The sequence below is a fragment of the Mercenaria mercenaria genome, chromosome 7, assembly GCF_021730395.1.
Source record: "Mercenaria mercenaria strain notata chromosome 7, MADL_Memer_1, whole genome shotgun sequence".
Classification (NCBI taxonomy): domain Eukaryota; kingdom Metazoa; phylum Mollusca; class Bivalvia; order Venerida; family Veneridae; genus Mercenaria; species Mercenaria mercenaria.
Genome location: NC_069367.1, coordinates 71,666,470 through 71,954,827, shown reverse-complemented (window position 1 = coordinate 71,954,827; position 288,358 = coordinate 71,666,470). Strand labels below are relative to the sequence as shown.

General features: G+C 34.4%; 12 protein-coding genes and 1 long non-coding RNA gene across 21 annotated transcripts in view; 4 read left to right on the top strand and 9 right to left on the bottom strand.

Annotated features, from left to right (window-relative positions):
* Window positions 1–25,364: 25,364 nt before the first annotated feature.
* On the bottom strand, window positions 25,365–27,755 carry LOC123555318 (uncharacterized). The gene is made up of 2 exons (XM_045345974.2): window positions 26,979–27,755; window positions 25,365–26,277 (listed from the first exon to the last, which is right to left on the bottom strand). The coding sequence occupies exons 1-2, from the start codon at window positions 27,624–27,626 to the stop codon at window positions 25,441–25,443; spliced, it is 1,485 nt and encodes a 494-aa protein (XP_045201909.2). The 5' UTR covers window positions 27,627–27,755; the 3' UTR covers window positions 25,365–25,440.
* A 62,457-nt stretch (window positions 27,756–90,212) lies between these two features.
* Window positions 90,213–93,914, bottom strand: LOC128558340 (golgin subfamily A member 6-like protein 22). Its single transcript, XM_053547268.1, has 3 exons — window positions 93,546–93,914; window positions 92,723–92,792; window positions 90,213–90,436 (listed from the first exon to the last, which is right to left on the bottom strand). The coding sequence occupies exons 1-3, from the start codon at window positions 93,912–93,914 to the stop codon at window positions 90,213–90,215; spliced, it is 663 nt and encodes a 220-aa protein (XP_053403243.1).
* A 278-nt stretch (window positions 93,915–94,192) lies between these two features.
* LOC123553936 (uncharacterized) lies at window positions 94,193–125,894 on the bottom strand. 4 transcript variants are annotated; one of them, XM_045343684.2, is made up of 16 exons: window positions 125,562–125,894; window positions 123,316–123,363; window positions 119,662–119,793; window positions 118,649–118,684; window positions 116,800–116,886; window positions 114,875–114,955; window positions 114,033–114,122; window positions 113,653–113,700; window positions 109,882–109,984; window positions 107,061–107,096; window positions 106,760–106,783; window positions 105,305–105,459; window positions 104,338–104,497; window positions 102,257–102,406; window positions 100,593–100,796; window positions 94,193–100,384 (listed from the first exon to the last, which is right to left on the bottom strand). In XM_045343684.2, exons 1-16 carry the CDS (start codon window positions 125,574–125,576, stop codon window positions 100,143–100,145), a joined length of 1,611 nt encoding a protein of 536 aa, XP_045199619.2. In that variant the 5' UTR covers window positions 125,577–125,894; the 3' UTR covers window positions 94,193–100,142. The 4 variants fall into 4 exon arrangements, with proteins under 4 accessions (XP_045199619.2, XP_045199620.2, XP_045199621.2 ...); XM_045343685.2 differs by having other exon boundaries at window positions 119,671–119,793; window positions 125,562–125,889; XM_045343686.2 differs by lacking the exon at window positions 114,875–114,955.
* Window positions 125,895–127,971: 2,077 nt separating this feature from the next.
* On the bottom strand, window positions 127,972–149,699 carry LOC123553937 (calcium-activated chloride channel regulator 4A-like). Its single transcript, XM_045343688.2, has 11 exons — window positions 149,592–149,699; window positions 149,117–149,267; window positions 144,415–144,553; window positions 142,072–142,178; window positions 141,490–141,717; window positions 139,876–140,169; window positions 139,409–139,618; window positions 134,656–134,923; window positions 133,924–134,079; window positions 132,873–133,097; window positions 127,972–132,196 (listed from the first exon to the last, which is right to left on the bottom strand). Exons 1-11 carry the CDS (start codon window positions 149,642–149,644, stop codon window positions 131,784–131,786), a joined length of 2,244 nt encoding a protein of 747 aa, XP_045199623.2. The 5' UTR covers window positions 149,645–149,699; the 3' UTR covers window positions 127,972–131,783.
* Window positions 149,700–151,093: 1,394 nt separating this feature from the next.
* Window positions 151,094–158,203, bottom strand: LOC128558833 (calcium-activated chloride channel regulator 2-like). Its single transcript, XM_053549044.1, has 2 exons — window positions 157,830–158,203; window positions 151,094–151,468 (listed from the first exon to the last, which is right to left on the bottom strand). Exons 1-2 carry the CDS (start codon window positions 158,031–158,033, stop codon window positions 151,166–151,168), a joined length of 507 nt encoding a protein of 168 aa, XP_053405019.1. The 5' UTR covers window positions 158,034–158,203; the 3' UTR covers window positions 151,094–151,165.
* Window positions 158,204–160,237: 2,034 nt separating this feature from the next.
* Window positions 160,238–163,564, top strand: LOC123553939 (BTB/POZ domain-containing protein KCTD6-like). Its single transcript, XM_045343692.2, has 3 exons — window positions 160,238–160,476; window positions 161,145–161,245; window positions 161,514–163,564. The coding sequence occupies exons 1-3, from the start codon at window positions 160,387–160,389 to the stop codon at window positions 161,776–161,778; spliced, it is 456 nt and encodes a 151-aa protein (XP_045199627.2). The 5' UTR covers window positions 160,238–160,386; the 3' UTR covers window positions 161,779–163,564.
* A 2,315-nt stretch (window positions 163,565–165,879) lies between these two features.
* Window positions 165,880–173,288, bottom strand: LOC123553938 (lysosome-associated membrane glycoprotein 1-like). 2 transcript variants are annotated; one of them, XM_045343691.2, is made up of 6 exons: window positions 173,183–173,288; window positions 171,257–171,385; window positions 170,706–170,842; window positions 168,186–168,396; window positions 167,651–167,833; window positions 165,880–166,597 (listed from the first exon to the last, which is right to left on the bottom strand). In XM_045343691.2, exons 2-6 carry the CDS (start codon window positions 171,288–171,290, stop codon window positions 166,443–166,445), a joined length of 720 nt encoding a protein of 239 aa, XP_045199626.2. In that variant the 5' UTR covers window positions 171,291–171,385; window positions 173,183–173,288; the 3' UTR covers window positions 165,880–166,442. The 2 variants fall into 2 exon arrangements, with proteins under 2 accessions (XP_045199626.2, XP_045199625.2); XM_045343690.2 differs by lacking the exon at window positions 173,183–173,288 and having other exon boundaries at window positions 171,257–171,560.
* LOC123555733 (trehalase-like) lies at window positions 173,233–184,793 on the top strand. 2 transcript variants are annotated; one of them, XM_053548651.1, is made up of 13 exons: window positions 173,233–173,254; window positions 174,685–174,785; window positions 175,213–175,351; window positions 176,708–176,795; window positions 177,578–177,678; window positions 178,136–178,228; window positions 180,130–180,372; window positions 181,477–181,526; window positions 181,891–182,103; window positions 182,444–182,667; window positions 183,362–183,586; window positions 184,068–184,121; window positions 184,575–184,793. In XM_053548651.1, exons 2-13 carry the CDS (start codon window positions 174,764–174,766, stop codon window positions 184,764–184,766), a joined length of 1,644 nt encoding a protein of 547 aa, XP_053404626.1. In that variant the 5' UTR covers window positions 173,233–173,254; window positions 174,685–174,763; the 3' UTR covers window positions 184,767–184,793. The 2 variants fall into 2 exon arrangements, with proteins under 2 accessions (XP_053404626.1, XP_045202260.2); XM_045346325.2 differs by lacking the exon at window positions 173,233–173,254 and adding an exon at window positions 173,734–173,867.
* A 15,136-nt stretch (window positions 184,794–199,929) lies between these two features.
* Window positions 199,930–221,179, bottom strand: LOC123553940 (2-acylglycerol O-acyltransferase 2-like). 3 transcript variants are annotated; one of them, XM_045343694.2, is made up of 5 exons: window positions 221,043–221,179; window positions 216,709–217,239; window positions 213,007–213,175; window positions 210,833–211,035; window positions 199,930–201,027 (listed from the first exon to the last, which is right to left on the bottom strand). In XM_045343694.2, exons 2-5 carry the CDS (start codon window positions 217,196–217,198, stop codon window positions 200,870–200,872), a joined length of 1,020 nt encoding a protein of 339 aa, XP_045199629.2. In that variant the 5' UTR covers window positions 217,199–217,239; window positions 221,043–221,179; the 3' UTR covers window positions 199,930–200,869. The 3 variants fall into 3 exon arrangements, with proteins under 3 accessions (XP_045199629.2, XP_045199628.2, XP_045199630.2); XM_045343693.2 differs by having other exon boundaries at window positions 221,107–221,175; XM_045343695.2 differs by lacking the exon at window positions 221,043–221,179 and adding an exon at window positions 220,844–220,982.
* A 4,412-nt stretch (window positions 221,180–225,591) lies between these two features.
* On the bottom strand, window positions 225,592–274,231 carry LOC123553941 (F-box only protein 36-like). Of its 2 annotated transcripts, XM_045343696.2 has the most exons (6): window positions 274,085–274,231; window positions 249,453–249,564; window positions 244,248–244,420; window positions 243,317–243,451; window positions 234,838–234,870; window positions 225,592–229,850 (listed from the first exon to the last, which is right to left on the bottom strand). In XM_045343696.2, exons 1-6 carry the CDS (start codon window positions 274,196–274,198, stop codon window positions 229,770–229,772), a joined length of 648 nt encoding a protein of 215 aa, XP_045199631.2. In that variant the 5' UTR covers window positions 274,199–274,231; the 3' UTR covers window positions 225,592–229,769. The 2 variants fall into 2 exon arrangements, with proteins under 2 accessions (XP_045199631.2, XP_045199632.2); XM_045343697.2 differs by lacking the exon at window positions 234,838–234,870.
* On the top strand, window positions 259,542–270,616 carry LOC128558657 (uncharacterized). Its single transcript, XR_008371784.1, has 3 exons — window positions 259,542–261,563; window positions 261,844–261,962; window positions 270,421–270,616. It is a non-coding gene; the product is annotated as an uncharacterized LOC128558657 (long non-coding RNA).
* On the bottom strand, window positions 264,803–269,999 carry LOC128545955 (uncharacterized). Its single transcript, XM_053548650.1, has 2 exons — window positions 269,451–269,999; window positions 264,803–265,668 (listed from the first exon to the last, which is right to left on the bottom strand). The coding sequence occupies exons 1-2, from the start codon at window positions 269,713–269,715 to the stop codon at window positions 265,118–265,120; spliced, it is 816 nt and encodes a 271-aa protein (XP_053404625.1). The 5' UTR covers window positions 269,716–269,999; the 3' UTR covers window positions 264,803–265,117.
* Window positions 274,232–284,716: 10,485 nt separating the features above from the next.
* LOC123553942 (RING-box protein 2-like) overlaps window positions 284,717–288,358 on the top strand; it is a 7,429-nt gene continuing 3,787 nt past the window's right edge. Inside the window, exon 1 of the mRNA XM_045343698.2 lies at window positions 284,717–284,880. Coding sequence (XP_045199633.1) covers window positions 284,727–284,880 — 154 coding nt within the window. The 5' untranslated portion in view covers window positions 284,717–284,726. The remainder of the gene's footprint in view (window positions 284,881–288,358) is intronic.

Here is a 288,358-nt window from a genome sequence, read left to right as displayed (position 1 = left end):
ATATAAGTAGTTATTTTTTTTAATTAATACAACAGAAAAGAAAAAATGGGGTTAATGATTCGGATAGTCATATAACTGTTATTTGAAAAGAAACACATTCCCAGCGTTATAACAAGCTTTTGTCATGCAATATACTTATCATGGATGATATTTTTTTCCAATTTTTCAAGGTATTTGAGAGGGGTGATTTGTTTGTTTTGGGTTTAACGCCGCTTTTCAACAGTCTTTCAGTTATGTAACAGCGGACAGTTAACCTAACCACTGTTTCTGGATTCTGTGTCAGTACAAACCTGTTCTCCGCAAGTAACTGCCTACTCCCCCACATGAATCAGAAGTGGAGGACAAATGATTTCATACACAATGCCTGTTATCAAATCGTCACTGAGAACATACGCTCCATCTGCGAATCAAACTCACGACCCCGTGATCCGTAGATCTGCGCTCTACCTGTTGAGCCAAGTGGGCGGATTTGAGAGGGATGAGTTCACATTTCAAGTGCAAATTTGAACTCCTGCCTGTAACCCTGCCTACCGAAAAGGTGCCATGTTTAATTATTTGTACTGTTGTTGTCTCCTAATTTTTATTCAATGTCATTTTTCAAAACATATTCAGCAAAATAATTACATGAAAGTGTTAGTCAAAAGTGAAGAACGATGAATTCCGTTACCTACATAACACAAGGCCGGGCATGTTCGTAGGCCCAGGAGAAGTGGATCGGGGGGAGGCAGCAACCCGACCCAATTTTGAGGGTGGTTAACCTGTATCTGGTTTGAGCTATTGGACTCACCCATGTGTCGGCGTCGGCGCTGGTGTCCAGATTTGGATTAGGTTTTCTGTATGTATATTTCAGTAACAATTAGTGGGAATTAATTAGAACTTCACAAACTTATTCCTTGTGAAAAACTGACTAACATTGCACAGCTTTCAAAACTCTATTTAGCTTCTTTTACAAAATTATGTCCCTTTAAGACTTAGCAATTTTGGGTTAAATTATTGTATGCAAGCTAGTATCTCAGTATACACTAATGGTGATGCATTGAAACTTCACACACTTGTTTACTGTGATGATCTTACTTACACTGCATAGGTTTTATAACTCTATTTTGCTTTTTTACCATATATTCCCATTTTTCGACTTAGCAGTTTTCGGTTATTTTTTTAAATGTAAGCTGGTATATGACACCCACGTAAGACACCCCCTACGGAGATAATATACCCTGATTTGAAGACGCGCCCAACCTGTTAACTGCATTTGTAATATTGAAGACCAAATGTTTTAATATTTTGTTTTAAGAAAGGCTTTTTCAACCTTTGCCGACTTGCATGTACTAACGATGTCATAAGCTGCTTGGCATCAAGCTTTTATACGTCGCTTCCAATTACACAAAATAGTTTTAAGATACATTAGTCTGCGTCAAGTTGTAAAGAATCGTTTCATTTTACAATGCACGTATTCATATTTCGTTAAACGGCTTCACTTTGGGCTGCATGGCATCAAAGTTCTGTATGCCGCTAAATTACACAAAGCATTTTAATGTGCACTAGACGGCGTCAAGTTGGGATAAATAGTTTCATATAACACTTTACGTTCTCATGTCCCAATTGGGCTGTATAGTATCCTGCTTTGTCGGATGATTTTATATTTCGATGCGTCGCAACAAGTTTTTTCAGTGCATCGTTTCAATGGGCGGCATGAAGTTTTGTATTAAACGGTTTCAAAATACAATGCGTTGAATGTAAAATTGGACGGGATGGAGTTTTAGATTAGGCAGTATTGAAATGCAATGCACTGACTGACGTGTTAATGGATGGATTTTATATGGATTGCAGTAACAGCCGCCCATACTTGATTTGTATTTATTTTACGTCATTGCTAACGAATAGGTACAAACACATTTTCAAAAAAATAAAATAAAAAATAATTACTGAAAACCTGAAACGGAAATAACTGCTTAATTAGAAGTGAAATTTTAATGCAGGGCCCTCCGTGCAAGTAAATCCTGCAAGTTTTGGACATAATTTCTTTTTATTTTCCATGTCTGTTATTCTGTTATTCACTAATAAGTAGACCAGACGACGCTAACTGTGAGCAAATCTTGAGTGTTTCTTTCCTTGTACATTTTTAAAATATAAAGTAATGAAAAGGTGCCAAAAATATCAACCTTCTGGTATTAACAAAGCAAATTTTGACAATTTTACATCAGTATAAATAAATCGTCCAAAATAAGGTGCGACAGACCTTAATACAACAACACAAGTTAAAATTGTCCTTCATTTCCTGAAGTTATGTCTCTTGCATTAGTAGAAATCAAGTAATGAAAGTATTTTGAAAGCAAATGACGGGCGTAAATTGTGACAGTTTGGCACTCTTGTTATAGTTGTATTACTTTCACTCTCTGAAACATTACCCTCGACGTACCATTAAAATCAAGTGAATACACTGATGAAACCAATTACACAGATCAAACGTTAATGATGCCAGTATTATTCCGATACGGGTTCAGCCATATGCCATGCCTTGATTAGTAGCCAGAAATCTGTGTGGGCTTTTGACACTAATGGCCACATTTATACAGCTTTCAAAGGTTCAAAGCTTATTACTCGGACGGTGTTTCAATAATACAAGATGATGGACATAATTACCAAGTATTCTAGCATAATTCTGGGTAATATATTACCTATTTTACCCTCAAAGGAAACTTTAATTAAGTATGATTAAGTGAAGTCTACGTACACCGACAGCGAATTCATCCCATTTTACCTGTACTGATTAACGAACTTGGATATTTGTTTTTACGCCAATCCTTATTTCGAGAGAAAGAAATATACAGGGGTGTAATAACTACTACACGCCTACAGTATTGGTGATTTTTTTTCAAACAAGTTTGATAGAGAATGTATTTCTATGCCCCTGCAAAATGATTTTAGTGGATAAAAATAAAGTTCGATTTTGGTTCAAATGCAAGAAAATGTAATTTTCTGCATTATTTGAAAAGCGTTGCAACGGTTTACAACCTTCTGCGCAATATTTTGGTTATTGATATGAATTTTGAGAGAAATTAATTTTCGCCTAAAGATGTGGCAAACGATTCAAAAATTTAAACACATTGCATATGTTCTTCGCACAAGCCTTAATTCCTGCATTTCTTCTTTCAAAGAGGACAAAATAAAATGCAAGGTAAGACAAATAATTTTTATTATTTTGCAAAAAAAAACATGTTTATGACTTTAACCACTAAATAAAATAGGAACGTCCTCTATTGAGTGGCAAATGCCACTGACTTCTGAATCAATAAACTTTCCACTTATCGATTTGGGCTGACTGATGTAAAGAAGATTGCATATGTTCTTCGCACAAGCCTTACTTCCTGCACTTCTTCTTTCAAAGAAGAAAAGATAAAATGCAAGGTTAGACAAATAATGTTTACTATTTTGCAAAAAGAAAAAAGAAACATGTTTATAATTTTAACCACTAAATACGGACTTCCTCCATTGAGTGGCAAATGTCACTGACTTCAGTAAGCTTGCCCCTAATCGATGTGGGCTCGACTGGTGTAAAATATTCAATCTTATGGGTTATTATTCCACTAAAATTGACAAAAAACTTAAATTTGAAACCATGTCAAATACACCTTTCACAAATATGTGGTTTTTTTCAGATATTTTCAAATAAATATTGAAGAAACTGTACCACAATTATAGGAATGAGCTTGATAATTGTCAAGTGAACATATATTCAAATATTGATAGTATTCCGAAGAAAATAAGTGGAAGTTTGTTTAAACATTTATCAACGAGAGAAAAAATGAAATACGAACTTTTAGCCCCAAATACTTAGAAACCACTGAAAAGGTATTTATTCATTATAATTATTGCTTGATCAAACATAATGCGAAAGTCTCTGACCGATTAAAAACATATAGTAATAACAAATTCAGGACTAATCAAGAAACACTAAATAATCATATTTTTGTTACACTCCTAATGATTTATACAAAATAACACTGTTGTCTTTTAAGTAATTTTAAATATACTTTATTTGATACGAATGGCATTTGTTTCCACAGTGCCAAACACCATAACAATACAAAAACCATAACAAAACACAAAGACATTTCAAAATTATTAACAGATTTTGACAAAATGAGTTAAAACATAAAGCTAGGAATCCAATAAAAAAAGATGAAAAATCTTTCCTGACAAGACATGAGAGAAGTTACAAAAATACTGAAGAAAACAATCTAAACTATAAGTACTGTACTTATTTAAAGAAATAACTTGTTTCCTTTTTTGTATAAAGAGGTGAGAATATAATGAATTTTAAAATGGTCACTTTTAAAGGATCTGTTGAAATTCTTATGTTGTATGCAATATCAAATCGATGCATTATTTTGTTGAAACGTACCCAAGAACAATCGTTTTATCCTCTTAACTGAACCTTCATGAATATTTCATGTTAATATTCCTTTTATGTTTATACGTAATTAATCCACTGGGGTACACATTTCAACTTACATGTACTTGATGATACTGACAGAATATTGTCAACTTAGTTGAAAATATTTGCTCCCTGGCATTTCAAGACAACTTCATTATATAAAAGACTATATAGCTGCCCATTCGGCATGGGTGTGAAATTGAGAGGTGAGGTTGTGAGTTTGATTTCTGTATAAAGCGAATGCTCTACATGCCATTTTTGTCAAATACCATTACCAAATTGTCCTACACCTCTGATTGAGAGACGTGGAGAGTTCGTCAGGGAATGAGGAAAACCAAGTTAGAGCTGATACCAAAACAGAAATACAGTTTAGGTCAACGGTCGGTCATGTACAAAAACTCATATATTGAGACAATTACTGAAGCCATAATAGATAAAAAAATAAATACAATTTACTTTTACTAGTTTTGATATACAGCCATTAAGGTCATGTAGAAAATATTAAACAAGTTGACAGACATACTTTATCTTTATCAGAATCGTTTGTTTTGTCTTGGGAAATAAAGACAATCTTTTCTGAAATATTTTTATTATGTTCGATAAATTGCATTTAATCAATAAAGTTCTGCCATATTGTAGAAATACAGACTTCTTTATTATCATGTTTTATGTAAACTTAGGATATCAATAATTTAATATGCTGTAGTAGGTAAACTCTATGTAGCTTTAATATACAATGTCTTTGTTGTTACCTAGTATGCTAAAATGTTTAAAAGAGCAAATAAATGAGTGTTTGAAGATCAAACTGTATCTTTCCTGTTTATCCAGAAGGTGCTTAAAAGTGTGTATGTATACAAATGACATTTGACTAAAACAGTTAAGATGGTTCTAGTTTAAAGTCTTGCCAATGTGCATGAAAACTGACTTAGAAAAGAAAAACAACAGATGAATAAAATATAACTTTACAAATTAAATTACGTCAGCTTGCATTAGATAACAGGATGCAAGGTGGACTTCACTAAGCTTACAGGACGGATCAAAATAAAAGTACATGAAGCTAAAATGACGGATACAATAAGAAGATACAGCCCTAAAAAAGAGCTGTTAATATAAAAGTATACAAATCAAATTTCCTAAAGCTAACACGACGGATACAATGATGGTATGGAACGTAATTCATTCCACTAAGCTAGTAGGGCGGATTCAATGAAACTATATCATATAAATATTTCATTTATTGATAAATAAAAACACCAGGCTACATTCCTAAACATAATGTAATTGTCCTGTCTTTCTTTTTATAAAAATATTTTGTTAATCTGCATTACATACGATATCATAAGTTTTCTGTTAAACTGTTAAACTTAAAACATTTATTGTGTTATTCGAATATCAAAATAACTGAGTAAAATGCTTAATTTATTGTATCACATACGTGTTTGAATTATACCCAGACTTATTAAGATAACCCAAGTAGCAAATTCTTTCTTTTAGAGTAAATGAAAATGTGCAGAAAAGTTCGAGACCAAAATAAAGATAAAACTAGTAATTTAAAAACATCTGACCTTAAAATATGCTCTTGCTATTTTGATGTAATTTCACTCTTTAACCAGACTGTTACAACATCAAAGCTTAGAGACAATGTGTTGAAAAAAATGTATTGTCTACATAAGTTTCAGGAACTACTTAACATATTGTCAAGCATGCGCACAAAGTTACCAGTAAAATCTTACTTTTCGTTTCTTTTTCGAGATGAAAATGATGAGTGTATTTGATAATTGTAAGTTCAGTGAACAGACAACGTGGAGCACCTGATTGTAATTTTTTTCAAAACACATGATTATTGTCTGACGCCTAGTAGTAATTACAAGACATACAAGAGCAGAAGACACTTAATACCACAATACAACATTTTTTAAGTGAATAACGCCAATTTTCTATTTTGATATCTGCTTTACAATTTAGTTTATACCTTTATATGTGACTTGACTGGGGACGTGTTGCATTTACATATATTAAATGGTTATTACAATTGACAAATGTTTTGTTGTAAAAGATCTCCTCGAAATGTACACTAGGATATTGATACCTAAATAGCATAATGTCTGGTTGAAATGTTGCTTGTTGACATACCACCTCAATAACTAAAACATTTCAGGCATTTTAGCCACTTACAAAGTTCCATACACGTCAAATGTAAACCACCGAAAAGATCTGACATGACATTTAGTGTGACCTTGGTCTTTGAGATAGGGACTTGCTCCCTGTGGCATTACTGTATTCCATTGCTGACGAATAAGATAGATGAATGCACAATGCATTTAAAATTGATGACATAGAAATACCATATATGACATTTGCCAACATTTGAACTACAGGACCCAGAAGTAATCTTACAATGAATAAAAAAAACAACCTTGATTCTAGATTTTTTAAGCCGATCCTTCTTTCGATACAATGGAAGTTAGAAGAATGCAAGTAAAGCTACTCGCAAACAGTTTGTGTGAAATATTTTAATATGTTCATTTCAACCAAAGTTGATATTGGTAAAAATGCAAGAAGAATAAAAAATTTCTGCAGCGTACACACATTTTTAAAGATTTTTAAGAGAAACTATTTTTCGCCTAAAATATGTGTTTTGGTCCCTTTAATGGCAAACTATTTCAAAAGTTAAACAGCTTGCATATGTTCTCCCGACATGACTTTCGTTATGCACTTCTTATTTCAAAGAGGACAAAATAAATTTCAAGGTTAGACAACTAATTTTTACTATTTTGCGAAAACATGTTTACAGTTATAACCAGTGAATAGGAACCTTCTCGACCGAGGGGTAAAAGTCACTGACTTTGAATAACTTGCCTCTAATCGATGAGGGTTCGAAACATCAATTGATCACTTAGAGAATTCTGTCATATGGGTTATTGAAAAGTGGAACAAAAGTTGACAAAACACTAAATTTGAAAAGTGCGTCACTCCTTATTCTTGCTTTACCATCTCATACAAGTTATAAAAAGTATCGTTAAAAGTTTTTACAAACTGTTTTGAAGGTGAGGGTAAACTTGTGAATAAATGAGTATAGGCAATAGTAAAGCCTTAATAACTGCTATTCTTCCTAAAGGTGTTAGTTTTCTTCTCTTCCAATATGAAATGCTGTTCTCTATACTTTTTATCGTTTTCTGAAAATTCAGTTCAACCATTGTATTTAAATCAACATCAAATTCGATACCCAGTAGTTTAATTTGTGTATCTCCCCAATAAATTTTCCATTTCGTTTTGATCGACCGCTGACTAAACCTAGTGAATCTATCAGAAACGTTTGTTCTGTAAAAATTATTTTCTATGCCAAATATTAAAGCAAAATAATATAACAGATCCAAGAAGGTTTCAAAGGATTTTTCTGATTCATCTAAAAGTAGGGAAGTGTCGTCAGCAAATTGTGAAATGATGTTTTCCTCTTCGTTAATTTTTATACCTGAGTTATCTTTTCATTGTTTTATTTCAATACTTAAAATTTCAGCACAAAGAATGAAAATATATGGCGATATTGGGTTTCCCAGTCTACAACCTCGTTTAGCGAAAAAGCTTGACCAATCAAGTAATATAAAAAAAAACCATTATTATATAAAAGCAGCTTGATCTACCTTAATAAGAAAGGAATAGTTCAATGCTCTCAAAGCTTCCAATTTTGTTCTAAACAATTTTTAAAATGTTAACAGAAAAACCATCTCAACCAGGGCTTTGTTTAGTTTTGCTCATTGTTTTCCCGTTTAGGGCAAAGCCATTATTATAGTATCTGGGGACCATACACCACTTTTCATGGAATTACGCTCTGTGCATCATTGAAGGTTCTTTGTGCACCGCCATATGAATACATCTGCGAATGTCCCTAAATTATATTCCGGTACATATAACATGAGTAAACGTTGAGTTCTGTTCAACCCAGGGCTAGAGTGCGTGACTGGTAGCTTGCATCTCCATTATCGTCTATGAACAGGCTCAATCAAACCGAGCCTGCAATATTTTCATTTAGGTCGTTTTGGGCGACCTACTGTTTTTTACTTTCTTATTTTATCTTTCTTCATATATCTTAAAGTATTAGTTACCTCTGTATAAGTTATAGGCTCCTTTAAGTATTACTCTATTCTGTATTTAATTTATTACCATTATGGTTGTGCACATCCGTTTCAATATCAAAATGATTGATAACATTTTTTTCACTATAAAATAATTGATAGAACTTTTGAGTTTCTTGAAGTATATTTCCTTCTGACTGTATATTTAAGATTCATACTCGTTGCAAATTAAAGGAATATTTTTACTAGAAATGTTCTGTTCTTCAAATTATAAAACTATTTTGTTAGTTTTTCTACATTTTCTATACTGACGAGATAAAGAAACGCCTCATTGAAATTTGGCGTTATTTTTTTCCTAACGCTTTTAATTGTTGTGAAATGTAGTAAATCTACATGTACTCTGACCGACAAACACAGTGAACAAAAACTCGCGCGCGATTTCAATCAGCCATTTGTTCACTTCATGTACCTGGTCATGATTTCCTCGTGCAGTCCGTGCATGTAAACCATGTGGTTTGATTGAACGATTTTTGCACATGTACATGTGTAATACGACACACAACCATATTTTCAGCTATTCTCTGAAAAAAACATTAGTTTTCGTAATGCCGAGGCTGAATTCTGAAGAGAGGGCTCAGGTTTTGGCTATGCTTGAATGTGGGCGAACGCAGGAACAAGTTGCTAGACGTTTTAACGTCTCTCGTTCGACAATTGTGCGTCTTATTCGACGTGTTAGAGACACGGGAACGTCTATCGATAGACCACGTTCAGGTAGACCGCGTGTAACGTCAATACGACAGGATAATTATATACGTCAACGTCATTTACGTGACAGATTTGTGACGGCGCAATCTACGTCACGTATAGTTGTAGGTAACCGTGGACGTCCAATTAGTCGACATACAGCGAGAAATCGACTCAGAGAACGCGGAATTACCTGTCGTAGGCCCTACCGCGGTCTAATTCTAACGTTACGCCACCGTCACCAACGTCTTATTTGGGCCCGCAACCATCGCGGCCAGCCTTGGCAGAACGTAGTGTTCAGTGACGAGTCGCGTTTCAACTTGTGGAACGCCGACGGACGTATCCGTGTCTATAGACGACGCCATGAACGCTACGCAATTGCGTTTTGGAGCACAATCGTTACGGTGGAGGTGGAGTAATGGTGTGGGCAGCAATCAACCATAGGTTTAAGTCCCAACTCGTCGTTTGCCAAGGTAATCTCACAGCCAGGCGTTACATCGACCAGATATTACGTCATGTAGTTGTCCCTTTATTCCGTCAACGTCAAGGATTAGTCTATCAGCACGACAACGCGCGACCTCACGTTGCACGCGTCACCAGGGACTTTCTACAGGCTAGAAACATTAATGTTTTACCTTTACCGGCGTGTTCACCGGACTGCAATCCGATTGAACACGCGTGGGATTATCTCGGACGGCGGTTACGCCAACGTCAACCCCAGCCAGCAAACGTCCGGGAACTGGTAGCAGCGCTGCACCAGGAGTGGGCCAGAATCCCATGGTATCTGTTACGCAACTGGTGCGGCTCTATGAGGCGTCGCCTTGCTGCTGTGGTTGCTAGCAGAGGTGGCCACACGCGCTACTGATTTTTCTAATGCAATTTCTCCGACCGGGCTATTAAAATTCAAGATTTAAGCTTAATGCGACAATGAAATGATTTCTTATTGACCATAAATTCTTGTAAAGCACCTAATTTGCGAATGGAATTGTTCTTTTCTAATTTTGAATCACGGTTAACGAAAAATTGTATACCGAGTTTGAATGAGGCGTTTCTTTATCTCGTCAGTGTATTTAATTTGCCCTTGACCTGATAAAAGACCCCTTGAGCTTTATATTTCTTAATTCTTAACTAAAACTGCATGGATATTTCTTGTCAAATAATTCAATTTATTTCATTTTATGTCTAGTTTGCAATGAATATACTGCGGTACACCCTTGGACATTTATTTACGCGGTTATGTCAACTTAGTTAATATTTTATACTTCTTGGACTTCATGACAAAGTTTTCAATTTGTATTCTAAAACTCATTATATAAATGACTATATACCGTGTCATACTGATTGGCATACTGGCACAGATAACTGTTTTCAATAAAATTTGATATCTTCATAAGTTTGCCTTTGTTCGTTAGAGTCATTCAGCATGAGTTTAAATTTGAGATGTTTCGAGTTTGTTTTCAGCAAACAGCAAACAGTAGATGCTGTACTTGCTATTTTTATCAAATACCAATAACAAATTCATACTGAAGAATTGGGCAAAAATCGATTCTTTTATCTTTCCTTGTTTATTGAGATCAACGCTATACCTTGTTGTCTCCTTTCGACCGTCTAGCTAACTATCGATCACTATCGCATATTTTTTAGCGAGTGTTGCAGATCGTTATGGTTCGGCTATCTCCGCTTATCGTATCACGGGAGGTGCCGATCATAAAAAACAAGGACTATAGATTAGAGATCTACTGTAAAAACGTAGTGGGAAAATGATTTATTTTACACCAATTTTAAGTACCGGTAAAACAACAACAGCAATTATAGTCATCAACTTGGGTTAATTCTATTTTTCAATAATGTAAAGTACGGAACGGAAAAAAAGAAGACACTACGTTATTTATTCTTTTATTTTGCATAGTATACACACTTGACAATTTCATTTTCACTTATTATAAATAGATGTGAAATGCGTTATTATTATTATTATTATTACATTCAGTGGAGTGAAAAGTTAAGTAATTAACCAATTTATTGCGGAGTGAAAATTTAAGTAATAAATCAATTGATTGCATTTAATCATATTTAACTTGTCAAATTAATTTGCTATGTTACAGTAATGAACATTTGAAAAACATATTGTCACACACTAATGAAAAATGAACAGAAAAACAAACTAACAAACATACTTGACAATGTAAAAGGTATCTTTTTATGACACCAGAGCCTGTTAATTGGAAGTGTGACCTATTTGCTCACGAGTCAGTCATTTTGTAATAAAGTATGTGCGAATTATGACTTCTCAAGGTTTCTCAAATTAAGGGACTGACTGACTGATTTAATAAATGTCAGATTTTTAAAATAAAAAGTGGAAAACCTAAGAACAAAACAAGCTCATCATAGCAAAAAGTATTTTAGGAAAGATTTAGGATAATGTGACACTAAAGTAGTGTAATGGTTATTCATAATAATTATCACGAATATTTTTACTAAATGAACAAGGGCTTACAGATTTTTCATATCTTTTAGGGCGTGCTATACTTTCTTGCATACATTAAGTTCAATTCAATATCGATTTATTGCATAAATATAATGCCTACAGCAATTGAAAGCATTATATGATAATACGGAGCAGAGAGAGTACATAATAATTTTCAGGAAAGACAATAAACCAAAGAGCTATAAAAATGTATTTTATACTTCTTTGACTAACCTAATAAATCAATAAACGACAATTTTTTATGATGTTGTCCCAAAACTTTTATAGTATGATATTTTCACACTAAGGCGAACCTTCGAACCTTTCACACGTGTTTTTAATATCGAACAATTAACCTGTATTCAGGAAAAAATACTGTTAATCAAATACAAGTAAAAACTCAATCACTGTCACATTATCTTATGTATCTAACAATTTGTACTTGAAAATATATTTAATTGTGTATTTAAGTCTCGTTCATTAAACATGCTCCTACGCAGTCACCGAGAAGATTATTATCTGTGTAATAAAAAGACCTGATCGTCCCTAATCCCCTAATAAAAAGGTGTTGATAAGCGATAAACTTGCAAAAAGCTGTTAATTGGTTTGGTAAAAAGCAACTATTTTATATGGCTGTTTCAGAGGCTCCGAAAACAATTTATTCAAAATGTTGCGTCATATAAATTCTTTATAACATATTTATGGTTAAAACTTAAACTAAGGGGTATAAGTATAATTAAACGAATCTTTAAAATACTAGACTGTGGCTATATCTTTTTTAAAAGAAATATATATATAGTTGCAACGTGCATCATGTCTTATGATTTCTTTATTTATTAACATGATACGTCAGCATCTTTCCCTGTAACATTTATTTTGCGGAAAGCTAGTAATTCCAAAAAACTATTGTTCGCCTTAATATAACTGAAATTATTCCCGCACTGTTATATCACTTCTATTATTATCTGCAATAATAAAACGTATTTTACAAGTTGCACAACTGGTTAATTGATCACATACCGCTCCATTTGCACAATATCTTTGTCGTTAAACCAGATTAAAGAAATAATCATTTGAAATTATAGATAATTTACATACTCAAGCTTCTTCTCTAAATGTGTATAGCAAACAGTAAAATATAGACCATTTATATACTTTAGCTAAAATCTCTCTCTCTCTCTCTCCCTTTCTTTTATAATGATGCATGCAAGAATTACCAATTGAAAATAATACACTGTTGTAACAATCAGCTCTTTCTGTATCATCGGCAGATAAACTTCGGGCGAGTTCGTGCATTTCCGCACGCGTTCGGAAATACCATGGACACGTGCAAATAAAGAAATAATACAAAAATCACCAACATTTAAACGTCTAGGGAAGCAAGAAGACATTAAAATAATTTCAAGATAAAAACATATATAATAAATTTATTGTCTATAGAATACTTCAATAGGATAAAATTATTCTCAAATTATGAATAAAGTGGCTACAGGGGAAAGAATAAGATACGTATCACAGGTTTTTGCTTATTTATTCAGTAAGCTATATGCCGTAAACAGAGACTGATAGTGATGTTCCTTAATCGCCAAGGGAAGCATTAATTCTTCGTTTTAGATAGATATTTTTTATATCTTTGTAAAGAGAAAAGAATGGCGAACACTTCAATAGGATAATATAATAAATATTGTGTGTTCATTCTAATTAAAACAATATTTGTTCAAACTTTTTTCCTTCTTTATTTCTATTGAAAAATATCAACCAGATAAAAATCGATATCGTACAGCCAGGTGATTTCAAGGGGGATAACTTTACCGATAAGAGTTTTACTAATTGTTACCGATAAGAAGTTTACTAATTGTTGATCATGCTAGTCGTAGGGAAAAATCGAGACCATTTTTCTGTAGTACAACATGCATGTTACATCCAGTTTTGAGGTGTATTTTGACCAATCTCTACCTGGTAAGGATTTTTGTGTGGACTTACAATTCTTTTTTCTGGATTTCTTTTTTTAAATATTAACTTCCTTTAGTTGTTACTATAAATAACTTATATTGTAACTTTTTTTATTATTGACCGTAGGGAAAAACCAAGACCACTTTTCTGTGGTAGAACATAGATGTTACTTTCAAATTTTAGGTATATTTTAAGATATCTCTACCTGGTAAAGAGTTTTTTGTGGACGTAGAAAAACAAAACAAGTTAAAATGATTACTAAACAACCACAAAATTAAAATTCCATCTGCCAATACAGGAGCTAGAGTAAAGAAATTTGCTGTGACGGGCGTATATTGTGACATTCTGCCACTCTTGTTGAATGTTCCAAATTTCAAGACTAGTTCAAGGTCAAAATCAAGGTCAAAGTTATTTCGGTACACAAAACTGTGCATGTGGTCCAAATTTGAAAGCTGTAGCTTGAGAAATGTGAAAGTAGGTCACTAGATCAATTTCAATGTCAAAGTTCATTTCAGTACACAAGACTATGCATGTGCTTCAAATCTGAAGCCTGCAGCTTGAGAAATGTGAAAGTAAGTCACTAGATCAATCTCAAGGTCAAAATTCATTTCAGTACACAAAACTATACATGTGATCCAAATTTGAAGGCTGTAGTTTGAGAAATGTGAAAGTAGGTCACTAGGTCAAAATCAAGGTCAAACTTCATTTCGTAACAAAAAACTATGCATGTGGTCCAAATTTGAAGCCTGTACATTTCAAAAAGTGATAGTAGGTCACTAGGTCAATGTCAATGTCAAAGTTTATTGAGGTACACAAACCTATGCATGTGGTCCAAATTTGAAGGCTGTAGCTAGAGAAATGTGAAAGTAGGTTACTAGGTCACGATCAAGGTCAACTCATGTCAAAATTGTCGAGCCACTCAAAACTAATGTGGTCCAAATATGAATGCTGTAGGTTATGCACAAGAAGTTTTTCCCAATATAAGTCTATGTAAACAATGTGATCACCGGGGTAGGCCATATTTGACCCACAACATGGTAAAGAACTACTAGATGATGCTACATTACAAATATCAAAGCCGTAGGCCCTGTGATTTTTGACAAGAAGATTTTCAAAGTTTTTCCCTATACAAGTCTATGTAAACCATGTGACCTCCTGGGCGGAAGCATGTTTGATCCTAAGGAAATAATTGAACAATCTTAGTAGAGGACCACTAGATGATGTCACATACAAAATATCAAAGCCCTAGGCCCTGTCGTTTTGCGCAAGAAAATTTTGAAAGGTTTACCCTATACAGTCTATATAAACCATGTGACCCCTGGGGCGGGGTCATATTTGACCCCAGGGAAATAATTTGAACGATTCTGGTAGAGGACTACTAGATGATGCTACATACTGAATATCAAAACCCGAGGCCCTTTGGTTTTGGACAAGAAGACTTTCAAAGTCTACATATAAGTCTACACAAACCATGTGACCCCCTGGGTGGGGCCATATTTGAGATATTTTGAAAAATAAAATCTTGGTTGATGACTACTAGATGAGCCTACACACCAAAATATCAAAGCCCAAGGCCCTGTAGTTTTGGACAAGTAGATTTTCAAAGTTTTTCCCTATATAAATCTATGTATATTATAACAATCAACAAAGGGCCACACCTCACTCAAAATTTTTTTAACCAGTCTGGTTTTAAAGAGGACACAACTAGGGTATCAATACATCATTCTGATAAAGTTTGGTCAAAATTCCCCAGCTGTTTCTGAGGAGATGCGATAACGAGAAATTGTTAACGGTCGGAAGAATGGACGGATGAACGGACGGACGGAAGGACGACGGACCACGAACAGAGTGATTTGAACAGCTCATTATCTAAATGATGGTTGGCTAGAATATTATAAAAGTGAACTAACCGAGGCTCGAACCTCAAAAAAGCAAGTTTGTTAAGCCAACGCCATACCGTTTTGGGCCATGCATTCGCTAACATTCATCAAAGCTTATACTGCTTTACTATGTGTAACATATATGTTGCTACCCCTTTTTTGGCAAATCAACTGTCCTGCATAAATTAGTCACGGCAAAAAAACATGGTCGACCTAAACAAACCTAAAAAACTTGAACGCGAAAGCAAAAAGAAAGAACCAGAAGATAACAACTTTACCGTATAAAATATTCTAATACGTGTTAGCCCTTTCCCTAAAAACGAATTTTTGTGCATCTGTTCACAACGAAGCACTGACCCTGAGGATTCTGTATGGGAAAATATAAGAGTGAACTAAGTGTTGACTGAAAAGGGGCAATATTTATTTTGCCAAACAATACCTTAACAAATATATATTTTCACATATCTGGGCGACTCCAGGATAACAAGAATATTTGACCAATGACGACGACGATAGTTTCAAATGGAAATGTCACAAAAGAATGACCCAAAATCTGGATGTAAACCGCCATTCTGAATTATTTAACGAAGTTTACAGTCCAACGCCGTGTACAGGAAAACATCGAAATTTACAAGTATATTCAATCCGTACTGCAGTAAACCAGAGTGTAACTGTTAACAAATATGTTGTGTATTAGATTACCATAAATATTCAACCAAACAACATAAGATAAAACCAGAAATAAGCCAAAATAAAATTAAAGAAAGAAGCGTGCTATTCACTCTTGAATTCTGACGAAGAAAGAAGATGCCGTTTCCCGACTGATTCAACGGTATCACGTGATAAAAGAAATCCCCTGATTGGCTTTTACCGTAGTACATAAATTAACATAATTCAGAATGGGACCGATTAGCCCAAAATGTACAACAATGACATAAATAATTTTATCTACCTATAAAATTCATAAAGGTTAACATTTTGGAAATGTTATATTAATTGAACATTGACATTTTCAAAATTTGTTTACATTTTATTCTTACTCAGTTAGTTACATTTAATATATTGTTAACTACCTTCATTTGTGAGAAAATAAAACTATGTAATGATGAAAGTTAATGATGATTTTCAGTATCTTGAATTCTTTTTTAAACCAATATTCGTTTCATTTTGCAAACAAATTGTGTATAAAAGATCCTAAATTTCGTATGACCGATTTAATTTTGATTTAATAAACTTTTATCATATTCGGTCATTTCCTTAAATCAACATAAAATGGACATTCAATTATAAAGTGACACAGAAACTATATTTTCTTTCATTAATGGTACACAAAACATCAGATTCAATATTCTATATGACGTTACCCTTAATCTAGCTAATTACTGACAGAATTTAAAGCCTAAAGCTCTACTCGAGTCAGAAATTCTCTTGTGCTAGTTTGAACAATCTTATCTGTCACGCTTTGTCTCACTACATGTAAGACCAGATCGACATCATCAACATTTTGTGACAGCAAAACATAATGTGCACAACAAATATCTTACCGAAGAACACTAATTTACCCGATTCGTGTTATCTTCATAATCATTTTGTAACAAATTATAAACTGCATATACATATTTATTTTCTTTTGCATGTGGATATTTTATCAAGTACTTAATAACACTATAATAATGAATACATTTAAAATTTGATCTACCAAGTTCACCATATATAAATCGTTTTGTGTCGTTTTCTTGACGCCTAACAATTTCTTACAAAACTAAAGATGTACTCGTTCAATGGACATAATATAATTTGCAAAACCACATACTTCACTACAATAATTTAAAATAGATGTTACCAGTTATAAAATAAATGTAATTTTTTCTTAGGAGAAATATGTGTAAACCTGTATAAATATTTATTTACACTAATAATTGCATTTTGAGCTTGGCCTGACAATGCAATGTATTCTGAGCTGTGTTAAGTAATCCACTACAAGTAAAAACGGTTCCTAAATATAAAACAAGATATTTAAATTGACTCAACATCGTAATAACATTCTATATTTCTTGGTAAGGTACCACTTATTTCTAAAAATCATAACTTTTGTCACGGAAATGTTAACTTTCATTTTCAAGATTTCGATACATTTAATTGCTGCAGTTCTTCAGCTGAATAAGCAAATACAACAATTGCATCTACATATAACAGCAAGAAAACCATAAACATTTTAACATCAATCCCTTTAGTTCCACTATGTATTAAAACGTCTTCTATATCATTTACGAATAGTGGAAAGAGGAAGGGAGATAAACACTCCCCTTGCCTTACCCCGAGCATACATGTATATTCTTCGCTAACTTGATGCAAGTACTTTAATAATGCATAGACGAAATTTTACCACGTATACCTAATTTTATCATTTTTTTAAATAAGATTATCATTAACAACATAATCAAAAGCCTTGAAAAAAAATCTGAAAATAAGGTAAAAGGTTGCTTCCCATGATATAAAACAAGACCTTTTAAATAATTTAATACAAAGAAATTGTCAGTAGTGCTCATATTTGACCTAAAACCGGTTTGGGCTTCCACATACACATCACAGTTTTCCGACCAGCCCTTAAGCCTGTTATTCAATATCCTTGTAAACAATTTTCGTAAACAACCAAAGGGGGATCTGCAACCGAGTAGTTAAGGTCGCTGACTTCCAATTACTTGCCCTCACCGATGTGGGTTAGAGCCTCATTCAGGGCATTGAATCCTTCATGTTAGGAAGCCATCCAGCTGGCTTGCGGTAGGTCCATTTTTCTACCCAGGCGCCCGCTCATGATGAAATGATGCAAGGAGGGGCACCTGGATCAAAGCTTGAAAGCCACCATGGGACCTGTAATTGTGTCGGTCCGACGTTAAACACAACAAAACACAAGAAACAATAAACAACTAAGCAAAGTAACACCTCGATACTCTATATCAACATTATTTATAATTGCCTTTCTTATGTAAAGGTATAACATATCTTTCAGTTCATTTTTCTGGAAAATATTTCAGTTCAAAAATCTTATTGAACAATACAAATTAAAGTGGTACAAGTATATCTTTACCAAGCACGAAAACCTCATTCAACACTAAATCAGGACCTCCAGATCTATTATTTTAAGCTGCTTTATTGCTAAGTGTACATTGTTTTTGTAATCATTTCATTAAACTCTTCAAACATGATTTTAAACTAATCATTCTGATATATATGATTAAAATAAAATATCTTCGTTAGGATGTTAAAAGCTATTGTTTGGATTGTTTACTGCACAAAAGTTGAATTTTGTATATTCGACTGCGATGTGCAAAACGTCTTTCCGTCAACGCATTTAAAAAAGATACAAACATATAGGTGAATGTTTTGTTTTATTCGACTAGCAAACGTCATTCAAAATGATACTGAGGTATAAAGATATTAAATTTGTCCCAGTACGTGGAAAAACATATCAAATCTTTAGGAAGATCCTTTGGAAGAATAGAATGCAACCAATTAAGAAACAGCAGATTAATTTTAACTGAGTCTGTTCATGAGAGGTAATGAAATGTGCAACACCACTAACACACCCTAGCACACACTGGAAAAAGAATTTATTTAAATAGGTTTTGAATGGAATTCATCGAACCAAAATTTTATTATTTCAAGGGTATAGAATTTATGTTGTTTTGTTAACTAGGCTTCCCTGCCTTCTATAAGTTTTTATTTTTGTAGACCTTTTTACAATTGGGTTAAAATAGTATGGGAATAAGGTGAGGACTTCGGTCGAAAATATGCTTCCATAAGTCCAAAGTAAAAAGATCTTAATTTTCCCTTTATATGCATGTAGATCAAATGCTTTAATCATACTCTTTCACTGCTAGAATACACTCAGCATTAAGCGTGACGTATTTCATGTTTATACCCGTCTTTATCTGAAAAGTTCTCTCTGTCTGTTCTGGGGGCTTTATCTCACTCTGTCCCTCTTGTCAGATCGCTCCATGTTTGTACTAGATGATTTCACGCCCTGTGTGACTACAGTTGCTGTAAAGCGCCTTTGAACGTGTTTATCATGAAAAGGGCGCTATATAAATCTGGTATAATAATACTATAATAATAATATACAGCTCATATGGTAAGTTTTGTGTATTGAAACCTAAAGCAAGGGTTTATTGTGCTGACAAGAGCAAATATGCGTTATTTTAGGATAGCAGACAACAAACGACTGGCATTTCACTGGGAACTATTCAACTCCCTATTTTCTTTTCACTTTTTTTATATGGTAGAACTTTCATGAGAAATAGATGTAGGAAAAAATATGTTCTATACAGATACGTAAATACCTAAAGTTGTCATTTTATATGAAACAAAGAAGGATTTGAATTACTGGCCATCGACCTACAATACACAGAGCGAGATAACAAATATAATGAACTTGTTATGAATTATTTATGACAGGTCAGGTCTTTGTTTTCTACATACATGTATATGAGAAATGTCATAAATTTTCTATGAAAGTTATGAAGATGTTGTCAAATATATTGCAGGAGTGTTAGCATCCATGGTAAATAAAATTACAATACGCTGAGGTCGATGCTTACAAGTTTGTAAGGCTTTCATCATAGGATACTACTATTATACACGTATTTCTCACACAAATTAAAACCTACGGATCACGATTGTACGTCAGAAAACTTCTTTGCAAAATCAATGTTTTGTAAAACGCAATGTATACATTTTGTTTTCTTGTAGGCAAAATATAAGGCAATTCCACCACTTCCAATCGCACAACATAACCACTGCTGGGTTACTTCAAATAACAGACGTTTCTGGATTTGCCGACAGTTCGAACGCTTGGAATATTAAACATGATCAGAGTGGGAAAAGTAGCGTTCATTCCTTACCTTACGATCACGAGACGTTGGTGGACAACAGGCAAATCGTAAACAGAAGTCCAGACTAATGTCTGGACTAGTCGCTGGGATAGTATGTGCTGTCGTTATCGGATTGGCTTATTTTCTGAATAAATAATCATATTACATGTGCGCTGATTCATGCATTGAAACTTTTGTTAGAGGTTATGCATTCAAAACTTGCGTTCAAAATTAGGAGACTTTAACTACTGGTATATGATCTAAGAAAGGTATAAAACATAACAACTCGGATAAATTGTATGGACGCATCATCGATTTGTTAAGAAACTGTACTTATCAAAGAGTATAAACTAATTAATTGGTGTAAATCTTAATATTTCATAACATGTAAGTCGTGCTTTTAGTATTATTCAGCCGTAGAAGAAACTGTTGATTAATTATATGTACCGTATTTACAGTCAAGTTCTTCTTAATAGACATTTGCAAATTAAGTCTACGTGGACCTAAGACGATCGATTTTTCAAGGGGACCGTCTCAGCATGATAATTTTAATTTATGTTTGGCAGGAAAACATTCCTATAATTATGGCAAGGTCTGGTTTATTATGTCACCGAACAGGATAAGATTTGGATTTGTCTTTCCGTCCGTCTGTTCACCAGAGAAATGTTTTGTTATACATACCGCAAAAAGTATTTGATCTAGCATTATAACACTTTCCTGAAATGTTCTTTAATATTATAAGTTGCGCATCTACGTCAGATTAGAAAAGATAAGCTAGTATGATCGCAGTGTATCCGTATTCCATCGTCGTCGTCGTCCGACATGAAAAAATCTAAACTGGGACAGCTGGGATCAAAATATAGGTCATTAGGTAAGTCATTGTTAAAACTGTAGAAAACGTAATAGCTTGCGCCTCTATTCCTTTGTTGTTATTATACGCCAGAGGGGACGTATTTTGGGATACAACAGGTATTCATCTGGCCGTCTGTCTGTCTGTCTGTGTGTCCATCTGTTCGTTAGCAATTTCGTGTCGACTGCGCTATGTAAGTCGTGAACCCCTTAAAAGATTTTAAACAAACTTGACCAATGTTCTCCACATCAAGACGACGCGAAGGGTGCCTGTATCAGGTGGCTCGCTTTAAGGTCAAGGTCAGACTTAGTTGTCAAGGTCATATGAATTCGTTTCGTGTCCACACTGCAACTCTTGATCTGTTTGAGGGATTTTAAAGAAACATAGCGCAATGTCCACCACATCGAGACGACGGGCAGAGCGCATGTTTTGGATGGCTAGCTACAAGGTCAATGTCACACTTAAGGGTCAAGGGTCATATAACTTTGTTTCGAGTGCGATGTGTAACTCTTGAACTGCTTGAAGGATTTTAAAGAAACTTGGCACAAATGTTCACCACATTATAACGACGTGTAGAGCGCATGGCTGGCTTCAATTCGTTTGGCGGTATGTGTAGCATAACTTCTCTCTGATGGACAGAAACACCGAACAGGAGCTGTCCGTAAGACAGTGCTCTCGACTTTTCTCAATGCTTGACTCTGAATAAGAGCTTTGTCAGTAAAAGGAAATCCAAGTTAAAATGGAACATAACTCTGTCAAAATTCAAAACAGAGTAATGTGGGTTGTTTCTCCGCGTGTAGACTTAATTCTGTCAAAATTCAAATCAGAGTAATGGGGATTGTTTCTCCCGGTGTAGACTTAGATAGTAAATAACTTTTTTAAGTTGTCAATAGCTTTGATAGTAACAGAGATATTTGATTTTATCAAAATCTTTAACTAAAAATTTTGAGTTAAAAAGGGGCATAATTCTTTCAAAATTCAAATCAGAGTAATGAAGATGCTTTTTCCTTGTGTAGACTTCAACAGTAAATAATAATTTAAGTTTCAAGTCAATAGCTTTGATAGTAACGGAGGTATTTGACTTTATCCAAATTTTGAACCAGACATTTTAAGTTAAAAAGGGGCATAATTCTATCAAAATTCAAATCAGAGTTATGGCGATTATTTCTCCTGGTGTAAACTTTGATAGTAAAGAACTATGAAAGAAGATGGTTTTTCCTGGTGTAGACTTCAACAGTAAATAATTATTATAAGTTTCAAGTCAATAGCTTTGACAGTAACAGAGATATTTAACTTCATCAAAAACTTGAAACTTGAGTGCAACAGCTCGATCTACCTTTTCTTCGAAAAGTCGAGCTAAAAACAGATGCTTTTTCCTTGTGTAGACTTCAACAGTAAATAATAATTTAAGTTTCAAGTCAATAGCTTTGATAGTAACGGAGGTATTTGACTTTATCCAAATTTTGAACCAGACATTTTAAGTACAAAAAGGGGCATAATTCTATCAAAATTCAAATCAGAGTTATGGCGATTATTTCTCCTGGTGTAAACTTTGATAGTAAAGAACTATGAAAGAAGATGGTTTTTCCTGGTGTAGACTTCAACAGTAAATAATTATTATAAGTTTCAAGTCAATAGCTTTGACAGTAACAGAGATATTTAACTTCATCAAAAACTTGAAACTTGAGTGCAACAGCTCGATCTACTTTTTCTTCGAAAAGTCGAGCTAAAAACAGGCACATCCGAATTTATATCACCTACCGCACAGTGATGACATAATAATCCGAACCTTATTGCCGTTATAAACTCTTTTTCCTACCGTGCATAATATAATTATGTTGAGACGGTCCCTGTGAAAAATCTATCGTCTTAGAGGTCCACAGCCGACATAGACTTAATTCGCAAATGTCTAATACCTTTGTGTTAGATATTTTTTACATCTACCACATAATTTAGTTTTCCTAAAATGCTTATAAAGAGGCCTAGAACTGGCTTGATTTTGTTGATGGTTAGCATAATGTTCAATGTAAACTTCATGAAAATTGGTAAAAATTCATAAGTAAGGAGCTATTGCTTTTTACAGGTCATAGTAAGGTCGTAGCAGAAAGTGCACAGAACCCGTACTTGTCACGTCTTACAAATATGAACCTTATTTCGGTTATACAATTGAGCAGTCATTAAAATCTCTGACTGTTCTGTTTAAAGCAAAACTATTTAGAATACACAAAACAACATTTTCATTATAATACCTTCTTCATTTAGATACCGATCTTGCATGATTACATGGTTAAGCCAAACAAGTTGCATAATGTTGTTTTCGAGGACAAATTATTTTGCACATATAAATATCGTAATGGCGAATATCAATGTCATCAGTCGGCCGTAAAAGATAAATAATCCGTTCTATGCTTCGGACACATAAAACCGTAAATAGTTAAAAATTACAATACCATATAAACAATTTTCGACATTGTGATAGAGGTGATAGAGTTTGAAAGAAGTAAAGTAACGTCAGAAAATCAAGAAGACAATAAATAACATCTAGTAGAGTATTAAGTCAGTAGTGATAACAATGTTTTCAATTTCAGTTGATGTTATCATTTAATAGAATCTATTATATACCAAAAAATGATAAGTACAAATCATTAAAGGAACTAATTTCAAAACAGTAAATAGAAAAAGATTTTTTTTTCAATTATGGATGTTGAGTATATCCCGTTGTTACCTTTTGCACTACAAAGCAAATGAAGACCGATGGATAGACTAACACTCGTCACGATTAATGAGAGAACGCAGCAATCACTTGCTACGGTCAGCTTTAGCTGCGCTCACTCATCAACCGGCACAAGACCCTGCTCAAACCAAGAAGTACTCATCCCTGAGGTATAGCTCAACAAACTGCAGTAATCATAGTAGAAGGTTATGTCCATCTAGGATCTATACAGATTAAAACTTGTGATTTTAAAAGTTTAACTATGATACGGGTATGTTTTACGTTTATCCAGAATTAAGTAGCAGGATTTTGCAGCTTCTTTAACAGTACTATCATTGGAGAGTATAAAATGGAGCTTGTTACAATCACTGAACCTTAGAAACCCGTTATATCAATTTCACTGGCTTTGCTGAACAAATATTTTCTTATGTTATTATAATATGGACATTTCAGTATAACATGAAGTTCATTTTCTACCCCAGAGTTACACACCAGGCATATTCTATCATTTTCTCTAAGTCTTTCATAACGCCCTGTTTCAAGTCTAATTGGTGCGGCTCCACAACGGGACTTAGCCAGAGCGAATCTATTTCTATTAGTAACATTACTGTAAGGTAGTCCTCTCTTTCAAAACTAAATTTAAAATTTCTGTAAGTTCTCAACTTACTATTACCATGATTACTGACACTATACAGACAATGTAATGGCTTAATCTAATTATCTAAATGCTTATTAAGGAAATTTGTGAACCCAGTGCTAAATTCCTCATACCAATTAGTTTATGTATCTATTAGCATAATTTTGCAATAATGCAGTTCCGAAAGTATAACTTATTGTCAGTCAACATTGCAAAGACTCTATATAATTCTGATCGAAATTTTCAGTTTATAGATTTTCGAACATTCAGCACAGCTAACCTGTTCGTACATTCATAGATTTTTAAATACTTGTTAAGCCTTTGGTTATGCATCTAAATGTTTATATCATTTATTTTCGGATCCTCTTTCTAATAATTCTGCTCATTTTTTTCTCGCTAAGGGTAAGCCTATTATTTTAACTTGGAACCATTCGCCGCTTTTCATCGAGTAGCACACTAGGGTATCATTAAAGGTACTATGTGCATCGCCGTATGAACTCATCAGCTAAAGTCTCTACTTTGCTTTTTAGTACTTGCAACATGTGTGAATTTTATTTCAGCTCGACGAGGGGCTATAGGCTATAGCTTGCATTTCCACTACCGTTCATAAACAGGTTCAATCAAACCAAGCCTGCAACATTATTATTTTTGTCGTGTTGAGCGATCTGTGGATTTTTCACGTTTTATTGAATTACCAGTAAAAATAAAACAAAATAAATATATATTGTCAATGCGCATTTTATTAACAACACTAGTTCATGTTATATTTCAAAACGACAATAAAAGTTCAACAAAAAAGTTAGAAAGAGATTACTTATAAAAAGCTCAGAAGCCATGCAATAACAAGAAATGCATGAGCAGTGACGTGGGAAAATGAGGCTGTATTTTGCCTAAGATCTTTGCCTATTATGTACATTCCGGAGTCTTCGACACAAATCCTAGCTCGGTCTCCGTCATCAGTACTGCTTCCTAGCAGGACAAACTCATTGGTAAACATGACACGTTGCGTTACATTATTGAAAAGTAGCTTTTTGTCAGTGCTTAGAATAAATTCAGACTGAGTTAGTTCTACTTGATAGCATAAGTAAAGTTTTGTGATCATATGATTTCTTTTTGGAATATCCCAGCTGCTTTTGTAAACAATGCAGTATCTGGGATATGTGACATTTTGTGAAATACTGCCGAAGGCAATGCCAGTTTCATGACCTGAACCTTGACCTCTATTAATGTTGGTATATGCCAGAATGCTTGCTTTAAACGAAATGGTGACATTATGTTTTAAAAACCACTTTCCCTTCAATATTCTCTTCAAGTTCTGTATTAAATCCTGCGGTCGGACCTTAGATTGTTTTCTTGCTAACCCAACTATTAGATTTGTTTTATTGCTGCTAGTACGGTCAGTTATTTTATTCAATATGGTAACAATTACCCAGTGACCTAGCAATGGTGATTTTAGAACATGTATTATGTTCGTTTGACCACAAGAATTGACATGATGAAATACTTCTGTAAAGTTGACGGCCTCCTCCGATGTTAGACTGATTAATACGGTGTATACTTGATCGTACCAAAGTATGTTTGGATATGTGCATCTATCAGTTCCGTCTCGTAATTGTCCAGACGGACAAAGTACTGGTCGACATCTGCTGAACTAAACGAAAAGAGCAAAAAAAAGAGAAATAAATTGATCGATCATATCAGATAGGTTTAAATAGTAAATAGACAAGTATTTAGACTTAAAGAAATAAATATTAATAAAAGCTAAATTTTGATAAGAATTCAACAATAGGAGTCAAAATAAAGTTTGAAGAAGGGCTGTATGTATGTTTTGAGGAAGAGCTTGTATAGTGATATTGAACCTAATATCAATACTGACTCCATTTGAAATATAAAAACATATATAAAATAATTATAGCCTGAGACTAACTATAACAATACGGAATTCATTTGTGTATGACTATATTGTAATCGGTGAATCTGTTTAAGGTACTAATTTTACCAATAATAAGCTGTTCCCAATTAATTTAATAAAGGGTTAGAATTAAGAGGCTTCTTCTACTACTTATGCGTACAGTAATTATCTGAGATACAGGTTTCTATTAAAAACAAGAAACAAAATCCACCAAATACCTGCACAAACTTTGAAACAATTTTACGAAATCTTAATTCTAAATAACAGAGAAGCTATAAATTTAGCATGTTGAAAGCGAAGGTTAGGTCTACGTGCCTGCCCGTACCTGCAATAACCAATCAGAGACTTTCTCCGGCGTTTAAGTTAGATATTTTTACATGACAGTATGACTAAAAACCAAACAAGAATCAGGAATCAAAGTTTTAAACCAATATACTTACATCCTTAAGATCACACGCCATGTGTATTGAAGGTACATTTTCAAACGTTTCCTTCTGGTATGAACTTACAAAGGCTTCATCAATGAGCGCGATGAATCCGTTGTCGTGTCCACCTCTACTGAAACTCTCAGAGCAATCTTGATCATATCTAAAGTTTTCACCATTGCATATGGCGCAGAAAACATTAGCATACATGTAATTCTTTCTGTATGGGGACACAAATCCGCTTGTGCACCACTCAGTTATCTCTTTCTTGGAAACGCTAGTTTGATAAGGCATTTCAAATTCTGTATCGGAACATGTATCTATGAGAGATACATAGCATTTAAAAGATTGTATAAGTTCCATATCACCAGGATAGATAAATGTCACTGCGCAGTCCTTGGAAGTTGAATTTGAATCCAGCCCAAAAACAAAATTGCTTGCGTCTGAGAACTTATCTGTAGCGCAGTTAAGAACAGCACTCCAAACAATCCCGTCAGTGACACCATGAGCAGCTGCACACGCCATATTCTTATATATTTGTTTGTTTTTAGCAGAGTAAACTGGATACAAAGTCCCCCATGGAGCTACGTTTTCATCGCCACAAGATCTATAGGATTTCAGCTTTTTACCGTTGATATAATTTTCAGGAACAGACGTAACCATGTAGTATGCCTGGTGGAATATTTGATTCTCTTCTACTGGCTGAACTGCAATCGGGAAAAGACAGTCGCGCCGAGTTTGTAAAATATCGAATCGATCTTGGGCGTCATTTTGATTTTGTTTTTTGTTTGGGAAACAACGTTACCTTTCCATACAATCCGTCCACGGAAAATTTCCAATTAAAAAAAATGTAAGCAATTTTTTTAAAACGGGTTAATGTAGGGAAGCCAACCGCAATCAATTTTGAAAGGGATACATCCCCTGGGGTTTTCAAAAAGCCGATATCACACAGATGACCAAAAAAAAACTGCCAACACTTTTGTTTTGAGTCTGATGTCACTGTTTTTAAGCAAAACTTTCACTTTTTAAAACGCGTGTTTAGTTTTTTCCCCCCCCATCCCCCCTGAAAATCGGGTATTTGGTTCGCTTGGTCGGTCTATCGTTAGAGTGAAGGGTTTCCCCCCGTTACTCAAAAATTAAAAAAAGTTGCCCCCAGAACCTTAAAAACTTAAAAGGGGATTAGATTTTACAGTAAATACTTTTTCGTATTTTTTTAACCGGGATAAGGTTTTAAGGACCAGGGGCCTAACTTTGTAAACTTTTTCTGCTCAAAAACTTAAAAAACACTTTTTTTAAAGCCCTTAAACCTTTTTAAAGCTGATTGGGCTTATAAAGTGATGACCTTTTTAACTCAAAACCACTTAAATTTGAACCTTTAAATTTGATGCAGGGTCTTAGTCAAATGAACGCCCACGGGGGCCTTACTAGGGGAAATGTCCCGTTCAATAACTTAAGAACCATTTGACCAGTCTCTTAAAAACTTTCATTTTTGGGCTTTGAAGTTGAACCCCTAATTTTTTGGGTTTTGTTGTAAACGCGGATTTAAAAAATTGCCCCCCTTACGGAAGGAAATATGGTGTTTCCAAAACAACTTTGTTAAAATAATTACAATTTTTAAATGAAAAAAATTTTGATATTTGGACTGCTTGTTTAGAAAAGGGGTTAAAAAGTTGGTCCCCCAATTTGAAAAAAAGAAACAAAAAAAATGTTCGTTTTTTGTATAAAAAGTCAAAAAGCACCGAAACTTTAGTCTTATATTCTACCGTTTTTTCAGCTTGTGACGACAGGGGAATCTTACTCGATGCAATAAACTTTTTTGAACTTTTTTTGTGCGAAAAAGAAAGCACTTGACTTTTCTTTTTAAATAGTAGGCCTATTTTCCTGAGTGTTTTAAAAATTCAACGTGGACTTAATGTGTCCTCGAAAAAGGCAACAGCCAAAGTTAAGCTAACATAAAATCTGTAGTTAGGGGCAATGTTTGAGTTTTTTTTTTAAAACCCCCAAGATCCCTAAAGGCAGTATTACTTAGGGGATCTTGAATAAGTTCAAAAGAAAAGATTCTTTTTAAACAAATTTGTCCGTTTAAAAAAATTATCTAGGTTTCGCACTTTTCTGAAAAATAAGGTTTTGAAAACTGAAAAAATCGCAGTGTGTTTTTTTAAAAAGAGTCGGCTAGCGAATGCACGATAAACAGCTATTTATTTTAAATGTATTATTCATTTTCAGGGCAAACAAATTTTGGGGGAGTGCTGATTCACTGTTTATTCGCTATTTTATGAGGGTCTTTACTTTTTTTTATGGTTTTTTTAATTCTTTTTTAGATTCAAAATTAAATTGTAAACGTTAATTCTTTTTATGATTTAAAATTTTATTTCTTTCTTTTGAAAAATATTTATAAAACATAACCAAAATTTGATTCTTTTATCCTTTGATTTTAAAATCGCGTTATTTTATTTATTCTTTCACCAGATACATTAATTTCTATTTTATGAAAATTTTTAATGTCGCATAATGAACAAAATATCATTAAAATAGAATAAAGGGTATCATAAAATAATGGGTTTTTTGTGACTCAAAAAACCCAGTTTTAGTTACATTTCAAGGGGTTATTGCATCTTCAATTCGATTTGAGGGTATCATTAAATTAATATAGATATCCAAAACTTCAAGGCTATTGGTATCTCAAAATCGATTTTATAATTTCGTCAAACACCCTAAATTGTGTACACAAAAAGGGTCTCGTTTTTGAGATATTTGTATGTTTATTTTTTTTGGATTTCAAAAATGTATTTTGTGATTCCTGTAATGACTTTTTAATTTTTAAATAGAATTTTTTTTATACCCAAAATTCGATTTTTTTTAATAATTAAAAATATTATTTACATGTTTTTGCATTCTAAATGTTTTTAAATTTGGGCCCAAAAAATTTTTTTATTTTATGCTAACTAAAAAAATTTCTTTTTTCTATCATTTAAATATTTTTTACTTCACCACAGGGAAAAAAATTAAATTTTTTTTTACACTGTGAGAAATTGCCCCATCCCTCATACCCGTGATGAATTTTTAAATTTATTTCTTAAATCGGTGAAAATTATACTCGACTTTGTTTTTTAAGTATTTTCTCGATTCAAATTATTTTTCTTAAAGGGAAAATTTTCATAACTTATGCAAAAAAAAAAAGAATAAACTTTATATTGTGTTGTTTTTCTATGTCACAATAGTGGGGACGCATGTCTGTTTACGGCGCGTTTCCCGCCTGAGATTAAAACATTGTTTAAAAATGTCTCTAAAATGAATTGAGCAAAAATAAAAAAAAAATATGTTTGTGTTTCGAAAATAGGGAAATATTCCACCTCGAATGAGAAAATGTTTACGTTTCCACTCGCCTACGCGCTCGTAAAAATATTGAAATTTTCTCACTTTCAGTGAGATATTTCAATTTTTCACTCAAAACAAACAAATATCCTCTATGATTCGAGTGAATTTAAATTTCGGCAATTTTGATATTTTTGACAAAAGAAAATTAATTTCCCCCTACAAATTTAAACCCCAGTCCAAAATTTTAAGAGTCAGTGTGCAAACCTTATCTTAAACCCAAAATTTGGGAAAAAATGATAAAAAATTAACCAAATCTGTCGTCTAGTCTGTTTGTGAAATACATGCTTTTTTTTATTATTTCCGGTTAAGCCTTGCCCCCCCATTCCGCTGCCCTGTTGTTTACCCCTGTTTTTAGACAAAGTTTTGTTTTTTTGGGAATTTATATTGCTTCTACCATCTAAGTAAAATAAACAAGAAGGGGTTTTGCACAGGGAAATAAATTAGGGCAAAAGAACTAGAGACTTAAACAAACTTCTAATCCAAAAAAAACTGTAAAAAAGACAAACATTTTTTTTTAAAGTAGGTTGGAAACAGGAAAAATGTTATGTTTTAGACTGATCATTTATAGATTTTTGATTTATTTTACTTTCCTTGCTTTTAAAACGACATAGTTTTAAAAGGTCGTCTCCCAAACATTTATTCAAATTTTTATGTATCGAATTTTTAAAAGAGGGTTTTTGGGGCGATCCCCTTTTCTGACTTTTTAAATAAAGAACGGGGAGTTCCACAAGTTTCATTTTATCTGCCCACTTTTTTAGCTTAAAAAATATATTGTGAAAATTTTGTTCCCGGGGGCACACTGTTCATTATAGTGACGATTTTTTGATATGTTATCGTTCAAAAAATATGCGTACGATTGAACCCAAATTACAACATGTTTGAAAAAAAGTTCAAATTTGGGGCTAGGGAAAAAGGGTTTAATTTTAAAATCGAAAACTCAATGGTCCACTTTTGCCAATTAGGGAAACATCTGTGACACTGGCTTTTTCAAAAGGGTCAAAAATCCCGTTGTTGTGAAGAAAATTTTTTTGGGGTGTTATTTGATTAAAGCTTTCCTTTTTTTGCCGCATAAAAAATTGAAACCAAAATTCTGAAGAAATTTAATCTTTTAAGGAAATTTCTACGTTTGGGAAACATCGAAAGGTTTTTTTAAGTCTTTTGGGGTTTTAATTGACTACTAATTCGGTTGTATTGTTTATGGTTCGCAAAAAATCTTTTTTACAAATGGTTAGTACCACCATAATAAAGGGTTTCGTATTGCTCTTGGTGCATTCCAAACATCACCGTTGAATACAAGCTAAAGCAAAAACCTTTCACACGCCCAAAAAACTTTATTGCAATATCTTTTGGTTGTGCCCAAAAAATTCAACCCGCTCATGAAAAAAAAATTTCTAACCCCAAAGTTTCTATTCTAAGGGAAAAAAAAAAACAAACCAAAACCGTTTTTTATTTGGCATAAAAAACTTCTATGAATGAAATGTTTGATTCGAATTTATTAAAGAAAATTTCCTTTTCCCCAAAATGGACCCTTATACCCTCTTTTCGATTTGAAAAAGCCCTTTAAAAAGTCAAAAAAAACCTGAAAATTCAAGCTAAACAAATTTCAAAGGGGGGGTTGGCGGGGTTTAAACAAACCGATTGGTCGAAATACTCTTTAGTGTTTGAGCGAATGGGTCTTGATATATCAAATTTTTCAAAAGGCAATTTTTTTAAAAAGCGGATTTTTAAGGTGTTTTTTTAAACTTTTGATGTCTGAACGGTGAAAATTCCCCCCCTTTTTCCAAACAAAACCTTAGTTTCGAAAACGGGGTGACGGGAAGGTACGGTACGGGTTTAAAAAAAAAAACTTTTTCTCAATGCGAGTTGGGCGCAAATAAAACAATAGGTTCTTTTAAAAAAGCACCTAGGGGGGGTCCCCGTGTTTTTCCTTTTAAAGTTATATCGAACATAGAAAACAAATTTTTACCCAATTTTTTTCGGTTATATGATGGCTGTGCATAGGAAAAAATTTTCCGTAATAAGTCACTGCGACCCTTTTGGGTCCATCCTGTGACCTGGGCCCTTTGACATCAAATACATAAATCTTTTGGTTATTAAATCTCAACCAAACCAGGGCGAAACCCAAGCTTTCCAAATTACGAATTTCATTTTAAGGGAGTTCTGCACTTTTTGATCGAATTTTTTTTTACAATTAAAATTTGTTTTAAATCCGACTTTTTAAAAAATTTAAAATTTACCCAGAAAAAAGCGCAAAAAAAAAAAGGTCGTCCTTTATATTTTTGCTGGACTGATTTGAAAAAGTTTGGACCTCGGCAATTGTCATAAAGGGAGTCTATGGGAAATCAAACTTTCATAAATTTTCGCAATAGATTTTTTCTACAATGTAGATTCGGTTAAACTTCTCAAGTTGTAAAAAAAATCATATGGCCTATAATTTGTAAAATAAAAGTATAGGTCCCTGTGCTTTTTTTTGGATTTTTGACTATGAAAAAGTGCACCAATTTTCAACGCCAATTGAGATATATTTAAAATATTTAAAAAGTCATTTTTTAAATATCATTTTTTGACTTTTTTAAATATATCTGTCATTTTAATTTTTAAGGTGTCTTAAAAAACATAAAATGTTTTCATTCCCTACCCAAATCCAGGCTTTTCTACGTTTTCCCGGTAAAGACGTTTCGCAATCACTTCCGGGTTTTCAAACGTGCGAAATACCTTAAAAAGGTTCAAAATTCCCCCAATAATTGTACACTGAAATTGACCTGGGAAAATTCCCAAAAAAGCATTTTACCATTTTTTTCTAAAACCTCATGACGGGGGGAAACGGGCCCAAAAAATGCTTCCCGGGAACTTTGAAAAAACTTAGAAGAAAATCCCAAACGAACGGGAAATCTACCGGGGAAGTGAAAAGAATTCTTCTTTTTAAAATCTTTTTTTTTGATTTTTTATTGTTAATGTGCTTTTGAAAATTTTAAAAAATTTTTTTTGTTTAGTTTATTTCGAGTTTTTCGAATTTCCGCCTTGTTTTTGATCAGTAATTAATATCTCCAACTATAGAAGCTCGGGAAAAACTTTCCCATTCCCGGGAGATCTACCGAAAGGGGGCAAACGAACCCGCAAGTTTAAAATATAAAATTTATTTTAATTGAACGGAATACATTTTAACGTTTTTAAATTTATATGCATATCTTGAATCACGAACAAAGAATAGTAATATATATCTATATTTTTTGTTAATAACTGAACCGTTTTCAACATTTTTAACTGTTCAACGTATTACACTATTTGCTTTTTTTTCAACAACAATTATTTCGTTTAAGGGATTTCAAAAATTTCTTGGCGAAGCCATGGGGCCTTTAGACTGGCTTTCGTATTTGCGCTAGAAAGTGAAACTAACGCCGTAAAATTTTGAAGTAATTTTAATTCTCCTTCTTTAAAACCAACACTTGAAGTCTTGATCCACTCTAATCAGAATCGATTTTTGGGTTGAGCAATTTGAACTAAAAATACTTTATTGTAAATTTTTTGTAACCATGGGATACTAACTGAGTCAATATTTATAAATATATACAAATGCTGGAACTACATTTAATTTTGGAAAATTTTTTTTTCCCTCGGACTAGAAATCACTTCGGAATGCGCAGAAGCGCTCAAATCGAATGACTACCTCGATTTCAAACAAACCAAATTGGCACGGTTGGGGGAAATATGATCCCCGGAAAACTGTAGCGAGCGCCAAATCATTTTTAGTTAAACTTTCCCCGGGCCCTCAAGATTGCAAAAATCAGTCCCTCAGGGACAGTTTTTAAAATACCTTTTTCCTTTACTTGTATGTTTTAAAATAAAGAGTACTGTCTTCGGGGGAGCTCCAATATTTATTACCGGTTTTCTCCTAAAAACAAACTTAATTGAAAAAAATGTATCCCTTTTTTTGCTTATTTAAGATTTTAATATAATATATAAAAACGATTACTATAATATTAAATACCAACCAAAAAAATTTTCTTGTACTTAAGCGGACATACTTTCTGCACACTGCAAGTAAATGCCACAAGATACGTAGTGGGTATGCTCCTTGTTATTTTCATAAATTTAATTTCATTTCTTATCCTTTATAATAAAATTTTTTGCTCGAACCCCCTTGTACAAAAATCACAAAATTAAGGGCTTTGTATTCCCAAAAAAAGATACTGGCGTCAGAAAATACAGTCTTTTAAATCATACCTGGAGTAAAATAAAAAATGTGGAAAATTTCTTTCCCCCTGGAATTTTGGGTATATTTTTGCTCATTTGCATAAAAATTTTTAACGTTTTTTAATATTGCCCTTTAAAGGTATTTTAACGTTTCCCTTTAAAAAAAAATTTTTCTGACCTAAAAATTTTTGTTTTTTTTCATTTTTTAAAATATTAACTATATCGTTTTACTCCTTGAATGTAGATTCTCTGGGGTGGATGTTCAAAAATTAAACGGGTTTGAATTTTTTTTCGGAATTTATACTGTAAAAATTTTGAGGCAAAATTTTAGGGAAAATTAAAAACTAAGGTTTTCATAATCATTCGTAGCTCGAAAACAAATATCTTTAAAATACCCGTGCAGCAAACCATTCCATCTTTAAACATCTTTTTGGGGTTTTAATGACTGCTTTTTTACGACAAAAAGTGTCACCGGGACAAAAGCCCCATGTATCCGACATGCGTGCCAAACGGACGACTCATTCGCAGAGCTACAATTCCCAAACGAATACAGGTGGGAATGATTAAAAGGCGGAGATCATACCTGCAAAAGCAAAAAACAGCGTTTTTAAAATGACTATTTACCATATAAATATTAAAAAATTTTTTATACTGTATTTCTGACTCGTATAAAAATTTAATTTATAAAAAGAAAAATTTATTTTTTCCACGCTTAGTAACAAGGGAATGAAACCCATAGCAAAACCGGGTTTTTTATCTCCATCAAATGACATAATACTGCGTTGGTATAAATTAGCAGCGCATTAGTGGTTATTGTCCCAAACTAAAAAAAATAATAGGTAAGGGTAGTTTCTCAGCCACAGACACCTAAAACAAGCCCAAGAGCCATGCATTCAAAGTAGACCCAACAAAAAGGTCAATGTAAACATATTACAAGGGTTGCTTCAAACTCTAACAGTACAATACCTATGGGGAAATTTGTAGAGGTTGAAAATGGTAAAATGGTGGGTTGGCTTGGGGTGGGGGGGGGGAAATTTTAACAGGGAAAAAGAACAATGATGAAAATATGTAAATCATTTAATTTGGTGGGCATTTCGTGGTTTTGGTCAAAATGGGAATTTCGTGGGGATATGAATTCGTGGATTACAACTTTTGAATATAAAGTGAATAGGAATTTTACTTGTCCGTTGGGATTAAATTTCGTGGATTGACTCAACCGCGAAATCCACGAAAATTAGTCCCCCACGAAAATTAATGATTTCACAGGACAAAGGAATGCTACATTCCTTAATAACAGTCACACTACAACGTAAGTGCAGACACTCGTGTACCACAATCAAACGCACAATCATACCTAACTAAATAACATAGAAATGTGTAGGGCACCGTCTTAGACTCACGAACACACAAACGCACCCATATAAGATGGAAAGACCAATTGAGTACTTCCTTAGGATTCCGTCAGCCTGAATAAAGGAGAGACACGAAAACTAACTCAAATTAAAGGCCGGAGGGATGCAAAAAGTAGTGTAAATGCAAGGGGAAAGGAGGGGGCAATAGGGGGAGTAAGGAGGAGAGGAGGAGGGAAAAAACGCATATAACAAACAAGAAAACATACGCAACACACAATACAAGACAGACAGAAAACCAATTGAAAATATAGGCACCGCCTTGGAACGGTCAGTAACCTATATAAAGGAAACTGACTTGAAACTAAACCATACTTAAGCTTGATACTTGACTCTCGTGTAGTACAAAAGTCTGGCACGTCATTTTATTACTTATGATCCGGCATGTGTGATAATAACGTAGTATAGTATCAAGCAGTGAAGATAACTCAGTTGATGACTGATGTATAATGTAATAAATCGCTTCTTTATTAAAAAAATATTTTATAGCAAAAGAGTGTTTTAACACTATTTATGCACGATGGGCGGTTATACGTCGGGCGTAATGTTTTCACGGAGCCCTCGTGAAATTATTTGTGCGACGTATTACCGCCCGAGTGATATGAGAGCTTAAAAGTGACACCGCCCGAGTGATATGAGAGCTTAAAAGCACATGTTAGTTTTTATATCTTACCACATATCTATTTTTCATGACAGTGAAATGTTTTCATTCTGTAAAAAGATTTTTAAAATAATCATTCATGAACAAAACCATGACGTCATGCTGGATATAAATCTAGATTTTGTTTTATGAAATAGTTCTCTGGTGTAGATAATGATTTTGTTATCTAGTATCGCCGTCTCTTCTGGAACTTTTTGCAGGTCACGCAACTAAAGTGTGTCTCATCTCTTACTGGACCTGAACTTTGGGCTTATATGAAGAAATGGAACGAGATCAAAGAACATAACATTTGTTTTTGAATTCTAAAAGTCACCCTCGGTATTTTTAAGAATATTTTTGCAGCAATCGTCCCGTTTTCCCGCGTGACTGAATTTCATTTATTTTCTATGGAAATTTGCTGTTGTTTATCTGTGGTCACCATTGCCAAGTCTTTCTTGGTGATTTACGGGACATTTCACGTGTTATGTTTGGAAAACATGTTATACAGCCCACGAGGACGTTTCACACTTTTGTTTTGCACTTAACAGAACTAAAGCTATTTTTCCTTCCGTGATAACAGATTGTGATTGTGTCTGAAATAGAATCAGCTACAAACGAAGTTTTAAAAAAAATCCAAAAATTGAAATCAGAAAAGTAATCATAATTCGTTTCATACTCATATCCTTCCAATCGATGTCTATTTCAGTGCACAACTTTTAAAGTCTGACGTTTCACAAAGAAAATCCATCATCCAAAAATTTATCCAGACAGTCATTATCAGCGGCAGTGTTTCGAAGAATATCACGTAGATAACTGAACTATGCTTATCCAAGAAGAATCTGTATGATACAAAATCGTCAACTGCTTCAGCTTTCTTAGAATAAAGCCTACTTTACATATTTAACAGGCTCGCAATGACATGATAACAACTTTTGTAACTCTAAATTTCAATGATGTCATACACTACATAATATCACTAAATATCTCGATTGATCAAGTGCATAGCTACACGATATGTAAGCTCTTACGCATAGCTACCCCAATGACAATTAATTTAGTAATTATATCAATGAAGCTAACTGAGTCCCAAATTTAAAGTGGGTAAAGTAAATTATCTGTAAACTGACTAGTCTACGTGGATAGAATTTAAGTCAAAAGCAGGAATGGATCGGGTTGCTTTAAGTTTACACCTAAATCTGAGACAAAAAAGAGTTAGATCTAAATTCAAATTGCTTTTGTTTCTTTATTACATGTTTATCGATATCAAGTTAAAGGAAATTGTGTAAAAAGGGACTTTTATCTGTCACCGACACAAACAACATTGATGCGAAAGGTAAGTTTAATGTGTCAATTCGAAATTTTGAATTCTTACCTGTAAAGTGTAGATGAATGTTGGTTAAAATAGATCTACGCGGAATTATTGAGGACTGTCAAATATTATCAGAAGATATAGTTGGTTCACATTTAATTCATGTGTACGATATCAATCCAGTTCGATACACATAATGCAACTGGAAAAATAAATATTACAAGTTGCTTATTATAGGGGGAAACTGAAACAACCCAAACCGCAAGCCTGCCCCCAAATTGCGTGTACCTCTGCTGTCCCCACCTATATTATCTCTGGCTGAAACGATGATACACACTTGACTTAACTCATGATTAACGAGCCAGTCAGTGCAGTAGACTTTAATACCTTCTAGTCTAAAATTTCACCCACTGGATCACGATGGTTATATAAGAACAAAGGTTTGGATAACTTTTTCGCTGACTTTCACAACTTTGTAAACTATTGAATAAAATCTGAAAAATAAATCCCTCGGAAGCACTGAGAACAAGGCAAACAGTGAAAATTGCAGACTCGGTTTGATTGAGTCTGTTCATGAGCAGTTTGAAAATGCAACACTGCCCACGCCCCACAGTACCGGCTTAAGCAGTATTTAATCTTCAAATCTAAATGAGTTGAAATCAATGATCCCGATGCCGCCACACAGCACTGTTGTGAAGTAAATAAATCTGGAAAACAGCAGGGTAAACCTCGAATTTTGGTCCCCGTTAATATTTGTAATAATTAGAACTTTTTTTTAGATGTCTTTAAATTACAATGAGAGACAATGATTGTTAATTCTTTAGAAAATTTAAACAGCTGATACAAGTAACATTTTGATGTCAGCTGCTAGCTTTGTATGAATCAATTAGTCGTCTTCGGCGCAGGAAATTCAAATCATTGATGAGTTCCATGTTTGTTGATTGACATTCGTGTACATTTTTGCTATTTTTTGAAAAAAAAACGAGATAACTAAGCCGACATTCTATTAATATCCCGTTGTTTAGTAGGGCCTAATAAATTGAAAAGTGCAAAAAAAATCGGACATTGTTCCTACAACGGGATCATTGCAGGATGTGCAAAATTGATGATTTCGGCGTGTTATTTTAAATGGATGGGGTACAACTTCCTTTTTGATAGCTTTCTGTATTCTTGTATGAGATTCCGCATTTTGTGATTAATTAAAAGCACAAAACATGCACACAAATAATAAAGTGGTCATTCTGATTCTGCACAATAGGGAAGTGCAATATTACGACTGGTTACATGTAAAACTGATCATGTCCAAAGTTGGTTGTTAAAATTCAGATTTTTTTTAAAAAAGCAAAACAGATAAAATTGTTCACGAGTGATAAATAAATATATCTTAAAATATAGATATTGGCACTTTTCTAGAGATACTGAAAATTTTGAAAACTACCCTGCTATCTTTGCGTAGTCGGATTTTGAAAGAACATGACACAAATAATTGCAATAATAACAGGTCAAGTCACAAGCAAAACCCAGACCACTAGGTTGGAGATAAAGGTCACACTTGGAAGTCATTAGATGTCTCTGTGTGCGCACAGAATCTTTTCTGGCGGACAGCGTTTTGCACCTTGTGAAATCTTGAAATTGTATGACATAAGTAACCACCATTGTAAGAGGAAAAACAACTAAATACCATATTCCATATACTACTTTCCAGTCCATTACCCACAGGACTCACACTTCTGTGTCCAGACATCACATAACAGGGACAATACTAGTTCAGTAACTATTCAACGACCGCCGTAGGCACGTTAGAAAGATAATTATACATCCTATTTTGTCGGGGGTTTTCTGCATTATGTATAGTGCATATTTCCTGACCTGGCAGAGATATTTTTAATACAGGTTGTACCATTAAAATCAATAGGTAACTTTGTGCATGTCGGATTTATTCGTACGGAATGAAATCAAATCTAATAATGTAACCGATTACCCTAAACTAAATGATAGAATGGCCCATTGATGACCTTTCTAGAAATATCTCCGCCAGGTTTAAAAATATGCACTATACAACTTGATAAAGAAATTATGTGTACGAATTTAATAGTTAAATATATATTTAACATGCTATGCAAGTAATTATATTTACATGAGTCTCCATATCAATTTGTTTGTTTGTTTTTTTGGGTTTAACGCCGTTTTTCAACAGTATTTCAGTCATGTAACGGCGGGCAGTTAACCTAACCAGTGTTCCTGGGTTCTGTACCAGTACAAACCTGTTCTCCGCAAGTAACTGCCAACTTCCCCACATGAATTATCAGAGGTGGAGGCCTAATGATTTCAGACACAATGTCGTTTATCAAATAGTCACGGAGAACATACGCCCCGCCCGAGGATCGAACTCGTGACCCCACGATCCGTAGACCAACGCTCTTACCTACTGAGCTAAGCGGGCGGGCTAGTCTCCATATCAAATATATATTTTTACACAAAGCTATATTCATAGTTTTATATAAGTAATTATTTATTCAATAAATACAACAGAAGAGAAAATATGAGCCGCGCCATGAGAAAACCAACATAGTGGGTTTGCGACCAGCATGGATCCAGACCAGCCTGCGCATCCGCGCAGTCTGGTCAGGATCCATGCTGTTCGCTTACAGTTTCTCTAATCGCAACAGGCTTTGAAAGTGAACAGCATGGATCTGGATCCTTGCTGGTCGCAAACCCACTATGTTGGTTTTCTCATGGCACAGCTCATATTAGGTTTAATAATTCGGATAGTGCCATCTAACTTGGACATAATACTGTTATTTGAAAAGGACAGCGATCCCAGCGTTTTAACAAGCTTTTGTTACAATTGTTCACGGTATTTGAGAGGGATATTTTTTTGTTCGGGGTTAACGCCGCTTCTTAAGTTTTTCATTTTATGTAGGGGCGATAGTTACCTAAAATAGAGAAAAGTGGAAACTTCCAAACGCCCAACACAAAAAAAACAAAATGTTGCAGCTCGGTTTGATTGAGCCTTTTTCAAGGACGGAGGGAAATGCATTCTATCGTCACCCCCTAGCCCGGGGTTGACAGAACCAAACATTTACACATGCTAAAAGTACAAAAGCAATTTGGGAACATCCACAGATGTATTTAACGGGGGTGAACGGGAACCTTCAATGAACGTTGTTGAGGCGAGAATTCCAGAAAGCGGTTTTGGGGTCCCCAGATAAAGAAAAGGGGTTTTTTCCCCCCCAAACGAGAAAACAATGGGCGAACAAAAACAAAGGGGAATTTAAAAAGGGGACTAAAGTTATGGAACCTGCGTATCAAAAAACCCCAACCTTTCCTGGTTTCTCTTTCAGTACAACATGTTCCCTTTAAGTAACTGTTTACCCCCCCACATAATCAGAAGTGGAGGACAAATGATTCCAGACAAAATGTCTGTAAATCGTCACTGAGAACATACGCCCCATCAGGATCGAACTCCGAGATCCTTAGCTAAGGAAGGGATTTTAGAGGGACAAAAAATTTAAAAAAATTTTTTATTTGTAATTTCACATTTCGGGTCAAATTTGAACTCTTTCTGTAATAAAGGGAAAAACCCTGCCTCCGAAAAGGTGCCATTTTTAATGATTTTACTGTTGTTGTCTCCAAATTTTTTTTTTTTATTCAGGGTCATTTTTCAAAACATATTCAGCAAATAATCCCACTGATGTTAATGAAAGTGTTACTAAAAGTAAAGAAAAAATAAATTTCCTTTACCACAGACACAAGTTGGGGGCATGTTCAGGGACCCGGTGATGATACGTGTTTGTGGGGGAGGGTGTGCGGAAAGGCCTCCCGGGCACGTAACCATAAAAACAAATCAACACCCTTTACAATATTTAAAAATTTATTTACATAAAGATTAAAAACAATGAAAGTTTTAAAAAAAAAAAAAAAAACTGTTTTAAAAAAAAAAAAAAAGAAATTCAGTACTCTAGAAAAAAAAGTTTTTAAAAGTCCATTCTAACTGACGTGACACGGGTCTTTAATTAATTGTGAACTTAAGTAGACAAACAAAACACTTCTAAATTCAAAATACAGTCCCTTTAAAACCGTAAATACTTGATTTCCTATTGGCTCCCTATGGTGGTAGGTGTTTTGCATCCCTGAGCACTCAGGTAACAAAAATCATCGTCTTTGGGGTTTTACGGCAAAAACCATGGGACGAAAGTCGCGCGGGGAATATCACATCCAGGCAGTGAAGACAAGTGAACCTCGGCTTTGTACTTCCGGTTATACATCACCAGAAAAATCGTCTGGGGGAAGAAGCTAAAATATATAACATAGGTAACACCAAGAAAAACAAATAAGTCGGGGCAAAAAACGCCCCTTTGGTACACCATACCTCCGTAGGCTCCCATAAATAATACTGCTACTTATACAAAAATATGTCTACTAAGTTCAGACGTCACATGATTAAATACGTCCTTATTATTCCATTATACAAAGATTACTTACTTAAAAGACTAAGTAAAGAAAGAAAAAGATATGAAAAGTATAATGTGAAACATTATAGAAACGGACATGTAAACTGCACCCATTATTTACAACTAAAAATTTAACAAAATTCAATGTAAACAAACTTATATGAAGTTGGCACCATAAAAATCAATGCCATACACAACAACGGATTTTAATTTAGATGTGCAAGACTGGCACAAAATTTACAAATTCCCAATAAAAAATTTAAAACATGGACAGATTTGCCAATAAATTTTATACAAAACAAACAATGCGAAAGGCTTCCATAATAACGAAATGTTTACAAATTTTTTTAAACAAAGTACTTATAAATATCATTTTACAAATTTCACCCAAAATTTTTAATTTTAATTAAATGAAACATTTTAGATTCCTTTTTCCCAAAAAATTTTTACAAAAGCAAAAAAATTTAATAAATCCCCCTGACTCCCGAAACTAGCAAAAATCATGTCCAAAAATAAATGTTACAGAATTCGTAGAATGAACAAAATTTTCCCAAAAAAACGTAATGCAAAAATCAAAAAAAATCTAACTAAAAAATTTTTCTTACCTCGATCAGCAAAAATTTCACAAAAAAAAATTTCAGACAAGATCGCTAAAAAGTCGAAAGGGTGGGGGCGCAAGGCAACAAGTCCATTTTTAAAAGGATAATGTCCCCAAATACTAAATTTCATGGGTTTCCGCAAGCCGTGGACTTTTTACTATTTCATTTTCACGGATTCACGATATAGCCGGGAAATCCAATTTTGGGCGCGAATTAATTTGAAAATTTTGGGGCCCATTTATAGTGGTTTTGGGGATAAAAACAAAATTTAAACGAATTTTATAAAATATCAACTTTCTTTTTACTGAACAGAATTTAAAGGAATTTACAGGGAAATTTAATTTATGAAATACAGAAAAACATAAGGTTTTTAAAACTGAAATCTGACATTACCTCAAAACTCAAAAATTTACAAAAAGGATGCAATCCTGCATTTACAATACAAAAAAATAAGGCCCGAAAGAAATTTGTGACACACGCCCCCCTAAAAAGAAAATTTATAATTTTTTAATTGAAAGCAAAATGACATACTGAAAATAAAAACCAAAAAAAAGAAAAACACCGTCACATCTGAACACCATATAATATACCCACCTGTCACACCTACCAAATAATCTGCCCTACTTTTTCTCTCCCAAAGAATTGCTCTGATACTATCCAAAAAGGCCAATGCCAAGCCCACTCATTACCTGGAATTGCAAATTTTTCGCTTATTCAAAAAAGTGAGGGGCTGATGACTGTCTCAAAATAAAAATCTTTACCAACAAATACCGGTGAAACTACACTGCCCATACACGCTAAACCTCCTTCTCATACTGAGTACTTTTTGCCCCCTAGGACAATTTTCTACTACATACCTACAGGTAATTTCTCTCCACACTTTCTTAAAGGGGAAACTGAGCCAAACCACATCTGAAGCATCTACTCTCAAAAAAAGTCTGATCTAAATCTGGAAAATTCAAAATGGGCGGACCCATTAACCTAGCCTTCAAAGTCTGGAAAAGCCTTTTTTTTGATTTTCCCCCCACTCTACAAAATTTGGGCTCCCTTTTTCGTCAAATCTTGAGGGGAACTGCAATGGCGCCGCATTTTGAGATAAACTTAAAAATACAGTAGAATATCAAAAAAAAATAAAAAATCTGCAATACCTTTGAAAATTGTCTAACAAATCTACTTCCTGTTTACATGCACTGGTAACTCGGTTTACCTCACAGTTTTGTACGTTTCGCCCCTGTTTTATAGGACACAAAACTATATCCTTTCTACTCTACTCAAAAAACTCTCACATTTCATTCGATCTATCTGTCATAATCTCTTGACCCCTCTAAAAATAGCTGCTCCAACCTTACTTAAAATCCTTATGGGGTATAGACTTACTTCGTCAAACTAAACTGCGATCCAAATGGGTTTTAACTTTCCCGGCACCCAATCACGTACATATCTACAAATCCTCTCACTCCCTCAAAAACTGGGTAGTGCTAAGTTTTCTGGATATCAGTAGCAAATCAAACCAAGCAAAATGACCTGTTTTTTCCACATCAAAGGTTCGATGGGACCAACGATATGACGAAACCTCTTAAACGGAGAAACAATCAAAGGCATTTTTCCTAACGGAACTTTACTTACTCTACCCTTAGCTAAGTACTTGACAAATACTACATGACGACAGTACCTCCAACCCTCCCATTACCCTGGCCAGTAAATTCCCCAAACCCTATCACTTTTTCCTTATCCCTAAAGGGCCCTACGTAAGAATCAGTGAAACTTTCATCACAGTTTCTCTAAGACATTAGGTACAATCAGCTGTCTACTTTTGTCTAAATTCGGGCGGTATACTCTCTAAAATAACAATCTATTCCTTATCTCAAACCTAACTAAACCCTTTACCTCTACACTGCTTAATCGTACCTTCCTCACCCTTTCTTCTACACAAAAAAAAGTGCATTTTTTCTGTTGTTTTTTCAAAATTCCTCTCTAGAACACTAAAATCTGAGACGAACTTTAACTTTTTTTTCTTCTTAACTTTGGTGCGCCCAGTTTCTGCTGCTGACGCTAAGCTACAAACGAGGTTCACAGCTCCCTCTACATTTCCCAAAATAACACATTGTAGGGTTTTCTACAACCCAACGCCTCTACTGTACCCTTGAAATACGACAATCAAAACTATTCTAGCTACACACCTATTCACTCCCCCCTAGTCTTACTCACGGGTTTTTTTCTAAAAAACTGACTTTCCTACTAAGTCCCCCTTTCACATCACACGTACAACCTGTATCCCCCAAAAGCGAGACACCCACCATTCAAGTACCGGTTTTGTAGGACATGACTTTCACTAACATACCAAAAATCCCTACTCACTTAGTTCTATAATACTATTTCCCCTCCTACCACTTTGACTTTCTCCACTCTATCTCATTTCTTCCTCTACCTCTACTCCCAATCGGTCACGGCCTCTACCTCTATTTTTACTTTCCTTTCATTTCTATTCCCCCTTTATATTTTGTTTTTGCTTAAATTTTAACTCGCTGCTGCTTAGCACATTACCCCCCGTCTTTCCAATCCTACAGTAAAAGAACTATGCCCTATTCGACCACACTTTTCAACACTTCAGTACACCAAAGGGGTTTATAACCCTACCTCTATTACAACATTGCTACTACCTCATTAAGGCCCCCCATTACGACTAAAGGGAAAGTCCTGAGGTTTTTCATATGGGTTTTTAGCTCCGGGCCTTATTGGGCGATTTACGACATACTTGGGACCTCCACGATCTTTGAAACAAAACTGCATCTTCTGCTACAAACCTAGCTTTAAAATAACCTCTTTCTACTCAAATTCTGGTATAAGTTCCTATACATACATCTAAAAATTTGGGCCTAAAAATAAAAACAACAATCCTTCGTACTTTTTTCCCACCTTTCTCAATCTAACCCCCACTAAATACTACTTATTCTGGCTAAAAATCACAAAGCTCATTAAACCCGAGGGCCCTCAGTTCTAAACTTTTTCTTTTAACCCCGCAGTGAGTTTGAACTGACGTAGCAAAGCGGGTTCAGTTTATCTAAACCTTTCCTTCTTCCAACGGGGGGGGGGGGGGGGGGGGGAAGCCCCATCAAAAACCTCCCTTTTTTCCCCCACCCTTTAAAAACGGGAAGTTGTACCAATCTCTTTATCCCAATCCCGCAACACTACGTTTCACACTTCCCGGGCACCCAAATCTTTTCCTCATCAAAGGGGGGAACATCTAAAAACCTTACCCTTTTCACCTCTTTTCCCCCAACGTCTTTAAAAAGCCGCCCAATTTTTTACTTTCTGTTCCCTCCTTCCGTTTTAAAATTTCCACAAAAAAAAACCCCCTTTTCCATTTTTAACTTTTTAGTTCAAAAAACGCTAACCAACTTTTCCCCCCAGCCCAACTACACGCGCATTTCACTTTTCCCCCGCAAAACCAACTTTTTTAAACCAACTTTTCCCTACGCTTCAACCTTTCGCCCCCAACCTTAATCTCCGCCAAACATTTGTTTTTCAATTCTAAAACACTTTTCTCAACACTTCTAACTCTAACCTTTCCCTCGCTTCCCCACCACTTTCCTGCCCCAACACATGTCTTCCTCCGTTCCCCCCGTTTTAACAAAGTTTTATAACCCCCCCCTTTTAACCCTCCTTTCCCCCCCTTAACCATACACTATCAAACACTACTTAAACCATATAACCTACCACTAAGCCAAACAACCCCCGAACACTTAAACAATCTGAGGGAATACTAATACCTTTTACCTAACTCCTACGTTACCCTGAAAACCAAAACAAAATCAACCACAATTACCCAAAATCCTCACAAAATTCCTAATTCCCAATTGGTTTAATCATTTCATAGGCAAACCCCAAAGGCCCTACTGGGTCCAAAACCCCCCCCTTTCAATACAACACGGCTTGTGTTAACACTTTTGTCAAAAAAAAACTTAAAAAACAAAATTTTTATCCTAGATAAATTGGTATCACCTAGCAAAAACTTAAAAATAAATAACAAATAAAACAACCAACCCAACCAAAAAAAATCTTACGGGGATATACATTAAAACTAAATACAAAAAGGCACGGGGAAATAGGCCCACAATTTAAATAATAAAAACCCCGGTCCCCCAAGGCGATCCTCCGCCAGTAATGGTGGCTTTCAAGGGCACAAAAAACCCAAAAAGAAAAAAAAAGGGCAACCCCCCCAAAACCGGGCGTTTTCAACTGCTATCAATCGGACCCAAACTTTACAAACATGACTTCTTCTTTTTGATAAACTACTCAAAAAAATAAAACTTTTATTACCAATAGAACAAAAAAGGTCCCTTTACAAAAATTGTCAGTTAAGGGGTTAAAAAATTTCAATAACTGGTCCCCACCAACCACTTCGACACCAAATGGGACAGGAAAGGCCGACCGCGACAGAACCACAAACAAACAACACCCAAAAAATATTTAAAAAAAAATTTACAAAGAAATTTAACAAGAATATTAAAAAAAAAAAAAAACTGAAGGAAAGAAAAAAAAAGAAATTTATACCCAGTACAAAATTCAATCCACAACGACGGCACAGCAAAAATAAATTGTGAAATTTAAGTAGCCAAACAAAAACTTTTAAAATCAAAAACAGCCCTTTTAAACCGTGAATACGTTATTCCGTATTGGCTCCCAAAAGGGAAGTGATTGCATCCCTGACTGACTTTAGGGGGAAAAAAAAACACGTCTTTGCGGTTTACGGCACAACCATGGGACGAAAGCTCTGCGCTGGGGTACACACCAGGGGGGTGAAGACAAGTGAACCCGGGCATTTTACTTTTCCGGGTTTTGACTCACCCGAAAAATCGTCGGCGGAAAAGCTAAAAAATATAACAAATGGAACACCAAGCAAAACAAATAAGTCGGGAAAAAACTGCCCTTTTGGGGGCACCCAACCTCCCTAGGCCCCATAAAAATCGGGACTTAACAAAATAATGTGCTACTAAGTTTAACGTCACATGATTAAAAACGCACTTATACTTTCCCTTAAAAAAATTTTCTTACTTAAAAGACTAAAGTTTTAAAATATAAAAAGATATGAAAAATATGAAAACATTTTAGAACGGGCATGATAAACTCAGCCATTTTTTTACAACTACAAAAAACAAAATCAAGTAAAACAAACGTTATTTAAAGTTTGGCTCCATATAATATCTAATGCCATACACTACAACGGACATAATTTAAAAAGCTAACGGCCAAAACAAAAAAAAATTACAAAATATATTCAAACAGGGACAAAAACTTGGGAATAGATTTAAAACATAAAAAACAATGCAGTAAGGCGTTTCCATAATAACGAATTTTTGACATAATTTTTTGAAAAAAAGTACTTTATAAATATAGTTACAAATTCATCCCAAATTTTACACTTTATAAAGAAACATTTTAAATTTCCCTTTCCAAATAAATTTACAAAATCTGAAAAAAAATTTTTTAAAAAAATCACCTGACATAACCAAACTAGCTAAAATCATGTGCCAAAAATAAAAGTTTTTCAAAATTTTTGTAGATAAAAAAATTTACCCAAAAAAAATCTAAAACAAAAATCAACAAAAAACTACAAAAAAATTTTCTTACCTCGTCGGCCATAAATTTTTCTAGCAAAAAATAATTCAACATAATTCGCAAAAGTCGAAAAGGGGGTTTTGCGCAAGGCATATTAGTCCCGTCTATTTAAAAAAAAATGCCCGCCAAAAAAAATTTCATAGGGTTCACGGGTAAGGGGCCGGACTCTTACTATTTCTATTTTTACGATTCACGATTTTACCGGGAAATCTAACTAATTTGGCGCGAATTTAAATGACAATTTGAGGCCCATTATAGTGGTTTTGGGGATAAAAACATAAATTACTGAAGTTTATAAAATATCAACTTTCTTATTACTGAACAGAATTTAATGGAATTTACATGGAAATTTAAGTTATGAAATACAGAAAAACATGAGAGGTATTTCATGCGTGAAATCTGACATTTACCTCAATAACTCAAAAATTTACAAAAAGATGATGCAATACCTGCATTTACAATACATATAAAATAAGGCCCGTATGTCAATTTGTGACAAGGGGGGGGGGTCGAGCACCCCGACCCAATTTTGAGGGTGGTTAGCCTGTATCTGGTTTGAGCTATTGGACTCACCCATGTGTCGGCGTCGGCGGTGATGTCGACGTCCAGATTTGGTTAGGTTTTTTGTATGTAATCCTGTAACCATTTACGTGAATTGATTGGAAATTCACACACTAGTTTACTGTGATGATCTTACTTACATTGCATAGGTTTTATAATTCTATTTTTCTTTTTTACCAAATATTCCCCTTTTTGACTCAGCGGTTTTCGGTTAATTTTTTAATGTAAACTGGTAAATGCTTTCATGTTGTTCTTCTATTACCCCGATTGGTATATGACACCCACGTAAGACATATCCATCCCTCCCCCGAGATAATATACCCTAATTTGAAGATACTGCATTTGCAATAGAGAAGACAAAATGTTTAAATATTTTGTTTTATAAGTAAAGATTATCGGCTTATATGTTCAACCTTTTGCCGACTTGCATGTACTAACGGTGTGTCAAACAGTTTCATGAGCTGCATGACAAGTCTGCGTCAAGTTGTAATGGATCGTTTCATTTTACAATGCACGTGTTCATACTTCGTTAAACGGCTTCACATCGGGCTGCATGACATCAAAGTTTTGTACGCCGCTGAATTACACAAAGCGGTTTCAATGACGGCGTCAAGTTGTATTAAATAGTTTCTTATAACACTGTACGTTCTCGTGTTCAAATTGAACTTCATGGTGTCTGTTTTGTTGGATACAATTTTTCAATTTTTCAATGCACCGTTTCATGTTTCAATAGGTGGCATGAAGTTTTGTATTAAACGGTTTCAAAATACAATGCGTGGAATGCAAATTCATTGGACGGGATGGAGGTTTAGACTAGACGGCATTGAAATGCACTGCACTGACTGTCGTGTTAATGGATGGATTGTATATTTACAAACTTTGGCGGCTACCGCCGTCCATACTTGACTTTTATTTATTTTACGTAATTGCTAAGGAATAGGTATAAACACATTTTCAAAAAAAAAAAAGAAAAAAAAGAAGAAATGAAATGTTAATTTAAGGGCCTCTGTGCAAGTAAATCGTGCAATTTTTGGACATAATTTCTTTTAATTTTCCATGTCTGTTAGTCTGTAATTCACTAATAAGTACATCAGACGTCGCTAACTGTGAGCAAATCTTGGGTTTTTCCTTAATTGTACAGTTTTAAAAAAAATAAAGTAATGAAAAGGCGTTTAAAGATATAATTAATCTTCTGGTATTAACAAAGTAAATTTTGACAATTTTATATGCAGTATAAATAAAGCGTTCAACATAAGGCGCGACAGACTTTAATTACAAGTTAAAATAGTCCTTAATATCCTGAAGTTATGTCTCTTGCATTAGTTGAAATCAAGAAGATTGACAACTAGTCCGCTCAATAAGAAAAGTATCTTGACAGTAAATGACGGGCATAAATTGTGACAGTTTTGCATTCCTGTAACATTGTATTACTTACACTCTCTGAAACTTTACCCTCGACTTACCATTAAAGACAAGCCAAACATTGATAAACCAATTGTACAGATCAGACGTTAATGATGCCAGTATATTTCAGACACGGGTTCAGCCATATGCCTTGCCTTGATTAGTAGCAAGAAATCAGTGTGGGCTTTTGACACTAATGGCCACATTTATACAGCTTTCATGGTTTCAAAGTTTATAAATTGGACCTTGTTTCAATAATACGAGATGATGGACATAATTGTCAAGTATTCTAGCATAATTCTGGGGAATATATTATCTATTTGCCCCTAAAAGAAAACTTTGATTAAGTATGACTAAGTGAACTCTACGTACACCGACAGAGAATTCATCCCATTTGACCAGAAAGGATTAAAGACACTTATTCTGGTATGCCAGGAATGTGGCCTTTGGGGCTGATAAGGTCTGCGTATTGGCGGTAAGGGCCAATACACAAGTCTGGACCATTGATAGACTTGCTTCTGTTCATCATAATAAGCTACTGTATAGCTACTGTGCAGTGAATAAATTGCAGGTGATATTTCTCACCTTTATAGCGAATCAGTTCTAACCTTTATAGCGAGTTTAGAAAGCTTGATTGAACTAGGGCTAAATAAACAAAGTGATAAGATAAGATAAGATAAGATAAGAAGTGTTTTATTATATTTTTAATAAATCAAGGTTTTAACAATTACATCTCATCATTGCTGTTGTTTTTATCAAAAATATAAAAAAAAAATGCATTCAGGCACATAGATTTTATAAATATTAAATTATGTGTATTTTGAACAATGGTATCTCTTTATTGTTGGATTTTATTATACTTTAAGGAAACGTTATTTAGAAAACACAAGGAGAATTATATCTTTTTAATATATAAAATCATTTTGTCCATATTCCTTTTTTTATTTATTAAATAAGCAACTGAATGCTTCTTTAATTTCTAATAAAATCCAGCAATTTTCTTTCTTTCTAGTTTTATTTTGTTACTTTTGATAAAAAGATCATAATCATTGAATAAACAAACTAGTAATTCGTCTTATTAAGTTTTAAATAATTATTTTATTGTTTATAAAAAGGTGAGGGTTTCCTAAAAGCAGTGTTGCAGAATTGCTTTGCTATAAGAGTTATAATTTAATTGTCCAGGAAATTACTCAGCATGACTGAGCAATCAAAATTACTATATTATCATTTTGTGTACATAAAAACAACAACAACAAAAAAAAGAAAAAGAAAAAAACAACAACAGTATTTTAATCATTAAAATGCAAAACACAGGAAATAACCAATTTATCTGTAGGCAATAAGGCAATAAAATTTATGACTCTCTGACAATAAGTAGTCTACATGTCAAGTCTACAGGGGTTTTATGGACCCTTATCAGGCTGGACAAGACAGGATATTGCATATTGGGGATAAAGAAATCTGGTATTTTGGGGGAGCGGGGCGGGGGGGGGGGCACTTAGATAGGAGATTTTCTTTGCCTTTAAGCAACTTGGATATTTGTTTTTTAAGCCAATCCTTACTTTGAGACAAATAAATTTAGAGGGATTCAATAACTGCTACTCGCCTACAGTGTTGGTGATCTTTTTTTTTCAACATGTTCAACATGTTCATTTAAACCAAGTTTGATAGAGAATGTATTTATATGGCCCTGGAAAATGATTTTAGTGGATGAAAATAAAGTTCGATATTGGTACAAATGCAAGAAGAATGTAATTTTCTGCATTATTTCAAAAGCGCTGCAACGGTTTACTACTTTCTGCGCAATATTTTGATTATTGATATGAATTTCTGAGAGAAATTATTTTTCGCCTAAAATGTGTAGGTTAGTCCCTTAATAGGCAAACGATTCCAAAAGTTAAACAGATTGCATATGTTCTTCGCACAAGCCTTACCACCTGCACGTTTTCTTTCAAAGAGGATAAGATAAAATGCAAGTTAAGAAACTGATTTTTACTTTTTTGCAAAAAAAATGTTTAAAAATTACTGAATAGTGACGTCCTCCACTAAGTGGCAAATGTCACTGACTTCTTAAACAATAAACTTGCCACTATGCGATTTGGGCTGAATGGTGTAAAGAAGATTGCATATGTTCTTCTCACAGGCCTTACTTCCTGCAATTCTTTCAAAGAGGACAAAATAAAAAAAAACAAGGTAAGACAAATAGCTTTTACTATTTTGCAAAAACATGTTTACAATTTTAACCACTAAAAAGGGACGTTCTCCAATGTGTGGCAAATGTCACTTACTTCAATAAAATGTGGGCTCGATTGGTGTAAAAGATTCTTATGGGTTATTATTCCATCAAAGTTAGCAAAAAGCCATGTCAGATACACCTTTCACAAATATGTTGTTCTTTCACATGTCTTCAAAACAAATATTTAAGACAATATACCACACTTATAGGAATGACTATGATATTTGTTAAGTTAACATATATTCAAATATTGATAGTATTCCGAAGAAAATAATTGAAATGTTGTTGAAAACTTTATCAACGGGGAAAATAAAATTCTAATTTCAACCCCTAATACATAGAAACCACAGAAAAAGTATTTATTCATTATTATTGTTTCAAACATTATGCAGAAGTCTCAGATCAAAAACATATAATAATAATAACACATTCAGGAATTATCAAGAAACAACCAAATCATTATATTTTTGTTACACTCCTGGTGATTTATACAGAATAACACTGTTGTCATTTAAATAATTTTAAATGTACTTTATTTTATATGGATGGCATTTGCTCCAATAGTGTTAAACTCCTTTACAAAGTACAAAGAAATTTCAAAATTATTAACAGATTTTGATAAAATGAGTTAAAACATAAAGTTAGGCTTCCACTAAAAATGAAGAATCTTTCCTCATAAGGTGTAACAGAAGTTTAAAAAAAAAACAGAATGAAATAATCTAAACAATAAGTATTTTACTTATTTCTTTCTTTGTTCACAGAGATACATGTAAAATAATAAACTTTAAATGGTCACTTTTAAAGGATTTGTTGAAATTCTTATATAATATAAGATGTTAAATCGATATATTATTTTGTTGGAAAGTACACAAGAACAAAATTTTATTCCTCATATCTAGAATTGCACGAATATTTCATGTTAAATATTCCTTTCATGTTTTTTATGTAATGAATATACTGGGGTACACATTTAAACTTTTATTTACAAGGGGATATAAATAGAAATTGTCAACTCAGTTGAACTGTTCTACTTTCCGGACTTTCATGACAAAGTTTCAATTTGTATTCTTAAACATCATTATATAAAAGACTATATACCCGGTGATACTGACTGGCATAATGGCATTGATAACTTTGTTTTCAATAACATATGATATCTGCATAAGTTGGCCAGGAGATATCATCAATGTTTGGCCAAGATATACATACTCATTCAGCACGAGTGTGAAATTATTGACAGGTTGTGAGTTAGGTTTCAGAGTAAAGCGAGTGCTTTGCATGTCACTGTTATCAAATACCAATACCAACTTCTCCTTCACCTCTTATTCATGTGGAGAGGTTGTCAGTGAATGAGGAAAAACAAGTCAGTACTGGTATAAAATCAGGAACACCGTTTAGTATACCTCCTTTTGAAGAGTATTCAATTCCTACAATAAACCTACCTTGACTTAATTTTTCAGGGAGCATAGGTTCAAGCCCTACCTGTACCAACATGTTTCCTTATATTATTTTTTCTAGTTTTTACTTTTTCAAGACTTATTATTGATTTATTGTACAAAAGTGAAAATATTTCATTTGATAAGTGATTTCTTGCTCTTCAAAGTGAATTTACCTCTGAAAGTGAAGAGAGCAGAGTAAGACATCCTTAAAAATATTGAGTTACATGCGCTAAAAGTTCTCTTTTGCCTTTACTCTTCGAATACACATTGTGTAAAAATGTAGGTAGGTTTTATTTCCGCCACAAGATTATTTCTTAATGAAGTGAGCAAAATTTAAAACAGTTCCACAGGACTCGACCTTAAATTTTTGTAGTTGGAATTAGAATTTGTCTCAGTAAATCCTTTTACTTGAGGCACCCTAGAAAAACAAATGACATTCACAGTTTTATTTTGTGCTTTATATAGAGGATATTTGTTTGTTTGCAGTGTGATATCGAAATATATCTTCACCGATAAGGGAGACAATATCAGAATTGTCTCCCTTATCGGTGAAGATATATTTCGATATCACACTGCAAACAAACAAATTTTCTTTTTATTTTATGCTAATTGGTGAAGATCAACGAATTTTCTGTTTATGACATGCTAAGATGTTCAAATAAAACCAATACTTCATGATGACATTAGGATTTATTTAGGCTACTGTGTTACATATGATGCATCCGCTAAATTACCATGGACACTCAGGCACATTGATATCGAATATTGGTGATTAGGTCCGTGAAATCAACACGACGCCATTTTGTTTTTGAAAGCAAAAACTACATTAAAATATTTTGTTAATAAATGCACAATCCGCGGCCAACAGACAGTAGTTAAGTAAGCATATTTAAAACTTTTCGGTCAATGCCGTCAGTTCGTTAAATAACCGGAAGCTTGCTTTGTTTACAAACGCTGAAGGTCAGATTAAAAAACAACCCGAAAAACGTAAACAACTGGGGAATCCGAAAGTCCTTGGAAAATCAAGCTGCAGAATTAAATATCATCATGGATTTAATGGAAATATTGGTCTAGGAGCTGTATAGCATAACGAATAGGGATGGAATTTGGAACACAACTGGCTGGGTGGGGAAGAATTTCGACGAAAATGCTGGCATATTACGTAAGGTTGAGTTGATGTCTTGTGATAATAAACTAAGACACCAACCAACTAAATGTGCTGTCGCCAGTAAAATCTACCATATGTTAGTGAGGAACAGATGAAAAGTGGAGGAAAGACTATCTATAGCTACATTAACGGCAAGGCCAAGCAACCACTTTTGAAGGTAACATTTCTAGAGCATTAGATCTATAATATTATTTCTTCTGCAAATTTTATTATAGCTAGCTTGTCCTATATAGGATTGTCTAGCTGTACATGTCTCCTGTATGGCTTAAATGTTAGGATTATAATAGGATACCAACAATTATAAAGGCAACAAGGGGAGTTAATTAAAGAATATATTTCAAGGGAGATAATTTTATCATAAAAAAAAAAGAAGTTCGGCACTGTGAGTGATATAGAGAAATATCTCACTGATAATTTTCAGTATTTCACCAGTAAGCATAAAATAAAATTGTTTACCAATAGTTTGACGTTTCTTTTATCAAACATAAGGGTATAATGAATTCTCTGCAAACGTGTTGGACAGTGGCAATCACTTTGAAATTTCTCTATAATTTAACTTGAAGAAATATGTTGAAATATAAAAAAAAAATGTAAAGAAAAAAGTCGTTAAATTTTTGCATTCAAGTATCTCACTGGATACAGTAAATTGCTGTAACATTGTTTTGAACATTTAAAATATTCACCATTTGGATGAACATAACTTAAGGTCTGTGTAGAAAAAAATATTTTAGAAGTCAACAGACATAATTTATCATTTTCAAAAGCGTTTGTTTTGTCTTGGCAAATATGTAGTCAATCTTTTCTAAAATGATTTTATTATGTTCTATAAAATAGAAAAAGTGGAAAGAAAGTTTAATCCATAAAATACAGCCATATCATAAGAATACAGACGTAAATAGTATATCAATAATTCAATATGCCGCAGTACATGCAGCTTTAAAATACAATGTCTTTGCTGTTATCTTGTATGTTAAAATGTTTAAAAACGCATACGCATAAACTTATTGTTTGAAGATCAAACTGTGTCTATCCCTTTTAACCAGTGACTGTATAAATATGGGTATGTATACAAATGACATTTAACCAAAACAGTTGAGATGGTTCTAGTTTAAAGTTTTGCCAGTGTGTATGAAAACCGACTTAGAAACTACACTGACTTGAAAACAATGCATAGTTACCTGGGTAAAAAACATCTTTTCGATATCAAACAGATGTATAAAACTAACGACTTAAACCATATTGTCTTCTCTTGAAAGGTCATGAAGAACTTCTGTCCTCAAAATGTAGAATCTATTGTTCTAGTTACAAAGATAGCATGGGGAATAAATTTCACTAACCTAAAAGGGCGGATGATATAAAAGTACAGAGCAAAAATGTACTAACCTAATTAAGCGGATGAAATAAAGTATAAAAATGAAATTTTCCAAAGCTAACACGACTGATACAATGAAATTACACGAAGCTTACAGGGCGGATTCAATAAAAATATATCATATAAATCTAAGTATTTCAGTAAATTGATGCATAATTATGAGGCTACATTCCCAAACATAATGTAAATTTCCTTTCTTTCTTTCTTTTTTATAAAAAATACAGGTATTTGTTAAAGAATTCTATATTACAAACGAGATCATTTTTAAAACAATCATTGTGTTATTCGGATATTAAAATATTTAAGTGAGTAAAATGCTTAATTTATGGTATCACATATGTGTTTGAATTACACTCTTTCTTTTAGAGTAATTGAGAATTTGCAGAAAAGTTCGAGGCCAAAATAAAAATCAAAGTAATAATCAAATAAACATTTTACCTTAATAAATGCTCTTGCTATTTTGCTGTGTTTCCACTCTTTTACTAGACTGTTACAACATCATAGCTTCGAGACTTATACTGTGTTGAAAAAATGAATTGTCTGAACGATATCTTTATATGTTTCATGAACTGTTTAACATATTCTCAAGCATGCGCACATAATTACCAGTAAATTCTTACTGTTTCGTTTCTTTTCGAGATGAAAATGGTGAGTGTATTTGATATTTATCAGTACAATGAATAGACAACGTGGAGCGTCCGACTGTAAACATTTTCAAAACACATGATTATTGTCTGATTAGAAGATTTACATGAGCAGAAGACACTTAATATCATAAAACGGATTACTGAATTTTATACATTGTTTAAGAGAATAATGCCAAATAATCTATTTTGATATCTGCTTTAAAATTTAGGCAGTACCTTTATATGTGACATGACTGAGGACGTGTTGCATTAACGTATATTAAAGGGTTATTAAAATTGACACAAATGTATTTTTTTTTTTGTAAAAGATCTCCCCGTAAACTAGAATTTTTTACCTAAATAGCACAATGTCTGGTCAAAAATTAAAAATAGGGACCAGGAGCAAACGTTTTCGCCAAACAAAATCAACAAATAAAAACAAACTAATATTTGTCTTATTGGGACAAACAAAATGTTTCGAATACAAATAAGACTTTTTCAAGAAAGAGAAAATGTCAGCCCGGGCAATTTAGCCTAAAATGTGAGGTTGACCATGGAACCAGAGACCTTGAATATGCTCGCGGCACATTTAACATATCAACGGGATAATAAATGTATATGCGAAATACAAAAAAAACGAATATTTTAGTCTTTCCATTTTGCAAGCTACAATTCTGGTGCAAACATATTCGTTACATTAGATAACAAAAGTTTAAAACGTATTTTAAGATAATCAACAAGCGCTTACGAAGAAAGAAATTTGCAGTTTTATCACGACGCCCATCGGACGTATTTTTACGAAAACTCCGCCGTGAACATATGCTCTTTTAATAGATACAACATTAAGAAATGTTTTCACAGTCGCGAAAAAAGATATGTGACAAGGTATGCAAACTTACATGTACTTTCAAGCCTTCAATTCATCGCTCTAAACGAGGGAATTTTGAAAAATTATAAGTTGATTTGGGAATATCTTTGAATTTCAAAGAATTTTCCTTACGTATATGTGAAAAATATATAAAAAATATCGGACCATCTTTACCTGAATGATAGCGAAATAACTTTTTCATTAGAACTGCAGGTACCGCTAGTGAGCGCTCTTTGTGACAATAAAAGACGATAATGATGCATAATTATCTGGGGGTTTTAACGATACAGTCTTTTCTTTTAGATAAAATTTCATTTGTATACTTTAATTTTTGATACTTTTTATTTCGAAGTTCCTGAGTTTCCGTTATATCAACCTTAATTTTTCCAAGTCACTGTGGAGTTATTTTACTTGAACTACTTAAAGTTGTGTAAATTTACCTTGTCCTGTTCTGTTTCCAATATCTTTAAACTTAAGCATTTTTTAGACATTGTCAAATTTTCTAAATTTAGAATACTCATGGGCATATAATCTTAGTCAAGTTCAAACGGTGCTTAACATTCTAGAGTTATGACTTTTGCGATAGTTTGAAATAAAAAATATTGACAAATAGTAATAAGAAGACTATTTCAAAAGAAAAGGACGGGAGTAAATTGATACATTTTGTGACAATATATTAGTGTTGGCTTTTGACACGAATGTTCACATTTATACATCGTTCAAAAGTTCAAAGTTTATAACATGGACCATGTTCCAACAATACGAGATGATGGACCTAATTGGCAGGTATTCTAGCATGAATCTGTGGAATATTTTTGTGCACAATTGATAATGCCTATAATTCTTTTTGTAAATGAAATATTAAATAAAGCATAAATAGATGAACTCTACGTAAACTCAAAATTTATTCCATTTGACTAGTACTGATTAACGAACTTGAATACTTGATTTTTAAGCCAATCCTTGTTTCGATACAGTGAAGTGAAAGTAATAGGGATGCAATTAAAGCTACTCGTCAACAGTTTGGATGATTTTTCAATACGTTCAGTTCAACCAAGTTTGATTGAAAATTCATTATGAGGATGAAAATAAAAGTTTGATATTGGTAAAACTGCAAGAAGAATGTAAATATTCTGCATTCTTTCAAAAGCGTTGCAACGGTTTACTACCTTCTGAACAAATATTTTTGTTATTAATCAGGATATCTTGAAAAAAATCTTTTGTCAGTAAGTTTCTAAAACTAGTCACTCTCACAGTATACACTTTACTTTATTGATTTTTGAGAATTGAAATTATATTTCGCCAATAATGTGTGTTTATATCCCTTCAATGGCCAATGATTGTAACAGCTTGTACATGTTCTCCCCACAGGCCTTATGTTCTGTACTTCTTCTTTCAAAATTTCAGGGTTAGACAACTTATTTTTACTATTCTGCCAAAAAACATGTTTACAGTTTTAACCACTGAAAAGAAACCTCTTCGGCCCAGTAGTAATTGACATCAACTTTAAATAACTTGTCCCTAATCGATGGGGGTCGAAACCTCGATTTATGTAGAGAATTCTGTCATATGGGTTATTAAAAAGTGGCACAAAAGTTGACAAAACACTTAAATTGAAAACTTGCCAAAAGGTTTTATCTTTTTTTTTATTTTTAAACCTCAAACACCACAGTTAGCAAAAATGACAATGAGAAAGGTAAAAGACAGCGATATTTTTATTGAACTTTAGTTAAACTGTATCTGTATATAAAAGAGTAAAAAAAAACAGTGATATTTCAGGGATCAGAAATCATTATTATCAGCGGCAGAATTTCGAAGAATTTCAGGTAAAAGATCTGAACTATGTATATGAAACAATATTTTGAATCACTGTATTTTTAACAGCATATCCAAGAAGACAAGAAGAACCTGTATGATAAAAAATCGTCAACTGCTTCAACCTTCTTAGAATATAGCCTACTTTACATACTGAAAAGGCTTGCACGCCGAAAATCCCCTACCCTCTCCCCCCATATTGAAATGTAAAGATAAATCAAGAATGATACAAAATGTACTGTATTATTAAATTTAGTTAATAGTGTTTGGGTTCAACAGTATTTCAGTTATGAAACGGCGGGCAGTTAACCTAACTACTGTTCTGTATCAGTATAAACCTGTTCTCCGCAGTTAACTGCCTACTTCCCCACATGAATCAGAGGTGGAGGACGAATGATTTCAGACCCAATGTCTGTTATCAAATCGTCACGGATACTCGCCACTTGAGGATTGAACTCACGCCCCAGCAATTCGAGGGTCTGCGTTCTACCTATTGAGCTAAGCGAGTGGGATTTGAGGGGGATGAGTTGAATTTGCAAAATATTTTATTTGTACTTTCACATTTCAGGTACAAATTTGAAATCTTGCCTGTAATATAGAAGTATAACCTTGCCTGTCTAAAATGTGTCATGTCTAATTGTAATGCTGTTGTCTCCTTAGCTTAATTCAGTGTCATTTTTAAAACCATATTCAACAAGATAATCGCACTGATGTTACATGAAAGTGTTAGTGTTATTAAAAAATAAAGTAAAATGAATTCTGTTACTTAAATGACACAAGTTCGAGCATGTTCACCCCATTTTGAGGGTGGTTCGCCTGCATCTGCTTCGAGCTATTGGACTCAACTTGCGTCGGCGTCGGCATCGACGTCCCGATTCGGTTAAGCTTTTTGTATGTATTTCAGTAACCATTTTTGGGAATTGATTAAAACTCACACACTTATTCATTGTGATATACTGTCTTACATTGTACATATTTCATAACTCTTATTTTCTTTTATAAATTATCCCCTTTTTTTTCTTACCAGTTTTGTGTTAAGCTTTTGTATGCAAGATGGTATCTCAGTATATGTACTGGCTAATGTGAATACATTGAAACTTCACACACGTGTTCACTCTGACGATGTTATTTACATTGCATATGTTTCATAACTCTATTTTGCTTTTTGGCCAAATATTCATTTTTCACGACTTAGTAGTTTTTGGTTAAAATTTTGTATGTAAGACGGTGTATGCTTTTCTCTTATTCTTGGTATAAGAAAACCACGTAAGACACCCTACCGAGATAATATACCCTGATTAAAAGATGTGCCCAACCTGTTAACTACATTTGCAATAGAGAAGACAAAATGTTCTGAAATTTTGTTTTAAAAGAAAAGCTTAATTTCATATTTTCAACCTTTTGCCGACTTGCATGTACTACCGGTTTGTCGAATAGTTTCATGAGCTGCATGGCATCAAGTTTTTATACGTCGTTCCAAGTTACACAAAACGATTTAAAGATGCATCAGACTGCCTCAAGTTGTAATGAATCGTTTCATTTTACAATACACGTACTCATGTTTCGTTGAACGACCTCACTTTGGGCTAAAGTAACATAAAAATTTTGTACGCTAGTCTGGATTACACAAAACGGTTTCAGTGTGCACTAGACTGCGGCAAGTTGTAATCAATCATTTCATTTTACACTGCACGTTGTCATGTTGAATTAAACGGCTTCAAATTGAGCTGCAACACGCCTGGTAAAGAACAGAGCTGCCTCTTTCAGAGGTATGCGGTAAATCGCTCCGTCGAAAATTCCGAGCTAGTATACGGTAAATTGCTCTGTCGAAACATCCGAGCTAGTACATGTCACGATAAAATAATGTCAGCAAAGGTGGGTGTCATCTTTTTTTGTATTTTTACAAACATTGTATCGAATATCATAAATCATGGAATGGTAGTCGATGTAAATTTGAATTAACTTTACAGAGAACTTAAAGTTCGCTAGTTTATTCTTGATTTGTATTCGTGGAGATGTTTACCAGCATGCTAAATTAATAATGAACTGGGCTATTTCGTCATGAAAGCATTTTCATTATTACTTATTTGCATTTTATCTGATTTCAAGAAGCAAACCGAGTAGGGTGAGATCGCTGTAAGGTTTACAATGCATTTGGAAATATAATTTGTACCGAAAATGGTTTGGAAGTAGAAATATTCGCTTTTTATTGTGAGAGACAATTCTGTAGTAAAGGAGATAGTTATGTCGCCATGGAGACAGCTCTGTGTTGTATTAACAATTTTGAACAGTGTTGATCGTAACAGTAAAGGAGTTATGTCCATTTATGAGATAAAATTCAAATATCACATTTTTATATGTATACAACATTTTTATAATACATCTTGCTTTATATTTTCTAATATTTATTTTGCTTGTTTAGATTTAGTGCCTTTTAACCAGCATTTCTGGATGCTAGTACTACCTTTTTCTTCGCAAGTAACTGTCAGCTTCTTTTTATGGATCATTGTGTCATTGATGAAAGACAAATGATTTTAGACAGACTGTCAAATAGTCAGGGAGAACAAATGTCTCACCCGGCGATCAGACTCAAAGCCCACGTTCAATATATCTTTGCTCTCATATTTGAGCTAAGCGGGCGAGCTATATTTTCTCGGACGCTAGATGTATAACATTTTCTGTAAAATAAATCAGTTTAGTTAGAGAAATTGTGAATAGCATGTGAAAATCTGTAAACGAGTTTACAGGGTTATCTGTGTTTTTAAGACGCCATCTTTAGTATCATTGGCTTGAAACTTGTTTACAATATGTATTTCACTTGTGAAATGAAATCTGAATATAAAGATACCATAATTACTTTTCGTGGAGGACACGGCCCGCCAGTTTGTTTGTACTTGAATACAATGTTCGTTGTGCAAATAACAGAGACGCTGTGACTTCATCATTGTACGAGCCCGTTTAAATGCACTTGTGGATCTAAAATCTGAAGTTTTGAACAGTCATGCTGATTTGACAGCTAAATTAAACTTATGACATAACTTTTCGCAGAAGTTTATCATGATGTATGAAGTTTTTGTTAAGGATCATGTAAAGCGTTTGAGACCACCCCTCGAGTAAATTTTCATTTAAAAAACAAAGACAAATATCAAACAGGGAATACCACGCACCAAAAACGCAGCCTCCCCAAAACGAAACCCACAGCACGCAGACGCGTGCACCACACACACACACGCACACACAGCCAACACATTAGGACAAAACGAACAAACAAAGGAACACACACACACACAAACCCTACACAAGAGGACAAAACGAACAAACAAAGGAACACAGTGGGGCACCGCCGGTCAGTGGCAAAAACACCACTGGGGAGTTTAAACCGGTTTATGGTGCACACCCAACCTCACTCTTACCCCCACCATGTTCCAAAGACACGGGACAGTGTAAATAAAAGTAATCCCCTCCAGGTGAATCTTTTACACACGTAATGGAAACAAAAAGGCATGGCATGTAAAACACAAAAATGCTCGTGTATAAATATATAAATAGCAAACCTTTAGAACCAAAAACGTATGTACTCAATGCCTTTTCAGAAGACAGAGCAACAAGAGAAACATCCTTAAGGGCCCGACGAAACAGGCCAGAAGACAAATATCAAAACAGTTCAGTCCTGGTAGGATTTATAAACTGCTTATCATAGAGTCCTTCCCCTCTTCCGTCAGACACAATCAAAGAGGGAAGCGTAGTGTCCAACTGTAAACGGGTTGAACACTAAACATGCGGTATGTCTCAAAACAGTAGGGTCGTAACCTCTTTTAATAAAACGTTTTTTAATTTACCAAATACATTTGTAAAATTACCATGACCCAAGATCTTACGAAGTTTGTAAACCACATCCCCATAAAAAACGGGTTTAGAAATACCTTCTCGCAGAAGTGTCTTTAAATTACTATTGAATTTTAAAACTAAATCAGAATTACGATAATAAAATTTAGTAAAAAATGCTGGGGGGTTCGTTTTGAGGAGACTGCGCTTTTGGTGCGTGGCATTCCCTGTTTGATATTTTTTTTTTTTTTTTTAGAAATACCTTCACGCAGAAATGTCTTTAAATTACTATTGAATTTTAAAACTAAGACTTCAGATTTTAGATTTTAGATTCACAGGTGCATTTAAACGTGCACGTACAATGACGAAGTCTCAGTATCTCTGTAATTTGTACATAGTACATTGAATTTACGTACAAACAAACTGGCCGCGTCCTCCACGAAGAGTAATTATGGTACTATTATATTCAGATTTGATTTTACGATTGTCATACGTAATGTAAACAAGTCTCAGAGATATTGCCGTCTGAACAGAAATACGGATAACCCTGTAAGCTCGTCTATTGCTTTTCACAATCTAATTTTATGTAGTACAATTTCTGTTACTGAATTATTTTTTAAAGAAAAAAATACATATGTTGCGTCCAAGAAAATATAGCCCGACCGCTTAGCTCAAAAGTGAGAGTGCAGACCTATTGATCGTGGGCTTTGAGTCTGATCCACGGGTGATGCATATATTCTCCTTGACTATTTGGCAGTGTGTCTGAAATCATTTGTTTTCCATCTATGACACAATGATTAATATGAAAAAGTTGATAGTTGCGGAGAACAAGGTTAAAATGGCACTAAATCTAAATAAGCAAAATAAATATAAGAAAATATAAAGAAAGACGTATCATATATATATTGTATACATATAAAATGTGTTAATTAAATTGTATCTCATAACTAGACATAACGTTTATGCTGTTACATTCGACACCGTTAATTGTTAATGTAACACAGAGCTGTCTCCATGGCGACATGGCTTCCTACTTCACGTCAGAGCTGTCTCTCACAATAAAAAGCGAAATTTCTACTTTCAAACCATTTTCGGTACACCTATTATTTCCAAATACATTGTAAACCATGCAGCTATCTTACGCCTACCCGATACAATGCTTGTAAAAATACTTGACGTTTTTTTTTGCGACATGTACTAGCTCGGAAGTCGCGACAGAGCAAATACCGTACACCTCTGAAAGAGGTAGCTCTGTTGTTTACCAGGCGTGTGCATGGTATCATGTTTTATCAGATGATTTCATATTTCGATGCATCGCAACAAGTTTTTCAATGCATCGTTTCATGTTTCAATGGGCAGCATGAAGTTTTGTGTTAGATGGTTTCAATATGCAATGCGTTGAATGCAACTTTATTGGATGAGTTTGACTTTTAGACTAGACGGCGTTGAAATGCACTGCACTAACTGATTGTTACTGAAAGGATTGTACTTGACTTATATTTATTTTACATCTTTGCTAACTTATAAGTACAAATTGTCAGAAATAAATAAATAAATAAATAAATAAAGAACAAAAAAAACAACAAACAAACAAAAACTGAAAACCTGAAACGCAAAAATCTGCTTAATAAGAAGTGAAATGTTAATTTAGGGCCTTCCGTGCAAGTAAACCCTGCAAGTTTTGGACATAATTTGTTTTAAATTTACATTTCTGTTATTCTGTTAGTCACTTATAAGTAGAACTGACGTCACTAACTGTGTATAAATCTTGATTTTTCTTTCATTGTACATATGTATTTTTTCAAAACAATGAAAAAGATGCCTAAAGAGATTAACCTTCTGGTATTAACATTGTCATCTTTGACAATTTTACATGCAGTATAAATAATTCATCGGAGTTCTAAAATACGGTGCGACAGACCTTGCCAATAAGTTCAAATTACCCTTAACACCCTGAAGTTATATATCTCTTGCATAAGTTGAAATCAAGAAGGGAAGTATTTTGAAAGTAAATGACGGGCGTAAATTGAAACTGTATGACACTATTGTTACAATTGTATTACTTCCACTCTCTGAAACATTACCCTCGATGTACCTTTAAATACAAATCAGTACATTGATGAAATTTATTACACAGATCAAATGTTTATGATGCTAGTAAATTAAAAAAAAAGGTTCAGCCATGTATCATGTCTTGATATGTGGCAAAACTCAGTGCGGGCTTTTGGCACAAATGACCACATTTACACAGCGGTTAAAGGTTCAAAGTTTCTTATATTGATCGCGTTTCAATAATACGAGATGATGGACCTAATTGTCAGGTATTCTAGAAAAATTCTGAACAATATCTTACATATTCTTCCGCTGAAAGAAAACTTTGATTAAATATACTTAATTGAACGCTACGTACACTGACAGCAAATTCACCTGATTAACGAACTTGAATATTTGTTTTATAAGCCAGTCCTTATTTTGATACAAAGAAATTAAGAGGGATACAATAACTGCTACTCGCCAACAGTGCGGGTGAAATGTTTTGACTGCTACAATCTCGATTTCGTTTATCTCTGTCTCTTCAAGTACAATTTTTTCCAGGTTTGAAGTACTCGACCCTCCAAAGGTATTTTATATTGAAAGATGTAGGAAAATATGATATTAAACTCATGATCTTGTTCATTCCAGTTATCTATTTGTTGAAAATATATGAACATTCAATTTCAAATTTACTAACATTAAACATTTTAAGAACTAGTAAGGATAGTAACTTTTTTGTTGCTATTCTCTGTTTCCTTTCAAATCCATAAGTAAATATAACGTAATGCACAGGGAACTTTATCTAGAATAATATTGCAAATCATGCGCAAGAAAAGTTAATTTAAACAGTCTTGAAAATTTTAGAGTGAATGTATACATTTTAACATTTAAGGAAACAGTTAAATCAATGTCTTAACTGTTTTTAGCCTTCTGACAAAATATGTGTTTTCACATTTTTTTCAAACAAATATTCAAGATAATGTACATAAATTATAGGAATGACCATGCTATTTCTGAAGCGAGCATACTAGTAAATTAAATGTTGATTGAATTCTGATGAAAACAATTGTTTGAAACTTTACACGTTAAAAAATAAAAAAGTAATGTTTATAACCAAAAGCTTAGAAGAAACAACTTTAACAGTATTTATTTATTGTTATTGTATTATCAAACATTATGTAACAGTCTCAGGCAAAAAAGTCTAAATACTCATTCAGGAGTAATAAAGAAACACTAAATCAAAATATCTATTGTTACGCTCCTGATAGTTTATACCGAATATTTATTTTGTTGTGTGTTAAAGTCGCACCGACACAATTATACGTCATATGGCGACTTTCCAGCTTTGATGGTGGAGGAAGACACCCTCCGTGCATTATTTCATCACAAGCGAGTACCTGGGTAGAACTACCGACCTTCCGTAAGCCAGCCGGATGGCTTCTCACATGAAGAATTTAGCGACCTTAACCAATCGGCCACGGAAATCCCTTATACAGAATAACACTATTCTCATTTAAGTAATTTTAAATGTTCTTTATTTGACCAGAATGGCATTTGATGCAACAGTGCAAAATTGTTTACAAAACGCAAAGAAATTTCAAATTTATTAACGGATTTTGGTAGAATGAGTTAAAACTTAAAGCTAGGTATCCATTTAAAACAGATGAAAACAAATCCTGACATGGTATAACAGAAATTTCAATAATACTAAACGAAACAATCTATAAAAAATAAGTATTGTACTGGTTTAAACAAATTACTTGTTTGCGTATTCGTATAAAAGATCTGTTAAAATTCATATGCAGTATGAGACAAAGATATTAATCGATACATTATTTTGTTGAAAAGTATCCAAGAGTAATTTTTTATCCTCTAAACTAATACTGCATGAATATTTCAGTTTAAATATCCCTTTTATTTTTTATAATGAATATACTTGGGTACAAATCTAAACTTGACTTGAAAAAAATACATAGTTCCCTGGGTAAAGAGCATCTTCTCGATATCATACAGACGTATCAAACTAACGACTTAAATCATATTGTCTTCTCTTCAAAGGTCACGAAAACAATTCGACTCGGAAGTGGTCGAACACCTGGCCTCAAAATGTAGAATCTACTGTTCTAGTTACAAAGATAGCATGGGGGATAAATTTCACTATCCTAAAGGGGTGGGGGATAAAAGAACAGCACAGAGCAAAATGTACTAATCTAACCAAGTGGGTGAAATAAAAGTATACAAATGAAATTTCCCAAAGCTAACACGACTGATACAATGAAATTTTGCAACGTAAATTAATTCCACTAAGCTAACTGGGCGGATTCAATAAAATCATTTATATAAATCTAAGTATTTCTGTAAATTGATGCATATTTATGAGGTTACATTCCCAAACAGAATGTAGGTTTCCTTTCTTTCTTTTTTTATAAAAAAATGTGACGGAATTTGCTAAAAGAATTACATTACAAACGAGATCATAAGTTTTCTGTTAATTTTTAAAACGTAAAACAATGATTGTGTTATTCGCATATCAAAATAATTTAGTGAGTAAAATGCTTAATCTATTGTTTCATATATGTGTTTGAAACACACCCAGCCTTAATAAAATAACTCAAGTAGCAAATTCTTTCTTTTAGAGTAATTGAGAATTGTGCAGAAATGTTCTAGACCAAATAAGGATCAAATAGTAATTAAAAAACTTCTTACCTTAATATATGCTCTTGCTATGTTGATGTGCTTCCACTCTTTTACTAGACTGTTACAACATCATAGTTTCGAGACATATACTGTGTTAAAAAAAAAAGAATGGTCTGAACGATATCTTACTCTCAAGCATGCGCACAAAATTACCAGTAAATCTTACTGTATCGCGTCTTTTCGAGATGAAAATGAGGAGTGTATTTGATAATTATAAGTTCAATGGACAGACAACATGCTACGCCCGACTGTAATTATTTTCAAAACACATGGTTATTTTATGACGCTTAGTAGTAATTACAGACTAACAAGAGCAGAAGACACTTTATACCACTATACGTGTTAAAACATTTTCAAGAGAACAACGCCAAATTATCTCTTTTGATATCTGCTTTACAATTTAGTTTATACCTTTACATGTGACTTGACTGGGGACGTGTTGCATTTACATATATTAGAGGGTTATTAGAATTGACACAAATGCTTTGTTGTTAAAGATCTCCTCGAAATGTACACTAGAATGTTGATACCTAAAAAGCATAATGTGTGGTTGAAATTTTGGTTGTTGACAAACCGCCTAAATAAATAAACATTTCAGGCAGTTACAAAGTTTCATACACGTCAAAGGGAAACTATCGAAAAGATCTGACATGACATTTAGTGTGACCTTGGTCTTTGAGATAGGGACTTCCTCCCTGTGGTTATATTGTATTCCATTGCAGACGAATAAGATAGGTGAATGCACAGTGCATTTCAAATTGATGGCATAGTCAATACCTTATATGACGTTTGCCAACATTTGAAATATTGGGACCAGGAGCGATGTTTTCACAAAAATAACAACGAATAAAAAACCTAGCGCATTTGTCACATTGGGGCAAATATATGATTCAAATAAAAACAAGAAATGAGAAATTGTCGGCCCGGGCAACTCTGAAATAGCATTTAACCCGAAGTGTGGGCTTGACCTTGAAACCAGAGACCTGGCGTTTGCGCGCGACACATTTATCATCTCAACAGGATATCAACAGGATAATACATGTACACGCAAAATAATATCAAACGAATATTTTAGTCCTTCTATTTTTCGAACGATACGTCTGATGCAAACAGATTCGTTACATTTGATAACAACAAAAAATACACGTGTTTTAAGATAATCAACCCGCGCTTACGAAAAAAGAAATTTGCAGTCTTAACATGACGGCCAACGAACGTATTTTTACGAAAATTCCACCGTGAACACACGTCCTTTTTTCATTAATTTAAAAAACCTACATTAAAGAATGAGATATAACATGAAGAAAACTTATCACAGTGACAAGATATGCAAAGTAACATGTACATTCGAGCTTTCAATTCGTCGCTTCTAACGAGGGAATTTTTGAAATATTATAAATTGATTAGTGGATTTCTCTGAATTTCCAAATGTATTTTCTTTACTTATGTGTGGAAAAATTTAAATTCGAACCATTATTATCTGAATAATAGCCAAATTACTTTTTCAGTAGAACTGCAGGTACTGCTGACGGGCGCTCTTAATGACAATAAAAGACGGTAATTATGTAAAAAAAAGTTCAAACGACGGTGCTTAACATTCTCGAGTTATTACAAATTGCGTAAATATTTTACTAAATTTTATTATCGTAATTCTGATTTAGTTTTAAAATTCAATAGTAATTTAAAGACACTTCTGCGAGAAGGTATTTCTAAACCCGTTTTTTATGGGGATGTGGTTTACAAACTTCGTAAGATCTTGGGTCATGGTAATTTTCCAAATGTATTTGAAAAGATTATCAAACGTTTTATTAAAACAGGTTACGACCCAACTGTTTTGAGACATACCGCAAGTTTAGTGTTCAACCCGTTTACAGTTGGACACTACGCTTCCCTCTTTGATTGCGTCAGACGGAAGAGGGGGAGGACTCTATGATGAGCAGTTTTTAAATCCTACCAGGACTGAACTGTTTTGATATTTGTCTTCTGGCCTGTTTCGTCGGGCCCTTAAGGGTGTTTCTCTTGTTGCTCTGTCTTCTGAAAAGGCATTGAGTACATACGTTTTTGGTTCTTAAGGTTTGCTTTTTATATATTTATACACGAGCATTTTTGTGTTTTACATGCCATGCCTTTTTGTTTCCATTACGTGTGTTAGAGATTCACCTGGAGGGGATTACTTTTATTTACACTGTCCCATGTCTTTGGAACATGGTGGGGGTAAGAGTGAGGTTGGATGCGCACCATAAACCGGTTTAAGCTCCCCAGTGGTGTTTTTGCCACTGACCGTTCCAAGGCGGTGCCCCACTGTGTTCCTTTGTTTGTTCGTTTTGTCCTTGTGTGTTGACTTTGTGTGCGCGCGTGTGTGTATGCTTATTGTTCGTTTTGTCCTTATGTGTTGGCTTTGAGCGTGTGTGTGTGTGTGTGTGTGTGTTCGTTTTGTCCTGATGTGTAAGCTTTGAGTGTGTGTGTGTGTGTGTGGTGCATGCGTTTGCGTGCTGGGGGTTCGTTTTGAGGAGGCTGCGCTTTTGGTGCGTGGCATTCCCTGTTTGATATTTTTCTTTGTTTGTATATACATTTACTAAGTGTTGTATAATCTATGTTTTGTGTATGGATATTATGGTTTTATCAGTTCGGTACTCATCTTAATATATAAACAATGTAAAGTAACTTATATTATTACAACTCTAAATAGTTTGTGTAAATTTGTTATAAAACTACATGTCTCCATTTGCTTATATTGGTGTTTGAGTTTGTTACTTTTACCTGGAGGCTGTGTTCTAGGAACATGGCTATTCATACTGTATCCTTATCCTTCTTTTACTGTGTGTTAGGATGCTATGATGACATATTCTTAAAAGGCGGTTTATACGGTTTTAGTCAGGTGATGTATTTATTCAATGCTTTAACACTTGATCATTTACATATTTATTTGTTCATCAAGTGCTTAATTCGTATAAGATTATCCGTGGAGGTATTTTCAAAATTTAATTTTCATATCCTGGTTCTCCAACTAACATAGAATTATTTGAGCATAACTTTTTACCCTTGGGTTGTTGCATTACTTTCTAGCATTTTACATAATTGGTACATATTTGTTGTCAACTTTTTGAGCCTCATATTCTGTTGTTTTTATTGTTTTAATCATTCTCACAACAAACACATATTATTGTAAAACAGTGCGATAACTAAAAAAACAGAACGATAGTTATTATCACATTAATTCGGCTAATAGACAGATACCTAGCAATACAGATACGGAGTATTTCGATCTGCTAAAAGGCAAAACAAAGGTTATATTACTTTGAAATTAAGTTACATGTTCGATTTTAGATCAAATTTGTCTAAACAAGTATTGTTTACATGATGTAATGATACAGAAATGATGTCCATTATGCTAGGACAAATCAAACAGCATTGACATTCATTTTTCATTTTAAGAAACAAAAGACAATATGCCACGTTTATAAGAGTGTATGTATTTTCCAAGTCTCTTTGCTCGAGCGAGAAATCCAATTATCAAGTAATTCAGAAACAAGTAAAACAACAATAAAATAAGATTTGTTCATTTCTTCTTTAAAAGTTGAGTTTCCTCATCGGTTTACATAGGATCTGCTGTTGCATTCGTATTGTCTTACATCTGAAACCTCACTTATGATTTAGTTATAAAAGTACCCATCTTTTGAAATAAATATTAAATTAAATTGTTTAACGTCTAGTTTTATCCAAATAATAGTATCTGGTGGTTTTTGATAGTAGATATACACTCTAATATATATATGGGATGGGAGCAGTACACAAAAGATAATAGGTAAGGATAGATTTCTTGGAAGCACAGCGCACCAAAAACACAGCCCCAGAGCCACGTATTTACATAGTAGGCCCACAACAAAAAGAAGCTGTAATGGAAAAATATTTCAGACGGGTTGCTTCAAACATCCAACAAGTACATATTAATATAATCTAAATATTGATAAAGGGGAAGGAATTGGTAAGGGGCGAAATGGGGTCGGGGTGGGGGAGGAATCCAAAGGGGAAAGTTGAACAAGGGCGAATATACAAGGGAATAAGGGAATGCTATGTTCTTAAAAACAGTCTCACTACAACGTAAATCACAAAAGCGCAACAAAGATAAACACACAACGACGATGAACTGAATAACAGAAAAACGAACAAGCAACACATAAGAAAACAGGGTACCGTTATAGACTCACAAGCTTACAAACGCACCCACACAAGCAGGAAAAAACAATCAAGTACCGTCTTGTGAGTCGGCTGCCAAAACAAAGAGGAGCTAAGAAAACTTACTTAAAGTAAAGGGGGGATGTAAAAAGTAGTGTAAATGCAAGGCAAAAGGGGGAGTGGGGCAGAGGAAAAACGCTTACAACAAACAAGAAAAGAAACGCAATACACAATACAAAACAACCTGTTAAAATATGGATATTTTCAACAAGTTAAACAACATAATGTAAATAAAATCCCCGCTGAGAAAGGCTGTAACATTAGTGCAAAAGTAACAGATAAATAAAGCAAAACATAAAATTAAGGTACATTTAAGGTAAAATTAAACCAATGTACTCAACAACCTGTCTGAAGTCAGAGCAACAAGAACCGTAGCATGTTTCAGCCTTTGCATTTGTCTCATTAATTGCACAAGTATGCAAAGTTGACATCCAATGTGACAGTTAGAGTGTGTCAATTTATCCGAGAAAGGTCATTAGGAAGAGTTTTTGCTAATTAGTTTCTTCTCAAGATGAACATCAATATCTCATTATTTAAAACAGTGCCATCAGATAATGAATGGTGATAAGAACAAAAGTTTTGTCGCGATCCCTAAAATGCACGTACATATCAGCAATAATTGGATAGCAGGTGATAATGAGCAGGCGGTATAAGTCAGTTTGGACGTTATGTCATTGAAATTTAATTCTGTATGTGTGATACAACATTAAGTGCAGTAGGTATGGTTTTCGCTAAATCTCTTAGTCGTAATAAATAAAGTTTCTGAATATCCTCACATGGTTTGTCCACTCTAAAATGTTGACCAAATTGCCAATCAAAATTTTATTGGTTTCAAATGAATTTCAGTTTCGGCAATTTTAATCCTGTTTTACACATGGGAAGAATTAAATTTTCTTACATACCCAGTCCATGAATCGATGATGCGCATACCTTACCTTGAGACCAAAATGTGTAAATACATGTGATAAAAATTGAACAAGTCTATTGCCTAGTCTGTTTGTGCATTTTAGTACAAATATAGTAATAGAAAGGGCAATGGAACTACTTACATGTATATGTGTAACACAGTCTGACATTTGTATAATAAACTTCTGAGTTTATTTAGGTATGAAGCTTTTGACATCCGCACATGTCTTTCCTTATCTGCCAAAGGTAAATTTTAAAACAAAGAGCAACAGAAACTGCAAAATTAGTCTTTGACTTTATAATTGAATTAAGCCATCAGTGCATGATGGATTTCCTGGACACTTTGATATATAGACCATGGGTACATAATGTACTGGTGAGGTGATTGCATTGTTTACCATATGTATAATGCTTTCTGTTATACACTGATAATAACAGTTTTCGCATTCTTATGCAGTGAGATAATAGCCAAGGCAAAACCCTTTGTTTGCGCATGCGTGAAGTATGGCGGTTAAAAAAAATATAGGATAAAATTTTGAACAAAATTGATAATTTTTGACTGGATTTAAAGTGTAAATTCTGATTTGACAAATGATAGCATGTATAGAAATGCTGACTGATGAATTTAGGATTATTTTAAGTGTGATAAAAGTTTTTAAAAAGTGTCAAATTGGACTTAAATGTTCGAATGGGTTCACGGAACAAAGGAGCTAAAAAAAGGACAAAATCTCAGTCGTCTCCAGGTTTGGTGAGTGAAACTCCCGCTAAGCGACAAACAAACTTAAATAATTCTCAATCTCAATCAGCGAGAATGGCGTCTCCACAGTGTGTCATGCCTCAGGCTCAGACTATGCCTTTTCCATATTTTACGCCTCCACCATATCCAAGTCAACTTAATCAAACGTCGCCATTGTCTCAGCCATTACCTCAGCCACTGAGTCAGCCATTTATCTCACAGCCTGCACAAACTACTGATTTCCAACAGATAGTTCTCACTAAACTTAACAATTTAGAAAATCGTCTGCAGAAACTTGACAATATTGAACATCAGTTATCCACAATGACACAGAAAATGACCCTGATGGAAAATAGAGTTTCATCTCTTGAATCATCTGTGCTCGATAATAACCATAAAATGGCTGAAATAGAGGCTAGTCGGTCTATGGATTCCCAGATCTGTGATGAGATCCAGGCAAAGCAAAAATCTATTGACTCAGACTTAAAAGGTGACAGAGTTCGCATGAAGCAGCTGTCCGAGGACTATGACACCCTGAAGAAACACAATTCTAGCCTCGTGGACGAGGTTCTCGATTTACAGTCTCGTACCATGAGAGACAATTTACTATTCTTTGGAATTGCGGAAGGTAAAATGCCTGATGACAGAAAATCCGAAAATTGTATGCATAAGATATATGACTTTCTCAGTGATACACTGGATATCAAAGATGCTAGAGATAAAATCAAGATTGACAGAGCGCATCGCATTAGCACCTATGTCAGCAGTAAAACGCGACCGATCGTTGTCAAATTTAATTATTATCAGGACAAATTAACGGTAAAGGATCGTGTTCGTGATGTGACCAAAGATCAAGAAAAGCCTTTGTTCCGGGTCGGTGATCAGTTTCCAAAAGCTGTGCAAGAAAAACGAAAGAAACTTATCCCAACCCTTGTTTCTGCCAAAAAAGACAATAAAACCGCGTGGTTATCCTATGATAAACTGTTTATTGAGGGGAAGATATTTACAGTTGATACGGTGTCGAGAGCCGGGTATGATGCTTATTAGGAAAACACAGAGACACAGTTATCTTTTCTTCTTTGGAATGTCCAGGGTATTAGATCCAAATTAAATGATTGTGACTTTCTTAATTTCATCTCAGATTTTGATTTGCTATTATTGACCGAGGCTTGGATTTCTAAAACATCAAACGTAAATATTGAAGGTTATAACTGTTTTGAATGTCCCAGACCGACAGTAAACCGTAGAGCAAAGCGTGATAGTGGTGGTAATATTGTATACTACAAAGCTATTTACCGCAATGCCTTGGAGCTAGTTTCTGTGAATTTAAACGGTATTTTATGGTTTAAACTGAAAAAAGAATTTTCGAATTCTACAAATGATCAGTATTTTTGTATCTGTTATATTCCGCCGGAAGATTCAGCTATGTATAGACATGTAAACTCCACACTTTTTCAATTTGACTTTTTTGAACACTTAAATGCGGAAATTATAAAATACAGTGATAGGGGCGAGGTGTTCTTGTTAGGTGACCTGAATTCACGTACTGGTGAAAACCCAGATTTTGTGGCTGACATACATTTAGACCGTTACATTGATATGCCGGAGAATGTGGGTCAAGTTATAAAGCTACCTGTGCGTGAAAATCATGATAAACATGTTAATCCTTTTGGTGTAAAGCTATTGACTCTTTGTAAAGAAAATAACCTAAGTATTACGAATGGTCGACTTGCACCTGGCCATTGTACTTTTCACTCAATCAGGAGAAATAGGCCTGTAGCAAGTACCGTTGATTATTTAATTACCAAGTATGAAAATTTTAAATACATATCTAATATGTGTGTCTTGGTTGTAACCGAATATTCGGATCATTGTCCAATAATATTTTCTTTCAAGTGTAATGCTTCACTGACAAATACCGAAAATCATATTTCTTATGACAAAATATTATGGAATACAGAAAAACAGGAGACATTTCTTAACCTGCTCTTAAGTAAAACTGAATTATTTGATGATGTTAAGTTGAAGCTTGAGTCAGGTGATATTGATATCAATCAGGGTGTCGACTTATTTTCTAAGCTAGTACATGATGTATCTTATCAGAGTTTTGGCAAGACTATTTCAAGTAGACCTGTCCCGAAGAAGAAAAAATCCCCATGGTTTGATGAAAAATGCCGTGATGCGAAAGACAGATTTTTTCGTTCTAAACGAGAAGTCAAGATGAGTAACTCTGTTGAAAATAAGCTTATGTTTTTAAATTGTAGAAATGAATACGCCAAAGTTAAACGTCATGCTAAATCCAAATTTTATAGTTATGAAAAGTCAAAGTTGTCGGACCTAAGTAAAAAATCTCCACGAACATTTTGGAAATATATAAAGAAATTTAAAAAAAGAGATAAAATGTTCAATGATGTGAGTTTAGATGACTTTTCTCACTATTTTTCTACTATGTCAAATTTTTCCGATGAACAGTCTAACTCAGATTTTGATAGATATGCACGTGAGGAAACTGTCAGAATAGACTTTTTAGATGCGTCTTTTACTGTTAATGAAATTAAGAAAACTATTTCATCTTTAAATCGTAATAAAAGTAGTGACTTTGAAAATAATGTAGCTGATTTTTTCATTGATGCAAATGACTTTATTTCACCATACCTTTGTCTTCTATTTAATAAAATTTACGAATCAGGAATATATCCTGAGGCTTGGTGTAAAGGTGTAATTGTACCCATTTATAAGAAAGGTGATGTTAAAGACCCTTCTAATTACAGAGGGATAACCTTAGTTAATGTTATGGCTAAAATATTTTCTTTGTTGTTAAGAAATAGAATTAATAAGTGGTGTGAAGAGGAACAAGTATATTGTAACGCACAATTTGGATTTCGTGAAAATCGTTCTACGACTGACGCTATTTTTTTGTTACATTCTATTATTCAAAAAGTTTTATCAAAAAAGGCACGACTTTGGTGCGCTTTTATTGATTATCAGAGAGCATTTGATACTGTTCTAAGAGATGCATTGTGGATAAAGTTATTGCAATTGGGCGTAAGCTGTAAAATGATTAATATGATTAAGAGTATATACAGTAATGTAAAATGTTGTGTGAAAATATCATCTAATATGTCAATGTCAGACTTTTTTGATGTCACAATGGGCTTAAAGCAAGGAGAACCATTATCTCCTCTCCTTTTTCTATTGTTTATATTATGGCAAGTACAGTCGAGACTGCCTTAACGACCCCCTGAATTTAGCGACTCCCTGTCATATGCGACCCTATTTTATGCTCCGGACGCAATTTACTATTAAAAGAGTCTGAATTAAGCAACCCCCTGCCTTACGCGACAAGCGACTGTGAAATCAGGCTCCCGAATCGATATTTAGACCGTTTTCAGCGACTTTGAGACGCTCCCTCGCAAAATTTTACACGACAGAGTTACCGTTCTTTATCTCGCGTGAAGTTGTTTGAGACGAGAACTTATTTGTTTACAAAAAATGGCTAAAGAAAAACATAAAAAGGAACTGTTTTGACATTAGAACAGCATGTTAAGGCACTTGAATTGCTCGATTAGGGAAATCTAGCGTATAAAGTCGCTGAAGAATTAGGAGTTGGTGCATAAATTAACTTTATTCCTGGTGAAACAAAAATATGGCGGTATTTAACAGGAAACGACGAGGTAAACACAGATTAAAGATGCAGTCAATAATCGAATAAATTAAAATGAACAATTAGTACATAAAATATAAATATCATAAACCTCAGTGTAGTTCAAATGGAACATTTATATTTTACTGCTCCCCTTTATTTTCTTGCCAGATCATGAGCTTAAATTTGTTTTATCAACATCATATGAATGATGCAAATTATTTGAAATTTATATTTTATCAATATGCAATTAAAGAAATAGTATTTTATCATTTTCCACTCCTACCTTAAAAGAGGCCAATATATAAGTATCCGATATTCATGTACTTTAATTCACAGGTGGCAGTAACGTACCTAGGATACAGTATGGGTCCATGAGCCATATGCCCTTAAATTTACTACAATTATAATGTTTTCTTAGGAAAAAAATGACAAAAAGCCATTTTGAAAAAAATTTTGCTCCTGTGACAATGAGCTCATGGCTCACCTGTGCTTTAATTGGAAACATATTATGAAACCAGCGTCATCCTGTTAAGTGAGACTGTTTTAAGAGACTCCCTGTCATATGTGACCTTTTTCGCTGCTTCCCAAAGACGGTCTCTTAAAACAGTCTCGACTGTATTGATTTAGAAACAATGACTGATAAAGATTTAGAGTTATTATCTATGTATATGATTTTATTTGCTGACGACATTGTGCTTTTTACAACTGATCCAAATAGTCTTCAGTCTCAAATGGATAAAATTCAGCAATACTCTTCAAAATGGGGCTTAAAAATTAATTTAAAGAAAACGAAGATATGTATATTTGAAAAAAGAAAAAGTGATCATGTAAATGATTTTTTTTATAAATGGAGAAAATGTTGAGATTGTTGGCAATTTCATTTATCTTGGTGTGAAATTTACATATACGGGAAACCTTCTAGATGCCGTCAAAACATTATCAGATCAGGCCCTTAGGGCTTACCATAATCTTATATATGTGTTTGACAGAGTAAAACTTGATATTAAGACCAAATTACAATTGTATGATTCAATGGTTGTACCTATTTTGTTATATGGTTCGGAAATATGGGGAGTTTATAATTATAAGGAAGTAGATAAGTTACATATACGATTTTTGAAATATGTGTTAGGGGTACGTAGGCAAACTCCTAATATCGCAGTATATGGGGAATTAGGTAGATTCCCACTCTCTGTTATTGCTAAAGAGAGAGCAATCAAATTTTGGTTGAAGATTAAAAACTCTGTTAACACACCGATATATGACGTATATGAAGATCAGTGTGTTTATGTAGCTAGGGCACTGGTTTGCCTAGGATACAAACTTGGCCAACACATTAGTTCTAAACACTAGAAATATGATTGAATTGTCATAGTTTGTTGTATCCGTCTGCTGTCCTTCCAGCTTGTTTACATCTCTCTTTGTTTGTATAAAGTATAATGAAGCGCGTCCCGGTAAACATAAAGATATACTGGAGTCAGGTGTTGAGTGGCTGTCATGTATTTTTGGGACAGTTTGGCAGTAAAGACAAGTGACCAACATGAAATTCGTACAAATCATTTTCATAAAACTTGTGTAATACAGCTATTTTTCAAGATGACCTATAGACAATTTAGGCCCTCATTGAATTGATATGTTTTCACAACTTCTTCTGCAAACTTATTCAGTCATTCTCTTTTCAGTGTAGGTTTTATAAACATAGATAATACTAACTATCTTAACACTGTAAAAACAGTGTGGTCTAAACTCATCTTAATACACCAAGTACTGTGCATACTACTATTTTAATTTAATACTATATTTAGACATTAAACACATGGACTTACATCTATCACTGTCACTTTGTAACTACATACTTCTTATTTATCTTTTTTCTTCATGCAAAACATGTATAATCACCATCATTGAGATACAAAAGAATACAGTTATGTTGTGGCGCGTCTTTCAATATTTAAGGATCTTTAGTTCTTTATTGTATTTTTAAGCCTTTTGATATGTTTTGGTAGTGCTTGTTGATTCTTGACACAAGACTTTTTGTTGTTTTTTTTCCACAGATTGCTCCTCGCCTGCTCGAAAAATACGTAGATAAAAAAAAATATTTCGCTCGCTCGTTCCTTAAATTTTTGGACAGAATCCGATAACCAAGAAATTAATTTGGTGTGGCCTAGTAGTCAAAATTGTCAGTCCGAGAAATGTTATAATATCTCAAGAGTTAACTTCATGATTATCATTCACATGTCCATGTGATATTTTACTGACCTTCATAAGCAGCAGAACCGTCAGTTTAGTGGCAAGAGAATTACGTCACAGCAAGCGCGCATATATCAAAATAATTTATGTTATTTTTTTTTCAAAAATTATTATACGTAAACCGGCGTATTCTTAGCTTTACTGTTTATCAAAAACTATTTTGAATAGAAACGTACTATATCAGTCTCTTAAACTCTGCTGAAATCAGCTATACTTTTAACTAGTAATTAAACCCCATAAATGACAGGACCGTCGCATGAAAAAGCGCGGTATTCAGTCAGCTCTATTTTGAGATTCGCTAAAAATCAAATAAATTTATACACAGCAGCAATTAATAATTTTCCAATGCGTATCGGTATTTTATCATAAGTCTACAGTATTAAGAGCCATCACTGTATTTTTAGTCAGTGTTAGTAGACCGCTTCTGGTCTAGTAAATGGGCCATGCAAGCATACCGATGACTGTTAAATATAACGGTATTTAGACATCTTTCACTTACAAGTTAACGACAAACCCAGAAACAAGGACTGTTGATTTCAGAAATAATGATTGTGATGTTTTGTATGTATGTTTTTATTTTCATATACATTTTACAGTTGATAAAAGAATCATGTTTAATAGATTTATATTAATCAGAACAGTCAAAGGAGCGTTTGTCATTGAAAATGCAAAGCTATATATAAATCTACCAAACGGTATAGTGCTCATGATACAGGTTTTAATTCAAACTGGTTCTATTTAAAAGATTTAAAAATAGACATAAAATAAATTCTGAAAAAAAATGTAGCTTTATAGAACAACTTTTGATCCAGTACCTTAGAAAGGGATAATAATTTGGCTTTTTACTCTGATTTCGCTGCTCATTTGATCTTCTTTTTTAACGTATCCAAAAATACCCTATTTAGACAAAAGCATTCAAAATTCATTACAAATACTGAAATAGCAACCATAAGGCCTGCTTTATAGAAGGCCCAACATCTAAACTTATCCTATCACACATAATGCCTTACAATATTTTCAACAATCTGTTATAATGCACCCACAAATAACTATACTTTACCAATACAGTCACTTTTGAAAATGATAGTTTACACCAAGAAGTAATAATTTCCAGGAGCGTTTTTTTTTTACAAGTAACTTATTTAGGCCGTACCGATATTTCTTTTTTGGTTCATATGTTTAGGTCCTACAAATGTTATTTTTGGAGTAAATTAAATAAATAGTTAATGCAGTGATGAATTCTGTATACATCTGATATTTGTTCTTATATAGAAATATATCTATTTTTAATTACACTTGTTCCTGAAAGAACATAGCTAAACAAGCTTCTTATTTTAATGTTCCTTGATGTATTTTCTGTCAATTCTGTTGTAAACACTGAACATTTAAAGTTTTTCGGCGACGCCGTCTAAATTCGTTTTCGTTACCTATGCCACGTGACTTCAGTTTGCAAATCAAACTACTTGATAACGCATTTTAGATAATTTATCAAAATGGAAGATTTATGCAACACTCTGCCTGATTGGACGAGAGTGTCAATTTCTTTCACTCTGTTGATTGTGCTACGCTGAGTGAAATGTAGACGTTTATCCTAAACGACGCTGTTCACAGTTTTAAAGCTAACTTTGGCTCAATATCTTTAGCAAGAATATTGATATATCTCAAAATGATAAGTAAGTTTAATAAATATGATAAAAACCTTTTCAAATACCAACATATATCAAATTAAAGAAAGAGCTGAATACGGTCTGCGTATCACATGAATAAGGGTGTGATAAGAGTCTTTTATGTACAGAAGTGCTTTTTAAAAGATTTTCCTTGTTACAATTGTCGTCTGTATATGAAAAGGTTTCTTGCTTTTGTGACTTATTCAGATTGCATATTAAAATGAGTACTTGTTTGCTTTGATATATTTGTTATAAATTATTTAACTGATTTATTATATATGAATATTTTTCTTTAGTATGGTATGCAAATATTGAACTCAGTTGAAATCTGTTTTATTATATATATGCTATATAATGACTGAATCTCATTACGCTGAAATGAAGGCACGCTGCATACAAGTTTATCTATGTGATATGACTACGGTCAAACTTTGCTTATGGAACAGAAATATTGAAATAATTACAATAGTATGTTTTGCTTGACCTTCACTTTTTTTTATAGGTGTGACGTCATTGTCCAAAGATTCATGAATAGCGAATATGCATTTGTTAAAGCGGGATCAGTTGGCCTATTTTAGAAATAAATAAAAATAATAAATAAAAAAATCCTTTAATTGATTTTTTCTCATGTATCTAATCAAACTTGATTTGTAGCATCTTTATTAGGCCCGCAGCCAACTTTGTTCAGCTGGGACATTTAACCCCTTTTAGGGGCTGCTAGAGCTATTTTGTTACAAATGGGGATAGGGACCAATTTAGCTAAAAATATAAACACGTTTAATGACCTCTTCTCGTGAACCGCTTCATGAATCTTCATCAAACTACTGCTGTAATTATTCGTCTAAGGATAAACGAAACAAAATTGCAATCCTACGAAACCTTTGCGAAAAATTAAAAGAGAACCATTTAAATTATTAAAGTGCGGTGTTTAGTTTTGCAATTTGAAAAATGTTAGATGAAAGATGAATGTTAGATGAAAAATTCATAAACTTCTTTCCTTATTACAATTCGCCGACCATCATTTTTAAAGATATTTCTTGTTTAACCTAGTTTCGGTTATACTAAATAATCGAGGTGTCTGTTAAAAGAGGACCGTTCATTAGCAAGTAATTACCGCGACGTCTTTCAACAAAATCATCTTACTGCTATATTTCATTTAATGGCGGACAAACTTGAAAGGAATAACCCCTTACTTAACCCATCTTTGTTAACAATATATGTAACGGATCTTTACTTCTGCGGGCAAGTTTAGACTACTAGTAAAATATTGATAAACGTCTGAAATTTATTAGTAATTGATCATTAGCCAGTGCCCAATTAGTAAGCCCTATTTTAAACAGTTATATCCCGGTGGCATCTCTTTCTGACGGTATAAGCAAACAAACGGAGGTATTTATAGCACAAACCTTATAAATTAAATAAAGACTGTAAAACTGTAAACAACAAAGTGTCCTACCTATATAGTTTGAATATCTTCCTGAAAACAGGTTTCCATCCTTATCAAATCAAAACAAATACGGCGGCACTCACATTAGTGTAATATGTGTATGACGTCATCACTTTCCGCCGATATGATGTAAATTACAGTCACTGCCCAAAAATACCGCAATACATGTTTTTTCTTCAAAGTTTAAATTTGACACATGTCCAACAGTAACTAAACACTAAATTTGTAACCTTTTCAACACTTCTTTAGGTTTTTAGCAGTTTTTTTATAAATGTGAACACAACAGAACACTATGTACAATGTAATGGCAAATGTTAATGTTACAGTTTACTCCTCTGTACCTGTGCACTTTGGACACAGGAAGGAGTCACCTCTTCTAATAACTCTGACTGGGGAACAGAATCCAAGGTGTACCCAGCCATTGCATTTATCACAGCATGCCCAAGAGACTATGGTTAGACTGATGCAATTCTTGAGCTCCTCAGGATGGAATTTTTGACAAATACAGCACACATCAGTGTCATCTTCAGATTCAGAAGAGGAAGAGTATTCTGTCTGGGCTGTCTGAATACCAGATGTACTAAGAATGGGTTCAGTGACGGTATGTGTTTTCTTTAAGTTAGTTTTCTTTTTATCTGCTGCTACAACTCTTTTCCCTGGAGCAGTTTGCTTTTTTTTCAGACTTGGTTTGGCATTACTTTTTACATGTTCTTTGATTTTTTCATAGACAATTTGTTCAGTAATAGGTTTCCCACTCACAACTTTACTTAAGGTATTTCTTACCTTTTTAACTGGAACATGTTTCAAAATTTCCCCACCTCTCTTTTCCAGGAAGAGCCTTGCATCAGTATTGCAGTCATTAACAGCCAGGGCCTGTTCTTGTTCATGGTTCTCTGTGGTATCAGGTGCTGGTCTAAAAACTGAAGCAGGTGCAAGAGCAGAATCTGCACTACATTTGGGTTAAATGGATATACCCCACAATGTTTGAAGGCGGACTTGATGTTACTTGCAGAAAGAGAAGAAGTGTATGCCTTACAGCCAATCTTGCACACATCAAATCTGGTAATCAAACAACCTCCAGACTGTCGAAGGTGTTGATGACAGGCATGATTCCAGGCAATTTCAAAAGGCCCGTAACAACTTACGTCCAGAGGCTGTAGTAAATGGCTACAGTGAGGGGGGAGAACAAACAAAACAATACCATACTTCTGTGCCCACTCAATCAGCCGCAAGGAAACATGACTTCTGTGACCATCATACAATACAAGCACCTTACTGCCGTCAGCCCGAGAGAGTAGATGTGGCTCTAGATGCTCTGTCATATACTTTGTGAACACTTCAGTGTTAGACCAGCCAGATTCTGATACTGTTCCAGACGTGCCAGAAGTACAGCCTTCAAGTAGACCTGGAAGCATCCTAACACCAGGAAATACGAAAAAGGGCGGCACCTGTATAAAAAATGAAAGGGAGGTGATCAATAAAACAACATGAAAGGGAGGTGATCAATAAAACAACATGAACATTGTTTTATCATTTTATATGATATTTATAGACAGATTACCTAATTATAACCAGTCAGTTATATATTACCTAACTATTATTAGTCAGTTATATTAAGAATTTAGTATTGCAACAACTACATTTTTTGCATCTAACAAATTGTTTGGAAAAATTATACATAATACAAATTTAAAAAAAATCTATGTACATGTATATATGATTGTATATTTCATGTATGTTAACTATAAATAACAGTATGCATTAAAAATTTGCAAATTCTTAAGTGAAAATATCTTAATTAATAGTGCAACATAAAAATACGTAATGTGAAAATTTACTTGGTTTCCAACAGCATTTCCTCCACCAATCACAGTGACTGTTTTCGACTTTCCACATGTAACAGCCTGTGGTTTATAATGAGTACCTTTGACAATTTTTGGTGGCTTATGTTCAAGTGAAAGACCTTTCTCACCAATATTATAAATGCAATGTGGTTTATCTTTTAAGTTGTATTTGGTGAAAATTTTGTTTAGTTCATTGAAGTACTGGTCAATAGCTGTGCGGGTTGCACTTCTTGCTCTTGCCATCTCCAAAGATCTAGGTTTCACAACTTTAATGCTAGGCCGTCGGTTCAGAAAGTTATAAAACCACTGTTTAGAAAGAGGTTTGTCTTGTTCTCTTAGGCCAAGATGCACAGCATAATCTGAGGCTAAGTTAATTGTTTCCTGCCGGGTATATCCAAAACCAATCTCAGCCATTGTAATAAGGTGCTGACTCAGAAATGTTTCCTGTTCTTGTGAGAATAGAGGAGGAGTACCAGACTTAAGGACATCTACTGATGTTTTTCCTCTTATTCTATCTTTTAATGTTGTAATTGGTATGCCAAACTGTTTGGCAACACGTTCCACAGGTAGATGGTGTTCTTTTACCATGTTATATGCATCTGTAACATCCTGAGGGGTGTAAGTAGTTCTGTACTTCCTCTTAACAGTACTTTGAAACTACAAGAAAAAATACTACCACTCATAAGAAGGTAGGTAAAAATGGATCGAATTTTTGGAAACACCCTGTACATGAAACGCAAAAGTTGATGACGTCATCAATGCATATGATGTCACAATGCAGACGAGGAATGTTTTGGTTATTGAAAAAATACTTTATAATGATGAATTTTATGATTTTTTAATTGGAATTTTTGGAATTAACAAAAGAACATGTAAGAAGGTAAGTTATATATTTTTTAGAGTAGAATTACCTGTCTTATTTCCATTTTTTTATCCGGCTGTCAAAATGAACGAACTCCTCCCCTTGTTTACAGTGCGGTCAAATCAAGCGTGAAATATCCTCTCGCGAGATTACAGAAAGCCCTAAATGCCAACCGTCAGAAAGACAAGTACGTCGGAAAGAGATGCCGAAGGGATACTTGTCATAAGTTTAAGTGCGTATGTTTAGTATTCAATTTGATATTTTAATATTTTAATGGCGTGGTTTTAAGGGGCCTTACGTTTGATTTAAAGTCATTGCTCACCATTGCGATTTAAGAATTTATCATTAAATCGATTTTAAACGTTGTTTTTTTTAAGTAAGTAACCTTTCTTCGGGTTGTGATAGTACATAGTTCACGCAGTGCCATCAAAGCTCGTTTCGATAATTTTGGCCAGTTTGCGCCTTTTGTCATTAGAACAGGCCATTATGGAAAATATTGTGAATACTTTCACCAACGCAGATGAGCTGAAGAAGGGGGATACAAGATTCACCGGGGTTGCGATTACTGTAAGGTATTTTAAAAAAAACCTTTGTTACAATACTAATAAATGAAAAAGCCATATTTTTCTTTACATCTTTCATTGCCCAAGCTTGCATTCCTAATACAGACTATATGTTCGACTAAAATAAGATAAACTAAAGTCATCATTCGACTTCTTACAATGCACATCGAATCATTTTAAAATGTCCTTCATTTTGCGTCCTGAGAATCGGTTCATGATGTAATATACGTAATGTACATCTGAATCTGTATCCTGTATCTGATTGAAGTTCATCCAATAAGGTTTCTTAACACTTGGTCAAAAAGAACTTTGGTGTGCTCTGGTCTGGTACCCAGTGAATCGAAATATTCGTCTGGTCTTCTCATAAATAAAAAATCTCATAATAAGAGGCCACCAAGTGCTTTCCTGATCCATGGTTCGTGTCTGTATTTAAAATGACATATTGTTCCCACGTATTTGATCCGCAACACATATTACCACGGGGTACTTTTTTAACATTTCCTTGAGTTTATAGTTACTCATTTTTAAAATTTATATTTGTTCCAGTCTATTAGTGATGGGCCGATTATCGGCGACAATCGAATAATCGTCGCCGTGGCATTCATGATAGCGATCGCCGACTTCATTTTTGCCTGGCCGATTAATTACTTTGCACTCCAAACGGATAATTTAGTTGTCTGTAACCTCTTTCTTTCTGGTATTTATGGTTCTTTCGGGGGCAATTACGCCAAGGGAAACTACTCTTACATAAATATGGCTTCCAGCACATGCAACGAAGAAAACTCAAAATCAAATGTACTCCCAGCTTCTGTTTTGGAATACATTGAAATTATTTATGACCATCCAAGCGCAAAAGCCGCTTCCAGGTGTTGGAAGCTGTTTGGTGTTTATAAGGTAAAGCCGGGAAAGCCGTCTTCAGATACGTTGGACATGAGTACAGCTGTTTGCAAAATATGTCGCAAGACATACGCAAATAAAGGTAATTTTAGTTTTAGAATTTTACGTGATTGAATAAATAAGTTTTTAATATATATTTTGCAGTATTCCAAGTATTTTTTATTTCCTCACAAAATATCATTGTCAGAATCAATACTGTAAAGATGGAGATAGTTGATGGGTTTTTTTTTTTGTTTGTTTAATAAGCATTCACCTCATTCTGTTTAAATTTGATAGTTTTCATCTGAAAGATTGTAATTTTTAAGTTATGTTAATCTTTTTCAATTTTTTTTTTTTTCACTTGAAGCTAAAGACACTGTGTCTTGCAGAATTTTGCAAGGGGGGATTTTGTTTCAAATTATGTTTTATCCTGAAATCTAACATAACTTACAATTTCTTATCTCTTTGTGTTTTAGCTAATACATCAAACTTCCTGGACCACATTGACACAATGCATCCGTACCACTCTGGTGCATGCCGGTCAGGCGGTAAAAAGGACAAACAACTTGTGCAACCTAAATTGTCGTTTGAAAAGCCAAACCGTTCTGTTGAGAGGACGAAAGCATTGGACGATGCAGTCATGAAACTCATAGTAGGGAAAGTGTTACCTGTCAGCCTTGTAGACAATGAGTATTTTAAGCAGTTTGTTGGTCTTCTGGATCCAAAGTAAGAAATTACATTTCATCATACAAAGTAATGTTAAATATATTCAACTTTTAAAAGTGAAAAACTAAATTTTACTTGACTTATTTCAAATGTTGCTCTAAGTGTAATTAATTGCTAGTTTCTTGTATGTTAGTAGTACAGTTAATGTAAGAATTTCATAAGCAGCTTATAAATTTAAGAATTTAAATGGTTTCTTATTATTTTGTTGTTGTCAATTTTGTGTTTGTTTTTCAGCACACTTGACCAGATTCATTTAAATGTTTTTAAAAAATTATTCAAAACTTATCTTGAAACAGTTACTTGGATTGGCTTGTGGTACACTGTAAGTTGGCTGTGTAAAGCAACTATGCATGCAGTTGCGCTAGAAGACCACAGGGGCAACCCTGTACCTGAGTCTCTGCACTCTAGTATCACCCCAGCTTCAGTCAGATTTGTAAACCACAAGCCATCTTATACATCATACAAATTTTACAAAATCACTAGCAAGTATAGCAGTTTTGATTATTGCAAACAATGCATCTTGATAGTGATGAAAAGTTTTTTAAAAAATTTATTTGCGTTATATTTAGATGTTTTGGAGATTATATATGATTTTTGATGGACTGGTCAGGATTAACCAGCAATACAACACATGTACTTAAATAATTGTTTTCACTATCAGGTACAAATTACCAAGCCGGAGAGACCTTGTACGTGGTTTAGAGAAGAAGCAGGATGAAATGAAAGCAAAAATTAGTGAGGACATCAAAGATAGTACCAGTATTGCTATAACTCATGATGGATGGACAAGTTTAAATACAGAAAGCTATAACACAACAACTGCACATTTTCTTGACAAAGACTGGAACATGAAAACTGCTGTTTTTGGGAGTAAAAAGATGGAAGGGTCACATACCTCTGAAAATATAGCAGAGTCACTTACGACAAAGAATGAGTGGAAGCTGCAAACGGTTGTAGCCACCACCGACAATGCAGCTAATGAAAAAAAAGGCATTTCAGATCTTAAAGTGGGAACGATTTGGGTGTTATGGTCACAGAATCAATTTAATTGTTAGAAATGCACTTGAAGTGCCAGAAATCAGGAAAATTCTTGCAAAATCAAGGAAATTAGTTACTTTCTTCCATTCTTCCTCATCTTGCACAGAAAAGCTTTATTCAAAACAGAAACTTTTGTTGCCACCCCGAAAAGCTGACCATAAACTGCAAATGGATGTGGTAACACGATGGAATTCCACTCTTGACATGCTAGTTAGATTACTAGAAATTATGCCAGCTATAACGGCCTTAGCTAATGATGAAACAATAAGCAAAGCAGCTAGTACAACAATAAAAAATTGTGCTTTTAATTTTGATGAAATTGAAAATGCTGAGCAAGTAGTTGCTTTGTTACAGCCCTTTAAGAAAGCGACAGAACTAGTGCAGAACTAGTGCCCACCATGCACAAAGTTCTACCTGTTGTTCTAAAGCTGTCACGAGCTGTGGAAATAAATGAAAATGATTTGCCATTGATCAAGGCACTTAAGATAAAAATGCCAAGTGAACTTACTAAAAAAATAAGATTTAAATACGGTTTTTTTAAGTGTTTTATTCCTTTTAATCATTTCTGAAGTACTTCACATGGAATAATGATAACAAAAAAGCATTGTGTATGTTTAAAACCAAGTTAAAGGTTAACTTACAGATATGCAACTAAAACAAGTTATAACTAACCGATTATCCGATTATGTCCGATTAATCGAATCGGTTGGCTTATCCGATTGTTCCGATTAATCGGTTGGCAAATGTAACCGATTTGCCCATCATTACAGTCTATAGTATCTTGCGTCATGCGATATTTCTTACGTCATGGGCTGTATAAATCATAGCTCATAGTTCTGTCCATGCCGTTCCTATGTCGTATCAGATCGCTATGCTTTTGTGACTGTCTGATTTCCGACCTAGCGATTACAACCGCTTTAGCTACGGCTGTCACTAGTTTTACTGCGGGAAGTTCCTCCCCTTTTTGTCCTTGTTTTATAGCTCGTTTCTCTTCAAACTCGGCCATTTTTCTTAGATGAGCGCCACTACCTACGATGTGATGATCTTTATGATCAGGACGTACGAATCCGTCTCTCAAGTTTTTGAAATGTTCATACTACTTATCCGGATCCGAAATATACGGTATCCATTTTCTCTGCTTATGATCGTACTCTTCTAAGGAGCCCATTTCAGAGTTGTGAATGTCAAAGCAAGGCGATTCTTCTTAAAAGGTATATTCATTTTCATCTGATTCTCGTTCGCTTTCATTATTATCCACCATCGTATATTTTTCTTTGCTTTCGTGATTGAACCACAACGCTTTAAATTGGTCTTTTTTCAGTGTAACGGCTTGCCGAATAGATTCTTTGACAGACATGCCGTGTTGTCCCCTAAGCTTCTTAGCCGACTGTAGAATCTACTGCTGTGTAGGATCTTCTTGTAGCTCATAAAAATCAAATAGAAATCAAGCATAATTTTGTCTCAGTTTCTTTCTTAGTTGAGGAAAATCGTCATTAGCAGTGCAACGGTAAGCCTCTTCAAAAGAGAGTCATTGTTCTGTATACTGGTTTACTTTAGCATTAAATTGTTCTTTTATAGATTGTCTGAGAGGATCCTGAAAACGCTTATCCCTTATCTCATGGCGTGATCGCTCTTCTTTACGCTCAATTTTTCTACGTTTACCAGGAGGTCCCTTAAATAAAGGTCATTTCTGTATAAAGTTATCATGATCTTCATCATAATTATTGTGGTCCACACTATAGTTTCCTTCGCCACTGAAATAGTGTTTTAGTTTATATTCGCCATATATTTGTTTTCTCTTTCTCGGATCATCTACTTTAAAAATGTAACCACGCAAACGATGTTGTTCCGGTGTGCTCGACTTTAGGTTTATTACCAAATAACTGTGCGATCGTGATGTCACTTGTTCAAATCGTTTCATAAAGATGTTATTTAAAGAGGGGTAAATTCTCTTTGCCAGTGTGGCTACTTGCTGCCTGTCAATAGGATTATTAAATAGCACCAGATACTGCGCATTTAAAGCAATATCTCTACAGGCTTTACCTTGGGGGAACAAATTTTGGGAGAATTGACACGATAGATATGTGGTGAATACCCTTCGTAAAGAGGTCAGCGATTCTTTAATCGCATTTAGCTTCAGTCATCAAGTCGTCAAAGACCAGCAGGTTCCTTTAATTGTTATTTATATATTGGGAATCGTTTAAGTCGTCTAGAACACTGTGTACATATTCGACCCTGGGAATTTCACGCTGAAGATCGTCGTACAAAGGTTACCATTGCTCATAACGCGATACGATACGCTGAGGCTTAGGTCTGACGTGATTTGATAAGAGCAGTTTTCTCGTACATTCCGTTTCCACTTTTCCACTACTACTAAGACCTGAAACGACCATAGAAAATTGATGTTGAAACGTCATCTCTCTTGTAGTATCATATATTTGTAATGATGGCGAATAACTTCCAGTGTCCGCCTCTTTCCTATGCTTATTACGTTTTAACGGAATTCAAGAACTCTGAGAACCTGTTGAAAACAAATCGTACCAAAAACTCTATTGCATAATAATGTAAATAATCAATCTCAAATTACCACAAACAGTTCTGAAAAATACTCTCTTGATTTAAAATTACGAAAGAAATGATTGAATATTAACCATCTATACGTTAAAGGTCTGAATAATGATGAAACATTCAATGAAATACGCCTTATTCTAAATTCACCTGAAAACAAAATTGATATATTTGGCATTTCGGAAACTAAAATTAGAGATGATATGTTGGATCCTACAATTATAATAAAAGGATACAAAGGTCCATTTAGAAAGGATAACGATACGCGAAATGGTGGTGGTAGCATAAATGTATGTGTAATGAATCATATTGATGTAAAGCGTAGACACGGTCTTGAAACAAGTGAAACTGAATCAGTTTTACTTAAGATACGTTTAAAATGTAAATCATTTATTGTTTTTCAAATGTATCGTCATTCCTTGAAAACGTTGAGTGGAAAGTTCATTTTGAAAATTTATAGATAATATGTATGAAGAAGATAAGGAAATTATTATCCTAGGTGATATTATTCGTAATTTCCTGACTGAAAACATTAAAACTGAATGGTCTGACTATATAAGTTCATTAGGATTAGAACAGTTAGTTTAAGATCCGACTAGGGTTACAGGCAAAAGTAGTACACTTATTGATCATCGTTTTTAAGAAATACAGGAAAGTTTCATCAATATCTAAAGTTTAGGTTCTTATGTTCTATTTCAGTCAAGGCTGGGGTTTAGACTTAAGAGAGGAAAGGCCAGTAGGTTTTGCCTCTTCTCTTCCCTGCTTCCTCTTTGGAGCAAAACATTGAGAGATAATGTGTCCAGGTTTCCTGCAGTAACTGCAAGTAGGTAGAGACAAGGGTTTTTTAGTAGGTTTATTACCTGAATGTTCAGCGGGTGAATTACGTGAAAAGTTTGACTTTTGAGAACTTCCTGTATTAGAATTATTACCAGATGAGACCCTAGAATTATTTTGCGGAAAATATGGTTTCTTGTTCAAATAATTTGGTTTGTTGAAGGACATTTTATGAGTTAAAATCATCAGCCAATCTAGCAGCCTCTTCTAAATTTTCAACCTGTTTTTCATCCAAGAAAGTTTTGACCTAGGTGCCAGCACTTCTTGAATTCTTCAGTTAACATCAACTGCCTAAGTTTGTCATAGCTAGTACCTATCTTCTTTGATGTACACCACCTATCAAATAACTGTTCTTTAACTCGGGCAAATTCAACGTGAGTCTTGTCAGACTCCTTTCTGCAATTTCGAAATTTGTGCCTCTAAGCCTCAGTAACGAGCTCATAACCTTTCAAAATTAAATATTTGACATAATTTGAGCTTTCTTCTACAGATAGCTGGGTATAAATTTCACGAGTTTTGCCAATCAAAACGCTTTGTAAAAGAAGACTCCAATTTTCGTTAAGCCATTTAAGGTTTTCAGCTATTTTCTCAAATTGCATGAAATATTTGTCAACTTCTTTTTCTTGAAATGGTGGAACTAACCTAATATGTTTGGTGACATCAAAGTGAGAAGGACTTGCAGGTTCTGCACTTCTACTTGCCAATTCTAACATTTTCATTTTTAAATTCGTATTGCATTTTTTTCTTCTTTCTCTCTTTCTCTTTCTTCCCATTCTCTCTCCACCATTTCTAACTTTTTCATTCTTTCTTCTTTCTCTCTTTCTCTTTCTTCCCTTTCTCTCTCCATTTCTAACTTTTTCATACTTTCTTCTCTCTCCATTTCTCTTTCTTGAAGTTCCAACTTCAACTGCAATTCCCTTAATTTCAAATCTGATTGAGTTTCTACAATTAATGACTCAGCACATGAGTAAAAAATATCTTCATCTATAAAATACTGAACAAGAATGTTCTTAATTTCTTGTTTGAGCATGGAAGACTTTACTTCAGAAATATTATAATGCTTGGCAAGCAGAAGTAAATCAGATTTCTTAGCTAACTTGAACATCTCCTGGGATGGCTAAGCCACAAACTTATCAAATTCAAATGACATTTTGATAGCTGCAGGTATGTATACTGTACCAAAAATAAAGTCTAAGAAGTTTTCCAATACAAAATAATCTGTAAAATTTGGCTATAAAGTTTCAAGATATTAAATTCAAAATATTAAATTCAAAAATATAGCCGTCAATGATATATCCCGGACGAGCCCCCAATTTCTGTTACGTCAGAGGGTAACAATTTCTTGTTAAGTTAATAAAAATAACAGAAAGACAAACCAGCAACTATAACAATAACAAAATTTTATTCATGAATTTAAGTAAAAATCCAAATACCTTTGAAAATGACAAAAAGCTTTAAAATCAAATCTAATAACTAAAATAGTCCAAATCCAGTCCAGGTCAAATTTAAATCCAGTCAGAATGAATCCCACAATCTTTCACACAGTTCAAAAGTAATATCCAAAATTTATAATTCCTCTCTTCAAAGATAACTTATAAAATCCAGAAATTTTCAAATAATCCTTCCAAATATTAAATATCCAAACTGGTAATAATATGTTCTTTTAAGAAATACAGGAAAGTTTCATCAATATCTACAGTTTAGGTTCTTAGGTTCTATTTCAATCTAAAACATCTGACTATTTATTGTATCATGGAAGGTTTCAGAATTTTCAGGTAACAATAAGAACTAAAAGAATTTTCCGGACAGTCTTTTCTAAAAATAACTGACATACACTGTTTATCAATAATTTATACATTACTGAAAGACTTTTCTAGATTAAAGGAGAATGTTATAGTAAATACAGAATAATGTCTTAAAACAAGGTCAGCAAACCATGTTTTGCCCCAGGAAAATAAAAACAATATATATACATAACAATATACAAACATTCCGCAAAATATAACATCAGTTGATAGCTAATATCGGAAGCAGCGATCATTTCCCACTGTTCTGCAATCGGAGGATTTATGAAAATTTAAAATCTGCTAATCACGAAACACTCACTTTTCGATATTTCAAGCATTTTAATGAAAACTTTTTTTGTAATGATCTTCTAGAAATAAATTAGGATGTAATAAACGACTGCAACAATATTGATAGTATGCTAGAAAAATGGAATACTTTGTATTTAAATGTCATTGATAAATTTGCGCCAACTCAAACTAAGAGAGTAAAGCGTAAATATCAACCAGACTGGTTCTCCACAGAAATTTCACAAGAGATACGGGACCGCGATTCACTTTCACATGACAAAACATCGCCCTTAAATAAAGAGAAGCGAAATAGAGTTTTAACATTAATTAGACAGCATAGGGAGCGATCGTACGAAAACAGGATTAAAGAAGGGGGAAAAGATCCTAAAACTATATGGAAATTTTTTAAAGAATTTGGAACAAGCAAAAATAGTCAGAATAAAGTAGGGATTGAAAAAATAACCGTCAATAACAAAATCATAACAAATAAACAGGAAAAAGCTAATAATTTTAATGATTAATTTTCTATGACAGCTGAAAACTTAAAAGACCCAGTGCCTTTGTCTGGTTTTTCACATGTCAAAGCCTTTGTAGATTCTAAAGTTTCTGTAGAAAATTTCTTTTCAATTCCGCTAATATCTGTATTTCAAGTTGAAAAGTATTTATCAAATTTTGATGTGTCAAAATCAACAGGACTTGATAATAAAGGGCCAACATTGTTGAAAATTTCATCTCCATTTATAGCGCGTAGTCTAACATCTGTCATTAATTGTAGTAATTTAAACTCAACATTTCCAAGTGTGAGGGAAAATGCTAAAATCAAGCCTTTACATAAAGTCAAGATCAAGATAATGTAAATAATAATAGACCTATTTCAATTTTACCCACCCTATCAAAACTAATTTAAAAAATGTACACGATTCTCTTATGTCTCATTTATCAAATTTCAATTTTTAACACGAAAAGCAACGCGGATTTCGAAAATCTCATTCAACAGAAACTGCAATTACAGTCATGATTGATTCATGGCTAAAAGCTTTAAACGATGGCTATTTAGTATGGGCCGTAGTGATAGACTTACGAAAAACATTTGATCTAGTGGATCATAATTAAGAATTAATAAATATGTCCCTATATTTTATCAGTTAATAAAATATGGGCAGGAGTTCGGATGTGTAATAAATAAATCACAAGTGTTTAGCACGAATGATTTAATATTCGCATCCGAACGACTGCCCATATTTTATTAACTGATAATATTATTGGAACATATTTATTAATTCTTAATTATGATCCATTAGATCAAAGGCTTTTCGGAAGTCTATCATTACGGCCCCTACTAAACCACGCAAATTCTTCGCATTTTAAAGCACTCCGATATTCAGTAATTTTTAATTATAGTATAGTTACTGCTGTGAAAATGTTATTTTCAATAACATTTAAGGTCGGATATAGAAATCATTCAAAATTCATTAATGCAGTTTCTAAAAATAGTACACGTCATACATGATGGCACTGAAACATACACGCCAGAACATGGCGGCATATAAACACGTAAACACTTGAGTCTGGAAGATTGGAACATGAATTAAAAATTATTTACTGTCAAAGTAGAATCTAGTTGACATTTGTGATGCCTACAACAAAGAAATTGTAAACTACGCACACGACCAGATATTTACACATTTAGTCTGTTTAAATAAATATAACATTCTTTCAATGGGAAGGACTGTATGCTGATGCAGAAATAACTCGTAGCCCAGCCCTTTTGTTTTTGTTGTGTGTTAAAAAATGTTTGTAATATTGTGTGTATCTTTGAAACAGAGAGCAATAAAATATGATTAAACTAAACTAAACACGATCAGATATAGATCTAGATGCACCGATGTTGAAGTTGAAACATACCGAAACATTTTCTTACGGTAACCCAAAAATATAAACAATTCTAACACGACCAGCAAATAACCTATATACACATAGAAGAACATCGACCAACGGTTATTTGCGATAACCCATGCGCGTGCAGTGACGTCATCCGATCCAGGTGCGTAGCACGGCCGTAAAAAGAAGTTACCATTCTACCATTCTAACATAACCCGAGTTTTTCGTTCTTATGCGAAACAATATATCACTCAGGCCTACGGCCTTCGTGAAATATTCTTACGCATAAGAACTCAAAACACGGGTTTTTCTACGATAAGCCCCGATTGGGAACTTATTATTTCTTAAAATAAATTCATCGTTATATTAAGAAATTGTTTGTTTCAGAAAATTTGATGCACTTTTTATTACTACTACTTAGCACTGAAAAAGAAGAGTATTTAGTCTGCATATAACGAAAGCAGAGTAGAATCTCACTGTCATGTATCGCATAGGGCGGAATGGAACAGCAATATTTTATCGTAGACTCATGTATAGCGATTTTGCTGTATGTTTATATGGCAACTGCTGCGGATCGTGTTAGAATGTTCTTTTATAAAAGTGGAACTCTACAAAAGTCATGTATCAATTGGTTTATATCATATTTATCGGACCGTCATCAGTTAATACAATTCAGCAACTCCTTATCAAGTTGTTGTAACAAGGTTACACGCGGCGTGCTACAAGGATCAAGTTTAGGGCCTCTATCATTTCTTTTATTTATTAATAACTTGCCACTTACGGTAGGGAATGTAATTAAAGTCTAGGATAAAGGAATTTCTAAATACAGAATATAGAATCTTATTTTATAAAGCATTCAACCGCATATAGATTATTGCTCAATTATATACGGAAGCACAGTCATTAAAACTATACAGAAAATTATAAGATTGCAAACACGTGCATGCAGGATCATATTATGATCAAATTACTCAGCGTCTCTTTTACCAGAAAGCATGTTTTATGTTCAAAATCGCAAATAGTTTATTACCAAACTACCTATGTGAAATGTACAAACAAAAGGAAAGGACAAATGATATGTCTTTGACATTACGGTCAAACACGAACAAACATTTTTATATACCTAAAACACAATCAGAACTTTTCAAAAATAGTTTACTTTATTCAGGTCCAATTGTTAAGAATATTTTACCTATCGATGTAAAATCGTCTAGCTCACTACAGTGTTTAAAATCAAAGTGTAGCAACTGGATGACTATGTCATAAAATAAACATGTTAAAGTGATTTCAAAATTAAGATTATTTGTATTTTTGATGTTCGTTTATGTTTTTATTTCATGTCGTACTTACGGTGATATTTGTTGTAGTTTTTCGTTTTAACTATATTTGTATATATTTGTGGTATTAGAGGGCCTCATGGAAGATTACTGTCAGCTAAATGAGTTACCACTTATAAATACAGAATTTACTTGGTACTTTATTGAGCACTGTGTTATTCATTCATTCATTCATAAATTGCAGCGCGTGAGTCATTTTACACTCCGGTGCGAAACACGAGTTTTTCTAACACCGGAAAACACGGGAAAGTCCTGGCAAGTCAGCAAAATACAGAAAATATGGTATAGATGTTGTACTTTTTTGTCTTTGATAATACACAAACATAGAAAACCCATACTAAGTGAAGAGTTTCATCAATATATCTAAGTATGGAAGAAAAAATCTAGTGGAATCTGTCTCCGTGTTTTCAACAGTTTATCAATAGATAACATGAGAGCAAAGGTTACTTCCCTTTTATTTATGTATAAAATGCTCATTTAAAGTTCGCATAAAACACTTATGTAGAATTAGCTTATTAAACCCTATTTTTCAAAACTTTAGCCGAACTTAGCAAATAAGGCAAACAAAAATATCGTGTGCGATTATTTTCTCTAGTCTGATTTGTAAAATATGTTAATATCTGGCAAGTTTTTATATTGGAAGTATTTTGGGGGAAAGCTAAATTTGATGACATTTATTTCCTTTAATGTACATTTTAATGAAACTTTCACAGTTGTAAATCTACAGTATTAGTCTATAAAATGGTCAAATAAAATTTATCAGTCGACTGAGACAACATTTTACACAGTATATGAAAACAAAACTGTTCAGTAAGTACATACATCTGATGAAATGCATAATAAATTAACATTTTATGCCATACCATCTTGACTCAACGCTAATTCTGTGAATATTGAATACGGTTAATGTGTCCTTTTCAGAGAATTTTTTAATTTCATCTGCTATACTCGGTCCTCATGGGTCACGTACCATTATCTACATGTTTAAAAGGACACCCCTTTAGACTTATGTTCGAAATTTACATTATTTACTAACAGAGTATTTCAATACATGTGTACTTTATTAAGTGAAAACACTTGTGTAGTCAGTGAACTATGTAAGAAATGTATCTTTGCATGAGCTGTTGTGCCGTACTTTATATCTTGTCCATATATATAATTAGCAACTTAATAAATATTAATGACATGTTGCTCTCTGATATAAACATGCATACATCCGAACGCATGCTACTTTAGAATAACATAAATCATATAGATATAAATATGTAAGAAAATTCCTGGGATGCATCAAACTAACAACAGATTTGACTGACTTCTAATGTTTATTCCCGACTGGTTAAATATTTAGAACGAATCTACAATTCCTGTCATAAACAAACACTTCCATTATAAGGTTGGGTATGTTTTGGACTCCAGTAAAAATGTCCTTCTCTCTTTAAGGTAGTTCTGCACGTTTGGATCGAAATTTTATCTACAATGTAGAATTTGATTAAACCCTGATTTTTCAAAACTTCAGAATATACTTAGAAAACTCAGCTATTAAAAAAGATAGGGTCGTGTGCTTGATTTTTGCTTGACTGATTTGAAAAATTTGGACCTCACGCAATTTTTCATAATGGGAGTCTATGGGAAAAATCACAATTTTTATAACATTTTCGCTCATAGAAATTTTTTTTACAATGTAGATTTTAATGAAACCTCTCACGGTCGTTAATAAATATATGGTCTTTAATGTGGTGAAATAAAATGTATAGGTCCGTGTGCTTACTTTTGAGATATTTGACCATGATTAAAGTGACCGCACATTTCAAGGTAATTTTATGACATTATTTTGCATTATTTAACGTGTCAGATGTTTAAATATCATATTTTAACTTAAGAAAGATAGTAACAGTGCCATTGTGAAAACTTTACTCATGGGTTGCCATTAATTCATAAAATGATTTTCATTTCCGTACGCCGAATCCGGGCTTTATTTTACGTTTTCCGGATAAATGACGTTACGCCATCACTCCGGTTTATCAAACGTGCAGAACTACCTTAATTTTCAATACACAGCCTCTCAGTTACATCTGATCCCGGCTTTAAAGCGCCATTTGTCTGACACCAAGGAAGATCTGATGTATGGCGACAAGCGCAGAAACTTTCGTGCGGATCGAAGAATGTTCCTGGTGCACAGTACGATGTAAATACTCTTCTTTTGTAGCAACGATGAAAAATATCACACCTTTCTTGACTTACAACATAGTAGTCACGTTCATCTTTACACTGATACCCACAATCTGTAAAAACACGTGATCATAGTACATAAAAGAACTGTTAAAATAAATAGTTTGTTACTTGTTTACCAGATGTCTAGTCATTAAGCAGCATTATTTCTTGCATTTCTCGTAAACAGGTGTGGTAATGTAAATCAGTGTATGTGCATGTATTTGTAAGTTGGTAAGTGAATGTAAATAGCATAGTAAAAAAGAAGAGAAATATAAATACGTTTAGTTAGATCGCACTCTGGAAGCTCAATTTCTACTTCCAGATCTTCCAAATCATCTTTGTCTAGGTCGTCTAGAAGTGACGATCTTGGCCGACATGTGATTCTCTCGAACTCTGACATCAAATAATCAGGTATGTTTCCAACGCAAGAAATGCTGTATCCATCATAATCGTTGTAAGTGATTGTGCAGGAAAAGTTTACGTCTAAAATATTGAAGATATTGTTATAACTAACTTTTAAAGGTGGTCAGTCAAATTCAAGCAACTTTTCTGACATATTTCATCTTTACAATAAACAAGAAGACCCATAGCACACAGTTAGATCTAAATTAGAAATGTATGATTTATTATTCATATGAAATATTTTATTACTTTTTTATTACTATTTTTAATTTCCGGTTTTAATTTTATATTTGAAAGTGGGATAATTTAGTATTAAAACTGAACCAAAACTGAACCAAAAGGTCAATTTTGAAACAGTGGCACCTTCTAAGTTAGTTTATTTCTAATCTATTTTGGTTGCACAAACAATAAAATCTGTGAAAAGATCCTTTGGAAGCAAAGAATGCAACAAAGAAGAATAATAGCTGACTCGGTTTGATTGAGTCTGCTCATGAGAGGGAATGACCTCTCACGTCCCCTAGCACCGGTTTAAGCGGAACTCTATTACACCTTTGTTGAATGGACTCCATGATTCAAAAGGACCAGAAAATGTAACAACACTGAATCAAAATACGAGGAGACCTTTTACAGCCGCCACACGGCACTTAAAGATTGCTGTTGTGATAGTTAATAAAATTTGTAAAGAAATCCTTTGGAAGCAAAGAATGCAACCAAGATGAATAATAGCAGACTCGGTTTGATTGAGTCTGTTCATGCGAGGTAAAGACAGGTAAAAGGATAATTTGATAAAACAGCATTTCTAATGAATTTAGCCTAAATATTGTATACATGTATTTGTTTATATATATCTTTGACAAATGTAACACAAAAGTTCTCATATTCATATCATTTCTAGGCAAAGTATGTTTATTGAATTTATACATATGTAAACATACATTGGATTTTAATAATATCTCTAGACTAAGTGAATATCTAATATATATTTGGAACCCAGTGAACACGAATAAATTACTTCCGAACAAACCTGTCTTTTAAATGCATTTAGTTTTAAATTTTATTTAAGGTATTTATTCCTGTTTTGTCACGTTTTAAACTTTAATGTTTGCCATTGTTCGATAAACTGTAAGCCCAAGTCAAATTTATATGAAAATTTATTCAGTGAAGTATTAGGATAAAAAAGATTAAAAAAACACATCCACCAATTATCAAACTGCCTTATGATTTTTGTATGTTTTGAAGTTATGTTAGCATAAAAGAGCTCAGCTTCGGTGTAATTCAAAGTCTTAATATGATTATCTTTCTTCATATATCAGATCTCAGGTAAGACTATAAATGTCAACGTTGCTTGATTTGACAAATAAAGGGCAAACAGCTTATACTAGATAAAGAATAGCTTTATTCTTAATTCAAAGGTAACTAATTATTTGTTCATATTAAATTATGTTTAAATCTTTGAAAAAATACAACAGATATAAATACTACAAGGTTTGTCACGGTTAAATTAATTGTCATTTAATGTAATGATTTTGATATAACCGTACTCCTGAGATGCTGTTCCTCTTTGTTCATTTCTGCAAAGAATTCAACAAACGACTGCTCACAGCCTGAGTTTGTTGAACAACCAATTGTAAAATCTGTCTCGTTACTGACTGTATCCTGTGTCAGCGATACATTTACCCGTAATACTTCACCTGAAACAAACATCATACACGTAATGTCATTATTATTTCTATATTTATAATCATTACCATTTGTCCAAACGCAACCACACTATTAATGATACAACATCCTTGTCCGGCTCCGAGTAGCTGTTTTTGCGGGAACTCAAGAGAACCTCGTTACCCGCAAAGATATACCCTCGAACCGGATATTCCCATCTGTATCTACAACCAGTGGTAGAATATTTTACTTGCATACCGTATTTTAAGTTCAATAGTAAATAAAGCGAAACGATAAACACTCTTTGTAGCACTTTTTACTACAGAAGCGTATGTTAAAGTGCCGGACATTGACGTCCGTAACCAGAAATGACCAATGACGTTTAAAAAAACAAGGACGACTATCCAAAAGGGAAAGCCACGTTCTATAAAACGCAGCCTCCCCAAACGTAAACCCAGCACGAGGACAACACACGACCAACAACAAAAGCAAGAACACAAGGACTAAACAAACAAATAAAGAACACATTGGGGCACCGCCTTGGAACGGTCAGTGGCAAAACCACCACTGGGGAGCTTAAACCGGTTTATGGTGCTCCTAGCCTTATTATACTGTAAAGAACAAGTAGCAACTATCAAAGTATTTGATTTTTATCAAATGTACATAAACAATATATCATCAACGCACGAATCACATTACAGCAAGAGTCATCTTGCATGAGGGTGCCAGCTGGGTTTTGCAGGCATGGGTAAAATTACTGGAAATGCCAGTTTCGAGCGCAAGAAGTTGACCTTCCTCGTTATAATGAGTCCACTATTTGTTAAGATGTATGGCTAAATGTGCTATCTTGGTGAAACAAACATTAGACAAACTCTTCTGGAAGTAGAATATGCATATTTCTGTCTACAGTCCTGAAATATTAATTCAGTTGCAATATACAATGTGAAATTTAGAGTTTGCTTAATTAAGCTATTTTGGTGAGAACTCAAATTTTAGCACTGTCGTCAAATGAGACCGCAGCCGAAGCAATAATTCATGCAGCAGGACACTTAACTATGTTATGTCTCTGAAGATAATTTTAGTATTTTCTTATGTGTCATTACCGACGTGTGCAGTGCTGAGCTGGTGAATCTTGTATTTGTCCGTAAGAGTGCTCCTGAATTTTAGATAAAAAAAACACGATTCGTAGAGAAATTTCAATTTTCACGAATCTTTTTTATGTCGGAAGACTCATTTTTTAAACTGTACAAGCGATAGATCTATTAATCGCGTTGACGCTGTTTTAGAAAATGACAAATATTTGGTCATGGGCTTAAAGAAATTTAACTTAGCTCAGCCACTACCTTTATCACAATCCTGTATTAAAGGTTAGTTTTCTGCAGTCCAAGCACTATGGTCACAAATGTATCACCTATTTCCGCGAGCATATCTTGATTTTTTCGAATAAAAGTACATGTATCTATCAAAGAAAAAGTGCAATAAACCAACTTTGAAATTCTTGTGCATACTTCTCAGAGATTTAAATTTCGTAGCGTTCAATGAAATGTTGAATACCTCTCCTATTCACCCGTTACTTTTCATAGGGGCGCAAACATCATAGACTATCATGTGAGAGGCGCAAACATCATGTGGAGGCACAACCTGACATGAGAGGCACAACCTGACATGTGAGATGCACAAACACAGTATAAGAGTCTCAAGCAACTTATGAGTGGTTCAAGGTAATGTATGAGAGGCTCAAACGACAAAATAAGAGGATCAAACAACGTGTGAGAGGTGTTCAAACCAACATGTGAGAGGTACAAACAACATGTGAGATGCTTAAACGACATGCGAGAGTGACTAAGCAAAATATGTAAGGCTCATACTAACATGTGAGGCAGAAATGCAGTGTCAGAGACACTAATAACTTAGTAAAGGAGTGCTTATTATCAGTCAATTCATTGGTCACTAAAGAACTTACTTTTTACAGAAATGCGCACATTTGTATTAACTTCTGTTTTATTTCTATTGTTTCTGAAATTTAGTTGAAATGTTCCGCCAGAACTACACGTGGCCTCCGGTCCGCTAACTTGGAGTATATCATAGTTGTCCAAGTAAGCACTCCACTTCAACTTTTTTTCCTGTAAAAATAAACATTTTATTTACGAAATAATATATCAAAGTCATATATCGTCGAATAAAACCATTGTTAGGAGTTCAGATGCGAAGGACTTATATCATGAGGTAGATATATCATTTCGATTTTCACACGTTATCAAAGAATTTTATCTAACATCTTTAAAGATACCTTAGTCATCAGATATATGCTCGTTTTGTGTGGTTTTCTTCCCAGCGCGCTGCCATGCCGTTAGACGCTATGTCATAATAATTGTGACATACAAACAACTTATGGGTTGCATTATAACGTACAGTTTCAGAATCGGGTAATGTTAGAATCATAACTAACAAATAAGATTGCTATCACTGTCCATAATATAAGGCAAAGCAAAATAATGTTAGAGTTTAAGAAATACAGGTTTTCTCATGAATATTTTGCGGATAAAGTAATAAAATCTATAAAGCTACTAGTATTACTTGGAAGCAAAGAACACAACCAGTCAAAAATAGGTAGCACAATCGGTTTAGGGTTTAGTATAATCTTTTCATAAGAGGTAATTAAATTTGCAAGACAGCAACAACGATTTTATTAGAACTATTATACAGCAGTGTTGATCGGACATCATGATCCAGTTTTGTTTTGTTGCATTATAAAGCTAGAAAAGGCACGGAAACAGATGGACTATAACAACATAGTTTGTTTGCCTATACGTCTTTCATACGTGAAAATGATTAATACAATTATGATACATACATTAAGTTTACAATATTCGATAAAATGATGATGCCTGCCAAAACAGTACGTACAATACAAATGACTGAACATATACCTTTGGATGAACTCCTATAACGAATGGTGTCCCTTTATTGAAGTACGGTGGAGGAGTAACAAAGATATGATGAACATTAGCAAGTTTTACATCTCTTAAACTACAGTTGAAGTGTATGACGCCTCTCAGGTTCACTTCAACCTCTGGACAAAAAGCTAGAAAAAAGACAGACAGACGAGTATAATTTAACATTGAGATACTTGGCTTCATGTGATGATAGAAGCCCTTCATTTAACTGTGTTATAAAAAGCACAGTGCATTATATAGGCTACAAAGCCCTAATTCCATCACCAAAAGGTGATGATAAGAAAAGGAGCTGTCGGCATCTCCGTGGTGCTGCTATCACCGGTTTGAAATTGTGAACATGTAACCAGATTTTCATTTTGTTACAATATTTTAATTGACAGGAGCGCCGTGTTATATAAAGTAATCATAGTGCTGGCTGATAGTACAATTACTCCGGTTATTTTAATTCTGGTTAAAGTCTTGGGAGATAATGCTGAAACAATGTTCCCGATTTATTTATTTTGGCAAGTCTCACTGTTCGAGAATATCTGAGAAATTCAAAGGCTTGAAAAGCCTGATGGTCGATATTCAACTCACAGACATGGAACAAACTTTATTCTGAACTCTAGATTGATTTTGACGTACCCAGGAATAGCTAGACATTTTCAACAATCTTTCCAGTGGTCTGGAGATTCGTCGGATTTTAAAATCCGCTGTTCTCCGCTATATTTAATAAAGAAAAATGTAACATTGGAATCACACATGTTCTTTGTTTAAAGCTGAGATTAAATTGGAAGGCGGTACAAGTTTGAAATGTAATATATCAAAATCGCTACTGGGGCATGCATGCAAGAGACGGCATTCCCCCACTGACCGAATCATGTTTTTTCGCGAGCACTCGATTAAGAAATTGCTGATACGGATGTGATTTTTACAATAAAACACGTTTTCAGGACAAAATAATTTGTTTCAAATTCTCAGCTACTTTCTAGATCGTAAAACCGTACAAGTAAGAGTAAATGCCGGAATTCGAGACCTATTTTGGTATGTATAACTCACGCTTGAATTATAGTCTGATCTGTTTGGGGAAAAATATTAGCTTCTCGCATTTCACCAGTACTGAGTTTTCCAGGAAGCAGATTCAAGAGTGATTCAAATAGGCCTCATGTTTTCATTAATATCCAGCTCAATGAAATCAGTAAAGACGTAAACTAGAAACGCATTTGCTGTCGTCAGCCGACAGGAAAAATATCATCTTGTTTATAGCCATTTAAGCATGTATTCAATTAGTGTTTCTTAGTTTCAGAGTGTTCTTTATTTACCCAGGCATATATATATGAAAAGTTGTGTATTTATAAAAATATCCCAAAAATGGTTTAAGTACAAGTAGTCACAATATAAATTTTGTAGTCAGAAAGATACATATTAAGATTTCAAAAAACGCCTTACATTTCTCCTTCTCGTCTTCTTTATCTACAAACAAAAAGGAGGATTATATATATTAAAATAAGTGATACTACGAACAAAATGGCAAGAAAATAAACATATATCCTACGCGAAAATATGGCTTTTTTTTCCAGAAACTGTAAATACCTGTATATTTGTATTTTTAATTTCAATATTACTAATTTTACTGATGAAAATGTTTTATTAATTAATTAAATTATATCAATTATTTCATAAATTAATTTAATCAGTTACAATCAATATTAGTAATGTCTTGATATCAGGTACAAAGAGCTAATAATACCTGCCGGTTCATCTGGGAGTATTTTGCCTCTTTGCCCTGAAAAAAAGAAAAAAATCCATAACTGATCTTAACCCTGCAGCATTAATACCAATCTGGATTTGACACTTTCTGAGCAAACACATAACATTTTACAGATTCATGATTGATTCTATCTATGGAGAAACAGCATACTTCAATGGATATTTTGCTGACATACAAAATGAAAGCTTAAGAATATATCTGGTTGGAAATTCTATAGATATAAGTCTGGCATTTTGCAGAACTTCGTTTTTACATTCCTTTTGAAATGAGACAGAAGTATTTATATTTACAAAGATGAATCCTTCAAACAGATTTGTGCTTCAGTCACTGATGCATTACTGTGTTTTTGTAGTATGTGTTTGCGCGGGAAAAAAGTGAACTGAAATACTGTTAAAAACGGCGTTATACCCAAAACAAACAAGCAAACTTTTCAATTGTCAAGTTGATGTAAAACAAAGTGAAAATTGATCACATTTGCTATTCTCAATATACTTAAATGACCTTCATACCTACTTTGTAAATAATGCTAATGTAATAATACAACCGTAGAAAATGCGTTTACAAATTATTTGAAATTATTTGTACTACTGTATGCTAACGATATAATTTTTGTTGCAGAATCAGCTACAGACCTCCTATCAGCAATAAATGTATATGCACCATATTGTGAAGAATGGAAACTCCAGCTAAATGTATCCAAAACAAAAAGTTTGATTTTTAGTAAAGGAAGACCAATAGCCTGTAATTTTTATTATAAAACAGAGATATTAGAAGTTGTTTCAGAGTCAAGTATTTAGGAGTGATTTTTAGCAGAAGTGGTTCGTTTTATAACGCAAAGCTTGAAATAGCTAAACAAGCAACTAAAGCTATGTACGGTCTTATTAAAAAGCAGAGAGTTTATTTCTTTCTGTAGATTTACAAATAGAACTGTTTTCGAAGATTGTCAAACCTATCCTTTTATATGGCTGTGAAATATGGGGCTTTGGAAATATTGATATTATTGAATGAGTAAAGCTCAAATTTCTGAAGCATAAGCTCTACACCCGATGTTATGGTCTATGGCGAAACTGGTGTGATGCCTATCAAGACTGACATTGAAACAAGAATGACATCCTTTTGGTCAAAACTTGTAAAGCCAGAACATAGAAACCTGTCCTCTGATATCTATAGTGTATTGCTTGAAAATTTTAACTTTCATACAAATGTAACATTATGTGAGCGGTTGAAATATGTACAATGTCTATTTATAGAATGTGGTATGCATGACATACGGTTATCGCATAAATTTTTAGATTGTACATGTAAATGATTATGTAGTATTGTAAAGCATCGATTGACAGATTTGTTTTTAAATGACTTTACTGTACTCTTTACTTGAAAAGTCTAGACACTGTAGGATATATAAATTGTTCAAACATGAAATCAAATCTGAAAATTATTTACTGGAAACGGATCAGAAATTTCTGAAGTATATAATAAAATTTATGACTAGAAACAACAGACTACCTGTAGAAACAGGAAATTCGAACAGAATAACTTTAGAAAATAGAAAATGTACACTATGTCAAAGTAATATTGGAGACGAATACCACTTTGTATTAGAATGTTCTTCCTTTTCTCATGCTAGAAAAATATATATTAAACCGAAATTTTATAACATACCTAATGTATTAAATTTTGATATGCTAATGAAATTGAACTATAGTGGATTAGAATATAAGAAATATTGTTTGTTTGTTTGTTTGTTTGTTAAAATAATCATCTTATCATTTAAGAATTCAAATGTGTTTAACATAAAGATTTTCTCCCGCATAAACGTAGAAATTCTTTTCTCATCATTATGTTTGATTGTGACCTCGCTTTATATGTTGTATTGAATTTATTTAACCTCATGTTGTCATTTATATGATCCGAGTGAAATAAATAAATGGTGAAAAAAAAGAAACTATTAACATTAATTTTGTCTTGTAATCTTTTACTGCAATACTATATGGTTATAAAATGCCTAATTATTCCTTTAATGATACAGTTACAAATATAAAAGAAAGATCTGATGGTGTACGTATCAGAAAGGTTAAATGGATTACTTCTTGTGGCTAACTCAGTTGAAAGCACTTTGGTTGCATAATTCACACCATTCCATAAATACTCTTACTCTTTTGTAACTTTCAGATTTCAAATTGTCCTTTTGTTATCACGGAGTCCAATTAATGCGAATTATAACTGAATTCCACCTGCACTAAGGACGCAATGAATGTTGTACATTTCATTACCTCCAATGAACGGTCTTAGTCAAACCAAGTCTGGTCAAGGAGTAACGTGCCATCAAATGAGTTATTTTAAGCATAACAGAAATAACATAAGAAAATATCATTTTTAAAGATATTGTCAAAATAACTAAGTAAGCATAACATAAACATGTACATGTATTTATACTGGTCAATGTTCAATATAGTAGTCTAATACAACTCAGTAGTCAGAGCACGAGTGGTTAAAACTAGGGAGCTCAATCCTCACTAAAGGCTTGCCGATAAGAACTCTTTTTATGTTTTGAATTTAAATACCAATGACCAACTTTCGCCAATACTGTTTTAATTCTGCACTATAAAATCAACAATCGCATTCAACAGAAACGGTGCTTGTTAGCAATCAAAAATATCTACGCATGAGACGCGTTTGAATGACTCCGGCAGGCCTCAATCCATATGCATTGTCGAGAGGAAGCCTTTTTTGTTAATCGATCCATATTAAATGAAAAAAAAACGAAAAAGAAAACGTTTTAATTCGTGTGATAAGTTACCTTCTGGTTTGTCTTCCTTCTTGAAGTATATCAGTAGAACTAATCCGGCTACGAATATCATTACAACCAGACAAAATGCCACAACTTTAGGTGCAACCATTACCTGTATTTTAGAAAGTGTTCATTTATTGTGTATTATCAAACATGCTAGAAATCTTAAAAACGAGTGCTGGTAAATCCCAACCCATGTTTTCTAGTGTTTACTTCAGTTTCGAAGAAAAAGCTAAATTATTTCTCTTCTGTTCGCGACGTACTTATAAAGATTCAGGAACTATCTTAATAGCAGTCCTTAAGTTCCCGAAGTGCTGAGTTATTGCCCTTTATTACATGTAGCAACTTCTATGATATTTTGGCAAATTCTCTAATACCATCGGGTGGATGTCCACCAAACCTTACAGGAGTTATCACAGGCATGTTTCGGTTTAGTGAGTTTCAGCAGAGTTACAGGTCTTGATTTCTAATATTTTACAGTGTTTACACTAATTTTATATACAACTATGTTGAATATGAACAAACCTATCGAGTGATTAGTGTAAAGCGTACTTTTGCATTAATATCTTCATGTTTTGATTAAAAAAATTCATCGGAGTCATAACCCTTGATTTGTCAAATTCTTTAATTTGTGCTACTTCTCCGACACCACTGGCTGAAACCCCTCTAAGCTTTATAGCAGTCACCACTGCCTAGCCTAATGGCATATATAGTTAAAATGTTATGGTTCAGTGATTTACCCTTGAGTTATGGTCATGAATTTGTGGCATTTTACAATTTCTGCGTGGTACGTGTAGGGAGACATTTTCACATTTGTTTGAAAAACAGTCTCTAATTTGTAGATAATGCTGTTCAGTTCTATGTCGATGCATAAAGTTACTGCATAGTTACACTGGCTAAGGAGGAATATAAACGATTCATATTTATGATCTAACTATTTCCATTCTTTATTTTTTTTGTTGTAAGTCATAAATGACCCATGAATATTAAATGTACATACAACATTTCGCACCATCATAAAATACAATCTCTATGCACAAAACATTGTAAACAACTTTAACTATCATATATGCAAATAAATAAGAGTCTGTGTCTTTTAAACGGAAATAGGTTGTAAAGAGATATAGAAACAACAAATTTCATTATAAGCATGATAAAAAAAAATTCTCCTCTTTTCAAAATTCAGTAAACTAATAATAACCTTGTCTGTAATTATCTGTATTCGTTATATACCTATGTAAATTCCTTCAAAATCATGGCTTGTATTTTACAAATAATTACGAACATGCAGAAAAATCCGTATTGTACCTTTTGTATTGCATTTTGTCGGACTTCTTCCATTTAATATGCATGATCCGACACTATTCTATAAATAGCGCACACACAAAACTACAGACAGTTCTATTTTAACATCGCTAAACACACAGAAAAAGGTGGAGGTATATAATAGAAGGGTTATTATAACAGTAGCTAGATCTGGGAATTTGTATTTGGCTCTCGTGGAATGTGCCAGGTGGGATCACACTCGGCGCTTGCGGGCCTCGTGTGATTCGACCTGGCAAAATCAAATCGAGCCTAATACAGCATTCCAGATCAAGGTAACATTATAATAACACCATTGAATTTTACGTAATTCACTAAAAATGGGTATTCAGGTAATAAATGATATTATCTACCAGCAAATCATGCCTAATATTACTTTGATATTAAGATATTTTTTTCCATTATACGGGATGCATTGCTTACTGGTTTTTCCAACCTGCCACATTCTACTTCTAATCGATGTGACGATAGTCTCAGTTTAGACAAAGCAACTCTTAATTGTATTACATTAATAATAAAAACTATGATTGAAATTCAAAAGAATCTACATTTTGATAAACAGTCCCCTGATTGATTCCTGCAAGTTAGTGATCCAACCTGGGTTATACAAGGAGTGTTCGAAAGAAATGTAGCTCTATTAATATATTGCTATTCGCGAGGTGTTCGTTCGCCGAACTCGGCATGTATATACATACAACCTGTGTCTATCCAAATGTAAAATTTGGTTGACTTCCATTCACCTGTTTGGTATATACAGAAGTTCAATATACATGCACTCATTGTACTAGGCCAAAAATGGTTGGAAAACGTGTCGCTATATTGACTGAAATTCGGGCTTATATCAATGAGAGGACTAAACTTGGGTTAAGTGCTAAATTTATCCATGAGGAAATTTGTGAGAATCATTGACATAGTGAGGTGTCTTATTGCACTGTTACTACTCGTTGGATGAAACGATATAAAGCTGGTCAGGAGCATTTGGAAGACAACAAGAAATGTGGTCGACCGAAAACAGCAACAACAAGACAGAACATTGGTAAAATTCTGGATCTTCTTTTCAAAGACGCAAGATAGACCATTTGTCAGTTAGCTGCTCGTACAGGCTTGAGTTTATCCCAAGTTCACTTCATGTAAAAGAAAATTCTGAAAGTTAACAAGATATGTGCCCGGTGGATACCACATTTATTAAGTGATGACCAAAAACGCAACATGTTTTAAAAGCCAAGAAACTATTAAAGTTTTACTCCCACAACTTTCAAAAGAAGTTTTCACGTCTTATAAGAGGGGGTGGGACATGGGGTTTACTACTACGAACCAAGAAGACAGCAGGCAAATCGTATGTGGGCTACCAGAAATTCGAAGAGGCCCGTAATTGCAAAACGTACGCAGTCAGTGAAGAAAATGTTATATGTTATTTTCTTCACATACCAAGGACCTGCATTTCAGATACCAGTACCAAAGGGCAAATCTAACATGTTGTGCTAAAACAAAAACTTGAAAAGTATTTCCTCAAACGTCGACCATTGAATGGAATGAAATATATATACCTTTTGCATGACAATGCATCTTCACACAAAGCACATATTGTGAAGCAGTTTTTGAGCGAGAAGCACGTGACTGTGCTTGATTCTCTGGACCTAGCCTCATGTGACTATTTTTATTTCCTAGACTTAAATCGTATTTGGCAGGGTGTAGGTACGCCATCGGGAAAGCTGCGGGGTCAGCTATATTCCAGTACATACCAGTTGCAGACAACCAAACTTGCTTTAAATCCTGGATTAGGAGTGTATGTGTGTGTGGGCGGGTTTAACGTCTTTTTCAACAATTTTTCAGTCATATAAACGACGGTGTATACTTGTAGCAGTGAGAACAATGCCCAACTTTAGTGCTGCCTCACTGGAATATCACGCCGTAAACACGTGACATGATACCCAACCCAGTCACATTATACTGACACCGGGCTGACTAGTCCTAGCACTACCCTTTTAATGCTGAGCGCCAAGCGAGGAAGCTACTAGTACCATATTTTACGTCTTTGGTATGACGCGGCCGGGGATCAAACCCACGACCTCCTGCACTCGAAGCGGACGCTCTACCACTAGGCTACCGAGGCGAATTAAGAGGTTAAATAAGTGTGTAATGTGTAAAGAAGAGTATTTCGAAGGTTTGCTGTGAATGTTGTTGTATATGATGCTGTTAATAAAGAATGAATGAGTTGCATTTCTTTTCGAACACCCCTCGAATGAAATTTATAGGAATTCTAAAACAATATGTTTTTTTTATTTTCTTGTATTCGGCCTGAAATATTAGTTTATACCGATACAACAGATAGGACAACGTGAGATGAGGTAACATTCATCAAACTGGTCACTAAAAACCATTTTATTTCATAAAATCTTAATAAAGTGAGCGTTACAATTTTGGAAAAATGTATTTGATAACACTTAAAAGGCTTACCTTTTTTTCTTTGATATCCATTTTTCTGTTAAACGGTTCTGGTTCCAACTGAAGAAAATGAAACAATAAAATACAGACTGTTAATATATCTGTTGTCAGTATATTACTAGCAAATACGTTAACATTACATAGAAATAGTTTGCAAATATTATAAATAAAAAAAATAGAAGTGTTTAATATGAATTCAGTACCTTTAAAAGGTAAGTATAGACACGTAACAATAATGCAAAACGAATTTTAAAGCAATGAGAATGATTCAGCTTTTTTGAAAAAATCTATTTCGCATTGATTATACAAGTAAACATGTAAGTTTGGATTATTCTCTAGTGGCAATGGCGATGTAATAAGATATAAAAAATACAGCCATGAATATATATTACCTCGGTAATTTTTGGATATTTGTCTTTTTCACTTTCATCTTGTCGTAAAACTGCTCTCATTGACTTTCCAAGTTTTCTTGAATCGTAATTCTGTAAGTGTATGAACAATTGTATACTCATTTAATCGGTACGCTTACAATACGGTAACCCTTAAATCAAAAGTCACATAATAAATCGACAGTTTGAACGTATTGAATTGATGAAATTTTAAACCAGTGTTCACTAATTTTTTCTTCGCTTAGTTTAAATGGAACCTCCTTCAGTATTTTTAATTTAATATATGGTGTATGGCGTTAGTAAAAGTAAAATAAGAGCATATTCTATCCCTTCAACGGATAGTGTACGAGCGGTCGCAATTTTTTTAATCCCGCAGATGACACTACTTGCTGTGTCAAGGTTTATTTTACAATTCACTGAATTTATGCCAAATTGTTATCGTTATTATGTCTTGTTTTAATTGTCCAGTTTTTATTGAAATATGTCCATATTTTACTGCGAATAACAAAACGTACGGAGTAAGAAAAGTTGTTAAACCGGTAAATGTGACGTTCTTTCTTGTTTTGTTTTTTCAACCATATAAAAATGTAGAACGTCCTGCTTTATGAGAATGTATTTGTTCCACTGAAACACATGAAGTATGAAAGCCATCCAAAACTTAATTTACATATACGACTTATCAGAAGGCGAGGAATTATAAAGCTTAGTTTTATTACTCAGTTTCTACAGACATTTCTCGTACTGTTTGACTCGTCAATGTGTAACAGGTTACTCAACAGATGTTGCGGGGCAGACTGTAACAGTTTCAGATATTACATGATAAGCTGGAATGGCAAACATTTTACCTCTTGGACACCAGAAGCATTTATATTTCGCAGTCCTCCATTAAAATTTGTTAAGAGTGACCGCGTTCCTCCATAAACTACCTGAAGAGAAATTGAACAATCAAGACTGAAACCAAGGTAAATGTCAGTCTAAGTAGAATTTCTAAGCCAAATTGTCTACAGAACAAATTGTTCATTAACTACTATAATTTAATATTTTAATAGTTTACTTGTTGAAGATGTGTTAAATTCAAACATCAAAATGTGCGAATGCATTGAGTTATATATGAGAACACCCATTCAGATTTAGATAAATGTAATATCGGTATATTCTTATACCGTTTTGCATTTAAGCAACATTTATTCTATGTAGGATTCTTTTGCTAATGTATGTAAAACTGCTAGCTATTATTTGCAACATATATATTTGTTAATTCATACGCATTTTATGACAGAGAAATTTGTTTTGAATTATTATTTTTATATCAGTTCTATCCCTTGTAAATCTCTATAAAACTTTTGCATTTTTCACGTCATGCCAAAAAGGCAAATTGTATCATTTTGCAATTGAGGTTCTTTTGAATATTCTTTTAAAAAGCGTAATTTGTCTAGCTAAATTAGCATTTTTATCTTTCACTCAAAATATCAAATTTTACAATGACAACTCAGTTCTGATATAGTTTTGCCATGGTCAGATAAAAGAAAATCCATAAAAATATTGTTATGACTAGTCTATCGTAAATTTGCCGTATCAAGATATTTAGTAAAATTCGTCAAAATATGTTATATAACATTCTTAAAAGAAAAATACCAAGTAAATACCATCTAAATTACCACAAGAGTACAAAGTAAAATATTACTAGAGACATCTAATCCATACTACAAGACGAAAAGAAGGTAAAACGCCACTGGAGGCATCTAATCCAGACTACAATAACAATACAAGGAAAACTATCACTAGAGACCTCCAGAGTACAAGGTAAAACCCCATTGCAGACCTCTAATCAAAACTAAACGAACAAAACAAGTTAAATCACAATTTGATAGCTTTTATCCAGACTGCAAGAAAAATTCAAGGTAAAACACCTTTGACAGGTTCTAATCCAGACCACAAAAAGAATCCAAGGCGAGATACCACTGGAGGGCTCTAATCCAGACCGCAAGAAGAATCCAAGGCGAGATACTACTGGAGGGCTCTAATCCAGACCACAAAAAGAATCCAAGGCGAGATGCCACTGGCGGGCTCTAATCCAGACCGCAAGAAGAATCCAAGGCGAGATAATACTGGAGGGCTCTAATCCAGACCGCAAGAAGAATCCAAGGCGAGATACCACTGGAGGGCTCTAATCCAGACCGAAAAAAGAATCCAAGGCAAGATACTACTGGAGGGCTCTAATCCAGACAGCAAGAAGAATCCAAGGTAAAATACCACTTTAGGATTCTATTTCAAACTATAAGAAGAATACAAAGTGAAATACAAATAGAAACGTTTTATACAAATTACCAATGGAATACAAGACAAAATATCATTAGAGACCTCTACTTCAAAATCCATGAAAAATACAAGGTTAAATACCACTACTTTAGGGACCTCTAATCCAAAATTAATCATTTTTCATGTCACATATCATATTTTCCGAAACATTATATGAGCCGCGCCATGAGAAAACCAACATAGTGGGTGTGCGACCAGCATGGATCCAGACCAGCCTGCGCATCCGCGCAGTCTGGTCAGGCTCCATGCTGTTCGCTTTTAAAGCCTATTTGAATTGAAGAAACTGTTAGCGAACAGCATGGAGCCTGACCAGACTGCGCGGATGCTCAGGCTGGTCTGGATCCATGCTGGTCGCAAAGCCACTATGTTGGTTTTTCCATGGCGCGGCTCATTTCTTATACTTAGTCGTTGTATACAAGACCAGAATAATTTTGGCACATCGTGCACCTACCGAATCTGGTGTAAGAGATGCCCTGTCACTGGATATGGTATATACTGGAACTTTTTTCACTTTCACTTTATTTGTGGCTTCATTGTCCTGGAAATAGTAAAGAAAATTTAACAGATACGCTGTAAACCTGTTCTGTCATGACTATCAAACTATGCACTTTCGGTTTGCTACATGAAAGTGTTTCAAACTAATATGAAAAACATAATTATCACTTAAGGAGGTAGGTTACCTTGTTACAAGGGTAAATTCAAATTAGTTCAACCGCAGCATGTTATTGCATTTCGTGTAATATGAAGTTTTAACTGCTACAATCTCAATTTCGTTTGTCTCTGTCCCTTCAAGTTCAATTTTCATCCAGGTTCGAAGAACATGACCCTCCAAAGCTATTTCATATTGAAAGAAGAAGGAAAATACGGATATTTTACACTTTTCAGTGTATTTTAGTTTCATTGATATCCGTAGAAGTCTGCATAGTTGATAATTTTACTGGTTTGCACGTTATCTTTCTAATATAAGCTTAAAATGTATATGTCGCGGGGCTCGTGTTTCCATGGTAACGCATTTTCTCTCATTTTTAAACAACTATGTATAAAAATAGGGGTTTTCGACGGCTTCAGTGCCATTCTGTTAATGACCAACATAAAATATTTGGGTAATATTATTAGCAAAATACCAAGCACTTTACATGGTACCCTATTTTTCTTAAATTTTAAAGTAACCATGGCAACAGAGATGTTTAAAATAGCTTATGTCTTGCTTTTTGTCGTAAATTCTTTAAAAACATATTGAATAAGATTATCTTTCTAGTTGATGTAGCTTTAAAACATATTATTTCTAACGTAGGTGACATTTTCGTGTTATTTGCATTTATTCAAACAAATTTCACAGCTTGGAATACGTACAGCAGTACACCTCGTCTGCCATTTTTCATGGAAAAATCGTTCAGCGTGGTGCTATTATTCTCATGGATATTGTTGAAATGAAAATAAAAAGCCGAAGCTGTGTTTCTTAAATAGACCAGTGTCAACGCTTTTGAATTTTACATCTAGATACATAGGTCACGGGCTTCGTTTCCATGGTAACATCAATTCAATTCAAGAAACCACAATTTTCTACTGAAATCTGAACAATTTTAGATTTTAGTTTTAGTATAAAAGTAACAAATTATCAACGGAACCTGAAAAATAGGTATTACAAATCAAACTGCTAGACTTTTTATTTTATAATGGCCGTAACAAGTAATCTTTCACCCAACTATATTCCAAATAACATTGGTTGCCATCATCCATTTTCTTACATTCCACATAACATTTCAATATAACTACACAAAAGAAGCAAAATATTGATTATTATTCAGAGCAAAAGACTCATAAAAATATTTCAGCAAATAATGGTTATTTGAAAATAGTAAAAATAAAGAAAATGTACAGAATTACGTACTTTCAAGATAAAAGCTATTAATTTTGCGCGGTAACTGACACGTAACGTCATGACGTCAATGACGTCACTTTAAGGCAAAATTGTTTTGAAGCGTTTCTGCGGCAATTTATTCATTATTTCTGCATTATTATACCATAAAGCATCAGATCGAAGACAAGTTCAAGATTTGTTTTCAGAAGAATGAATATACAAACACATTTAGTTTGTCGTAAACGTCGTCGTAAATCGTCACGTTAGCTTCCGGTTGGACATGCGCACATACAAATATGAAGGTAACCTACCTCCTTAAAGCATCCCTATTCAATTTTCTACAAAAAAATCAAATTTGCATACAGCCTTAGATTAAAACATGATTTTCTTGTTTTATAACATGTGTCTTATGTATGAAATTGAAAATCAGTTTCGTTACCGTTTCTTCTTCGTCCATGTGAACATATGGCTGTTCCTGAAGATAGAGAATCGCATGTTGAAAGCAAAAGAAAAAGGACAAAGAAATATATATGTGTAACAACATATGCGATAAAACTATCCCTTTACTCAAAAGTTTTGGCACATATGCTAAGGTTTGTAATCAATAGATGTAACAAGATTTCTTTGGTTTAACATTTACTGTTAAACCTCGTTCAAGGGAATTGTAGTATTTAAATTTTGGTTTAAACACACAATTCAAGAAATGTTAATAACATCAATTCCGTGCTAAAATGAAATGTTTAAATTTTTATTAAAATGTATGTTTAACATGTGTTATTTCAATGGTTCAGGCTTGTATCATGTGAGGTTTAGTGAACCTCAACTCCCGTGTAAAATATTTATTATTCAAATACGTTTGAGTGCGATAAATATTTTTGTCAATACGATTCAAATTTGGATCGAAGTCATGACCTTAGTGCTTTTTTTCTAAGTTTAGCATTCAGGACAAAATATTGGTTGATCTAAACAATAAGTATTATTATCATTCTGTCACAACAGAAAGCTTTGCCAAATAATATGATAACATAGAAATGCTACTTGTCAAGATGCTTTTTACAGATAAGAAGCATTTCAAAACAAAGACGGTTTAATATGTACAGGTATTCTTATATACCTACAAGAGTGTCAGCTTAGCGCTTAAAACAAACTTTTATGTTAGTAACATCAAACATCAAAAGCTATAACTGCTGTAATATTAAAGAGTTTGCAAAACATCTCTACGCATTTCAAAAGTGTTTTCATCCCGATTAGTTTTACACAGTCTTCTATTATGACGTTTATCTGACAGTGATAGCTATTTCTCAGTGTAAAGATTATAAACATGTTAAAACTGAACTATCTGCCAAGATTCTCAAACAGTTCCTACTTCAATAAAGCTCCAACACGTTACGTCCAACTATTCTTTCAGGAATTAGTAGTTTGTTACTTTTAACAAAACTAAAATGTCTATACCGGAATTACCCTGAATGATGAGCGAAGTCCTTTATCTTCAGCATGGCCCAGCTCCGTGACACTGCTGTGAGAGCTTGACGGCTCCACCAAACTCTCGTGCTTGACCTTCCATTCATTTTTAATGTTCAGTCTCTGAAATAATGTTACTTTACTTCTAAATGTGTATGAGAAGTGAGTGTATCTACCACTCGTAACAAATGCAGAAAATTTGGGAGGAGGTACATTTAGTATGTACATGTTGGAGGAGGAACACCTTGTATTTACATGTGGAAGAGGTACACTTATTTACATGTTAGAGGAGGGACTTTGTATTTACATGTGGAAGGAGGTACACTTTGTATTTATATGTGGGAGGAGGGACAATTTGTTTTGATATGTGGGAAGAGGTACACTTTGTATTTACATGTTGGAGAGGTACACTTAATTACATGTGGGAGGAAGTACACTTTGTAATTACATTTAGGAGAAAGTACATTTTATATTTACATGTGGCAGGATGCACACTTTGTTTTTACATGTGGCAGGATGTAAACTCTGTACTTAGAGGTAGGAGAAGGAACATTTTGTATGAACATGCGGGAGGATTTACATTCTGTATATTGAGGTAGGAGAAGGTACATTTTGTATTTACATGCTGGAGAAGGTGCATTTTGTATTTACATGCTGGAGAAGGTGCATTTTGTATTTACATGCAGGAGAAGGTACATTTTGTATTTACATGTGACAGGATGTGCATTCTGTATTTAGAGATAGGAGAAGGTACATTTTGTATTTACATGTGGGAGGAGGTACACTCTGTATTTTTAGGTGGTAGGAGAAGTTACCTTTTGTAATTATATATGGGAGGAGGTAGATACATTTTGTATTTGCATGTGGGGGATGTACTCTCTGTAATAAGAAGTAGGAGAAGGTACATCTTGTACTTACATATGGGAGGATGTACATTCTGTATTTAGAGGTAGGAGAAGGTACATTTTGTAATTATATGTGGGAGGAGATACACTCTATATTTAAAGATAGGATCCCCGGAGTAGGTACTTTTTGTATTTGCATGTGGGAGGATGTACTCTCTGTAATAAGAGGTAGGAGAAGGTACATTTTGTATTTACATATGGGAGGATGTACACTCTGTATTTAGAGGTAGAAAAAGGTACATTTTGTATTTACATGTGGGACGATGTACACTGTATTAAGAGGTAGGAGAAGGTACATTTTATATTTACATGTGAGAGGATGTACATTCTGTATTTAGAGGAAGGAGAAGGTACATTTTGTATTAACATGTGGCAGGATGTACACTCTGTATTAGGAGGTAGGAGAATGTACATTTTGTATTTACATGTGGAAGGATGTACACTGTATTTTTAGGTAGGAGAAGGTACATTTTGTATTTACATGTGGGAGGATGTACACTCTGTATTTAGAGGTAGGAGAAGGTACATTTATGTACACTGTATTTAGAGGTAGGAGAAGTTACACTTTATATTTACATGTGGGAGGAGGTATACTCTGTATTTTGAGGTGGTAGGAGAAGTTACCTGTTGTATTTACATGTGGTAGGAGGTACACTCTGTATTTAGAGGTAGGAGAAGGTACATTTATGTACACTGTATTTAGAGGTAGGAGAAGTTACACTTTATATTTACATGTGGGAGGAGGTATACTCTGTATTTTGAGGTGGTAGGAGAAGTTACCTGTTGTATTTACATGTGGTAGGAGGTACACTCTGTATTTAGAGGTAGGAGAAGGTACATTTTGTATTTTAATGGGGGAGGATGTACACCCTGTATTTAGAGGTAGGAGAAGGAACATTTTGTATTTACATGTGGCAGGATGTATACTCTGTATTTAGAGGTAGGAGAAGGTACATTGTGTGGATACATGTGACAGGATGTACACTCTGTATTAAGAGGTAGGAGAAGGTACATTTTGTATTAACATGTAGGAGGAGGGTCACTCTATATTTACATATTGGAAGAGGTACACTTTGTATTTATATGTGGGAGGAGGGACATTTTGATTTAACATGAAGGAGAAGGTACATTTTGTATTAACATGTGGGAGGAGGTTCACTCTATATTTACATATGGGAAGAGGTACACTTTGTATTTATATGTGGGAGGAGGGACATTTTGATTTAACATGAAGGAGAATGTACATTTTGTATTTACATGTGACAGGATGTACACTCTGTATTTGGAGGTTGGAAAAGGTACATTTTGTAGATACATGTGGCAGGATGTAAACTCTGTATTTATATGTGGGAGGAGGTACACTTTGTATTTACATGTGGGACGATGTACACTGTATTTAGAAGTAGGAGAAGGTACATTTTGTATTTACATGTGGGGGCATGTACATGCTGTATTTACATGTGGTAACAGGTAGAGTTGTATTCATATGTGGGACGAAGTGCACTTTGTATTTACATGTGGGACGAAGTGCACTTTGTATTTACATGTTGGAGGAAGTGCACTTTGTATTTATATTTAGGAGGATGTAAGGCAAGAGAATGTACAGTTTGTATTTACAGATGGGGATGTACACTTCTTGTTTACAGGTGGGAGAGCGTAAACTCTGTATTTGCATGTGGGAGAAGGTACATTTTGTATTAATGGGTACTAGTATCATTAAGGATAGCAGAAATGTATCTATTAACATTTTTCTCGTGTTTCATTTCATTTTGTTTTTGTTCCTTAACTCCAGTGGAATTTCAATACATCATAGGCATATGCCACCATTTAATTTTCCAAAGTAACGGTGGTATTGCCATCTTCGAATTCTTATCTATATTGTAACTGTTATCTTGAAATATCTGATATATAGTTACGCATAACATACTGTAAATTATTTTCTGTGCCAAAGAATATTGATTAAAATCCTTTTTACTATATGAAATTAGAATATGTAAGTGTGATAAGATATCAAAATTTATTGAGTCTGATATGTCAATTACATGAAAATGTATATTTTCAAACAAATTTTACTTTTTCATATAAAAATAATGTTCAGGTTTCATTACAACATAATATGACAAGTTATTAGCACCATACTGAGTTAAAATTGCACATATTATTACTGTAAATACTAGAAATCGCATAACATTGCTACAGTTACATATCAGTATTTTTGTACCAAAGGTTCGTCGAGTTAAATAGATACAATATATGTTGGAAAAATGACGTCTGACATAATGTTTTTGGTCAGAGTCGAAAACATTTGAAGCGCCTATTGATCGATCTTCCGACCTTGAGGTTGTCAGTCCTAGGTCATGCGATGGAATTATTTGAGAAATGATTGAAGAAATGCAATACTACGAGTTGAGATAGTATTTAGCTGAACAGCTAAACAACGTGCAAACGAGATAATTTACATCTGTGGCACTCAGTACCGGTTATAAAATGCTGCCTTAGTATGTGTATATATAAAGGATGTCTTATATAAGTTATATATGTATATAAAACGGGGCCGCTGCAGCATAGGACAGAAGCATTTATAAAGATGATTACTATTTTCCTTTAACACTAGTATATTGTTATTGTTATCATAATCATAACCTTATACTAAACGAATGATTTCCGTTTTGAAATACGCCTTATTTTAATAAACTTTTGTCGTTTATAACTCACAATTGTCTATTAATGAAATACTTACGACAGGGCCGAGCGTATCCCTTGCAAGCAAAGACTCGAAGTTGGAAACCTACAAAGATAAAGACCTGAAATAGACTTGGGTATATTTCATTTAATGAGAGGGAAAGAATCCCCCATTCCCATACTCGATATGCTTCTAAATGATAGTCTGTATGATTCTTACCTCCGCGTAAACATAATAATTATGAAAGGAGATAATTAATATTTCAATACAGTTAGCTTTTCCAGACGTGGGATCCACCGAAGTAGATACAAGGTCAGTTTTTTGTTAACGGCCCTTTTTATGCAACTGGTCAACATAACGACACTGAAAGACTGATTTCCTAATTTTGAACATTATCACATTCATTAAAAAGGAACAAAGAAAATGACACATATAGACAGTCAAGAAGTAAATAACACCTAAATTTATCAATAAAAACAATAACAATTGCACACTTTTTGAGAGGATTCTGGCTATTGATTTCGGTATTTTTTTTTTTCAGAAAGCTCCATGGTCTAGTGGTTAAGGTCGCTGACTTTAAATAAGTTGACCCTCAATATTGTTGGTTCAAAACCTTGCTCAGAGTGTAGAATATCTATTGCGAGGACGCTGTCCTGCTGACTGACAGATTTTAGTTGTTCTACCGTCCATGTCCAGGACTTCCTCTAGTGTTAAATGCTGAAAAGTCGAATTATGTCGGTGTGACGTTAACCGCGCCCCCTCCCCTCCTACCAAAGAAAACATACTGCTATCATATCTCACAATCTGTATATTATCTTTCTGAAAATTAACTCGATCACGAAGATTTTTATTGCATAGTCAACAGTTCATCCGCTAATCCAAAATAAATTATGTTTTAGTGCTGTTTTATATACCAGCTTGAGTGATGTTACCTATGTTCGTACAAGTTATTTTCAATATCTTCAGAAAAGTATATTCACGTAAACTGATTTTTAGCTTTTTTGTGTTTATATGTACATGTAATACTTCCCTGGCCGAAAGTATTTTGGTATATTATATGTGTGTCTGGATTTTGCGGCTAAAGTAACCTAAAAGTCTTCCTGGATTCTGTACCATCGTTGACCTGTTCTCCACAAGTAATTGCCAACTTCTTCAAATGAATCAGAGGTGGAGGACGAGTGATTCTATACACAATGTCTTCTATTAATTCGTCGGGAAGAAGATACGCCCAACCCGGCAATCAAACTCGTACTCCAAACATCCGAAGATCTGCGCTCTTTCAACTCAGCCAAGCAGGACTACTCTATGTTATCTGCTACGTACTCTATGAAAGTTGATTTGTTTCATACAATGATGAAAAAGTTTATAATAATGTTCAATTTTTAAGTAGCGTAGGCAATTTCATTCAGGAAGTATTCTATTCATACGCTTGGTTTTCATTTCTCAATTTTATCGGCCACGCTATGTACCCGCATTGTCAGCGAAAATATTTTCTGTTCGTCGGATATAAAAGCGAATAAAAGTTTCTTTATGTTATTATGAACACTGATTTTATTTACATTTTAACACATGTGAACCCATTCGCCAAAAATAATTGTTTTCATTAAATAACGTTGAGAAACGGGGCGATTGTTTTCAACTGATGTAGTTTTTGTTTAAAACCTGCGTGTGCATGCACTTTCCGATGATTGTAACGATACATGAATGCGAAAAAGACACCGATACTATGTATTATTTACAAACTATTATAATTCGCCAACAACTATTGTAACTGTATATAATTATACAAAAACAGACACCTTAGTTTTTTAAGCAATACTACTGACACTAAAATTACAGTCTCACTCATTTTTCTCCCACTTTTGCTGCTTTTCTAAATCTTAAAAAGATGATGATGATGATGATAATGATGATGATGATGACTTCTGTTTCCACTAGAACTGTTTAAATACGAGTTAATCTGTGACAGTCAGTTTGACAGTGTATAAATAATTTCTTGCTGATACTATTATTGTTCATATTCTTACCAACAACATTATCATCGTCGTCGCCGTCATCATCATCGTCGTCATCATCATCGTCGTCGTCGTCGGCGTCGTCGTTATTGCTGTCATTATATCATTATACATTTATTAGTATTATTATACTTGTGCAAATTATGTTTAATTACCAGAGCGTGTAAATACACTAGTAACCACAGTAAAGATGAATTGTATTAAATATCATTTTGATAAGACCTTTAAATTTTAAGTTTTACTTCTACTTATAATATGTTTTTGTTAATGGTAAATTAATTGCATTACCTGAGAGCTATCCATTATTCTCTACGTCTGTCTATTTATCTACAAATCCTTCGATTATCCTAATTCATAGATCGTCTATAAACTTCACCATTTCCATTTATAATAAATGTAAATATTTTTGTCAAACAGTACACAGAGCAAACTTCTTCTTCACATTTTAATATGAAAGAAAAGCTTCAATTCGACCCGGAAGAAATGATATTTAAGTTTTTCTTTAGGTAAGTATGATCATAATGGTAGAAAAAAACGTAATTAAAATATCGATATTCAGCTATTAGACTTATTGTTGAAATATTGATCGTTCAACATTGTATATCATATTGCATGCTTAATGCATATCCGCACTTCATGTATTATATCGATATATTTCCAATGTTTATTAGTTTAAGCAACTGGTTTGTTATTTTTTATCATTCATACGCGCATTTCGTGTGTGTTGGTAACGTTACAGTTATTTAAGGGAACATTCAAAGGTTTAATCGGAAGTTTAAGGAATATTTTCGTGTGTTTATACGTGCAGAACCCTATCATGAATTTCAGTGTTACAGTTTACCCACACGAGACAGCAAAAGGAGGGATAGCTTTCTTATTTCTAATGAATGAAATATGAGCTTTGAGACACTTCAAATCCGATGTCCAGGGTATCTGCATGATGAAAATGTACATGTTTGCTAGATCAAATTACAATGCTTATGTAAAGTAGTAATAATGTGTGGGATCCATTTCGAACAATCGTATATATTATATGAAAAAATATTACATTATTCAGTTAAAGTTCCATAATGATTTCAGTTTTTTATGTAGATAAATCACGTATTCAAACAGATGTCTTACATAATATGATGCTTTAAAAATCATATACTTTCAATATTACACTTAAGAGCGATAAAGGGGCATAATCATATACATTGGATTCAATAATATTTTCTATCAAGTCGATAGTATTCAAACGTTTAAGTAAATACATGAGAAAACAACTTTTACCTATGCAACAAGAGAGGCTGATGGCAACTCGCATAATGCAAACAAGACTTGGACACTGAAGACCCCTAAATACAATCGTACGGGACGCCGTTGGACTTAAAAGATCTTCATATGTGTTCATGTATATTCCACACGGGTGCCGCCCATCCCCTGTCCGGTTCCTGACAGATTTGAAACCTATCCGGCATGAAAGCCGTCCGGTGTCCGCTCACGTGAACAAAAAGTTTAAAACTCGCCCGGCGCTTGTTATATCTTCCCAATCGGAAACGTAGCAATCAGAAAAAAAAATCAGGCGACGCCATATTACCTTTCATCGCATACTCAAACAGGAATCATGGTGACCAACTATTAAGCGGGCTAGAACTTTTCTCAGAACAAAACGGCTATAGCCTCTTAAAAAATTACGAATTTTGAAAATTAAAACTCCATTAAAAATCAAGTTGTGGTACACTTTGTCGCAGAAGCGTCTTTCATTTCTTTTAAATACAATTTAACAGGTCATTCATATATTCGGTAATACGATTTGGCAAAGTATTTTGGATTTATAATAACGATAGCCATGCAGAAGAAGCTTTTTGTTAATAGATGTGTGGTGGTGAAAACTGTCTAAAGATGAATGCAGGCAATGCGAAATCGCGTTGTTTATATCATATAGGGTCCGTTCAACATTGTTTAGGGGTAAAGTGAAATCTATACTTCTTATGACAAATACCGCCGAGAAGCAGTTCAGTCCGGTTTGTCGTAACCAGCTCGGTCCTATGTCAAACTGTTCGGTTTAAGATTTCTGATATCAAGTAGGTCTGTACTAGAAATACTGTTTGACGCAATATGTTTCTTCTTTCACAGGTTGTAAATGGTCAGCCTAAAAGCGTACGTTGTAAGAAATGACTCTGTAGGACCCCCTCGAAACATTCGTTGACCGATGAGGTGTAATTTCCCCTGTCAAACAGACTTTCAAGCACAAAGAGTACCATTCTATATGGCCATAATCGTTTCATTTTTTTTCTATTTACATTCAAAGGCAACAACCCTCAAATGTGTATGAAATTTGGTGATAAAATTTCCACTATTACTTACTTTACTAAATTTCAAATTTCAAAATCAAACATACAGCCAGGTAGCTGTAAAGTTCATCAAAATACTCAGAACCCATTACATTTCAGTATTTTAAAGATATTCTCATGATGTAAGAAAACGAATCTTTAAGCAATGAGGTTGAATCTTACAGGTTTACACACATTTTTGCAACAAATCCGAAGCTTGTGTTTAAGTTATGTAGGAAAGGTCACGTAATCAAATGGGGCAGGTACAATAACTCAGTTTGCCGAGTTTGAATAAGTGATACATTTGTAACTATTCGCTACACATGTAATATCTGATCTGACAAGATAAAAGAAATAACCAATGCATTTTATAAGATGTTTATTATAGTCTCACTCTGCATGGACACAAATATACTACAGTTACATTTACATATAAAACATTCATGCAAACCTTTCTTGAAAGAAATATTAGAGACTAGGAGAACAAACATCTATTACAGAATTAAACTTTAAAATAGTTTCATATTAGTATCCTATCACTAAAAATTTATAATAACTACACATTATATACACACACATGCCTTTAGCCCTTGGAAACAGACAAACTGTATCAGTGTATCAGGGACAAATGCCTAAATGCCTAAAACATATATATTCTTTAAAATCATCCAGGATCTTATCACAAAATACAGGTTATCATCATCCAGTAAGTATACCATGCTTAAATTCTTAATATAATATAGAGATACTATTAGACAAATGGAAGTAGTGACAAATTATTTAAACATAACGCTGACATCCAGTGGAGTGGAGTAAACTGAAGTATGTAGTATCACCAGAAGTACTGGAATGTAGTGAGGAGGTAAGTTATTGAGTGGAACATCAAGTGAGTGAGGTAGACTGCACTGAAATGTTTGATGAAGCGGCGTATTGGGGTGAAGTTGAGATACTGAGTAAGAATTGAACGAGAGCAAAAATAAAGAAGAGCCCCGCAGACGAGCGCCATCGCTTGTCTGAAAAAGTCATAGTTCAGAATTTCTAAGTACAAAAAGGACCCTAATTCTGACAAAATGCAGGATAGAGTTATGTGTCTTGGCCTACGAAGTCATATAATGATGATAAACAAGTATGCAATGCCTTAGCTGTTATAGTTATTGAGAAAAGGTGGACCTAAACACACACACACACACACACACACACACAAAGACTCGTAGTGTATTTTCTCAAAAAGTACAAAAGGGGTCATAAATTTAAATTAAGTGCATATCAGAGTAATGGTTCTTTGCCGATTAAGTCACCTAATGTTGATAGACAAATGTACAACGCTGCAGGATTTATAGTTTTGAGAAAAGAGGGACCTACACAAAAATAAAACAAACAAAAAATTAACCATTGACGACAATACCTCGTAGATTTTTCAAAGATCAGACGAGCTAAAAAGGCAAATAGTTTTCCGTAATATCAGATATTAAATGTGATACAGTATGAAATGTTTCCAAAGACCAATGCATAATTACTTAAAGATCATCCATATCGTTCTATTTTCCTTCCGTTTAAGATATTAAAACAGATTTTGGCACTTAAAAATACAATGTCTGTGTTTGAGAGCAAATACCCAACCTTATCAATATCAGTAAGTTCTGTAAAATTAGTATTAAAGTTTGAAGCTGTTAGAAATCAGTTCTACTCGGAAAGTGCTATACAACGGACAATGTAATAGAACATGTATTTCTTCTTCAACAGAATCTCTACAGTGAAAACAAGTTCGTTCCTCCGCCGGTATACTATTATATCATCCTAGCTCAATACCAACTGGGGCTGTGCCACTTCTGAACTAATGCACCCCTATATGATCTATTAAAGACTGCTGTACAATACTGCTCTGTATAAAAACTTTGAATGTTTTATATAATCTAAGCTTGTTTCTTCCTATTCCATTCCGTGCAGTATCTCTACTCCAGTCTTGTATAAAATCATCAAGAATTCTAGGTAGCATGTTACTAAATACATCAACTTTATGAAATGCTGTTTCAATATTACAAAATATATCACATCTTTATATGTAACAAGGGACAAAACGGATTACTACTTTTATATGTTCTCATTCGAAAATAAATGCCATACCTTTCCAGTTCGAACTCTGATTCTAATATGGCTTACAATGCTTTAATCATCACAACGATGTTATGCTGAGGTCACGTCTACGTGATATTTAGCGCCATGTACGCATCAAGAAATAGCGCTTTCAAATTTCATGAAATATTTTACTTAATAACATGTCACATTGCATAAATGTTTTGATTAATTTATACACATACTGATACACATTTCCGGTCCTGGCGTGTTTTAACAAATACCTACTATTGGCGTCATGCTTGCGCGAGGAAACAGTTCAATCATATTTGATATAAATTTTACAATAAAGAACATATTAGAATCGAAATAATTCATAGCCAAACAGTGTGATTGGGGCGAGCCGAGAAAACACATCTTTGTCAGTGTTTATCACAAAACAAAAAGAAACAAGAGGGTCATGATGACCCTGGATCGCTCACCTGAGAAATATGAGCTACATGTTTCAAATGTCAAACTGATGAGTTTTAGAAATTTTTTGGAAGATTTTCCGATGTACAATCAAGTAATCTAGGCCTTCTGGTTTATTTTTAGCAAATTTATGAGGTTTTCCCTATGTACAATCAAGTAACCCCTGGGGCTGGGTCAGTTTTACCGTGGGGGTCAAGATTTGAACAAATTTTGTAGAGGTCCACTAGGCAATGCTACATGTAAATATCTAAGCTCTAGGCCTTCTGGGTTTTTTTTTAGAAAATTTTGAAGATTTTTCTATGTATAATCAAGTAACCCCTTGGGGTTGAGTCAATTTTACCCTGGGGGTCAAGATTTGAACAAATTTTGTAGAGGTCCACTAGGCAATGCTACATGTCAAATATCTAAGCTCTAGGCCTTCTGGTTTATTTTTAGAAATTTTTTGAAGATATTTCTATGTACAATCAAGTAACCCAATGGAGCGGGCTCAATTTGACCCCAGGGTCATGATTTGAACAAATTTTGTAGAAGTCTACTAGGCAATGCTACATGTCAAATATCTAAGATTTAGGCCTTCTCACCAGGTTTATTTTTAGAAAATTTTAAAGATTTTTCTATATACAATCAAGTAACCCATGGGGCGGGGTCAATGTGACTCATGGGGTCATGATTTGAATAAATTTTGTAGAGGTCTACTAGGTAATGCTACATGTCACATATCTAAGCTCTAGGCCTTCTGGTTTATTTTTAGAAATTTTTTGAAGATTTTCCTATGTAAAATCAAGTGACCCCTGGGGCAGGGTCAATTTTGACCCCGGGGATCAATCATGATTTGAACAAATTTTGTAGAGGTCCGCTAGGCAATAATACATGTCAAATATCTAAGCTCTAGGCCTTCTGGTTTATTCTTTTAAAAAAAATTGAAGATTTTCCTATAGAAATCTATGTAAAATAAAGTGACCCCTGGGGCGGGGTCAGTTTTGATCTCGGGGTCATGATTTGAATACCTTTAGTAGAGGTCTACTAGGCAATGCTACATGTCAAATATCTAAACTCTAGGGCTTCTAGTTTTTGAATGGAAAATTTTTAAAGATTTTCCTATGTAAAATCAAGTGACTCCTACGGCGGGGTCAATTTTGACCCCGGGGTCATGATTTGAACAAACTTGGTAGAGGTCTACTAGGCAATGATTCACACCAAATATCTAAGCTCTAGGGCTTCCGGTTTTTGAGAAAAAAAATTTTAAAGTTTTTCCTTTCGGTTGCCTTGGCAACCCGAGTTCTGCATGGAATTCAATTCTTTGAACAATTTTTAAAGAAGACTATCCAGAGAATATCCCTGTGAAGTTTCATCAAAATTGGCCTGTTGGTTTAGGAGGAGATGTTGTTTAAAGGAAAGTGTGGACGGACGACGGACGGATGGACGTATACAACGGACGGACGGACGTATACAACGGACGGACGGACGGACGCCGAACGGTGAGCGATCACAATACTTCACCCTGAGCACAAAACTAAAAAGTCGAAAACTGCTATTTGCATTCTTTCTTCATGTACAAAGATTTGAAGTAGATCGAGACAACCCAAGTTTCAAACAAAATAAAAACTAGACATATAGTGTCTGTAGCCATTAGTGCCATCCTTTATCTCATTTAAACTAAAGATATTACATCCTTCTTGTAATGTATAATAAGTATGCATAGCGCTATAAGCATCGCATCTGGATTATATGCTGAACTCCTTGATGTTGTTTCTGCCCTGTCTTTGTCATCGTTATCCTGAGAAATAACAGTTCCATTTTCACCGTATGCTCTAAATTCTTTTGCTACAACTATTGAAACGATATTCGAGACCTCTCCAACATTTCCAGCGGCGTCAATAGCCCTTACGGCGAAGTATGCTGTATTTGAATATCTTTGTTCCGCTTCTATTACAATTTTCAATGCTTCAACCTCTCCTGCTTCTTTTGGTATCAAACTTACATTCATCGCAAGGATATCCGCATTATCATACTTGTTCAGCAAAGTGTCGAAATCAGTCGAAATACGAAGCATGTACTCTGATGCTAAAATGTTAAACATCTTTATTATAGGGATATAGATGTTTTTTTTTTTTTTTTTCATGAAGCAGAATTACTTTAAAAATAACTTCGACGAAAGGTTCTATCAAACAATAAGTGAGATATGAACTTTCAGAATGTTCGGAATGAAATTTTTTCGTCCAAAACTGGTCGACAGAAAAAAAAAATTATATGTAAACTGATTTTAATTTATTTCCTATAAAATCATTTTGTGAGTACGAAATGAATATTGCAGATTTGGCAAAAGGTTCTAAGTAACAATTTATGTGCATAATATTTATCTTTTATAGAATTTGGTCGATCAAGTAGCTTTCACAAGCAGTGTAATTATCTACTGTAATTTCAAATTTAATAGTTGGTAGGGCCTTACTAAGATAAATAGGAAGTTTTCTCCTTCGCCAGTAAAGTTTTATAGTGTTTCGCTCTACCCCCTCCCCCCTCCAAACCCTTCCCCACCACCACCCCGACGTAAATTTTCAAACTTGCTTCACAAAAACAAAACTTGAATCTGAAGATATACATCTAGGAAACAACTCGGACAAACGCCAGCAATAACTTGCTGTTACGTGCAGGTGTTTTCGTAATCGTAGTTGTGCGCATACGCGTCTTAAAATCTCAGCCTATCAATTATCATTTTATCATAAAATATTAATAAACAAACCTCTGCCCAAATTCTTGTCATCTCCGGTTGCTGTCCATGTTATAGTGACGTTCCTTCGTTCTCCTTGAAGTGTGTCTTCCTTTACAATATGGTGTATATTTACGTCAGTAATTCTACCCGGTGAGATTGCATCCTTTTTCGCCGGATTTATATGTGACACATGTATCTCCTCCAAAATTTTGACTCTTTGAAAAGACTCGTAGTATATTTTCTCATGTTCAGCAGCTGAAATATGATCAAGGAAACCTAATTTTAAGTAGCTGGATCAAATTATATGCCAGTCATTTTATTACGGTGTGATCTGAAATAAGTACAGCGAGCGCGCACAATTTCAACAGCGCATTAGGAAGTTTGGTAAATATATGCTTCATTTTTCTAACCTTTTGGAGACACTTTGTGTCAGCAGCCCGGTAGTGAAGATTCAGTTGAAGTCATAAATGGCTGTAAATTTTCCTTAAACTTACTTTTTTAACTTATATTAGTAAGGTACAAGACTGTCTACAGTGACCAACCTATGGAGAATTTCAAACAGGTCAAGATAGACAGGGAGTCTTTATATACAATCTGACTAAAAGAGGTTTTGAATTAAGGCAAAAAAGATATGCTCTAGTTTGCATTTCATTATGGACCTGTAAACACTGATAAAAATGGAATATTTTAAATGACCTTTCAGTCTGCTTTACTTAATTTTCATCGATAAGACGGTGACGCAGTTATTAAGATCGAGAACCATACTCTGAGATTTGCATTGGAGAAGTTTTATCACTTTGAAAGGAGGGGTCAAAAAGTTGTTATAAAGGTTTGGTGTCTTGGTTTGGTGCTAAGAAATCATGGTCGCTGTACGCATCAGGCAGACAGGGGAGGGGGGGCACAAGAAACGAGCCATTTGTAATGTGAAATGGACCGGGAGGAAATAAAAGAAAGGTCAGTTTAGACAGAAAGTGGCTGAAAGCAAGGGGTCGCTAATGCAGTCTTTACTGTATATGTTTTATCTTTACTAGATACTGTACTACATTGTAATGGTACACATTCTAATCATTAGTGAATGTACCTGAATTAGCAATTGATGAAGCTGTGAGACTTGAGCCAATTTTAGTCTCCCCACTTCTTCCACCAGCATATACCTTGATATTCACTCGACCAGATCGTAAACACTCTGGTGTTATATAACCTGTATATACACCATCCTCAATGAAAGAATCTGGATCTGAAACATAGTTAAAATTGTTCTTCCATTTGAAATCACCGTTTGGTCTACAGTTTCTGTAGCACATTTGATTTTTTATTATTTTAAGCTTAGACATTACCATTCGTGTTATTGACTGATTAAAACACCTCTAAGAGTGAAAATGGGAACTTTAAAATGTTCAAGGTATTTTAGTTAATCGACAAAAGTATTATCCATTGTAAAATTCAGGCATTTTTGACACCAAAGTAATTTTCAAACTGAATATTGTTTATTTTCGTTGATTCAAGTTTCAGTATACGTTGGTTTATAGAATAGCAGTTGTTTTGTTATATTTCGAAAAGTAGGTTTGAAATTTATGTGAAATAAAAACCACTGTATAGAAAATAACTGAATGATGATATTTTGATATGCGTTTAACAGAGAACCGATGCAACGTGATGATATCAATCTGTCTGATAGTTTAGAATCAAGATTTTATTTTAAAATAGAATGTCACAAAGTACAAATCCATAACTTTTCATTTATCAGACTTAAGAAGGTAGCATTTGAAAATCTTTATTTAATTACAATGTATATCAATTTATTAATATCTACCTATGCCATTGTCTGTTAGAAATGTCTCGCATGAACTTCCGTCTGCATCAATAAAAGCTTTAACCGTTGCATTGATAACTGGCATATAACCCTTTGTTACGTCTGCATAAATGATGGGAAGTTTTCCGGATGTCAAGTCAAAGATAGATGAAGTTTTTGCCGAAACTCTGATAATATCATTGTCACTAACTACTGGTGTTGTCATCACTATACATTCGATCGCTTGATTGCTACCGTCTGTTGTGATGGTTATTTCATAATCACCCACCTATTCAGAACAATATATGTAAAAATATCTCATATAATGATTTAACTGTATGGCAATCTTTTGTTCCTATTACACGCTTGGTAAACAACAGAGCTACCTCTTTCAGAGGTATACGCTAAATCGCTCTGTCGCAACTTCCGAGCTAGTGCATGTCGCGATAACCGGCAGAACGTCAACAAAGGTGGGTGTCATCAAACTATTTGCATTTTTACAAGCATTGTTTCGAATATCAAAAATCGGGGAATAGTAGGAAGTGATGTAGATAGGATTTAACTTTACAGAGAACTTAAAGAGTTTACTAATTTACTCTTGATTTGTGGCCTTGACGGTGTTTAACCAGCTGATTTAGCAATAAATTTGGCCGTTTCGTCATGAAAGAAAAAGGCTTGGCAAGATATTGTTCTTTTTATTGTTGTTAGGAGTTTCGCTTGAGACTTCCCATCTGCAGCTTAACAGTGTGTGCATGATACTTGCATATATTTATATAAAAGTTTTATAATGTGATTAAAAAATTAGTCGTTCAATCATTAATAACAAACATGCTTCCCTTAATTCTAAAATAGCTTTAAGACATTAACTTTAAAAAGGTAAATGACAATCCCTGTAATCATACCTTATTTCTCATGAATAAAACTACTTCTTTGCAGTCAGAGACAATCTAACCCTAACCGTCCGCCACAGCGCCACCACTACTGTATAGCGCCATCACTGGTGCGAAAGCGCCACCACTTTTAAAAATGCTGATGTATTTCTTTTTTTAACGATAATGTATGTGTTTGTATCATACACAATTAGAACATTTACATGCCCAATAATGTTCATATAGTGTGTCCAAGCATCGAAATTTAGTTGGAATGCATACTGATTTCAAAATTTACAAACGTCGGAATCGTGGCCAGAAGCTCTTGACACCACATATTACATAATATCTAAACGAAATTGCAGTCAACCTATAGCAAAAAAATTCTTACGCGGAAATATATTCGCCGATTTATATCTGCATCATGGAATTGTTGATGGCTCATTTTCTTATCACAACCTTTTGGTGGTGGCGCTAGGGTTTAGTAGCCGTGTGCTAGCGAATTTAAATGATTTTAGTCAAACGCGTCTGATTGGTTCAGATAAAAGATAGATTGATAGAAATAAAAATTAAAATTCCAATTATACAGAAAGTTCTGAAGTTTATAATTCGATCACTTTAGTCATTTTGTCAGTTATTGTATGTGTAATTGAGGTTGCTAATTTATTGCGTACATTGTCAACACACAAAATGCCTGACGATTAGCTTCTTCATAAATTTGTCCTATAAATTTCATTTAGCTAGTAAATCAGCACGAGTGTTTAAAACTTCAGATTTTATTTCACAAGTGCATTTGAACGTGCTCGTACAATAATGAAGTCATAGCGACTCTTATACTTGTACAAAGTACATTTTATTTACCGGTACGTTCAAACAAACTGGCAGTGTCCTCAACGAAAAGTAATTATGGCATCATTGTATTCAGATTTGATTTTACAAGTGTAATACGTAGTGTAAACAAGTTTCAGAACCACTGCCACTACAGTTGTCGTCTTATGAAATACAGGTAACCCTTGCTTTTCACAAGATAATTTCACGTATTACATTTTCTCTAACTGAATTTATTTATTTTATAGAAAAGGTAGCATATGCCGAATCTAAGAAAATATAGCCGGCCCGCTTAGGTCAATAGTGAGAGTGCAGATCTCTTGATCATGGACTTTGAGTCTGATGTCCCTGACTATTTCACAGTGTGTCTGAAATCATTTGCATCTGTCTTCCATCTATGACACAATGATAAAAATTGAGAAGTTGATAGTCACTTACTGAAAACAAGTTAGTACTGGTGCTGAATCTAGAAGTTTTGGTAAAACGGCATTAAATACAAAACAAGCGAAATAAATGTAAGAACATACATGTATAAAGCAATTTGTATTATACAAATGCTGTATAAATATAAAAACGTGATAACTGAATTGTATCTCGTAACTGGACATAACTACTTTCCTGTTACATTCAGAACTGCTCGAGACTGTTTATGCAACACGGAGCTATCTCCTTGGCGACATGACTATCTCCTTCACGACAGGGCTGTCTCTCAGAATAAAAAGTGAATTTTTAGCTCGACTATTCATAGAATAGTGAGCTATTGCACTCGCCCATGCGTCGGCGTCCGCGTCGGCGTCGGCGTCGGCGTCCGCGTCCCGATTTTGGTTAAGGTTTTGTATGTAAGCTGGTATCTCAGTAACCACTTGTGGGAATGGATTGAAACTTCACACACTTATTCACTGTGACAAACTGACTTACATTGCACAGGTTCGATAACTCTGTTTTGCTTTTTTACAAAATTATGCCCCTTTTTCGACTTAGAAATTTTTGGTTAAGGTTTTGTATGTAAGCTGGTAACTCAGTAACCACTTGTGGGAATGGATTGAAACTTCACACACTTATTCACTGTGATGAACTGATCTACCTTGCACAGGTTCCATAACTCTATTTTGCTTTTTTACAAAATTATGCCCCTTTTTCGACTTAGAAATTTTTGGTTAAGGTTTTGTATGTAAGCTGGTATCTCAGTACTTACTAATGGGAATGGATTGAAACTTCACATACTTGTTCACTATCATGATCTGACATGCACTAAGCAAGTCCCATAACTCTACTCTCTTTTTTTTTTTTCAAAATTATGCCCCTTTTTCGACTTAGCAGTTTTTGGTTAAATTTTTGTATGTAATCTGATATCTCAGTATCCACTAATTGAAATGGATTGAAACTTCACACACTTGTTCACTGTCATGATCTAACATGCACTGTGAAGGTCCCATAACTCTACTTGGCATTTTTACAAAATTATGCCCCTTTGACTTAGCAGTTTTTTGTTAAGTTTTTGTATGTAAGCTGGTATCTCAGTATCCACAAATTGGAAAGGATTGAAACTTCACACACTTGTTCACTGTCATGATATGACATGCAGTACAGAGGTTCAATACCTCTACTTTGCATTTTACAAAATTATGCCCCTTTTTCAACTTTTGTATTCATTCAATTGACAAGGCTGTTGAATAGTCGAGCGTTGCTGTCCTCCGACAGCTCTTGTTTTACTCCCAAACAGTTTTCGGTACATTTTTTTGTTTCCAAATGCACTGTATACTTTACAGCTATCTCACGCCTATTTGGTTTGTTTCTTAATATCAGTTAAGATGCAAATATTTGACAATGAAAGTGCTTTCATGACAATACGGCCAAATTCACTGCTAAATCAGCTTGCTGGTTAACACCGTCAAGGCCACAAATCAAGAGTAAATTAGCATCTCTGTAAAGTTAAATCCTATCTACATCGCCTACTATTCCCCGATTTTTGTTATTTGATTCAATGATTGTAAAAATGCAAAAAATATGATGATACTAACCTTTATTGACGTTTATCGTGATCGTGCACTACCTCGGAAGTTGCGACAGAGCGATTTAGCGTATACCTCTGAAAGAGGAAGCTCTGTTGTTTACCAGGCGTGAATTAGAGAAATGAAGAAATGAATTGATTTTTTTTTTTGTGTGTGTTGGGTTTAACGCCGTTTTTCAACAGTATTTCAGGTAGTTAACCTAACCAGTGTTCTTGGATTAAGTACCAGTACAACCCCGTTTTCCGCAAGTAACTGCCAACATCCCCACATGAATCAGAGGTGGAGGACGATTTTTTTTCAGACACAATGCCTTTATCAAATCGTCACGGAGAACATACGCCCGGCACGAGGATCGAACTCACGACCCAGCGAACCGTAGACCAATGATCTACCTACTGAGCTAATCGGGCGGGAGAAGTGAACTGAGAACAGGTAAATATATAAAAAGCTTAAATTTAAAGCTTACCTATAAATTGCATAAAAGAAATCTAAAATCTTGGTCTATGTTTATCAACGGTCTAAAGCTGAAACTTAAGACTTAAAAACGACATCTTACAGAGATGTGTATAACTGCAGAATGCCCTTTCATGCAGTGTCTTTGCTACTTGTTCTTTTTAAATATTTGCAGCATTTTTAGTTTTTTAAAACGTTGACGAGTATTGGCTCTGAATAATCTATGATTCACTGTAAGGTGCAGTTGGAAGCAATTGATCGTTTTCAATAGATCACGACCGGACAATGAAATATAAAAAGAATCAAACTTACGTTTTAGAAGTAAAGAGAATATGAGAAAAAGGATAGATTATCTTCGTGGGCAAGCAAACAGTGTTAAAAGGCTACTATGTTATTATGATTAGAATTATATTGCAGCTTGTGTTTATTCCTTGACAATATCTCATCGATGTACGAATTTTAAAACGTCATGATACAATTTGACGTCAGTAACCGCACCATGTTTCAAGTATAAATTCTGAAATTCTAGATTTTCATTGCGAATAAGTGTGTTTCTGTTCATCAAAAAACACCAACTAGATCAATCCTTTTATAATGTCATGTTGGTGTTACCTGTGCAATTCCAGGCATAGTCACATCTGCAGTATTCCTGTCTGCAACCACTTCCGTTTGAAACCCGTTTGGTCCGTTTACTTGAAGCTTATGGATAATCGCTGACTGAGACATAACAACTACTGAAGTGTTTCTACCTAAACCCCGTTCGATTGGAAATTGTAAGTTGATTTCTTGCGATGTAACTGAATTAATTCTCTCCGATAATAGCTGAAATATATGAAATTCCAGTTCATTCCTTTTAAAAATTACTGAACCCTAATTTTCCGTTTAATAATCTAGCCCATGTAGCTTTTATATATCTGTTTAAGAAAAAGGAATTATTTTCTTGCTTGGGGTGATTTTGTTACCAAGACAAAATTTTGGAAACAAAATAATTAATTATAATGAGATTCTACTTCCCACAGCTGACTACTACTGATTTGTTTACAAGCATTCAACAATGAAAATAATACTTCAATATATACCATGACGGATCCTTGACTTGACGTAGGTGAAGAGCCACTAATCAGCAATTCCGTAAATGCGGTTGTTAAACTTATCCTTCCTATATTCAAGTAAGTCAAATGTTTTCCGCCTGTTTTCCTTGCAATTTCAGACAATTTCATATCTGACTGATTGTCCATCGCAATCGTATGTATAACGACTTTTTCTTTTATTGCCTTTTGCAGAACGGTAGGTATATCACCGAGGTTGTTTTTGCCATCTGAGAGAAGAATGATCTCGCCACTTTCAGGATTCCCCATCGACTCTTTCAGAATCTACGAAGAATCATTATACGAGTAAAGTATTCTAACAAAAGCTGTTTGTGTGTTTGTACGAATGTATGCGTTTAACATAATATAAAAATTCATCCTTGGTATGTAACATAAACAGTGAAGTGAAAGACATGATATTTATGAACAAATTAGCCCAAAGTGGCATAAAGTAGTGCAATGAAAATAAAAACATGAATATACGAGTATATCTGCCTTATAAAAAGAAAATTGTGTGTTACTTTTTGTATGAGACAGTTACGCTTTATTAGATAAAGCCCTCTCGCTTCTGTTTCTGTCAACGTCACTTTCCAGAACGTAAGACTCTTACGCCACCAATTGTCTCTCTAGCAAATGATAGCAACATGCGGAATTCGACAGTATGCAATATCGCTCATAGCCGTGAATTATTTTCCTTTTTAACGAGGTGTTAGAACGATATCTATGTTCCAGCAGCCTTTAGTTTTACAATATGGTTAATTTACAGTAACACGGCCACATTTAAGCAATACAGCTCCTGAGACCATTATTTACAGTCTATCCTAGTTGTGCAAACAAGAGAGAGAATATGAGATGTCATAATAAAATAATAATAATATATATGCCTTCTAAACTCCTTCAACTGAATATATGATCGTCAATACAATTATTTGACAAATATAGTAAGTATTTTTTAAATTTAGATCATTCCAAAAGTATTTTAGCGAATTAATACCTAGATTTAAGTAATTCTGTTTTGGAAAGACAGCAGGAATGGGAAAACAAATCCGGTGAAAATGTAACATGTACTAAGCACTTAGTGAACACAAATAAGTGTAAAATACTTGACCAGTTGTTATAGTTTTGAATGCATTTATCAACTGACCAAAACTCTTAAAACTACAAAACAGAGATACTCCAACTTTTGTCATGTTAAAATGTATTTAACTTATATGAAAAATACTAACATCAAAAACTGAAAATAGAACAATTGAATAATGTTGAAGTTTATTCGGTATTGCATTAGGTGCCAAAATGTATATCTCGAATTTCAAAATATGTTTATTTTAAATAAAGACTTCCACAATTTAAATTAGACTAGACGTTTATAACCATTAACTGTAATATTGCCATCACATGCTCAATACGTACAGAAAACGTTTATGTTGCTGTATCACCAAGGGAAATCTTCAAAACGTCCTTTCGGTCTAGATACAAATGTCTCGTAATAGATTTGTTTTCGGGCAAAGAGGTTTTCCTTTTTTATTTCTTCTTTATTCTAGACACATAAACAATTTTGCAACAAGAGGTTCTACGTGAAGGTATTTCAATTTGCATGATGCTTACTTTTATGGCTTTGGTAATACCGCAAGGAATGCAAGTGTGTTGATTTGCCACTTTCTTAGGTACAGCATCTTTGAGCTCTTCACGGTCAGCTTGTTTCACAACTTGTATCATGGGCTTCGTAATATTCGCGTCGTCGCCAAATGTCACTATTCCAAGCCAGCTATCTTTTGGAACAATATTTTGTATGATGTACTCAGCAGTCTGGTTCAGGTATGTTATTCTACTTCCCTTAAAAGTAAAACAAAACAAACAAGTTTTAATAAATCAGGTTACATTCAATTTCACAGTTTGTGTGACTTTTTGCATTGTAATGACACTATATTATCAACATTTCTGATTTTAACAAAGTCTGAGTTATAACTGATGTTCCAACTCAAAATTGATATATAAAACCGCCAATTTAAAATGAATTTATTTTAAAATGATAATAACGAAATGCATTGAGCAACGTTACACTACATTAAGAATGGTACATCTATTTCTTTTTTGTCAGAAACACTTTTTTCAAAATGTTATCATTTTGTAGTAATGTGTTAAAAAGATACTCTAATCTTGGACTAAATTTTTCAGACATTTTCTTACGTCCATACTCCAGGAGACGTCAAAAACAAACACTCTGTAACTCGCAGATTCTTGAATAAACTCAAATTCAGGAACAGTGTTGGTCGAGGAGGGTTGACTTTGACTATCTAAAGAAAACAAACAATGATTCCGCTCTTGAAATTCGAAGTCAACTTTAACTGAAGTTAACATAAAATGTTGTCAAAGTGAATAAAAATCCAAGTAGACCCTTTTCCAAACAACTGATCAGGCAGACAAACTTTGACCTACATTTATTTAAAACTCCACGTCATCGGTATAGATCATGTAGTAGCATTAGGCATTATAACAAGCCCATTTTATCAATTATCACCGACATTGAGTGCATCCTTTAGTGGAAAACTTTGATAGTCAAATGCATGTTGTACGGGTTTGTTTACATTGTAAAATCTAAACATATTCTTTCATGTTAATTTTTGGTATGGTTTATGTGAATATGTTATTAAATGGGAAAACGATGCCTTTGAGTGATAATGGCCCTGGCAAGGTGATAATTTAAAGCCAAAGCATTCGAGCTATTATCTTCTTCCAGGGCAATTATCACTCGAAGGCACAGCTCTTCCATGTATTTACCTGTTTATTACATGTTTACCTATTATTATTATTAAAATTATTATTATTATTATCATTATAGATTTATATACCTCCCTTTTCATGATAAACGTATATAGCAAACGCAGCCACACAGGGCGCGAAATTCATCCTCTACTAGTACAGACACAGAGCAATCTGACGAAAGACCTATGACATATGAAGAAACGTTAAGTGTGTCATTTATAGGCTATATATTGCATAAAATCAAATGTCTTGACAAGTGTACTAAGCAGCATAATTGAGAGTTGAAAATAAGTTATTTCAGGACGAATGCAAGACGCTATGCTTAAAATAACATAATTAAAACTGAACTATTCGCTGTTTTACCCCCAATGGAACGTCTCGGCGTCATCTCTGTTCACGGACGTTAATTTTCCGTGTTAATGTCAGGGCTATTATCGATAATGGCCCCGGGGCCAGTTATGATAATGTGATAATACGATAACAGGAGCATTTTCAGCACAAAACTGTTACTATTTATAAGTACTCATGTAAGAAAACTTATAATAAAGAGAAGGTTCCTATTTAAACCCTTGGCTAGTCTTAGATTTTGAATTTAGTAGAAGAAATAAAATGATGTATAGACTCCTTCAAAGTGTTGAAAGCAGAATAAACTCGCACTCTACTAATTCATCTACCTGTTGAGGCTTTTGATATAGACTATAACTGGTAAAATCCTAAAAAAAATCAAAATACAGGAGTTATCCAATTCGAGATATATTTTAGTAAACTGCCAGAGCATTTCCGTTACTCACGTTTCCTGTTGCAAAGGGTAAGTTTCATAACTCCCATTTATTCTCGTTAATGGAATATATTCAGTTTAAACAAAGTAGGCGGCGAATTTCACTTTCTCTTTGTATGTCCATTCTTTTGCCCCAAAAGAAAAATTCTAACCAAGTTACTACGACAGAAGACCGAATACATTGTCATTTTAAGGACTGCTTTAAAATCCTTAGAAATAGAGCCTGGTGATTTTATGCTTCGCTTTAAAACATGCAGTTAGGTAAGAACCATACCAACCTGAAACTATACATATAATCAAAATTTTGATTAATGCCTTCAAAGAATATGTACTTTTCATTTTACAAAATATTTTTATAAAATATATCCCACGTTTGTTTCCAATATATACACATAAAGAAAAAAAGGTGACAACATCCCAAGGCCATATTTTCGGACAAATCAGATGTTGTTTGAAGAGTTTTCTATTTCAAGCTTGCGGCCCCTATATGCAGCCAAGAACCGTTTGGCCAACTTTGGTAGACGACCACTCAAAAAAACACCCACGCCGAGTTTCATCAAAATCCATTCAGTACTTTTGGAGGAGATGTCGTTTAATGAAATTATTGACGACGGACGACAAGATGGACGCACGCATGGACAACGACTGACCGGCGTCGGACAGGTAAGCTAAAAATGTTGACCGTTTCCGAAAAAACAACAGGTTGGTAATTAAAAATTGTATCAGAATCGTAAAGTCATCACCTTTGAAAACAAAACCTTAGTATTCGTACAAAAATAGCAACATTACACTTTCGGTCTCGGTCACCAAAAACCCATTGGGCTTCTGAGGACATTAACAAACAAAAATATAAGTAGTATCTATATCTTGCAAAAATAAAGCCGAAAATCCAGGGAGATCATGGGCATAGTGGCCCAAACTATTTGAGTTAGTATAGAATCTAAATAATATGAACGTTTCTTTTAGCCCTGTTTGCCTGTAGAGATTACCTTTGAAGTCTTCATGTTCTCTCATAACTTCCCAGGCACTTCTATGAGCACATTTTTTGTTCTGTCTGCTTGGGGCAAGTTTGTTGTGCTGAAGTTCTTTTGCCACATCCGGACCCTCTTTGTCACAGAACATTGAAAGCTAAATGATTTCAATATGTATATTATGCAAATTAGAATTTACACAGAATATATCTACGATGTTGATTTTATACAAATTTAAGGTATTTATATACTAAACAATAACGCATATTTCATATATATAGAGAGAGAGAGAGAGAGGGAGAGAGAAAGAGAGAGAGGGAGAGAGAGAGAGATCTACGAATACGCAATTTTGATATAGTAGTATTCTTCATAATTTAAAAATCATAACACTGTAACATTAAGTCATTATCATTTTGATTCCATTTCATTTGGTCTTCGTATTTAAATAATACTACTCACTATAAAAAATCCAAACATTTCCATCCAATAAGAATAAGATATTTAATTACATGTTCAATACTACTCCTCCAAATTAGTTAAGGACACAGATGTGAACATTTACATGCTTTAAGGTTCTGGAAATCCATAAAGCTGGCACTGATTACATGTAGGTATGTCCACTCACTCGCTTCTAATAGTGCAGCCAAATTATAACTCAACTTCATAAAATTGTGCTATTTGTGGGAAAAGCATCAAACTTGTTTAAAATGTTAATTAATATTATCTAACTAAGAAAACGAAAGGAAGTTATATACTGTTATGCTGTAGCTAACGAACATTTTGATCTTTAGTATGAACTGTATAAAGTAATAATTAACATTTAACACATTTTTGTGATATGTACATAGAAAGGTTATTAAGAAACAAAAACAAGTTATAAAGCCTTATTTAGCAGCAGGCACAGCCTACCATCTTACGTTACTTTATAAATAAAGTTGAATATAATGTTGAACGAGTTACACATATTGGATTTCTACCAAATTAATGTCTATCCATTCACTTTGCAAATGCAAAGAATATATGTTTATTATCCAAGTAGTCAATTTTAACTTAATCATTTTTTGCCACATTTTTACAGCTATACATAGCATTACAGCCGTTGCAGTTGAGGCAATATCTCTTTTTCAGTATCACCTGTATAGCATAAAGGCCACGAAACCTTACACGATATTGATATCAATAGTGAGTGTCTAGCCGAATTCACGAATTCACTAGGCAAGCACACATCAAGGAACTTGCTCAGAATTGCAGAGACTTTTCCATCAATAAAAGAAATTAAAAACATACGGAATGACATAAACTAACACAGGACAAATCACTTAGCCCAGATCGGGTAGACTCAAAGTTTACAGAACATCATGTAATAACAAACTGTTTTGTAGATGTAACTCCTGCAACAGTAGATGTCGACATGACTTTTTAGAAATGTCTTGATGAACTCTAAACATTTATTACAAAATCTATAAATACATTCCATGCATTTAGGTAATAAATACATTCCATGCATTTAGGTAATAAATACATTCTATGCATTTAGGTAATAAATAGGGGGCCTCCGTGGCCGAGTGGTTAAGGTTGCTGACTTCAAATCACTTGCCCCTCATCGATGTGGGTTCGAGCCTCACTCGGGGCGTTGACTTCTTCATGTGAGGAAGCCATCCAGCTGGCTTACGGAAGGTCGGTGGTTCTACCCAGGTGCCCGCTCGTGATGAAATAGTGCACGGAGGGGCACCTGGGGTCTTCCTCCACCATCAAAGCTGGAAAGTCGCCATATGACCTATAATTGTGTCGGTGCGACGTTAAACCCAACCAAAAAAGAAAAGGTAATAAATACATTCCATGCATTTAGGTAATGCACCAAAAATGTTTAAGAAATCTAATATAGAACCAACAGACACAAAAGCAACATGCATGCGTGATCCCGGCTTCCACTCATTTCTTAAGGTTTAGGAAATGGTTGTTGATATCACGTAAGAGCAGCATCTAGAAAAGAACAAACTTCATGAGGGACTGCAGTCTGCATATGAAACATATAGAAAGTTTCCCTCAACTTAGTCTGCTCTTACGGAAGTCCATACATTGACCTAACGGAGTCAGAGAATGGCATCATTCAGTCTCTTGGCCAAGTTTGTTACAATTGTCACGCTACTGGAATAATCACTATTGGCAAGAAAACTCTGTGATAATGACTTCTGCACCATTATGAAGATCGGATGTCGTCTATCTAAGAAATTGCTACAAAATGGTTTGCACTGATAGGGAATTATCAATGCCTTTGCAGGCTTACGGGAAATACTGAAATAAAAAAATCCGTTGGTGCAAAATTGGGATGATTCATCGTTACTACACCAGTGCTTCTCAGTTGTATCTGTCTTTTAAGACATTAAAGTTGTGGTGACTAAGAGTTAGGCATTGCCCCGTATCAAGGTTGTATCATGGATGCATTGTTGCATGCTCAATCTCAATGCTGATAAAACAGAAACGATAATGTTCATATCAAAGAAACATCCCTGGCACATCGTTAACCACCCGATGAAGGGAAGTGATTCTGTGATGAAAGCAACAAAGTATGTGAGGAATTCGAGCAGTGTTAGACATTAACGTGGACACGTTATAACAGTTTAACTCTGTATGAAAGGCTGTATATCCATTACAACACAAAATAGGCAACTAACCTGTGATGCAATCAACACCCTTATGACCTGCCTGCTTACATCGCAATTAAACTATTACAATGCGTTGTTTCATGTTATTCATAGCACCGTATTGCACAAACTGCAACATATTCAGAACACAGCAGCTCGTATCAAAACTAGGACTTCTGATCATATTCAGATTACCCCTATATTGAATTAGTCCCATTGTACAAAATTCTTACTCTAACCTAAAAGCGTCTTCTCAGTAATTCCCCCAGCCTTATCATCAACAACATGATAGAAGGCCATAGGCAGAATAGGGACTTAAGAAGAAACCGTGTCATTGAAGACATCAACCTTGATGAAACTAACCAGAACTCTTTGATATTGTATGGTTTCCAATATCAAGTTCTTATGAACTGTAGTTTTCTTGTAATTAGTATTTGTTCCTTGGCACTATCCGGGTTCTTATATCAATACATTGTGTATCTCCCATTTCCCTAGAAATTGTTTGGAATATTGTATGGGTGGCTGCATTCTTTGGATGTGTTTTCCCTGTTTGACTTTCATCCTTGTGTTTTACGGTAGGTGGTCATTATTAATGTCATTAGATTCAACATGAGTAATGCGTTAGTATCTGCATGTTTATATTCCTGTTAAGTTTTTCTAATAATTCTACAGACGTTGAATGCCACTTTGTTGATAAGGTCTGGGATTCATGCCACTTTTATTTCTTATGTCTTGAAAATTACAGATTTTAAATCGACACATAAGTTCTACGAAAATATTACTACATGGATGAAAAAGTAGTGTTTACTCATTTTAGAAATAAACTAGAGCTGCTTTTGAGAAAAGCGAATGTCTCCCACAACTGCCTAATCACCTAAATAGCAAGTCAGTCTTTATATACTGTTTACTCACTACAATTCAAGGGCCATAACTTCAAAATGCCTGGACCGATTTGGCTCATTATCGAACTTATCCGAGGTCTTATGGTCAAACACATTTTGTTTCTTATGGTGAAGATCAGATGAGAAATGTTTGACTTATAGTGTGGACAAGAGTAAAAGGGCTGGTTTTTCGGTAATTCAAGGGCCGCAACTCCAAAATGCTTCGATCGATTTGGCTAGTTATCGAACTTGGCCGAGGTCTTATGGTCAAACACATTTTGTTCAAGTTTGGTGAAGATCGGATGAGAAATGTCCGACTTAAAAGTGCGGACAAGCTTTGTGACAGACACACGGAAACACAGTCCCACAGACTAGAGTAAATCAATATGTCTCCCACACCACTGTGTGGTGGGAGACATAATAAGGAAAGGTGTTGATTTCAATTTATGTAGCGAAAACAAACTAAATGACAACATACATCAATTAATTTACTAAGTAGTCAGAAAATTAAGTTCTTTTCTCTACAGTATGTGTCAGAATGTATTCGGATAAAACCGTTATAAGCATGGGTTTTGTTGTTGTTGTTGTTGTTGTTCATTTTAACTCAGATTATATTAAGTTTCTGTTAAGATGTAAAAGAAAATTAAACAAAACAAGCTGTCTGCAGCAAAAAATAGTGAAACTGTAACTAATGGAAGGAACTCGATATCTGTAATTATACAGTTAAGAAAAACAATTAATAGCTGAAATCTTTTCAGATAAGTATGTGTAATCAATATTTGCATTAAAAACAGGTTTGCTGGAAAAAAAATATTTTAAACTCACGTTTCTTTTTATTTTTATGAATTGTGGCAATTTTGAATAATTTTGGCTTTCTGTTTTCTTTCATTTTTTTTTTTAAATTGAGACACAATATCCTTATTTTCGACCGTAATTTAAGTATGAAGCTTTTCCGACCAATAGCATGAACTCTACCATATGACTGCACTATAGACTAAAGTCTTACATCAAACTAGCATTAGCATCTTTATGCATTAATGAATTGTATCTCGCTAACTTTTAGATTCTTGTAGTACATCAAACTTCTTTACTAACATTTTTATATGCAGATATTATATTCCACTCCTTGAAACCCAGCTTAAACACCAATCTAACAAAAGCATCTTTACAGGTTGATGATTATATCTCACTTACTTTTAGTGTCTGGTAATACATCACACTAGCACTACTATATTTGCTTTTGAGAGGATAGAATTTACAATCCTTGTGCATCTTAGTACTTGTAACGTTTGGGTTACATTTTTGATTGCTTGCTGCAATAACTCCTTGAACTGACGTACTACACCTGAAAAGAAAATTCCAAAGGTAACGACTGTATAATGGCTTTTGCATAATATAGCCCCGCTTAATGGGTAATTATCCACTTTTGATAAACTGGAAGTCATTCCGTAACAGCTAAAATCAGAACAAAGTCTGGACCCGGCATATGGAAAGGAAAATTATCCTGCGTACAAATGAAATCCTATGTGATATTTATAAAGACTGAAACATTGCTTTCTTTCATATATTAAAAAAAAATGATAATATAATTACCCAGATGAAAAAGAAAAGTTACTTTTAATCATTTCGCCAATCGTTATCGATATTGAAATTATTAAAGAAAACTTACCTAACGGGTTCCCATTTTCCTCCAGCTTGGTAAAAGTGGGGGTCCTTGTTCATTGGATATTCATCATATAATCCCCATCGAAGGTGACCCCACTCGTGCACAATGATCTCACCTGAATCATGGATTTATAAATTAAGTACTTTTTTTCTATTTTAAGTAACATCTGAAACACTACTCACCGTGAATCTGTGTATCAGTTTAAATGATAGATTGTGATATTGATAAAATTGGAAAAGAAAGTAAATTTCAAAATAATGGCTGGATATATTTGTCCATTATTTAAAGCTCTTTTAAGTGAGTCATCTTTTAATGGTCCAAAACTACTCTCTAGAGAGTACTGAACAAACTTTCTAACTACCCACTTTGTTTCTTCTTATTATCTGTGTCAAATCTTTCCACATCTCGATCAGAAATTGGACACTTTATTCAATGATTGTGTTATCTAAGCTCAACATAAAACTGGCAACAATCGGACGTAAATCTATTAGGTAGGTCGTGACAGTCTTAAAACGTCATTTTGTAATGGTTCCTTTTTTGGTGAAATTTACATTACACTAAAGCAATCTCCATGTTACTTATAATTTAATTATTTTTTATTTGTCTGGTCACAAAAAAAACGAATCTACACATCATGTGTAACAAATAGCATAATTTTTCATTCTAAAATAGAAACCTTTCTAATCCGAAAACCCCTCTAATCCGAACTTTTTTTCTGGTCCGAGCATGTTCGGATTAGACAGGTTCCACTGTACCACCTAAATGATTACAAAATATATGGGCAAAATAACTCTCAAAAGCTAGAACAGACCCTTACTCGAACATTGAGTACTGTTCTACAAGTGTACATTAGTAATTTATCTGATTTATATCGAAATAGAGTTCTGCATGGAAGATATTGCGCGACTTTATGATTTTCTTTCAAGGGTATCTTACAAAATCACTTGTGGTTCTGTTTGAATTGTGTCAATTTTCTGTTCTTCATATATACCACATGTATGTGTAAACATTTGTACTATGAAATGTATCTGATTGTTCGACAACCCTAAACTAACATTTTCTCGACTATTATTTTGTAAATACTATAATAAAATATGTTTGATTAAAACATGTATTAATTAGCGATAGAACGAATGTAAAACAAGGTCTAATGTGACTGAGTGTAGTCCTAAAATGAACACCAAGTGCACACTTTCACATGCTGTAAAACAATCCTCTAATGTTTATAATTCTAAGTCAAATATTTTTCAGATGCATGCGACAAAAGAGTGTATGTATTCTATGCAAATGTGTGTTTATACTAAGGGCCATAACTCTGGTCTGAATAAATAATCACAAAACAAAACAAAACCCAAAAGAGCACAAATTCGCTTGCTGAATAATAATCTTATTTATATTTTATGACCCTAGGTCAAACACGATTTAAGATACATACGACAAAAACTTTTATGCTTTTAAATGTATATTTCCACTAAGTCAAGGGCTATAACACTGGTCTGGTTGATTAAAATCTCCAACAAAACCCCCAAGTGCACAACTTCAAATGCTGAATAATATTCCTAAAATGTTTCATAATCCTATAACCCTTTTGTTATATCCCTACCATAATTTCTGTTTTTATCACGTGACAGAAAGAACGCCGGAGGTAAAAGCATATAAGATGCCCCTTTTCCACATTCAGTCAAGCCTCGTACTTGTGCGTTAGCTGAACCTCCATCTTTGTCAATGATGATGTGTGACATTTGAAACAGCCGGACTGGCATCTGTTTATACCAAGACTTCTTCGACCAAGATTTTGGTACAATGATTTTTATTTTCCCGAAGTAGAGTAGGTTACGAGTTGCTGTAAACAGATGAGCTGAGGCGTTTGTAAAGGATTTCTGAAATATTGAAAACATACTCTAATGTGCTTAAACATATTTATAAAGGAATTAGAGAGAAAACTAATTACAAAACATGTAGCTCTGTATACATGACTAATACACGATTGCAGAAAAGCAAAGTTACACTTTGATAATATGGTCAGTAGACAAGACAGTATAGCAAACAGACAAAATAACACAGCCTTTAACAAGTTAGTAATGTACGTTAACATAATGACATGTCCGTTTGACAAGATACTACGGTCAGTAGACAAGACAGTATAGCAAACGGACAAAATAACACAGTTTTAAACAAGTTAATACTGTATGTAAACATAATGGCATGTCTATTTGACAAGATAATATGGTCAGTAGACAAGACAGTATAGCAAATGGACAAAACACAACTAGACTAGACAGTATAGCAAATAGACCAAATAACTCAGTTTTAAACAAGTTAATACTGTATGTAAACATAATGGCATGTCTGTTTGACAAGATAATATGGTCAGTAGACAAGACAGTATAGCAAATGGACAAAACACAACTAGACAAGACAGTATAGCAAACAGACAAAATACCACAGTTTTAAACAAGATAATACTGTATGTTAACATAATGACATGTCCGTTTGACAAGATAATATGGTCAGTAGACGAGACAGTATAGCAAACTAACAAGAAAACACAGCTTTAAACAAGTTAATACTGTATGTTAACATAATAGAACTACAGTTGATCACATCAGATACTCCCGGCGTTCTAGCACCCTCTTCTCAAACTAAAATTACTAATATTGTGATCAGGGTCCAATATTTGAGTGTTTTACATCTGGCACGCTAAAGAACCATAGAATCTTCTTGAATGGAGAGTATTCTGTTTACTTCTCTATCCTCTTAACTATTAAAGTACTTACTAAACGTCTTCTAGAGGAGCCGCCCTTATGTGTAAACGGTAGCGATAAATTCACCAGAAATAAATAAATAAATAAAGCGAAAAGGCGAATGTACGATGTCAAAGCGCTAAGTACTCGTATAACATCAAAGTACTGAAAGTACAGAAAGGCTGGCTACCACAAAACACTGAATGAAAACTGTGCGGGAAAGATGTTTGAAAAATCTTAGATATTATGGGTTTTCCATATTAAACTAAGGCGAGCATAGGGTATTGTTGTGATCTTGATTAACTTGTGCATCCAAGTTAAAGTTCAATCGAGAAACCTAATTTATCGGACGTAAACATGGGTCCAAGAGAGTAAACTATAGTTTAGGCCCGTTATACTGTGTGTTCGCTCGAAAATTTATGTTAGTATTCGATAATCATAGTTTTTCGACAAAAATGTAATTGTTGGATAATTTGATTGCGGAGAACCATTGTATACGGACGTGAACCTATGTTTACGACCATGAACTTGGGTTTACGAGCGTGAGACATAGTTTATGAACGTGAACGTAGGTTTAAGTTCGGAAAACTTGGTTTCTCGAACAAAACTATGATTTTTGGTCATTATCTTATGTTCACCAGCGTTAACCTATGTTTACGGTTGTAAACCCATGTTCACGGTCGTAAACCTAAGTTCTCAATCGTTAACATATGTTCACGTTCGTAAGCTATGGTTTACACCTGAGAACCCTGGTTTACTCCCGTAAACATAGGTTTACGCTCGTGAACTTAAAATAACGGCTGAAATTCAAAGCTCAATTGAAAAACCTAGTTGAAACCTAGGTCCATGGGCGTGTTTTCGCCCGAAAATATTGTAAGTTTTAGAAAAACCTGGTTTTACGTTCGAAAACGCTTGTTTATCTGTAATTGTTAATTCTACTTTTTAACCGTAAATCTGGGTTAACGTTATTTAAGAAATAATATATTTCATCCAGTGATTTGTCGTTGAATAAATTTGTCGTTCAGATGCGTATTATTATACCCTCATGATAAAATTCCTTCGCATCTGAACTCCAAACAATGATTTATTCAAGAGCAAATCCCAAAATGAGATATATTATTTCGATTCTAACACGTTACCAAGGATTTTAAGTACATCCTTGACGACATTCATTAAAAATTTGCCCGTTTTCAATCGGTTTCTTTTCCAGCGCACCGCTATGCCGTTTGACGCCATGACGTAATAATTGTGACGTCAGAACAGTGATTTCTTGTATAATAATTTACTGTTTTCTGCCTTCTTTAATAGGAAAATGAATCGGATCGTGTTAGAATATTGGACAATTGGCGTGCCATAACGGTTTATGTAAAATTATGTTTCTTACGAAGCGATAATAAACATTGAGGGACATAATATCAGATAAAATATAAAGGTAACAAACACAATATCTATAATTCGATATGCAGTCCCCCACCCAACACACACATTATGTGTGAATGTATGAACATTGATCAAATGGGGCGATTTTCTTGTCGATACGAGGGAAATTTTGGGCTCGAACCCCGCTATAAACCGGACTGTTAATGATTATTATCTAGTCATGTTGCTTCCTTAATACGATGGTTAGGAAAATTGGCGTACCCGTAATAATGTATTTTTTTTTAAGATTATTCAATTCCTACCATGAGATTACTTTAACTAATTTTTCAGGAGGGCGTAGATTCAAACCCTACTAGGGCCAGACTTTGTTCATTATTTTTCTTTTTTCGAGTGAGATAAACTGTTGTTTTTTTAAGACATATTATCATTGATCTGTCGTACAAAAGCGGAAATGTTTTTTTTTTGATTAGCCATTTCTTAGTCATTTCTTGCTGTTTCAAATGAATTTGACCTGAAGGGTGAATGTTTAGACATCTTTGAAAAAATTCTTAATTACATTTGTAAAAGTTCTTGATTTTGCATTTATTTTTACAAAGTTTTGAATAAATGTATATAGGTAGGTTTTACTTCTGCCCTATGGTTCTTTGTGAATGCATAGAACAAGGTCATAATTTTCAAAAGTTGGAGCTTAATTTCTTTCCGATTAAATCCTTTTACTAGAGGCTCCCCAGAAAAATTGTTATCGCCAATTTTATTTTGTGTTTTATAATTGTGACGCAATATTTTGAGGTTTCATTTAGAAAAATATTTGGTAAAATGAATTCTCTGTGATCGTTTTGCACAATGGCTATCACTTTGAAATTTGTCTCTGTTTCAGCTGGAGGAAAAAAGACTTACACAAAATTAACAAATAAAAACAAACAAACAACAAATAAAACAACAACGACACGGTAAAAGTCATTTAAAGATGAATCACAGTGCGAAATATGTTAACTTCAGAACTGTATCAAGTTAGTGCAATTGTTAAACATTACCAATACGGGTCCACTACCTTAATATAACCTGAAAAAAAGTTGAAAACGTGTATTTAAAAAAAAAACTCGCTACATCTACACCCCCACCCTTAAAGCATATTGGTGACAAAGCGCTTTTTACATTATATCTTTCAGTATTCGTCAGATTGTTTAAAACAAATTTAGTATAAAAATAGCCTAAAAACAGGTATAATGTGGTCATTTGTTTCATATCACGTTACTGTGGTAATCACGCAGCGATTACGTCCCTTAGTTCCTATAGCAAATGATCTGAAAGAATAGTTTCTAAAAACTTAAGCCCTAAATATAAGACCTGACATAACTCATATCACTATAAGTTCATTTTAATTGATATTTCATATTTCTTATATTCCACGTTATGTCAGGCCGTCGAATAATGCGCAATATAATTCATATCGACGATTGTTTTTCGGAACCAGCGTTTGTTTACTTAGCTCCTTATAGACCGAGGTCATAATCTATAACGAAGCGATCATGGAGGCGAATTAATTTACCATCATTATGTAATATTTTCTAATGTTATCTTTCAAGTATTTACCGTTAGAAAAATAAAACATTATTACAACATGTTTGCGCAAGTGGATCTATTGAAACAGGTAAGTTTAACAATCTTTATACAACTCTATGGCAAAACTGATTAACGTGGCGGACTATTTGAATTGCGCATGAAATTATATTTTGTGTTGTCAGTCTCAGCACCTGTTGAACTTTACAGAAACTCGATATATGGTTATAATAGTCTGGCGAATATCGCCAGCCTAAAAAATGGATCGATTGCGAAGAGTGCAACTTTTAAGATTGTAGCTTCGCGCTCTGCCATTGTACTTTCCTGCTTTGCTTTTTATATATATATTTAGAATGTGTTTTTCCCAAAGTGGGTAAAATGATTTTGGTACGTGCTGAAATCAACTCATATGGTCAAGTGTGTCAAGTGGTCACATCCTTTTACTGTTTTGTGTTAATATTTAGCAATTACTTGTATGATGACTGAAACGATGTATCTTTATATAGATATCATTGCCACTTGAGGCTGACATACTTTTTAAAGGATTCATTTATTTTCTTTTACCGAAAAAAAAATATATATATATATAACACAAAACTAAATCTTTAGACCGACAAGGAGAGCGCAGCCATGATGTTAGATATCTTCCGTTATCAGAAAAATAATAAAGTTTATTTCAGTTGTCTCTTCATTTTATTAATATATTTATATCTTCGCAGCAAAGTTATAAGTTGAAGGTTGCAACGTGCGTGAGAGAGGGAGAGAGAGAGGGAGAGAGAGGGGGAGAGAGAGAGAAAGAGAGAGATTTCGGTAAAAGTGTACATAAAACAAAGCATTATCAATAAGATGCATGTGCTAAAACAAATAACAAACGCAATGACATACAAAATGAGCCATGTAGTGCATACCAATGATATGTTAAACTTGGGAAAACGTAATCAATTATTTCAATAATGGGCCGTTTATATTATATTTTATCAAAACAAATTTCAGGCGGAGGTTCAAGAACAAATATTTACATGATATTTCAAAGCATCCATCGGACTATCGGAGAAGCCTCACAACATCACCAAATGATTCAGAATCTGGTGTGTCGTCACAAACAGTTAAAACCCGAAATCAATGCTTAACCTGTGCGTTTTGAACGGCTGTAGCATTTTGTATAATTGTTCTGTACAGAATAGTTAAAAGTTTTAATTAAACATCCTCGTTTGTCATGTTGATCTTGCGGTAGAAAATGTTCACGTATAAAACATTGTTTATAGATTTGGTTGTGATTGGTCCTTGACTGTACTCGTTTGTTGTTTATATTAATAAACGTTCTGTTATAAACATGTGATCACTTTATTATCTTTTATTTATTTATTTTGAATACTAATGTCAACATTTATATGCTATGGTTTTCCAGAAGGCCCCACTATAGATGCTGATAAACAGGGTATTATTTAAAAGTCTCGGCTTTTCTGGGTTTTCCAGAATTGTTTTATTGTTGGTGATACATGGAAGTGCTCGAACCTTACATGGTAGTTTAAATAGGAAGCTGTTTGAGGACAGGTAGAACCTAAGCAAGGCTTTATTGATTTTTTTTCCTGTATTTCTTAATAACGAAATATTGCCAGTTTGGACATTCAACATCTGATGAATCTGTATTAACAAAATTATCTTTTGAGAGAGGGTTCATTTTCTTTGTGCAAACTAAATTCAGTTTGATATCTCTGTGAAATTTGGAATTAAAACTGATTGGATTCAATTTTGGCTAGGACAGGATTTAGATTATTCTTACATATTAGAATTGAACAAACAGCTAGTTAAAACCTTCAAGTTATTTGAATTGTTACATTTCAAAATAAACTTTGTTATTGTTAATAATTGCTGGTTTGTTTTTCTGTTACCGTAATAAACAATTTTACCTTAGTTCTAGCTATATCCTTTATCCGACTTTTTCATGCAGCGATAATATTCCTATATATAAATGACAAACTTATTGTGGTGTTACCCTCCGCTAAATATGCAAATTTTCACGTGACCAAGAATCTAAATTAAATTTAATATTAAAACTGAAAATCCTAATCGATGGTAATATTCAATTTTTAGTACGGGCATTTATTACTTAACGGACTTTAATCAACGGTCAATGCCGTTTTTACAATTCATTTTGATAACGTTATGGCGTTGATTTTCATTTTTTTACTTGGTTCTGAATCAGCTATACACAACATTGTCTTGGCCTCCTATATGTTACTGTTCATACCATATCGGCAAGGTTTTTGAAGGCTTTCTTTTTTATTTTAAACGACACGAAAAAAAAACCTTTATATTCCATAAATGAATTTTTTTGTTGACCATATAATAACAGTTTATCAGGGCTGTTTGCTTGTCATACAGGGGCTCCTAATTGGTTATTTTAATTTGCCTACAAAATTAGATTGCATAGTATCAGGTAAGATATACGAATTAATTTGAAATAACGTCTACACTAACATATAAAAAAGACGTGATTCTATAATAATTAACTTTATCAATGTCTTCCTTTAATGTGACATAATTTCTACTCTACCTTTATGGCTTCTAAAAGCTGCTGATTTTCCGCATTACTGTCTTTGATTATTACATTGACATCTTCATATCGACCATCGGATATAGAAATCCCGTATGCATCCCAGCTCCCCATCCAGATTAAAAACACCACAAAAACATAAAGTTTTAACATGACTTCACATACAAAAGCCGTGTTCACATCCCATGTAAAACGAAATTGCATTACATCGGCTTGAAATTTTCTTATATATTACACATAGAGTACTGCATGTAATTCGGAATAAGTTTCTCCGTAATCGATTATCCTATATCTTTCCTATCATTACGGAATCCCATGAATTACGAAACTTATGAAAGTACACCTTAACAAATCAGAGTTGACTAAAGGAATGGCTTTTTAAACATTTTCCCTTCTTTGAACTTACGTAGATATCATCTAAAAGGAAGTTATCTACTTGTGTATCCTTTTAATTCAAAACTACTCAATTGTTTTAAGTGGATGGACTCGTTGAACAATAATTTTGTAATATCATTTACTGATTCGTCTTTATTCGTAACTTGTCATAGGATACACACATATATATAGTTCCAATTCAATGGTCTGATTCTAAAACCATTGTTCTTGAGTTTTGAGTTCCTGTTACTTCAACCAAAATTACTAACATAAAGATATAGGTCCTGCATATCTGTGATTTACACCTGGCACGCTGAAGACCAGGGAAGCTTCTGAAATTAGAGCGTCTCCTGAATCGCGTACTAACCGCGAACTAAACATTAATAGTAATATTCTAGAGGAGTAGCCCTGTGAATTTCAGGTGGCGACTGTTAGTTAACTTATAAAGAAACAGTCAATAAAACAATAGCGTTCTGGATCTATTTGTTCGAAACTTTAGCCGGTTGTTAGACTAACCGCCGGTTCAATTTTGATTCAAAATATTAGTCTTTACAGGAAACACTTGCTTGATGTGCTTATTTTACTGTAACCAATACATGGGTTATGCCGCCCTTCAAAGAAGCGGTAATATATTGCTTTGCACCTGTCGGTAGCGTCGGTATGCTGTTTTGTCGATCCGTTCGTCCGTCCGTCTATGGAGCGAACGGTTTCTGTCCAATAACTTGTGAACTATGTGACCCAGAACATTCAAACTGGGGTAATTTAATTCGGTACCGGTCCATAAAAATATTCTATCTTTTTTTCTAATATAGACCATAATTAGAGTCAGTCCTTTATCAACATATTAAAGCATTGTAAGAACAAAATAAGACCCTATCTATCGGAAACATAGGCCATAATAAAAATGTTTTAATCATATCCTTTGGAAGCAGATACCATAGCCATGCACAAAAAGAAACAGGCTTGGTTTCATTTAGTATGAGGTTAGAAATCTTTACTCCCTTACCCACCCAACCCAAGTACCGACTTTAGTTAAACCACAACTACACTAGTATGTGTGTGTGTTCGGGTTTAACGTCTTTTTCAACAATTTTTCAGTCATATAAATGACAGCGCGACACGAGTAAGCACGAGTTATACCACAGTTGCATATACAACAGTACGTACGAGTTATACCTCAGCTACCACAGTACGTACGAATGCTGGTCTGGAAGTAAATAAAATCTACAATAAGGTTCATTATAAACAGAGAACATAAGGAAGCAAAAACATAACGCAAATTGCTTATTTTCACCACTGCATCCACCGAACAGAAATTGTGATTAAGTATTTTATATATTACAGAATGATTCACACAAAGCCGCTGTCGGCTTTCTTATGCAGAAGTTTCTAAATGAGGGTGAATTTGATAAATTTTCTTCCCGATTTCTAATTTTCTATATGATATGTATCTGTAGTTATAATGACTTCTCCATATGATAAACAATTCCTATCAGAGTCTAGTAACGTATTTCATGAATCAATTGATTTAAGATACAAGCAGCTCAGGTGACAGCTGTCTTCACCAGGAGTCAATGTGACAGTCACTGCAACTGTACGTACCTACGTCGGTAAATTGTGACGGTCACCTAGGACTGAAATCGATTGGCCAATTTTAAAAGTTGGGTTCGTCCAAAGAAATCATATTATTAAACCTGCCTTTATTTCATTCTTAAACAGATGAACTGTTTCAATGAATGGCTTATCATGGAAACTGGATGACAGAAAATAAATGTCTATATTTTGTGTGTAAACAATCATTTACGGAACGGAATACTGAAAATAACAATTTTGTTATCTAAAATTGGGAAAAGCATTTAACTTTGTTTGGGTGAAGAAGTGTGCAGAATATTGGCAATGAGGAAAACTATACTTACAGCAGATTAATAATAATATTGATTTTGTCTTCTCAGCATGCGCATGAAGTATGCCGTATCACATTGTTTGACGTAAGTATGATTTGCAATCCGCGAGGCCTCCGTGTTTCAACGATTATTCTTTTAACAAGAGTAAATTGTTACACGTATATTATACAGTACTTCTCAGTTTATTAGTTGTATTTATTCTAGTCGTATTCACTTGTCAGTTATGTGTAATAGAATGTAAAGGATTTAATCCTTTCCGAATATCAATTTAAGTTATAATGTCAAAGTATCACGCTGTTTCGGACAGGATCGTGAAGCTTAATGTTGGGGGTACGTTTTATTCGTCCACGAAAACAACACTGACCAAGGTAAGCCAAATTTATGAAAATTTCAAATTGTTGTAATGTTATACCATATTTTCACACTTGTGAAGAACACGATCCTGATTTATACAAGTGTGAAGAACAGATCGAACGAACACATTCTTCACATTTCAAGCAAAATTTGTAACTAACTTTTGAGGACACATAAAATCTCACTTTCACATTTCAGATTTTTTCAAGAAGTTTGACAATTTCATGCGCCAAATATAAAAGGACATTGTTGCTACGTTACCCATACACGAACTTTGAGAGATTGTAAAAAATATTCATAAATTGTTCATATAGTCTGGGGCTATAACTGATTCAAAGATAGACGGAATTATTGAAACTCAAAATATAACGACTGTGGAAAGAAGTGATTTGGTGCAAAGCCCATTTTTGTCATTCGCATTTCTCACGTGTCCGGAACGTGAGGAATTGTGTCGTTTTCTTCACAGGGGTGTACTAAGTATGATTGATTATAAATATGGCTCAACCAGAATGTTTCATTTTGTCGAAAGGCACATCTGATTAGTATACAATTAATTTCAGCTTTGTCATGACTTAAGACAAACGTTAGTGAAAAATGCATCAACTCATTTAAATGTTATAGCAACCAGCAACTAAACAGTGTTTTGGGGTATTTTATCATATTTTTCTTTGCAATACCCAAGGTAACTGGAAGCTATTTGTGTCGGCTAATGACTGGTGAAGTACCATGCACAAGAGATGAGAAAGGAAGTTATTTCATTGATAGAGATGGTCAGGTTTTCAGGTAAATAAGCTCTTTGTGGCAATTGTACCTATTCCAAACCTTTTGCTAATTATTCCTAAAAATGGTACACTGACATTCTAATTAGCTGTGAAAGAAAAACGTATTGAATAGCTTGGCTTATTAACATCATCGCAAAATGTTATTTTTCCTAGAATTAAGATGAAGCCTGCTGCTTATAATTAAGAGCTCGTCAGTTTCTACAGACATGCTATTTTCATTCATTCAGTCAGGACGTATTTCTTTCACTTGCTTGTTTTTATTTTTTCAGACATATACTTAACTATCTGAGAAGTGACCGTCTGACAACTCCTTTCGGGTTTCGGGATCTTATATTGCTCAAAGTGGAGGCGGATTATTACGGACTTCCGGGTCTCGTTCAGGAAGTAGAGCTCGCGCTAAATTCGCGCAGGCGCAACAGACGCAGGAGACAGCGGAAAAAGACAAGCCAAAGCGCAACAGAACTTCACCGAGTACACGAAAGGAACGGGGATCTTTACATTTCTGACGAAGATTCAGATTGGTTCTATGATTAGAAGTCAATGCGGGATATCGTTTCTGCCATATTTAGGTTACGGGGGTAATATTCATTGCTGCATTTACATGTGCGCAAGTTCTAGGATAAGTGTATATGGTATGATTGAATTTCATGCCTATTTTCTAAAATTCAGATCCTAGTGATACCCGATGACAGCTTCTGATTCTGATAGAAAAGGCTTCCGTCGACTGAATTACATTCTTCAATATACAGCTTTTCGTGTGTCCTGACACCTGCACGACTTCAAAGCAGAGCAAACTGAAATTTCAAGCAACATATTAATGGTTGCGCTTGCGTGTGAAAGTGAACTTTGAAGGTTCTGTAAATCCATTCTCGCGTAATTTTCTTACAGTAACACTGCAATACGACCAATAAACTTTCTTTGGCAATATCAATTTTGTGAATCATGATTTTTCGCTTTCGTTATCAAAATTGCAGTCAAACGCCTACAGGTATATAGGCTTGTTACGAATTGTGTAATGTTATGTGTACTGCATGTAAAAGGTTACAGAAAGGCTACGTGGAGAGTGGTTAATTTCGTATTGATCTTTGCGGCAACTGGCGGCTTAAGTCATTCAACAGATACGAGACCCAATCTAACTTTAATCTCGGAGGTAGAAATGAAACATCTGTTACCTTTTTTTATTTCATCATCCTAGGTCAAACAATAGTGTCTTTTGGAATCAGTTAAGACAAAGTTCAAAGAGAATATCGAAGGATATCGATCAATATTATCTTGCTATTTCTTTGAAAGCAAATTGTCATTTTCCTGCCTAAATATCCAAGATCAAACAATGGACTGCGACAAAATTAGCTCGTTCTTTCCAAGCTTAACACACTTATGCGCCGCTTAGTTGGAGGTCCTAACGTGATAAAGATGTTTTTTCTTTGCCATTTCGTTGCTTAGTGCATGAGCGCACTTGACTTTGTAAGTTGGAGAATAAACAATTATTTTGATACAAATAAATACGATACAACACAGTTTTTATATAGAACAGTATTTCTATATACGTACAAAACCCGTTCAAGATCTTCCTACCACGATTCGTTAATAACACAAACGAATTTAGATTGAAAAAAGAAGTTTGTATACATCCAAAGAGGACAAAGAATGTGGCAAAAATATAATGCATTCTCTCGGCTTGTTGATGTATTTAGTAACAACTTTCCCGTTTGTGAAGAAAGGGAAATCCCAACGTTGACAAAATTCGCAAATTAATTGTTAGCTGTATCCTAAGTGATCGGTTTGGAAGTTTGTTTAGTACACGATGTGGAAGGTTACATGTACAATGCAAAACAAAGCACGACGAAGGTCTAATTTGTACACGCGTGAACAAGTGGTATGAATCATACCAAAGGAAAAATGTTTATTGTTTTAAAGACGTGACCAGTCACTATTGTTTAAAGGATGGTGAAACAGCCGGGTTTTTCTTTTAAACTCGCAATATATTTAACATCATGAATATCATAATGGATAGGATAAGTGATCGCGTAGCTGACAATGTGGAGCTAGGATTGAATAATATTACATTGTTTTCGTTATTGAATATTTCGCATAATACGACGTTCCATGAACTTATATTTGAGTTTGATATTGAATCGGAAGAAATGCCTGTACTATTCAACAATATTACAAGACGGACTGTGTGCATGTACAGTGAGAAGATGGAACGCATTTGGTCTTTCAAATATATATTGACTTGATAACTATTAAATCTGGGAGCTGCTCGAGAGCTGGTCAACAACTGAGTAATGACAAAAATAAATAAAGGAGGAAGAATGAATTGTTGTTTTTAATTCTTATTTTAAATTTCTAATTAAGGCAAATGTATGCTCAAAATCAGTACTTGAGTTTTCAGGAATGACAGTTGAACCAAGTGCGTAAATGTAGAATTAAACAGGTATGTAGCTCTAACATATCTGACAATATCACAACATTTTTGTCTGTCGTTCGATTGTCATAATATTATCACTGGTTTTGGTGCTTCCGTAGAATAGCCATTTAAATGTTATCAATATAATAAACCGTTAGGTCTTTTGGGGCACAATGACGTCATGGATCTGTCCTTATACAGGCAGTAGCAAATATGGTATATGAATTTACATACACTTATATGCAGGAATACTGACTGATTTTGATTGTTATGGTAATGTTAGTATAAGATTAAAAGTCAGTAATTCAAATCCTTCTTTGTTTCATATAAAAACGACAACTTTAGGTCGTGTTAACGTATCTTCTAAATTTTAGAAATCAGATTCTCCTGCACTTATTTTCTTTGAGAAATTTATAGTACATTAACGAAAGAAATGAAAAGAAAAAAGGGAGATCGAATAGTTCCTAGTGAAATGTCTCCTATCCTAAAAATGGTGCGTATTTGTTCTTGCCTATTCCCCTTTAAATATTATTGACGCACACATTTGTTTTCAGTTAAGAACTATGCTCTAGATCTTGTTAAATAACTCGGAGACCATTCAGACAACGTCAGGATCTGATTCGTTGTATCTGATAAACCAATTGACTGAAACGGAACAAGTGGTATAGAGCCTAAACTGGGTGGTCCATTTGGAATCATTTTTACTGTGAAATAACAGTCTAACACGATCCCGTTTGCTATCCTAAAAACGAAGTGCTAATTCGTTTCAATTTTGCAGCGTACGCTGTTTCGCCACTGGAAACCGGTTAGGCAGTTTTTGGCTTCCCGGCACTGCACACGACCAAGGTGCGTCCGTCTTGAGAGAAAGACTAAGCGGCAAATCACGTATTTTCGCGATATAACTTCGTTAAAAACATTTGATTTGGAATTTTGTGCCTTATACCAGTAAAGGTAGAAAGATATCGGCCAACTTATTTGGAACAGGCCTTAATAGAAAATCGTTACAAATTATAAATTTGTTATTTCTTACTTGCAGCTCACGTGGTCACTTATATGACCGGCGTATCCCGGGGTGGATGAAGCGAATTTGCCCAAAGGAGGCATATTCATTGGTTTGTGAATCACAGTATTTACGTTACAGCGTAAAATACCATAGCGTCGTACTGAAATTTTTGTGGGTGTAATGAAGAATATGATAGTTATCTTAGATCTTAACCATGATTTTTTCCTTGAATAAAGATGCATAGTGTTTTATAATATTACTTGGGTTGAACCCTCGTGATGTAATGTCTTCGCATCTGAAATCCAAATTTTATATAAGAAATAATATATCCAAAACAGTGATTTGCCGTTGAATAAAATCAGATTTTTTAGTTCAGATGCAAAAAGAATTCTCTCACGAGGATGCATCTAAACAACAACAAAAAAAATGATTTTATTCAAGGGCAAATCACCAAGACAAATTACTTCGATTCTAATGTTAACGCGTTATAAATGATTATTATGTATCCTTGACGACATCCACTAAATAGTTGCCTGTATTTGTGTGGGTTTCTTGGTCAGAGACCACCAGTTCAAACAAGTAACTTACAAGTAATAAGGTTATCTTATTCCTGGGAACAAGGTACAGTTTAGACCGTTCTGATTGGCCAGCAATGCAAAGAAGCGTGAAGGAGTGATTTATTTTACAAAACCAAGCCTTTTAATGCGTTAAGAATATTTTAATTTTAATTCGCGAAACGGTTTTCTCCTGTAAGGACAACGATATAAAGAGGGGGTTGTATCGTTCACACGAAATATACTAAAGTAAAGTATCACTATATATGTTATATGTTTTTCACCCGTTATTTTGGTTGTATTCAGATAGGTTTTGAAAAAAAAATGTTGTAAGATCTATATGTTTCGATTTACTGAAGGTCGTACACGCCATAATGTTATGGGGAAAACTATTGGTGGTATCTAACCTCTTTTCCAGCTTGACGCAATGACTTTATAATTTTGACGCAGAAACATAATAACCCATTCTTCTCTGTCTTCTTTGTTTAATAGGGAAACAAATGTGGTCGTGTTAGAATCGACGATTAATTTATTGTTAATATTTTACTACTTAAACAAATGACGAAATATTTAACTTCGGTGAAACATCATGCTGTAAAATTGAATATGCTTTCAACACAATCCAAGAAAATCATATTTCAGTTGAAAAAAAAGAAACAACAGCCAACAACTATTCTTACTATGTTTATTTATTAATGAGACATATGAAAATGTACATATTTCAGGTGATAATGTTTACGGAAGTCATGACAAACTGAAACTAGAGCTATTTCTTACTTGACACCTCAAGACGCCGGAGTAAATTATGGTGTCAGTTCTATGAAAATCTTCCATGCGGTTTAGAAGACAGGAAGTGTGACCTTGACTTTGGGCAAAATAGCCTGAGTTGTGCGCTCTGCACATCGTTTTATTGGGGTGGTTATTTGATGCAGTTTTACGTAAACCTCCAAGTGGCTTAGAAGATATGGGGCGGGCACAAAGTTAAAATTTGACCTTTGGCCTCCCAAGTGTGACACTGACCTTGGACATAGAGAGCCTAGTTGTGCGCTCTGCACGTTGTTTTGGATGAGGTTTATAACTGATGCAAGATTATCTCCCAAGCAGTTAAAAAGATTTGAAGCGGACACGAATACGAAGGGGCGGTACTACGGACGAACGGGCATGCTTGACTCCAGTAAAGCCCCTATACACTGTGTATCGATGGGTATAATAAAGGTCATATTTGATGTATTTATGTATACTCGTATTTGTCACCCTTAACTTTCGTAACAACTATATACAGTAAGACGACAACGACTATCATTACGGCTAGCGCTATCCCAACAGACACTGCGGCAGCTGTATCCGATTGCGGTACTGGGCTAGTCTGGGTACATTGCTGTATATCTGCAAAAGAGGACAGAGTTGAATTGTTAGATTTTACCAGTTCGAATAAGGGTGAAATCACTCTAAATTCCGTGAAAACCAAATGAGATCTCCTTTAACGATGAAGACGCATACGTGCCCTTTGTTGATATAATAGTAGGTGTACGATATATTGACCAGCAGAACGGACGCAGTGGAGTTATTGAGACACCGTCTCACTACGAAGTCAGGAGACTTCGTCCAACTGATAACTACTGACGCCGAGATTAGAGACCCTTCACGCCTGGCACTTACACCTCCCATTACAATACCAGACTTTTGGAAGAGACGAACATATGGCGACTATGAATAAGTATAAATACAAGCAAGCATTAATCAGGGCATGGTACATGATCTCACGATACGACAAGTTAATTTATTTCTTTCTCTTATATTTGTTTCTGATGCAATATATAGCAGTTGATACTTTTTAAGATAATCCTGTTTTATGTGTTTATTCATAATATATTCGGATTTTCAATACGTCGACAACAATATATAATCTACAACCTTGCCTCTGATCAGTCTTTTTAGTTAGCTCATCATGAGTCAAATTCTAGAGTTTTGAGACCGGCCTACAATCTAGTACAATTCATTAACTGTATGCATGTCATATATATAACTGCAACGTCGTATTGGTACAGTTCCATCAACATTTCATTATGTGGGGAGCTTCATGCAATTTGGAGCACGCATAACGATCCCCGGGAAGTGTTATCCGCATGGAGCGTTATATGGTCTCAAAGTCATAAATAGAAATATCCTTTTCGGTTTTGCGTGTATGAAATTTACTGAAAATGATTCAGATTTAGACTTAATTTAAGATAAAAACAATCAATTGTGAACTGATATCGCTAAGTTCCTTATTTGTATAAAGTTATCATTTCCTATGATACTAATGTCATTTAATAATAATTCTGCCTGGTAACTTTTCCAAGCATCTAAGCATTTCTCAACTAATCAAACATACATGAAATGTACGTGTATTTATTGGCTGCCTGCGAAGCTGTTTTATCAATGCTCCTGTCTACTTACTGCTGTTGGCAAACCACGTTGTATTCGTTTCGCCAAAAGCTCTGTAACGGATGTCGTATATATTGATGACTATGCTTCCGTTTAGCGCCAAATTTGTCTGACCTTGACATTGATAGGATCCGCTAACAGGTGCTTGGTTTGTCCCGTCTGGTAACTGTGTGGTAAACGTGTATATCTTACCGGCTGCAAATTAACAGTGTAACATTACTGTAGTCATATCGGAACATTTATAATGGGGCAAATCCCTTTCTATCATAGAAATAGGTTAATGACTTCAGTTTAGTAATGGAAGTCAGTTAAATCCTAACAATTTTGAATAGGACGTATCAGAGAAGTTCATCCAGATTCTGATGAAAAGCCATTTAATCTATATTCTTAATCGCTGTAACATATTAATTTGTTTTTTCAATCATAAAATGCATGATTGCAACGGTGTATTACCTATGTCTATTACTCCGTAAATTTTAGCAGCATAGATAATTGACTAGTCTGAAAATTCTAATTTAAAATGTACCAATTGATTGGTGTGTCTTACCATAGGCAGATGATATGTTAGGAAACCACGCATTGCTCGCAGCATATGTCAGCAAAATTGTGTCCATCTGATATTCTGTTTTTGATGAGTTTGTAAAAGTGAAAGTGAGAGTCCATGAGTTATTAAAATACACATTTAAAGTGTTTCTGTCCACTCCGCAGGACCCATTCACGTATGGACTACTTGGCACTGGTATAATGGTGGTGTAGTTCTGTAATATGAAAATGATACGTTTCACAACCTTAAATCGACAAACTACTCGTATAAAATACGTTAAGTCCTTACAAAGCTCTATAATGTCAAAGAATAGGACAATTTCTGTACAACAGGAATGTTTAGATATCAAACTTGTGATTATTTTTGTCAAAGACGTAAGCAGAACGAGAACTTCTATTTTGGGTGAAATGTTTTCAAGCATTCTATATAGTTTACTCAAGTTTTTTCATTGTTTGAAATCGTCTATAGCTGAAAAAATAATCGCTGTACATGCATAATCACGGTCAAGTCTAATAAAAACACGTCATCCAGTTCTTCAAAAGTATAGACATAAATGTGAAATACTAGTCTAATTATCAATTATTGTATACAGAAAGCAAGCATGGTCCAAATTCTTCATGTTAAAAACTAAGTGCTAGAGTGAAAATGATAAATCTAAATTGCTCCTTGATTCTTGATAGCGAATTGAAAATTCTTTGTGCCAAACGATGGTAAATGTTCGAAACTGTAAGCAGATTATATTTAATATTATTTACAAACATTTTAATTGGTCTTAAATGAAAAGTATGTGGTGAAGTATGAGCCCCTTTCAAATGATATACACCATCTTATTATGGATTGATTTAGCATGAAAACAGGTATTTATGTCTGTCTGGTCATATCTTTTTTTTCACTACAGGTCCGATACTCGTGTCTGTGCTCTTCCAGAAGGTCACGCATCTACTGTTAAATGATTTATCCGAAATGACAGTGCTTTTTTAATCAAAATACTGGAAATTAATCATTGATTCCTCGATGTGTCAACACAAACCGAAGTCATCTATCCGCATACCTATTCATACCAAGAACTATTTCCTAGCACTCTTGTGTCATGAACAAAGGTGCGTTCTGATTGGTGCTATTTATAGAGGAATTTAATTTTGACTAACAAATGATTGGTTCCCTTTAATCACTGCCTATAATATTACGAAATAAGTCACTGTCTCAACCGGGAATCGATCCGACTTCAACTCCTCCCATAAGATTTGAAAAGAACTGTCTAATGACAGCATCGATTCCGTGTCATTTTAAAGGTAGACAACACTGTCCATATTTGTACTGATGTGCAAGACGTTGCGGTTCGGACAAGTTATGTGGGCGCTTATAAGGAACAAGGAAAAAACGTATTCTTCCAAAAAATCAGAAGTCAGACGCTCTGTGCACGTGCCGGAAGGACACATTTTTTAATTCGATAGTATATATCTCATTCGTATATCGCATGTTACCATAGAGGGATCGATCCCGATTTTCGTCGCATCGGTAGGATCGATTCCCTATAAAACGCGAGAATTCAGCATCAACAATAAATAACCCATATCTTATTAATATGAAATAAGGCAAAGCCTCAAAGCGAGCTCAAAGAAATCGGATTTAGCTAAAAATATTATGCATCATCTATTTGTCACAAAGAAACTATTCACTAGTCACAAGAATTCAGGAGAACCTATTCACTTGAAAAAGTCTACATTTAGTGTCACCATGCCTATTACAGTGAATATCATACGTTGCAAAATTTATGGGAAGCCGGTGTCACGGTGACGTCATTACCGCGTTCCCGTTTCTTTCTGCTTATTAATAACATTTTTTCCATTTTCTGGTCGATGCTTGATCTTTTAAATGCAAATAATATTTTTTTCAAGCAACTGGAAATCATTCTTTTGTTATTGTTGAGTGATGAATAATTTTTAGCAATTGAATGAAGTTCTGTATTCACTCCGGAAAGAAGTACTTCCTGTGAGCACCAGTCCGCTAGGGTGCGCTTTTTTTAAGTGAGTGAGTGAGTGAGTTGGGTTTTACGGCGAATCGACACAAAATGGTCATATATCGCCGAGAAGAAGTCATTTTACAAACGCCAACTGTAAAGCCTAAACATTGATGTAAAAATGTAAAGCATACCTAAAAACATCCATGTAAAAATGTAAAGAACACTATGAATAATGTAAAACATAATTATCTAAAAGCATCCATGTAAACTTCCGACGAAACTTTTCAAATCCATCACCAGGAAGGTCTAATACGTATCAGATGTTCTAGCCATCACCAAGTGTGAAAGTATAGATCTTCTTGCGTTACCGTAAAGCTCGATTCCCTTCGGGCCTGCTCTTCGAGCTCGCTATTAACAGCAATGCAATCTAGTAATTACAATTTAAACGAAAAGGGAGCAAAACACTAACTCTGCTTAGGTATATCAAATAAACAAACTATTCCGACAGTTTAGTCTGTTATGTTGGCTGAATCCTTGAGTTAAAATAGTTATTCAATTACCGTTGCATTGCCTGCGTATGGAACCACTAGCTCAAACCCCGCTGTCATGATGACACATGTGACGTCATCATTGGAGACTGTGTAATTATTTCTAGGTGGCTGGGATGATGTTGCGGATACATGGCAAACAAATAAATCTGAAAAAAAGGAAAACATGAATCAAAATTCTTCGAAGGAATTCTTCCAGTTTTCTCCTATGTGCCTTGTATTTGTGAATAACTTATTTTATCGCCTGTTTGCCTATCAGCAAATAGCAATAAATTAACACACAATGTACTTGAATATACTCTCTGAAAGGAACACAGTTAAGATGAACAGGATACAAAAAAACGTTGTCTTGCTCCGTAGCCGCCATTAAACACCTACCAGCGCAAGGTTCGGAGTTTGGCCGAGTGATTGGGCAAACTTTCTCGGTGTCAATTTCACATTCTAAGACACATGTTCGCCGCCTCGGAAACACCTGCGCAGACGTATACTGGAGAAACAGTTTGTGGTTTGCTTAAGTTACAAAAACTTACACTTGTTTGAATTTCAGTAAAGTAGTGACTTACATGAACACAGCAAAATGAGTATTATCACTTTCATCCTCTTGGATTAAAAGAATCACATCAACTGAAAACTTATTCCGTAAACTTTCATTTCCGCTCGGGAGCACTTTTAAGTCCAGGGTTGTCAATGGTCTGAAAAAAGAAGCTGAAATATTTTTTTTCGAAATTGTTTCACGTGGTTTAAATATCAGTATGAACACTATATCGTCCAATGTTTAAGGTCATGTTTAAACATAAAACAGGGTGATAACATTGGACTACTGTAAGCCATGTTGGAGATAACAGATTCAAATGATAAAAGCTTTAATAATAAACGTCTGTGTGACCAAGATTAAACATATTGCTATTGCTATGTACTATTATATGACATGTATCTCATACAAATTTGGAAGAAAGTGAAAGACATGTATACAGATAAGCTGTCACAATAATACTTTACTGGTAATTTAGGATAATCTGGCGGTTGAGCAAATCAATATGAATACGTTTATTTGTTATGAGTGAACAAATTGACTGACATTATTATAACTGCTTTTATATTTTAAGCTTGTAAATAACATGTACATATCGCCATGCAAGCTAATTTGATCACCAATAATTTATATAAATAAAGGTGTTCATATTTATCTGCTCAAGTGAAAAATCTCCTGAAAAATGGTCAGTAAGTATGCAAAACGAATGTACTATTGTAAAATCTGAGTAAAGTGTAATCAGCTCAAACAGTGTAGGAAATAAAGGTATATGTATCTTTAACATTAAATTTCTAAACATGATAATTTATTTTTACTCGTGTGTTATTATATTAATATCACATGGCAGCGTGTGTGACATTGATATTGTCAACCCGAGGGCAGAATGTCACCCGAGGCGAAAACCGAGTGGTGACATTCTGTTTCGAGGGTTGACAATATCAGTGTCACACACGCTGCCATATGATATTTATTTTATTGTACCGAACAAAATTAAGTCATATAAAAGTTTTAAAAATGTTTTTTTTTAATTGATTTAATTTAAACAGTTTCATCTTTTCAACATCATTATGAACAAGTTCAACTATGTGTACAAGGGAGGCAATCATTTAATGATTTGGCTAAAAAATTAAGCAGTTATTTGCCCTTATATGACACTCTAAATATCTGCGCGGCCACATGACCTGACAGTCACTTTCGCTTAGTCACGTGTCCAAAAGGCTGAAAATGTTTTTTATAGTCAAAATATCTCTTTCTCGTTTAATGGAGTGTAGACAAAAGTGAGGTATTATAATAGTATTTAAAGTTCAACTGTTAATTTCTAGATGCAATTTTAAAACAATCTGGTACCAATTAAATTGAGTACGGAGGTAGATGTAGAAACAAACAAAAACTGGTAGATGTAGAAACAAACAAAAACTGTCTGTGAACAGTTATTTTATACTCAAACAATTTTAACAACAAACCTGCCTTATCTCATTTTTATATCTGACAGTATTTGTTTACATTGTTCAAAATTTATTTATTTCTAGCAAATGTATGACAAGCAAAATGATAGTTCAAGTTTGAAACACGCTAGGATAGCTCGGAAACCAACTGAGTTTCCTCTTAAGCGGTGATTTATGAGGACTTAATTAAACATTCTTCGCATTTTTTTAATAATTGTGAATTGGGTAAATAAAATTAATTCTAAATATTAGAGGTAAATAGAAAAAAAAACCCATACTGTATCCTAGGTACGTTACTGCCACCTGTGTACCAACCATGAAATAGTACGGCATCTACACACTAACTTACAGGCTATTTTAAGTAAACATTGTTAATTTAGAACCATATCATTTCCCTGTGCAGTAAAAATCTTTTATATTGATATTTTATACTTTATTTCAATTGTTTACTTATTTTACAACGATTTATTATAAAAGTTTAACAGTAAAATAGAAATAGATAAAACGAGTACCTCGCGGTGAAGCACGCACACACAGGAGTATTTTACCATGGCCTAATTCTACATCAAAGAAGCTCGATAATGGTAAGGATTGGCTATCGTCAAAAGTGAAAGTAGAAAACCAAGTTATACATGCATCTGCGCTGTTTAAAGTGTTTATTGGATGTATCAGAATAAAGAAAGCAATAAATTAATGCCACTACGGTGTAACACTTGATTAAATTCTTTATGGACACGAAATACAATCTCGAGACATAATAAAAAAGCTAGAATTTATGTAAACTCGGAAGTAAAACTGCGATTATTCGTGTTCACGTGCGTAGCAAGACAAATAATTTTGGCTGTATATTCGAAAGCGAACTATATTGTAGTTTAGTTAAGGTATATGTGGATGTATACCCAGCCGATACGCGACCGTGATCTCTCCTTGGAGAATAATAACCTTCATAACAGAGTAACTACAGTGAAATTAGAGAGGAACGTATGTTATCTTACATCAACGTTCATCTGTACTCTCGTTAATGTTTTTATAACGTCTGAAACAATTTTCATAAATACAACATAGTATCTTGCAAGGATTTATAAATAATACAACAGGAGGAATGTTTGGGACATTTACTGTGTTCGTCGTGTGCATTTTCTGTTCCGTTATAAGCAACGCAGGAATTCGGGTAGCCGCATTACCGGCGTGTGATAGGTAAAGCCAACTATTACCGGTATATTTGTTATTAAAATGCAGTCAAATGTAATACAGTGTTCTGGCTTACCATTCATTTTCTGCATATTTAATAAATCAAACAAATTTAGAAAGTATCGTTGCTAGTGGCATTTAGAATATTAAGTGGTCTTGGCATATACTAGATGATTTTAGCTAGTCAATAATATACCCCAAACTTAAATAAATAAACATGTCTCTAAAAGTACACATTTTTGTTATGAAAGGAACGTTACTATTTATATTTATAAATGATTTTTATTTTTTAACAAAATTCGTGCATGTTTACACATAGACTGATAACTGTAACAGCTTTCATTTTATGAACTAGCTATTTCTATATGCATTTTTATTGTAAACGAGAATAATCATTTAGTATGTTTTGGCCAGTAAAATTTTATAATGTAATCAAATATTATTGTTTAAACATTAGTTAACTTGTGAACAAGAAGGCACTAGCTAATTTCAAATATAGTAGATAATATTGGTGAATTTGACTCCTGTGAAACTTATTTTATCCGCCGGCATCAAAACCCAGAATCATATCAAGACTGTTTCACTCTTTATAGAGATGTTTTTAATCGCGGTGTTCAATGCGGTCAAAACAACCAGTCACCGGCAGTGTTGCATTTTTATAGACGACTTTGTCATGCAGTACCCAAACTTGCATAAATGAGAAGACAAAATCCATTAGCGTTAAATTAAAGACACTAATTAGAACATTTTACTTCTGAGTTTTCACGTTTTTGTAGTTATATAACTGTAATTGACATTCAAGATATATATGATTGTGTTACAGTCAGATTTGGTGTGACGGACCTTTACTCGATGCGGTGCAGAATGCGAGACTGTACACGGATTCTAAGACATTTGTTGACATGAATCTTAAATCTGACCCAGGTATCTATTTTTAACTTGTGCTTTCAATTAACTCGATCAGAAGGTTCCTTTAATTCAATGATACAAGATATAGTCATTCTGTTTTCAAGCTATAATTAGGTATATTAGTATCATATATCAGTATTATATATTAAACACGAATTTCTATCGTCGTCATCATCATCATTAAAATCATAATCGCCATCTTTTTCACAGTCTTCGTTGTCGCATCATCATCATCATCATCATTATCATCATCGTTGTTTATCGTCATCGTCATCAGCGTGAACATAGCGAGTAAATTGTTGGATTTCCGCTTAATCAAGAATATTTATTTGAATAGAATTTGAAATCTGGTTAATTTTATCTTTACTTACTTAAACTACTTTTCTCATTAAACAATTCCATTATTTTGAATTCATTCTGCTTATACGTATATTGTCTTAAGATGTCGTGCTGTCAGCATTTGTAAATATAAGCGACTCTGGTACTCCAAGAAAGTCTCAGATCAGAGAGTTCCTCAAGACGTATTTCGAAGGTCCCAATATGGAGTTTGAAAAATGGACACCTACTGACTACCTTGAAAGGTAAATATATGATACATTCTGAGTTAAAATACAGTCACTTCAAAGGGATCAATCCACAGAAGACTGTTTTGCTGTTGCTACACATCGACACCTTGGGGTTTGTTTATGTCGTTTAGTTTTTAACTTTTTGAAAAAAACAAAAACAAAAAAAACAGGCCTACATTTGAAATACAAATGCATGTAAAAGTTTAATTTGAATAAAAGGGAAAAAGAAGACACCGAATATGTCATAGAAGAAGCTCGTCTGTCTGAACTAATGTAACGTCCACCAGGCTACTTACATGAGCGATTCCTGCAGAAGGCTGTTATTAATTTCAGTTGGAAGATATTGCAAGATACAGAACACGCTCCAATTCAAGGAGCTCCGCAGACACTTAGGCGAGACTGTAAACAAAACTCTTTTAAACGAAAGTTATGTGCTCCATTATACATTCCAATGCAGTGGTGGTCTTTTCACCCGCACAAGAAGGGTGTCATTACATCATTTCTGGAAGCCTTTACGTGTTTTTGTTATTCATCACGTGACTCTACCGAATTGAATTGATAGAGGTAGCTTTAATATTAATGTAATGCAATTTCAGAACATTACAGTTATAGTTGTATTGTCTTTTTGTGACGTAGAGCAGCCGAAACTAAAAGTTCACGATTGTTTTGTTATTAAATACAACAGTCCGAAGGTTACATCGGAAAGGAGTAACCGGATTCAAACATTTTCAGCGGATAGTCATTTTTAACGTTTTATCTTCAAATGCACACGACGTATCATTTACATGAAAACGTCAAAATGTTTTGACGTCACTGTAAGAGTTTAAATACGTGGTTTTGACTTCGCATACGTGTCAGTACGACTCGTGATTGTGTTTAGACCAATGGAATTGAATATGAATATAAAATTACCACATAGCCTAGGCCTTCTTATACAATTATTGCCGTTAAGAGAGGTCGACATGAGGACTTAACGACCTGGAAAAAGTTATATCGATCGTGGGCGTAATTATTTTACTTTTCCTAAGTGGATATAAATGTTCATTTTGACCTAATCTAAAAATCAACAAGTGTTTTATTATCGCATTTGTTATTGCAACAGCGCATATGTTTTTGTTGTTTTAATTTTCGGAGAAAAATTAAACATTTGCAGTGGTTTTTCTTTGCTTGTTATATCACGTCACATTTTTATGACGAATGACGGATTGGTTAAAGTCCCAAGCATCAGAACAATGTACTGTGGTAGATCTTAGACGATAAACCACAAGCAGGCATTGTATCAACAAACGGGACGTATGGTGGCATTTTCACGTCGTAGTTTTATTTGTGAAAAAAATAAATACCTCTATGTTTAATGATCTTTTTTTGTAGTTCTGCTTTTCTCGCTGGTGTGAAAGATGAAGAGCTGAGAAAATTCGGGAAAGCTTTATGTAAAAAATGGCAACTTCTCGGAAGAAAGGTACAAATATATATTTTAACTGGGATGCTTTCAATTCAGTAAATAATGCAAGTGAAATATACTTGTGTTTTTTTGGGTTTTTTTTTTTTAAGAAATGAACTGCAAGTAATTTAAAATGGACATATTTTTTAGGAAAGTCACTATTTGCAACTTTGTATCCACTTACTATATAGTTTCTCTCTTATGAAAGCTTACAAATTTGATTACTGTTGTGCAAGTCTCCATATACTCATGATACATGTAGAAAGTATCACTGACGTTGAGAAATAGCAAGAAAACGTGAAATTGTCAAACATATACAATGTTCATATTGTTCATCCTTTCGAAAGTGTTTTAGGATAAGATACCCTCAAACCCTTTTCGAATTTTTTTGACCTTAGCGGGGTAAAATTTTAGAAGTTTTGTCGAAATAATTATCTCGTATGTCATTTACAAAAATGCAGTTCGAAATAAATGTTTTAAATAACTCAGAATAACCAGAAAAAAAATGTGAGTTAGTTATATAATTTATTTATCTATTTGCATTTTGCGACTTTTGAAAATGGATTGATGTATTGAAATAAATATAAATGTACGATCGCATAATCTGATTTTGTTGTAATTTCGACATTTTGTTACCAACGGATATTTGTAATATGTAAAGTTGAATAAAAGTATGTTGGCAAAACAAGTGTCGCATTTGAAGGTTTGATAAGTGTAGATATGTTTAAACTGATTGGATTTCACGTAATAGTTTTTTTAAATATAAATTACATTTAAATTCTTTCTTACACTTTGTTCAGATAAAGCAAGATGTGAAAATCAACCCAGACAGGTATTCTCTGATCTACTTGGACCACCCATTTATAGTTCCAGGAGGAAGATTTAGGGAGACCTACTACTGGTAACAACCTGTCTTTTCCTTTTAAACACGTTATGTATCTTTTTCATTTGTACTTTACATCCTGATACGTTATGGAACTGCACCTTTAGACAACCACCGTGCTAGACTTTGGTGTGGTAGATGTAAAAATATGTATGTACATGTATATAGTTTTAATCGGTCCAGAATACAGCGCGTTTCCCCTGCAATGCTTACTACCTTTTTGAAAAAAGAACTGTCTAAAACAAGCATTATCATTTCCGCGTGTCAACAACCATGCTCTGTAGCATCCTCCTATAGATTTGTTTCAAGTTGAATCAAACGTAAAGCAAATGGGGGAATCAGAGCTGCATATAAAGGCTACCTAAAATAGTTGGCTTCGGCTTTTAAGTTTTGAGAACACTAACGTAATACTTTGAATGCTTGTAGTATTTTGTAACGCTAAGATCTGTTGTGACTGTAATCATTTATGTTACAGGGATTCTTATTGGGTGATAAAAGGGTTGTTAGTATGCGAAATGAAAGCAACTGTGAAAGGCATGCTGGAAAACTTTATATCTCTTGTAAAAAGGTTAGTTTCAGCTCTTTATTGCTATTTTTACTATACCAGTAACGATTAAGATTAAAATTAAAGGTTATGGTACTCGTTGTGCCCCAACACATTTATGTGGTCAGTCGAGTACCTGGATGATTTTGAACTGTACGCCAGATAGACGAGCAGCTATGAGCCAAACAGCGATGTCGCGAGAATACGGGAGGTTAGAGAGAGTCTCGATTGGATTGTGTAAGGGTATTCTAGCTTTTGTTGTCAGTATCGTTCTTGAAATCATCGTGATATTTTAATTTCATGCATGACTTCTGCATTCGCATTTTGACATGTTTTTCATTAATGCGTCTACCCATACATTGCGAATGTGTCAGGTTTTATCAAATAATCTTTAATAATATCTATCTCACACGGAAGTAAACATTTTCAAGAAAACGTAAACATCTATTTTTTGCAAACGAAAATTCAAACTGCGTAAATTGCTTTGGTATTTCGGTATCCTGATCCTGTAGATTGATAGATTGAATTGCACATCAGTGCACGTTAAATGTTATATTAACCGCAAGCTTTTTTTACTTGAGACTTTTGATGGCTCAAGCATTTTTGTTCTCTCTTTGCATGCTTGGTTACCAATGTTTTACTTGGGGCATCTATGACCGAGTGTTTAAGGTTGCTAACTTTGAATAACTTGCACCTCACCGATATGGGTTCGAGCCTCACTCGGGGCGTTGAATTCTTCATATGAAGAAACCATCCATCTTGCTTACAGAAGGTCGTTGGTTCTACCTAGGTGTCCGCCCGTGATAAAATAATGCAAGGAGGAGCACATGGGGAAAACTAAATGGAATACTGTCAATAGGACCAGCTTTTATCAATAAAATTGTTTCTTTGTAAACAATATATAATTTAGAATGAACAAAAATATCGAAGGTGTTAGCATTGCCCCTTCCTTTTGTGTTCTTTTGTTTGTGTTCGTGTTTGCATGGTTGCGTCTGTGTTTTTATTTAAGGCGGGCCTATTTTGCGATGTGTGGCTCTGGTTGTATTTGTCGTGCCTTATGCTTACAAGGAATCTACCCTTACCTTTTCCAAGATAATTATAGGAACAAATAAATTTATTTTGAAAACGAATTTGAGCAGAAGCTTTTTCATTTCCCCGGTGTCGAATTTAATTGTAAGCCCATGTGTACAAGCGTATGCCCAGGTACGCCCCTGGTGGTGGCATATAGCGCTGCTGCTGTCCGTACGTACATCCTGAAATCTTGTGTGTCCAACTCCTACCCTACTATTAATCTGATTTGCTTCAAACTTTTACAGATGAACAACCTTGATGTGTAGATGACCATAAAGGAAGGATTTTTTCTGTAACTATTTTACCACAGTTATGGCCCTTTGGTAGTTTTGTAATATAGAATATAGAGAAAATTATTGTGTGTCCAACTCCTCCCCCACTATTAGCCTGGTTTGCTTCAAACTTTGACAGATGAACTTGCTTGGTGTGCAGATGACCATAAAAGAGGGATTTTTTTCTGTGATTATTTTTACTTTAGTTATGGCCCTTTGATAGTTTTTGCTATATGTTGTGGCATCCATGTCCTACGGGCACAATTTCTAGTTGTGTTTCTGTGATAATGCAGGGGATATGACGAATAGGCATGTTTTACGTATGTTTGCATTTCCTTCTTGGATGGAAATAGATATATGTCTGATAGTAAACATTTAATCAGTCCTTTGAGGACAGTTTGATGCCCGTAAAACAGCAAAAAGGATTTTATTGCTGTAAGGTACAGAGGAAGATTTTAATAGAAGCATCCTGTCATATGTAAATTAACTTTTTAGTGATACAATAATACAACTGCAATAATTAACAATACTTATCATTGATATTATTCGTGATTAATAATAACTTCTTTATTATATTTTAAGATATGGAATGGTACCAAATGGGAACCGTATATACTACACCCGGCGTTCACAGCCGCCCTTCCTTATTCCCATGGTGGACTTGTATATAGAGGCAACCAATGATATCGATTTTCTCAGAGAAAGTATTCCGTACTTGGCGGATGAATACAAATTTTGGATGACAAACAGAAGCGTTAAGTACAATGTTGGAAATAATCAGGAGTTTGTTTTAAACAGATACGCAGCGCCCATTACTAAACCAAGGTAATTCATAGGGTCGGAAATCATCAAAAACAAATACGCTGATTAATCAACCAAACCATGGCTGCAGTTTGATAGTTGATAAATCATGCCAAAATAGATTGACCGTTGACTGACCATGCCAAACATAACTTGATAGTTGATTAATTATGCCAGATTAGTTCGAGCGTTGATCAATCATGCCAAAAATAGCTTGATAGTTGATAGATCGTGCCAGATTAGTTCGAGCGTTGATCAATCATGCCAATAATAGCTTGATAGTTGATAGATCGTGCCAGATTAGTTCGAGCGTTGATTAGTCATGCCAGAATAGCTTGATAGTTGATTAATCATGCCAGATTAGTTCGAGCGTTGATTTATCATGCCAAAAATAGCTTAGTAAATTACATATAAATATATAGACTAAAATAATTCAACCATTTTGCCACCTTCGAACATAATATCTATACATGTATGAACATTCAAGTAATACATTATATAATGTACATTTCTGGTTAAAAGTGGCAATTTTGCCAACAAAACAGTTGTATAGCACCAGAATTCGCTCATTTTAGGCGTATTGTAATTACGTCAGAACTCGTTTTGCCGATGATCACGTCAACGTCATTGGCAGTTTAACCATTTTAACGTCAACAAGTCCGATCGTGATTAATCAGTACGTCACATGTTAATTCTGAATTCTGATTGATTTAATTACTTGACTGTAAAACAAAATGACATTATCACATTGTGATTCAGAAATTGTACTTTACGTTAATGTTTGATTCGTCATGTTCAAAGCGCGCTATTATTTGCAATTAATCAGGATTTCGCGTATTTGCGAAACACAGTATTTTCTGTTTTTAGAGAATATACTTAGTTTTATTGTTTTACATTCAATCTTTAGATTACAATGTGATAGTTATCCAAACCTTTGATCAAAAGAGGTAATATAAAAACATCATTATCATCAAAACGTCGATTTCAAACCAAAACGTCGTTTTGGAAATGCGAGTCACTTCTATAGATTTTGTCGATTAATATTTTTTAAGATTACCTCGGATTTCAAATTTCAGTCTTTAAAGTTAAAGCTATCAAGATATAATTGTATGATGTATTTCATTTCAGGCCAGAATCATATACAGAAGATATTTCAACTAAAAACAAACAATCGAGGGGTGAGCATTCATAGCCGTAACATGATAAGTTTCTCTGTCTCTTTTTTTTTCTGACAGATATTCTGAATTTAGAGAAAAATTATTACCGTTTATTCATGCTTCATGATCCGTATGACAGCATTCTTTGGCTGTTATAACAGGTAACAAAACAAAGAGTTGCACACAAGATACGATTTAATAGCATGCATCCTTGCATGGTTTCAAGGAAGACCGTTTGTCTCCGAACAATTTCGAACCTCTGATGGATTAGAGAAATGGAAATTAATGACCCGTGCAAATTTCGACGAAGGTCAGTTGATCAAATATGGCGAGTATAAAATTGCACAGAGATACAATCAAACTACTTTTTCTTATATTACTCCAGTTTCTCCTTCGGAAATGTACCAAAATTTGGCATCGGCAGCAGAGTCGGGATGGGACTTTTCTTCTCGTTGGTTCTCGCAAGAATTCCAGGACGAGACTTCAGATGAAACAAGATGGCTGAGTTACACTGATACAACTGATGTAATTCCTGTGGATTTAAACAGCATATTGTGTTGGAATGAAATGTTAATGGCAAAGTTCTACAATAGCCTAGGTATCGGACAATTATACTAGTACACGAAGACTTCAGTATAATATTATTATAAAAACGAACACATTTAATGGTTTGAATATGTGTACCACTAACAACCTCATGTATGCTGGACGCTAAAATGAATGGAATTATTTCCTAAACGTGGCTGCAACACAAAGTTAGATTACTTTTGCCATGTCTGATATTTTTATTTGTCCCAATTTACTACATTTTCTGTTCTTTTACTGATGAGAGACATGATCTTACCAATGCTCCTCAACAGCGATTATGTTGACTTTATCCGTTTTGTTAGCAACGATTACTCTTAACACATTTTTATATACTGTTTAATTCTGAACAGGTGAACAAAATGCTTCCATGCACTATCGGCAACAACAGAAAGCTAGGCAAGACGCCATGATGTCTTTGTTTTGGGATCAGGAGAAGGGCGTCTGGTTTGATCTGTCGTTGGCAGCAAAGAGCAAACGACAAAGGTTTTTCCCATCTAACGTGTTCCCACTATTTGTTGGTTGTTATGACAAGGGCAATTCAAAATTAGAAAGTCAAGTTTTGGCTTATTTAAAGGTAAATTCAGATTTGTACTGTAATGTATGTTATATGACATTATCTTTACAAATTCCGGAAATATATGCTATGGAAATCCAGCATAATTATTTTAGATGCGGATGCAGTGCTGTCTGTCTACCAGAACAGAGGTCATGAGGTCTGAGGAGCCGCCGCTCCTCCATGTTATTTGGATAAGAGTTAAGTGGCACACTTAAGAACCAGAAAAGCTTCTTGAATCGGAGTGTCTTTTGTATCTTGCACTATCCTGTATCAAATAAGCTTACAAACGTAGTGATTTTAGATGCGTTCAGGTAAAAAAAGGCATGATCCCAGTTTATGAAAATCACTTTAAAAACAAAGATCTTAGCTGTATTTTTATTATTGGTTAATAATAATATTTGTTGTGTAATATAATATTATTTAAAATTGAAATTCATTGTTTTACCGAAGAAACGATACAGGTTATTTGATTGTCAAAGTCCTACATAAAAGCCGAGATTTGCCGAACATACACAATTAGTCTACAGACTTGCATTTGGATCAGAATAATAACTTCTACAAGTAACCCATGTAATGGCGAACATTTGGATAAATATAATATAACTATAGTATAGTAAACCGTGGCGAAATATGATTATTCATTGAATGTACATGTATTTTGTAGGTATAAGTCAAATGAAATGTTAATCAGCTAAAATTGTGTTTTCTACAGGACAAGAATGTCATTGACTTTGCAAGTGGGGTACCAAGTTCTCTACTACAAACGGGTCAGCAGTGGGACTTCCCGAATGCTTGGCCCCCGCTTCAGGATATTCTAATCTCAGCACTAACCGACGGTGATCTGCCAGAAGGCCGCCAAGTTGGCCTTGAACTAGCCTCACGTTGGATACAGAGTAATTATATAGGCTGGAATAGGACCCATAATATGTTCGAAAAGGTATACAGTTAACAGTCATTGTCTTTTTAGCCCTTACCCAGCTAAATTTCTGTAATGACTTGTCCATCTTTCAATTTGGACAGTACCATTAACTGTTAAAAGGTGTGATTACCAAAATAATATTTATTGAATGGCGAACAGTGCAGATCATGATCAGACTGCACGGATGTGCAGGCTGATCATGATCTACACTGGTCGCAAATGTAGAGTCAGTCGTGTCTAGCATGATAAGGGTTAGTGGGGTCGATAATGAGGTTTTATCGACATGGATAAACTGATGCCTTCGATCGATGTCACAATTTTTCGAGGTTGATAAATCCTAAAAGACAACATAAGTTTTATTATCAAATCCATCCATTCAAAGGTTATTAGTAAGTATGACTTTTAATCGCATTTGTGACTGATGGAAGGGACTTGATAATAACAGTTCTATCTTTTGAAATAAATAACTGATGATATGTTTCTTTTTCATTTTCTGCAGTACGTTGTGACTAGTATGGGTTCTCGTGGTAGCGGAGGGGAGTATGATGTTCAGGTGTGTTTTTATTATTATTGAAAGTCAGTAGAGCTAATGCATAATATTTTTGCACAACCTCATTTTATCTATATTTGATTGGATATAGATATAGATCAGAATCATATTTTAAAATAATGAAAATTTTCGTTTTTCTTAACAGTTTTACGCCGATCACGTGTTATAAGCTTATTAATTTAACTGTTAACTTATTTATATTAACTACATGTTGTGCTGTAATTTGTGTGACTAACGTTTATTTTTATAAGTTTGGGTTGTCGGCGAGATAGGACAGGTTGACTTTACTCTTTATTTTAATATCAGTATGATTAATAATATAGATTGTCCAAGCAAAAAAGAAAGCCAAATGCCAATTTCCTAGTGACGATTAAGACCAGTTTTATGACCTTACAATGATATCATACGCCAAAGGTGACAGCAGACTGATTAGCATCATTTTGTATTCTTTTCCAGGATGGGTTTGGCTGGACAAACGGCGTCATACTGGATTTCCTGGAACGTTTTGGACAGAATTTAACCTTAGATTACACGACAAGTAACGGCAATGGGAGTCATTTACCACCAAGATTGGTCTTAACAACTGTTTTACTGACAATTACATTGTTTTGTTTTAGTTATTTCATTACCAAACATATGATGCTTTAGACAGAAAATAAAAACAGGTTAATTTTTTTATGTTTACTTTTGGAAAAGATATTGAGTCTGGCCATGCCGTTTTGACGCGGCCAGTGCCCCAAGAAGTGTCGGTTACAGGATAATGCAAAGCCTTGTTATTGTGAACCCATTCTTTGGTGCCAGTCACAGAAATAGCAATTTTGAGGATAATGCGGTCTGCTTGGCCGGATCCATAATTAGTGGGTGATTAGTGGGTGTGGAGAAATATCTAGAGGGCGTTTGTTCAGTTCCTCCGCTTTAGCAACTATAAATGCTAGTGACGTGGCGTTTTGTAAACGAAACAAGCCGAACAATTCTTCTGTAATGATTGAAATATAAAATTTAGGCAATCAAAACTCTATGCCCGCCGGGTTTTTCTCGTGCCAATCGCAGGAGGTTGTACAACTTAATAAAGTTCAAACATCTGTTTGGGGTTTTAAGTCATCCTAAATGCAGTAAATAAGCTGGTATTGTCACAGAGGTACCGACAAAAGCTTTGAATTGCGGGGTTTTAATTCCAACATCAAGACGATTATAAATACAGCTTGCTTATTAAAAAGCGTATGACTCCAAATACTATTTCATTTAAATGAAAAATAATGAATTGATGTATACAATTTGACTATAGCAAAAATAAATAACCTTGAGCAAGATCTGACGTAGCCAAACGTTGCTGTCTTCATATTGTCATAATGCCAGTTGTTGGGAGTTTGTAAAAAAAGATATACATTTATATAGTGGGCAGAGCGGTATGACCTTGACCTTTAACTGATACGGCCAAAAATTGTATCGTAATGCTTAACATTTGTACCAAATTATTTAAAAATCATTAAAGCTGTAAAGCGGACACGAAACAGATGGACAAAAGGGCCCAAACTATGTCTCCTTGATTTTGAAATACCAGACTTGAAAAGGTCAAACTGAGTGCCGAATGTATGATGCTACACCAACACAATTCATGTCAGAGGTAAGAGGCAATAAATTTGAAGTAACGTCACGCAGGCCTCTCTGTTGTAGGATACAAATAATAATGGGACATTCCAACACTGCAAAATTTCAAAATGGGACATACAATACATAAGGCTAAAATTGTGTACTAAGCTGAAAAGTGTTAAGGCACTTTACTGTCTTACATACTATATTTAAGGGCAGAAATGTATCAAAAACATCATAATTATTATTATACCAAATTCATATAAGCACTCTTTGATGCACAGTTTGATGTCATTGTGTTGCCATCTTACCATGCTTACTGTTATATCAAAATCAGTTCTATCCAGATCATTTGCAGTCTGTCGTCATATGCCTGATACTTCTGTTAGTGTATAGTCGACTGTGAATCAGACTGTATCGAGACTGTTGTCAGTTTATAATCAGATTGTTGCCATTGTTTTTGTGTAAAATGGTTATCATTTAAACCATATGATTTCTAAATGATTTCCAGCAACTCCTTTTTAAATTCTGATAAAATCAATTGAAATATTAACTACTAAGTGTTCCGACAGACATGACAATATCTAAAATGAAAAAAGGCAACAGTATGACAATATATAAGATAAATGCAGTCCGTCTCAAACCAGTCTATCATCAAACACGAGTTCAGAAGGAACTGGTTTTATTGCAGTGTCGATCCATATATCCATGCCAACCCCTGCGAGGATTAATTGTAAGTGAGAAATGTCCGTATCAAAAGTGAGAAAGTAAAAAGAACCTGGCAGTGAATATTTTCAGGTACAGTGAGACTTTTCATGAAGGTATTTCAGTCAGTTGTTATAATGTTACGTAATAAGTGAAAACAGAATAAAAAGTAAAAGGTAAAAATACCAGACTATTATTATATCTTTTCCGCCGCCTGCTTTAACAGATCACCGACATAATTTAGGTCATATGGCGACTTTCCAGCTTTGACTTTGGAGGAAGACCCCAGCTGCCCCTCCATTTCAAGGGCGTTCACCTGAGTAGAACCACAAACCTTCCAGCTGGGTGGCTTCCTGACATGAAGAATTCAACGCCACGAGTGAGGCTCGAACCCACATCAGTGAGGGGTAAGTGATTTGAAGTCAGCGACCTTAACCACTCGGCCACGGATGCCCCTGTTTGGTAATCAGCTGTCTAAGTGATAGTGGATGCCTATGCCTTGCAAGTCTACAAGGTTTATTGCTACAGTGCTGTGGTAGATTTTGTAAACCATAACGAGTCTGAAGTCTGTTCTCCGTTGTTCTAGATATTGCAAGCCCAGATCTTCTTGCATGGCTGTAATACTCAAAAGAGTGGAATAATCTCACTTCACCCAACATATGGCACGCCTTTGGACCATTTCAACTTTTGGTATTTTGAAGGGTTGAATTCCATGTCCCACTGCTTCTCCCAGATCTGCAACTTGTCATGGTCTTGCTTCACGGATTGGGGATCCGAGTGAGTTAATAGTTAGGTAGACAGCAGTATCATCGACACAGAAGGTTAGGCGCGCACAAGATTGCATATGCAGACTGTATGTATATAGAATAGTAACAAAAATCAAAGTCCTATAACCCTGCAATTCTTTTTCTGAAATAACCTAACAAGCACCATGCATAACTACTGTTATTACTGATCACTTTTGTGAAGTTTCATTTAACTGTGTCAAGGGGATGAGGAGATTGTGTCTATGTATTTAGTATAGTAACAACAAAAAAAGTCCTGTAACTACAAAAGAAATTTCTGAAAGAACCTAACATGCATCATGCACAACTACTGTTGTTACTGATCACTTGAAATGTGTGAAGTTTCTTTAAATAGTGTCAAGGGTATGAGGAGAGTTGGTGCGCACAAGATAATGTCTACGGTGGGACAGACGGACAGACAGACAACCTGAAACCAGTATACCCACCTTACAACTTTGTTGTCTTGGGGTACAATAAATGAGAAAGCAGAGGGGCCCCCAAGGACAGAGCAATGGGGACATATCATAACTTTCGAAATCAATAAGACAGGTCCAAGATCAGTAAAACATAAAACAGGTAATCTTATTGTCGCGGAAATTTCAAGGCCATTAAAATGAATGCAGCCTTTTATCTTATAAATACATAAATAGTTAAAATTCGAGTTCTGTCTATTTCTAAGAAATGTTTTACCTTTCTCCAACATACTGCAACCTTTGAACAATTAAAACTTCAGCACAAGGGACAAAAAAGTTTTAAAACCTATAGAAATGTCTCCCCATTCCTTAAAAAAGGTCTACCTATCTAGTTCTTGTATTTAAACTACCTATAAATTCTTAACAGCGCAATTTCTACACACTGACAATAAGAGTTCAGAAGCTATAAACACACTGACAACACACAATAAATAAATACAAAAACCTGTTCCCATATACATTTGTAGAAGTCCAATCAACGATTATACACTGGCAATGTTGTCCTTTTAAACACAGGAGTAATTACTTTCTCATCATTGTCATAGTCCTGTCAGATATCAGTTTTATTGCCAGCAGTAATACAGTGTGTTGTCAGTTGGAAACTGGTGTGATGCAAAACAAGGTACATTTCAGTGGTGTTGATAAAACAGATTAAGAGAAAAGTGACCTGACATGACATAATTGGTTAAATCATTTTAGTGTCCAAAAGTAGAGACAGACCCTAAAATTTTCAGTGATAGTAATACATCAAATAAAATCTAGAAATTGATTTCCAAGTCCTTGAAATAACCAAAAATGATTTCACAAATGTGAAGTTTATGCAAGTTTTGTTAATATCAATAACAGAAGTTTTAATTTTTAATTTAAAGTTGTGATCCACAAAGAATGACAACTCTTGCTTTGGGCTGGTACTTATAAGCAGAGATATCTATTACATGTAGTTTACTTCCCTTGAAATTACACAATTGAATGGAAAATGAAAACTGTTTTAGACACAATATCATACTTTTTTGCACAACAAAAACATTAAGGATTTATTCATTTGTGTTTGATTTACCCCTCACAAAATGGTTTCTATGATTCTGTCAACTTGCACATGGTAAAAAATTAACTTTTAACAAGCCAATAATAAAATGAAGTACCAGTAAGTAACTAATAGTGCAGATAATACAGTTTTGCTTGTATCAAAATGTAACAATAGAAGCACTTTTGTAATACAAAACACCTGGTAGGATTAGTAAAGGTGCAATTATACTGATCTCTATTTCCTATGCCTACCAAAAGACCAAATCCTATACTTACTGTTTGATTTAACTTTTCTCATTTATATAACATCACATTACACATAATTTTAAAGAACTCCAATAGTGGAAATGAAATCTTTTTAAAAGTAAACAATATTTTGACGAGTTTTGCATTCATCGTCAAAAAAACCCTTTTGATCAGGTAATTTCCTAATACTGGAAACCACTAAAAAGTTTTTTTAAACCTGGATATCTTAGTTAAATTGACAAGAATTACACAAGAAACATTTTTTTGGCATTAAAATAGGCAATTTCAGAACCACTTTCTTGAAACCTTCAAAATGAGGTATAGCTTATACCTGAATCCTATATAATAAAGCTGACGTGCACAAGATAAAGAGGATATTGAATAAGTTTCTTTTGATATTGAATTTATTATATAAGCAATAAAATGCGAAGCTCTGCAGAGCATTTTATCAATTTTATCCAATGTGTTTAATATATGCAATACAGAAAGACATTAAATGTATCATTCTTTTCATCACATGTAAGCTTTCCTTCCTTAAACATCAAAATTTCTTCTTTCTTTACCTCATCAACTTCAAAGCTTCAAAGCTTTATTACACTAGTGCAATACCAAAATAATGTAATGGCTTTCTTTCACTCCCACGTCAACCATTTGATAAGTCCTGTTACTGACTTGGGAGATCAAACAATATTGATTGGTTGTAAACTTGTAATGCTCTATTTACCTCTTCTGGTTGATTTGGAATGGTAACATATCAAAGAAAATTCACACAGATTAATTGATTTAATTTATTATAACAAAATGGAAGAAAATATTTAATTTAACAAATTATTGGTAATATGAATGTATATCCTGACAATCATAACTGAACAATTATTTTGTAAATCACAATCCTTTTGAACAAATACAATCCCGAACTATGCGGGAGAAACACTCTGTACAGAGAAGACGATCAATACAGGAAAATAATAAACTGATACAAGACTGAGTCTAACCCTTACCCTGCTGAATTTCTATAATGAACTTGTCCATCTTTCAATTTCGACAGTACCATTATCATGCCCAGCATGGTAAGGGTTAAGTACAGTAAAACGTGCTGTCTTAGCATTAAAGAAAACTATATAGATAATATTTGTATTATAGTGATAGGCCAAAAACCATTTCCCCAAAAATATTGGAAGAAATATAGGAATCTCTACCAAAGCTATAGCATATTTTGCCATATATACATAAATGATGATTATGCAAACAAGTCAATTTATGATTTAAAAAGTATACCTGTCTGTATAGACTGAACTGAAATGGCTTTAGACCACTGTAAATGTAAAGGGGATAAACAGTATTCAATTTGGCTAATTATGGTTAAATATCTGTATGTCTTGCCAAGTACACGGAGTAAGAACACAATTACACTCTTTGCTAGAAGGAAAACATAAAAAGTCATTAAAAATGTATATAGGAATTCTCTCAAAAGTGGAAAATATATGAACTGCTTGATAAACATAAATTCATATACAATCTAAATTAGTGTTACAATTCTTTACTTAATCTATAGTGCAAGTTTATAAAACAGATTGAATGTAGATTACAGTGTTTGAATACAGATATACTACTATTTTCATAATGGCAAGAAATAACCCGTTATCAAAAATACCTCTGTTCAAGTAAGTTTGAAAGAGAAGACCAATCAACAACATAAATAACAAAAACACCCTTCATTACAAAGCATTCATGCTGAAGTCTTGCATTCAAAAACAAATATAATAAAAGCAAAATATTTAAATCAAAAAAATTTGCAAGAAAAATGTGTTTCACATTAAACAAAATTACTGGCTTTACAGCATATCTTCATTTTATCACCTGTGCAAAAATAACAGTACAGGTTCAATAACAATGGAATAATCACAAGACATTGTGCTATAAATGATCACATAACAGGATGCAGCAGTGATCACTATACAATAAACAAGAGGACCATGATGGTCCTGAATCGCTCACCTCTTCCCACATGACCCAGTTTTGAGTATGACGTCGTTTTTTCTATTATTTGACATAGTGACCTTGTTTTCGAGCTCATGTGACTCAGTTTTGAACTTGACCTAGATATTATCAAGATAAAAATTCTGACCAATTTTCATGAAGATCCATTGAAAAATATGGTCTCTAGAGAGGTCACAAGGTTTTTCTATTATTTGACCTATTGACCTAGTTTTCGAAGGTACATGACCCTGTTTTGAACTTTACCTAGATATTATCAAGGTGAACATTCTCACTAATTTTCACGAAGATCTCATGAAAAATATGGCCTCTAGAGAGGTCACAAGGTTTTTCTATTTTTATACCTACTGGCCTAGTTTTTGACCGCACGTGACCCAGTTTCGAAACTGACCTAGATATCATCAAGGTGAACATTCAGATCAATTTTCATGAAGATCCATTGAAAAATATGGTCTCTAGAGAAGTCAAAAGATTTTAATAATTTTAGACCTACTGACCTAGTTTTTGACCGCAGTTGACCCAGTTTCGAACTTGACCTAGATATCATCAAGATGAACATTCAGACCAACTTTCATACAGATCCCATAAAAAGTATGGCCTCTAGAGAGGTCTTAAGTTTTTTTTATTATTTGACCTACTGACCTAGTTTTTTTAGGCATGTGACCCAGTTTCAAATTTGACCTAGATACCATCAAGGTGAACATTCTGACCAATTCTTATGGAGATCCATTCACAAGTATGGCCTCTAGAGAGGTCACAAGGTTTTTCTATTTTTAGACCTACTGACCTAGTTTTTGACCGCACATGATCCTGTTTCCAACTTGACCTAGATATCATCAAGATGAATATTCAGACCAATTTTCATACAGATCCCATGAAAAATATGGCCTTTAAAGAGGTCACAAGGTTTTTCTATTATTTGACATACTGACCTAGTTTTTGAAGGCACGTGACCCACTTTCGAACTTGACCTAGATATCATCAAGATAAACATTCAGACCAACTTTCATACAGATCCCATAAAAAATATGGCCTCTAGAGTGGTCACAAGGTTTTTCTATTATTTGACCTACTGACCTAGTTTTTGATGGTACGTGACCCACTTTGGACCTTGACCGAGATATCATCAAGGTGAACATTCTGACCAATTTTCATGAAGATCTCATGAAATATATGGCCTCTAGAGAGGTCACAAGGTTTTTCTATTTTTAGACCTACTGACCTAGTTTTTGACCGCACGTGACCCAGTTTCGAACTTGACCTATATATCATCAAGACGAACATTCAGACCAACTTTCATACAGCTCCCATGAAAAATATGGCCTTTAGAGAGGTCACAAGGTTTTTCTATTATTTGACCTACTGACCTAGTTTTTGAGGGCACATGACCCAGTTTCGAACTTGACCTAGATATCATCAAGGTGAACGTTCTGACCAATTTTCATGAAGATCTTGTGAAATATATGGCCTCTAGAGAGGTCACAAGGTTTTTCTATTTTTAGACCTACTGACCTAGTTTTTGAAGGCACGTGACCCAGTTTCGAACTTGACCTAGATATCATCAAGGTGAACAATCTGACCAATTTTCATGAAGATCTTGTGAAATATATGGCCTCTAGAGAGGTCACAAGGTTTTTCTATTTTTAGACCTACTGACCTAGTTTTTGAAGGCACGTGACCCAATTTCGAACTTGACCTAGATATCATCAAGACGAACATTCAGACCAACTTTCATAAAGATCCCATGAAAAATGTGACCTCTAGAGTGGTCACAAGCAGAAGTTTACGGACGGATGCACGCACGGACAGACGACGGACGACAGACACCGCGCGATCACAAAAGCTCACCTTGTCACTTTGTGACAGGTGAGCTAATAAACTTACAGAGAAATGATTACTCAACAAACTTTGAACAAGTAATAGTTGATCAATCAACAAGGTAATCACTATGGAATAAACTGAAAAGATCATAACAAATAGTAAGCAAAAAAAAACTTTTTAAAAGTAAACAGTGTGCACTGAACTAAAAAATAGTGCAACAAATTGTGGGCATACAATCATAACTACACATTGTGCATCTACAATGAACTGAAAATGCTGTGAACAAAGAATCACTCAACAAATTAAAAACAAATAACATTGAACAGAGTTGTGTGATGCACCAAGCAGTGTGATGCACCAAGCAGTGTGATGCACCAACTAGTGTGATGCACCAAGCAGTGTTTTTTAGTTACATACTGATGGAAACCTTACCAAACAATGTTTCGAGCAGTTCCTTGCAAATAATTGGCTCAACAAGCAAAGAGGTTGAAGCCTGAATAGGTAAGTGAAGGACTATTGACCACTCAGTGAATGACCTTTTACATTAGTAACTGACTTCTTACTTGAAGGCAAATAACCTCATTTCAGAGGGTAAAAAAACTCAGACTTACCGGGAAAAGGCAATAGACCTTTTACACAACACTGAATGACCTTTGGCTGGACAGAAGAACCTTTTGACATGTGAGTAAATGACCTTTAGCATGAGAATGACCTCTGACATGAGATTGCACAAAATGTGGTAAAAGGCTGTATAACCTTTAGCAAAAAGAGTGAAAGATAAAAATTTACTCTAACATGAGACTTGAACGACCTTTGGCACAATGGTGAATGACCTTTGACATGAGTGTAAATAATATGCTTTGAAAGGTCATCATTTAGAGCAAGTGACCAGCTGGGGTATATAACTGAACCCTTTCCTTGAGCAAAAGACTTTCAATCAGGATCGTCCCAGTTGTTTCCATAAAGATTATTTCTACTAAGCTAAAAACACGCAGTACACAAAATCTTTATATTTTAAAAAAAACTGTATAAAATCATCTTCAAATCAGTGAAACACATTTTTCTGGCATTTTCTATCAAAATTCAACAGAAAGAGCATAGATAACAATGAACTTAATCATAAAGCATAAAGGACTAGAACTAAACTGTACATATAGCACCAAGAAATCAGCGCCAATGACAAACCATGTCATTTTTGGCAAATAAAAACAAAATTAATATAACTTTCATACAACAAATATAAAATTTATACAAGTTTACCAGTATACAGCTCCTACAAATGTCTCTGAGTTGAAAAAGATATTTTTCAATGCACATTAACTTTGCAGTTTGCAACTGCCATATTTATTTGTATTAAAGAATTCATCCTTCAAAGAAAGTTACTCTTGTCAAAAATCATGCTTTTTCACATGCATATTCATAAGTGTTAATTTGCATGTTTCTCCGTTTGTGAATATTTATTAATTTAGTGAAAACAAGATCACCACCCTGCAGTAAAACCAGTAAAACTTTTCTATTAATAATCAAACTTTTTATCTTGGGACTATCTCTTATCAATTAAACCTATCACTGGCAATTTTATTTAAATTATTTCAAGTTTTAATACAGGTATACTAGCCAACTAAATGTACATAAACTACCTTAGCACTACAACAGCAGTATTTTTAAACGTTCTAACATCAGTATCCACACATAAGGTACAAGTAATAATAATTTAAACATGAAAATGGGACTAGCATAATATATCAAACTGGTTACAAATAATATAATGGCACAAGAAAGCAGCAGGATTTCATATAGGCATTACAATAATTACATGAAGTAATATTCATTCTAGGCTGACTCTGAGTGGCTCATTAAGGCAGTGGACTAATAATGACTATCAGGAACTAACATACTCTCCATATGCGATTTTGACATTTTCTGGTTTATAAGGAAGGTTATAAACCCTTTCAGCTACTTACATCCCAAGAATGTAAAATTACATAACAGGATTGTGCATTAAACGGCAACTGACCAGAGTCATTACGCGTCCACTACCTTAAGATATATATTCCTAATAATATTTTTTACATTTCAAAATATTCTGTTATTAATAAACTAACAACACATTTTCGCTTTAGCCTAGTGAAAATCAAAATGTTGAGCGTAGTTTATATATTGCAAAAAGCTGGTACATAAAAACCAGGGATATATATTAACATTTATCAGGTATTAGCTAACTGGGCTCCTAACTACCTAAGTTTTGGGACACATTCTAAAATCTGGGGGCCAAACTTCAACAAAATCACTATACCTAGCACATATTTATATTTTTATATTGAATGACGTATAAGTGTACAGTAATCAATCTGATAGTCAGTCTGATAAACTTCTTATTTCATCAAACAAAATTATTGCTATTATTCTTCATAAATAACTATTTTCGCGAAATATTCATATTCAACTGAAATATGTTCACATAATTACCATATGCCTACATCTGAAGATACATTACAGAGATGCAAGCGTGTAGTATAAATAGTCGACTTATAACGTCTAGCATAAATGACAAAGTTTTAAAAAAAAAAAGAATCAAAGGAAATCCCAATACACTGCAGCTCAATGCTGGGGCAAATGCCTTGAAAAACTGACATACCCAGCTTACAATTGATCAGTGAGCAAGTGTTAATTTATATCTCTGAATACTATTCTAACTGGCAAGAGGATAAAAAGAAAAGCAAGAATGGCTAATAAATGCCAGTCTTTTACCTACATCAATACAGCTGAATATCAATTTTTGACTGGCAATACAATGTAAATAATTAATTACGATATGTAAAATAAATAAAGGTATATAATAAAGGTGTGTGAAAATATATTGCATACACAAATGAATACGATTTAAAGTTTCACATTTTCTCATTTAAAGCTATACAAATCTGAATATACATCCCCATTTTATCAGCACTCTCAATACAACTATATACAACAAGCTTAACACTAACCATGTAACCTTGAAGCTGCCGACTTGATGCGTGATACAACTGTTTTTTCAACAATCCTGTAAGTGACAGAAGTTTAATTACCACTCTCTAGTTTTCTGGAACATATAAAGAAAATCAAAAAGCATATAAACATTTAACATACGGAATGCATCATGTACAATACATAAACAGCAACTGTCATGTAGATAATATATTGTATACTCTATACTCACAAATTAATGTGTTGCAGTTTGCAATCAGACATTTACTTACGGGCTCTATTTCCTAGGATTTTTTAATATCCTAAGTGAATACAGCTTTTATTAGCAGTGGTTATTATCATGTTTATATAGTTTCCTAAGCGAATTCAGCGTTTATTGGAAGAATTCCTTGTGTTTTTTTAATTTCCTAAGTGAATTCTGCTTTTTGTAATAGAAATCATCATGTTTTTTTAATTTCCTAAGTAAATTCAGCTTTTCGTGGAAGAATTGGTTGTTTTTTTTTTAATTTTCTAAGTGAATTCAGCTTTTTGTGCCACAATTTATTGTGTTTTTTAATTTCCTAAGTGAATTTAGCTTTCTGCACCAGAATTTATCCTGTTTTTTAATTTCCTAAGTGAATTCAGCTTTTAGTGGCAGAAGTTATTGTGTTTTTTTTTAATTTCTTACGCGAATTCAGCTTTTAGAAGCAGAATTTATCGGGTTTTTTAATTTGCGTAAGTGAATACAGCTTTTAGTGGCAGAATTTATTGTTTTTTTATTTACTAAGTGAATTCAGCTTTTAGGTTTTTCTCGATATATTCCTAGACATTAAAGCTGTACAGTAGTAGACACACATATATATATATATATATATATATATATATATATATATATATATATATATATATAACATATGAACTTACACCAAATAATAAAGCTTACAACAAAGAACAATTTTTGCAAGAATATGCCTTATCACAGTTTTAAATTTTTTTGTTAAATGAAATAGTATCATACAAAATGCCACAGAAAATCAACAGCACCACATTTTTTTTTCCAGAAATCATTGACGTTTTTACATGTATTATATAAGCAGTGTTGTGACAATTGTTTTGCTTATTAAATTTAGATCAGAGTCAATTTATTCCACAAACAAACTGTCCCTCATAAATACGGTTAGATCCTAAAGTTTGACATGATTTAGAATTTCCTGGGGGGTCCGAGGAATGAAAACATAAGCAGCTTGTCCTGCAGGCTGACTGGCTTTCAAACAATTTGTTGAGCCCTGTATGATATATCTCAAATGGTGCAATCTTAGTTCTAACCCTTCTAAATCTACCATTGCTTTGGTCCTACCTTTTTACCCATGACCTAAAATTCACTTGTCATGTTATCAATCAAATTTCCTTTTAATACCCCATACAAACCCACTTAAAATGAGAGCATTTTCTTCAGAACATTAAGGTGATAATGGCATAATGATCTGGTTTTTAAATGTCATATTGCAATAGTTATGCGTTGATGTTGAACGTGAGTATTTAAGAAAATACAATGCCTCGCGAAACTGACCTTCTAACACAAAGCCAGGGAAGAAAATGAGATAAAATATACTAAAATCTCCCAAAACCTTGAAGACAACATCAAAACAAATACATGTATATCTTATCTAGGACAGTCACTAATGCAGAATGACATGTTTCCTTATAGAGTTAAAAAAATAAGAAATTTATTTTTTTCCCACTTTTCTATAAAAAAAAAACAACAACAATAAATATATATCATATATGCTAATGCTATATAACTGGTGCATTTGTATATCTGTTTTTAAGTCCTATAAAATATTACACTGTGCTTTGTTTTCAATATTTATTGAACACATAATTACATAATTATAAAAATAAAAAATAAAAAATTCTTCACTAAATTTGCCTATAAGCTCTATCAATTATGTCATGTTTTCTCTACTTTGTTTTTTCATGTCAAACCTTATTATTTATTACATTTCAGAAACAACATAATTTGTATCAAAATACTAGATCCAAAATGTAGAAAAAATAAAAAAACTTTATCACAACCACATCTGAACATTTTATGATTCTAAACAATGCATGTACACATCACATAAAATACCCACATGTATAACTCGGGATTAGTTTTATTATTCAAAATCCATTACCACTGTTGTAATATGTAAGATCTATCATCAGTAAGTGATATATTTACTGAGTACAAATTAGTTTTATTTTATTTACTAAATAAGACTGGATTTAACAAATAAATGTTTAATAAACAGATACATTTTTAAAACATATGTATATAATTATCTGGACTTCACACTACCATTAGTTTCATTTTCCTATAAAAATACATCCATATGAAAACTAGTACAATCAGATGGGAAAAACTGATCATGTATGGTCATTTAGGACCTTTCCTGAGAAAAGCTCCTTTTAGTTTTTTTTTTACTTAAAAAGGATTTTTAGTACTGTCCAGTATTTTCAGAATATCTTTGCAACATTTAGCATGAAATTAAATGTCTCTCACAGTGAAATAAGGCATACATGTAGGAGTTATTCTGAATGAGCATGACTTCATTGTTTCTGTAGTATTCCTGACATCTCAGAGGCTTATTGAAACAAGAGGGCCATAATGGCCCTATATCGCTCACCTGAGTACCATTGCTCTAAATGATAAACATTTTGTTGTAACAGTCCCTTTTGACCTATGGGTCACATACTAGTCAGGGCCAATTTCAATATCAAGTTTGAGAATCCTACGCTCAAATGCTGCATTTTTGTACTAGCATGACTATTTCTTACCTTGGAAGACTTAAGTAACATTTAAAACCAAACTCATTAGATTCTGCCGAGGTATATTCATTTACATGAATAAAGGGAGGTAATATGTCATATATTCAGTCAAAAGTTATCTACCCTGATTGTCCGAGACAATCTGATGGCATAAATTACATTTCAAATCAGAACCTTCATTGGTTACCAAGATACAACCATTTTAATTTGAAATAAAGGGAGGTAATTGACATAAAATCAGTCCATAGTTATCTACCCTGATTGTTTCAGTCCAACTAATGACAATAATGAAATTTCAAATGAGTGCTATAAATACTTAATGAGATAAATCCATTTTTATTGAAATCAGGGAAGGTAATTAACAATATATTAGAAAAGTATTCATATTGATAAACGTTCAATCAATAGTTATCTAACATGACTATTTCTTACCATGGAAGACATAAATAACATTTCAAACCAATCTCATTAGAAGCTGCTAGGTATATTCATTTACATAAAAAATAAAGGGAGGTAATTTGTCATAAATTCAGTCAATATGTATCATGTATCTTCACTGACAGTCCAAGTCAATCTGATAGCATAAATGAAATTTCCAATCAGTATCTTCATTAGTTAGATATACCCATTTTAACTTGAAATAAAGGGAGGTAATTTAACATAAAATCAGTCCATAGTTATCTTTCCTGATTGTCTCAGTCCAACTAAAGGCAATAATGAAATTTCAAATGAGTCATAAAAGTACTTACTGATATAAATCCATTTTGATAACAAAATAGCTAATTTTGGCCCTTTCAGGGCCCGTAACTCTGGAACCCATTAAGGGATCTGGCCGGTTCAAGAAAGGAACCAAGACCTTATGTTGACACAAGTTTTCTGCAAGTTTGATTAAATTCAAATCATAAATGAGGCTGCTATTGTGCAGACAAGGTCAAAATAGCTAGTTCCGGCCCTTTCAGGGGCCATAACCCCGGCACCCATAACGGAATCTGGCCAGTTCAAGAAAGGAACCAATACCTTGTGGTGATACAAGTTGTGTGCAAGATTGGTTAAAGTCAAATCATAAATGAAGCTGATATTGTGCAGACAAGGTCAAAATAGCTAATTTTGGCCCTTTCAGGGTCCATAACTCTGGAACCCATTAAGGGATCTGGCCGGTTCAAGAAAGGAACCAAGATCTTATGTTGACACAAGTTTTGTGCAAATTTGATTAAATTCAAATCATAAATGAGGCTGCTATTGTGCAGACAAGGTCAAAATAGCTAATTCTGGCCCTATCAGGGGCCATAATCCGGCACCATAACGGAATTGGCCAGTTCAAGAAAGGAACCAATCCCTTGGGTGGTGATACAATTTTGTGTGAAAGATTGGTTAAAGTCAATCATAAATGAAGCTGATATTGTGCGGACAAGGTCAAAATAGAAATTTTTGGCCTTTCAGGGTCCATAACTCTGGAACCCATTAAGGGATCTGGCCGGTTCAAGAAAGCAACCAAGATCTTATGGTGATACAAGTTGTGTGCAAGTTTGGTCAAAATAAAATCATAAATGAAGCTGCTATTGTGCAGATAAGGTCAAAATAGCTAATTCTGGCCCTTTCAGGGGCCATAACTCTGGAACCCATAATGGAATCTGGCCAGTTCAAGAAAGGAACCAAGATCTTATGGTGATACAAGTTGTGTGCAAGTTTAGTAAAAATCAAATCATAAATAAAGCTGCTATTGTGCAGTCAAGGTCAAAATAGCTAATTTTGGCCCTTTAGGGGCCATAACTCTAGAACCCGTAATGGGATCTGGCCAGTTCAAGAAAGGAATCGAGACCTTATGGTGATACAAGTTGTGTGCAAGTTTGGTTAAAATAAGATCATAAATGGAACCACTATAGTGCAGACGAGAAATTGTTGATGGACGGACGCATGGACGGACTGACGACGGACGAAGGGTGATCACAAAAGCTCACCTTGTCACTATGTGACAGGTTAGCTAATAAAAAATGAAATTCTAGAATTAGGTACATCTGTGAAAGTATTAAATCATAATTTATACATTTCTATTACCCTTAGTTCAAAAGGGATGACAGTAAAACTGATCTAAGTGCTTCTTCATCTTAGACAACTTTTACTGTGACCCCTCTCTATAAAAGAAAGGAAAGAAAGCACAAATCCCCAATAACAAAGGAGTCTTCTTCATACAAGAAAATTATATATTTAGAAATTGAAAAATTAGACCCTAAACAAAATGTTTACTGAAAGCTTTAAAAAAATCACTTTATTTTAATGATACGAGTAGTGTATGGTATTGATAATTCACATCAACAATTTTTTTCAGATGTTGTAAGTTTACTTCTTCTAATTATCCAATAAAGTTGAGATGAACGGACTCCTCTATTCCATATTTTGTCTTGTTACTTTCGAACAAATCTTTCAATTCCTCGGTGTATCTAGCATGCAGGCTGTCTATTTCTTCCTGTGAGGGATTTTCATTCTTCTCTACTTCAATAGGTTTACCAACTGAAACAGTCAAGATACCTCAACATTTATAGGTTTATCTACTGCAAATTTTAGGAATTTCTTTAAGTATATTTACTGTTTTTTAAGGAAATTTACCTTAATATTAGGTTTGAAAAGTAACAATTTCTCATTTTTAATAGGTTTATCAACTAAAAATTCAAGGAATTTAAACATTCTATACTGCACTCAAGGAATCAACATGAATAATTAAAAAACCAAATGAAAAAATTTAGGGTCTGAATTCTTTGTTGCAAACAGAAAAAATTTAAGGAATTTCAATTTTTAAGAAATGTTTGACAAAGGAAAATTTTACTTCTTGATATTAAAGGAATCAAAAACTTCTGAAAGGGTTTCCCTAAGAACAATGAACAAAGGCCCGAAGGGCCGAGAGTCGGCTAATGATTGTTTGGTAGTTAGTCTACCAGTTTCAGTTTGGTTTTAGTTTTTTCCCCCAACTGAACAGAGATTTTGTTACAATAGATGAAATGGACATTCAATCGATGCCTAGTAAAACTTTGATTGACATTATACAAGTACTTAAACCCAATATATTTCTCTAAAATTGAAGAGTGGTTCGCAAAATAAAAATGTTGAAAGTACAAACTACAATTTGACAGGTGACACTAAGATACTGCCCATGACTATAAATATTTTTCCAGTAAACATTTGCCGCCGGCATTACCAAAACAGGCAATTATCGGCTGGTATATATTCGCACATGATAAAATTTGAATATGAAAATTTATATATTGAAATTTTATAGCGCGGACTGCCACATGCAATTTGTAACGGATGGACGAAAGAACTGTTCAGATATTTTACAGATAAGGGGCCTGGCAATAACCGTGTCACACGCTAGGTATTGTTCAATCATATTATAAGGGATGTGAATTTAAAGTATACTTACTTTTGCGTTTAAAGATATGTAAATGTTGCTGAGTGTCAATATATAGTGTCATGAATGTTTACACTGACAGGAAAATTGCGCATTCGAAACTAAGAGAAGTTACTCGGACTAACTATCAATTTCGGAAAAGATAACCAATATTAATAAATGCAGTTCTTTTTTAGTTAAAACCATCATTTATTCTATTTCAGACCTGTTAACCCCCTCAAAACCATGTCAGTAGTCCCCAAGTCTATGTACTTTCAATTATCCGTTTTGATTCATGTAGACAGACAGGCCCAGACTGGGCTGAAAAAATGTTTGAGCGATTTTAACGTGGTCGGTAGCAGGGTGGGTGTGGGGAGGGGTGTTCCTTCCCGCTTTGAACTGCAGTCAGATTTTGAAATGGGCATTGTGGCAGGTGGTAAAAGGGCAAATGTATCAAACTGTAAAGTGGCAATATGGGGGGAGAGTGTGGGAGGATACCCCCTCCTGCAAGTAGGGTTTGGGGTATCACCACAAGGAAATTTTGAAAATGTAGACCCTTGATACAGCCTTTGTTGCGATTTCTAACTGAAAATTTTATGTTTCAGTTTCTAAATATTACCTAGATTCTTTTTAGTATTACAATATTCAAAGTATGAATGACTGTCACTTCATATTTTTACTTTCAGGTCATGCCTCAGCACTAGAATATAAGTCTGATATTGATTCTATGTATGTATTATAAAAATAAATTCTAGAATCATTTCTGTTACAATAATATTCATCATGTCTGTTACTTTAATGTTTAAATTTCATAACACAGCTCGATATTTACCCAAAATATTATATCCGGATATGATTACACTTTCTTTTATACCGCCAAAATCTCCAGTTTTACAAATTGTGATGATATGAAGACAGTTTAGCAGCAATTGGCAGTATCTGACATTGAAGTTTACGGTGAAATTATTTAAATCATTTAATAAAAAAAATTGTTTCGTTTCGTCAAAGCACTCTAACATAGACGATCTACTTTCGATTTCAAAAACTACAAGAAAATACAATTTAATGTTTCGTCAATCTGAAATAAAGACATAGGTTATATGTAGGTGTAATAAAAATAAATTCTAGAATCATTTCTGTTACAATAATATCTATCATGTATGTTACTTGAATGTTAAAATTTCATAACACAGCTCGAATTTTACCAAAAATATTATATCCGGATACGATTACACTTTTCTCCAGTTTAAACAATATATTTCACAAATTGTGATGATACGAAGACATTTAGCAGCAATTGGCAGTATCTGACATTGAAGTTTACGGTTAAATTACCTCTTATTTAAATCTTTTCATAAAAAAGTTGTTTCGTTTCGTCAAAGCAGCCAAACATAGACGATCTACTTTCGATTTCAAAAACTACAAGAAAATACAATTTAATGTTTCGCCGATTTGTTTATTTCTCGAAAAATAAGAATTAATATCATTTTTAATATCAATAGTAACTAAACAAACCAGTAAGAGCTTCTTCTTCCGATAATTTATCCATTTACTGACTGCAAAATTCAACCCACGCAAAGTCGTAGAAGCATTGTTATAATCAGATCACGCGTGTTCGCCGAGAAGTGTCCAGAATGTAGTTAGGATTCATCCGCGAAGTCTCGCGGAAGAATTAACATACTGCACATATCTTATTCGGGTCATTTAAAATGAAACTGTCATAATTTAATTTCATCGATGTGGTAAAGTCTTTGATAAGAGACATTCCAATGCTTTCAGAGGTTCCCACTCAATAAAATACTAGCCGTATGTTCTGGAACTATATTTTGTCTTTCGCTGGATGTTACGCAAGCTTTGTAAGTCTGCGCAATTCATAAAATGCACAGCACAATAAATTTGTTATTTGCGCAATGATTTTAAAGATTATTTTTTGAAACGGACAGGGTAACAAATGGATAATTTGGCTAATAAGTTAATATGCAGTTTTTATTTGAATTTGTGAACATCATATTTGCTATTTTGTGACAAAAGGGCATAAAATTCTTCACCATAATCATATGCGCAAATGTATTACCAAATCCCGCAGAATCGTTATGCGTGTTTATGCTTAATGAGTTACCGCAGAAGAAAATACGTGGCTTTATCCGAGTATTGCACAATTACAAGTCATAAATATGACAGATTACATCGTATATTGGTCATAGCAAATAGGATTGACATAAATGAACTTTATTCGATCAATGAACTCTTTGAAATTAGAGACAATCCAATGGAACTACATCACTTCACTGTGTTGTGAGGCCATTTAAGAATGAGAAATCGTGCGATAGCAAGGACTCGTCAAACGCTTGACAGCGTTTAGCCGACTCAATAAAACGTCAACTCCTTCAAGTTTACAAACTGAAAATTCAAGGAATCTCAACTTCTGAAAGCTTACCAGCAGAACAATTCAAGGAATCTAAACATCATTCTGTATTTTAATCAATTGCAAAATTAAAGAAATCCAAACTTCTGAAGGTTTACCAACAGAAAAATGAAGGCATATCAACTTCTTTAAGTTTACCAAGTGAAAATTCAAGGAATCTTAACATTATAGCTTTACCAACTAAAAAGTTGAGGAACTCAACTTTTTTTAAGGTGCGACGGTAATAAAGGATTTCTTTTATCAATTTACAAAGGCAGAGGTTTGGGTCATGAACGTGACACATCTTGTTACGATCAAAGTTTATGTCTAGTTATTTGAATATCCATGCATGCAGAAAGAAGAAATACAAAGAAAATAAACTTATATCTTTGACACCTTAGTGTGACCTTGACCTTGGGCAAAGGTTCTGAATTTTGTATGTGATATAGTTATTTAAGTCAATTCTTTTTCAAAAATGCTCAAACTCCAGTTCTGTGTTTGTATAGCATCACCACTCCATACTTTGACTCACCATAGTAACAACCACAATCATCATAAGTGCCATTTTCACTGTCAACATCATCACAACCACAATCATCATAAGTACCACTTTAATTGTCAACATCATCATCACCATCACAACCACAATCATCATAAATAACACTTTCACTATCAACATCACCATCGCCATCACAACCACAATCATCATAAGTAACACTTTCACTGTCAATACCATCACAACCACAATTATCGTAAGTACCACTTTCACTATCAATATCACCATCGCCATCACAACCACAATCATCATAAGTAACACTTTAACTGTCAACATCACCATCGCCATCACAACCACAACCATCATAAGTAACACTTTCACTGTCAACATCATCATCGCCATCACAACCACAATCATCATAAGTAACACTTTCACTATCAACATCACCATCGCCATCACAACCACAATCATCATAAGTAACACTTTCACTACCAACATCACCATCGCCATCACAACCACAATCATCATAAGTAACACTTTCACTACCAACATCACCATCGCCATCACAACTACAATCATCATAAATAACACTTTCACTATCAACATCACCATCGCCATCACAGCCACAATCATCTTATATAACACTTTCACTATCAACATCACCATCGCCATCACAGCCACAATCATCTTATATAACGCTTCCACTATCAACATCACCATCGCCATCACAACCACAATCGTCATAAGTAACACTTTCACTGTCAACACCATCACAACCACAATTATCGTAAGTACCACTTTCACTATCAATATCACCATCGCCATCACAACCACAATCATCATAAGTAACACTTTAATTGTCAATATCACCATCGCCATCACAACCACAATCATCATAAGTAACACTTTCACTGTCAACATCATCACAACCATAATTATCGTAAGTACCAATTTCACTATCAATATCACCATCGCCATCACAACCACAATCATCACAAGTAACACTTTAACTGTCAACACCATCACAACCACAATTATTGTAAGTACCACTTTCACTATCAATATCACCATCGCCATCACAACCACAATCACCATAAGTTACACATTAACTGACAATATCACCATCGCCATCACAACCACAATCATCATAAGTAACACTTTCACTGTCAACACCATCACAACCACAGTTATCATAAGTATCACTTTCACTATCGATATCACCATCGCCATCACACCCACAATCATCATAAGTAACACTTTCACTGTCAACACCATCACAACAACAATTATTGTAAGTACCACTTTCACTATCACAGACTTCCGGAAAGTCGTCGTTCCGACGGACATGACCGGAAAATTTTGATGCAATCCGCGGTTTCATAATCCGGATGCGGACTGACTGACCGGCATTTATCGTATTCCGAGAACCACAACATCTCAGACAACATATCAAAATGGCGTCACTAACATAATTATGCCGGGGCAGAACCAGGAAAGAAACGTAAATGAACGCACAACAATTGTAGTGAAAGGAAACAAATGTACGAAAATAAGAGGGTTGACCGAACCTTTTACAAGAAATGGACTAAAAATCACCCCTGGCTTGTATATGATGGAGAAAAGCAACATATGCGGTACATTGGCATTTTCTTCAGTCCGGCATATTTATTTCCGGTCAGGCAGATTTTTAGGCATTGCTGGACCAAAAGTCCTGCCATTTTTTCTAACTTTCCTGAAGTCTGCTTTCAACATCACCATCACAACCGCAATCATCATAAGTAACACGTTCACTGTCAACATCAGCATCGCCATCACAACCGCAGTCATCATAAGTAACACATTCACTGCCAACATCATCATTGCCATCACAACCACAATCATCATAAGTAACACTTTCACTGTCAACATCACCATCGCCATCACAACCACAATCATCATAAGTGCTACTTTGACTGTCAACATCATTATCGCCATCACAACCACAATCATCATAAGTGCTACTTTAACTGTCAACATCATTATCGCCATCACAACCACAATCATCATAAGTGCCACTTCCACTGTCAACATCATCATCGCCATCACAACCAGTATCACCATAAGTGCCACGTGCACTGTCAACATCATCATCGCCATCACAACCACAATCACCATAAGTGCCACTTTCACTGTCAACATCACCATCGCCATCACAACCACAATCACCATAAGTGCCATCCCCATCACAACCACAATCACCATAAGTGCCACTTTCACTGTCAACATCATCATCGCCATCACAACCACAATCACCATGAGCGCGTTTCACTGTCAACATCATCATCGCCATCACAACCACAATCATCCAAAGTGCCACTTTCCCTGTCAACATCATCATCGCCATCACAACCACAATCATCCAAAGTGCCACTTTCCCTGTCAACATCATCATCGCCATCACAACCACAGTCATCCAAAGTGCCACTTTCCCTGTCAACATCATCATCGCCATCACAACAACAATCATCCTAAGTGCCACTTTCACTGTCAACATCATCTTCGCCATCACAACCACAATCATCATAAGTAACACTTTAAGGTGAAGAAGGGGTAATGAGCAGGATTTTCAAAACCAAGTTGCAACCTTGATAACATACGTAAATAACAGCAAAAGTTGATCTTTATCCGATGTACAATTATCGAAAATGTGAAATGCACACTTTTTACGCGAATGATGTTGAAATTTCACGTTTTAGCCTAGTCGGAAATAGTTGTAACGTTGCCATTTTCATGGCGATTAATTTCAATTTCGGGCACTCATTTTATTAAAAAAGGTGTTTTTTTTTATTTTATATAATATGCCAGTCGAAACCTATATGATGATGTAATTTTCAAACATATGCTCCCACTATTTGCCAAAGGAATGCTTACTTTATGCAAAAATCATGCCAAAATCTTTCTATGAAATTACTGTTTTCATGCAGAATGACTAAGTAGTGTGTAAAAACTGTTCCATAGATTTTTTTAAAAAACTAATATTATCTTATAAATTTATTTTACTGTAAAATGATCAAACAAAAATTGGGGGTTACTGACTTGGTTTTCGCAGTATTGTCATAAATTTTCCCCTACCCCCATTTTCTCGTGCATTTTTCTTACATAAAAAAATCATAAGAAAATCATTTGATAAATCAATGAAATTCACTTCTACCAAATAATTGTTAGCCCACAGCGACATTGACTGCACACGAGTTTGTTAAGTGGTAAATTTGAGTCTGACCCTTTCCGAATAATTAAGTTGTAACCATAAATCGTAACATGTGTTGTTCTAAAGTTTGATCTCTACATAAATGACGTTTCTTGTATAAATTGGGAGCATGCATTTACTGGTCCATAGATTTTTTAAAAAATTTAAACAATTACTTTAAAGGTATTTCTCAGCAAAATAACGAAAAAAAAGTCCTTGACTACCAACTTCGTTTTCGAGCTATGAAGTCGCAAAAAACTAAGAAGTCTCAAATGGCGCTATGGGCGGCGATTGACACTGCGCATTTTCCCGCTTTTTCCTGTTGTTCACAAACGTCTTATTACTAAAACGGTGCATGCTGTTTGCAAATAAGTATTTAGCCATTCCGTTTTAAAAATTCTAATACTTTCTGAAACATACTTTCATTATTGTATATACAAATGAGCCGTGCCATGAGAAAACCAACAAAAGGGCGTTTGCGACCAGCCTATTGGAATTAGAGAAACTGTTACTGAGCAGCATGGATCCTGACCAGACTGCACGGATGCAAACGCACTATGTTGGTTTTCTCATGGTGCGGCTCAAATCATTATATTTCATACTTGTTTATATTACGTGAATATAGGTGGTAATTTTCAAAATACCTACTTAGAAGATTGTACAATTGCGAGACAAATTATAAATAAGCAAGTGCGTATGCATGTACATATACAAATATTCAGTCGGAATTCATCTGAATTTTCATTGAATCCCGCGGTAAAAAGAAAGCCGTATTTTTTTTGTTAGGACATATTACAAGAAGATGTGTTTTTAAACATAATTTAAGGTGCAACTGGTGGTAAATGAATTCTTTTGCATAGAGAATGTTACATTATAAAATGATTTCTTTTTATGTGCCCCCCCCCCCCCCCCCTCTTCCTCGTTATGTTTGGGTGGGGCAATTAGTGTTGCCCTTGCCTATGCCTGCAGGTTCGTCTGTGTCTTAGTCAGAATTAGTGTCGGGCACATCTCAGAAAGTATTGACCTAGAGTCATCAAACCTCCAAGGATTGTTATCAACATTTCTATTGAGTATATGATGTTTTAATTTGATCTCACACAGTCAAACCAGTGTTATGGCCCTTGACGTAGTCAAAAATATACATAAAAAGTTTGTTTTCTATGTATTTTATTCAGTGCTTCAAGATTTTCAATAGAGACATGAAGCCATATAGGAATTCAATAATATGCAGCATGTGAAGTTGTAACATATTCGGGACTGAGCGACCGCCAAACACTGGATTTTGCTATAATTTATCTTTTGGAACTTCTGCATCTAAACAAACTCAGACAGTTGTGTAGAAAGATTCAACCAGTCAGACTAAAGTTTCTGTTTTTGAACATCGGACAAATGGACGTACCCGCTTTTGTTACTTGTTGAGATGCTGAGCAAGTTAATACCGATAGGGAGTTCGGAAACAATAACAGTTAAATTGTCAGTATATCATTACTACCTGCAATACAAAACAGAACACAAACATCAAATGTTTTTCATAATTTTTCATGTTTATTACGACAATGCGCTTGATAACTGCTATGGTTGTATGTAATACAGCAACGATATAAAATGTCTGAATGATAAATAAAATTTATACAAATCATCTGTCTTCAAAATATATATTAATCTTGTAATGCCTTTCATAATTCTCAAATGTACCCATTGTCATACAGAAAAGAGTTGCACATACACAACATCTATAATGCTTAACCACCAAGATTATCAAGCCAAGAATGAAAAAAAACTTCCGGTGTATCGCCCTCCTGCATCGCTCAACGCCATTTTGTTTCCGATAGCTTTATAAAACGTAATCACGCGACGTTGCGAAGCGTAACGTTTGGCGTCCCGCCAGACGTCGCTGAATTACACCTTTTTCACCTTAACTGTCAACATCATCATCGCCATCACAACCACAATCATCCAAAGTAACACTTTCCCTGTCAACATCATCATCGCCATCACAACCACAATCATCCAAAGTAACACTTTCCCTGTCAACATCATCATCGCCATCACAACCACAATCATCATAAGTGCCACTTTCCCTGTCAACATCATCATCATCGCCATCACAACCACAATCATCATTAGTAAGACTTTAACTGTCAACATCATCATCACCATCACAACCACAATCATCATTAGTAAGACTTTAACTGTCAACATCATCATCACCATCACAACCACAATCATCATTAGTAAGACTTTAACTGTCAACATCATCATCACCATCACAACCACAATCATTCATTAGTAAGACTTTAACTGTCAACATCATCATCACCATCACAACCACAATCATCATTAGTAAGACTTTAACTGTCAACATCATCATCACCATCACAACCACAATCATCATTAGTAAGACTTTAACTGTCAACATCATCATCGCCATCACAACCACAATCATCATTAGTAAGACTTTAACTGTCAACATCATCATCGCCATCACAACCACAATCATCCAAAGCAACACTTTCCCAGTCAACATCATCATCGCCATCACAACCACAATCATCCAAAGTACCACTTTCACTGTCAACATCATCATCGCCATCACAACCACAATCATCTAAAGTACCACTTTCCCTGTCAACATCATCATCGCCATCACAACCACAATCATCCAAAGTACCACTTTCCCTGTCAACATCACCATCGCCATCACAACCACAATCATCATAAGTACCACTTTCACTGTCAACATCATCATCAAAATACTACATAAACCAATGGACATGCAAATTACTTCAATTTATTCACACTTACCAACAGTATTCAACGGTCGTCTATAATGCATGAGACCAAAAGTATAGTTGAATACACCTCTTCCCTTGATCACAGGCAGTGAGAATCCAAATATCTTGTGCATGAGGAAGAGCTGTAGTTTACGTAAAAATGAACCTTCTGGATTATGAATCTGATCATACAGCTCATTCTCGCCAAATCCAAACACGGGTACCAGTGATGCTCTGTAGTGAAATAAGCAAGTTTCATTTTAATAATAAAGTACACAGAAAGCTTCAGCTGAACTATATACAGGGGTTATTACATGTCTCTTTATACTGAATTATAGAAGTTGAATAAAATAATAAATGCGTGGTCCTGTCAAGCATTTTGATCATTTTTAATATAAGAGTGTAGAAAGGCATAAATGTAATATTAGTTAATATATGTAAGCTTTTTCTGTGAAAAAATGCAGCCACTCTAAACATTTTACAGCTGGTGACAACAAATACTATGACAAAGAAAGAAAATATTTATTTCTTTAAACTTTAACTATTTGTGGACATTAAACAACTGTAGGTTATAATATTTACCTATCTTATATTTTCCAAGCCAAAAAAACACAAGATAAAATTGTCATGTATTAATTCAAGTAAATTTTTGCTGAGAAAATAAAGAGCTGCTGTGTTCAACAGATTCTTACCTTATTATTTGATGATGTATTCAAATTAAAAATACAAGGACATAAAGAACATTATATACCCATTACACTTTAAGTATTATAAATATCAGGGCTTTTCCCCCCTATAAATCTACCTCCGGTAAAGGAGGTAATCCAAAAGCAAAAAATTATGTTTTTTCCCCAATTCTGAATTTGAGTGTTACCTTTTAGGATTTTTGCTGTTTTAAGATAGTTTTGCTAATTTGTATGTATATTTTGGTTACAAAAGCAACAGTTATACTGTTGAGCAATTACTGAAATGCTATCCATTGTTATCTAATCTTACACAAATAATATCTTTACACAGATTTTGGTAATTTACAAATTTTCCCAATAGAAACAATTTCCGAGAGCATTTTCCCAATCCAACTGGTGTTGGTGGCATTCCCAAAAGGATGAAAAAAAAGGCCTGAATTTTGAAATGTTTCTAAACAAGTTATTTACAAATAAATGTAGGACGTTTTGGCCAGCAGACGTTTTGGCCCGGACGTTTCGGCCTAGGATGTTTTGGCCAGGCATTTTTTGGGGGTAGGACGTTTTGGCCAAAAATAAACTGTGGTTCCATATCATGCAAATATGGTCTGGAGATTATTCTAAAGAACGTTATAGTCAAAGAATAAAAAACATTTATATTTATAGCTCTTTGTTATGGTCCTAAATTAAACTGATAATAAAACATATCATGGTATTTTATTTTTATTTCTTTATAATCTTTTATATGTATACACATATATATACATGTATATACATTGTGTATGTGTGTGTGTATGTGAAAATATTTGCCATTTACAACAAATCAAAAGAGTTACGAAAATTAATTTTCTTCACAATTATTTTTCTTAAAAAATCATCAATTATACTATAACATATTAAAGGCGTACGTTAGAATTCCCTGTATATGAGATGGGCAAAAATTTTCCCAATAAAAGAATTTCTTTAAACTTTGGATATTGAAGGACAATCACCTAAGAAATAAAAAAATGCAATAAAAATCATAGGTCACCGGATTCGAAAAAGAGTTATCTGCCCTTGAAAATGTCATTTTTGGGGGAAATGCCGTTTTCAAGGGCAGATAACTCTTTTTCGATACCAGTGACCTATGATTTTTATTGCATTGTTTTGTTTCTTAGATGATTGTCCTTCAATATCCAAAGTTTGAAGAAATTCTGTTATTGGGAAAATTTTCGCACCTAATTCTAGCATACGTCCTTAATATCCAGATCATATTTTGCATATTATGGAAATAAATTTCTTTTTGGCCAAAACATCCTACCTCAAAAATTTTCTTGGCCAAAACATCCTAGGCCAAAACGTCCGTGCCAAAACGTCTATGGCCAAGATGTCCTTTACGAATACTTCATTCAATTTCTACAACATCAAACATTTTTATTTCAATCCTTTCTTTAGAATTTTATTGTCTCTAATTTCTTTATCAGTAACACTTTGATAAAAATCAATGAAAAGCAACTGCAAAATGTTGACATTTCAATCATACCCATGTATAAGAGCCTGTTTGATAAACCCTTTACGTTTCATTAGAACAAGGTTGAATACACCAGGCTGTGATTCCAGGGCTTCCTCTGCCCCACCAACAACCACACAAGCACAGTGTCCCGGGCGATTACAAATCCAGTGGAAACTCTTCTTGCTGACCGAGGCCATCCCTGAAAAGACAGTTTACTGAAACTCTTACTTTTTTTCTTGTTTCACAAATCATTCCAGTAGAGTTTGAATGAAATGTAACAGCATTTAAGGTAATATGCGCCACCTAACGAAAGTCAACGGACCGTTATGAAATTTTGCCGAATCAAAATTGACAATATTTCTGATTGACTGGTATTTTTTTCGTTTTTCTGTTATTCTCCATTTTGCTGCTGTAAATCTTCAAACATGACCACTAACGTCATTTTTTCAGCAGAGCGCAAAATGACGTACTTGACTAGTTATTCGATTATCCTTTTTATATACAACTAAAATACGGCAAAAAAAATTTATTTTCAAGTTTATATTAAAATTATCTCTCCAATGATATATAATATGTCATGTTTATTTCGACGTCACATCAGAGGTAAACGATTTATGAACGCAAAACACGAAAAACTGACGTCGAGCTTTACCCAAAATTTTGCGTGAAGACGCCTATATTTCAGAAACTGTCAGATGGTTTTTTGAATAAATTTGAGCAAACGTGCAAAATTTCAATCACTATCGATTCCATAAAAGAAAAATGGGGGTCACCGGTTTAGATTTCGCTCTATTTACCGTGGCGCTACCCCTACCCCCAATAAAAAATAACAACGTTTTTATACTTATTTCGTAAATTTTCATAAATTTTAATTCCGTTTCTGTTTCTGTTCGTCGATATAAATATCAAATTCCAGTAATGATAAAAAAGAAGATATGATTAAATGAAATTATTGGAATAAATTAATGATTTCAGGAAACTCTCCTATACATGACACAGAAACACAAAGAGTCCTTTTTATTGAAACAGGATATACGTATCGGTAAAGTGCATGTTAGCCGAAAGTTGTATTCACCTAGAATACGCTGAATTTTATTTGTAGTTGCAGCTTCAATTCTTAAGCAAACTTTGTTTAAATTTAATAAAATTAAAAACATTTGTCAAAACGCTAAAACCTTAGCAGAAAAGTGAAGCACATCAAATGTTAAAGTTCTAAGCAAAATGTTTGTAGTCAATCTTAAAGAGATTCTGTTACCGGATATTTTGGTGTTCATCTAAGACTTCTTTTTAAATTTATGTTCACACAGGTATTCTTGATGCCAGTACTGGATAATTCCATGTCAGTGTATTTTTATTTTACTTTTTTATTCTGTCGAACGCATGATAGGGACAAAGGGAACTTTTCTAGAAAATAATTCTGCACGTGACTTGTGTGCACAAACCGTTATCTGGAGAGGAAACAGGTACAAGTTCGAACTATCCCGCCGGAAGTTCAGTTTGCCGGTTCGTGTGAGGTAAACAAGATGAAATGGTTTTTAAGAAAACGCAGAAGACGGTGCGGTCTTAATAAAGATGCAGTTATTTCAATACATGAGTGCAGTTTTTACATAGGTTCTATTAAAACAATAGATTATCGGGGCTAAAAGTGCAGTTTGGAAATGTAAAGACCGATTCTTTGTTCTTACACATTCTTTTTATATTTTAGTTGCTTTGTCATTCATGCTACTACAGTGACTGTTCAATATATGTCACTTAAACGTCAAAACATAAATGAGCCGCACCATGAGAAAACCAACATAGTGGCTTTGCGATCAGCATGCGCATCCGCGCAGTCTGGTCAGGATCCATGCTGTTTGCTTTCAAAGCCTATTGCAATTAGAGAAACTGTTAGCGAACAGCATGAACCATGACCAGAATGCGTGGGTGCGCATGCTGGTCTTGGTCCATGCTGGTCGCAAACTTACTTGGTTGGTTTTTTCATGGCTTGTCTCAAATGTTAAGATCATCATCTAGATTGACTACACCGATGAAAGTTTGCGTCTGATATCAGGAGACGTAGGTTCAAACCATAGAAATGCCACAATTTTAAATGTCTCATTTTAAAGGCATTGAAAGCATGCGCACGGTAGATAGTTTAATTAACCAAATGTGATCAGAAAATAAAAATAGAGACTTTGTAAAACATGACTGTAGTATAAAATTAAATTATAAAATAGGGTAATATATAAAGCCGTGCTCACGTTTTGTGAGCATTTTATTCAATTTACTGCTTTTAATGTCCAGCAGACGTTTATAGTTTTGCCGGGATATATAGCACATGTATGAACCTGCGTCTTCTGATATCAGGCGCATACTATCATCGGTGTTGTTTGTAACATTTGTTTACCGGGATATATAAACAAAACAAGTATTTTGTTAAAGTACTACACATTAATCAAAAGTACCACGAGCGAAACTTTGCAGTGTGAACGTCTTGGGGGTACATGTGATTCTTAACACCCTAAATAAACTTATGGGACAAATTCCTTTCTCTCCTCATTAGAGTACTGTATGCGTAATCTAAATTTCTGTAAACTGTTTCTATGTATAGATGGAATCATTAACTGCGCACTCTTCGAAATACTATATAGAATGCACAGGCACTTAGGCAAAATTGTCTGTAATAAAACATGTCTGTTTGTCATGTATAGAACATTTTCTAGAAAGCATTCATCTGTTTGAAAAATTTAATAAACAAAAAAAAACGTCTTCATTTTATCATTATTGTGATATCATTTCATTATAATCCAACAGCAGAAACTGATATTATTTCATTATATCCACCAAAAGAAGAAGACATTGAACTTGAATTAATGGAAACTTACCAAAATAAGTATGAAAACGTCGTTATTTTTACTGGGGGTAGGGGAAGCGCAACGGTAAATAGAGCGAAATCTAAATCGGTGACCTACATTTTTCTTTTAAGGAATCGATAGCAATTGAAATTTTGTACTTCTGTTGAAATTTATTCAAAAAACTATCTGACAGTTTTTAAGATACAGGCGTTTTTACGCGAAATTTCGGGTGAAACTCGACGTCAGTTTTACGTATTTTGCGTTCATAAATCGCTTGCCTCTGATGTGACGTTGAAATAAACATGACAAATTATGTATCACTGGAGAGATAATTTTAATATAAATTTGAAAATAAAGAATTTTTGCCGTTTTTTAGTTGTATATCAAAACGATACTCGAAAAGCCAGTCAAGTACGTCATTTTGCGCTCTGCTGAAAAAATGACGTTAGTGGTCATGTTTGAAGATTTACAACAGCAAAACGGAGAATAACAGAAAAATGAAAAAGATACCAGTCAATCGGAAATATCGTCAATTTTGTTTCGGCAAAATTTCTTAACCGTCCGTTGACTTTCGTTAGGTGGCGCATATTACCTTAAGATACTGGCAAGACTAAAAGTGCTGAGTTTGAAGATTTGTTAAGTGTACATGTGCAAGAATTTCATAAACAGTAAACCAGTCAGTGTGCTAATATTGAAATATATTGCAATATAAACATGGATACTGAATTACACATTGGAATCAAGTAGACCCATGTCTTAAACATTTCTCAGTCAAATTGCATGAATTTCAGCCTGAGGTTTTCTTTATTCCAACAGACTTCAAAACAGATTTCAAAACATCTGAATGAAAAATTTAAGAGAGAAAAAATATGAAATAAAATAATATCAATAATATTACCACTTGTTAGCAAGTAGTCCCGATAGAATGGGAACTGAAACTGTCCAGCCAGAATGACAAGATGTGACACAAGCCCTGGAAATTTCTGACTGAATCCTGTCGCATCAGTAGCGAATGAAAGAAATCCATTTGTCTGCATGATTCCATGGGGATGAAGACCGAATATATAACTTTTTGTTGGATCTAATTCAGCAGTTTTATATAGTGAAGCAGGATAGTATTCCGCCATTTTCTTCCATACCACACTATTGCGTATCCGTTTTACATAATGACCACCAGTTTCTGCACTACCTCTGTCGTACAGGTACCATCCAATATACAATACGGGTATCCAATAAAATCGAGTGAATAAAAGATAAATGGATAAAAAGAGGCATCCAAATCCGCCAAAGAGGAATGTCAGTACCCATTGTAATGCACACAGAGTCTGAATACGTCTAGAAAGTGGAATGTTCAATGGGGCAAAGTCTATGCCCAATATCTTTGTCATTGTGACTTTTTGTTTTGTTCAGTCTTGTTCAGTCGTTATACCTGAAATTAAACATAATGTAATCTTTAACAAAAATAGTTTATAAGACATCATTGCCTAAAAGCACACAAAATTTATAGACAGATATTTGTATGAAGTTGAAACATTATGATGATCATTGTTTATGATCAATGAACAATATCAATAATGCACCTGTATTTGAATATTCTGTTGTTGTTGTAACTCTGGCTCTCAAATAAATACAGAAACAAGAGTGCCATGAAGGTCCTGTATCGCTCATCTGACCTAGTTCTTACCTAAGATAATCTTGTGTCTAATTTGGCCTAGATTTCAGAGAGACAAACATTTTGACCATGTTTTATGTAAATCAGGTAGATCATTAACAAAGGTTTTCAACGATTTGACCTTGTGACAGAGTTTCTGACCTAAGGTACCACACTTCTGGACCTGATCTATACTTTATACAGAAATTCTGACAAAGTCATATATATGAAAGTGGCCTTTAAAGTATTCACAAAGTTTTTCATATGTTGTAACTGTTATTACTGGTAACAACTGACTACAGATTAGGGTCATCTTATCTATATAAGTTTTGATTGCCTGACAACTAGAAAACCTTTTAAGAGGCCAGGCTAGGCATCTGGTTAACAGATGGCTAGAATGCAGGCTAGGTGAATGGTGAATGCTTCCTATTATTTTTAGATAATGGTCTGTTTTCATGATGTTGTTATTTTAGAATGTACAGACACTAAATCTTGAAAACCCTAATTGCATGAAAGTAGCAAATGGTGGGACACTACATTTCTGAATATGTCAATCCTCAATCAAGAGAGCAAGTTGAGAAATCATCCTCTATACCATTTTTTATTGACAATAAAAATAGTTGAATGCTAGAAATTGTACTGTTACAGCAATGGTAATTAAACAGCTCAGGTGCCAGAAAATTTCAAATATGCTATATTCTTTATTTACCAATTACCTTGACTAACACTGCACCTTTTTGACACTTACCATGAAATCTGATATACAAATTTTCTCTCACTATCTATGCTATAATATGCTTAGTTTTATAGAACAAGAGAGCCATGATGCCCTAGATCCCTCACCTGAGTGAAAATTTTAGTAGAGGGTCACACATGTGGATTGTGGACAATATTGTAAATTGGTAAATATGCCAAATGTGTAATCCACAGAAAATAAAGTCTTTACTTACTTACTTACACATGGAAAATACAAATTATACAAACTTTTTTTGAAATTGGGTCAGTGTTTTATGACAAAATGTGGCCTCAAGAACAATTTAAGGTTTCTCTAAGTCTCTTAGTACTTATACTATACTGTAGTCAAAACAATTCGACGTTTAGATTGTTTTATATTTGTGACGGGCAATCTAAATGTCAAAACTTCGAAGGACCAAAATACTGTCCAGGATAAATCAGAGTATTGGTTTTATCGCTGCACTGGTTTTATCGCCTGTGCATATAGCTTGTGGACACAGTAAATGTTAATTGTGTACTGTACATACATAGGTTTAAATCACCAGAAAATTCGTATTTTTGGAAACTGTTTGACAATTTTTACATAAATTAATGAGGAATTGAATCCCCTTTTAATACATGTAAGTTTTATTTGAATTTATCTTGTATTCGCAACAAAATCAGCATTTAAACTAGGGCTGGGACAATTTCAAAATTTTGAAACTGCTTAATCATTTGTTTGAAATCTAATCGAGCCGGTTAATCTGCGGCCTGCCATATTGAAAATGCTGTTTTCTTTCCCGAAGACTGGTTCAAGATACTTCCAGCAGCTGACTTAATTTATTAGAAATTTATATATGGACTTTATCGTTTGCAAGCAGTGTGATAATTAATTAGTCATATTCTGGTGTAGTTTATTTCAAATATATCACGACATGCAAATCTGAGACTACTGATTATGTTTAGTTGATGTGTTTTAGCAGAAATATACTGTGGGTCTATGTGCTGGTCAAAGAAATGTATAAAGATAAAGTACGACTCGTGATGTTTATTGTTCAAGAGCAATTAGCGGTTTTACAAAATTGAAACCGGTTTCACCTAGTAATCGAATCGGATCCGATTAACCGAGTAATCGTCCCAGTCCTAATTTAAACCCCCAAATCAGCAGCGATGAAAGTTTAATCAGAAATTTGTATATATAAAAAAACATATATTTTCGCCTCGGTTATTAGTCAATTAACAGATCAATGGTAGCGCCGGTCTGTGTTGAGTGCCAGAGGTCAGGGGGTTCATCCCCTTGCATTGTCATATAAAAAACAGGTAACTCTCATTCTTAAACTGGCACCAGTACTCACTTCGGTACTTAATTGGATGCACCACTGCTAGTCGAACTAATCCGACCTATACAGTTTGTTTTATATTGTGACGGTCAAACTGTAGCCATGGCTGCAAAAGTCAGAAATTAAAAAGCAGCCACTCAGCGACAGTAAGCTTGTCTACACCACTGCTAAATCACTTTATTCGATTAAAAAAAGTCTTTCAACATCAACTTACCGGAACGTATACAACAAAATTTAAAACCCGATTATTTGAATCTGCATGAAATTGTGATTTTTGTTAGGAAGTGTCTACGGGTACGGATCCGTACCTCTAGAATCTGATTCTAGAGGTACGGATCCGTACCTCTAGACACGCCTGTTAGAGGGTTTCTAGGGGTACGGACCTCGTTTTTCTAGAGATTTAGGGTTATTTACATGTTAAATTTTGTTGAAAATGAAATAACAAATGAGTCTTAACCAGTCTTCACTTTAAACTTGGATCTAATTGGTTTACAGATACTAGCGTTCACCCGATTGTTTATCTTCTCTTTCAAAACCTAAATAACCGAGCAACTCGAAATGAATACACTGTTCCGTTACGATTAGTTTGTTGTCAAATAAACTGTTGATCCATAACAGCTAGATTAATGAATGAATCTATCCCTTAAATGAATTCTATTTGAAATTAGCAAAAAATATAAATAAATTAATTAATTAGGCATAATAATATGCACCAATTTATTTTGTTATTTAACAATGATAATCGGCACGGAACTGATTGTTTAATAATCAATTAAGCGACATTAAGTAAAAGAAACTGTTAGTGAAAACGTTGCATGTATCTCGAGCGTAACGACTACCAAATGTGTGAAAAACATAAATACACTAAAGGCTAATTATCAATTAAAAGCAGTTTTTCCCCAACATATTTAACATTATTTTGTTTAATCTTTATATCTTTTTTTCTGCCATTTCGAATCCGTGAATCCTCGTGATTTATTTGGTGTTCCTCGGTTATTTACATTCCGAAAGAAAATGTAACAAATCGGATGAACGTTGTTATCTGTAAACCATTTAGATCCAAGTTTAAGTTGAATTCTGATGAAATGGTGTTTGTTATTTCATTTTCAACAAAATTTGAAATGTAAATGACCCTGAATCTCTAGAAAAATGAAGGTCCGTACCCCTAGAAAACCCCTTACAGCCATGTCTAGAGGTACGGATCCGTACCTCTAGAATCAGATTCTAGAGGTACGGATCCGTACCCCTAGACACTTCCTTTTTATTATCACCACTTTGTGAAAAAATTGTATATTGGGGTATGAAATGTAAATAAGGCTTATCCTTACCTTTTTACATTCAGCCATCAAGTATCAACATGTCATAATTATAAACAAAAAGACATCAAATTATCAAATTATTTATTATTAGATCTACTGTATGTTATGGGGCATCCGGTATGTCCGAACACTAATACACTGATTCTAATCACGTCTGGGGCTTATTTATGACAATTTCATAGAAACAAACATTTCGCAGATGTCTTACATGAAATGTATTACAAATGGAAAATAATTTCGTGGATGTCAAGTTGAAAACTCCACGCATTTACCATTTTGTTGCACGTAGCTGGACTATGCACACTCATCGACCTTGACCTTTGTCTTCCAGCATTTCGTTATCAAAAATAATCGTACCAAAAATCGACGCATTTCACGGTTACTTTACAAATTCGTTATTTTTACGTGTAATGTTGGTTCACAAAACGTCAAAAGCAACAAATGAGCTTATAATTAATATACATTATCTGGAGAGATTTTACAGAGGACTTAATAAGATTATGCTACAGACCAAGTTTGATGTAGATCCATCAAACATTTCAAAAGAAGAAATTATTTGAAGATATTTCTATCTTTAACTGAAGTGACCTAAAATGGGACTAAGTGCCCCCCATTTGAACAAAACAAGAGAGAACCATTAATATAATGATGCTACGGATAAAGTTTGATGAACATCCATCAAGCAGTTGTGAGTAAAAGTTGTACGCTAAGTTAAGTTTGAACCACTCCTAAAAAAGGAGGTGAGAACGCCAGTTTTAAATTAAAGGGATGACCGTATAATGATTCTACAGACTAAGTTTCATGAAGATTCATCGAAGATGTTTGAAGGTATTTAAAACAGCCCCAAAAGGTCCAACTATAGTGCCCACATATGAACAAATCTGGGAGAGGACCTTAATTACAATGATGCTAAAGCCAAATTTGATGAAGATCCATCAAGCAATTGATGCGAAGAAGTTTTTATCTAAAGATTCTCTAGCAGCCCTTAAAAGGGGCCAAGTGCCCCCATTTGAATACAACCATGTTACAGATCAAGTTTGATGAAGTTCCATTAAGCAGGTTTTTCTACTTTTAAGTTCACTGTGAGTGGCCTCTGCAAGTAACAAGGGGCTTGCGCCCAAATTCGAATAAAATTGAGAGAAGCTTAGACCATTAATTTTAGTTGTGCTAGCGATCAAGTGGTTCAATGGAAGAAGTTGTCAAAAGATTTTTCTATTTGTAGCTCTAGTAGCCTCTATAAGAGGCCAAATCCCCCCTCCCCCACCAATTGAAATACAGTTAAGGAAAGGCCTTATGATATGATGATACTACAGACTTGAAGTTTGATGAAGATCCGTCAAGCTTTTCTTGAGAAGGAATTATTTACAGGATTTTCTATTTACAGCTCTAGCAGCCTCTTGGGCCAATTCAAAAGCACCCTCATTTGAGCAAAGTGAGAGAGGACCTTATAATGATGCTCAACACAAAGCTTTATAAGGTTCTGCCAAGCAGTTCATGAAAAGAAATTGAATAAATGTTTTTCTTTTTTAGCACTAGTGGCCCCTAAATAAATCAAGCACCCTCATTTGAACAAAACTGAGAGAGGACCATGCAAAGATGCCTCAGACAAAGTTTGTTGAAGATCCATGATGCAAATCATGAGAAGAAGTCAATTAAAGGTTTTTCTATTTTTAGCACTATCTGGTGACAGATAGGAGAAAAATAAAATGTTTTGTATACTTTACATATTGCTTACTCCCTACGTCCCAGGTTTCATGAAAAATATTTGAAACTTCTAAAATTTGGACAAAGGGATGGACAAACTGAGAAAATGAAATAATGTGCATGTTCTACACATTCTCTTCTAAATATTTACCAAACTTTAAGAAAACAAGAGCTCGTCGAACACAAAAGGCCCCCCTTGATGCATTTAGTAATTGCACAAGGAACAGAAATTATAATTGCTCACTGTAAGGAAAAGTTCTACCATTCTGTTTTAATCTGACTTTGACCTTTAACCTAACAAGAGATTACAAAGTGATCTTGGTGCCATCCACTGAGCCATTTTTGAATGTTCCAAATTTCAAAACTAGCTCAAGTTCAAAATCAAGGTCAAATTTCATTTCGGTACAATATAATGTGTATGTGGTCCAAATTTGAAAGCTGTGGCTTGAGAAACATTAAAGTAGGTCACTAGATCAATATCAAGGTCAAAGTTCATTTCGGTAGACAGAAATATGCAAGTGCTTCAAAATTTGGAGGCTGTAGCTTGAGAAATGTGAAAGTAGGTAGTAGGTAAAAATCAATGTCAAATTTCAATTCAGAACACAAAAATATGCATGCGGTCCAAATCTGAAGTCTGTACAATCAGGAATGTGAAAGTAGGTCACTAGGTCAATCTCAAGATCAAAGTTCATTTCGGTACACAAAACTATGCATGTGGTCTAAATTTGAAGCCTGTACCTTTAAAAATGTGAAAGTAGGTCACTAGGTCAATTTCAAGGTCAAACTTTTTTTGGTACACAAAACTATGCATGTGATCCAAATTTGAAGGCTGTAGCTTGAGAAATGTGAAAGTAGGTCACTAGGTCAAAATCAAGGTCAAATTTCACTTCGGAACACAAAACTATGCATGTGGTCCAAATTTGAAGTCTGTACCTTCAAAAATGTGAAAGTAGGTCACTAGGTCAATGTCAAGGTCAAAATCTTTTTCGGTGCACAAAACTATGCATGTGGTCCAAATTTGAAGGCTGTAGCTACAGAAATGTGAAAGTAGGTCACTAGGTCAAGGTCAAGGTCAACTCATGTCAAGGTTCATCTTGCCACTCAAAACCATAAACGTGGTCAAAATTTAAATGTTGTAGGTTATTGACAAGAAGACTTTAAAAGCTTTTCCCTATATAAGTCTATATGAACCATGTGACCCCCAGGGCGGGGCCATATTTGATCCTAGGGGGATAATTTGAAAAAAACTTGGTAGAGAATCACTAGATGATGCTACATTACAAATATCAAAGCCCTAGTCTTTGTGGTTTGAACAAGAAGATTTTCAAAGTTTTTCCCTATATAAGTCTATGTAAACCATGTGACCACCGGGGCGGGGCCAAATTAGATCCCAGGGCAATAATTTGAATCATCTTGGTAGAGGACCACTAGATGATAATTCAAACTAAATTTCAAAGCCCTAGGCTCTGTGGTTTTAGACAAGAAGATCAGAAACTGCTTTAACTGTTCCGGGCCAATGTGACCTTGACCTTGACCTTTGACCTAAAGACCTCAAAATCAATAGGGGTCATCTGCTGATCATGAACAACCTAACTATCAATTTTCCTGACACTAGGCCCAAGGGTTCTTGAGTTACTGCCCAGAAACCATTTTACTGTTCCTGGTCAATGTGACCTTGACTTTTGACATACTGACCTCAAAATCAATAGGGGTCATCAACTGGTCATGACCAACCTCCCTATCAACTTTTGTGACCCTAGGCCTATGTTTTCTTGAGTTATCATCCGGAAACCGTTTAACTGTTCAGGGTCACTGTGACCTTGACCTTTAACATATTGACCTCAGAATCAATAAGGGTCATCTGCTGGTCATGACCAACCTCCCTATCAACTTTCATGATCGTAAGCCCAAGCGTTCTTGAGTTATCATCCGGAAACCGTTTTACTATTCAGGGTCACTGTGACCTTGACCTTTAACATATTGACCTCAAAATAAATAGGGGTTATCTGCTGGTCATGATCAACCTCCTTATCAACTTTCATGATCCTATGCCCAAGCGTTCTTGAGTTATCATCCAGAAACCGTTTTACTATTCAGGGTCACTGTGACCTTGACCTTTGACATACAGACCTCAAAATCAATAGGGGTCATCTGCTAGTCATGAACAATATCCCTATCAACTTTCATGACCCTAGGCCCAAGCCTTCTTGAGTTATCATCCGGAAACCGTTTTACTATTCAGGGTCACTGTGACCTTGACCTTTGACATACAGACCTCAAAATCAATAGGGGTCATCTGCTGGTAATGACCAACCTCCCTATCAACTTTCATGATCCTAGGCCCAAGCGTTCTTGAGTTATCATCCAGAAACGGATTGGTCTTCATTCCGACCGGCCGATCAACCGACAGACCGACAAACATCTGCAGAACAATATACCCCACCTTCTTCAAAGGGGGGGGATAAAAATCTCTTGTACTTTTTAAGTTATCATATAATCTGCATTTTCTACTATTTTGCACAAACTCAAATTTGTTTGCCCTTGCAACAAATAAAAGGATCTGTACTCAACATACTGCCATCTATTCTAACCATATACCAAGTTTCATGAAATTTAAAGGTATCGCTGTATCCCACTTTGTGTCTGATGGACTGCATGGGGGATTTGAGAGCGAAAGGGAAGCGAAACGTAATTAAAGTTATCTTAGATGAAACCTTGGTAGGGGACTAAAGAAAAGGCAATCTAATTGCCTTACACACACAAGCAAAATAGTATTGCTTGGTATCAGTTTGTTTTGGGTTTAAGTTGTTGGCAGCAAATAAACATAACCAGTGTCCTGGATTCTGTGCTCATGCTAACCTGTTCTCCACTTCCCTTCATGATTCAGAGGTGAAGGATGACTGATCACTGTGATCAGAGTCACAATAAATTCTACTAAATCATCACATACATACAACTCGTCCCAGGATCCAACTTACGAGCACACAATCTATACATCTGAACTTTCCCTACTGAGCTGAGCTGATGGGCTGGTATCATAAAGTAAAAAGAAATTGTTTACAATCTTTTATTCCGTTAAAGCTATATATTTAATATCACAATTATGGATAATATGAAAAATATACAGATCTATTTCTACTTCTTTTTAAACATTTTTGCAACCTTCAACTGTTACAAAAAGCAATATTCATGTAACTCTGATTTAATACATAAGCACTTATAGCAAAAAAAACATCACAAAATTATTTTTGGAGGTAATTAATAATATCTGTTGAAACATTGGAATGTATATCACTCAGAAATGGCATGAAATAGGCGAGCATACATTTACTGAGTACAGGATGCCTTTCAAAACAAACTCCTGAAAACTGACTTTTAAGATTCTTAACAAATTCTGGCCAAAGTCAAAAATATTTTTCCTTATTTTTTTTTTGGACAAACTAGCAATCTGACTCTTAATTATTTCAAAGTAACTATTTCACATAAAGAAAATTCAATTTTCAATTTTTTAAGAATCCAAATTTTGAGTAATTTTAGCAGGTCATTTTTTTACCTGAATACATACTCCTTTCAAAACAACTTCTGTTTAAGGATTTTTGTGTAAAAAGATGTATAACAACACACAATCAGAACCTTTCACTGATTTTCCCATTGATACAGCTTCTCAAAAACTGGGTCCATATTCATCAATGATAAAACATTGATGAAAATATGGACCCAGTTAGACGTAAAAGTTAGACTATTAAATGCTAAATTTCCTCCTTCTTCTTGTCATTTTCAAATTTGCACAAACTATAATGAAACTCTGAAGATGAATGTGTATTTTGCAGTTGCAGACAGCTCCACAAAATTACAACAGTAAAAATTTACTATAAAACCAAGTTATTGCAAATTGTTGTTCTCAATTCTAAGTTTTAGACTTTAAAAACTGACAAATATGAACCCTGCCTGTTTTTGTTATGTTGGCAATCATTCTATCTAATATAAAAGGTATCTAAGTAGTCAGTGTCCTAGCTCCGTCAAATCTGTTACAATGAGACTTTGGTCCAAGATCCAGCTAAACATAAAATATAATCTTACAACAGTCAAGTAAATGTTTTGATATTATTAAACAACATTACACAATATGGACGGATGAATATGAGCAATACATCTTTAAATACTGGAGAATAAAATTACTACAATCAGTGAGCCCTTATTATGCTGAGAAATACAAAAGAATCTGTAATAAAAAATATTCTGAAACAAAAACTGGATGGAGAAAAGAATAGGCTCATAAATTTGGCATAACAGTCCTAAACAAAAATGGCACAGTTTAGTATATATATCAGTTTTCATGAAATAATATTGACTGTTTTTGCTGTCAACCTAACAAGTGCTTTTGAAGCTATTTGTACTTGTGAGCAGATGTCTAACTTACCTTAATTTTACAAATTAGTAACAAAATTAATACTAACTCCTTCAATTATTAAAGATATACTGTGCTAATCTTTCACTAAAATATCTTTAGACATTGTTTTAAATGTACAAAATCAATATAAAATATATTAGAATTGTTTAAATATATAAACTATGTATGAAGAGCTGCAATCAAAAACGTCTGATCTAGTATCTAATTTGTTCAAAAGAATTCCAATATTTTAGCGGCATAATTTATTCTTACCTATATATTTGCAAGTGTGCATTATTTTAACCAATCATACAGTACTGTTTATACACACAAACATGTTTATGTTTATGCAAATACTGTGCAGTAATTGTGCAAATACTGTGTTGTAATTGTTCACACTTTGGGTATATTATTTCCCTTCGGATGTGGCAAAAAAAAGCCACAAACTATAAAAAAATTAACAACCAAACCGGAAGTTCTACAGTTAACTGAAACATGTAACTAAATAACAAACAACATGTCTATTTACTTTGTACCCTGAATCACTAAGGTGTTAGATCAGTTTTTATATCTTCAAAGCAACTTACTGTCACTCAATTTTTTCTTCTTTTTTTAATTAAGTCCTTTCAAACAATCAAACAAACAAAAAATGTTAAACTTACTGGAACTTATTCATTAACATTTAAAATTTTGCAACATATTTTGCACAAAAACAGAAATTTAAAATATTTTGCACAAATATAGAAACTTAAAACATCGGATTCTGAGAATAATTATATATAAAAATATCTGGATTTTGAATAAATTTATCATACCAGTTTCAAAGCCTTCTGTACTTCTCATGTCAAACCTACATGTAGATTCATTATCGCACTAACTTACAAATTTTAACTGAAAGATCCTATGCTCCATGTTCAGTGAAGATGACAATTATGCATAAAAATATTTCAGAAGTTACCAAAATCCTGAATTTCTAACAATTCATACTCTAACTCTTATCACTAATTTCTTTGGACATCTATGAAAAACAACAATGGAAAAAACATAGATATGAGCAAGACATTCATTTGTTTTTCTTCCTGTCTTGTATTAATTTACAGCAAAACTTCATAAAAACAATGAGCCAAAGAACATTTAGCTTCCTTCAATACAAAATCTTGTGTGTTTTTTTTTTTTGCAACACTGGATCTTTTGTGAAGAAATCAAATTGTGGATTTAATATTTTACAAGGTCAAATATATAGACAGTTCTATGAATTCTATCTACTTTTGTTGGTATTCCATTAAAAATTAAACTCCCATGATATAACATTATGACAAAAAACATTGGAATGCATAAAAAACTACAGCTGCTTTTGAGAAAAGCGCATGTTTCCCACAACTGCCTAATCATCTAGACTGGCATTTCTTCTCCATTATGTATCGTGAGTCAACCATGCACCAAGACCTGTATCAATTTTTTCACTATTTATATCACTATTTTCGGTTCAAGGGCCATAATTCCAAAGTGCCTGGGCCGATTTGGCTAGTTATCGAACTCGGCTGAGAACTTATTTGCAAACACATTTTGTTCAAGTTTGGTGAAGATCAGATGAAAAATGTTCGTCTTAGAGCGCCGACAAGATTTGTGACAGACAGACAGGCAGACACACAGACAGAAGTAAATCAATAAGTCTCCCACCACAGTGTAGTGGGAGACATAATTAACTGGCTGTATCTAAAATGCAAAATATTAATGCAAAGTCAAAGGTAAACCTTGTATAAAATAAGGAAATATGCTGTTACTGGTGTTAACCTGCGAAGACACATGTGAAAATTTATTGTTCCCCACGTAAAAAATAAAAAAAGACTGTTAACTATAATTCTTGAAACAGGTAGGTAACATGTGAGAATATGAACACTCATAGTTTTAATAAATACCAAAACACTATGGAAAGGCTGTCATTTAAAAAAATTTTAACAGTTTAAACCTTCTGTTATAACTTATAATGTAATGCTTTCATTTGATAAAATGTACATGTATATATATCTTTGCAAAATCTTTGTCACATCAATCTAACAAAACATGTAGGTGAATGATGTAATGATTTCATACTAAATGTCTTACCAGGCCACTTTAAATTATTTGCTGAAATAATAGTTAATTTGTTCTAAATGTGTTAAAATTAAGATTAAAAAGTATGCAAGATAGTTCAAGTCAATGAAATTAATAGATACTTGCACATCATGAACAGTCATTTCCTTTTTTTTCTCCAAAAATAAAAATGGTCGTGACAGCATGAAAAACAAATCCTGGGTGGAGATTTATACCCTGGCAATTAATTTAAAAAGACACAACTGCCCTGAATTGATTTTGATAAGATTGCAATCAGCAAAAAAAAAAACATTTTATGTACAATCTACCATAAGGCACAAACTAAATAAACTTTGAAAAATTCTACAAAAATCCTACTAGTTTTCAGTCTAATTTTTTACATTCATTATAAACCAGCCTTAGATCTCTCTAAGTTATTGTTTCATGAGCAGTAGGCTACTTTTTGTAAGAACTAAAAAAGAAATCGTTAGCATAAATTCCATCAAGATTACATAAAATTGATGGTCTACTGAGGTCAGTATTTGGCAAAGTAAGTTACTTTAAAGACAATCTGATTGTCTTAACAATTTAAAATTGTTGGTCAAAACACAGCATAATGAACTATGTCTTCATATATTTGACATTGTTTCACACAAAAACAGAAGTCTGTAAAATATGTTAATAACATAAGGCACAAGGAAATAGAAATTAAAGCCAATATACAAGTCTTTTTTTACTACTGTAGTATAAGATACTGCAGACGAATATTTAGATCGTCTGCTGATCGTGATGGTGGTGACCATGTTCCTCATGCTGGTGTTCCTCACGTTTTTGACGACGCAACTGCATCTGTAAATATACAACAATTATTTCATATACTGTCATACAGCGTATATTTCATTATAATCATATGTAACATAAAACACTTTCATTTCAGCCTTTACTCATCTCAATGCAGAATTTTTATAACAGAGAGAGACTTAGCAACGTATGAATGTTACAATGAAAGTGTGTTATGTTACAAATGGTGCCGTGACCAGGATTGTCAGTATGATGTATGGAGTGCAACTAACTCTGTGACACATACAGCATGTATTTCATAATCTAACTTTGTATATGATTTAGCTCATAGGAGTTTTTCGTTTAACTATAATCTTCTCTTTGATAAGCATGTATGACTTGGAGAAAACTGAAAAAACAAAACAGTAAAAAGGCACCAGACATAAAGGCTGAAATTCTAGTCTAATGCCTCATTAACATGATGAAATAATTACTGTGCATACTGTTACCAGTATATAAGAAACCAGACTTCAAGTTTTATCATGTTTTTTTTTCAACAAGGGAAACTAAGACAATAACATGGTTAAAGGTTTTATTGTGGAACCTTCAATTTCCGCATTTTTCCTTTATGTAGAAGTTCTTTTTCCAAATCAAATCATTCTAAAAATAAATTCCAAAATACATTTCCATACAGGGTATTTTCATCTTTTGTTCACGATGAAAAATACTACCCTTACTGTATTTGTGTAGGTGCAAGTGTAATTTGCCCTGATCCTAATAGGCACAAAAAATACATGCAACACAAATTGTGTGAAAGGTTAAGTTAAGGTAGAAATGACGAAAGACTTGCTTTTGCCTAGGGTGCTTTTACAATCTTGTACATGTTAACAGCGCTCAGGTTCTCTAATCAATATAAATATTATCACTTTTATCAATTGCTTTATCATTCAGATAACCACATACCCTTTCAGCTTTTATTCCTACAAGCAGATACAAAGTTAAATCTATTGTTTTAAACTATATTAGATGTGATATACTGTTTGAACCTACTAAAGTGGCCACATCTGTTAAGCAGCTACTTGCCTTAGCAACCATACAGATTAATTCTAAATTTGACTTTTTGTTCTAAATTCAACATGTCTTAAGCAGCCAGACTGTATTTCTCCCTACAAGTGGGAAACAGATATCTGTAAAGGAGGGGAACAATGAAGAGTTCCATTAACTGCAATGTAATGTTACTGAATTATTCTTCTTAAAATATTATTATTTTTGAAACAAGCAATATATTACAAGGAACAAAGCAATTAATTTTAATAAATTTTATAAAAACAAGAGGGCTCTGAAGACCCTGCATCACTTATCTGACCAATTTCTTACCCCATATAACCTTGTATTTAATTTGGCCTAGATTTCATAGAAAAAACATTTTGACCATGTTTTATGTAAATCAGGTAAATCATTAACCAAGTTTTTCAAGGAATTGAGCTAGTGACCTAGTTTTTGACCTCGATGCCCATATAATGCTCTGACAAAGTTTCATAAAGATGAGGCCGAAAATACAGCCTCTACACTGTTAACAAGGTTTCCCTATTAACTGACCTAGTGACCTAGCTTTTGACCAAAGATGACCCAGTAACAAACTTGTGCAAGATTTTATTGAGTTATTAATATTCTAAGCAAGTTTCATAAAGACTAGGGGTGTAACGATACATCGAACTATCGATGCATTGCGATACTAAGTGTCCCGATAGCATGCATCGATAGAAAAGTCACGATCCAATAACAATCGCCGATAGTTCCTTCAACAATCGATAGGTTCGATAGTTTTGAAATTTTGGTAAATACAGAAATAATCTATAATTTATAAACCAAGAAACAGAGCCAGCTTTCATTTGCGCCTCGGAAAATGTTTACGTCTCCATTACAATAATTACCCTCACGGAATTAAACTACCATAAAGGACTGAGAAGTCTGGAAGATAATTAATAAATTTAGTTTCTTAGAAACTTTGATTAAATATATTTAAATGACCTGTTAATTTTAGATGAGAAAATGTACTATGGACATGGAGAAAGAAGGCTACTTGTATTATACAGCAAACTGTTCGGTAGGGCCCTTAATTTAGTGCTGGTACACCTTAATCCGATCCGTTAATTTCGTCTTTTTCAATGCTTTGGGTTATTAAACATGTTGACATTCACAACAAAATGGCCGATTCGTTTGAGTATACCTTGCATAGGTTTATTGTTTTACTTATTGTTCCAAAGCAAAGGAAGGCAAGAAATATTTAATGTTAGAATTATTTCTGTCCGTTTCAGTTATACAAACATCTCAATGTGTGTTAACAGCAATTATAGACAGTGTCGTCTCTTACACTGTGTAACAATGCCAGTTGGTAGCTTTACTGTATAAAATATGATGGCCGATAACTATTGCAATAGTATCGCAATAGTAACCTGCAATAGAATAGTATCGCAATAGTTTTTAAGCAATATCAATAGTATTGCAATAGTCAAAATTGGCCTCAATAATCACCCCTAATAAAGACTGGTCTAAAATCTAGAGTATGAAAAGTCATATTGTTGATGATGGACGACGGGCATAGGATAATCACAATTGCTCACCCTGAACACTTAGGTGAGCTAAAAGTGAAAAATTATGATACACATCTCCTAACCTGACACAGCTTGAAATATATCAGGCTAGCAGACTGAAGCTGTATTAGGCTAGTAACCATAAAAATTGCATAATAAATTCTATTCTAGTTCAATAAAATGTTATAGTGATTCTTTTCCTTCCTTAAAAAAGGTAGGTTAAACTGTGTTTGGACCACAGAAATGTGTAAGGTTAAGGCAAATAAAATTGGAAGCAAATATCATTGGAAGCATAAACTACGTATACAATAACCATCAAAATGAAATTTTCAAGCCAAGTCATTCGTATAAAACATAGAGAAATACCCAGTGTAACACATCTTTAACTTATGTAAGAAGTTTTTCGTTAGTTAAATGTGGCTTTAACAAAAGGCATTAAGCTTTTAATATAAAACTGACAATTTGCATGGTTGTAGAATATTGAAGAAGGGAGAGACAGACAAGGAAATCCCTAAGCACCAGAAAATGGTAGACAGATACTAAAAATAATAAATTTCTGCAGAAAACTAAAACAGAATAAAAGAATCACTTGGAGTGTAAAACCAAAGCTATGTTAGACAAGAGGGATATGATGACCCTGAATCGCTCACCTGAGTAATATGAGCAACATGTTTAAAATGGCAAACTGATGATAAAATATTACAAAGTAGGTCAGTAGGTCATATTCATGATCACTGAAAGCCAGTTTTAAGATCGGTGTGCAAAACTGTACATGTCATCCAAATTTCAAGACTTTATCTTAAAAAACAAGAAAGTAGGTCAGTAGGTCAAGGTCACAGTCAAGTGACCCCTAATCGCTTGGGTTCATCAGGTAATTATAATCGAACAGTCTAGGAAATATGATCTGATAATTTTTAAGTATTTTTTTCCTAAATAACTTTTGAATTATACATATAAGAAGTGACCCCCAGGGCGGGGCATCATTTCACTCCTGGGGCATAATTTGAACAAGCTTGTTAGAGATCAACTAGGCAATGATACATACCGAATATCAAAGGCCTAGACCTTGAACATTCAGACAAGAAGATTTTTTTTTAAAAATCCAATATAAGTCTATGTAAAACTTGGGACCCCCTTGGTGGGGCCTCTTTTCAACTAAGGGGCATAATTTGAATCATCTTGGTAGAGGACCACTAGGCAATGCAACATACCAATAATCAAAAGCCTGGGCCTTCCAGTTTCAGACAAGAAGATTTTAAAGTTTTTCCTATACAAGCCATGTGACCCGGGCCTTGGCCGGGACATATTTGACCCTAGGGGATATTTTGAACAATATTGGTAGAGGACCACTAGATGATGCTATAAACAAAATATCAAAGCCCTCGGCCCTGTAATTTAAGACAAGAAGATTTTCAAAAATTTTCCCTATATAAGTTTATATTAACCATGTGATCCCCAGGGCTGGGCCATATTTGATCATAGGGGATAATTTGAACAAACTTGGTAGAGGACTATTAAATGATGCTACATAGTAAATATCAAAGCACCAGGCCCTGAAGTTTTGGACAAGAAGATTTTGAAAGTTTTTCCCTATATAAGTCTATATAAACCATGTGACCCACCAGGGGTGCGGCCATATTTGACCCTAGGGGGATAATTTGAACAAATTTGGTAGAGAACACTAGATGATGCTACATTACAAATATCAAAGCCCTAGGCTTTGTGGTTTTCCCTATACAAGTCTATCTAAACAATGTGACCCCCAGGGCAGGGCCATATTTGGCCCTAGGGGGATAATTTGAACAATCTTAGTAGAGGACCGGCGCACCTCGCAGCCACTAGATGATGTCACATACAAAATATCAAAGCCCTAGGCCCTGTGGTTTTGGACAAGAAGGTTTTCATAAAGTCTATAAAAACCATGTGACCCCCGGGGCGGGGCCATATTTGACCCTAGGGAAATAATTTGAACAATCTTGGTAGAGGACTACTAGATGATGCTACATACTAAATATCAAAGCCCTAGGCCCTGTCGTTTTGGATAAGAAGATTTTCAAAGTTTTTCCCTATATAAATCTATGTAAACCATGTGACCCTCCCCCAGGGTGGGGCCAAATTTGACCCTAGGGGGATAATTTGAAAAAACTTGGTAGAGGACCATTAGATGATACCACATACCAAATATCAAAGCCCTAGCTACTGTGGTTTTGGACAAGAAGATTTTTTAATTTTTTCCTTTTGGTTGCCACAGCAACCAGAGTTCTGTATGGAATTCATTTCATTAACTAATTTTTAATGACGATCATGCAAGGAACATTCCTGTGAAGTTTCATCAAAATTAGACTGGTGGTTTAGGCTGGGAGGTGTTGACGGACGACGACGGACAATCACTGACCACAAAAGCTCACCCTTGGTGAGCTAAAAAGAATGAAAATAATGCTGCAAAGCTGTGCATATCTCACATCACTGTGTCTCATTTGTCTCCTCAGTTGTACCTATATGATTAAAGTTTATCAAATTTTGCATATATAAACTACAGTTGGGTATCACAGTATATCATAATATTTTGGTAAGTACCGTAGTATATACCACAATATCTTTCAGATCTTAAATCACAGTAATTTGCCTCACCTTAACAGGAATATAGTCTTCCATTTTATGTTTTGCTAGTTTGATTTGTTCTCTAATGACAATATTTCAACAAAAGACAAAGCATTTTTGAACCTTTTCTTGATAAAATTACACATTTCCTAACTTTGCCTTATATTCATGGTAATATCAAAAATTTCACATAATTCACATTATAGTACTATCAGTGCAGTAACAAGACAAGTTGTTTTTTTTTACTTCAGTTAACTCATAGCCTTAAGGCTTTTTTATTTCTTTTTTGTGTTTTTTCTCCCCAAAATTTCTAAAGTACTGTAAAATCCTTTCATTTCATTGGCATGGTTTTTGGTTTCGGTTTTTACCATATAATGCAATTCTGACAAGATTTTTCTCAGAAGAAGTTAAAGTAACAAGAACTGTCGGATGACAGCGCGCTCGACTATTCGAAGAATTGATTGAAGAATGGGGTCAAAATATTTGCATAGACTTTCAGACAAAACAAAAAAATGGATTAAACAAAAAATGTTCCTGTATTTGTGGATTTTGATTAGTCTTGCACTAAATGTCAATGTGTGACCATGATGGCAAATATGTTAAGTTATACGTTAGGCAAAATATGGACTTGTATGAAAAATTAACTAATTTCCAAGTCCAAAAAGGGCCATAATTCAGTCAAAATAGTTGACAGAGTTATGTACTCTAGCCTACAGATGGAAATCATGTTGATAAACTAGTGTTAAAAGTTTCAAATCACATTTCAAATAGTTTTGACAAAACACTGACTTGTAAGAACAAGAGCTGTCACAGGAGACAGCGCGCTCGACTATTTCGATGCTGGATAGTGAAACTGGGCACATCTGAGGAAACTAGAGCTGTCACTGGAGTGTTTAATAACTCCAATTGTGGATGAAGATATTACACAATAGCCTGAGTCTGTGTCAAAAATATCAACTTAAAGTAATAAGAGAGGTAAAAATAAAATGTATCAAAACACTATATAAGTATATCCTAAGCAAAAAGGGGCATAATTCATTAAATATTGGGGCCAGAGTTATGCACCTTGTGTCATATGGTGTGGGTGATGATGTTGAACAACAATTTTAAGTTTGAATCAAATCCATTCAGTAATAACAGAGACAGAGTGAAAGTGCATCAAAACTTTAACATAAAATTCTAAGTAAAAAGAGGGAATAATTAATGAAAAATTGGCGCCAGAGTTATGCACCTTGCACCATATGGTGTGGGTGATGATGTTGAACAACTATTTTAAGTTTGAATCAAATCCATTCAGTAATAACAGAGACAGAGTGAAAGTGCATCAAAACTTTAACCTAAAATTCTAAGTAAAAAGGGGAAATAATTCATGAAAGATTGGTCCCAGAGTTATGCACCTTGTGTCATATGATAAGGGTAATGATGTTGAACAATTGTTTAAGTTTGAATCAGATCCATTCAGTAATAACAGAGATAGAGAGAAAGTGCATAAAACTTTAACCTGAAATTCTAAGTAAAAAGGGGAATAATTCATGTAAAATTGTGCCAAAGTTATGCATCTTGTGTCATATGATGTGGGTGATGATGCTGAACAACTATTTTAAGTTTGAATCAAATCCATTCAGTAATAACAGAGGTAGAGTGAAAGTGCACCAAAACTTTAACCTGAAATTCTAAGTAAAAAGGGGGAATAATTCATGAAAAAAATGGTGCCAGAGTTATGCACCTTGTGTCATATGATGTGGGTGATGATGTTGAACAACTATTTTAAGGTTGACTCAAATCCATTCAGTAATAACAGAGATAGAGTGAAAGTGCATCAAAACTTTAACCTGAAAATCTAAGTGAAAAGGGGGGATAATTCATGAAATATTGGTGCCAGAGTTATGGCCCTTATGTCAGATGATGTGGATGATGTTGAGGAATAAGTATTTCAAGTTTGAATCAAATCCATCAAGTAATTACAGAGATAATTTGAAACAAGAGGACCATGATGGTCCTGAATCGCTCACCTGTCCCCAATTGACCCAGTTTTGAACTGAGTATGACGTTGTTTTTTTTCTATTATTTGACACAGTGACCTAGTTTTTGAGCTCATGTGACCCAGTTTTGAACCTGACCTAGATATCATCAAGATAAAAATTCTGACTAATTTTCATGAAGATCCATTGAAAAATATGGCCTCTAGAGAGGTCACAAGGTTTTTGTATAATTTGACCTACTGACCTAGTTATTGACGACACATGACCCAGTTTCGAAACTGACCTAGATATCATCAAGGTGAACATTCTGACTAATTTTCATGAAGATCCATTCAAAAGTTTGGCCTCTAGAGAGGTCACAAGGTTTATCTATTTTTAGACCTACTGACCTAGTTTTTGACCACAGCTGACCCAGTTTCAAACTTGACCTAGATATCATCAAGATGAACATTCAGACCAACTTTCCTACAGATCCCATGAAAAATATGGCCTCTAGGGAGGTCACAAGGTTTTTGTATTATTTGACCTACTGACCTAGTTATTGAAGGCATGTGACCCAGTTTTAAACTTGACCTAGATAACATCAAGGTGAACATTCTGACCAATTTTCATGAAGATCCATTCAATAGTATGGCTTCTAGAGAGATCACAAGGTTTTTTCTATTTTTAGACCTACTGACCTTGTTTTTGACTGCAGTTGACCCAGTTTCGAACTTGACCTAGATATCATCAAGATGAACATTCAGACCAACTTTCATACAATTCCCATGAAAAATATGGCCTCTGTTGAGGTCACAAGGTTTTTTTTATTATTTGACCTACTGACCTAGTTTTTTAAGGCACATGACCCAGTTTTGAACTTGACCTAGATATCATCGAGGTAAACATTCTGACCAACTTTCATGAAGATCTACTGGAAAGTATGGCCTCTAGAGAGGTCACAAGGTTTTTCTATTTTTAAACATACTGACCTAGTTTTGGACCGCACGTAACCCAGTTTCGAACTTTACCTAAATATCATCAAGATGAACATTCAGACCAACTTTCATAAAGATCCCATGAAAAATGTGACCTCTAGAGTGGTCACAAGTAAAAGTTTACGCACGGATGGACGACGGACGCTGCGCGATCACAAAAGCTCACCTTGTCACAAAGTGACATGTGAGCTAAAAAGAGAAAGTGCACCAAAACTTTAACCAAGGTGGGGACGCGGAAAGACGCCCACGCCGATGCCGGGGTGAGTAGGATAGCTCTCCTTATACTTCGTATAGTCGAGCTAAAAAGTGAAGTCCAAAAAGGGTCATAATTCAGCCAAAAAAGTTGTCAGAGTTATGTACTCTTGCCTACAGATGGAAATCATAATAATAAACAAGTGCTTAAAGTTTAAAAGCCATATGTCAAATAGTCTTGACAAAACATGGACATATACAAAACAGAACCAATTTTCAAGTTCAAAAAGGGCCATAATTCAGCCAAAAAAGATGACAGAGTTATGTACTCTTGCCTATTGATAGAGACTAATATACTGAACAAGTTATAAAAGTTTCAAAGCCATATGTCAAACATTTTACACAAAATATAAACTGGTACGAAAAACTTAACTAAGATTTCTAAGTCAAAAAGGGCCATAATTCAGCCAAAATGCTTGATGGAGTTATGTACTCTTGCCTACAACTGGACATTGTGATGGTAAACAAGTGTTGAAAGTTTCAAAGCTTTATCTCAAAAGACTTTGTCAAAATGTAGACTGGTACAAAAAACTTAACCAAGATTTCTAAGTCAAAAAGGGGCCATAATTCAGCCAAATTGCTTGATGGAGTTATGTACTCTTGCTTACAACTGGACATGGTGATGGTAAACAAGTGTTGAAAGTTTCAAAGCTTTATCTCAAAAGACTTTGTCAAAATACAGACTGGTACGAAAAACTTAACCAAGATTTCTAAGTCAAAAGTCAAAATGCTTGACAGAGTTATGTACTCTTGCCTATAACTGGACATGGTGATGGTAAAAAAGTGCTGAAAGTTTCAAAGCTTTATCTCAAAAGACTTTGTCAAAATGTGGACTGGTACGAAAAACTTAACCAGGGTGTGACGCCGACGCCGTGGTGAGTAGGATAGCTCTACTTATTCTTCGAATAGTCGAGCTAAAAATGTTGACAGTGGATGATGGATGCAAGACGACTGAGGATTGATGATAGATCAGTCACCTATAAATGCTAACTCAATGTAAACAAAATTCAGGTTAGTAAATTGGAACTAGAGCTATCACTAAAGGTGATGAATGTACCCCCCGCATGCACTGACACAGTACATTGCAATTTAACGCACACAAGATTGCATAATTATGTGGACTGTATGTATATAGACTGTATGTATACAGTATAGTAACAAAAAACAAAGTCCATTAACTATGCAGAATATTTATCTAAAAGAATGTAACATGCACCATGCACAGCTAGGGCTGGTACTGATCACTTGTGTGAAGTTTCATTAAATTGTGTGTAAGGGTTTGGTAGATTAGGCACGCACAAGATTGCATATGCAGACTGTTATGTACATAGTATGTTAACAAGAAACAAAGTCCCATAACTCTGCAATTTTTGTCACTGAAAGAACCTAACATGCCCCATGCACAACTACTGTTGTTACTGATCACTTGTGTGAAGTTTCATTAAATTGTGTCAAGGGGATGAGGAGAGATGGTGCGCACAAGACTGTGTCTATGTATATAGTATAGTAACAAAAAAAAACAAAGTCCCATAACTCTGCAAATTTTTTTCTGAAAGAACCTAACATGCCCCATGCACAACTACTATTGTTACTGATCACTTGTGTGAAGTTTCATTAAATTGTGTCAAGGGGATGAGGAGAGATGGTGCGCACAAGATTGTGTCTATGTATATAGTATAGTAACAAAAAAACAAAGTCCCATAACTCTGCAATTTTTTTTTCTAAAAGAACCTAACATGCCCCATACACAACTACTGTTGGTACTGATCACTTGTGTGAAGTTTCATTAAATTGAGTCAAGGGGATGAGGAGAGATGGTGCGCACAAAACTGTGTCTATGTGTATAGTATAGTAACAAAAAAATAAAGTCCCATAACTCTGCAAATTTTTTTTCTAAAAGAACCTAACATGCCCAATGCACAACTACTGTTGGTACTGATTACTTGTGTGAAGTTTCATTAAATTCTGTCAAGGGGATAAGGAGAGATGGTGCGCACAAGATTGCGTCTATGGACAGACGGACAGACAGACAGATGGACAGACAGACAGACAGACAACCTGAAACCAGTATACCCCCCCTTACAACTTTGTTGTCGGGGGGTACAACAAGTGATCTTGCGAGTTGCCAGCATGATGTATTGCTATTATAATAACTGAACTTGAGCATCATTCTCGAATGAGCTGAATGTCAAATATCTTCATTAAATGAAGTTTTTGAAAAATGAAATATTCACAATTTTCTCAGGAGTTTGAGATCATTTAACAAACTTTCAACTGGCTATCAACTGATGTGTTTTTGCAGCAGATGAAACATATCACCCCAGCTGAAATGCAGACTAAACATGTTCAAGCTAAAACTGATATAAGAGGTTTTCCAAGAGCCGTGAAAATGTATGTCTTTTCACCAACACAAGAGAAACTAGAGCTATCACTAAAGGTGATGAATGTACCCCCCGCATGCACTGACACAGTACATTGCAATTTGACGCACACAAGATTGCATAATTATGTGGACTGTATGTATATAGACTGTATGTATACAGTATAGTAACAAAAAACAAAGTCCATTAACTATGCAGAATATTTATCTAAAAGAATGTAACATGCACCATGCACAACTAGGGTTGGTACTGATCACTTGTGTGAAGTTTCATTAAATTGTGTGCAAGGGTTTGGTAGATTAGGCACGCACAAGATTGCATATGCAGACTGTATGTACATAGTATGTTAACAAGAAACAAAGTCCCATAACTCTGCAATTTTTGTCGCTGAAAGAACATAACATGCCCCATGCACAACTAATGTTGTTACTGATCACTTATGTGAAGTTTCATTAAATTGTGTCAAGGGGATGAGGAGAGATGGTGCGCACAAGATTGTGTCTATGTATATAGTATAGTAACAAAAAAACAAAGTCCCATAACTCTGCAAATTTTATTTCTGAAAAAACCTAACATGCCCCATGCACAACTACTGTTGTTACTAATCACTTGTGTGAAGTTTTATTAAATTGTGTCAAGGGGATGAGGAGAGATGGTGCGCACAAGATTGTGTCTATGTATATAGTATAGTAACAAAAAAAACAAAGTCCCATAACTCTGCAAATTTTTTTTCTAAAAGTACCTAACATGCCCCATGCACAACTACTGTTGGTACTGATCACTTGTGTGAAGTTTCATTAAATTGTGTCAAGGGGATGAGGAGAGATGGTGCGCACAAGATTGTGTCTATGTATATAGTATAGTAACAAAAAAAAAAAAGTCCCATAACTCTGCAAATTTTTTTTCTAAAAGAACCTAACATGCCCCATGCACAACTACTGTTGGTACTGATCACTTGTGTGAAGTTTCATTAAATTCTGTCAAGGGGATAAGGAGAGATGGTGCGCACAAGATTGCGTCTACGGACAGACAGACAGACAACCTGAAACCAGTATACCCCTCCTTACAACTTTGTTGTCGGGGGGTACAACTAGAAGATGCTTATGTAAAAAAATGCATGTCTCCCCCACTGCATAGTCGTATATGCAAGAAGTCAATAGGGGAGAAGAGCGAAAGTCAAAGAGACACTGATGGTTGGCTGCAATAGGGATCACCTATTTGGCATGTCCAATCATCCCAATAAGTTTCAACATTCTGGGCCTAGTGGTTCTCAAGTTATGAATTGGATACGGTTTTCCATGTTCGGTCTGCTGTGACCTTGACCTTTGATCAAGTGACCCCAAAATCATTTGGGGTCATTTACTCTGCATGTCCAATTATCCTATTAAGTTTCAACATTCTGGGTCAAGTGGTTCTCAAGTTATTGATTGGAAAGAGTTTTCTATGTTCAGTCCCCTGTGACCTTGACCTTTGATGAAGTGACCCCCAAAAACAATAGAGGTCACCTACTCTGTTATTCCTATCTCCCTATGAAGTTTGAAGGTTCTAGGCCAAATGGCTCTGAAGTTATAAACTGGAAATGGATTTCCATTTTCTGTCCACCTTGACCTTTAACAGAGTGACCCCAAAATCAATAGGGTCATCTCCTCTGCATGACCAATCATCCTATGAAGTTTCAACATTCTGGGTCAAGTGGTTCTCAAGTTACTGAATGGAAATGGTTTTCCATGTTCAGACCCCTGTGTCCTTGAACTTTAACTGAGTGACCCCAAAATCAATAGGGGTCGTCTACTATGCATGTCCAATCATCCTATGAAGTTTCAACATTCTTGGTCAAGTAGTTCTCAAGTTATTGATCAGAAATGTTTTTTCATGTTCAGGCCCCTGTGACCTTAACCTTTGATGAAGTGACCCCCAAAAACAATAGGGGTCACCTACTCTGTTATTCCTATCTCCCTATGAAGTTTGAAGGTTCTAGGCCAAATAGCTCTGAAGTTATAAACTGGAAATGGATTTCCATTTTCTTTCCACTGCGACCTTGACCTTTAACAGAGTGACCCCAAAATCAATAGGGTCATCTCCTCTGCATGACCAATCATCCTATGAAGTTTCAACATTCTGGGTCAAGTGGTTCTCAAGTTACTGAATGGAAATGGTTTTCCATGTTCAGACCCCTGTGACCTTGAACTTTAACTGAGTTACCCCAAAATCAATAGTGGTCGTCTACTCTGCATGTCCAATCATCCTATGAAGTTTCAACATTCTTGGTCAAGTGGTTCTCAAGTTATTGATCGGAAATGGTTTTTCATGTTCAGGCCCCTGTGACCTTGACCTTTAATAGAGTGACCCCAAAATCAATAGGGGTCATCTACTCTGCATGACCAATCACCCTTTGAAGTTTCAACATTCTGGGTCAAGTGGTTCTCGAGTTACTGACCAGAAATGGTTTTCTATGTTCAGGCCCCTGTGACCTTGACCTTTGACAGAGTGACCCCAAAAACAATACGGGTCGTTTACTCCATAAGTACTGCCACCCTATGAAATTTGAAGGTTCTAGGACAAATGGTTCTCCAGTTATTGATCGGAAATGAAGTGTAACGTACGGACGGACGGACAGGGCAAAAACAAAGAGGGGGAGACATAATAACAAATTTTAGGATCATAAAAGTTACACAAAAAGCTGTTCGGCAAGTCACACTGCAGGATTCATTTCACAAACTATATAAAACAACTACTTCGAGAATATACCTGTAGCTGTAATTTATTTGTATAGAAAAGTCTTTTCCATCCTTCCTTCTGTGCCAGAGTTTCTAATTCAGCAGTAACTGGTGTTTCCACTGTACGACGGAAAATCTTCTCCCAAACATCATCATCATTACACAACTGAAGAAATAAAGCCAAGAAAATATTGTAAAAACAAGATTATATTAACTAATTAGCTAATGGTTCTGAACTGCTCACAGAACAAGCACTAAAAGTTTTGGTTCCAAGCAGTCTCCAAATACAACGTTGCCATTACTCAATTTCAAGACTGAACTAGGAATCAACATTTAAAATCAGTTCATGTGAATGGTCTCCAAACTCGGGTCTATAACCTTGAATTCAGATGCAAAACAGCTACAACAATAACTACTGTAAAATCATTTAATTTCGTGGGCATGAAATTTCGTGGTTTTGGTTAACACAGCAATTTCGTGGGGATATGAATTCGTGGATTTCAACTTTTGAAGACAAGATGTATGGGAATTTTACTTTTTCGTTGGGATTTAAGTTTGTGGATTGACTAAACCACGAAATCCACGAAAATTAATGATTCCACAGTATGTGAACATTGTATGATACAGTAATGCTCCTTGAAGTGCTTGACAAAATTGTATCATAATGTCTAAACAAGTTGGCAATATTGGCCCTTTATCATTCACCTAACTCAAAAGGGTAGTTTTACCATAATAAGAAATGAAAGGCACTTGTTCATGGTACTATGCATTCAAGGGTGTAATGTATTAAAATATGATCATATTTGCATTATCAAAGTGACTCCCATGGACAGGACCAGGACCTGAATAACCTTTGTAAAGTATTACTATACAAAGCTACATTCCAAATATCTAAACATTACAGTTTTAAAGAAGAAGGTTTTTTAAGTTAGGGTGAGAGTTAAACGTAACAATAAACGTACATGTCTAAATCTCCTGCAGGTAGCACTCAGTCTGATCATATCCTCCAGATCCAGAGACAGAAGTATCTTCTTTAGGGCTTCGTCTGGAAGATGCATCAAGAAATCAAACTGCCCCTCCGCAGTACGTATCAAATACTGCAGTGTGTTGTCACCAGCAAGCCTCTGTATCTCACCTGTTATGCAAAGAATTGTATATAAATTCTCTTCTTATATAAACATTATGGTAGTGTTTGAAAATCCTAGTTTTTCAGACAAACTCATAATGCAAAATAAAAGTTTAGTTTTACATAATGGTTTCTAGAACTACATGAACTTCATAAACATAACAAGGGTATCTTTACAATAAACACATTTCATCTGAAGATATATATGCCACTGTAAGGCCTAAAAAAAATATTTTTGTTTCTGGTAACATGCTCAAAAAAATTAGGGCAGGTAGGTCGGAATTTTTTTTTTTTTTTGAATTTTCTTTTATTAAGTGAGACTTTTCGGAAATTATTTTTGTGTGAAAACAAAAATGAAAACAAACAAGAGGGCCATGATGGCCCTATATCGCTCACCTGTTATCATTGCACTTAAGGACAAGTCTTCAAGGTCAAAAGATCATAATAGAAATCAATCAAAAGAATTATGAGAAAATATAGTTGAAATTTTCTTTAAGTAACTTTAAAAACAAGATTTGAAAACTTTTTGTAGAGGTCCACTAGGCAATGCTACATGTCAAATATCTAAGCTCTTCTGGTTTATTTTTAGAAAATTTTGAAGATTTTTCTATATACAATCAAGTAACCCCTGGGGCAGGGTCAATCTGACCCCAGGGGTCATGATTTGAATAAACTTTGTAAAAGTCTAATAGGCAATGCTACATGTCAAATATCTAAGATCTAGGCCTTCTGGTTTATTTTTAGAATTTTTTTTGAAGATTTTCCTATGTAAAATCAAGTGACCCCTAGGGCGGAGTCAATTTTGACCCCGGGGGACAAGGTTTGAACAAATTTTGTATAGGTCCACTAGGCAATGCTACATGTCAAATATCTAGTCTCTAGGCCTTCTAGTTTATTTTTAGAAAATTTTTGAAGATTTTCCTATGTAAAATCAAGTGACCCCTGGGGCGGGGTCAATTTTGACCCCAGAGTCATGATATGAACAAATTTTGTAGAGGTCCACTATATAATGCTACATGTGAAATATCTAAGCTCTAGGCCTTCTGGTTTATTTTTAGAAAACTTTTGAAGATTTTCCTATGTAAAGTCAAGTGACCCCTAGGGCGGGGTCAATTTTGACCCCCGGGTCATAATTTGAACAACTTTAGTAGAGGTCCACTAGGCAATGCTACATGTCAAATATCTAAGCTCTAGGGCTTCTGGTTTTTGAGAAGAAGATTTTTTAAATATTTTCCTATGTAAAATCAAGTGACCCCTGGGGCGGGGTCAATTTTGACCCCGGGGGCCATGATTTGAACAAATTTTGTAGAGGTCCACTAGGCAATGCTACAAGTGAAATATCTAAGCTCTAGGCCTTCTGATTTATTTTTAGAATTTTTTTGAAGATTTTCCTATGTAAAGTCAAGTGACCCCTGGGGCGGGGTCATTTTGACCCCGGGGTCATGATTTGAACAATTTTAGTAGAGGTCCACTAGGCAATGCTACATGTCAAATATCTAAGCTCTAAGGCTTCTGGTGTTTGAGAAGAAGATTTTTTAAGATTTTCTTATGTAAAATCAAGTGACCCCTGGGGCGGGGTCAATTTTGACCCCGGGGTCATGATTTGAACAAAATTGGTAGAGGTCCACTAGGCAATGCTTCACACCAAATATCTAAGCTCTAGGTCTTCTGGTTTTTGAGAAGAAGATTTTTAAAGTTTTTCCTTTCGGTTGCCATGGCAACCAGTGTTCTGCATGGAATTCAATTCTTTGAACAATTTTGAAAGGGGGCCATCCAAGGAACATCCCTGTGAAGTTTCATCAAAATTGGCCTGTTGGTTTAGGAGGAGATGTTGTTTAAAGGAAAGTGTGGACGGACGTACAACGGACGGACGGACGGACGGACGGACGGACAGACGGACGGACGCCGGACGGTGAGCGATCACAATACCTCACCCTGAGCACTTTGTGCTCAGGTGAGCTAATAAGGGGGTTATACCTTTAGAGCATCAGTAAGTTGATTTCTAATATCACTGACCATGTTTAAAGCAGAAAAAGTGCAGTTTTGCAACTTTTTGTCAAAAAGTTGAAAAACATATTCTCCAAGGCAATAAAAACATTTATGGTCGGGCCAAAAATTTATGGTAGGTCGGGATACCAGAAACAAACAATTTTTTTACGCCTAATTATACATAAACTGAGGTTAGAGAATGATTATTGCTGTTAAGTGGAATACAGACCATCATCTGTAAAAGAATTTTCTCTTTGCGATTTCAGCAAACATTACTAAATCTTCAGACATCCCAACTCTCCCGATCCCATCCGGTTTCTCCCGATTCTGGATAATCTTGAGGACATAAATTTGTGGGTTTCCAATATAACAGTAATGGGAAGTTTATTTTGTTCATTGTAACTTAAATTTGTCCTAAATCAATACTGATCAATGATTTTACAAGGACTACAAAACTGTTTTCCATAGAAATTTGATGTTCTTTATTTAATACAAACTGACAACCAGTTGTTATTGCATAAAGATCAGAATGTGCACAGTTAAGTTACACTAACAACAAACAAAATTTTGTGAAACAATTATATTTTACAAAAAAAAATGTAAATTCTACAATTACATTTATTCTAATATCACAGTGCAAAAAATATCAATATATCACACATGTTCAAATAGTGACTTACTACAACAGTGAACTTACATTACATGAGCTTGAAAATTTCAATGTATAAATGTAATGAAATATTTGAACATGTCATAACAGTAACTGATATATCATACAGACTACAGAAGCATAGAGATAAACAAAGTCAATTAGAGAAGACAATGTGCTCCACTATTTCCATGCTTGATAGTGAAAAAGGGTATAACTTCGAAACAAATCAATGGCATTCTTTGGAAGTTTTTTTTTATATTGCAAACAATCTAGCAGAGATCTTAACAAGTACAAAGGCATCAACAATAAAGTACTGGTTAAGGAATAGGATTTTTCTACAATTTCTAAAATTTTGTCCTTTCTGGGTGTGTTTTAACAGGTGAGTAAATGTGTGTTAACAGGGAGAGTCTCACATTCACAAGCTGGTAACACCCCTTTTTACAAAATTAACATCAGCAGAATCCCTGGGGATATACTGGTACGCCCGCCCTACCGGGCTCAGGCACAAATCAATGCCTCAGGATTCTGCACAATCATATTATAACACGTAAAGATGTGTTATCCCTACATTATTAAATGAATGAATAATTTCAAAGTTGACGTGCAAGTGAACATTTACTTCAACCTTGATATCAAACTAAAACCAGATCTGGGCATGCTTACACAGAAATGTAACTGATTAAATTACTATTACTTTGCTTTTCCATGTAATCAAGTTGTGATTACCCTTGTTTTTAAATGTAAGTGATTTCATTACAATTACTTTGCCAATGTAACCATGATTACAATTTGTCTACTTAATAATTCTTTATCAGCAAGATGCAGAACATAATCGATCCTTTTTTAACTCCTTAAACTCAGTTAGTTATTAAATCTTTCTATAAGTGACCGTGACCTTTGACCAACAAATCTGCTTCATCTGCTCTGCACATTATCTCATTGCTACCTACCTACATGCCAAGTTTGAAGTCAATAACTTGCACCGTTATTTGAGCTGCACCATGAGAAAACCAACATAGTGGCTTTGCGACCAGCATGGATCCAGACCAGCCTGCGCATCTGCGCAGTCTGGTCAGGATCCATGCTATTCACTAGCAGTTTCTCTAATTGCAATAGACTTTGAAAGCGAACAGCATGGAACTGACCAGACTGCATGGTTGCGCAGGCTGGTCTGGATCCATGCTGGTCGCAAAGCCACTATGTTGGTTTTCTCATGGCACGGCTCATTTAGTTACGCTCACCGTACACAAAATCTGACCTTTTAGCTCAATTTTTGACTTTTGACCCACAGAGCCAGTTCAAGTGCTCTGCACATTGTCTTATTGCCATCCAACTATATGCCAAATTTAAAGTCAATATCTTTAATAGTTATAAAGTTATGCTCCAGACATGAATTATGACGGACAGACAGACTACACGCACCATCACATGATAAAACGTCCGTTTTTTCAAAACGAGCACATGAAAAGAAAGGTCTGATTTCATGACAGGCTCATAAGGTTATTTGAAACTGCAGCATTGTAACGCACAGCTGTAAAATGACATAATTAAGTAACATTTTTCTACAATAAGGCAAGCTTTATTGTGCTTAGTTTTGAGACATTTACTAGTGAATGAAGATAACCAGAAGTATCAAGCTAATCTTGTGACATTTTTATGAATAATTTCTGTTGTCAAAATTTGTCACATAATTCAAAAATTAATCTTTAAAAAGATGTCACGGTATAGAACTTGAATATCAAATGGGGAGAAAGTGTGTAGGCGGCCGGGTAGCTCAGTCGGTAGAGCATTGGAACGGTATTCCGAGGCCCCAGGTTCAAGTCACGGTCTAGCTGCACATTTTTCTCGCCCTGTGACAAAGATATAAACATTGCTGGTGTCCTTAATAACCACACAGATCATTATGTTTCTAAATCACATGCTTGACATTGAAGGAGTGAAATAAAGCCATTATATAATTTTGGTATTACACTAGTATAACAAAGCCTCAACTTTGACATAATTTTAAGCATAAGAGAGGCTGGGTCTATAATAGGTCTATAAAGAAGAAAATAAAGAAGAACTTTATATGTTTCAGCAGGAAAACTAAAATATGATAAGAAGAATGTTATATTAATTGCACCTTTTAATTTTATTCATTTTGTTTAAATGTGTCAAGCAGTCGGTTAGCTCTGTATGCACTATGCAGCACACTGTATGCCATGGTTCATGGGTTTAAGCCCCATAGTCAGGGTCCAGACTCACTGCCTAGTTTTCTCATCCTTAATCTAGTCTATCCTGTTAGTAACATTAAATTTTATGACTTCAATTTATCTGACAAACTACCTGAAAATCACATGTATAAACAAACTTCAAAGAAACAAAAAAAAAAGTCATATTACCGGAAACATGTAAACTTACTATGAGCTCTCTCATCATGCAGAAAGTCATCATAGCTGTTCTTAATCTCGACGGGTGCAGCGCCAGAGTCAGCACGAGAAGGAGGGACAATTTTCCACCAACGAAAAATAATCTGAAACAATACAAGTACAAGAAATTAAAGTAAGAACTAGATATATTTGTACCCTTCATAGCAAATGTTACAGAATGATAAACAGTTAATTTTACAATTACAATTATGGAAATGATACATCAATTTGAACCCTTTCACAAGAAACAATTAATACCATTATTCAATGAATATAGCATTTCTACTGAGTGCAGAAATTTTTGATGTAATTTTTGTGTACATTGCTTGAAGCAAGTCACATCACAAACCAGACAATCTAAACCTCTCCAACTGTAGTGAAATCTGACATTTACTTATAATACAATACAATATCGGCAGTGTTGTTTTTATTCCAAAATCTACCTTTAAATTGATAGGGAATCGATCCTACGCGTAGTGACGAAAATCAGGATCGACCACTCTACGGTAACACGCGATATACCGAATGAGATATTTGATATCGAATTAAAAAATGTGTCCTTCCGTGCTGTCATTAGACCGTTCTTTTCAAATGTTATGGGATGAGTTGAAGTCGGATTGATTCCCGATTGAGGCAGTGCCTTATTTCATATTACTCCTTACCTTAAACTGATTTCACTTAGCATGCATGTACAACAGAATCAAAAAAGTCAACAAATTACATTCTGTGTAATACTATTAGTACACTAATAAGTATTGTCTTTTACACATTAAGAAACAATGTCATGAAGGAGCAGCTTATATCTTAAAACAGGCTACTGTTCTTGTATTCAACCCTAATTGACTAGATGTGTAAGCCACATCACATTTGATGAAGCTGGTACATGACTGGTTTACAGCCTCAGGGTTCAGTTTGCCCATAATTGCATAACAACTTTACAACATGTGAAGAATAATAGAAAAATATATCAAACAATGTCTAGTCCCTACTTTGTAAATCTTTTAAACTAAAGCATGTCACATTACTGTAGTTGAAAAACATATTACACACTATTATTAATGACATAATTGCTAAGGTACATGCTATACAGCAAAAAGGTCTGAAAAATGTTTAAAAATATCTGAGAATGTCTAAGTTTACATAACAGATGTAAGCATCATCAAGATAAACACCTGATTAATGTGGTTTTGCTCTGTGTCCTATATAGCTCTTAGCAGATTTTTTACCCCTTCATAAAAAATAAATTGTGTCTGATCATTAAATTATCCTGAACTTATAAAACTCTAGTAACCCTTACAGAAGCAAGCCTCTGTGGTGTACATGCTGCGTATTTGCTGTGTATATGCCGCGAACACAGTAGTACGCCAAAGGAGTACATTTTACATACACCGCATGCCGCGTACATGCCGTGTACTATTTCGATGAGTACACAGCATGTACGCAGGAGGTCACTAGTACACTTCAAGTACGCAGCACAGACTCTGAAAATTTAAGGAATACACTGCATGTACGCAGGAGGGACTTGTACATGAAAATAGTACACTGCATGTACACCGCAGATTCTTTGAAATTTGTGCAGTACACTTCATATACGCGGGAAAGACTTGTACAATTTCTTTTGGCATTTATACTTAGTTTCTTTTTTATAAGTTAAAGTCTGAAGTAAACTTCATATAAGCGGGAGGGACTTGTTCATTTTCTTTTGGTGTTTATACTTTGAATTTTTTTAGGTAAGAGTCTGAAGAACACTTCATGCAGGAAGGATTTGTACATTTTTTTTTTTGAAGCAAGAACTTGATTTCCAAGTAACTTTTATCTTAATAGCATAGAATAGTTCAGATTACCGGTATTCTGAACAATGAAAATTTGCCAAACTATTTGCAATGTTCATTTGTGAAGCTTACATCTTAGTGATTTCTGAGCTGCACCTTCCATGCAGTGTAAAAATGTATTCTTTTTCATTTTGAATTAATCCTGGAGCTTTCTAACTTGGATAATTGAAAAGCCTTATTTGAACTTCGTTGCATTACATTTTGTAATACATGAAATAATTACCAAGATAATGCCTCAAGTTAACAGCGCCCGAATGAGAAGAATTAATAGCTCACTGTTATTTGAATACTCTTAAGCAAAACACCATTCTATCATGTTTTATAAAGGCTTTAATGCTCATTATGTTAAATAATTAAGGCCTCACCAAATTAAAAAGTTGTTCATCGGATTTGCCGCTTGTATATTTTCAGAACGTTTTTGGCTAATTTCGCTCGCCACATTGGAAAAAATCAATCCAAAATTTTTTGGTGCGCTATTTTTTACGGACGTAAAAGTGTATAAATGCTTATATAATTCCAGTCCTAGATTGTTCTCAGATGGATTTTAATCAGAATAAATACATACTACGCACACATCGTCTATAATAAATCATAACACTTATATTTAGTTGCATAAAAGTTGTTTCCCCTTGATGCAGTTACGCCATTTTCTTCAAATGTTTACCAAATTACATGCTACAAAAATTGATTTATTTCATTGAAAAGTGGATGAAGAAAAGCATACTAATTTATTTGATAACATCAATCTACATTATTTTGGTAAGGGTAAATACTTATTGATGCATGTCACTTATCTTTTTTCTGTTTTTTTTCTGTCCAAATGATCAGCATTTGCATACGAAAGTTGGTGGGGTAAGGAATTTACATTATCACAGCAGTTTCGCCACACGAGTACACAGCATGTATGCAGCAGGAGTACACAGCATGTACGCTGCAGGACTCGAGCCAAAAGTACACAGCATGTACGCTGCAGGAGTACACAGCATGTACGTCACAGGAGTACACAGCATGTACGCCGCAGGGGTAGTACACCGCAGGCTCATTTGCATGTGAAAAGTGTATGTGCCGCGTACATGCTGCGTACTATTTCCCGCATACTAAATTCCTCCAGCGTACATCCTGTGTACTATGTAGTCCACAGCATGTATGCAGCAAGTAGTATGCGGCAGAGCTCATTTGCATGTCAAAAGTGTACTACAAACGTACTATCGGTGTATGTGCGGTGTATATCCTGCGTACTATTTAAAGCCCTTGATTTCAGTACACATCATGTACGCATCATATACGCTGTATGTACACAGCAAGAGTACGCAGCAGGCCTTTTTCTTCTGTAAGGGAAAGGTAAGTACTGGTAAAGGCATAATAGTGCATTCCAGCAAACATGCTTGAACATGATTATTTCTTGTCAATAATAATAATGTCTATAATATGCGCTACATTCCCTTGGCAATAAAAAATAAGTAACAAAATCTGACTGGGAAAATGTGCAAGGGGAAGTTTTGGGTTTTTTTTTCAATACCCTGGAAAATTAGAATTTTAGTTGTGAAATTCTGATCTACTACACTTGACAAAATGTCTTTTAGATGAATAGAGCAATATGGTAATGCTTGTTATAATCTTAACATACAACAATACCACAGTTACTGCAGTTTTGGATTTATCAAGGCACTGAACTTTTTGTTCTTATTACACGTCAGCAAATTTTTTTTGGCCATGACTGAAAATCTCTGAAAACTGCAGAAAATCTCTTTACTCTCGTAAAGTTTATCAGATTCGCAAACCATTGAGTGCGGAAGGTTTATTTTGGTGTTCTTTCTTGAGGATGATTGCTAGATTATAATCAAACCAGTGTTTTTTAGGGCATTTTTGGGACTGAATTTGGCCTTATCCCCTGTCCAAAAAGTATGTTTTTTCCCCTTTTTCTGAAAAAAATTCCCCTAAAAAAAAATAAAAATCTTTTTTCACATATCCCAACCGATAAAACCCTTTCTAGATGTACAGGATAATGTAACCTGAACCATTTAAAGCATGAGACAATGTGCTTTTAAATCATTTTCTTTTTTGGTGTAACATATTTATGAAAAATATTGCTTTCATCATGACGCAGTTTTTCCTCTATTTTAGTGGTTATGGCGCAAATCTGCCCTCCTTACAGGCCCCGCCACGATGCCCCCAAAACTTAAAAAACCAAAACACTGCATGATCCTGTATTTGGTTTGTATTTTCTGGTGACGTTGAGTTTTTGATGTTTTATTCCTGATGTTTATTTTTTTTTTCAAAGATACACTTCTGGAGTCTTATTGATAGAATTTCTGACTCCTGGATTTAGACTGATTCAGTCAAAGTAATTTGACAGTCAGATTGTTTTATATTTGTGACGGGCAATCTAACCATCAAAACTTCGAAGGATCAAAATAATGGAGGATAAATCACAGTACACACTACACAGTCAAGTAAAGTAATTGGTTTTTTGCTTGCACTAGTCCAAATAATAGGACGTTTCGAGACAGCTTGATAACTTTTGACTGTCGCTGTCTCTGTCACGTCCAAACTTATTCTGCATATTTCTGTTAGGAAATCCCCAATTAAAATCCATTGGGAACGTTTTCTGGTACATGTACAAAGTATTTGTAATGATTACATCTCTGATAATGAATTTATGTTGACATTAAAGCATAAACTTGCCTCGCTGACATTTTATAAATGTATATTTTGTGTTTTATTTCTGTAATTTAGTGTCATATTGGCAATCTGCTGTCACTGAAACTGGTGTCAGGGTAGATATCTCCTCGCACCTGTCACATCATATTTTCGAAGATTTAAGTCTCTTATTTAAAATTATGGATTAAATTACACCCATATGAAGTTTAAGTCTGACCTGACCAGTATACTATGACTTTTTGGGATTTTTTAAAGTCTTCATTTTCCTAAAAGTAAATAAGTCATCCCGATAAGCCAAATGCACATACTGCCATGTAGACTTCAGGGCTGTTAATAATTACATGCAAAAGTAATGCATTAACTTACAGTAGCATTACTTAGAAAAAATCGGCATTAAATTAGCATTAGCATTACTCATTTTTGTCAAAATAATGCATTAAATTAGCATTACATAGGGTGCATTAGCATTACTTTTTGTGAATCATTGCATGTTATTATCGAATCACTATTAAATTTTGTTTGTTGTTTTTTTTTTTCATTTAATTTGTTTAGTTAAAGGTAAAGGTAAGCTTTATTTAACGTCGCATATAATTCCAACATGTAACATGAGCTACAAAACTCTTGTGCGACAAACTAGGTATCCAGTAACAGATACTTACCTGTGCTTATTTAGTTGTTTATTTCATAGCAGCAACGCATGACAATCATTTGTAATGAACCAAATCTACCAACTAGGGATTATATATAATTTGTATGAAATACTTGAAATGATCCAACAGCACCATAACACAGCATTTAAATTCTTTGAACAGTATTTTTGTATCTATGAACGAGTGTATATCAAAATCCCCTTGATCAAAATCGCCTCCACTGAAAAATGACTGGGAGTTACAAAATCCCCTTCATACTTTTGCAGGGGGTATCATAATTCCCTCTGTGATTTTCATTATAGATATATAGATATCAGTGCCCCAAATTAAATTATGTTTGCTAAAAGCATTGTATTTACGTGCTTTATGTAATAGACTTTTAAATTGTGTATAATTGTATTTGAACTTGATGAAATAAGTAAAAATCACAGAGGGGATTATGATACCCCCTGCAAAAGTATGAAGGGGATTTTGTAACACCCTGTCATTTTTCAGTGGAGGGGATTTTGATCAAGGGGAACATCTATTTATGAACATGAGGAGCGTTTAGTCATCTTTACAGTATTTACCTAGGTAATCTTTAGTTAAATACATGTATGACTTTCTTATATTATATCTGAATTTTTCTTTTACCATTACCATTACTTTATAAAAAACACTTATGTTGAAAGTCAAGTACCTGTTTAATGACTCCCTGACAGACTATTAGACATGACATGTAAAAGCTAGTTAACATCACTATCAGTGGCATACTGTTAATTGATAAAAAGGTGTCAAAAGATAACAATAGTTTCTGTTTGATATTTTGGTTGACAATACTAATTATGTCATTTTAATTGTTATTATGAATTTGCGCTTTGGAGCTGTCCCAGATATAAATGATTGTAGGACATTTGCCCCCAGGACATTTGCCCCCAATGAAAAAATGAACTGCTGGACATCTGCCCCCCAGTTGAAATGGTAGATAGGACATTTGCCCCCCATGGCTTATTTTTGGAATGGACATTTGCCCCCCAATATTTTGTCCTATATGCCAGTATATATAACTGTATTTTTTGTTGTTTTATTAATAAAATTACTCTTAAAGGCAATTTTCAGTAAAAAAAACTTAATTTGATAAATATGTTATTTACTTTTAGGTGTTAAGGTAAATAATAGCATATTATTGAGTAATAAAAGTGCTCATAACTGTAATATATATCGTCTTTGTAATATATATGTACTAATCTATTGAGATGGCTTATTGACACACAAACAGAACAAGACCCAAAGGTTGGTTTATATATTTAATATGTGTGTTGCATCCAAAGTATAAACTCACACTCTCTCTATAGAAATATGTATATATCTTACATACAGAAACAATAATGGAATATGATATCATAGGCGGAGCTTAATCTATCTTGTAGACTTGCTTACTACAATAACAGCGTTATAATTTCTTAATTAGTGCAATGTTTTTAACACTCAAACTTGTTAATTTGGCAATTATCTACTACAAAATTGTATAAAACAAAGATACTGTCCCCTAAAATATGATGAATGTCTTGTACGAAGTTCCTCAAAAATCACTGGGGGACAAAAAATATTGGGGGGCAAATGTCCATTTCAGAAATAAGCACTGGGGGGCAAATGTCCTATCTATCATTTCAACTGGGGGGCAAATGTCCTGGGGGGCAAATGTCCGGATCCCGATATAAATGTATAGTTCAATGCATTAATTTACATTAGATACAGTTTACAGTTTATTTAATACTCTCAGCACAAATACAATTGTGACATGAGGATACACAAAAAGATAACATTTATACACATTACATCAATTTGCCAGGCTGTGTGTACAAACAAACAAACAAACAAAAATAAGGGAAATTTGAGATGCATAAAAAAACACATCTCTGATTAGTGTAAAATTTACGTAGACTATGTGCGAAAGTGATCCTAATAGCTAAGCATTAGCTACAGGCCAGGATTATGTAAATTTAACGACAGCTACGCACGAAAACGATCACAATAACTCATTCTAATGTTATATTTGTATAAGCTAACATTAAGCTATAAATAAATCTTCTTTAGACTCCGCATACTTATGGTTAATACAGAGTATACATAGAAACAATGTTAGAATTCATTAGAAAAGTTACAAGTCTTGATTGCCAGGTGATGTTTTAAAGTGATTCAAAACAACAGAGATAAATTTACAAATATTCGTCAATTTACCCTGATCTTTTTCGTTCATAAGTATACTAAAGTTAATACAATTTATAGGCCTACTATGTAATAATGGAAGCAGTTTTTTTTCTAGTATTCGTGAAAAACGTACATTTCAACAGGTAATGAAATTCGTCACCAATATCATTAGAATGACATAAATTACATTTCCACTGATCTCTCAATACTCCACCCCATCTTAATCGTTCAACTGGTAAACAGTTATTACACATAGGGAAATTAATGAAATTTTTAACATGTAAGGGAGATAGAGTATCAAGATATTCTTCGTATTTATGTATGGTCTTGTAAATCTTGTAGTTGTAACATTTAACAGATTCATTTATATCACTATGCCATAGCTGTAAGTACTGGGATTGTAGAGATTGCTCTACCTTATACAATAACAGTTCCCGAGAGCCATTGAAATATCGATTGAGCCATATTTTGCTTAAGCCACATTCATCAAGAATTGCTTTAACACTTTTTAACCAACCATAGTATCATTATTTCTAAGATACTCTCTGTACGTGATCTTATATACTGAGGATGATAATTTGTTTTCATATGACACAATGTTATACCCAAAACCAGTAATTCTCTTCTTAATTGCTATAGATATAGGATATCTTCCTAAATCACCAAACAACATCACATGAGGTGTACTACGTTTAACATGTAAAATATGTTTCATAAAGTCAGTATGTACCTTTTCTAAAATAGAAAGATCACCACAACCCCATACTTCGCACCCATAAGTCAATACTGGTAATATAGTATTATCAAACAACTTTAACTGGCAATCAATAGGTAAATCTAAATTTCTTATCTTCCTATACAAACTAAATAAGCCTTTTCTCGTCTGTTCAACTATATGTTTTTTAGCTTTAGCAAATTGTCTATTTTTAGAAAAAACAATGCCTAAATATTTAATGCTATCTACCACTTCCAGGGAGTGATCATCAATACAAATTGACCTATTTCTGCCAAATTTGTCTCCAAAAACAACAATTTTTGTCTTGTCATAATTGATATTGAGTTTCCAAGTTTTACAATATTCATCAAATATGTTAAGAACTGTAATGAATTCCTCTTCGGTATTTGCAAAAACAACCGTATCATCTGCATAAAGGATTACTATTAATTTTAAGTATACATCTGTATCATTATCAAGAAGATCTACACTAGGAACATCACAAGAAATTAAATAATTTTCTATGTCATTTAGGAAGAGAGAAAACAGGACAGGCAATAAATTCTCTCCTTGTCTAACTCCAGTACTACACATGAAGAAATTAGAAGTTTCATTATTAATGACAATACAGAACTGTATATCACTATACATATTTCTGATTATATTTAACAATTTACCTTGTATATTAAAAGAAAGCAATTTTGACCATAGACCGGCACTCCACACAGAATCAAATGCTTTTTGCAAGTCAATAAAGCCACAGAAGAGTTTCTTTTTCTTAGTTTTACAATATTCGGCCAACAATTATGCAAAACGAATATATGATCAACAGTTGAATGTTACTTCCTAAATCCAGCTTGGTTTTGATTTAAAAGATTATCTGATTCTAAGTACGTTGTCAATCTTTCATTTAAAACAGCCGTGAATACTTTACCCATACAACTCAAAATAGTTATCGGTCTATAATTCTGAGAATCTTGAATTTTACCCTTGTTTTTATAAATCAGTATAATACAGCCAACTAACCAAGATTCTGGCATAATGCCAACATCAAATACTTTATTAAAAAGCTTATGATACACAGGTAATAAAACGTCGCATGAAGCTTTAATGTACTCATTTAAAACTTTGTCCATTCCGGACGCTTTTCCAGATTTTAACTTAGAAATTACTTTTCTGATTTCCTCTATCGTAATTTGATTATTCAAATTATTGTCTATTGGAACATTTGGAAGTTCAGAGGTATCTGGGACTTCGTCATGAACTGAATTTGTGTTTAGATTTTTAAAGTACTTACGAAATACATCCAAATCAACCTTTGCATCATTACTCTTACTGGGCAGACTATTTATATAATTCCAGTAATCTTTTGGTGAAGAGGTCCTCATATTTCTAATTGTCTTTCTGAAATTTCTCTTGTATTTTACAAAAGAATTTCTCAAGACACATTTATATTGTTTGGCTGACTTTAACATTTCATTTTTATTTCTATCAGATTTAACAGATCTATACTTCTTTTTATGTGTATGAAAATTATTACGTGCATTTCTGCTATCAGCATTAAACCATTTGTTGTCTGCATTTTTTACATAGCGTCTCTTATTTGTTAAGCCAAATGTTTTCTTAGCTGACTCTACTAGTACCATTCCAAGAGAATTAATGATGTCATTCAGCTCGGCCTTATCCAAGTTTGTATCATCGAGTTTGTTAAAAACAATATCAACTATAGATCTATCAATATTATCCACGAATACAGAAGATTTATCAGTTTCCCAATGCTTTATCTTTTCCTTATATGTAGGATATTCAATATTCCGGCTAGATATCGATATCAATTTGTAATTAATACTGCAATGGACATCGGACGAAAGTGGACAGAATTCATCAATGTTAAATTCATTAAACAGGCACAGAGCATCTATCGAGGATAGTACATAATCGACTGTTGAAGTATTTTTGCAAGTAAGTTTGCCCATCTTGTCAGAAAATGATCTACCACTCATAATGATCATTTCATTAGTTTTGCAATACCCGTCCCTAGATTTGCCGCCTAATGCCACTCTTTGCCACTTATTTCCATGTTAAAAGGGTGGCAATTGGTGGAAATAGCTGGCATTAGCTGGCGTTTGGTGTAATTCAACTCTTTTTTCCAATAAGTGGTAAATTTGCCACCAAAAGCCACTTTATTTTGGTGGCATTTAGGTGGCATTAGGTGTAAATTTGAACATAGTTTTTCTTTATGGTGGCAGGAAGGTGGAAATAGGTGGAAAGTAGAACATAGTTTTTTTTCATGGTGTAAACTGAGCGGCGTTTAGTGGAAAATAGGGACTTAGAAAATTTTCTTGGTGGCGAATAGGTGGAAAAAAAACTTAGAAATTTTTGTGATGTTTGATTTAGAAGCAAACTGGAAGACATTGGATTACCCTTGACAAAAATCTTCACATGGACTTGGAATCAAGGTGTAATTTTTTTTTGTTTTTTTTTTGTTTTTTTGTTGGATTTAACGTCGCACCGACACATGATAGGCCATATGGCGACTTTCCAGCTTTAATGGTGGAGGAAGACCCCAGGTGCCCCTCCGTGCATTATTTTATCATGAGCGGGCACCTGGGTAGAACCACCGACCTCCCGTAAGCCAGCTGTATGGCAAGGTGTAATGGACACTAAATGTCAAACTTCAGGCCTAACTGACACAGACCCTGACTTTGCTAAAACTCCACACTGACAACAGCTCGTAGAACACAGAAATACCCCCCTTGATGCATTCAGTAACTGTACAAGAAACAAAAATCATTTGGTCAGTGTGCACTGGACGTCTGATGTACTGACCTCAAATCAATAATTATGGGTCATTTACCAGTCATTTGTGACTTCTGTATCAAATGTGATCTTAGACCAAAGTTATTGGGCAAAAAAAGTTCTAGTGTTCTGGGTCAATGTGACCTAGGCCTTTGATCAACTGACCTCAAAATCAGTAGGGGTCGTCTGCTGGTCATGATCAACGTCCCTATTTATTTTCATGATCATAGTACTAAGAGTTCTCAAATTAACATCCGGAAACAACTTAACTGTTTCAGTTCACTGTGACCTTGAGCTTTGACCTACTGAACTCATAATCTATAGGGGATATCTGCTAGTTATGATCAACCTTCCCATTCACTTTCATGATCCTAGGCCCAAGAACACTAGCATTATCATCTGGAAACCTTTGACCTACTGGCCTCCAAGTCAATAGGGGTCACTGCTGGTCATGACGAACCTCCATATAAAGTTTCATGATCTTAGGCCCAAGTGTTCTTGAGTTACCATCCGGAAACCGATTGTTCTACATACCGAACGACCAACAGACTGACAGACCGACATCAGCAAAACAGTATCACGTACCCAGACTCCTTCAAAGGATTTTGTTAAAATGAGAATAAGTCTACGCTGACTCCAGCTAGACAAAAATAATATTCAGAGTGGTGTATTATACAGAAAATTTGAATTTTTGTTATTTTGTGAGACAGAATATTTATTAATTATTATATCTTTATATTATATTCAATGTAAATATTATTAATAAGTCACTTTTTCAATCAACAATTCTGAAATACAGAAAATGGTGGAAAATAGGTGGCAACTAGTGGAAATTGGCTGTACTGGCTGAATCTGAAAAGATCATTTTTGAATGTGTCTGCAGTGTATTATTTCTGCATGAGTGAAAGTTGCATAAAGATAAGATTAATGATAGATCAAGTTACAAGCTCTCACACTAATGTATAGAAACAACCTCAGGTGGAATTTGGGTCAGTTAAGATTTATATATGCAGGCAAACATCAGATCAGATGCAAAGAAATAGTTCTTGCCTTTTCTCTTCATTGATTGAAAAACAAAAGAAGTGTATATAAAAAGGATGTTTTTATAATAGTTTTCAACTTTAGTATTTGACACCTTCTTTAACTGACCAAAAAGGTGTATGTGTGGAATCAGTTTATCTGTGTAGTAATACCAAAATTTGAAATCTGGCATATGATGAGTCAGTCAGGGAGAAAATGGAAACACATTGTGAGAGGTAACAATATTATACTGTTTATTTTTTTTTAACATGTCTTATTTACTTACTCTTAACAAATACTCGAATTTGAAACAACATTTACAAATCTGCTTGGAATTAAAATCGAACCAATCTCCTTTTAGGAAGTTTGGCAGATGGATTATTAATCCAAGATATATTTTCTGGAATATAGCTCAATTATGTTTATAACACTGCTGGTAAAATTGTATCATTGTAATTATTTACAGTGTTGATTAGCACTTAGGATACAATATGCAATTTAAACTTTTCATACCAGGAACCTTCTGTGAAAAAATGCAACTTTGTGACATGATCTGCCTGCCTGGCTGTATATACCAAAGCAGCATACAGCTTATTACTGCATAAAAGAAACATATCAAGATAATTCTGAATCAGGTAAATATTTTATGTTTTTAAAAAAACTAATGTTTAAATAACCCTTAATTTTTACAGAAATACACCAATTAATAGAATTTTCTGGCATATTATATGATAAATATTAATTATAAATGTGATGAAAAACCCAAGTGCCATTATTATCTTTTGCCAAAGGTAGAGGGATATTATTTGTAATTACTCAAAATAAAAGACAAAAACACGTGCAGTCTTCACTCTATTTATTAAGCGCCTGAGCGGCGAATAATCAAACATTTAATCAATCATCTAATACAGTTTACATTAAAATGAATGCTCAAACATTTATTAATATGAGTTGGGTAAAATGGCCGCTCTGAGTTCGGTATGTTAGGCGTTAAAGCTCGCTACCAAACTATTGAAAACTAATATCAAACGCAATAAGGAAGTTAACCGAAAGGAGACCGGGCGTGTCATATAAAAGGCAACCAATTTTAATGAATAAAACGCACTTGCATATTTACACTCAGGTCACTGAGATATTAACTGTATCCATACACAAAACCTTTAGCCATAAGAGTCCTACCGACTGTGTAATCGTAAACCCCCAGTTCCCCAATGTAATGTACCCTCAACAGGTACCAGCTTAGGAAACTAAAAATGCACAACCACACATTCGGCGTTAGGGAATGCCATTGGCTAAATACATCTAAAACGGTAACCACATTAACTAGGTCTTACCAATACACAAAGGGCCAGACCTATAGACCCGAAGCGACATTCGAGTCAACAACAACAATAACAAAAGACCAAAGCGACATTTGAGTCTACAGTCAAAGCTAGCATAAGGACCCGAAGCGACATTCGAGTCGGCAACAAAATAACCAAGTGACCCAAAGCGACATTTGAGTCTACAGTCAAAGCTAGCATAAGGACCCGAAGCGACATTCGAGTCAACACAGTATAATGACCCGAAGCAACATTCGAGCCATAACAATTATTTTACCACGTTACTAAGCTTGTGACCTGAGATAACCCAAAACAAAAGTAATTAAACAGTCTACGGACCCGAAACTGTCAACTCAATTAAGTCACAGACGCACAAGTCTCATCTGTAGCGCAAATAATGCATCGACGAGAGTTGATACACCCGTAACCGGAAGTTTCGAAGGTAAAATTATGAAGTATATGGTTCAATTTTCTTAGCTTAAACCACAGCGCCCGGTCACCTTCCGGTCAATAAACAATTTTTTCCGCTTTTTTGTTTTGTTTTTTGCAAATTATCCATTAAGAGCGACTATTAAATTGTAATTTAAAAAAGAAGGAGCATGAGAACCGTCATTTCCATAAATATACACGTTTATAATTGATATCTCATAATGAAAAACATTATTAACATATATCAGAAACAGTACCGTTTGCCAAAATATATCAAATAAAACAAAGAAACTGTCCTTTGAGAATGACACAAAATTTACATGAACAGAGTCTGTGTTTCACTAAATAACACTTTTAAAGTAATCACAGTCTATCATTTCTCTGTTGGTGAACCTAGGAACTTTAATAAATCTCATAAAATACAACAGTCTGACTGAAACGTTAATACGTATGCTGTCCATTCGTTCTGGTACCAATGAAGACGTTGGCAAACGCAGACGATCTTCTGATTCCCATACAACAGATATCGATATTAAGCAGACGACACAGTCTGAAATAAAAGTACTAGACAGCAATTCTGTTTCCAATAACATTCTAACAGACATATGCAAATGTTAGACAGAAAAATGATACAATACATCGTATATAAAAGATCAAAACTGCAACATCTAAAAATTTGTTGACTTATCGAATTTACGGGGTGTGGCGGGTGGGAGAATTTATCGGTGTGACTTGTCAAAAGAAACAGCGTAAGTGAGACAGACTGCACGTGATTTTCGGTTTTATACTGTTATTTTAGACGACTGGCTCTCGGTTGAATGGTTTATTGCTATAAATAAAGGACTACAAAATCGGGAACCAGATTGACAGCTGATTGGCTACGTTTCTATGACAACAAACAAAACATTTCTCGAAATAAATAAATCAAATTATTTTAAATTAAAAATAATTTTTATTATTTGTAATTACTCAAAATAAAAGACAAAAACACGTGCAGTCTTCACTCTATTTATTAAGCGCCTGAGCGGCGAATAATCAAACATTTAATCAATCATCTAATACAGTTTACATTAAAATGAATGCTCAAACATTTATTAATATGAGTTGGGTAAAATGGCCGCTCTGAGTTCGGTATGTTAGGCGTTAAAGCTCGCTACCAAACTATTGAAAACTAATATCAAACGCAATAAGGAAGTTAACCGAAAGGAGACCGGGCGTGTCATATAAAAGGCAACCAATTTTAATGAATAAAACGCACTTGCATATTTACACTCAGGTCACTGAGATATTAACTGTATCCATACACAAAACCTTTAGCCATAAGAGTCCTACCGACTGTGTAATCGTAAACCCCCAGTTCCCCAATGTAATGTACCCTCAACAGGTACCAGCTTAGGAAACTAAAAATGCACAACCACACATTCGGCGTTAGGGAATGCCATTGGCTAAATACATCTAAAACGGTAACCACATTAACTAGGTCTTACCAATACACAAAGGGCCAGACCTATAGACCCGAAGCGACATTCGAGTCAACAACAACAATAACAAAAGACCCAAAGCGACATTTGAGTCTACAGTCAAAGCTAGCATAAGGACCCGAAGCGACATTCGAGTCGGCAACAAAATAACCAAGTGACCCAAAACGACATTTGAGTCTACAGTCAAAGCTAACATAAGGACCCGAAGCGACATTCGAGTAAACACAGTATAATGATCCGAAGCAACATTCGAGCCATAACAATTATTTTACCACGTTACTAAGCTTGTGACCTGAGATAACCCAAAACAAAAGTAATTAAACAGTCTACGGACCCGAAACTGTCAACTCAATTAAGTCACAGACGCACAAGTCTCATCTGTAGCGCAAATAATGCCATCGACGAGAGTTGATACACCCGTAACCGGAAGTTTCGAAGGTAAAATTATGAAGTATATGGTTCAATTTTCTTAGCTTAAACCACAGCGCCCGGTCACCTTCCGGTCAATAAACAATTTTTTCCGCCACAATAAATTTTAATTTATCCCCCAAAAAATTATTATTGAGCAGAGTTTTCCTGTATTGCAGTCTTCAAATAATCTAGATAAAACTCCAACCCCACATCATTTAAGTGTACACCGTCATCCCTAAAAAAGTTAGTTTCCGTATCTATGTCAGGGCTTATGAAATCTCCCCTGCCAGAACGGCATGTTGCTATACGGCCCAACCTATTGATACGCTTGCGCTTTGTCTCCAGCGACTTTACGTTCGTGACCCCCCTCCAAACACGCCTGGGTAAAATGTCAACCCATATCAGAACGGTGTCGGGAAAAGCCTCACGGAGGTATTCGATTTCCCCTTTTATACTTCTTCTCATTTTGATTAAAGATAATGAGGCAAGATCGTTACCACCTAAATGTATGATGATAATCTTGGGTGGAGGCGATAGCAGCACCTGGGTCTCTATGGAGTTGCGGAAAGAGGTCCAGCCGAGTCCCCTCACTCCCCACCAAGCAATTGTTAAGTCAGGCAAGCGAAGGTTGACCTTTCCTGTGTCCGTCGCTCGGATGCCGGCCCAGTAAGGGATTGAATCCCCTAAAACCCATACATCTACAAGTATCGAGAAACAGAATTGGTAGTCAGAATTTGCCGCTAAAGCGAAAATGAAATAAGTACAGTGCAACCCCTATAAAGTAACACCGTTTGGGAAATACAAATATTGACTATTATGTAAAGGTTGTTGCCCTGAGGAAGTAATTTTGACGGTTATGTTACAGCATGAGGAAGTTTGAATGTTGTTCTAAAGAGGTTTTTGCTTAATAGCAGGATAGCCTTAAAGAGATTGTACTGTACATTTCGTAAGTACACAAAGGCCACGCAAATGCCGTACTTGGGAAACAAGTATATTTATTGAATCAAGAGTGATAGAGTTGTGTGCCCTGACCTATTTCTGATAGCGGATATATAATTTATAACAGTTTGATGTCCATCTACCCAATTTCATAATAACTTCTGGTGGAAAACCTTGAGACGCTAAATCAGTAGCCCGACCGATTCTAAAACTATGTGATCGAAAAGTACCAGGAATTTGACACTTTCCAACGCATTTTGACAATACAGCGGAGAATTGTGACCTCGTAACGGGGGTGCCGTCTTGATGACAGTACAATATTCCAACCTGTTTTGGTCTCACCGCTAAGAATTCAAGTAGTGATTGCACTGCGCAGACAGAACCTGATTCTCTGGGTATTTTTAATGTAACCACTTTACCTCTTTGATTTGTTTTAGAATGACGAAGCTTAATTATAGCGTACTGACTTCCTATCCGGGACAAGTCAGATAACTGAAGCGAAACCTCTGATAATCCTTTACACGGAGAAGAAACTAATTCGCTAACCTAAAAAGTCCAAAGTAGGCCAGGGTAAATAATGAATTAAACAATTTTGATTCATAATCACTAAAACAAATGTGAGGGAGTTTTCTGCATATATCAATCAAGATTGGTAAAGTCAGAGGAGTTCGATTATCTTGCGTTATGCGGTTCCTATGGCAACCCTCCAGCAGTTTGTTAATAGCAAAGACCCGGATATATTATAATATCCGAACAGTTTATGAAAATAATTTAAACTGCTATATACGTCGTAATAGTTTTTTGGTGACAACTTCATTTCGAAACAGAATGCAGTAAATAACATAATGTGTTCTTCGGGTAGAGGCCAACACTTTGGAAGATTATAAGACTGCCTGAATTTCTCAAAGGTTCTTAAAGCTGTATTATACGTCAGTCTAGAGTTTACTGCGATTCCTGAAAAAAGGAGCTGTTTAGCTCTAAACTGAAGATGTCCCAAAGGAAATCTGGTACCGGGGTGAGGACACTGGTCTGCGTCTGGAGCTAGCTTCCGAAACCTGTCCAGCTGAAAGCGAGACAAAGCATCACAAACGTTGTTAGAATGACCTGGGACGTGAACTGCCTTAATTACGATGTTAAGGTTAAAACATATTAACGTTAAGATTCTTACAATGCACATGACTTTTTCCGACTTAGAAGATAATTTGTTCAAGATCTGAACTACTGCCATATTATCGCAGTTAAATTTGATCTTCTTATTTTTTAGATCTTTTCCCCAAATAAATATAGCAGCCAAAATGGGGAACAACTCTAAAACTGTTATATCGGACGTAAGACCACGTGCACGCCACGTGATTGGCCATTTCGCGTGACACCAATGACCTTGAAAGTAAATCCCGAATCCTAACTCCGTGCCCGCCGCGCTATCAGTGTACAATTGTGCGTCTTCATTTGTGACCCAATATTGATCATGAAAAATGGAAATGCCGTTGAAATTCTGAAGCAGAGTTAACCACATTTTTAAGTCCAGTCTTATCTCTTCATTTACCCGGATATGATGATAAGGCTTTGTAAGGCCGCAAATAGAGTTTATTAGGCGGCGAATAAATGGCCTGCCCACAACTATTGCCCTGCAACAAAAATTCAGAGACCCTATGAGAGACTGCATTTTCTTAAGTGTTGTTTTTTTTCGTGAAAGTATTTCTTTAATTGTTTGAACAACCGTTTGAATTTTTGGCATTGGGATTCTCACCGTCATATTGATTGAATCAAGTTCTAATCCTAAGAATATTAAAACTTCTGTCGGGCCTTCCGTTTTTTCGAGAGCTAGAGGTACACCAAGTTCTGACATTGTGTTTTTGAAAATTTCTAATGCTCGAGTGCATGATTCTAACGACTTGTCTCCCCCCAAAAAATCATCAAGATAGTGAATTAAATTTCCGTTTTTTAACTTAAGCTTGACACAGAACTCCAGAAATCTAGAAAACCTTTCGAATGTAATACAACTAATCGACGCTCCGAAAGGAAGGGCCTTATCAAAATAAAATAGCCATTATAGCAAAATCCTAGCAGTTCGAAATCTGACGGCCGGATTGGAATTAAGCGATATGCACTTTTTATATCGGACTTGAAAAGCTTGCAGTTTCGTCCTAAATTTTGAACCAGTTTAACCGCTTCGTCAAAACTAGTGTATTGGACCGTGCATAAAGCCGGGTCAATATGATCATTGATTGAACCGCCAGAGGGGTATGACAAATGGTGAATCATGCGGAATTCCCCAGGAGCTTTTTTTGGAACAAGGCCAATCGGTGACACGATTAGATTTTTAAGCGGGCGGTGAATGAATGGACCTGCAACCCTGCCTGCCTCTATTTCTTTATTAATTTGATTTTTTATGATATTTGGGTTTAATGTCGTAGAAACGTAGATTGTTTGCATCTCGTGCTAACCTGGGACCTGTATATTGGATTGGAAATCCTTGAGTTAAAACCATTTATTAAAAACTTTGATTCGTTGGGGTCGTACAAACGAGAATAGCGCCTAATAGCCTCAATTTTGACAGGGGATTTTGCTAAATTTACAACATCCAAGTTATGCGGCTGATCTGATGCATTGATCAAGGGCGTAATGACCTTAGGCCTATTAATTTCTCGGGTTACCTCCTCTTGGTCTTCTAAAGGGTCGGCGGAAGCCTCTGCCACGAAAATTAGGCTGAGCTTTTGAGTTTTGAGCTTGAACAAGGATCTTGACTGAAAACAAGCAACCTCTGGGTGTCGTGCACGGCATTTTGAGCATACATGTGCGTATTTGCAGTTAGGCCAGTTGCAGTTACCCATATTGAAATCATTACAAGTGTACTTTCCAGGATTTAACCTAGTATTATTTGACGTCTGCTCATCCTTAACTTGTTGCAGCGCCACCAGAGTTCATTATTCATTTGTGACCAGGAGCCGGGTGTTAAGGCTTGGCGGATTCGAAACTGCTCATCGTAATCTCTCCACCCATTTCCCCCTGGCGCATAGCACAATCCCGAATATTGAACATGTAATGAAGTAATTCATGGACTTTGTCACTGTGTGTTTGTAAATAAATGGATGCGTAAATGATAAAAGCGTTCGTCCATTTTTCTATGGTCATTATTTTGTCTTTGCACACTTGCTGTGACGCCTCAATATGACCGTCTGACGACAGTTTGAAAATGTTACCTGTGCAATAGTCAGACAATTCAACAGCCCCTTTTAAGAGTAAAGCGAGATTAGTATATTCCCCGACAGATCTGTTGTTTAAGTGTAGAGGGTACGTGAGCCGACAGGTCGTCGTTTGCCAAACGGACGGACGGAAAACTTCGCCCCGAATCTGACACATGCAAAGTTGACTCATTCAGTTGACTAGGAGGCAGGGAAACAAAATTATTACGAGGCGATGCCACACCCCGTACTCGCATTTTTACTCAAACCTAACGGACTACATGGGTTTCTGCTGTTATCTGAAGGGAGAACACCTGAATCCAGTAAAATACGTTCAAAATCAATAACTGACCCACCTTTTTCTCCTTGCAGGAGCTGGTTGTCCCCTTCATCAAACTCTTCGTCTCCTAACGCCTGTGCTGCCGGACCACGTTGTGGGCTTCTATCCTCCTGACCAAGGTCATCGGCCCTCCTCTTCTGTCCGCGTGTATTCGGGCGGTTCTCCGGCTGATTTGCCACTGGTACCGGGTTGGCGTCGTTGTCTTGGGGTCTTGGCATACCCCTGCCATGCGCTCTACCTCGTGCCCTGCCTCCTCGTTGCCGCACTCTTCCACGTGGCATCTTACTAGCAGTTAAATTACTAATCTTATTACTCAGAACTAAAGAATTTATCGGTGTGACTTGTCAAAAGAAACAGCGTAAGTGAGACAGACTGCACGTGATTTTCGGTTTTATACTGTTATTTTAGACGACTGGCTCTCGGTTGAATGGTTTATTGCTATAAATAAAGGACTACAAAATCGGGAACCAGATTGACAGCTGATTGGCTACGTTTCTATGACAACAAACAAAACATTTCTCGAAATAAATAAATCAAATTATTTTAAATTAAAAATAATTTTTATTATTTTTGGTGTTGTCCTTTCTGTTTCATCTGTCCATCAGATTAATTGAAATGCTTGTAATTGGAAAAATTTATAGCAGCTTTGTCTATAGAATCACTAAACCTCGTGCAATTATTATAAGCTTATTAACACTGCTCAATCATTTACCTTGATTTGGTAAAAAATAGGGATTTTTCCTGTATTAATTGAATAGAAATTTTTCTACAATGTAGATTTTGATGAAACTTCTCACAGTTTTAATAAAGATGTGGCATATCATTTGACATAGATTAAGTTTGTAGTTTGTTGTTATGTCAGTAAGTTAGTTCAGTCTTTTGGTTTCATATTTCCTAGAAGAAATTTACAATTTTCTGCAAAATTATTCAGAATGTTAGAAAAATATATTTATTTAATTTAATAGATATATGGTTTGCTGTTACAGATTGTGTGCTGGAAAAATGGCCTTACATCCAAAGGAGTGAAATTTGGAGAGTCATTCGCCATCTACTTAAGCCATCCTGGAATATGAAAAAATAAGACTGCATTGACAGCATCCTGATCCTCGTGTTCAGATCTTTTGTGATTTCTTGTGAAGGGTCTTTGATTTTTGCATAAAAATAAAAAATATATTAATATAATTTGATTTTTGCTTACTACTGATTTTTTTTTCAAATTTAGCAGGTGCAGCCAATTTCCACTAGTTGCCAGCTATTTGGCAGCATTTAGTGGAAAATAGGACTGCCACCATAGTGGCATTTTGGTGAAATTTTGTCCACTTACTGCCACCTATTGGGGATTGGTGGAAATAAGTGGCATTAAGTGGAAAATAGATTTTACACCATAATGGTGGCATTTTAGTGGTATTTTGTCTAAATACTCCACTTACTGCCACAATGAAAGTGGCTGTTGGTGGAATTAAGTGGCGAACAAATTTTCCACCATAATGGTGGCATAATAGTGTAAAACTGTCTAAATACTCCACTTATTGCCACCTAAAGGTGTACACAAGTGGAAAAAGGTGGAATTTAGTGGAAAACAGGTTTACCACTGTCCTGTTCATTTTTTCACCATTTTGGTGGCATTTTAGGTGGCATTTTGGTGGAAGATTGTCTAAATACTCCACCATTGAAAAGGGTGGCATTATAGTGGCAAATCTAGGGACGGGTAATCAGTCAGTGTTCGGCCAAACCGATTTATGATCTTGTCTTGTGAGAATCTATTGTACAACATATTCTTATTACATAATTGTTCAAAAATCTTACATTCAAAGACAACATTAGTGTCAGTATCTATGTATTCATATATCTGATCATCTGATCATAATATCAGGAATATTAGATGTCTGAGCGTTAAAATCACCCATTAACAGTACATACCTGTTATTACAATTAAATTCTTCAATTTCCGTATAAAATTTATCAAATAATTCTTGAGAAAAATATTTCGTATTTTCTGGCATTGTGAATGTTATTGAAAATTTAATTGGTTACAAACAAATAGTGCTAGTGTTTTAAATAAAATTATATATTCAAAAATGTTTCATAACTAGATAGCCCATAATATGATTTAAATTTATCTGGGCAGAATATTGTGCATACCTGAACATCTGTATTGTGATTATGTCTTTCAGATTGTCAGAGGTTTGTGGTATATCTCTGGATCTGATCTGGTTCACACCTAGTTAACTTGAACCTGGGATGTCCAGTGATACAGAAAATAATGCCTAAGTAATGCTAAGCATTAGCATTAGCATTACTAACTTTGGCATTAAATGAGCATTATTTTTAATGCTAAAATTGTGGCATTAATCATTACTTGGCATTATTTGAAAAAAAATAATGCATTATTAATGCATTAGCATTACTACAACCCTGGTAGACTTCAACTTCACTAGACACGGTAAATGTTAACCGTGTACAGTACATACATAGGTTTAAATCACCAGAAAATTCGTAATTTTGGAAATGATTTGATAATTTTTACATAAATCAATGAGGAATTGAATCCTCTTTTGATACATGCAGACTTAAGCTTTATTTGAATTGATTTCATATTCGCAACAAAGTCAGCATTTATAAAGCCAAATTGGTAGTGGTAGTGGCAATTTTATCGTTAATTTTTTCCACTATTTTGGTCTTTCAAGTGTTTGACGCGAGTGGAAATATATTGCCCATAAGAAAAATACTGTAACTCAAAATTTTGTAGGAATGCGTCAAATTAGTTGGATTGATTCAGAATACTTAAGTAGTCCAACTAATTTGACGCGATCTTAGGAAATATTGAGATAATTTTTTCATATGGGCAGTATCCCCACTCACGTCAAACACTCGAAAGACCAAAATAATTGAAGCAGTTACCTATCAAATTTTCATCGCTTTTACATGCTATAGGTTTAAATGCCGATTATATCATGAATTGGACATACATTCAAATAAAACATATATGTATCGAAAGGGAATTCAATTCCTCATTGATTTATGTAAAAATTATCAAATAATATCCAGAATTACAAATTTTCTGGTGATCTAAACGTATGTATGTACAACACACGATTAATGTTTACTACATGTCTACACGCCAATATGCGCAAGCGATAAAAACAACGAAAAACCTTTACATGACTGTGTACTGTGATTTATCCTCCATTATTTTGGTCCTTCAGAGTTTTGACATTTAGATTGCCCATTAGGCATTACAAATATAAAACAATATGAACGTCGAATTATACTGACTAAATACCCGAGTAGACTACAACATAATTATAATTAATAGGGGATTTATCCACGGTGCAAAGCACCAGGGATGAAAATCCCTGAGACGGTAACGTCCGTATACAGTTATTCGTCTTTGTTGTCAGCATATACTGAGGCAATTTTTTTATATTTTTCGGTTCCAGTTTATGTACAAAACGCAGACTGGTTGTCTGCAAGAACATCCGAGCACCCGAATCAGTCACAGAAATTTGTAAAGCGCATCAACATGATTCTTTTTCGTAATGAGAACTGTACATGCATCTGTAAAACACTTTTAAAACAGTAAGGAAGTGTAAAGGCTGTCAAGTTTCTACGTGAATTGCAAACAAACAAACAAAAAATCCTAAAGCCAGTGCGAGAAAGCGATGAATGACGTCACTGTCACGGCTTTCCATAAATTTTGCAAAGTATGATATTCGCTGTAAAAGGTATGATGGCACTAAATGTAAACTTCACTGTTTAGAGCGAAATTTCACTTTCTTTTGAATGTGGATTATTTCTTCGTAAGTAGATATATCCCCAATTCCTGTATCTTCGTGCCTTCCTATATCTTCGTGCCTCTGTCATTTACACGCGCTCCTAGTTCTTGCAAAAGCTCTGACGTCACTAAATTGTGTTAACATAATAAGCACATGGTATTTCGTAAACAAAGAAGGCAAAATGCACAATAAAACATGTAGTTTGCCTTTAATCCACATTAAGTAAATATCTATCATTAAAAATGTGTAGTTGCTTACAAAGAAACCAAGTACAATGCAATTATTTTTAAAATATCCAAATTTTCATTTCCAAAACTTATGACAGTTTCATTCCAAGGTCATTGCCAATTCTCCTAACCTAATTTCATCGAAGGGGAAAATTTCCATGCTTGAATGACATAAGCGACCCAAATAACACAAGTGGCACGATGATATAGGAAAATGGCAGCCATGACTTAGGTTGCACACATGGTGGAAACATCTTGAGATTCCACAATGACTGTTTAGGATATCCAAACAAAAAAGTTTGCATGATAAAGATAAAAGGTTTATCTTCAATATCATATATACATTTTTGAATGTATTTTGCCTAACTTTGGGATTTAAATGGGGGAATATTTAGGGGGCACGAAGATACAGGAAAAGGGCATATAAAAGATAAATCCCCATGTTAGACAGTGCCTTAATTCATATTACTTTTTACATACATAATACAATTGCAATAGTAAAAATAATCTTCCATTTTCTCTGTAAATAATAGGCTCGAATAGTTTTGAGAACGAAAAGTTGTTTACGTTTTATTCTGAAAAACGTAGAAAGATATAAATGCGTCACTTGGTACAGTTAAACGGTAAAAACAGACTAAATATTCAACCTCCTTTTCCGTAACAAATATATGAAAGAAGTCTTTGCATGGAGCTTGCGCAGTGTCGCAGTAATCTATGATTGCATCGTGTTCATTTAGCCAAGGTTTTAAGTTACACGCCATTTTGAAGCGATCTGAATCACCATCCCAACAACGTCTCGTCAGCAACGAGACTTACGATGTTTTAGGTTGTAAACCACTAAATCCAGATATACTGTTACTGGTTACATTCTACCAATTCAATTCCTTATTTATTTCATAATATGAAACAAGGCAAAGCCTCAAAGCGAGCTCAAAGAAATCGGATTTAGCTAAAAATATTATGCATCATTTATTTGTCACAAAGAAACTATTCTCTACTCACGGGTATGACTGAATAGCGAAATCTAGTAGATTTCGCGAAATCTAATCAAATTAGCGAAATCTAGACATAAAATGTAAACTAATGAATATTTTTAAAAATCCTTTTAAGCTTTTGTTAAAAGTGTAAATCTACGTTTGCATGCCAATTTTCAAGAAAAAATATTTATATTTAGATCTAGGGTGGTTTTGAAGCGAAAAACGTATACGGGTCTAGATTTCGCCCGATTCTACATGCGCGGAAATCTCAAGTGTCAGGCAAAATCAAGATATAAAATCTAAAGTGATAAATTTTCTTTCTAAATCTTTTTAGGTTTTTATTAAGAATATATTTATAAGTTTGCATGTCAATTTTCAAGAAAAAATATTTATATATAAGGTGGTTTTGAAACGAAAAACCTATACGGGTGATGATTTCGCCAGAGTTTATATGGACAGAAATTTCAAGTGGCAGGCAAAATCTAGACATAAAATTTAAACTAATGAATATTTTTAAAAATCATTTTAAGCTTTTATTAAAAATATAAATTTACGTGTGCATGTCAATTTTCAAGAAAAAATATTTATATTTAGCGTTTTTTTGAAGCGAAAACGTATACTGGTCTAGATTTCGCCCGATTCTACATGTGCGGAAATCTCAAGTGTCGGGCAAAATCAAGATATAAAATCTAAAGTGATGAATTTTCTTTCTAAATCTTTTTAGGTTTTTATTAAGATATATTTATAAGTTTGCATATCATTTTTCAAGAAAAAATATTTATATATAAGGTGGTTTTGAAACGAAAAACGTATACGGGTGATGATTTCACCAGAGTTTATATGCGCAGACATTTCAAGTGGCAGGCAAAATCAAGACATAAAATTGAAAGTGATGGATATTTTTTGAAAATCATTTAAAGGTTTTATTCAGAATAAATAGCTACGTGTGCATGTCTATTTTCAGGAAAAAATATTTATATTTAGTATGATTAATAACATATAATGATGTTGATTTCGCCCGGTTTTATATGCGCTGAAATCTCAACTGAATGGCAAAATCATACCTTAAAATTTTAAGGAATGAGAGTTGTTTAAAAAAAAAATCCTTGTGAGCTTTTATTAGGAATATATTTCTACGTGTCCATTTTAAGTTTCAAGAAATAATAATAATTAGTGTGGCTTTGAAAAGAAAGCCTATGAATTTGCCTGATTCTATATGCGCAAAACTCTCAAGTGTCAGACAGAATCGAGACATGTATTCTTAGGTAATGAATATTTTAAACCTCCTTTTGAGCTTTTATTCGGAATGTATTTCTACCTGTCCAAGTCAAATTTAAAGAAAAAATATTAATATTTAGCATGGTTTTGAAAAGAAAATCCTATAAGAGTGTTCCTTTCATCCTATTCTGCGCGGAAGCAAAATCAAATCGTTAATTATAAGTTTGTATTATTTATTATATAATTCCACATTTTATGTCGAAAAATAGTATTGTTTTGTATAACGTATATGGGTGTATCTTGATGCATTATTCCAATATTAAATCTAAATTGGGTTTTAAAGTTGCTACTTATTTTCATAATAATCTGGTAATTTAATCAAATAAGGAAGGTATGATAATAATTGGACCGTGTTGCAGTGGGACAGTGTTACATGCAATGCACGCGGTGGCAATATACAACACAATACACAAAGCTTTTATCAGGAATATAAATATACGTTAGCATGTCAATTTTCAAGAAAAAATATTTATATTTCTGGTGGTTTTGAAGCGAAAAACACAATTATACGGGCCTAGATTTCGCCCGATTCTATATGCGCGGAAATCTCAAGTGACAGGTCATAAAATTTAAGGGATGGATATTTTTTGAAAATCCTTCTAAGCTTTTATCAAGAATATATTTCTATGTGCGCATGTCAATTTTCAGGAAAAAGTATTTATATTTAGTATGATTAATAAACGAAAAACTTTTACGGATGTTGATTTCGCCAGAATTTATATGCGCTAAAATCTCAACTGAGAGGCAAAATCAACTCTTTTAAGTTTTAAGGGATGAAATTTCAGTCGTGTAATTTAAATATTATTAAAAATATCGCAGTTATAGTCGTGACCGGTTTTAAAAGTCTATGAGTGTATAATCAGTACACTAATATTTAAACATCACTTGGATTTGAAATTAAGATTTCAACATGACGAAAATAATCCCAGATGTATCTAAATAATGCGATTGTGTTTTACGCTCGTTCCAACAATTTTCACGGAACTGCAATCCGTTGATATACAGAGACTATAATTTTCTACAAAAATTTGATTTCTGTAAGTTAAATATTTCTAATCTTACCTCACAGAAGATACAACGGTCGTCACACTGGTCGGCACATACAGTTGATTAGTTAATCAAATTAAATTTAATCCAATTAGTTAAGCGGGGGTAAACGATAATTTAATTAAAGGTGGTTTTCTCACACGTTTAAAGAGGTGCGAAATGCAGCAGGTAATCATTCGGTCAAAATTGTGCCGATTTATATCATCCGACAATTATTAGTTTATTATGTGACAAACAGTAATTATTTAGATTTGCAATTTATTTTTCATTAACACATTTTCCATATGAAAACGTCTTTCTAAGAATTAAATTGAAGTTAAATGTTTAGGATATGGCCCATTTTCTTAATGTCATTCATATATGCATTCTTTCTCCAATCATTGTTGAATACAATCTCTTTCAGGTATTAAAAAATTTAGATGATGATTGATAAATATGACACGTGCAAACATAATTATATTCTCAATAACGGCTCAACACGATTTTAATAAATAATACAAACTTTTAATTTTTCGAGTTGATTTTTTTTTTCGCGCAGAATAGGACGAAATCCACACTCGCATAGGATATTCTTTTCAGAACCTTGCTAAATATAAATATTTTTTCTTGAAAACTGACATGCACACGTAGAAATGTATTCTTAATAAAAGCTTAAAAGGATTTTAAAAAGTATTCATCACTTTAGATTTTATGTCTTGATTTTGCCTGTCACTTGAGATTTCTTCGCATATAAAATCTGGCGAAATCAACATCCGTATACGTTTTTCGCTTCAACACCACCCTAAATATAAATATTTTTTCTTGAAAATTGACATGCAAATCTATATTTTTATTCCTGATAAAAGCTTAATAGGATTTTAAAAATTATTCACTACTTTAAATTTTATGACTTGATTTTGCACGTCACTGACCATCTGGCAAAATCAACATCCGTATATATTTTTCGTTTCTTACTAATACTTAGTATAAAAAATTTTTCTTGAAAATTGACATGCACACGTAGAAATATATTCTTAATAAAAGCTTAAAAGGATTTTAAAAAGTATTCCTCACTTTAGATTTTATGTCTTGATTTTGCCTGTCACTTGAGATTTCTTCGCATATAAAATCTGGCGAAATCAACATCCGTATACGTTTTCGTTTTAAAACCAAACTTTATATAAATATTTTTTCTTGAAAATTGACATGCACACGTAGAAATATATTCTGAATAAAAGCTTTAAAGGATTTGTTTTAAAAATCATCACTTTAAATTTTATGTCTTGATTTTACTTGTCACTTGAAATTTCTGCCCATATAAACTGTGGCGAAATCATCACCCGTATACGTTTTTCGTTTCAAAACCACCTTATATGTAAATATTTTTTCTTGAAAATTGACATGCAAACTTATAAATATATTCTTAATAAAAACCTAAAAATAGTTAGAAAGAAAATTCATCACTTTAGATTTTATATCTTGATTTGCCTGACACTTGAGATTTCCGCGCATGTAGAATCGGACGAAATCTAGACCCGTATACGTTTTTCGCTTCAAAAACACCTTAAATATAAATATTTTTTCTTGAAAATTGGCATACACACGTAAATTCATATCTTTAATAAAAGCTTTAAACGATTTTTAAAAATATTCATTAGTTAAAATTTTATGTCTAGATTTCGTTAATTTGATTAGATTTCGCGAAATCTACTAGATTTCGCTATTCAGTCATACCGTCTACTCACAAGAATTCAGGAGAACCTATTCACCTGAAAAAGTCTACAAGAAATTTACAATGAAAATGGTCTAGATCTATTCTCAATACTATAAGCAATAAACATAAGCCAAAAATTTAACTGTCACCTCCTCATGTCACTCATTATACCAGATTTCATCCATAGGATGGAACTATACATTTTGGACTACTTCACATGTAACACTGAGTAGTCACTTCCGGTTTGGTGTAATCCGTCCTACTGGGGCAAGGGACAGTAGAGTTGAAAATTCCTCAAATCTGCGCCGATACCAGTGCGAAAAAAAAAATCACACAAAAAATCCAATTTTAACAAGTCGAAAGATTTCCTGCGGCCAGAAGTTATACAGACCAGAAATTGTTGACAGTAATTTATGGGTGAATAACGTACCTTTTTTTTTTTTAGCTTAACTGGTCACATTTCTTGACTGTTGAAATACTTTACTAGAGCTTTCACAAATGTGATTCACGCCTTCACCTGGACTTATTTGACAACACAGGACCATAATCCAGGAAACTGAAGAGCAATTAACACAAAAACCCTTATGCACAACAAGGTATCAATATTGATCATTGCTGAAAGTTTGAATAAATTATATGAAATAATGAATGAGAAATTCAGGTCACAAACTTTTCTCTATATATCATATAGAGTGCCAGCTATATTGCAAAAACGGCGTTCCATAAATGCGATAAGCCAATCGCATATCGGTAAGAAGTCACGTGAAATCACCCAGTCCCCATGTGCTACACTACTTGTTGTATTGCAATATACCTGCGGCCTGAAGGTAATAAATTCCAGGCAAGTATTGAGCGGATGTATTGCATATACTTAGCACTTCATTAAGTGACATTTCCAGCCTGCCGATTTTGTTGTTCCTGTGACAAAAACGAGAAAAACGCAGGTTTTAGGACACTAAATTTTGAGGCAAAAATGGCCAAAGATGCACACCCTGCGCGACCTGTACCGTATTATCTGCAAATAAATGACCTAAACACATGTATATTTTTAAAGCATGTGACCAAACGTAAATAATGGTGAGAAGAAAAATGTCTCATAACCATTTACTTTTTCCGCAAATTTGAGCTGAATCTGGATGGATGGATGACAGTTTCCATTTCGTCTGACTTCCGTTACCACAGGTAAGACTTTAGACACGGCCGTCTACACGGAGCTAGGAAAATCGATTCAAGCACATATTTATTTTACACAATAAATAGAGGATATTTGTTTGTTTTTCGTGAATATGGAATATATCTCACTGAGAAGTGAGAAAATTTCAAATATTTTCCAGGCGCATAGCACAAGTGAAAATGTGAAGATTTTCCCACTTCGAGGTGAGATATATTCCATATTCACGAAAAACAAACAAATTTTCTTTTTATTTTATGCTTAATTACGTTGAGATGTGCATTTTGCGACAAATTTTAATCTCAGCGTGGAAAACAGGCGCGTGTAAACAGATATGACGTCATGCGTGTTGTGGCGTTAGAAAGATGCACACAACATAAAGTTCTATTTTATTTTATTTTTTGCTTCATAACGTTATGAAATTCTCATTAAGTAAAATAATTTGAATCGAGAAATATACTATAAAGAACAAAGTATGACTACTATTTTCATCCTGTTTTAAGCAAATAATTTAAAAATCATACACAATGTATGAGGGGGCGGAGCTATATCTCTCACAGTGTGAAAATATAGATTTTTGGGGAGGGCCGTCATCTGATGTTGTAAGAACTTGTGGCCAGACCCATTTGCTTATTTGTTTGTGTTTGTAAAAAATGTTGTATATGCTTGTAAATATTGAATGAGCAATAAAATATGTTTAAACTAAAATATAGATTTCATATTTTCACAGTGTGAGGATGAGATATAAAAATATCTAACTGATAGAATACAGTATTTCATTAGTTAGCATAAAATAAAAGTGTCTTATTTTATGAAAAAAAAATCATTCTACGAGTGAAATAATACCCATTCGGGCCCATCCCCGAAAATGGAAAAATTAGGATCTATTTATTTATAATAGGGACTTCGTTTGAAGCTGTACATGTTACATTATACCAATTCAGTTCCTTCTTTATTTCATATAAACAATGAAATCTTGAGACCTTATTTTCAGTACTTTAGAGCAATTCAATTATATGAAAACCATATATGGTCAATAATAATAACAATAATTCTCTCATTAACCAAGTTTGTACTCTTCCAGCCATTGCTGACCATGAAATTATCTCTTCTATTGCAGATATGAAACCCAAACAACAACCTCCAAGAGAAGTTCCTCTGACTGGGACGGTTTAAAGAATACATGGGTCAAATTAAAGATAACATCCTTCAAATTCACCACTCTAAAAATGTAAATGAACTTTGGTTATTATTTTCAGATGCTATTAAGGAGAGCATATCCAAATTCGTTCCATCCAAGAAGATCAGCAGCAAGAGATCACTACCCTGGATTACGCAGTCCATCAAACGTTTGATAAATTATATCTTAAATCCAGGAGAGATAAGAGTAGCAAAATCAAAACAGCCTTCCTCAATTTGAAGCACGAAATTAAATGTCAAATCAAGATCTCATATAATAATTACCTTGAATATATTTTAGGAAACAAGGAAGAAGCTGAAGATTTAGACAACATCAATACTAAAAAATTCAATTCTAAGAAACTTTTCAGCCTCACAAGACGCTACTGGCATTGCATCCCTTTCTGACAAATCTACTGGCTCTACTAAGTCCGATGACAAAGACAAGGCAAACATCTTGAATCAACAATTCCAATCTGCTTTTACTCCCATGTCCCCTTTAACACTTTCTCAGTCTTGCCTTTCAGCTGTCCGCAACATGTCCTCTTCTATCTCTTCATTTTTCAGGAAATTCCCAGATATGCCAGAGATTTCTATCTGTGTTAACGGGGTGCAGAAGCTACTCTCCAACCTCTTTCCTCACAAAGCAGCAGGCCCGGACAACACCAAGCCTCTCGTTCTCAAAACTCTAAAACATGAAATTTCTCCTATTTTACAGCTCATATTTCAGAAATCCTTAGACTCCGGTAAACTCCCAGATATTTGGACATCAGCCAACGTTGTTCCAGTCTTCAAGAAAGGAAACAAAGAGGACCCTGCTAACTATCGTCCCATTTCACTAACGTGTATCTCTTGTAAACTTTTACAGCACATCGTATCATCAAACCTTTCAGCTCATTTTAATAAACATAACATCTTTTACGACTTGCAGCACGGTTTTCGAGAACGCCGCTCTTGTGAGACTCAGCTTCTGCAGCTTGTGGACCATCTAGCCAGAAACCTCATCTTTGGACAACAAACCGACTTGATCCTCTTTGACTTTAGTAAAGCATTCGATAAAGTTTCTCACCTAAAACTTCTCTTTAAAACTTCAGGAACATGGTGTTAACACCGTCACCATCAACTGGATTCATTCATTTCTCATAGACAGAACTCAGCAAGTCGTCTTGGGTGGAGCATCATCAAATCAAGTCCCGGTTACATCAGGGGTCACCCAAGGTTCAGTACTTGGTCCTTTTCTCTTTCTTCTTTATATTAATGATCTTCCTGAATCTCTCTCTTCACAGGTCCGTCTTGTCTTTTGCTGATGACACTGTCGTTTACCTTGTGAACAAACAACAAGCAAGACTGTTCCATTCCCCAACAGGATCTAGATAAACTTGTGTTGTGGGAGGATGCTAGGGAGATGGAGTTCAGTCCAAGCAAGTGTATCGTCATTCATATATCTAAAAGCACCAAATACAAAATTCAATTCAGTTACACCTTACGTGGCCAAATATTAGAATCAGTGCCCAGTGCAAAAAATCTTTGAGTCAATATATCTGAAGACCTTTCAAGGAATCAACACATAGAGCAAATAATATCCAATGCAAACAAAACATTAGGATTTTTACGTGGAAATATCCACACTACAAACTAACATATTTAGGAAACAGCCTATAAGACCATGGTAAGACCGCAGTTAGAGTATGCCTCTACAGCCTGGAGCCCCCACACAGATACCAACATTGATAAATTAGAAAAAGTACAAAAAAGATTAGGCCTGTGAGAATGTCGCGGCATATGCATGAACTCTCCTTCCGTCAAGTCCATACTGAAGAATTATTTAAAATACTCCTTCTTCCCTTATACTGTCGTGTTGTGGAACCACCTGCCTTCTCAAACTGTACTCCAGCCTGACCTTGAGGGGTTCAAACAATGTCTTGATCCCTCGGTCCTCTCTTACCGCCCCTGAACTCACAAAGCGGATGATTTTAATTCCTTTTTACTAGTGAATATTTCGTCTTACTTAACACTTTCACACTTTTATCTTCCCTCTCACTATCTTCATTTTTGAAGCCTTCCTTTCACTGCTTTTAAACCAACTTTTATCTGGTTGTGACGCGCAACCCGGCTATTATACCCGTGAGGGGAGTCCAGCCGTATACAAATATAGATAGATAGATAGATAATAATAATAATAGATTCTTTTTTTAAAGAGGGTAAGACTCATTAAGTTTCATACATAACATACAAATCTTATTTTCAATGAGGCCCTCTAACAAACACAAAACCATTTACTCATACAAATGAAAATGTCACAGTCATTCCATAGAGCAGACTTGTAAAGAAGATAAACACAATGTTAAGTTACATAACATTGAAACTCTACACTGTATTAATTAAAAGAAAGTTTCTAAGTAAATATTTAAATAAATTTACTGTGCTAGCATTTCTAACTGAGTAAAGTATATATTTCCAAATTTCTACGGCCATAAAAGAAAATGAACGTTTAAGAAAATTAGTTTTTGGTCGAAGGTGCTGTAGATCAAATTTCATTTTAGAACGAATGCTATTGTATGTATTGTCATAAATTTTAAAGATTTTTTTTATATTTCCTTTAACATGTCTCCTTATAAAAAACCAGAAAAATATTGATATATTATGTTACATATAAGAAAAATAATCTGTTCTGAAAAACAGCGTCCTCTGAAAAATGCTCCCATGAAATAGCCGTTTATAAATTACACGTATGTAGACATTGAAAATGGTCTAGATCTTTTCTCAATACATTAAACAATAAAACTAGGCCAAAAAAAAAAAATAACTGCCACATCCACACATGACTCATTATATCAGATTTCATCAACAATATGGAACTGCATTTTGGACTACTTACTTCCTGTTTGGTGTAATCAGTCCTACAGTAGTAAATAAATTTGCTATATGTTCTTTATAAAATTAACAATCTTCTGAGGGCTTTAATACATAGCCAGGCCCATTTAAAAACAAAATTACTAGCCTTATGTTCAATAATGACCTATGAACCACGAAAAAAAAAAACACAAAGAAAAGTAGGGTTATGTTTCGGGAAATATGTCGATTTTATAGAATAAAAAAGAACAGCTATATTTAGGGTAGCAGGGTACACTTCGAATTTCGGCCCCCGTCAATAGTTGTAATAATTAGAACTTCGTGATTTTGGATGTCTGTAAATTACAGTGAGAGATAATGATTGTTAATTCTTTAGAAATTTTAAACAGCTGATACATGTGAAATTCAGTTGTAAAACTAACAGCTGCTAGCTTTGTATGAATCGATGATTTATTTTCGGTGCGGGAAATTCAAATCATTAAAGAGTTTCATGTTTGTTAATTGACACTCGGGTAAATTTTTGCTATTTTTGTGAGAGAAAAAAACGAGATGGCTAGGCCGACATTCCATTATCTAATATCCTGTAGTTCAGAGGGGCCTATTAAATTGAGAAATGCAAAAATATTGGACATTGTTCCGGCAACGGGATCATTGCAGGCTGTCCAAAAAATGCAAAATTGATGAATTAAAAGCACAAAACATGCACACAATTTATAAAGTGGCAACAATAGCCACAACGTAAACGTTGACCGGTGGCATAATACGTGCGAGCAGGGCGCTTTTTGCGGCTGTTTTTACCAGTCAAGGTATTTTTTTCCTTCGCAGTTTTTTTTTTTTTGTATTTCTAAAGCTTTGTTATTGGGAATTGGCCGAGGATGACCTACAATGAATGCGCTTTGATGGTGATGTATCGAAATTTTCATATCATTTGTATTTTTTTCTAATATTCAGGAAATATTCACTATATTCAATATTACGACTCGCTACATGTTAGCCTGGGTGTGCCCAAAATGTTCGGATCCAAGTGTACCTTGCTACCTTAGTGTGTTAAAAATAATAGCGTTTTGATTTAGTGGTGTTCAACCTTGAATATGAAAACAAACATGGCCGACGAAATGGAAGTTGACAGAGAAGTCGCACAGAAACCTGATAAAATGTTTACACTAAAGAAATGGAATCTTGTAGCCATGTGGAGCTGGGACGTTGAATGCGATACATGTGCTATATGCAGAGTACAAGTCATGGGTATGAACAAAAGGATTCAATTTTCGAGAATTAATTTACAGAGAGTTTCGTACTGGTATATTTTCGAACCAAACTTTTATTTTATTTGAGATGAAGATGTTACATACCTTTAGCCTGCCATTTTTTATTGTCTGTTAAGAGCAGGTTGCCCTTTTGTTTCTGGCAGTGGCTTGGGACATCATGATTATTCACCGATGACACTGCTGTCTATTGACCATATCAACATTATTGATAAATCCCGTTTTCTGGTATTTCCGTAAATAGGGTCAAGGGGGTCGGCGAGATTAACCGATATAAAGACCGTGTACAATATGAGCGATTATTTTTGCCAGAAGATAAGAATTTATGAAAGATCTTACTTTCTCACAATGGAAATACTATTCTACGACTTCGGCAACATTTTTTTTTGCAAAAATAATCTGTTAATCTTGAAAAATGCAAATAATTTCACACCTTCGGTATCGAGCCACGGAAGTGGTAGTGTAGAATAAAAGATAAAATTTCAAAAATAAAGTAAACTTTGAGCATATTTTGCTATATCTTAATTACAACAATGTTTAATGATAATCTGCAATACTTTTTTTATAAACTCATTTTCTTTGTTTAAAACTTTAAAAAAGGATAATCTAAACACTACTCAGGGGAAAATATTAGCAGTCGCCCAGTGCGACCAAAAAATCAGCTGGGCGCCTAAAAATCGCAAGTTAGGGGCCCAGGAGGCGACCAGGGTGAATTTTTTTTTTTTTTCCATAATTCAGTGTTTTTTTGCCTCTTTTCGTTTTTTCACAGTTCTCTTGGGAACTGAAAGGAATATAATGAGTTGCTCTGTCTGGACTATATGTTTATGTCTACTGGGAAATGGATTGCAATAGTATGAATCATTCAAAAACGTAGTCGACTCCATTTAAAAATGGAGGTCTGTCAAGAGAAAGTCCGTTATACCGGTCTATACAGGACACGTTTAAACTGCGACGCCATGTGACCTCATGTGCGGCGCAGTGCTTCCTCCCAATGTGGCGCAATATTTGAAAGCGTGGTTCGCAAAAGTGGCCATCGGTTTTCACTGTTGCATGTGCTTCATTATTATCAGAACCACAAACTTAATTTACACATCTTGTGTAGAGATGCCGATGAACTGCTAGCTTTTTGGAACGAACTTTAAACATACCACGCCAATGCGAGTCATCTCCCTTGTAATGGCGGCGCCCTATGTGTGATGTACGCGAAGCCAGTAAACTGAGGAAAAAATGTGCCATTTTCTTGATTGGGTTACTAAGCCCGCTGAAAAGCAAGTACAAAAGGCGGCCGAAAAGCGAAAATATTATCAAGATTATGAAAAAAACAAAAGGTCCAGGAACTTTAACAAAAAAAGGGAAGAAAACAAGCTCTGGTTGCAAAATACTGATAATGGTCTCATTTGCAGTTTTTGCTGTTGGGGGACATGAGAAACATTTAAAGTTGAAAAGTTTAACACTGTCACATGTTGAATGTATTTTGAATATGTTTATTTTAACCTGTTGAGTTTTGAAAGGTTTTAAAAAAATTTCCATTAAAATTTAATTAAAATACAATTGTACAATTATATAAAACAAGCATTAGCTTGTATCAATTAATCCCCTGTAAATGTTGATAATCAACTGAACATACATGTACCCGGTTTGTATGAGAGCAACCTGAAATGCAATATTTCACTACAGATACCTGACCATATTAACTGGGCCCCTAACTTTTGGTCTGGGCCCCTAGTTTTTAAAAGTTAGGGGCCCAGGTGGCCCCTGGCTGAAAAAAGTTAATATTTTCCCCTGCTACTGCCATGTAGCATAATGGCCGATACCCACCTCACGGCGAAAACGGGAACAGGCGTTTATTAGTGGTTTATACCGGAAAACGTGATTTTATCCATAATGTCGATATCGAGAATTTAACTGTAGATTCCAGTTACCTTAAGTCAAAATAAATTATTCGACGTTCAGATTGTTTTATATTTATGACGGGCAATCTTAACGTCAAAACTTTGAAGGACCAAAATAATGGAAGTTAAATCACAGTACACAGTTATGTAAAGTTACATGTATTGGTTTATATGGCGTGTAAACACACAGTAAACGTTGATCGTGTACTGTACATACAAAGGTTTAAATTACCAGAAAATTCGTAATTTTGGATATTATTTGATAAGGCCATACCAAATTGATTTGTCGTTCGTCGGAACTGCCGCATCAATGATTTCATTCCCGAGAAAAAGAAAAAAAAATCACCCGCCTGCACGTTCATAAAAATCGCCGGAAACATTTTTTTTTCTGATTACGCGGTCCGGAATGATAACGGTAAAACAGGTTTTATCGCTGTTTTAATGCGTCAAAGTGATATTGATCGTAATCCATGTGTTCGTAATACATGTAGCTGATGACACAAACTCAAAAAGTCAGGAATTATGGTGTTGTTCATCATTTGTTTTAATCTGGAGTGTCTGTGCTAGTGCCACACATAATTGTCTCGGGCCCAAATCGTTTTGAACGTAACTTGTTTAGTACGGCAGTCAGATATTCTATCAAAATGCATATATTCATTAAAAAAAAATGCGTAGCTTTTCAAATAAGTAGAATCTAGTGTAGATATAAAAAATAATTTCTGTCATATTGTAACCCCAATTTTCCCTGTTTGTATATTAATTGGCTGTGAATTGATTGAAAGAAAAAATCTGAAAAAACAGACCTTCCCAACTCAAAATTTCTTGGTCAGTCAAAGCACAACAAATAACACTTTTAAGAGTGGCCATATTGGGATCATTTTTTGTCCGTCTGTTATCATTTTTGACTGAAATTAACCTCTACCACAAACATGACAAAAACTTAAGCTAACCTTATCTGTTAAGAAATTATTCCAATGGGATCCGAGCAGTGTCGAACCATATGTGTGCCCAACTCCGTTTGGTCTCATTGGTCAAGTGATTTATTACTTTCCCCTCACCTCTACCGTTTGGAGTTTCACTAGGGGCACAAAGTTGCTCATGTGTCAAAGCCATCTAAATGGGTTTCAGAAGATATGTTATTCCACTTGGGTGCCCGTTTTGTCTTAAATATTCCTCATCCTCTGCCGTTAAATGGGCACGCCTTCAGATTAATGTAGAACAATCAAAATTAAAAATAAGACACTCATCCCTCAGTAATTATAAATACAAAATAAAAACAAAGTGATTCAGTGAGTTTTAGCAGGAATTTATTTGCAAAACCATTCATGTAGCCTTTAAAACGTCTAGAAAAGCTATCTACTGTGTTAGTCACACTGTAAATGTTTAAGTTCTGTGTTATTCTTAAAGAAATGTTAACTTCATGTATAATCATAACTGCAAAAAAAAAAAAAAAAAAAAAAATACTCGCTCGCTCCATGTAAAAGCTACCCGCCTCTTAAAAAATCAAAATTGAAAAAAAAAAAATTTTGCTCACTCGCTCCCATTTTTTTTTGAAAATTTTCCGAA

Coding starts and splice junctions, on each gene's coding strand:
- LOC123553938 (XM_045343691.2), bottom strand. CDS start 171,290: ATGAAAGTGATAATACTCATTTTGCTGTGTTCAT. Junction 168,397..170,705: donor CATACGCAGGCAATGCAACG/GTAATTGAATAA, acceptor TTCATATTACAG/AACTACACCACCATTATACC. Junction 167,834..168,185: donor TAACATATCATCTGCCTATG/GTAAGACACACC, acceptor GTTAATTTGCAG/CCGGTAAGATATACACGTTT.
- LOC123553939 (XM_045343692.2), top strand. CDS start 160,387: ATGTCAAAGTATCACGCTGTTTCGGACAGGATCGTGAAGCTTAATGTT. Junction 160,477..161,144: donor CGAAAACAACACTGACCAAG/GTAAGCCAAATT, acceptor GCAATACCCAAG/GTAACTGGAAGCTATTTGTG. Junction 161,246..161,513: donor AGAGATGGTCAGGTTTTCAG/GTAAATAAGCTC, acceptor TTATTTTTTCAG/ACATATACTTAACTATCTGA.
- LOC128558340 (XM_053547268.1), bottom strand. CDS start 93,914: ATGTTCAAGTTAGCTAAGAAATCTGATTTACTTCTGCTTGCCAAGCAT. Junction 92,793..93,545: donor GAGAGAAAGAAGAAAAAAAT/GCAATACGAATT, acceptor ACCTACTTGCAG/TTACTGCAGGAAACCTGGAC. Junction 90,437..92,722: donor GGAAGCAGGGAAGAGAAGAG/GCAAAACCTACT, acceptor ATCACATCGTAG/GTAGTGGCGCTCATCTAAGA.
- LOC128558833 (XM_053549044.1), bottom strand. CDS start 158,033: ATGCAATTTCGTTTTACATGGGATGTGAACACGGCTTTTGTATGTGAA. Junction 151,469..157,829: donor AGCTTTTAGAAGCCATAAAG/GTAGAGTAGAAA, acceptor TCAATATTTCAG/AAATCCTTTACAAACGCCTC.
- LOC123555733 (XM_045346325.2), top strand. CDS start 173,773: ATGTTTGGGACATTTACTGTGTTCGTCGTGTGCATTTTCTGTTCCGTT. Junction 182,104..182,443: donor AAAGTTCTACAATAGCCTAG/GTATCGGACAAT, acceptor AATTCTGAACAG/GTGAACAAAATGCTTCCATG. Junction 183,587..184,067: donor CCCATAATATGTTCGAAAAG/GTATACAGTTAA, acceptor CATTTTCTGCAG/TACGTTGTGACTAGTATGGG.
- LOC123553941 (XM_045343696.2), bottom strand. CDS start 274,198: ATGGCGTGTAACTTAAAACCTTGGCTAAATGAACACGATGCAATCATA. Junction 234,871..243,316: donor CAAATAAATTACAGCTACAG/GTATATTCTCGA, acceptor TTAATCATATAG/GTACAACTGAGGAGACAAAT. Junction 229,851..234,837: donor GACAAATGAGACACAGTGAT/GTGAGATATGCA, acceptor GTATATTTACAG/ATGCAGTTGCGTCGTCAAAA.
- LOC128545955 (XM_053548650.1), bottom strand. CDS start 269,715: ATGCCACGTGGAAGAGTGCGGCAACGAGGAGGCAGGGCACGAGGTAGA. Junction 265,669..269,450: donor GCTCCTGCAAGGAGAAAAAG/GTGGGTCAGTTA, acceptor CGATACTTGTAG/ATGTATGGGTTTTAGGGGAT.
- LOC123553940 (XM_045343694.2), bottom strand. CDS start 217,198: ATGACAAAGATATTGGGCATAGACTTTGCCCCATTGAACATTCCACTT. Junction 213,176..216,708: donor GGACTACTTGCTAACAAGTG/GTAATATTATTG, acceptor CTGTCTTTTCAG/GGATGGCCTCGGTCAGCAAG. Junction 201,028..210,832: donor ACGACCGTTGAATACTGTTG/GTAAGTGTGAAT, acceptor TGACTGTTTCAG/TTGGTAAACCTATTGAAGTA.
- LOC123555318 (XM_045345974.2), bottom strand. CDS start 27,626: ATGGTTACGTCTGTTCCTGAAAATTATATCAACGGTAAAAAGCTGAAA. Junction 26,278..26,978: donor TGGCGTGTGATCTTAAGGAT/GTAAGTATATTG, acceptor CTTTTCGTTTAG/TTCAGCAGATGTCGACCAGT.
- LOC123553936 (XM_045343684.2), bottom strand. Junction 118,685..119,661: donor CATCATTCAGGGTAATTCCG/GTATAGACATTT, acceptor CTCTATCTTCAG/GAACAGCCATATGTTCACAT. Junction 105,460..106,759: donor AGAAGACGAGAAGGAGAAAT/GTAAGGCGTTTT, acceptor TCTTTTTTCTAG/CTTTTTGTCCAGAGGTTGAA.
- LOC123553937 (XM_045343688.2), bottom strand. CDS start 149,644: ATGAACAAGGACCCCCACTTTTACCAAGCTGGAGGAAAATGGGAACCC. Junction 140,170..141,489: donor GTATTACCAAAGCCATAAAA/GTAAGCATCATG, acceptor GATTCTTCGTAG/ATTCTGAAAGAGTCGATGGG. Junction 134,924..139,408: donor CTATGCCTGGAATTGCACAG/GTAACACCAACA, acceptor TGTTCTGAATAG/GTGGGTGATTATGAAATAAC.